Source organism: Ahaetulla prasina, chromosome 5 (genome assembly GCF_028640845.1).
Source record: "Ahaetulla prasina isolate Xishuangbanna chromosome 5, ASM2864084v1, whole genome shotgun sequence".
Classification (NCBI taxonomy): domain Eukaryota; kingdom Metazoa; phylum Chordata; class Lepidosauria; order Squamata; family Colubridae; genus Ahaetulla; species Ahaetulla prasina.
Window position 1 is genome coordinate 99,914,564 of NC_080543.1, and position 288,358 is coordinate 100,202,921.

Below are 288,358 nucleotides of genomic sequence, written 5' to 3' on the forward strand. Positions count from 1 at the left end.
ACACTTTATTGGGGATAATATACTTTAGTGATGAAGATCGGTCATCTGTATCCGAACACTATTAGTAATTCACTGATGATTCATCTTGAATGCATACACAGAAGCCACCAGAGTTCAGAACAAAGGCTTTTGGTCTGCATTTACCATTACATTTGATCAGACTTCTCTAGGGTTTTAACTTATTTAGCTCAAAGAGACACTATTACAATGTTTTTGTAATGTTACAAGTGTGTCTTGCATGTTATAAAAATCTGTACATAGATAAGATAGTTATGGGATATTATGATTCATAATCTGCCTGAATATGAAAATCGTTGGAGGGAACAAACTTATGCCAATAGCAATCATAAAGAATTGTGGCTGTTTTTTAGTTCTCAGAAACTGATTGGATGAAGCATCTTCTGTGAATACAAGCAGTTGAATCTCACATTTTTGACAGAATTAACAGTGCACTGAGACATTATGATACAACATCATAACAGGGTGGGGTGGGGGGATGGGGGGTGGGGTGAAGGAGAAGAAAATTTGTGTTGCAATTGTTGCAAATGCACTTTTTGACTCTCTTGCCTATCACGGATGGTCACTTTCAAACAGGGTTGTAGAACTACATTCACAGCTTTATGCCCATAAATATGGTGAATGGTGCTCTCCTATCTGGAAGCCAAAAAGTTGGAATAGTTGGAGTAGGATAATACTAAATATTATGACTTATAACTACTTTTAAATGGTAAATTTTAAATAAAGCCTTCACATTTGATATAGGACATTCTCAGAAATTAACTTTGGTATGCACATACTATGAATGATAATTCCTATTTACATAAACTTCCCATTATGCTGCATTTACTCTACTCTACCATTCATCACAATGGTAGATTGCCAAAAAAAATCTCATAAAACACTCTTTTTCATTCTGCCATGTATCTTGTGGCAGGATCTCATCCTGCCATGTATCTTGAGTATCTCTGTCTCTCTGTCTCTTTCTCTCTCCATTTTAACATTTTTATAATGTTCACAGTAATGTTAGGGTATTTGCTTCTGACAGTCTAAAAGACTTCATGCTTGCATTTTTATTCTATTCTGCTTTGCTGAACAAAATGATTGTGGGCTTTTCAGGATTTATGTTGTATCAAATACAGTAAGGGGGAAAAAGCATATGGATTTTACTTGCCCATCTTACTGTCAGTGAACAACTGGATATTTAATAAATACTTTTATAAGCAAATGCTCTTAGAATCCTTTCCTGCTTGGTTAAGCAACAGGTTATTCAACATACAGAACATCCATCAACACTTAAAAAGAATTGGACACATGATCAAATCCTTGTAGTATATTTCATAATGTACACCAGTGTTCTCCAATTTGATGGCTCCCAATTATGCTGGATTTTAACTCCTTTAGCCACTAGCCCAGAGGTGGTATTCAGATGGTTTGGACCGGTTTGGCCAAACTGAAAGTGGAAATTGTGGGTGGGCCTGCTCACTCCCCCCCACGGCTCTATGCCATCCTATTTAGGCACGTTTTTGAGGCCGTGCGCATGTGTGGAAGGCGCATGTGCAACCAAAGCACATGTGTGGAAGGACAGTGCATGCACAGAAGGCAGGTGCATGTACAAACCGGGTGGACATGCGCATGAAACGAGCGCGCGCACATGCGGCAAACCAGTAGTAACATAATCTGAAACCCACTGCTGCCTTATCCCCTAGCTAGCTATTTGGAGTTACACTAACATCCCAGAGAGCAATAATTTGCACAATACTGAGGTGTTTGGCTAATAATTTGAAAATAGCTGAAATTTCCTCCTTTTCTTAAAAAAAAAATACAGATACTAAAAGTACTTCCTGTGGGCAAGATGAAGGTATTGTGGCATTATCTGTGAAATTAACAGGAATTAGGAATGTTAACCCTTTTAGACTCTTTCTTAATTGAAATGAAAAATTTCCATCTTGTTATTCATTGTTAGCTGGAATGGAAAGTCCCATGGTGGTGGTGTATGTTTGACCTGAACAGAGAAGATGATTAGACTTTGCTTCCCTGTGTACTGCAATTCTGACAAAAAAAAAATCTATCACTCACTGATCTTCTCAGCTAATTAGTGTAGTGTAAATGATACGTTCTGTGTGTCACTTCCTAGTTAACCCTTAATCTGTGGCAGTTAAAACAATTATCACATTTTTCTTTTAAGCCGTCGGATTCTTTTTTATCTAAGTAGTCTCAGACCACGGAAATAATTTTGTTGTGACCGTGGTATATAAAATTTGGGATGAACTGCATGACAAAAGCAGAGTGTCATGGTGACGCCCTGTTCTTTACAATGTTCTTTAAGGCAGGGGTCTCCAGCCTTGATCCCTTTAAGACTTGTGGACTTCAATCCCAGAGTTCCTCAGCCAGTTTTGCTGGCTGAGGGACTCTGGGAGTTGAAGTCCACAAGTCTTAAAGGGACCAAGGCTGGAGACCCCTGCTTTAAGGTATCATGGATCTGATCCTAAACTACTTTTTAAGCAATAGCAGAGTTCAAGTATTCAAAGAGCAGAAATGGCCAAAAATCTAAGAAAAACTTTTATCGTGCTTTCTACATTTAGGATTACACAAAATAGAGACTGAGATGTCCAAATAGTTGCAACCAGTTCATACAGGAAATGTCTATTTTAAAGAAAAAAAAAATGGCGCCATGCCTTAAATGGTATTTACCCAGGGGTGGGCTGCTGGGGGTTCGCAGGGTTTCAGGAGAACCTCTAGTTAAGATTCTGTGCATTTTGGAGAACCCCAAATCCCATCCTGGCTGGCCCGCCCCACCACCCCACCCTTCCCAGGAATCCCCACACAGCCCGTTTTGGATCCAGGTAAGTGCAGGGTGTGTGCGGAAGCTCGGGGAGGGCGAAAAACGGGTCTACCAGAAGTTTGGTAAACGGCCCATTTCTGGCTTCCAGAAGGCCTCCGGAGCATGTGGAGGCCATTTTCACCCTTTCAGAGGCTCAAGGAAAGCTCCAGGGCCTGGAGAGGGCAAAAACCCACCATGGTGCAGGAGGCCAACTAGGCCATGCCCACCATGGCCATGCTCTCAGAGCAACAAGGCAGAAACCCCTTGCTAAAATTTTTGAAGCCCACCCCTGTATTTACCACACTTCTTTTTACAAGTGTGGGGAGGTGAATGGGAAGGGAAAAAAAAAGGTTGCTACATTCCCAGAAGAAAAATCAGAGACACAGTTGAAACAAAGAAATGAGTAGCCAGTGCACATGACTGGAGATATCTCTGATAAAAAAAAGCATGCAGGCAATTGAGAGTTGGGGACTTTCATGGATGTCCATATTGAGGGCAAGGATCCTCAATGCCAAATATGCATTGCAGCAAAATTATGCAAACATGCTGCTTATATTTCTGTGTATTATATCAGACGCAAGTATGAAAGAGTTTGCATTATGATGTCACAATGAGATGTTGTGGTTTGTACCAGAAGCCTAGAAGGCAACGTGCCTAATTAATTTAACTGTTGTTCTAAAACCTAAAAGGATTCTCTCGCCTTCTTCCCTGGTTCAATTCTTTTGCATTATCCTCTATTCACCCTTCCCTTCCCGGTGCAGCAATCCCTTATCCTAATGCCAGGAAATTGAAAATGGCAAAAAAAAATCTGTAAAATGCAGCCTACAGGATGCTGCAACCACTTGTCAATGCGAGCTAGTTGCCAAGTGCCCAAAATGTGGCCACAGGGGTGTGCATCAGTCATAACTTTGAGAACAGGACAAAAATTACAGGACTAATTTTTTTTTCAAATCTGTTATATCTTTGAGTGGTCATTAAGCAAGTGATTTTAAGTTGAGAACTACCTGTGTGCAGAATAGAGTTGGTTAAAAAAATGATAGCAGTATAAACATGTTAGAAACATATACTGTACTTACCTGCATAATATTTGCATTAGATAGGTATGTAGAGATTTGTAACTGTCTCGTGTTATAATGACATAAAAGTACTCCTTGATTTACAACCGTTCATTTAATGACTGTTTAAAGTTACAACGGCACTAAGAAAAAGTGCCTTAGGATGGGTCCTCACACTTATGACCACTGCAGCATCCCACCAAGACATGATTTAAAGTCAGGTCCTAGGCAACTGGGATGTTTTTTCCGCAGGGAAGTGAAGTAAACATGCCTCCACATCAGCGGTGAAATCTTCCTCAGTTTGCCACCGGTTCACTGCCTGCGAATGTGCGGTGCATGCCAAACACATGCTGCATGCATGCACATGTGCAGTGTGTGAAAAACGCATGCTGCACGTGCATGCACAGTACGCACCAAACATGTACTGAGCATCAAAAAAGGAAGCTTCGGAAGGTAAATAGAACAGTGAGGGGAGGGAACAGCTGTGCCGCGCGATTTAGATTCACTACAAAGCAGAATTTCCGGCTTTCTAGTGATTTTAAATCACGCGGCACAGCTGATCGTCAGAAATACCAGTTCGGACCAACTGATAGTTTTTATCACTATCAGTTTACCCGAACCGGTGCGAACCGGTAGGATTTCACCACTGCTCCACATCCACGCAGAGACAGTCAGGATCTGGTTTTAAAGCAGCCCCTTGAGCCCAGCAAAGGACTGGCTGCTTTAATTATTCAAAACAAGGAGCTACTACTGGGTTCTATCATATCGCAAGATCTCAAATGGACAGCTAACATCAAAAACATCATTAAAAAAGGACAACAAAGAATGTTCTTTCTGCGCCAACTCAGTAAGCTCAAACTGCCCAAGGAGCTGCTGATCCAGTTCTACAGAGGAATTATTGAGTCTGTCATTTGCACCTCTATAACTGTCTGGTTCGGTTCTGCAACCCAACAAGAAAAACACAGACTTCAGAGGATAATTAGAACTGCAGAAAAAATAATTGCTACCAACTTGCCTTCCATTGAGGACCTGTATACTGCACGAATCAAGAAGAGAGCCGTGAAAATATTTGCAGATCCCTCGCATCCTGGACATAAACTGTTTCAACTCCTACCCTCAAAACGACGCTATAGAGCACTGCACACCAGAACAACTAGACACAAGAACAGTTTTTTCCCGAAGGCCATCACTCTGCTAAACAAATAATTCCCTCAACACTGTCAGACTATTTACTGAATCTGCACTACTATTAATCGTTTCATAGTTCCCATCACCAATCTCTTTCCACTTATGACTGTATGACTATAACTTGTTGCTGGCAATCCTTATGATTTATATTGATATATTGATCATCAATTGTGTTGTAAATGTTGTACCTTGATGAACGTATCTTTTCTTTTATGTACACTGAGAGCATATGCACCAAGACAAATTCCTTGTGTGTCCAATCACACTTGGCCAATAAAATTCTATTCTATTCTATTCTATTCTACTTGATATTCGACTCAGTTTTCCTATATTTCCTGATCCTTTAATTCTTAGATGGAAATGTAAGCATAAATGGCAACTTTCTTGCCTCCAAAACCAACCAGAAAAGAAAAAGAGAGAAAAGCAATTGCTTGCTGCAGAATAATTAACAAATAAGTTGTTGTCTCCAGCCTGAATAGAAATAAGTGAGCTGTAATGGTGCTCTATGAACTGGAAATCTATAGCAAAGCCAACCCAAGGGTTTGATAATCTAAAGTTTCAGTACATGTACATGCAGTAATGATCTTTCCAGAAGCCCAAAGGAAAGCTTTAACATTTAAAAAGTCCCTCTCCCCCCACTCCTGCCTCCGGTTCTGTTACTTTGTAAAGCAGTCAAGAGAGTATCAACAATGAATTGCATTTTAATGTGCAACCATTTTCAGCTTCATATATTTCTGTCTGGAAGGAAGAAAAGAATATTAAATGTTCAATAAGCTTCAGAATTGTCATTTTCCGTTAGAATAGTCTAACTTTGAAGTTGCATAAATATGTACACTTAGAACCTTCTTCTTACACCCAGGACTTGGATTTAACCCAGTGGTGGGATTCAGCCAGTTCGCACCACTTCGGGAGAACCGGTTGTTAACTTTCTGAGCAGTTTGGCAAACTGGTTGTTGGAAGAAATCATTAGGGCAGAGAACCGGTTGTTAAATTATTGACACACAAGGAATTTGTCTTTGGTGCATATGCTCTCAATGTACATGAAAAGAAAAGATACATTTTGTCAAGAATCATAAAGTACAACACTTAATAATATCATAGGGTACAAATAAGCAATCAAATCATACTAGGAAACAATAAATAGTTTCAGTTTGGCCAATGTAGTGCAGATTATTAGTTCCATGCTTTAAAGTTGGTAGCCGGTTTTATCAAGTGATTAAAACTCCAAGAGATGGTGAGTTCCTGTCCTGCCTTAGGCATGGAAGTTGGCTGAGTGGCTTTGTGCCATTATCCTCACTTAGCCCAACTCACCCTCAAGGGTTGCTGACGTGTGAAAAATAAGAGGAGGAACATAGATATGTTCGCTGCCTTGAGTTATTTATGAAAACCATAAAGGGGAATAAAAGAATAAAGTTTAGAAAAAGAAGTGTCATTTTGCTCCTTTGGATCTTCCGTCTCCCAACTGTTGTGCAGATGGCCTTTGGAGGGAATAGAGCAGCTACAGAAGAAAGAGTTAATCCTATCTATCACCCACAAAAATAATGAACAGTTACTAGGAAGTTTTTAAAAAGTCTAAATAATGTGAAAGGGAACATATGTCTAAGACTCTGCAAACCGTGTGGGCATCTTTTCTACGATGAGAGGAAGGAAACCAACAAGAGAAAAAAGGAAAAAGATAGAAGGGGAAAAATAGAAGCTAATTTTTCATGGCAATCTTTGCAAGGCTTCCGGTAAATGATACCATTATTTTGTAATATCTACATCATGTATATAATTGTGAAGCCCCAAGTAAGGCAATCAATATTAATAGCGGTAGTCCTCAACTTACAACCACAATTGAGCCCAAAATTTCTGTTGCTAAGCAAGAGAGTTGTACACTGAATTTTGCCCAGTGTTATGCTGTTTCTTGTCACAGCTGTTAAGTGATTGACTTGCTTGTCAGAAGGTTACACAAGGCGATCACATGATCCTGAGACACTGCACACTGTCTTAAATAAATGCCAATTGCCAAGCATCCAAAATTTGATCACGTGACCATGGGGATGCTACAATGGTCATAAATGTGAAAAACAGTCATAAGTCACTTTTTTCAGTGCCATTGTAACTTCAAATGACCACGAATAAATGAATGGTTGTAAGTTGTGGATGGCCTGTACAATAAAATCTCACACTTCTGATTATAATTTTGGAATACTTTAAATTCAGCATTCAAATTCTTCTTGTTTCAAAGAGGTTCAATTACAATCATGAGTTTTACTGAAGGAAACAGAATAGGCAACATTGATTTATTCCTACCCTTTGTGTTATTTATGTATACCCTGCCTCCCAACTGACTCCTTTATGTGCTACAGCAACACTTTAAGAATTGTGCGTTTTGAATGGTACTTGATGACTCATGCAGAGGCTGCTTAATATTAATAGTGATGATAATTGCATTGCTGAGCTGACTTATTGCAATACCAACCCCTGGTTATGTGCCAAGTAAATGGCATAAAGTGAGTCACCCTCTTTTGCAAGAGAACAGTTCTAAAGAAAAACACAGTAGTGGCATGTGGTCATTTTGTAAACAGTGTGTAGGAGAATCAGCCTATCTGGAAGATGTAATTGCACCTGTTATAGGGAAGGACCATCCTGAGGTTCCCCAAGGACACCAATTCTACGTTTGTCTGCTCTCAAATGTTTTTCTAGCCTGAAATTTGTTTGCCTTGTTCCTTGGATGGCCGTTAAAGGTGATTGATCTACCCTACTCATAAAATCCAACTATACAAGGTGGCTTTGTTGCAGAAGATGATATTGAAGTTTTGATCATAGAACGATTATGTACATATTTCTGGGCTACTCTGAAATCAATAAGATTAATTAATAAGAACTCCCATGGATGTTATACATGCTTGAGTCAGGCAAAAAGCTGTGCAAGTTGAATAGCGATAAAGGATTACATATAAAAGCCAGTTGGAATATAAGCAATCAGTGGAGAGAAGAACTGGATAGCAGATATCCTGCAGGCAGCAAAGTCACATTCTTAGACTCATCTTTGATAGCTTGCATTTATTCCCACTACAGCTGTCCATATAATATGTAGAAATCTGAATATAAAATTCAGATTTGCTTTTGTGTTGAGCTACAACCATATATGATACCTGGGGTCAAATGTGTCTGGATTGAATGGAGACATAATGCAGGTAGTCCCTGACCTACAATAATTATTTTAGTGACCATTTGAAGTTATAACAGTGCTGAAAAAAAGTGACTTTTCAAAGTTAGAACTGTTGCAGCATTCCCATGGTCACATGATCAAAATTCAGGCGCGTGGCAACCGGCATGTATTTATGACAGTTGCAGTGTCCCGGGGTCATGTCATCACCTTTTGCGAACTTCTGACAAGCATAGTCAACGGGGAAGCCAGATTCACTTAACAACCATATTACTGATTTAACAAGTGCAGGGATTCACTTAACAGCTGTGGTAAGAAAGGTCATAAATCAGGGCAAAACTCACTTAACAACTGTCTTTCTTAGCAACAGAAATTTGGGGCTCAATTGTGATTGTAAGTCAAGGGCTACCTGTTACATATACAGTTTATTTATTTATTTATTTTTTATTTATTAAATTTTTATACCGCCCTTCTCCCGAAGGACTCAGGGCGGTGTACAGCCAGAGTAAAAACAAAGATGTATACAATTTAAAACAACATTTAAAAAGAGCAAATTTTAAAGGCTGATTATTAAAATTTAAGTTAAAAAGTTAAAAATATTAAGAAACCCAATTAAAATACATCACTAATTATGCCAGTCCCGCTTTAACGAATAAATATGTTTTGAGCTCACGACGGAAGGTCCGAAGATCAGGCACTTGACGCAGGCCGGGGGGAAGTTCGTTCCAGAGCGTCACTGCCCCCACAGAGAAGGCCCTACTCCTGGGGGCCGCCAGCTGACACTGTTTGGCGGACGGCACCCTGAGGAGACCCTCTCTGTGCGAGCGTACGGGTCTGTGGGAGGCAAAGGGTAACAGCAGGCGGTCTCGTAAGTACCCGGGTCCTAAGCCATGGAGCGCTTTAAAGATAGTTACCAAAATCTTGAAGCGCACCCTTCAAGAGGGTTGTTTAATAGCAGAAAGTCCCAGTCAGATCTTTGCACATAATCTTTCATCAGAAGTCAAACACCAGAACTGTGATATCAATTATATCAGCACAAACTGACTTCTACAGCTACGTCCGAAGGTCTAAGATATGTATAATTCAAGTAAAGATTTAATTATTTTAATGGCAACCCAGTCAAATCCAAGTCATGAAGTTTGCATGTGTGCAAATCTGAGTCTTAGACATATATGATGCAAATTGAGGCATTATTTTACTTTGCATGCGTGTTTTGACAGCAGAAGGAGACTGTAAATTCTAGTCTTACCTTAGGTATAAAGCCAATTGGGTGACTCTGGGCCTGTCATCATATCTCAGGTCAACTGACTTTACAAGATTGTTGTTGTGGGAAAAACAGGAAGAGGAGGAAGTATTATATACTGTATGTCTGCTACCTTGACTTACTTATAAAGTAATAAAAGACAGGGTAAAAGTCTATGAAATTAATATTTCCCATTTTCCTAAACTGACATAGAAAATCTCATTAAAAGTAATCCAGTTTGCCTTAACTCATAGCATTAAGCCCTAATTTTTGAAGCAGGATCAATATTGGCATGGTTGTGCATAGTTAACAAAGGATATAGAAAGACTATAGTTAACAATACCAATTGCTGTTGCAGCAGGCTACCGATTCACCTGTTCTATTTTATAGCAATAGCATTTAGACTAATATAATATATTAGTCTAAATGCTAAATGCTAATATATACCACTACATACTCTGAGCAATTTGCAATGTCAGCATATTGCCCCCAACAATCTGGGTCCTCATTTTACTGACCTCAGAAGAATGGAAATCTGAATCAACCTCAAGCCGCATCAGGATTGAACACCAGACTGTGGGCAAAGTTAGCCTGCAAAATTCCATTCTAATCACTGTGCCATGAGGAGTCATATACTTTATCGCCTTAAATCCATGATAATTTCCTTTTTAAAAGTTTCTTAAAGCTTCTCATATGATTTTTCCTTTTTCTACGATTATCTTTCTACTTAGTCATATGAGATACGTTGACATATGAATATAATTGAACAGAAAGATAATCATGGGAAAAATAAAAATTACTTTAAACTTATATACATGTCATCCCTGACGTATATCTACCGAAATATTTTCAGCATAATTTATTTGACATGCTTGATGAAAGAATGTGGGGTAAGTGATGTAAGTGATATTTTAAAAAAACTCAACTATAGATACATTTCTACATTAAAAGCAATCTGGATTTTTGCTTGGGAGAAAAAAAGATATATTTTGTTATGAAATAAATATTTTATTTTCAAAGAAGGCAGAAACATTTGTATAAATCAAAGAGAAATAAACAGAACAATAATTTTTTTATATTATAAATATACCTATATGTATGTATTGTGCGTGTTTTGAAGCTTCCCCATTCCTATTTTTTTTTTTTTATTTTTTTTTTTTTACATTTATACCCCGCCCTTCTCCGAAGACTCAGGGCGGCTTACAGTGTATAAGGCAATATAATAAATATATGAATATTTATTTAAATGTTCACAATCTAATGTATCTTTTGATTGCTTGTTTAGGGCAGAGATACAACACAATAGAAACAGAAGAAAGGTTTTGAAGGGAGAAATGTGAAGGCCTTTAGCCTGCTCTTTTAATCAGCAATAGGCAATAAATAGTTTTTTTTAAAAAAATTATATACAGTATTTGCTATAATGCAAATTGCAAAATATAACACATTGGTGTGAACTATCTTTCTGCTTATGAGTTTGTTTGTTTTTAATTGACAATTGCCTTACTGTAGCTATGGGCGTAAGATAATATGCTGAGAACATTGTCAGCTATCAATGCTTGGGAAATGTATTTCATCCCTCAGCCATCCTGCCAAGTGGATGTACTAAATTTATAATTCAATTATAATCCATCTTATACTAGCAACTCTTAGTGCATGTGTGCAGCTAATACCAATAAAATGGAGAACCATTATTCCAGATTTCCTGCTGTAAGAAAAGAATTCAATCAACACTCAAACTTAAAAGATAATTGGCTTCAGCAAACAATAATATCCTGCTTGTTCATCTGTTGAAATGTAATAGGAATAAATGTTTTTAGTGATAAAATATATTTTAGAGTTCCAGGTGTTGTGAAAGTTAGTCGACAATTAGAATTATTAATTCAGTAATCAATTAATTTTACTAAATCATTTATAAATACTTCCAGAAGTGAAACTTTATATTTTGCTCTTCCTACAGCTTTGACAAGACATATTCTAACTTTAGTAGGACTGAATTCTGATTATTAATTTTATACCGAAAGCATTTTCTATTTTAACTTTTAAAACAGCAAATCAAGCACTGGACAGAACCACAGAAAATTATAAGATTAAGTTCCAATACACCTGGCATCATCACATTTTCAACAAGTGAGGCATACTGTTTCACCTCTCGTCTTTCTTCAGAGGAAAGCATGAGACAAGACCCCAAATGTCTCAGCAAAATTTAAAGTGACAGTTGGGGAATAATAGCATTTAGAGCTAGAGAAATATTCAGAAAAAAACTCTTTACATATTCCTCCATTCTTTGGAAAAGGAACAGCAAGCGCACCAGTTCAATTGAAAGTTATTATGAAAAGATCCACACTAATGAACTGAAAAATCAATCAAGTTTTAATGTAAAATAAATCTAGTTGTTCAAATGTATATTTTTCTCTTGTACTCTTTCAATAAATCTTGTTAAAGAAGACTCTATGGAACACTTATTTGAAGATAAGATAGCTACCAAGAGCCTACTCTTCCTTTTCCCACTTGGAAACTCGGGAGAACTGCCTCAAAATTCCAGGTTGTTTAGCCCTCATGCTCTCTGACAGGAAAGGCATGGATTTTAAGGTTCTCAGTGCCCTCCACTTTAGAAGGGACTGGGCAGAAGCACTAGAGTTCTTCAGTGATGGGACAGAATAAATGAAAGTACCAGGACAAGCTTTATAAAAGAATAGGGATTTCTTTAGAAGCATTCACCACCTAAATGTGCAAACTGGCTAACTAAATCTGGTCTACTGACTCCATCACTGTTCCAAAATCAAATTATATTTTGTCCTAATTGCTGGGCATCAATGAATTTAAGTTTTAAACATGTTTATTTTTTTTCTGATTTGTGCAATCTTGGGGTGGTTTCACCTTAGATTCCCAAGTTATAAAATATTTACCTACAAGCTTGTGTTAGTAATCACTGATTTCTGAGGAGGCTTATCCCACATAAAATTAGCAATACCCACCATCCTCTTACACTCAGTAATGACAAATATAACCATAAAATCTATAACAAGCCAACAGAAACTTTACAGTGTATAAATATGAGTTGCTGATTGTTTTAATTTACTAGCTCCTCTCCTGGGATGAGATGTGTCATTTACTTAAAATTTTTTGCCTTCATTTGAATCCCTTCAAAATTTCAAGTCGTAGTATTCTACAATACTGAATTTTGCTAAATTCAATAAAAGGACAAGTGAGATCACAGAGAAAACTCCTTGAGTTCATTGACAGAGACACGTTTCATCTCTTCATATAAAGATGAGCTTTTAAAAAATGTACTGACCACTCAATGTGTAAAAAGACCACCAGCACGGGTATATTCATTTCCTGCTACTGAGTGTTACTTCCCATTAATTGTATTGAGTCTATTGCAGATATTTAGCCCTTGAATTTAAATTCAGAAAAACTAATAGAGCCTCTATAGCTTGCCAAAACCACTAGACATAGAGACAATTTTTTCTTTATGCCATCACTCCACTAATTCTCGCAGCACTGTCTTATGCCTAATGATATTTACCCACGTAGTATGGCTCTATTACTATTATCCTTCTCATTGTTTCTACTACCTTTTCTTATTGGTATCTTATGATTATATTACTTTGTTGTTTCTATGTACACTGAGAGCTTATGCACCGGAGACAAATTCCTTGTGTGCCCAAACACACTTGGCCAATATAAGTATTCTATTCTATTCTATTCTATTCTATTCTATTCTATTCTATTCTATTCTATTCTATTCTATTCTATTCTATTCTATTCTATTCTATTCTATTCTAGTGAAACACAGCAGTTGAACACCTGGTGTTCATATGTAAAGTTTCAAGATCTGTCTCTAAGAGTAGCAAAAATTGAGTTTGGGTTCAAACCATGGATACTTCCTGCCTAGATGATACTGTGATAAGATAGATCAATGGTTTGACCCAGCATAAAGCAGGTTCCTATTTCCTGAGGGATATTCTGAGACTCATGGACAATAGAATAGAATAGAATAGAATAGAATAGAATAGAATAGAATAGAATAGAATAGAATAGAATTTTTATTGGCCAAGTGTGATTGGACACACAAGGAATTTGTCTTGGTGCATATGCTCTAAGTGTACATAAAAGAAAATATATGTTTCTTTTATTGGTCCTCTTCCTCATTGGTCCATTGTTCTTTGACTGGTCCCCTTCCTCATTGGTCCTTTGTTCTTTGACTGCCCCTCATATCATCATCATTGTTGTCATCATCATCTATGGTACTAAAATTCTTTGCAGCTTAGATGGCATAGAAAGAGACCTGAGATATCTGGGCTTTTTCAGCAGGAGTGAATTTTATCCATCTTAACTCTAATTTTAATACCAGATCCAATAACTGAATGTGAGAATTCCCTAAACTCATGCTATAGTTTCCATTGAGCTTTTTAGCACTAGCTTTTACACTTTCCTAAGAAAAAATAAATCGATTGAATATGTTCATATTTTAAAGGAAGACAATTAAGCCTCTACTAAATACAACAGTGTAGATTATTGCCATGCAAATAGCTCCAGGTTTAATTTAAATTTAAAAATCAACAGAGTAATAAAAACACAGTTTTAAACCCAGTATATAATTAACAAGATAGACATTTTATCTTTCACTTAATTGATTTTTCCATATTTGCACTGAATGCTTTGTTTAACACAGATTCCCTCTTGAATATTGATCTGCTTCTTGGAAACACTAATAAATATATTAATGATACCCTCTTTTACATGAGTTTAATAGTACATGTAATAGGTTTCCCAATGATTTGAGAACTGCAAAATATGGCATAGGCTGCTATTATTTCCTATTATAGACAAAACCCTACTTACCAAATTGATCTGCTGTTCAAGGTATGCTTTCTCTCCTATGCATTATTACCCTACCTATAGATAGGTCACCCTCATTAAATGTTAGTTATCCTTTTCTATATCCAATGGTAAAATATAAATCTAAAATAACACTAAAGCTTGTTGGGTCATCATAGAACATGCAGGTTTATATAGACTGTCCAAATTCTCCCTTGGATATGGAGTTACAGTTTATAGATTCAGAAATCTAGGTTACTATACTGTAAAAATGGGAAGAGATTGATGCAAAATACTGTAGCTTCAGTGGGCCTGAATCTGGCTGAGATGCTTGTATCAGTTGATCTGCAGTAAAGTAGATTGTCCTTACTATACATCACACTGCTAAAAAAATTTAGATCATTTGCACTGATATTCCATTGAGGCAATATCCATGCTATAAAACTATCCTAAAATAAATGCCTAATTGTAGATTAGTGAATTGCATAATAATACAGCAGAGTACTTATGTGGATAAGATATCCTATCTTATTCGATATGAAGTATTAGATGAAACAGTTCCTTTATCTGTCTGTTTGTTTATTTGCCTACTTATTATATCCAGTCTTTCCTTTAAAACCTCAAGGTAGCAGGTTCCTATTCTCATACAACAAAACCTATAAGGTAGATTGCACCTAAAGAAAGGAATGAACCAAAATGTCACCTGCTTCCAAGACTGTGCTTCCAGGACTAAGGGTGGATTCGAACTAGAGCCTTCCTGATCTGAATCCAACACTTTAACCACCATATCACACTGCAGGGGTTAGTTGATTTATTGATGGCATCTCTATCCCATATGCAGTGCTTCCTGCTCTTATTATTCTCACAGTTATGACCCTGTGATATTGGTTGATTGGTTGATGGAGAGAGGGGAGGGGCAGAGTTATCTTATGAGTTTCTCTGGCTAAGGAACTTGGACCTGGACCTGAGTCATCTTACTCTTAGTCCAAAACTTAAATTACTAGCCCTCATATCTAATTTTGACTTCCTATTAACCTTTTATGAACACAGCATGCTGCAGACAATAGAAAGAAGTCAGAGGTAAAATAGCTGTGAAAAACTGACAAATAGCCTATTGGACTACCAGAGTCCATAGGTCTCAGAACGATAGCAGGCCCTGAAAAAGCTACATGAACTAAAGTTTTAGATAGAAAGATTTCAAAGTGTATCAGAACTATTTGTAATCCTGCTCAACTGTTGCTATGAAATGTGATTTTGCAAAGTACGTAGTTTTGAGATATATTTGGAATCAGAACATTGAAACTGAGAAATAGGGAACTGAAAGTAGCTGATGGATGGAGGTTTGAGATGCACACAGGTGTTTGCAGAGAGTGACGGTCAGTGAATGTAAGAAAGAACAAGGAAGTGAAACTATGGAATGCGTATGTCAGTAAAAAAAAGAAGGTATAAGAAATGTGGCTTGAGTTGAGAATGGAGTCCTTTGCCCAATAGCAGCCCTTGTAGGACTTGCTATGGGTCATTGGACCCCATTGCAATGGTTTAATAATGTAAGTTTTGTTGTGAAATTTCATTGCTATGTTGGCTATTCATGTTCCAAATTGTTCATGATATAAATCTCTCAATCTTAAAGTAAGATTCATTGCTTGTTGTTTCCTCTTTGGTTTTTTTGTTTGATAGCATAGCCAATGAAATTTCAGAACAAAGCAGAGCACATATCCTGTGATATATCAACACACACAAAACCAAAAACCAAAAACAGAATGCACATAGAATCCTGAGACTAATTTGTGCGTTTGTTGCTTTATAAAGCACATGATGAGATTTCCCTCCTCTTTTCAAAAATAGTCATATATGAATTCCATAGGCAGAAAGATACAGGAATCTTCTTGACATTGGCTTGAGTAGAAAATGGTCCAGAAATTTATTATGTTATAGATATAGATCTGTGGTATCAGTGACAGTTAGGGAGCTTTCAGAAACTACATTCTTTCTGTGGCTACATATAGAGCTTATTACATTTGTCTCTAGAATTAGCATGTCTCTAGAAAATATTTACGAAGACACGGTCCATTGTAGGCAATTTATCCTTTTTGAATCTTTGTAAATTTGTTAATATGGTTTTTGAAAGAATAATAATATTCAAAGGTTATAGATTAATATTTTGGAACCCATTAGTCCAAAATAATAATGAAAGCAAAAAATTAATTAAAATAATTATTTTACTTTTGATGGATTGATTATATATATTTGCTTTCTGGCTGTATATTTGAATTGGTTGTATATTTGAATTGGTGATGGAATGCTGAACAATAAGGCTCTGTATGATCAAGGTTTGATGCTATATAACTGAGTTATTTTCCCTGTATATTGCTACTACATATGGTGGTCTTGATTTTTTTTCCTCTTTTTTTTTTCTGATGTGCTTTTATCCCATTTTAACTTGGTACACCTAGATGCTGCTGCTGATGTGATTCCAATGAGGCAGTGAAAAAATCCTTCAAGTCCTTTGATATTATGGTTGCTGACCAGACCAAATACTTGCTTTGGACTTCTATTCCATGATATCTCTGGCTGGCACATAGCGTTACAAAATTTATCACATAAAAATAGCTCAGATAAGATGCTTGTGTGCCTGGTAAGCAAGCCTGCCAAACCATAACATCATTTTAGCATGGGGAATGCATGAAAAGTTATAGATTATATATCCCAATTTTCTGGTATGCTATGGAAATTCCTTCTGGTGGGCTATGCATGAACAATGACAAAAGTAAGCTGAAATTGGCACTAAAATTCATTGGGTTTCTATTTCTGGAAATCTGGTTGCTCAAGAAAGTGGATGTGTGTGACACTAATGTAACTGGGCAGAACTTAAAATGCAGCATTAAAAAGTTGAAAATATAATTTATTAATGTTGTACTATATGAAGGAGACTGTTATAATACTGTGAAAATGAAATTTCTCTATTATCATCCCAAATGATTAGAAAACGTTTTTAAAAGGATAGTCACACAAGCAGTAATCGAAAATACCCTGACTGAATCAGAAATTTATATTTTGTCCCTACTGTTAAGTGGCTTTGTATGCTTAAGGGAAAAAAAACTGTATTAGGCACAATCTTTTACAAAAGCCATTAAAGTAGATTTCCAATTATAGCTTATGCATTTCAAGAAGGCAGATAAATGTTCTTTGCTTATGGATATATATACAGACAAGTACATAGGTTTAAATGTACCTCCTTGATACTACAAGCACAATGGATATTATGAATTAATTAATTTATTGCATATGAGGGAAAATTAGTTATAAAGAAAATATATACAACCCTGCTTTGATGATGCATATCTTAAAATATGAAATATCTCTCTTAAATAGATATATTTGTAAATGTGCTTGAAATTAAATCTAGAGTATTTTATTTAGTGCAGCACTGTGAAATCAACATGCAAGCCATTTTTTTTAGGGTAATGATGTTCAGAAATGGAGTAACTAATAGTAGCAGTAGGCAATTAAAGGTATGAGAATAAGAAAAATATAGCTCATATAAATATGAAATATAGGTAAATCTACTTCAAACTGGGGACAAGATGGCTCACTGATTAAAGATGCTAAGCTTGTCAGCTCGACACCTGACAGCCTGGGTTCGAGACCCAAGCTCCATGCAATGGAGTGAGCTCCCATTACTTGCCCCAGCTCCTGTCCACCTAAGAGTTTGAAAGCATGCAAATGCAAGATTAATAGGTATCAATTCAGTGGGAAGCTAACTGTGTTCTGTGTGCCTTTGTTATATAGCCATGCTGGCCACATGACCATGGAAATTATCTTCTCTGGCTCTCTTGGCCAAGAAATAGAGATGAATACAATGTCCTAGAGTCAGACATAGCAGATAGGGAAACCTTTGCCTTTTTATTTCATATCATTACCTTTTACTATAGTTTTCCATATTTTCCTAATCTCGGGATTCTTCCTTCCTTCCATTATATCCATTATTCCTCTTCATGTGTTGCCGTTTTTGTGGCCCAAAGAAGAATCAAATATGAATGCTGGAGTCCCTGCCAGGCAGGATGTGTACGCAAACCTTGGAGTACTCATCTCTGATGATCTAAGTGCCAGAGCCCACTGTAACAACATTGCCAAAAAGGCATTAAGAGTTGTTAACCTAATCTTGCATAGTTTCTTCTCTGGTAATATTATACTACTAACCAGAGCATACAAAACATTTGCTAGACCAATTCTTGAATACAGCTCATCTATCTGGAACCTGGATTGCATATAGGACATTAAACAATTGAGCGAGTCCAGAGATATTTCACGAGAAAAGTCCTCCACTCCTCTGCTCGCAACAGAATACCTTATGCCACCATACTTGAAATTTTGGGCTTAGACAATTTAGAACTACACCACCTTTGGTCTGAAATAAGTGTAGTACATAAAATTATCTGCTACAATATCCTACCTGTCAATGACTACTTCAGCTTCGACCACAACAATACATGAGCACACAATAGATACAAACTTAAGGTAAACTGCTCCAAACTCGATTGCAGAAAACATGACTTCAGTAACAGAGTGGTCAATGCTGGAATGCACTACTGGCTCTGTGGTTTCTTCTCTAAACCCCCAAAACTTTAACCTTAAACTGTCTATTGTCGACCTCACCCCATTCCTAAAATGTCTTTAAGGAGCATGCATAAGCACACCAACATGCCTACTGTCCCTGTCCTAACGTCCCCTTTTATTTGTATCCATTTCATGTATTCATAATCATGTTTATACTTATATCTGTTATCTTATACATGCTTAAAAATAGATAGATAGATAGATAGATAGATAGATAGATAAATAAATAAATAAATAAATAAATAAATAAATAAATAAATAAATAAATAAATAAATAAATAAATAAATAAATAAATAAATAAATGTTAAATGGTCTGACGTTGAGGGTATAGGATAATCTTGGAATGCCAATGGGTGAGCCAAAGTCTGACTCAGGAAGAAGCTCAGGTCAAGACACTAACAGGAATCAGAGATACAGAACACAGTGCATGGATATGACTACTTCCAGCAATAAATTGGTGGTTGCCACATTGTCTGAATCCTCTCCTGGTTGAGCATGTACAGCTGCTGTCCCTTTGGCATTACTGGCATGATGAAGAGGCAGTCAATTTGCCATGTCCAGGTGGTTTTTGCTTTTATTTGTAGAACACAGGAACTTTGTACCATTGTTGGTGTGGTCTGTCACATTTTCTAAAACCCTTGTTGGTTGGGGAGGCCTCTATGATGACAGAGGAATGGTCTGATAGTACCACATTTGGGAAACTAGAGTTTTAAATCTCTCCAGCATCCTCCACACCCCAATCTGCTGGTGTCCCTGAGCCCACTTCTTGGGCATGATACCTTTCCCCCCCATCTTTGATTGATTTTCTCCTCATACACTGGAGATGATTTTTATTTACTCCTCTTAAATTCCATATTGCATTATTCCATGTAATGGAAATAGTTAACTCCTACCATGTTTTCCTGAAAATAATACCCAACCTAAAAATAAATCCTAGCATGATTTTTCAGGATGCTCATAATATAAGCCCTACTGCCAAAATAAACCCCAGTTAAGATTGTCAACCAGATGGATGCATTTAGTACCATATTTCTCCCTAAATAAGACCTAACCAGAAAATAAGCCCTAATGCATCTTTTGGAGCAAAAATTAATATAACACCCGGTCTTATTTTCAGGGAAACATGGTATAGCTGTAATTATATGGATACCACAGTTCCTGGAAATATTCAGCAAGTTTCTGATCTAGAGACTGACTGAAGACATTCAGAAATCAACAATTAAAACTGTGGAATTTTGCCTGAAGTCAGAAATAGACACAATGAGAATCTTTGAGTTGTACTGTCTTGGTCTGGGATGCATTCAATTTTGGTGTTGCCTTTAGAGACTGAAATTTTTATCATGGTACAAAGTACCTTTTATCAGCTATGGTTACTATACTAACTGTAGCTCCTTCTTCTAAATAAATATATCTGGGCAGCAATTAATCCTTATTTGATACAAGATATAATTTGATGCAATACATTTATAAACATTGGCTTTTGAAAGCTTCTCAGAAACCTCCTGGAGCTATCCATATGGAATATGTCACCAACCTTAAAATATATTACAGTGATTTTTAATTTGTCTCTGAATATCGTTCAAAACATTAATTTATATAGTAAAAGACTTGAATGACTAGTAACAAAGTTACCTGAAGATCAACTTCCTCTGATTAGCAATTACAAAGATATTTAGGAGTTTGTTATAAAATGACTAGGGATAGCAATTCTTTGGTAGTAACATCACAATATTAATATCGTTCTTCAACAGTTGGCCTAGTTCATGTATAATGTCTCTTCTGGAGTATTAGAACATTTTTATTTTCCGAAGCCTTTTAACGAATACATTTTTATTAAAGCTGCTGTGATACAAATAGAAACCTTTATAAGAATTTGATTGTAACTAATATATTTTATCTTGTGTAAGCTACTTTGATGGATGAGAAAGTAATATTATAGTAATTAATTACTGTAATAATAATCAATAAAAATCCACTTAAAGTTGCTTTCTTGGGACCTGTTTCTTATTATAAAATTATTAATGCCTATAAGAATCTCATTAATTCCAAGAAATATAGACTAGGGTCAATAGGCTGATTGCAAATGTCTAACATTTATTCAGCTTTTGAACTGTTTCTTTTTGCAGTTTGTCTATAATTTATTGTTGAAAAATGAAAGAAAAAAGAAAAAAGGTTTTCCCTCTTCAGGGTTGGCAAAGTCAAACTAAATATAGTCAAACTAAATATATCCCCTCAAGGCCTCAAAGTCAAGGTATATTTTTTTTAAAAAGATCAATCAATCAAATTGTATGGTATATGAACATAAATGACAGACAAAATTTAGATGTGTGTATGTTGGAGCAGCAAAATAACGTTTATTAAGTATGGTAACTGTTGATTTCTACTAACATTTTACCAATGATGATAAATTTGAACAGGGTGATCCTGTTGAGGTAAATGCAAAAACAACAGAGGCATAAAGTTTGTCATCTCATCCTATTTTCTTCTCTCTGTGTTGGTATCTGACTTGCTTTTCACAAATGCAGTTTGTTCAGAATATTAAAAAGATTAGATTGCCAACAGGCTAAGTCTGATTAAAATGTACTTCCTAATACGATACCGTTCTCTATTCCCTCCCCCCCTCCCCAAAAAAATCCCTCTGATTTCAAAAAGATCCTTTAACTAAATCAGGATCTGGAAGTATGGAAGATGATACTTTTTATAGAAAGTATCCCCGCATTTTATTTATTTATTTATTTATTTATTTATTTATTTATTTATTTATTTATTTATTTATTTATTTATTTATTTATTTTTTCACAACAGTATATATAAGCATAAGCATGAAAGTAACTATATAATATATAAGCATATATATATAAGCATAAGCATGCAATAACTATATTAATTGGATATAATGAAAGAAACAATAGGACAGGAACGGTAGGCATGTTTGTGCTCTTATGCACGCCTTGTGCATAAGATGTGTTATTATATAATATATATATTATATATATTATATATATATATATTATATTATATAATGTTATTATATAAGATGTCCTAAAATGTGTTCATTAGTACTCTTTCAAACTGATCTAACCAGTTTTCAGTCTATGTAAGGACTACTAAATATGCTAAGGAGCCTTTCGTAATTAGTAATTTTCTCTGCGTCAATCAAATTACCTTTATTACTTAATTTTTGATACATATATTGATTCTTCTACAAAAATAGTCATTCTTATTAATGTGAGTGTTGCTTTATCCAGCAGAATATGGACACAAAAATAAAGCTAAATAAAGTAAAATAAAATAATATCATAAAATAGAAATAAGTGAGGTGTATATACACAGAAAGCATTCTGCAAACCGGTGCTTATCATGGCAAAGAAGACGAATTGTTATAATGAAGTTACTATTATACAGAAAAGTAAAATACCTGAATTAAATATGAAAAAAAAAAAGGCCATGGATCTGCTAAACCAGGGTCTACAATCTTGGCAACTTGAAGACTTACGGACTTCAACTCCCAGAGTTCCTCAGTCAGCTTTGCCGTAAGTCTTCAAATTGCCAAGGTTGCAGACCCCTGTGCTAAACCATATGAAGCCAGTAGGATGTTGAGTCTATAATCAGAGAAGAGGAAGACATGATTGTGGGATCAAAATCAGGGACTGGAAGTTATAATAGCCCAAGATTACCAATGTAATCAATTAGAAGCATGCCAGATAGAATTAAAGAAGTCAGGATGTTTTCCTATTACTGAATTATAGCAACTTAATAATTTCACCCAACCATACTTGAAGTAATATAGAGTCTATCCTTTTTATAATTATTTTGGCACAAGGATGATTAGATTATTCTAAAAGGCACTATAAGACACTTAGGGTGAAATTGTAGAAGATACTGGCTGAGTCAGGGGGAGGAGTCAAACATGAACTTAGTCTAGAATCCCTACATAAGATAGCAATGTCTGACCCTCCTTTTTTTTTTTTGTTTACATTTATATCCCGCCCTTCTCCGAAGACTCAGGGCGGCTTACAGTGTATAAGGCAATACACTCCTTGACTGCTATTGAACCTTATCTAGTCTCATGCAGGTGCAAATTGTTAGTCTGAGAAGATTAGAATATATATAAAGATTTCTATATATTGAATTGAGCTAATTGAATTAAATTGAGCTGAATGAATTCTTTATGTATAGACCTGGTTGTTCACACCTGACAGAAATGATCCAAGTAAGCACTCCTTGTTAAGTTAACTTTAACTATACCTACTGCTTTTAATAGCTAAAAGAATAAGAAAGTACAATACAGCAATGCTGGTGGGTAGCAGTGGATCTTCCAATATGCCAGTCACTTGATCTGTAATACAACCTCCCAATCCTTTAAAAAAATATGTACTGTATTAGCCATTTCCAATCCTTTGATTCAGAGATTATTTAATAGTAAGCTGATACATTTAGGTAGAAGCTGAACTTCTTATCTGAGTTTTAATAACTTTTCAATTGATATAAAATGGTGTGAATGGAATGTATGAATGACCTTGGGGACAGAGGGGAAGTGATGCTGCCTAGGAAACAATCAGATAAGAGAGCAGGAGCCACAATTGCTTAAAAGTCAGAGGAACAAACTGAGGAAGGATGGACCCTAATGGATCGAGCAGTTGAAAGTGGTGGTTAGAAATGTGTGCCTTCAGATTTGCAAGATTCTGTTCATGAGGGCTTACAATAAAGTTAGCTTATCTTGCCATGTTTCCTGTTTGGTTTACTTGGGTGGGCTGACATCAATCTTTCAGGGGCAGGGTTCTAGGATTCTCACAGGACTGTTGTAGTGTTTTTCCTTTGAAATTTCTAATTGGTTTGTCATAATTGTCAGGTTCCCAACAGAAGAAAAAAGAAAGGACACAAACCTGGTCTGTTGCTGCCTTCTTTATTTACTTCCTGGCACTTACTGACAATCAATGAAGAACTTCTTTTTAGGGCTACTGGCCCGTGCTCCCCGCCACCTTTTATATCTTAAACACCACCCACCTAATCACAATCACAGCCTCACCCATGTGACCTAGAAATAAAGACAAATCACCTAAGCTAGCATCTGCCCATCAATCAAGCCAAGCCTTCACCCCGGTCTATCCTTTTCCCTGTCAGGCACTGGCTTGCAAGGAAGGCTCAATTTCCCTTCCATTATCCCAAGTGAGCAGAGGGGTCAGGAAAGGGTTAGAGGGGCCAGGGAGAGCAGCGCCTGCCACTTCTGCATCTTTGCTGCTTTGGCTGATGATGTCATCACCATGCAGCCACCTCTCAGATGTTCGGTGGCCATGTGATGTCCTGGCAGCATGGCAGCACTCCTCAAGCAGGCCAGAGTGGCTCTGGTGACAGAACAGGTGAGGGACGGCTTGTCAATGAGGCTGGAGTCTCCTGGAGTCTTGGTGGGCCCGGCAAGGTGGTGGCTGTGTGGGCAACTATCCGGTGCATCCTCCTCCCTGAATGGCAGCTCCAGGCCGGCTGGCATGCCAGGGCTGATATGCAGACCCCTCTACCACAGAGACGGCATCTGTAACAGAAAAAACACAGTAAGTCGTGGGTTATGGTGCTGATGTCCCCCCTGGTTTCCCTGGGTACTTCTTGTGAAACCTAGTGACAAGTCAGGGAACTTGTACATCCCTTTCAGGTACCCACAAAGTCTCAGACATTGGATATCCCTTCCACAGGAGAAGGTATTAGAGCTTGGCCCTATGCCATCAGGTATCTAGCACTTTTTCTACCACATAGTGCTGTTCGCCATCCATCACCAGCGGTGGAGGTGGTGGTGGGATAGCTTCTCTGAAGGTGGACAAGCAGGCCGGGCAAAGTAGACCGAAGTAGACCGGATGTGTCTTCCCGAGCAGTTGGGGCAGCTGGAGCTCCATGGAAATGTGGTTGATCACCCGCAACACCGGGAAATGGCCAATGTACTTGGGGCCTAGTTTCTTACTCGGGAGGCGCAGGTTCAGGTATTTTGTGGAGAAAAATACTTGTTGGCCCACATAAAAGGGTGCCTGGGGTCATTGTGTTCTATCAGCCTGTTGCTTATATTTTTCTACTGTGTGCTATAAAGCTTTTGTAACAGACTTCCAGACCTGTTGTGCTCAGCCCATCCATTCTTGGACATCTGTGTCCTCTGTGGGAGTTGAAGGGCATTCAGGATGTGCATGAACTCCCTGCTGGTGGCTACTCTGAAAAGGGTGAAGCAGGTACTGTCGTGTACTGCATTGTTGTACACTACCTCCGCAAAAGGTTTGTTGATCGTTCACATAACAATGCAGATACCTTTTCACCATTGCATTGGCTCTTTCAACTGCCCTGTTTGTAGTGGGATGGAAGGCTGAGCTCAGGCCCTGTTTGCTCCCCATCCTTTCCAGGAACTTATACCAGAATTTGGGGGTGAACTGTATCCCCCTGTCTGATATTATTCTCTGGGGAATGTCATGGAGCCGATACACATGGAGTATAAATAACTTTGCCAGTTTCCTAGCTGAAGGCAGGCCTGAGCAGGAAATGAATTGTTTCTGCTTTGAGAATAGGTTAATGACTGTCCATATGATGGTGTTTCCCTGACTTTCTGGCAACTCAACTATGAAGTCCATGGCTATCTGTTGCCATGGCTGGGTTGGATTGGCCACCAGTTGTAATAGCCCTGGCAGTTTCCCAAGCCCGACCTTCATTGTACTGTATTCATTGTAACATAACTATGCACATACTCATCGATGTCCTTCCGCATGTATGGCCACCAGAACTGCCAGTTTGCTAAATGTAATGTCTTTAGGAACCCAAACTGTCCGGCTGGCCAAACATCATGGCAACACTATAATATGGTCATCCGCACAGTTCTGGGGACGTATATCTTGGACCCCTTCCAAGCAAACCCCTCCCTATGCATCAGCCATGCTTGGTTTTCCTGAAACTACGGGTCAGTGGTGAGGGCTTCCTGAATGGCTTGGGGTATATCACCAAAGCTGCTAGGTGGAGCTGCTATGGTGGATGGAATTATGGTTGGCTGGACTGATCGTACAGGAAGTATTGCCTGGACTACTGCCTCCTTGTTACTGTCATATTGCAGTTTTCTGGACAATGCATCCACTAAAAAATTCTTCCCTCTGGGAATGTATTTCAAGGTGAAGTTGAACCTACAGAAATATAGGGCCCATCAAAACTGTTTTGGGGATAGTCTACATGGGGACTGAAGAGCCTCTAAATTCTTATGGTCCGTCCAGACCTCAAAGACCTCAAAGGAGACATGAACCCTCCAACAGGTGCTGCCACTTCAACAGAGCCCACTGAACTGCAAAAGCTTCTTTCTCTCAAATGGGCCAATTGCATTCAGTGTCGTTCAACTTCCGTGACATATATGGACACGGTTGGAGGGCTCCCTCCTCGTTGGCCTGGAGGAGCACTGCACCTACTGCCACCTCACTGGCATCCGCCTGCACTACAAATGACTTTGATGGGTCCAGGTACTTTAATATTGGCTCCCTCGCAAACAAGGATTTCAAGTGTTCAAATGCCTCTTGGCAAGTGGTTGTCCACGTAATTGGACATCCTGGATGTGGAGCTTTAGTTAGGTGTTTAGTACATAATAGATTGGTGAGTGGAAGAGCCACTTCCGCAAACGATGGTATAAATTGGCAGTAGAAATTAGCAAACTCCAGAAAACTCTGCAGCGGTTTCTGGGTTTTAAGGGCTTGTCAATCCAAGACCACCTTGACCTTATTGGGGTCCATCTCCATCCCTTTTGGTGATATCCTGAATCCAAGATAGTCCAGGGCCATCTTGTGGAACTCACACTTGGAGAGTTTGACATACAAGTGAACATTCAACAGTTTGCGGAGCACTTGTCGAACTGGACATGTTCTTTCATCGACCGGGTGTATATGAGGATGTCGTTCAAGTAGATAAACACCCCCTTATATAAGTGTTCATGCAGCACCTCGTTGATAAGCTATATGAACACTGCCGGTGCGCCTTGGAGACCAAATGGCATTACCCGGAACTGGTAACTCCCCAGGGGACAATTGAAAGTTGTTTTCCATTCATTCCCAGCCCTAATCCTGACCCTGTAGTAGGCTTCACGGAGATCTAACTTTGTGAAGTAGCAGCCCTCTGACAACCGAGCCATCATATCCTTTTAGGAAAGGAAGGGGATACAGATGCTCCACACAAATTGCATTGATCCCCCTGAAATCAGCACACAGATGTAGCCCACCATCATTTTTCTCCCAAAACAAGACGGGGGCTGCCACCCAGGACTTCCTGCATCTTTGCTGCTTCGGCTGATGATGTCATCACCATGCAGCCATCTCTCAGCTGTTTGACAGCTGTGTGGCATCCCGGCAGCATGGCAGCACTCCTCAGGCAGGCTGGAGCGGCTCCAGCAGCAGAACAGGTGAGGGATGGCTTGGCAATGAGGCTGGAGTCTCCCGGAGTCATAGCGGGCCTGACAGGTGGCTGTGCGGTGACTGTCCGGTGCGTCCTCCTCCCGAAATGGCAGCTCCGGGCCGGCTGGCACACCAGGGCTGACAATAATATTCTGTACGGTGTGCATTCCCATAGCACCATCAAGTATATTTCCCCTGTCCTTCCTAGAGTAATGTGAAAAGATTACTGTATTTCAGGGGTCCTTTCTGTTTCATTCTGTTTATGGCTACTCCTCATCCTTTAAACGCAAACACTAATATTCCGATTTTGGTTTAGGATTTTTATTTGCTGGTTCAGCTTAGCTAGAAAAAAATCAGCTTTTTTTCTCAGAAGTCTAGCTTCTGTATTTGATCATGATTTATTTCTACTACTTCCACCCTGACAGACAATCATCATCATCCCCTGGAGATGGTTCTCCTGGACAAATAAGATGCTTTACAGTTCTTTTCTCTTCAACATTTTTTGCCAAACTTTTTTCTTCTTTTTTATGATAATAAAAAAGATTATGGTTAGAGAAGCCCAAACTATGTGACAGCTCTTTGAATGGAGGTTTATTTGAAACAGAAACCAGTATCCAAGATACATATTTTTGAGATACAGATTTCAATGTGAGTGTTAAGAACATTCTTAAAAATCTTCTTTTGAAATAAATATGATTTTGAAGTGCTTGCCCTTGGTTCTTTCTTTTTCCCTTTCGGTAAATAAAGTTGCAATAACTTGCCCATGATGTACTTTAAGAAGATAAGCAAGGTCAGGCCTCATTAGCACCTGGTTGACAGACCACCAGAGAATACCAGGGCGGAAGGTTAGGTTGGGAAGTTAAAAAAAATCCATAAGAGGGAAATGATAATTGCTTTCTGTACTGTTTATAATAAAAATTGCATATATGTGTCTATGAAATCCTCAGATGTTGAGTGTGAGTTGAAGGAGACTACTGAAATGTCCCTGAATGTCCATAAAAACAAGGTCTTCACATATAAAATTGGTCTTTCATCTATCAGCCCAGTAGCTTCAGTAGCTAGACCAGACAATTAAACCCACAGGAAAACTACTCTGTCAGAATTGGCTATAGTAATAGAAACTTGAAAGTCTGATTGTGCTTAATTTCCTCTTGTTGTTATACCCCAGTGAATTAGGGAGGCTAACATTTCTGAAATTTATCTTGCTTCCTAGAACTTAAAAATGTTTCAGTCTTCTTTGCTGAGGCCAGTGATGTGAACCTGTGACACATATGCCAAAGATGACATGCCATGACATTTGGGCTGACATAGCAGTGTTCGCTAACACCCAACAAAAACTATTCTTGAAAGTATGCTCCATTCTCACACAATTTTCAGGGGCTGCAGTGGCTGCACAAGAATGGGGTATGCTCTTGCATGGCCTCTGGAGTCTCCAAAAATTGCACAAGAACGGGGCATGCTTCCACATGGTTGTTAGAGATTGCAGAAGTGTATTCTCCGTACTGGCTTCAAGAGCAAAGACGTCATACAACCTGAAGCCACCTTAGGTAGGCTTGGGGTTCTCGCCAGAGAGAGAATACTGCCTGAAAATAAGTGTGTGACAGACTCTGGTGGGTGCTGGGCTCTTAGGATAATCATGCCATTCCCCAACTCTTGCACACATTGGGGAACGGTGCAAGATGGCCTTTTTGAGTGAGAGTGGTTGCAGGAGGGCTGAAGTTGAGACTTAGGCCATTGCTACCCAGTGCTGTTATTCAAGGTGGCCTAGATGCCTAGATATAGGGGAGATAGATAATTGTTTCTCTTTCGTTCAGGGATGGGAAGTGTTAAAGTTAAATTAGACATTTTCCAAACTTTTGACTTTTCAAGCCAAAAGTTCTTGCATATTTCTGTCAAGGTCATCTCCCTTACAACTCCAAACTCTTCTTTGATCTTTAATAAAGGACTAGGAGTGTAAACTAGGAAGCATCAGCATACTATGGTAATTAAATAAAACCATATAGCTGTTCTCTCTTTTCACTCACAGTAAGCTAGCATGATTTTGAGGCTGGTAGATCAACTGCCAAATAAAGCCCTACCTCAGCTCATGTGGGAATGCTCTGTTATTCTGCTATTTAGCTGGCTACCTCTTTCAGCCAGTTATTAGACCATGAAGAATTTGAAATGACAGGCTAATGATCACAGTTGTTTAAAGGATGATGAACAACCAGCCCTCTAGCTAAACCTGTGATGAATCTGCACCATAGTGAGTTTTCTTCCTACTGATATCCATTTAGTCTCGAATGATAAAACTGACACAATCTTTGCTTTATTATCCAAATACGAAGCCCTGCTCACCCTAAATTACAATTTAAAGTATTTAGGATTATCTATATTCTGTTTTTCCAAAAAGGCAACATTGCTAAAAAAAATGTAGGACTGTCATTTAGATTCCTTGGGAATTATAGATTACTTTTGCACTTGATTGATAATTTGATAATTAGAAAATCTTCACAATCTCTTCTCCTGTATTCATATTCAATGAAAGAAAGTATAAAACTGAAAGGTTCTTGATCCTCTTTGAACTTTGGTGTTTTCTTAAAGATATTTCATTACCAAACTAGGTAACATCATCAGTGCTGGAAGAGAATGAGGTTTTCTTTCATTTTATAGTCCTGTAACCTGTCATTGATGTGTGGGAATGGTTTGGTGGGCTGCTCCTTGGTTAGGCTGTTTACTGTTGGTTTGATTGGGGTATTGTTTGCTTCTTGATTTGTGGTATAATGTTAATCTTGGTGTTAATTTCTGCTCATCTGGGTGTTGATTGCTGGTGAGGTGTTTTGGGTTTTGTTCCTTTTTTGGCTTATCGATTGTCTCTTTTGAATGGTCTGTAGATCTTCCTAATATCTATGTGCCCGTTGATGGCTGATTTGTCAAAATGTTAGGCTTCCAGGAAGTTTTTAGTATTTTTGGCTTGGTCTAGTATGGTCACATTTTCCCAATTGAAACTATGGTTAAGTCTGTTATTGTGTTGTGAAATTAAGGACTTTTCATCATGTCTTCTCATGCCTAGTTGCAGTTAATGGATATGTTCTTCTAGTCTTCTGCCTGTTTCTCCTATATAGTGGCTGTTGCAATCTTTACACTGTATGTTGTAAAATACTCCTGTGTTTCTTCTAGGGCTGCTGGGTCTTTTGGTTTACTTAGGATGTTTTGGAGGGCTTTAGTTGGTTTGTGTACTACAACTAATGTATAAAACTGAACTGCTTTCAGCAGGGAGAAATAAACATTAAATCATCATTACTGACATTAACAGAAGTTATGCATGAACTGTCTTGCATTCATTTTAGGGTACAAACTAAGTCGGTAGTGTATAGCAAATAAATTAGAATGAATGGAATGGAAAATGGAATGAAATATTTGAACCATACATTGATCTGTTAGGAATATGCCCTTCTGTCCAGCTCAGGATTTTGAGATAACAAAAACAAATGAGATCAAAATATGACATAACCCTAAAACTCTAAAAAAGTTAGATTAATTCTAGTCCCACTTTAGGCATGAAAGCTGGCTAGTTGACTTTGAGCCTCACAGGGTTTTTGTGGTGGTGGAAAAAAGGAGGATGGAGAGTTAAGCATTCATATTACCCTGTTTCAGTGGTGGATTTCAATTTTTTTACTTCTGTGGGTGTGGCTTGGTGGACGTGGCACAGCTTGGTGGGCATGGCTTGGTGGGCATGGCAGTGGAAGGACATTGTAAAATCTCCATTCCCACCCCACTCCAGAGGAAGGATACTGCAAAATTTCCATTTCTTCCCGATAAGCTGGGACTTGGGAGGTAGAGAATAGGTGGCGGTGGGGCCAGTCAGAATTTTTACTACCGGTTCTCCAACTACTCAAAATTTCCACTACAGGTTCTCCAGAACTGGTCAGAACCTGCTGAAACCAACCTCTGCCCTGTTTTCCTCAAAATAAGACATCCCCTGATAATAAGCCCAATCGGGCTTTTGAGTACATGGCAATAAGGCCAAGTGCTTATTTCAGGGTTCAAAAAAATATAAGACAGGGTCTTATTTTCGGGAAAACATGGTACTTTGAATTATTTATAACAAGGCAGGATAAAAAATAATAAATCAGTGAATTCATTTGAAACCTTGAATTTTTACATTACTTTTTTCCCCTGTTTCTTACTTGCAGACTATTTTATAACAGAAGACTCATTTATTTCAAGCATTTTATATCTATGCCATAGTTTTATGGCATGAAAACTAATACAAACCGCTTGTTCAGTCTTATACAGAAATATATTTTCCCACCATGTGGTTTGAGGGCAGAAAAACCAACTCCTTAGAGTATTTTGTACATGGAAAAATTAATCTGTACAGCAGGCAAGAATCAGGAATCAGCCAGATTTAGTTTCCTTGACCAAATGAATAACTGTTTCAGCAAATGTCTGTCATTCCTTTCTTTGCTTATTTTACTAAGTAATTTTGCTTCACACGATGATTCTCAACTTTCCTCCTTTATCTATCAAGGCCCCTTTTCTGAATATTTCATGGTGTGACAGGCATCATGAAATATTGACAGGTTTAACCAAAGCAGCCATGATTTAAGAAAAAAACATTCTCCTATGAGCTTAAGAGCCAATATATTCACACAAACTATGGAGGTTTCTTTGTTATACAACTTGTGTCCCACTATTTGGAATTAATCATGGGAAGAGAACCAGATAGTAGTTTTCTTTAGCAGAGATTCCCCTGGCAGTATGCAAGGAGACTCTGACTTTCCAATTATTTTAAGATGAACAGAGTCATACAATTGCAAGGCAAAGAAAAATTAACAGTGTAATATTATTTAAATTACTATCCTTTTTTTCTAGTTAAAAGCAGTTGGCGGATAACAACTCAATTTCCTTGTCTTTTTTCCCAGTCAAGTTCACCACAGAATACCAATGAGGCTCACTGAAATGGAAACTTTTCACTCTGAATAATTAGCATAAATAGAACGTGCACCCATTTTCAATGTGATTCCTTTAATTTTGTTTTTTTTTTTAAAAATGTTTTTAGTAGAAAAAGTATGAAGCAATCATCAGTCTGATGAAGAAGGAAACAGCAATTCATAAGGACTTAAAGTCAACTGATTGAAGTGTTATAAAAGTTGCATTAAATAAATAAATAAATAAATGCATGCATACGTAAAACATTAAGACAATAGTCAAGAAAGGAAATTCTGAAGATATAGCTGCAGGAAAAAAAAACACTAATTAGGAAAAGGCAGATGTGATATATCCGTGATGGCAAACCTACGGCATGCGTGCCCGAAGTGTCAAACGGAACCATGTCGCCTGGCATGTGCGGCGTTGCCCATTCCTCTTTCAGGTTTCTGGCGCGCATGTACATGCGACGATCAGCTGGCCTTTGTGCATGCGGCAGTGCCGGAAACCAGAAGAGCTAGTCTTCCATTTTTAGGCGTGAGCATGCATGCCGACTAGCTGATTGGCACGTGTGCATGCATGGCAGTAACTGGAAGACTTGCTTGCCAGTGCGCATGCGTTAGCCAGAAACCCGAACTACCTTATCCAGCGCAGCTATGACCCCTGGGCAGCTCCTCTTCCTAGTTGTGGCCCTGACGAGCTGCCTTCTGTGGCTCGCCATCACTATGATATATTGATGGTCTGCAAACATGCTGATGTTGATTTCTTTGGAATAAATACTGAATGTATGAGGAGATCCTTAGATCACACCAGATAGACTTTTCTTTAAACATTAAAAGTTCTTCAGCTCCTACTCAATATGAGTAATTTCTCAAAACCTTTTTCTTTTTTTCTATATGAATGGATACCTTTCGTGCTGGAATTTCTAGCATGTATACACTACTGAAACAGCAAGGTCTATGCTGGCTTGGGCATGTCATGAGAATGGCTGATGGTTGGATTCTGAAAGATCCTGTCAGGCCTGGAAACCATACTAGACTTTAGGGTTCCAGACGCTGCCACATTTTTCCCCTGAGGGGAAAAAGGGGGGTTGAGGGGTATGGTAACATTCTTCAAGCGGTCAAGGTCGGATGGTGTTCACATCTGCAGGAAGAGTGGCAAGAAGATATTCGAATGAACTGGGAGAATGTGGGACCATGTGACCAGCAAAAGGGTCAGGGGGGTGGGACTCTTGGGGTTTGTATAACTGGGAAAAGAATCCGGAAGTTCAGTTTTGGAATTTCACTCATCATGTGCCAGTTTCCTCATGCTAGTAAAGAACTCTGAAAGACAATGGCTTCTGAGTTTCTTTTATGCAGAAGAGGTTTTTCTGGAACCTTGACCTGACAGATCTCTTGTATGGAGAATTAGTGCAGAGAAAGCACCTCAGAGGGAGACCACAGCTGCGATATAAGGATATCTGCAAGAGGGACCTAAAGACCCTCGGAATGGACATTAACAGCTGGGAAAACGTGACCTCTGATCATTCAGCTTGGACGCTAAAGACGCAGCTTCTCCAATTCGAAGGGACACTTGTTCAGCAGGCTGAGGCAAAGAGGCAGTCCCAGAACCAGCGAAATCTGGGGGCTGGGCTGGGGACAGAATGTATCTGCCCTCAGTGTGGAAGTGATTGCCACTCTCAGATTGGCCTTTTTAGCCACACTAGATGCTGTTTCCAGAGCACGATACCATAGTCTTTTGAGACTGAAGGATGCCAATAGAAAATAGGATACCTTTCTCAAACAGAACTTGTTACAATGAATTTTTTTCACATTAGTGGATGTCATATTCCAAACTCAGTAATGTGGCATGTTTAATAGATAGTTATTGCAATAGTTATTCATTTAATTACAGCTCTTGCCATCAGTTGTGAATGTAAACCATGAAATTTTATGAAGGTCTTTAAAAGCTGAGATCAAGAGTGAAGATGATGGAAAAGACGAAACGTGGTTTTGTTTCTCCAGTTGGCAAGTGTGGTATAGTGACTATGGATACAGTGCTTAGACTACATGAGCGATAGCTGAGCAATCAAAAACCTCTCAAAGTCAATTGCAGGTTCTTCACTCACAGAAATGACAAGTATTGGCAAGCTAAATGACATGGGATTAGTTCCTTAAAAAATTAATTCATTCTCAGAAGGTATTTAGGATGACTGAGCATCTGAAAAAAATCCCTTGAATCTATTTTGGATCCAGTTGCTAGCCTAACAGAAAAAGAAAAGAAAAAAGCATAGTGTTTGCATTCTGGTGCTTCTAACCTCTACAAATAAATAGAAAAATTTGCTAAGTGATTTGACCACAGTATGGTTTATGGACCACATGGGACATGCAAAACTTCTGCTGTAATTCAAAAAAGAAGGAGCTTAAGCACAAATAAAGGAAGAAGTCCCTGTGGTGGTGAGGACAAAGGAAGAACTTGTTCTTCTGGTGTGGGGTCTTGGCTTTTGTTTAAAACAAAAGTAGAAGGCATTTAAAATGAGCGGCCTAGCCATTCAATATATTGGCATGTCATTAAAAGAATTAAGGTAAGAATAGAGCAGTACCAATCCTGAGAATTAAGCAAGGTTGGTGGCTTTTGAATAGGGGCCCTTCACAGAACATGGTCCTTTGTTTTGCCAGATTTCAGAAAATCTAAGTTTGTTTGGATGTCTATGGGCATTCCCAGCATCTAAGAGCAGCAGAATCTATGAATATGCTAGAAGTCATAGACAAAGGCAAAGTATAGAGTTAGAAGACTGTTCCACCAAAATAAATAGCAATCTTGCTCATGCCATTTAAAATTAAAAGTTCACTTCTACTGGGGAACTTCATTTCCACCTCCCCAGAGAACCGATTGGCCCCAACCTTGCTGGCTTTTTGCAAGGCCCTAAAGACAAGGTTTCGCCAAGGAGCATGGGGACATGGAAGCGGGGTAGGGCTGTTGGAAGGGATGTACTGATTCCTTGAATGAACAGATTACCTTGGGTGTGACTTTTATGTATTTTATGAAGGCTTTTTTAAAAATATGTTTTATATTGGACTTTTATTGTGTTTTTACATTGTTGTATTGTTCTTTTTTACAGTATGCTTTTATATTTGCTTTAATTGTTTGTAAGCCAACCAGAGTCACATATATGATTTGGGCAGCTAGATAAATTTGAAAAATAAAGGAAGAATGAAAAAACGCACATTCTAGCCTTTTTTTCTCTCAGTCTTCTGCTACCTAATGCAACAATCACTTGATTTTAGTTCCTTTTCCCAGTCATTGCTATATGATAATACAATCTTCATGTGTTTATTTTTCTTGAATTGAATTTGTAAGCTGCTTTGAGATCTTTGTTTATAAAAACAACCATATAAAATAGATTTGCTTGACAAACAGCAGCTGGCCTTCAATGAGCCTAAATGCTTGTGGAGAAGAGTTTTTAAAAAGCCAAGATTTAGTATAGTATTCTGTAATACACTTAGTGTACACTCTTTGCTCATCTTCCCAGGAACCTTGCTCCATCATAGGGAGTGACCCCAGGAAACAAGACAATGCTAAGTCCTAAACAGTGGCTAAAGCGTCTAACCTATGAGACTCCTTACACATAAAGAAGAAGCAGGATCGATTTAATGAGGAAGGGCAAAAAGGAAAAAAATGTTCATATTAAACACTTCACATACAATTTTTAAGTTGCATTAGGTAGCATTATAAAGGAATGACCCTCAGGTTCGTAAGTATGCATCCCTTATCTAGAAGACTCTTGAAGCAAGATATGAAGATAAGTTGTGTGAGATGTCTAATCTAGAAACTGTTGAAAAATGGGATTCTGCTATGGTGTAATCTATTCAAGCAAAGTTGAGGAATCTTTTATGAATTAATCAGCTCTGTGACTCTTTAAATTTACTTTACCCACGTAGAAGGCATTGTAGATGCTTATGCTTTCAAAAACAGAAGTAGCTATTAAACACAAGCATGCAGCATACTTCTCCACATATACACAATGTATCTGTGACATTTTCTGTGCATTGAACATTAATAAAAAAGTGCAAGAAACAAGATGGAGGCCAGTACAAGGGCAGTTGAGAAGCCTTGCCAAGTTAGACCTAACAAGGTCTTACATTGGATACCTTGTTACCATACCATCTAAACTTCCAAAATTCTTGGAAGAAAAATGTTGAAGGCATCCAGAAACCTTGGTTCCTGTAGCAAGAATCATCAATTCGATTTGAAGGGCTACACAAAATGAAAACATGGAAATAGAAAAGAAAAATGATCCATTTATTTCAATTTATATAATGCTAGTTAAGCAAATAGCACCATGAGATAGAAAATTGCATTTATCTGCACAACAGAAATATATTTAATTTACTGGAGAAGAAAAATGATTATACATCCTGATGAATTTATTCATCTTGCATGATTATACCATTAGACAAGAAGTTCAAGGTAATGCATGAACCAAATAAATTAAAAACAATGGGGAGTATAGATGTAAGAAATAAGAAATATAATTCTCCATGCCTTTCTGTTTTATGCTTTCATCCTTTTCTCAGTCATAGATTGTTTTAGCTGAATTGAGGTATGAACATTGCATAGAAGAAACATTTCACTTGCATTTCATGTTCATTTAAAGAATAACTCTCATTACTCAGGATCATGCAAAATCTGTTTAATTTCAGGTAAACGAAGATGATTTTTCTTTAAAAAATACTTATTTACTAGGTATTTCTTCCTAGATAATATTGGGTGTCATTTTAGTGTAGTTACTGCTAAAATGTATTCATATTTTCCTTGAAAAAATTTCAAGAAAATTAAACAATCAAAATAAATGAAGGCATTTTAATTACTTGATTGATGGGTGATTTAAAACTCATAGCAGTTTTAAAATAATCTAGATAACTGCAGGCATCAAAGCAGAGAAAACTTCTTGGTTAGACACATAAAACATTCTGCACATAAGATAATAGCCAAATTCAAAATAGACAATTTTATGTTCTTTTCAAACAATTCTATCCTTTTTCTAGACGGAAGTGGTAGGAGGTAGGGTGGCAGAGGGCAACATGCAATTCACCTCAGCTTTGTGCTGTTTTTGAGGCATGGCACAATATGGTAATTTCAGTTTGCTTTTTAGAAAGGCACCTTCAAGGGATGCTTTGCTTGATATGAAGCAAGCTTTCAAAATTTTGCAGTACCAGTAGAAACACCAAATTGCATTCTACTGAAGATGTATCTATAGAATCATAAAAAATCACAATAGTTTTCAGTCTTTACCTGAATGACTTCTTTCCAAAACTTTGCCATATTTTGTATAAAATTTTGACTCTTTGCTTTATTTGAGAGTGGGATAGGGGTCTTTTGGGGGCTGGAAATTAAAGATAGTGCCTATCTTTAATTTATGCACAATAAATAAATTTGTTAAGTTATTTGCATAATTGAGAATTTTGTTTAAGCAATTTATTTACCTCAGATGAATGGTATATATTTCAGGAAGGACTAGAACTGGTTTATAGGTAGCACTGAATTCAAAGTGAAATGGTATAATGGCCCGTTCAGATTTGAGATTCTGTCTGAAATGGAAAGAAGAGTTTAAAAAACTGACTTTTTCAGAATTATGGGAGTGGAAGTCAACTTATCTTAAAATTGTCAAGGTTGAGAAACCCTATAGTCACATAGCAGCCAGACAGTGAACATGAAAAAAATAGATTGGAATATCAACCAAGACAAGAATTTGGTATACTTTCATTAATATTTTATCCATCACCTGTTAACTGCATAGTGAAGAATGAGAATTTTAGATGGGAAAATATTGGAGAAAAAAGTTAGTTCTGTCTTTGAGAAAACAAAGTGTAGTTTCATAATTATAACCTGTGGCATCTTTTGGTGGTAGATCTTGGTGATGTTAGGAGTAATTATTGGATGGTTTCTTCTCTCTGAATTTAAATAAACATATTGGTTGTGATGATTGGTAGTAAAGATTAGTACTAAGGATTGAAAACACAGAAATTGTGAATTTTTTTTGACAGTTTTGCAGAGAATTAAAGCAATCAAGGTGATAATGAAAGAAGCATATCTAGTTTCCTGATTATCCAAGTGAGCATATACAATGGTTTCAATTGCTGAATTTTGGAAAATAACATTGAATCTGAAAGCAAATATTTATTATCTTCTCTTTTGTTTTTGGAATTGATTTCATTACATTGACATTGTTTTAATTGCATCTGATTTCATTACGTATCAGCCTGGAATGCTAGAGCTGAGAAGGAGGAGCATCAGGCTCCTGGACTTGAAATGAAGTTCCCCAAAGGATTTTGGGTAGCTAGTAAAGCCCATCTATGCAATCCTGTATAGCCATCTTTGCCCATTAGTGGGTTTGTTAATATCCCACCTTTCTTTCAGGAGATGAAAGCAGAAAATATATCACCTCTTCCTCTCATCACCACAACAATGCTGCTAGTTTGGGCTGAGAGAAAGGTGCTAGTCCAAGTCAGCCACTGGCCTTCCATCGCTGACGAAGGAGCTGACTTGACCTTTTCCCACTGCCAGGATGATATCATAACCACTACATAACACTATTGTACAATGCAAAATAATGCAACAAATAAAACAGAGCACCTTCTGTCTGTTAGGTTTTTAAAAGCAATGCCACTGGGGTTTCATTTCTCATTGTGTGCTTCAGTGGTGGGTTTCAAATTTTTTTACTACCGGTTCTGTGGGTGTGGCTTGGTGGCCGTGGCATGGCTTGGTGGCTGTGGCTTGGTGAGCATGGCAGGGGAAGGTTACTGCAAAATCCCCATTTCCTCCCAATCAGCTGGGACTTGGGGGGCAGAGAATAGATGGGGGTGGGGCAGTGGTGGGATTCAGCCAGTTCGCACCACTTTGGGAGAACCGGTTGTTAACTTTCTGAGCAGTTTGGCAAACTGGTTGTTGGAGGAAATCATTAGGGCAGAAGACCAGTTGTTAAATTGCTTGAATCCCACCACTGGGCTGGGGCCAGTCAGAATTTTTACTACCAGTTATTATTATTATTATTATTATTTATTATATTTGTATACCGCCCATCTCCCGAAGGACTCAGGGCGGTTCACAGACAAAAAACAACAGAAAACATATAATAGATAAAAAACAGCTAAAGAATAGGTAGTTAAATTCAATTGATGCTCTAACTTTTAAATACAAATTTAAAACCTCATTTAAACCCCTTTTTTAAAAATCCCAATTTAAAACTACATTCAGGCTAGTCCTGCTCTTCGAAACAGCAGCGTCTTCAGCTCGCGGCGGAAGGACTTGAGATCGGGGAGTTGGCGGAGCCCCAGAGGGAGCTCGGTCCAGAGGTAGGGGCCCCCACAGAGAAGGCCCTCCCCCTAGAGGTCGCCAGCCGACATTGTTTAGCTGACGGTATCCGGAGGAGGCCCTCTCTGTGAGAGCGCACTGGTCGGTGAGAGGCTAATGGTGGCAGTAGGCGGCCCCGTAAATATCCCGGCCCTAGGCCATGGAGCGTTTTAAAGGTGATGACAAGTAACTTAAAGTGAACCCGGAAGACCACTGGGAGCCAGTGCAGATTACGCAGGAGGGGTGTTACATGGGAGCCAAAAGGTGCTCCCTCTATCACCCGCGCAGCCGCATTCTGGACCAGTTGGAGTCTCCGGGCACACTTCAAGGGGAGCCCCATGTAGAGAGCATTACAGTAGTCCAGGCGGGATGTAACAAGGGCATGAGCGACCGTGCATAAGGAAGCCCGATCCAGAAAGGGGCGTAACTGGCGTATCAGGCGAACCTGATGAAAGGCTCCCCTGGTGACGGCTATCATATGATCTTCTAAAGACAGCCAGGAGGACGCATCCAGGAGGACGCCCAGATTACGAGCCCTTTCCGTGGGGGCCAATAGTTCGCCCCCAATGGTCAGTGATGGAATTAGCTGACTGTAGTTCTCAGAACTACTCAAAATTTCCACTACTGGTTCTCCAGAACTGGTCAGAACCTGCTGAAACCCACCTCTGGTGTGCTTGTATGTGTGATGTGTGAATGAGGTTAAGCATTGCAGCTTGCTGACATGAGTAACTATAATCTTCCCCTTTGCAATGGCAAATCATAGTTATATGGAGTTTGATCAATACTCTTTGTCGTTGAGCAGATCTGCTGCTAAATGACTTTAATGCTGCAAATGTGGTCTGTAATTCAGAAAAGGAAGAAAGCCTTTGGACAGGAAAACCACACACCTTCAGACAGCAGCACATCATAACAATTTCCCTGAAGATCTATCAAAGGGTTGCAGACAACTAGAGAGGCTATCAGAGCTACTTTATAGTCTATAATCTAAAGAAAGATTGAAGGGCAAGAAAAAATAGTGTTTGATGTAGGTAACATACAGTATGAAGTTAACTGTTTCCCCTGTGTATGAAATAAAATAAAAAATTGAAAGCAAAACAATAGATTTAGGGAAATAATCATGCTTCCAAAAGGCTTGTGCTAGGGCCAGAGTAGATGGATTTGAATTTTTTCCCAAGCACTCTGATTAAATCCACTTATCCTCTCTTGTATTTGTTGCGGTTTTATGTATTCTTCTATAGTGATAAAATAACCCACACACATATGCCACAATAGATCCAGAGAAACATTTACTGGGAGTCTTTTCAGCAACTTTATTTGGACAGTGAAAGTATCAACTTTCTTTAATAACTTTCCCTTTAATAGCTTCTCACTAGGTGGCCAAATCCTTCTGTTCAATATGGCTTAGAGGACATTAATGGCATTTCTGCTGCTGCATTTTAGGAGCCAATTTAATTTGTCTAACAATGCAAACCTGTGTGTTTGTATGTGTGTGTTTGTTTGTGTGAGGGGCATATATGTGAGTCTCACAGAGGTCAATGAGGTATACCTCCTCCTCCCTCACAAGTAAGTGTACACTTGGATTTCAACCTGAATTGTGCGCATTTTCTGTTCTTTTTGTTCTCCTGATTTCATTAAGCTGGTTATTTTATTAGCTTTTAAAGCTTTTGTTTCTGTTTGAAGAAACACCCTAAAATTTAGTTAAGGAAAGTCAAGGTAGATTTAAAACAAACAAACATAAAATAATATTCCAATGCTGAACTAGAGGCAACAGTGGCATTCCAGCACGAGTGGCATTGCAACCTCTGTTCCTTCATTTGTCACAGAGCAGGTCTAATATGATAGTGTGTTTTGTGTATCACTTTTATTTATTTATGACATGAATGTCTAATCCTTTCTGTAAACTGCCTGGAGTAGCATTTAATGATTTCAGTAACCTGTCTCTGAAACCTGATGCCCATTGAGATATATGAAATCAAGATTACCTCTTCCAAGATAACCATGAATTACTCATGGTATTTTATGACAGTGACTGCCTCCAAATCCCTAATGCAGCCTGGGATTAGGCTGTTTCCCAGAAATATGATTGTCACATCATCTTCTCCCACCTCTATTCCTGCTAAAAATTCTCATATATTTTAGTGATGGCTTTTCTTTAATAAAACAGCTAGAGTTATAAAACATTTACATTTGATATTAAGTCAAGTAGAAATGAACAACTGGCAATCTAAGAGCTGAATCTGACCTGGAAGAATTTTAATTTAGTCCACTGCTGCTCTACCAAATTTGAATTATATTTCTGCCATCACAAATCATACCTACCTACATACAGAACAGCTGTTAGTCAAAGAGAAGAATATCAGGATTTCCCAGATCACATATTGTTTGAAACGTGACTGCAACTTAAAACCTGAGTAATACAATTCAAAAATATTATGCTATAGCTCTAACACTGCAAATTCCTATAATTTTTTTTAAAGAAAAGATGATTGGTTTTCTATACTGCCAAATCTTACATCTCTGAATCATTTATAACTGTAGAATAAAGCAATAACTCTACACAATAATAAAATAAATAAAGCTATGTTCATCCATAAAACAAAATAATTCAGTACATACCGAACTATGCTAAAATTATGATAATAATCATCATGGTGCCAATAGCCTTGTGTCCCAAAGAGCCTGGGGAATAATTCAATCCTCATTGCTTTGCAGAATAACGTTAGCATGCGTACCTTTCTAGCAGAGTTGGTATTCAGCAGGTTCTGACCAGTTCTGGAGAACCTGTAGCAGAAATTTTGAGTAGTTTGGAGAACTGGTAGTAAAAATGCTGACTGGCCCCACCCCCATCTATTCTCTGCCTCCCAAGTCCCAGCTGATCTGGAGGAAATGGGGATTTTGCAGTAACCTTCTCCTGGATTGGGGAGGGAATGGAGATTTTACAGTATCCGTCCCCTTCCATGCCCACCAAGCCATGCCATGCCATGCCACGCCCACCAAGCCATGCCCACAGAACTGGTAGTAAAAAAATTTGAAATCCACCACTGCCTTCTAGGCTGGAGGGAGGAAAAGTTGTGTGATAAAGGGGAAGGGGAGTAGTTGAGAACCACAGTTCTTGGACCCTCCCTAATCTAATTTGTCTATATTGGGGATAGTTGCTCTACTCTGCATGGAATAGATGAAATGGAAAAGGTAAACCTTAGAGAAACCAAGTCATATACAATTTTTAAAAAAAAACAAAAAGTATTAAAGTTTACAAATACAAAAATAAAAGCTAAGAAAAATACAGACATGGAAAGAGATTAAAAAAATAAAATTAAAAAATAAGAAAGTGTGTCTGTGCATCTGTGTGTATGTGTCTATGATGACTTCTCCCCTCTCTCCAGATAAATATAAACAATGTCAGTAATTTAATGCTTTCTCTGATATTGCAATAAAATATTGAAATATTAGAGAAATATTGTTATATTTTGCTCCTTACCAATAAACAAATTCTAAAAACAAATTATATCTGTCTGAATCAGCAAAAATATATGAATACGTAACGGAAATAGTAACATATACAGGTAATCCTTACAATCCCATTTTGAAGTTATGGCCACTGCAGTAACTCCACAGTCATTTGTATTTGTATTTATTAGTTTGTCAAACATGTACAGCATAGCAGGTATAAATATAAACATGGATATGAACGAAAGAAATGAGTACAAATAAATGGGGACAGTTGGACAGGGATGGTAGGTACACTGGCATGCTTATGCAATGCCCCCTTTATGGACCGCTTAGGAATGGGGTGAGGTCCCTGGTAGACAGTTTAAGGTTGAAGCTGTGAGGGTTTAAAGATGTAACAACGGAGTCGGGGAGAACATTCCAGGCATTGACCACTCTGTTGCTGAAGTCATATTTTCTGCAATTGAGTTTGGAGCGGTTTACCTTGAGTTTGTACCGATTGTTTGCCCGTGTATTATTGAGGTTGAAGTTTTATTGTTATATTTATAATATATTATTATATTTATATATTATATATATTATATTTATATATTTATAATATATTATTGAGGTTTGCCCTTTGCCATTTTAACATGACCAATAATAATAATTATTATTATTATTATGGGGATGCTCAAAATGGTGAAAGGCTTATGAGGTGTAAAGGGGAAAGGCCTATGGGGACCTAGTGGGAGGGGGGAAAGGCCTGCAGAGATCTAAAGGACAAAAAGCAGAGCATGGGATGTCTCATGGGTGGGTGGAGTCTTTGGGAAGCCCAGGGCAGAAAGGCCTCAGCCTGTGCTGTGCTTCCAATGGCTGTCCCACCCCTGAGGCATCCCATGCTCCACTTAACAACTCACACATTCATCTAATGATCATATCAGGCAGAGCAGAGGGTGGGTGTCATTAAACAAGGTGGTATCAGTTAACAGCCATCATGATATGCAGATATAATGGGCAGGCTCTATTACGGTCATATCTCAAGGACTATCTATATATTTTCAACTCAGCAACTAAATCCATTTTGCATTTCAACATATCACTTTCTTTAAGACTTAAAGCAAAAAGAAGCCTTGTCATTCAGTCCTAGTCAAAAAGAAAGGCTGTTAATTGCTATCAGTAATCACAACACACGTATTTTAACTTTGGTTAAATAAATTCACTTTCTTCCATTTTTTTTAAAGATTTATCTTTAATCCCAGTATTCAAATAGGAATCTGAAACTAATCCACAATAATCTTGCAGAAGCTAATATGTGAAACTTTTAAAAATGTTTGTCAGCTTTCTCCTTTAGTTTCCAGACCCAGTTCTCCTCCTACAGCCCTTTCCTCAGCATACAGTACAATATTTTCCTCAGGCTTTTAGCAGCCTTTCCCATCATAAAGGGTCTAGATATGAGACCACAATGTTAACTGTCTAAATTTTAACCCGACAACAGCAATAGCACTTAGACTTATATACCGCTTCACAGTGCTTTACAGCTCTCTCTAAGTGGTTTACGGAATCAGCATATTGCCTCCAACAATCTGGCTCCTCATTTTACTGACCTTGAAAGGATGGAAGTCAACCTTGAGCCTGGTGAGATTTGAACTGCCAAATTGCAGGCAGCTGGCAGTCAACAGAAGTAGTCTGCAGTACTGCATTCTAACCACTGTGCCACCGCAACTCATGAAATCTAGGAAATGCTTGTTTAATGTGAAATAGCAGTAGCACTTAGACTTATACAGATTTACAGCACTGTCTGGTGGTTTGTAGAGTCAGCATATTGCCCCCAACAATATGGGTCCCAGTTTACCAACCTTGAAAAGATGGAAGGCTGAGTCAACCTTGATCCTGTCAGGATCGAACATCTGGCTGTGGGCAGAGTTAGCCTGCAATACTGCATTCTAATCACTGTGCCACTAGGGCTCAGGTGTAAAATGAGGACTTCATGTTTGCAACTCCAGGAAGGAAAAATTCAAGAAGAGTACTTTTTTCCCTCCCACAGACCTAGATTAGAAAAAGGGATTCTCTTTATTGGTAGAAAAGCAGCACACTAGAGTGATTTCGAGTAGACCAATGCAGAATAAGAAAGAGCAATGCATGTTTTTTGATCCTCTTGCATTTACAGGTCATTTTCAATTTACGACCACAACTGGAATTGGAACTTTTGTTGCTAAGTAAGGTGGTTGTTAAGTGAGTCATATCCAATTTTACAATCATTTTTGCTGCATTTGTAAAGCGAATCATGAAGTCCTTAAGCAAATTACACAGTTATTAAACTAATCTGGCTTCCCCCATTTACTTTGTTTGCCAGAAGAGCCCTGGGAATGTCCCAAATGGCCATCATTTTCATTAAGGCTGGAAACAATGGAATGGTGGGCATATATGTGTGTGAGAGCACACATTAAATAAATATCACGTACACATACTACACACTTGCATATATATATTGTAAATACTTCATTTCACTCTTAATGTGGAAAAGAACGATGAGAAACATCATTGATTTAGTAAGGTATAAAGTCAAATGGAAATTAACTGCAGGCAAGATGTACAGATAAATAGGTTTCCTCACATTTCTTTTGCTTCAGATTCTTTATGGGAGCTGAAAATACTTTTCATCATCGTACATTTACCACGTACTATGTAAATGCAATGCATATGAAACTGCCTGTAAAAAACAAAGTGAAAAATTGAAATGCATAATTATATAGAGGCCGTTTCAAAGACAAGAATAAATGGAAATGCTGTGTAAATGCAGGGAGAAAAGATAGCCTCTTCTTCTAGTTTGTTTTCTTCTAAATCATCCTGTTTGCCAGATATATAGCTCATGCGGTAAATGTTATAGGCAATGGTACAATTTTAGAAGTAGTTTAGGGTGCTATTTATTTCAGAGCCTGAAGCACGTGGCATAGAAGTGCTCCTGTTTATAAACTGTATGTTGACAGATTATGAAAGCTTACATATCACTTTCTACCATCATTCTGTCAGCCTTGTGGCCTTCCGAATGATTTGCCTTCAATAATATGCAGTGTGAGAGGAAAGATCACAGATTGTGTTCTTAACATCAGATGTAAAAGTTGCTTTTATAATAAAAGTGAAAGTGGGTGATGGCTGAAAAATACATTTGTTAGCTTATTAGCCTCAGTAGGTGAATGTAAATTTTCCCATTTGGAGCTGTGAAGAACTACTACAGAGATAAATTAATATAAAGATCTATCATGTGTGTTCCATGAACTAAGCAAATGGCATCAGGGGCAGGAATCTTGTATTACTCAGGTCCGTTTTCTAATGTTAGATTAATTATTCCTGACACTGATATATACATATTATTTATTCAGTTGAACTCACACTTCTCTAGCTAATATTAATACAAGCCAACAAGATAGTTCCAAAATGCAATTCAGGAATAGCCAGTAGATGGGATGCCTGGAAGTATAAGTCAAGGGGTAATGGGTCTTCACCCTTTCTTTATATCTTTTCATGATGATCTCATCTCTGTAGCAAAGAACCTTTTAGAAACAGAAAATTATGGACTCTTCTTCACTTACTTTTTAAAAAGTTTAAATTAAAATTTAATTTTGACCTGAAATACTAGAGCATATTATTCACTGAAAACTGTAGGAGCAGGCAATAAGGGATAGGAAACAGGTATTGATCCTGATTATCTGCCATGATTAACTAAACTGCATAATGCATTATGTTGTTGTTACTTCCATTTAAATATGATACAAGGCCCATTGTCAACGTTTAACAGGAGGAAGAGCCTCAAGATGGCTCATACATTGCAGTAAATCTTGGTTTAATTTAGCCCTCATTGCTAAATCAGTCAGAAATTGCACTGGCCCATTACACTAAGCCAAAACCATTAACTACAAAGTACCATGACTCAGTTCTTACAATATCGTGAGCCAAAATCTCATTGTAGCTTAATCCAGGGTAGGGGTGAAATGTAAAATTTGTTACTACCGGTTCAGTGGGTGTGGCTTGGTGGGGGGGGGGTAATGTGACTGAGTGGGCATGGCCAACCTTTTTTTTTAACTTTTAAAAGCATTTTTTCTACAACCTCTTTCGCTGAAGAGGTTTTAAAAGCCTGTTATGATCAGGCAATTCAGCTGGGATCGCCAGAGGAAAAAAAGCCTTTGAAGGGTTCTGACGGTCCCAGCTGAGTTGCCTGATCACCAGAACCTTTTAAAAGCATTTTTTACAACCTCTTCGGCCCAAGAGATTGTAGAAAAAATGCTTTTAAAGGGTTCTGATGATCCAAGCTGAGCCACGCAATCATCAGAGGCTTTTTTTTTTACTTTTAAAAGCATTTCTTTAGCCGAAGAAAAAATGCTTTTAAAAGTATATATATATAAAAAAACCTCTGATGATTGCGCAGCTCAGCTGGGGCGGAGGGGGGGCAGGGGGCAACCACCCGCTGCCATCACTACCAGATCAGGCGATCGGTCTGAACTGAGAGCATTTCACCCCTAGTCCAGGGGTGTCAAACTTGCAGTGTCACAGCAGAATCACATGACGTTTTGCAACTTTTTCCCCTTCGCTAAACTGGGCATGGGTATGGCAGGTGTATGACGCATCCAGCCGGTGGGCCAGGAGTTTGATACCCCTGCCATAGTCCATTACTAACCAATGTGCCTTGAATAGACCAGGGCCACCTGGTTTGGCTTAAATACAATGGAGTACTGAAACAATGCTTCAGGAATGATACTTTTGGTAGGGAAAGATAAAAGCAGGCCATGAGGAGGCGATAATAAGAATCATACAGTTTAAAGTCATGTACTTCCTTGCTTTTATTCAGCTAGAGATCTCTGAAAGGAAGTTAGTTGTTTTCTTCTTTCACAGAGAGAAATCTGGCTGAAATCTCTGTTCATCTACTTGGCATTTAATTACTTTCTGGCAAAGAGACAAATACTTCAGAAGTGTAACTGTCTTAATTGGAAGGTCAAAGAAATAAGTGGAATCTCTTACAGTTTCAGTCGCATAGAAAAGATCTGATGAAAATGAAGAGAGGTTCTTTCTGTGCATTCATTGATTCAGACATGAATTCCAATATTTTTTTCATGATTCCACCTTTGTATCTATAAAGCTGAAGCTCACTCGAATAAGATGGAAAGCAGAACCTCCTAAAAATAGATCCTAATATGGGGTGATACAAAGTTTCTCAATTTTTCAATGTTGCTGAACAGAGCTGAATTAGAAAAAAATAAGTTCCCTTCCTTCCCACAAAACCAGCCTTTCAAATCCACAAACCAACCTTATGTGAATGTTCACTCCCATATAGAGTAGGATGCTCTTGATATTCCAAGTAGAAAGGTCTTGTTGAATATACGATAACCTAACATCCCTTGTTAAATCTGGTAACCCAGTTTACTCTTCAGAGTTGCCCAGAAAATGGGCCTTCCTTTAAAATTTTCTCACAGCTAATATTTGTTAGATGTATTTATATCTATTTGTCTGACCCATGCCAAGCAACCTATAAAGTTCATAATGTTGCAGTTTCTTAAAAAGGATGGTTTTGCAATCTTGCAAAGCCAACAAACTATTGCTTTTATCACACCAAATTGGAGATGGCGCTGACATACATTCATAACAAAGAATATTAATCCAGTATATATACAATTACTAAAATTAGCCCCTAGAGAAACAGAGAGATGGATATTCCTATTAAATATGGGAGAAAAAGAATGCTCACTAGGAGATCAGTCACCATTTCAACACCTAGTTATGACCTGAAGGTTTTTGGTGCTAATTGAAGATTGCTTGTAGTAGTCCAAGATGAATCTGCTAATGCATATTAACTTCATTTTTGCAGCAGATATTAGACTCATTATAACTGGAGCTTAATCCAGCCTCTTTAAATTAATGGCTTGCACAGCCTCTGATTTCATTAAATTAGCAACAAAGCAGAAAATAGGAAAGTGCTAGAAAAACTGATAAAAGCTAATGGCTCTTGATGGATCTCAATCCTTAAGTTTTCTTTAGTTGTATTGATTGAACTACTAACATTTTAAGGGACTATTGTTATTTTCATAATTCCAATCTCAGGCTTAAATTATCCTATTTGGGTACATCATACGAAGACCTAATTCTCTGAAGAAAGTGCTAATGCTGGGAAAAATGGAAGGAACAAGAAGAAAAGAACAACCAGCAGGAAGGTGGATGGACTCAGTTACAGTGGCAATGGGTACACCATTGGGAGATCTGAAAGACTAGGCCAAGGATAGTCCATCATGGAGAAAATCTATATGGTTGTCAGCAATCAAAAACAACTTGATGGCCCATAATCAATCAAAAATCAATTTCAAACTGCTAAAAGGGAAAGAAAGCAGATCATGCTAATATTAATGAATTAGCCTGATAAGTGTAATTAGTAAATTTTATATCAGGCATATATATTAGAACCTCCTCAACTGATTAAAGTAAAAGAACATATAAACATATGAATAAACATATTTTAGTAAGACAGGCAATGATGATTTAGTGTCTAATGGAAAAAAATATACTTCTGGGACTTATGTGAAACCTTTGCTGACTTTAAATCGAGGTGCACCCGGAGGCTACAGTTAGTCCAGAATGCGGCTGCGCGAGTAGTAACGGGAGCCACTCGTGGCTCCCACGTAACATCACTGCTCCGTAGTCTGCACTGGCTTCCTGTGGTCTTCCGGGTGCGCTTCAAGATTTTGGTTACCACCTTTAAAGCGCTCCATGGCTTAGGACCTGGGTACTTATAAGACTGTCTGCTGTTACCCTTTGCCTCCCACCGACCCATATGCTCTCACAGAGAGGGTCTCCTCAGGGTGCCGTCTGCCAAACAGTGTCGGCTGGTGGCCCCCAGGAGTAGGGCTTTCTCTGTGGGGGCAGTGACGCTCTGGAACGAACTTCCCCCTGGCCTACGTCAAGTGCCTGATCTTCGGACCTTCCGTCGTGAGCTCAAAACATACTTATTCATTCAAGCGGGACTGGCATAATAGTGTTGAATTTTAATTTGGGGTTTTGTTAATATATTAAAATTTTAAATCTAAATTTTTAATTATCAGCCTTTTATAATCTGCTATGTTTTAATTGTTTAGTTGTTTTTAATTGTATATATCTTGTGTTTTATTTTTGGCTGTACACCACCCTGAGTCCTTCAGGAGAAGGGCGGTATAAAAATTTAATAAATAAATAAATAAATAAATAAAAATCAGTTTTTGAAATGATTACTTAGGACAAGCTATGGAAAAAATTGACATATTTTTCATAGGTAGATTATTATTGTTGTTTATTCATCAAAATATTTCAATAAAGGTTAGGTTAGAAGTGCAGATAGTCCTCAACTTATGACTGCAATTGAGCCCAAAATTTCTGTTGTGAAGTGAAACATTTTTTAAGTGAATTTTGCCCCATTTTCTTGGCACAGTGGTTAAGTGAATCACTACACTTGTTAAGTTAGTAACACGGTTGTTAAGTGAATCTGGCTTCCCCATTCACTTTCCTTGTCAGAAGGTCGCAAAAGGCGATCACATCACCTCAGGACATTGCAAATGTCATAAATATGAGTCATTTGCCAAGTTTCTGAATTTTGATTTTGTGATGATGGGGATACTGCAATGATCATAAGTGGGGGGGAAAAAGGTCATAAGTAACTTTGAGCAGTCACTAAATGAACTGTTATAAATTGAGGACTATCTGTAAATCTCATAAAGAAAGGAGTGAAACAAAGGTGTATTTTTAGCTGCATTATATTTAATTTTTATATTCCCTATCAAGTTTTACCAGCTCAGATTTTTATCTGCAAAATTTGGTTAAATTTGGTTAAATTTATTACTATACAATTTTGAATAGTATGTAGGTGATGTGTACTTTTATAATATCTACTATATTAAGGAAAACTCTATGGGTGCTCAATATTATTATTGGAAAGACTATCGGTCAGAAGCTAACACAACTGAAAGTTTTTTGTGAAGATTCTCAAACATCTGGATCATAGTTCACCCAAAGTTATTTTTCCAAAAGGCAACTGGACTTCTCTTGTTTATTCTTCGAAAAAAAAAATCACTTTTCAGAACTGAAAAAGCTTCTTGGATGAGAAGCAAAACGTTTTCAAAGAAAACAACCAAGAAATTTCAGCTGCCTTTTGAAAACAGAACCCTTGGGACAACTGAAAGTTATATTTTTTCCCTAAATGTAAATGAAATAGAAGGATCAAAAAAGTATGATATAAATATAATTATAATTATATAAGGATTCCACATGTTGAAATCCATAAATGTTTAATGGTTGTTTTTCAAACTATGACCTCATGGAAAGTATATATTTAATATTGTATTGCCCCCGACATTTTGCTGGTTCTTAAATATTATTTCAATATAATATGAATATTATTATCTTCAATATAAGAGGCCATTAGAATCCATTAAAAAAAAGATGTTGTAATAAAGATAATAGGTCCCATATACAGCCTACTGGTTTTGGCTTCAATATATAAAAGTAGATGGTATCTCTTTTGGTTGAATCAATGTCTGCTCTTGTTGGTTAATCCAGTTAATTTTGCTAGATAATGAATCTGGATGGGAAGAGGACTGGTGGAAAAGTTTATGCCTTGGATTTCCCTTTTCCTTAATTTGTAACTATTCTGGATTTTAACCATGTTAAAAGGATTGTTTAATTTAGGACTCTGACTTTCAAAAGGATATAAATTCAGTGATCAGTGAAGATCACTTCCTGTGGGGAATAGGAGTAGAATTTCTACTCTGTTTGTTTAAATATCACAATACTAATATTGCATAGTGCTTTTGTTCTGGCTTGGTTTAAGAGTTTGCCTGGATGCAGTTGGTGATCAGGTATCAACAATTTCTTTTATTCATCTTTGTGACACCAGAGAGATATAGACAGTGGGTCATTTTATATTTTATCCCTGTTTAAAAGGGTATTTGCCACATGCTTCTTGCCTATATTTTAATGAAGATGACAGAAAAGTAGTGGGATTTTATGTCTGCCACCTTGTATTTTTAGTAAAATGTTCTGCACCAGCATATATTCTGCAAGTGAGCATCTAGTTAAAGCTAAGCCTGCTTTGCTAGATCTTGAGATAAAGTAATATTAGAAAAATGATGAGGATAAAGCTGGGTTGCCAAATTCTTTGTGTACAAAATATATATTGTAAGAAATACGGATGCAGGAAGATACTTGCTTTATTTTATGTCTCACGCCTGCACTTTCTGTGCTGGTTTAATTGACCGAAACAAATCAAAAAGTGTATTAAATCTACAAGGAGATGGAAAAGGACAAAACTTCTTTTCATTCCTAAAATATCACAGCTCCTGCTTATTCTATCAGGTTTTTTTTTGTACGTCTATTATTATATGCCCTTGTCATTTTGCAAAACTCTGACAGTTTATAAAAAAAAATCAAAGTAAGTAAAAATATCTAACAAACTGTCAATATGATAAAAATCACGATCAGAACATGGCAACATTAAAAGAACCACAAAGAAGTCCTCCTCAAAAACATGGAATTGTATCCGTTTTAAAATCTCCAAATAAATCATCTCCTGCATAAAAGTATTCTTTAGAAAGTGGGACTAGCCAGCCTCTCTCGTGCCAGGGGAAGAAACCTGCCTCAGATCTCGTCTGATAAGGAATTCCAGCAGGCGGGTTCAAGGAGAAGAGCTTCTTCTGCTCTGGAACCATCACTGTGGAACACTCTTAACACTGGAGGTGAGAACTGCTCCCACCTTTTTGGTCTTCGGAAGGATATCAAAACTGGCTTTTCCAGTTGGCCTGGGGCACCGAGGGAGGTGCTCACCAGTTGAGATGGCCAACAGGTAGGAAGACCTCATCCCCATCTCATCCATCCCCGGCCGCATCTATCTCTTGGTCCTGGTTTCAGTATAATTGTATAATCATAATCTCTGCAGTTTTAATGTTTTAATATTCAATTATTTTTTATTTATTTTGTTTATTTGTAAGCCACACAGTCACCTTATGGGGGAGATGGGTGACATAAAAATTTAATATAAATCCCCAAACAAATAAATAAATAAACAAATAAACAAACCCACACATACATACATACATACAGTGGGCTTGCTAGATGTTCCTATTTTGTGTTCTTCTATTTTTCCTGTCCTTTTTTATATTGTAAACAATCTCGTTACGAAATTATCTGAGAAAGCTTATCGCTCCAAGCCCTCAATGACCAAAAGCAGACTTTTTTTTTCAAAATATGTCTTATAGCACTATATTAAAAAAAAATAAGCAAATTTGTGCTGACAGAACTGTATTATGACATATTAAAGGATAAGTTTTCTGGCTGGTAAGCAAATTCTGAACACTCCTAAACATTGACTTTTGAAGCTTCAGTATGTGGATGCAGTTACCATTTTGAATTCTCTAAATGTCAGGTTTAAAGACTTTATCTCTGGAATCAATCAATAATATTCTCAATGTTATTATTCATATGCCCATGTGCTTGTGAGTGCCCATATGCAAACATGCACTTTGGCATTTTAGAAATGCTGTACCAGCAATATTTTCTTTTTTAAAATGGAGAAGGAGAAAGGTATGCATTAAATCACTGCTATTTAATACTAAGTAAGCACTTAATGTAGTAAATGTATTAAGCTGAGTGCCAGATGAAATCTGCATGACCAAAGTTTCCAATAATAATGAATTAAATGTTGTAACCTATACTTTGTGATTTATACCAGCAACCGGTAAGATTAGGAATATATTTCATTATATATATCTTTTGCCTTTCAGCCCCGATCCAGGAGCCCTCCAGGCAGTTGCTTTCATGACAAACTATAGGAAAAAAACCCCACTTGATATATATATTAACTTGAGAACCAACTAGGGAACAGCTACCAAGAAAGATGTTTCTTATATCATCATCAAATGGGTCTTTGACAGTGATGGGATTGAGAAATGGGGTATTGTTTTATGGTATAACATTTTATTGCTCGGTCAGTTTCATAAGAGAACAAATCATCAGAAACCTAAAAGTCAAATTTTCCTCCCGATGAGCTCAACTTCTCCAGGGGGAGGGCCTTCTCTGTGGAACGAACTTCCCCCTGGACTTCGGCAACTGCCGGACCTTCGGACTTTCCGCCGAGAGCTGAAGACCTATTTGTTTGTTCGCGCAGGACTGGCATAGGATTTTAATAGGATTTTAATTTGTTTTAATGTTTTAACATTTTAAAATTTGGGGTTTTATTCTAAATGTTTTAATTCGGCCATTTGTATAATAAGTTTTTTAAATTATGGTTTTATGTGTATATTGTTGTTGTTTCTTATTATGGCTGTAAACCGCTCTGAGTCCTTCGGGAGAAGGGCGGTATAAAAGTTTAATAAATAATAAATAATAATAATAACTTTCTGGAGACTACTTTTTGGAAGGGCAAGATATTATAAATAGCTTTCATTACCAAGATGAAATATATTCAAATAAAAAAGTAAAGAACCCTCAAGTCAAGCTTGTGTCTTACATCTTATTTTCACATTTTTTTGTGAAACTGGTTTATCACTGCCTTCTTCTGAGAACCATTTTAGATTTCCGAGATGTGGACTGTATTGATGATCTCCCTGCCAAGTATTACCTAGGTCCAAATACACTAAGATTTTCTGAAGAAGCTGACCATTTTGGAAACCAAAGGTCAGTTGACTTGTGCCATTTACAGAGACATGCAAAATATACTTACTGTGACATTCACAGGGACTGCATTTTATTATAAAACCCACAAGCCCTGATAAATTATTTTCCATAATTCTTTTTTTAAAAAAGTTTTGTAGGATTTTTTTTTCAGCAGAGGGTTCTAAAACCTTTCCTTTGGGGATCAGCACCTGCACAATTTTTCATCCACACTCTTTGAATAACTGTAACTGTAAACTGTATGGCTGTGGTTGATGAGGAAATGAAATTATGATCAACAGCCAAACCCTCTATCTAGGATTAGAGAATGAGTTGTACTAAAATATCTTCAGCCTCAGAAAAGTAAGAAACTACCAAACCAACACATTGTGAGTTTTGCTATGCTATATGCATTTTAGATACTTTAGCACCTTGTGCATAGGGATAATATTTTTGAATAGAATAGAATAGAATAGAATAGAATAGAATAGAATTTTATTGGCCAAGTGTGATTGGACACACAAGGAATTTGTCTTGGTGCATATGCTCTCAGTGTACATAAAAGAAAAGATAGGTTCATCAAGGTATAACATTTACAACACAATTGATGATCAATATATCAATATAAATCATAAGGATTGCCAGCAACAAGTTATAGTCATACAGTCATAAGTGGAAAGAGATTGGTGATGGGAACTATGAAACAATTAATAGTAGTGCAGATTCAGTAAATAGTCTGACAGTGTTGAGGGAATTATTTGTTTAGCAGAGTGATGGCCTTCGGGAAAAAACTGTTCTTGTGTCTAGTTGTTCTGGTGTGCAGTGCTCTATAGCGTCGTTTTGAGGGTAGGAGTTGAAACAGTTTATGTCCAGGATGCGAGGGATCTGCAAATATTTTCACGGCCCTCTTCTTGATTCGTGCAGTATACAGGTCCTCAATGGAAGGCAAGTTGGTAGCAATTATTTTTTCTGCAGTTCTAATTATCCTCTGAAGTCTGTGTTTTTCTTGTTGGGTTGCAGAACCAAACCAGACAGTTATAGAGGTGCAAATGGTAGCCACTTTAGCAATTGAGAGTCAGCCAGTAGAGTATGGAGCTATCCAAAATTCTGCTTTCTTCAGGCTGTATTAAGGAGTTTTGCCTCAGTTTTGCTTACACTGACTTTCAGTTCACCTAGTGACCTTGCTGACTTTGATTGGATTTAGCTTCCTTGGTCTACACAGTTTAGATGCCACTGACCTACCTGAGAATCATAAATATCTACAGAATTCCTGGAAGCTATATATTTTGCATACAAATGGTGTAGTTGTATATTGTTCAATCTACCTTGTGTTTGAAAGTGGTCTGAATTTATATGCTGATGTGGTATATGGTTGCTTAATGTATTGGCCAAACTGGTTCCAGCAAAATATGGATTTATTCTATGGTCAAAGCCACCTATCTCTCTGTGGACGATGAGATCAATGTCAATTCAAAAACATTGCTGTATATCCTTTCCATGTGATTGTGCATAAAATAAAACTGTTCATAGCAGAAGATTGTTATTTTTTCTTTAATATTTTTCACTCATAAAATGTGAAGAGAAATGAAAGAAAAGGCACTGAAAAAGAAAATGTTACAGGTTTATGTATCAACAATTCAACATACAAATTTTTTTCCTTGAGGCTGTAAAAAACTATTATTGCTTTGATCACAAGTACTATTTATAGTCTGTGAAGTAAGAGACTCAAGTAAACAGAACTTCTTTTTGCAATTCAAAACTTAATGATTGCTTACAGGCGTCCAACAAAATAGTGTATGACATTTTACTGCAGTTAACAACATAATGAATGTAACAAAGAAATTAATTAAAATATAAAAATAGGTTAGTGGAATGGCAAAGGTAAGCAAAGTGAAGTTCATAAGTAGGAAAGCCATCTTTCTTGCTGGTGTACCAACTTTCTGGTTCAGCTGATATATCATTTTAAAATAATTAAGTGGAAGTTGATATAACACACTTTCCAGCATTATCTTCCAGGAATGTGTCTAGATCTCAGCTAAATTGAACAGAGATTCAAAGAAAAAAGTTGTGGTAGGAAACTACCCACTTGTTTAATTATTTTGTTTTTATTTTTAAAAATATTTTTTTTTAAATTTCTCCACTTCTCTATGAAAAAGGAAAAATTCCAAAGAATATCCTGGGAAGGTCTACAAAATGCCACAGGGCATATAATTTCATCAATTTTACTTCTGCTAAGTAATTTGTTATGGTAAGATCCAGGGATTCCGCTGCAAAATCATCTACAATTGAGCCTACGATGGTCACATTCACTTTCCTTTGCCCCACTTTTGTTCTTGGCATCTCTTCTGCTTCAAATTCCGTGGAAAACCAAACAGCAATTTTGAATCGGCAGACATGGAAAGACTTGAGGGCATTCTTCCCCAACTCTGAACTCTAGTAATCAAAACAGATTCATGATGAAACTGTTTGTCAGATTAATGGATAATTCCCTAAATGCCTCCTGGAAACCAAGCAGATCGATAAAATAACTGGACAGACCATACTAATTGGTCAAATCACTCTGCAGATGTCAGAGATGCAGAAAAGCTTCAGTGTGATCAAAAATTGATCTAAGATAAAGTTCTGATCACACTGAAGCTTTTCTGCATCTCTGATCAAACATACAGCAATCTGATTAGGTCTATTATGATGTGGGGCAAGTCCAAATTTCCTACGGTGGCCCTGAACTCCTGCTTTATTTCTGTACCCTTTTCTCTATGGAGATCTAAACTCCCTGAACTAATCAATTTCACTAGCTTGGTGAAATTAAACTCAAGCTCCAGCCAATTGTCCCGATTCTACCCTGAATTAAAGGATTATAGGTCATAAAAAAGGGAGGTGAAATTAAACTCAAACTTGAGAAGGGGTCAGCACACTGTGGTATCCATATCTAGTTCTTAAGTCAGCTTCAAAAAAGAGAGACCAGGCAACTGGTCCTTGCCAAGGTCTCCTGGAAGATCATCCACCCGCATCTCACTTTTGCAACATGGAATACTCAAAACCTAGGGGGATAAAATTTTTGACAGGGCAACCCTCATCCACTATCATCTTGCATCAGATTTGGATTGGAAGTGTAAAATGACACCTGTCAATTCTTCTTCCTCCAATGGCACCAGATAACATTTTTTTGCCCAACCCAACATCGGTCTCATGCCAGTCCCCAGAATTCCTGATGCCTCCTAAAACAAGTTTTCAAGAAAATTATCTCTAATTCCAATCTCTCCTCCTCCACACAGCTGAATCATCTGTTTGACCTGAAGCCATGCAGTGAAATTTGTTAGATCCTATCTAGGATTTACCTGTCTTATGAATCCAGCCAATCATTTAAGAAAGCAGACTGAAATGAATCCAACACAGACTCAGATAAAAGGGATGTGTAGCTTAAAAAAACCCTGGCTTTATATCATATGGTGTTTGATTAATATTAAATATACTGGATTACAATGATGTAAAAAAAAATTAAAGCTTTTTGAAAAATATCAGATGCTTGATCAGTCATTTGCTTTTCTTGATTCACTCCACTACAATAATGTGCAGTAGTAAAGTACAGAACTTTTACCATTATCATGTCTTTCAGAGCGCTATTCTTTTACACTAAGTATTTGAGACATCTATTTTAGTAAAGTAGTCTTATGTATCACACATATTTATATATCTTGGCAAAATCCTTCCCCATCCAGTGAATTCTGAGGCTGCCACAGGTGCATACAGGAGTCCAACCTAGGCAGGCACAAAGAATCCATCAGCAAACAAAATTCATTGACAGCTTTCAGTTTCACACTTCAAAGCATGCCCTTGATGCAATCCCCATTCACACTAACAGAGCTTTGCCAAAGAACATTTTCTTTTAAAAGCTGGAAATGTTTTAAATGACTAGCTGGTCTAATAATAGACATCGTTTCAAGCATTTCACCTTGGAAAGTCAGAGGAAAAAACTCTCTAATTGGAAAGAAAATTTGGTAGAAGACTTTTCCTTATTATCTCCTAGAAATCACTGTTGTTCTCAGTTTCATAAAAAGCTTTTTTATCCACATTTTGCTGTTTTTACTGCCATCTTATTTATGATGTTGTTTATCCCTTAGCTTAAGACAGGGGTGGGCAAACCATAGTCCATGTGCCCCTATTTTGTGGCTTAGTACACCCCAGCATTTGATAATAACATGTTGATGCAGTTTGTTTGCTTGCTTGCTTGTTGAATAGAATAGAATAGAATAGAATAGAATAGAATAGAATAGAATAGAATAGAATAGAATAGAATAGAATAGAATAGAATAGAATAGAATTTTTATTGGCCAAGTGTGATTGGACACACAAGGAATTTGTCTTGGTGCATATGCTCTCAGTGTACATAAAAGAAAAGATACGTTCATCAAGGTACAACATTTACAACACAATTGATGATCAATATATCAATATAAATCATAAGGATTGCCAGCAACAAGCTATAGTCATACAGTCATAAGTGGAAAGAGATTGGTGATGGGAACTATGAAACGATTAATAGTAGTGCAGATTCAGTAAATAGTCTGACAGTGTTGAGGGAATTATTTGTTTAGCAGAGTGATGGCCTTCGGGAAAAAACTGTTCTTGTGTCTAGTTGTTCTGGTGTGCAGTGCTCTATAGCGTCGTTTTGAGGGTAGGAGTTGAAACAGTTTATGTCCAGGATGCGAGGGATCTGCAAATATTTTCATGGCCCTCTTCTTGATTCGTGCAGTATACAGGTCCTCAATGGAAGGCAGGTTGGTAGCAATTATTACCAGCTTGTTTGCTGTCTTAATAAAGAGGAGAATAGAAATAAATATGTCAAATCTTTTGAATGCAGAATTATACCTATTTCTACTTTCACTTCCAGTAAGCATACATACATGTATATACTGTACATACATAAATATGCACACAACATTTTAGTCTTATTATACACTGCCCAAATCACTTGTTTGTGACCTTAGTGACGATATAAATTTGATGAATAAATAGATAAATAAATTTGAACACTAGGTAACATTCATTATAAGACATTTCATTTTAAAAATGCTGTTCTTGGAAAGCGATTCATAAGAATTTTTGGCTCAGTTTGACTAGAAAGAGTATGATTCTAATTGAGTAAACAATGGACTGTGAAATATTTTTGAATGCAGTTTTCTGCTAACAACTTTCATTCTCTCTGTGTGCCTTGATGCATATTATAGTTTCCCGGATTGAGAAATTTTTGATTTCCTGCTATTATAACATAAACTTCCTTCTACTGGCACAGCTGTGGCCTCAATGTTATTTTTTGATCCAATTTCATTATTTTTGCCAATGGAGAGGCTGATATCCTTCTTTCCTCCACTGAAGGAGTTGCATCAATAATTCCTACATCATTTATTAGCATAAGCAGGACAATAATGGAAAATGTTTTTCATGGACCATGAAAAACCCATAACTCACCCTGAGCCCATAACTCAGAATAACTGAGAGATGAACATCAATCAATGTCTCCAAAGCTCCATTCCCATTTTTAATGTCAAGCACAAAATCAGTGAGGAGGCAAAGAATTAACCAGGGGTGGGGCAATAATAACTTTATTCCAACCAAATGACTTTCAGAATATATGGGAATAAACCCTTATGTGTTCTGATTTAATTAGAACCATGTCTCAAACGAGAGGTTAAGCAGAAGCCGGGCAATAGGAGGCCCAATCAAAGAATTTTACCCTGGAAATACAGAGCTCCTCATCTATTTATGTGTACCACAAAATGTGACAATGTCAGCAATATCACTGATCAGTGTAAAAATGTATTGGAGGAGACGTGGAGAGATCCACTGGTGGCAAATACTGAAGGCAATAATATTAACGTATCCATGGTTTTATTTATTGCCATGCTCCTGGTCAGCCGTTTATTTTCCCTCTGCTGCAGCAATAGATTGTGCTTAACCTTTTGCTTCACACAGAGAACAACTTTTTTCGTACTTCTGCAAAGGACTCAAGAGGAGTTCTGCAGGAACATTATGTCCCTGGTATAAGAGACGGGTCATACTTTACCGGTACACGATGATAGCATATGCAGTTGAATAGAGAAAAGAAGACATTCTAATTTCAGTATAGGAAATTTTTTTTTTTTTAAAGTGCACACAGGTTGTGAATGTTATGAAAGAGAAGTTTGTTCTCTCTGAAGAACAGATTACTAATGAAACTACATTAATATGCTAGAACACGATTCTCTAAACCTTTTGCTGGTCCACCCTGGTCATTACAGGAACTGCATGTTTATTTTTACCCATGTTCACATCTTTTATCAACAGTTCTCTCTGTATTATTTCAAATTTTTCTTTGTTTCTTTATGTTTTCCTCTTCTCCCTGGTTGCTTAATCTGTAATATTTTTAGTCATCATGAGCAGTATTATTACTTAATTGGCAGGAGAAATAACTTGATCATGATTTAGTTAGATGCTAGCTAAATGTCCATGCTTTTAGCTGCCCAAGAACTTGAAGAGTAGATTAGCTGCTTCATGTGAATCTGAGTAGCAGGCGGGCGGAGCGGGCAGGCAAGCAGATAGGTGGGCAGAAGGAGGGAGGGAGGGAGGGAGGGAGGAAGGAAGGATCTGAAAAAAGCTTGATACTAAGTTTGTTAGATCCACCACCAAAGAAGAGTAATACTGCCTGGACAATCTCCTACCTGTTGTGTAATTCGAAAGCAATTTGAAATAGTCCACACCCACTCCAAAATTGAAGGCTTATCCAAGTTCTACTGACTACAGAGGAAACCTTAGAAATCACATTCCTAGAGGACAAATGTTAGAGGAGCACTTATTTTTTATTTTTTAAAAAATCAGCTGTGCTGCTCAATAAGGTGACTTTGGATATGCCACCTTCTAGTTCTTCCCTGAGAGCTATTGAAACAGCAAATTGAAACATTTCAAATATTTTGATTATTGAAATGCTTAGAAATATTATGTGCTACATAGAACTGTGGACCAGCCAAAATTCATTCCTTCCTTCCTTCCTTCCTTCCTTCCTTCCTTCCTTCCTTCCTTCCTTCCTTCCTTCCTTCCTTCCTTCCTTTCATCCCTCCATCCCTCCCTCTTCAAAATTTGCCACATAAAGCCCATGTTCAATTCTACTCAAAATGTTTCTCACTGTATATTGCAGAAATGCCATTTAAGCAAGAGATGGAAAAACTGAATTAAGGAATGCTTCAGCTTTGTTGTAAGTGAACCTAAAGAATTATTCAGATATTCTCATCTGTGTAATACGCTACCATGTTAGATATCTGAAGAAGATATAAGGGGAGATGTTGAACTGCATCTGCTTGAACCTTGATGTACTCAATGAACGTTATCTCCTTGCAGCCATAGATGCCAGGTTAGTGGTCTGTGCACGTAGGACTCTTACTTCAATTGGATTTCCTTCGAGTTGTATGGGGGCATCCCAACTGCAAAGTACACATATGTAATAACCCGTTCAGAATAACATGAATTTAATGTAGCCAAATTATAAAAGGGACAATATCAGTAGATGCAGTGCTGCCTTTCTTTCATGCATTGACACCACACACATCTTAATCTGAAACTACAACATAAATAGCTATACTGATATTTTTAAAAATCTGCACCCTTGAAACAGAAAAGAAGGATACTTGATAATAAAAAGTGTGAAAACCATTATTCTGGATGTGGATGGATGTCATTTTTCTATTGAAAATCATGGTAGGGTAATGGAAGGATGCTGGATTTGACTTGGAGAGACGTGATTTCAAATCTGTTCCTGTATCAGTCAAGATCTTATCTGCTGGACTATATCAATGCAGAAACATTTTAATCAATAGGGTGGAGAAGATGGAAATGAATTGAAATAGATGTCAAGTTAGGCATGTTCTAGTTAAACAAGGGATCCTTAGCAGTGGAATTCAGAAAAGATCAAATGCACATTTTTTTAAAGGATCTAGAGTGGGAAAATTGATGTTCAGATGGTAACACTTATGAATTTGAGATTTACATACAAATTACAATCTGTTGTTAGCTGTCTGCAACACTGTATTAGCAGTATGGAATAATTATCCCGTGCTTTGGGCTATTCATTCTGATCTGCTTGAGCTGCTCCAAAAATGTTTGAAGATACCTTAAAGGATGTGAAGCAACCCAGCAATTGCTCTTAGAGTTTCAAAGACCCTCTCAAAATGCTAGACAACATGCTGATCTAATGGGACCTAATTAAGAGCATGTATTTCATTTGTATTCCTGTTCTAACTTGAATAGCAATGGAAAGTGAAATCTGCTGTGAACCCAAGATTTGTATAATAACATCTTTGGTGTCAAAATTAAACATGCATGTATGCAAAAATTAAACAGATATATATTACGTGTGTGCATGGCACAATTATAGCATTTTCCTTTTATCTGCTAAAAAGCCAACAAGTGCTAAGGACATACTGTACTTAACAATGGCGTCTATTTTAATTAAAGTTGTACAAGGACCATCCAATCATTTCATACCTGGTTCCTAATATCTATAAGAAGACCAAGCTATGTTCATTTCTTTAAAAAACAGATAGAGTCATTAAACCACTACGGTAATTTGGCAACCCCCTTGATACTTTTTATTATTTCTGGGAAGAAGAACAGACAGCTAAACGAAGGTTTCTTTCTCAGGTTCTTTGGTTCTTATGCTTGGCCAAAGATCATGGTATAATCATAGAAGGACTTTTAGTTGGGATGAACCTGTAAATCTCTTAAATACTATTCTCTTTTTTCCCCATCCCAGCAAGAAATTTTATAACAGCACACACTGTTATAAAATTATAAAAATAATAAGTTTGTTATTTTATTTTATTTTATTTTTGACAGAATTTTCTGAAAAGCAGAAAGAGGTAACAGAGCAGAATAAAACTTCTCCTTCCCTTCCCCCCTCCTTCTCCTCTAAGAATCCCCATCTGATCCACAGATTTAGAAAGTGTTTTTTATTCACTATTACTATTATTGTACTTTTAGACAACCCATGTTCTTATTAGTTTAATTCTTTCAATTAGGCACTTTTATTTCACATTTTCTCTTGTTTGCCAATTTCAGTTTCCTTTTTTATTGAGAGGCAGAATAGAATACATGTATAACTCTAACCCTAACCCTAACCCTAACCCTAACTCTAACCCTAACCCTAACAATTTCAGGACCCCTTCACAATTGGATAACAGCTTTCCTATCAAACAGACAACAAGTGGTCAAAATTGGCAATGCTCTATCAAATCCTGTTCCTGTCAAAAGTGGCGTTCCCCAAGGCAGCGTTTTTGGACCAACACTCTTCATATTATACATTAATGATTTCTGTGGCCATATTACAAGTAATTGTATTCTCTTTGCTGACAATGTCAAACTATTTGACACCACCAACAATACAACTATCCTTCAAAAAGACCTTGACTTTGTATCTGAATGGTCTAAAACTTGGCAACTCCAAATCTCAACCAGCAAATGCTCAGTCTTACATATTGGAAAAAAGAACCTAAACACTAAGTACAAGCTTGATGGACATTACCTTACAGATGATCCCCACCCTGTTAAAGACTTTGAGTTTTCATATCAAATGATCTAAGTGCCAAAGCCCACTGCAACTACATCACAAAAAAGGCTCTAAGAGTTGTAAACCTAATCTTGCGTAGCTTCTTCTCCAAAAACACTACACTACTAACCAGAGCATATAAAACATTTGCTCGACCAATTCTAGAATACAGCTCGACTGTCTGGAACCCATACCACATTTCTGACATCAATACAATTGAACGTGTTCAGAAATATTTTACAAGAAGAGTTCTCCACTCCTCTGAATACAACAAAATACCTTATGGCACCAGACTTGAAATCCTGGGTTTAGAAAACTTAGAACTACACCATCTTTGACATGACCTGAGTTTAACTCATAGAATCATCTATTACAATGTCCTTCCTGTCAAAGACTACTTCAGCTTCAATTGCAACAATACACGAGCACACAACAGATTTCAGCTTAATGTTAACTGTTCCAATCTTGACTGCGGAAAATATGACTTCAGTAACAGAGTTGTTAATGCCTGGAATAAACTATCTGATTCTGTGGTCTCTTCCCAAAATCCCCAAAGCTTTAACCAAAAACTGTCTACTATTGACCTCACCCCATTTCTAAGAGGTCTGTAAGGGGCGTGCATAAGAGCACAAGCGTGCCTACCATTCCTGTCCTATTGTTTCCTTTCATTATATTCAATTAATATAGTTATTACATACTCATACTTATATACCGTATATACTCGAATATAAGCCGATCCGAGTATAAGCCGAGGTCCCCAATTTTACCCCAAAAACTGGGGTAAACTGGGGACTCGAGTATAAGCCGAGGGTGGGAAATGAGGCACCTACCGGTTGGGGAAACCCTCCCTCCCTCAGCTGAGAAGGCTGGCGGCTCCCCCGCCCCGCCCTCTCACTGCACCGGCAGGGCTTCCGTCCGGTAAAATGTGAAAAAAAGAAAAAAAAAAACTCGAGTATAAGCCGTATATACTCGAGTATAAGCCGAGGGGCTTAAAAAAAAAACAAAACTCGAGTATAAGCCGTATAGACCCGAGGATAAGCCGAGGGGGCGGTTTTCAGCACAAAAAAAGGGCTGGAAAACTCCGCTTATACTTATATATACTGTATAATTATTTCATGCTTATACTTATATATACTGTATAATTATTTCATGCTTATACTTATATATACTGTGTGACGAAATAAAAAAATAATAAAATAATAAAATAAAAAATAAGATTACAGTTATAAAAGACATTCCCAAATTAATCCACTCAGGCTTGAAAACCTTATGGGGAAGGGAAAACCTCTTTTTTATCACAATCTGTCCTAAATCACTCCTCATCACTGGAACAACCTGGTGCTCAGCTATAGCCCTGGATGTACACAAAAGCCTCCTACCTCTATATGTTTTCCTTCTAAATTCAGTTTATTCTGTTGTTCACACATTTCTGTTCTCTGAATTTCCTGCAAGCATTTGCCCTTTTAGATGATAAGTCTAATTTGAGTTCATCATATATGTTGCTAATAGCCTTGTTTCTTTTTGTTTTATTTTCAGTACCTATTGAAATAAGCAGTGAAGAAACACTATCAAGCTTCAAGGTGAGGATCAAGCTGAAGTATAATGGTTTTATTTCACCGGGGCAGACATAAGGAACTTCTCCAAGCCTGGGAGAGAGAGAGAGAAATTGGCAAAATAGTACAAGTTCAGAACACCTCCACATATTCTGAAAATGGGTAGCTGACTCTCCACTGCTTCAATTGGCAGCCAACAAGAGCTTATAATGGTTTCCTATGCCATAGCAACGGATGGCTTGCTAATAACCAGCAATCATTAAATGCACTTAAATCTGCTATGCTTTCATTTTAATAGCTAGCTGGTTCTTTGAAAAAAAATACTAACGTCTAATCAATAACATAATTCCCAGGAAGAAAAACTTTTTCTAAAATGTCTCAAGCCCTTTACCTTATTACGTGTATACTGAATACACATGATGAGCTGATCTGGAACCAGGGTAAAATTACTGCCATTAAGAAAATAGCCAAGTTGACTGATCCAATAATTGATTGCAAAGAACTGGAATTTTGCCCCCGAAGGCCAAAAATATCAATACCTAGAATGGATAAAGATCAGAGAGGCGTATCATAAAAAGTCTAAAATTATGAATATAATCTTCCAGGCTATTAATGGATACAAGATTTTTTTTTAATGAAAGTGTATTTTCTTATATGAATTGTATGTCATTGTTTAATCACTGAACAAAGGAGAAGGAGAAAGAGGACAAACATTTTCTTTCTTTCTCCCCAAAAGGAAAAAAATGCTTATCATTTCAGTATCTTGTCTACCTGTCTGCTGAGAAAAAACTATTCCTGTACATCATGGGAACCCTAATGGTTCTTCTTTCTGATGCACATGTCATTTCAAAAAATGGTGTCATAAATGGTGGTTCCTTCTTGAAAGGTCAGCTGCAAGCAACAGATGAATTCTGAACTTAATCATAAAGGAAATACTAAGAGCTCTTTCACAGTATTTCAGTTGTTTTGTTTCCCAGCCTGGGTGTTGTGCCATTGAGGCATTTGCATGTGACCTGGGCCCAGTGCAACCAAACTTTTCTTCCATCTTACTCAGCAGTCAGACAATTCATATCAGCATAACGGGCTAATTAGTTAATGGACTCACTTCATGGGAATCAGCCAAGTAACTTCTGTAAAGGTGAGATTGAACACACGCATGTGTGAATGCACACAGTTTACCCACATACAAAAGGGAGAGGAAAAAAGAGCCAAGCTGACAATTAAAGCCTCTTTCATCTAGAGTAATTAATCTTTTCATTTTGAGAGTTCATGTCACAGATTTGATCCATCACATTTCTCACTTGAAGCAGCCTGTCCAATGCCTAATCGAGCACATCTGTTTGCTTCTTACACTGATGTTGATGTTGAATATGCAATTAGAGTTTTCTAAAAAAAATAACGACATTTTTCAGCTGGTTTTTGTGCTGTGCCTTGAGCAAAAGGTTTATTCACACATGCACATTTTGATGACTGGAATGGCATCTAGTGATGTATACGGCCTGAATGTTTTTCAGCCCTGATAGCTTTTGTTATGTATGGACTTCCAGTCCTGGAATTCTTCAGCCAAAATGGCTGGCTGAGGAATGTTCAGTGAGGAATTATGAGACTTGAAGTCCACACATCTTAAAGTTTCCAAGTTTGAAAAATACTGCTCTAACTGAATGTAAAGAAAGCAATGGCACACTTAGGTGCTCATGTAGGAAGTTCTGCAACCGTACAATTAAAGACCCTCCCTTTTTGATGTGCAATAGATGCTAAAAGAGGCAGGGCTTTAATTGCATGTTCCCAGCAATGATCTTGACTTTTTTTTACTCCTCTCCCCCATCCTCCTGTGAATATCCTGACAGAATAGAGTATGGTGAACAAAGGGGCATCATGCAGTAAGTGTGGGTCTTTCCCCATCTGTACTAATGTGCCTACAAAGAGGCAAAGCTTGTATTGTGACTGCCCATTGCTGTTTTTGCCATATGCTCCTCTTCTTTAATGGCCCCTGGCAGTGGTATCTATACAGTATAGCCAAAAATAATCAAGATGGCTGTGATGGAAACTCTACTATTTTTTAGGTGGGGGGGCTTTGATGGCTCTGCTGAAGCCGCCATTTTGATATTTTGACATTTGCATCCATCCCAACTAGCCGTGTTTCTGTTTGTTGGCAGTGCACTGATTTCAGCTTCCTGCAGTCAGCTAGACTGTCAGCCAGGCTGGAGCTGTGAGACTGATTGAGATGCCTTTTCTTTTGATGGCTACCTTCCCAGTTATTAGTAGGGAAAGAAATATACTCAACTGTTACCAGCAATTTCAAGTAACAAATTGTTACTGAGCACAGCAAATCAGTGATGAGAACACCAATAAAAAGTGCATTTTTAGTTCTTCCCATTCTACCACTTACAACCCAGATGACACTGTTGCCAAGTTGGATCTTTCTGTTTTCCTCTCCTCCACCCTCCGACCTGAACTGTAACCATTGGAAAGACTGAGTAGTGGGAAAGCCATTTTATTGTTTCAGTAGGATGCATAGTGGATTTTAAGGTATCTGGTCAACTTAATTAATAGCTTCAGGTTTTCCCTTTCTTCAAGTGAAACTAGCTTGGTTCCTGTTCAACAGAGATGTAATGGAGGTTCCCCTTGTACAATGCAAGCCTTAAAAATATTATGTGCTACATAGAACTGTGGACCAGCCAAAATTCCTTCCTTCCTTCTTTCCTTCTTTCCTTCCTCCTTCCTTTCTTCCTTCCTTCCTCCCTCCCTCCCTCCCTTCCTTCCCGAATTTATATTGGACAACAAACCACATTTCTCTTATTCTCTGCCTCCTGTCTCTTGCCAGATTTTGTCATATATTCTGGTGTTCCCCAATGGTATTCAATACTATTTATGACTCCCCAACTCCAGCTTGGCCATCTCAGATTTAAACTCCTGATAAATACTATTATGTCATGTCTTACAGAATGTCAGTGAGAAAAGAGGCAATATCATTAACTCAGCATGTTTGCTCCAAGGAATTTTATATTTGAGTATTTCTAAAATGTTAATCATCGCTATCAGGGTGTTACAGATAGTTGTAGTTGTCTATGATGAACAAAGAAACAAAGAATGCTTCCTTTTGGTATTATAAGATTACAAAGACATATTTTGGTTTTTGATTAAAAATGTACAGCATGAATATAATTAAAATACAAAATGCTCTTTGGAAAAAAATGAATAATTTATAACCTTCTTGCCTGAAAGTCTTCCGTATAATATTGTTTCACTCTAAAACCTGTAATTCCTCATTTGTTCAGGTTTGTTTCCATCTACTATACAGCACAAGTAACTTTCTCTTATTCCTCCTTGCACCTCTGCAATATTTATACATCCAGTTCTTGTTTTTCTAGTAGGACTAGCATATTAAAATATGAAACACTTCTTGGTTCAGATTTTGCTTAGAGGTCTCTTCAACTTCTGCGTCATCTGTCTCCCCACAAATGCACTTAGTCCTTTTCTCACAAGTGTGGGAGAACCAAAAAGCACCTGACCCTGTTGAGAAATTTTAATGTTAATTTAATGTAAAAATAAATAAATAAATGTAATCCAGCACCTGCAGTTGAACTGTGTTGAATTGTGTTTGATGCTGTGGGAACACATAATCCCATTCAGTTGATCAGTTTTGCTTACTCCAACATCCTGGAGGAAGAGCAAAAGAGAAAGAACGGTTGGAAAAGGAAGCCAGTTCATGACTCAACTTTGTGCCAGAGGCAGGCAGGTCAGAGCAAATCTTACAAGTCTTAACTGACTACTGGGACCAAGCCATATCTGCAACTCCTGCTGACCAGCAGAGGAGTCTTCATGTCATGAAGCCTTGCCAGTTGCCTTTGGAAGGTAAAGCTATGGGATACTAAGCACAACTTGGATAGAATGGATCGGTATTTTATCTAGTGATGGTGAATTATGACCAGGTCCATGCAATTGTGTGCCTCCAGGACCACCAAAAGGATATTGGCACCTATCAGTTAAAGTCACTTGGATTCGCTCTGCATAGAAGACCAGCCTTGATGCAGGACCAGTGGAGGCTATGGGGGCTGAATTTTGTATCTGGGAGGAGTTTGAGCCCATTAAACTTGAGGAGGTGGACAGGGTTTTTGTAGCTGTTAGTTTGACCACTTTTCTGTTAGATCTATGCCCTTCCTAGCTGGTCAAGGCCCTCTGTAAGAAGACACATCACTGAGTCTTTCTGTGTATGGAAGGAAATTCCTGCACAGGCTAAAAAAATGAAGCTGGGATCCCAAAGATCTGAGCTCTGTTTCTCCAGCCCAGGGCAGGAGTTCTCTTCTGTGCACAGATGGTAAAGGAACTCCTGCAGCAGGTGGTGACACTAAGCTTGGATCAGGGACGAGTTCCAAAACCCATCGCTACTGGTTTGCTTGTGGGCTTGCGCATGCACACATGATGTTTCTGCGCATATGCAGAAGTGTCCAGGCAGATGGGTGGAGCCTCCTGCTGCCGCCGCTACTGCTTTACCCAATCCGGGATGAACTAGTAGCAACCCACCACTGGCTTGGATCCAGAAGATCCAACGTCTTTTTCTGCACCCAGGTGTAGGTGTTCCTTCCATGCATGGAGATAAAGTGCCTGTCCTCCTTTGGTAGGAAATTCTTTCATTCCATTCACTTAAGAACCCATGCAGTTGCTTAAGGATCACAACTATCAGGTCTGCCATCTTCGGCTTGGTGCCTTGCTACCATCAAAGGCTAAGGTGGAGGGGGCATGGAGGTGACAACAAATGTGCAATAAACACATATGGGGATGTGATGGGAAATATGGATGGAGGATTGACAGCTCGACAAAGAACAGAGAAGCTCAGAACCAGTTTGTGCCAGCACTCAAGGCCATGCATCCTGAGAAGGAATGTGGATTATCCCAAACATCTCAGCGTTCTCAAAACACCTAGGTGAATCTTCATTGGCTGAACATGAACTGGTCATATTGGGAGGGCTGGGATGAGGAGAAACATTTTGTATTCTTTTAACATTGGAAATCTAGTTCTAGACTGACTTTACTGCAGTCAACAACTTTTAGTAAAAGAACCTATTGCTTCATCCAAAAGGAGTCAGAGGTCTTTCTTTCCTAAGGGATTGGACAGAGACTGAGACCCAGGATTGTGGTCATTGAGTAAAACAAGAAATCTTGCTTAATGCCATTTCATTCAATAATTGAAATTCAGATATCAATTGTGGTTGTAAGTTGAGAACTACCTGTGTCATTCAATAGAATAGAATAGAATAGAATAGAATAGAATAGAATAGAATAGAATAGAATAGAATAGAATAGAATAGAATAGAATAGTTCTTTATTGGCTAAATATGATTTGACACACAAAGAATTTGTTTCTGGTGCGTAAGCTCTCAGTGTAGAGTGTACAGGGTACAGTGTACATTGGTGTACAGTGCACACCCAAGACCACTAAATGTTCCTCATTGTTTTTCTTTTTTGGTATCTTATAATTTGTTCTGCCCCTTAAGATGTATTCTAGCTTGTCAATGTCCTATCTAGAATGAGGTATTCAGAACAGGGCAAGCCATAATATTTATAGGAAAGCAGACCAGCTTCAGGGTTCAGGTTTTCTTATTATGAGATCTAGAGAAGAACTTTACATATCACACAGCTTTTCAGCATGATGGGACTATGTTTTTTGCATTGAGGCATTATCCCATTTTGAAGTTCCCACCAGAAGACAGAAAAGACATTTCTGTATCAATAGTTCCCTTTCTCCCTGGTTGTGATACCATCATAATTTATCCTTTCTCTAGTATTATTAATACTAATGGAAGTGAGGGAGGAACTTTCTACAATCTTAGAATGCTTCCATATATAGATTTTATTGTGTCTTAAACCCCATATCATTATTCAGAGTGGGAACCATATGGGATATTTTTGTCCATTTGTCAACTATATTTTGCCATCCCCTTTCTCCTTTCTTGCCCTACATTCCATTATTTCTTTCAGACTTTCTTAATGACCACATTTTCATGTCCTGAATCACAATTAAAGCTTCCTAACAAACAGGAAGCAGCAGGTGAAGCTAAGCAAGATCACATCAAATACCTGTACAATTAGCACAGGGGCCCCCCAAGGCTGTGTGCTCTCCCCACTTCTCTTCTCTCTGTATACCAATGACTGCATCTCCAATGATCCATCTGTTAAACTACTGAAGTTCGCAGATGACACAACAGTGATTGGTCTCATTCGAGACAATGACGAATCCGCATATAGACGAGAGGTCAAACGACTAGCCTTGTGGTGCAACCAAAACAATCTGGAACTGAACACACTTAAAACCGTAGAAATGGTGGTAGACTTTAGGAGAAACCCTTCCATACTTCCACCTCTCACAATACTAGACAACACAGTAACAACAGTAGAAACCTTCAAATTTCTAGGTTCTATCATATCGCAAGATCTAAAATGGACAGCTAATATCAAAAACATCATTAAAAAAGGACAACAAAGAATGTTCTTTCTGCGCCAACTCAGTAAGCTCAAACTGCCCAAGGAGCTGCTGATCCAATTCTACAGAGGAATTATTGAGTCTGTCATTTGCACCTCTATAACTGTCTGGTTCGGTTCTGCAACCCAACAAGAAAAACACAGACTTCAGAGGATAATTAGAACTGCAGAAAAAATAATTGCTACCAACCTGCCTTCCATTGAGGACCTGTATACTGCACGAATCAAGAAGAGGGCCGTGAAAATATTTGCAGATCCCTCGCATCCTGGACATAAACTGTTTCAACTCCTACTCTCAAAACGACGCTATAGAGCACTGCACACCAGAACAACTAGACACAAGAACAGTTTTTTCCCGAAGGCCATCACTCTGCTAAACAAATAATTCCCTCAACACTGTCAGACTATTTACTGAATCTGCACTACTATTAATCTTCTCATAGTTCCCATCACCAATCTCTTTCCATTTATGACTGTATGACTATAACTTGTTGCTGGCAATCCTTATGATTTATATTGATATATTGACCATCAATTGTGTTGTAAATGTTGCACATTGATGAATGTATCTTTTCTTTTATGTACACTGAGAGCATATGCACCAAGACAAATTCCTTATGTCCAATCACACTTGGCCAATAAAAATTCTATTCTATTCTATTCTATTCTATTCTATTCTATTCTATTCTATTCTATTCTATTCTATTCTATTCTATTCTATTCTATTCTATTCTGCCATAGTTTGGGAATTGGAGGATCTCCTCCATATACATAGCATCAATCAGCCACAGGAACAGAACTGGCTAGATGGGCAAATTTGATATGAGCTATAGAAGCTTTGATATGCCAGGATTGGGTTAAGTTCTTGACAAATTGCAAGATTTTTTAAGAAGCTGGACTACTTGTAGAAGCCTGCTTTACATAATTTTGTTGGAGAAAGCATGGGCATAAGGTGATAGTGGAAATGGGGGAAGAGTGCACATTCAAATGCAGAACCATACAAGCTGTTTAAAATTATTGTTTCTGTCAATTAGCTTCTGAACTATGACTTGTTAATTGTCTCATTTTCATCATTATCTCTTTCTCCGTCAACTGTACTGTGTTATCCCTAAGAGCATGGAATTAATAGGTATCGCTGCCCTTTCCGTCCTGACCAATGGCAACTAACAGCCCATATAACATATAAAGTTCCTGTATCATCCTTTCTATCACTAACTAGGTAATTAAATTTTATAATTGGGTACAAATTGCTACTAACGGGCTGTTTTGATTTCAGCAGCAATGGCTCCTAAATAGGGACATGTCAGCTGCTCTATTTGTATTAGATTTTTGTGTAAATGCTGCAATTTTTCAAGTAGTACGAAACACATACTGCTTAATTACAATGTGGCTCATCAGAGAAGTAATTTAATTGGGACATCACTCACGATCCATTTTAAGTCCAGTGATAATTGATAGCAATGAGTACACAGTAATTGGCGGTGTAATTCTTCTAGGAATATTCTCTAAAGATTCAGTACTGATAATGTCTTTTCTGCATCCATTATCATTTGTTTTAGCTATTTGCATCACAAAGAACAGGCTTGATATTTGGGAAAAAAGAAATAATTATTTGAAAGAAATAATTGACATATCTTCCTCTTTCCTCATTCACTCCCTTTTTTCCTTCTGTAATTATGAAAAGCTTTTGGAGAATTTAGGTGACAGCAAGATACATGTAAAAATATTGTATATGTTTGTTTATATTTGGATACAGCAGTTTTTCATATACTATTATAAACCACATATATTTGCTTGACTTGGCGTTATGGAAATAATTGTAAATAATGTATAAATCAAAGTAACATTAAGCAAGGGATTTGCAAGGAATTCCAAACTGGTGAATCTCATCTTTGTCATTGTAAGTATCATTAGTACTAGCAGTTCCATGGCACAAGTTTAATTAAAAGGTCTGGGACCCTTTTAACTATTATGTGCATTATTTAAAAGTCACATAAATTTAAAATTGCTTCAAAGTGCTTTCCTTGTTTCTAAATTTTATTTATTGACAGCTCTGATCTTCCTGTTCTTGTTTTTGCTGCTACATCTAACTTATGGTAAATGTGCTTTAGATATTTGTGGTTACTGTTCTGCTTTTAACAGTTTGTAATTTTCAGGATTTCCCCCTCGGAGGTTGAAAGGACAGCTCCATCACACCTCTGACATTGAACCATCTTTCTCTGAAAAATCTCAAAGCCTCCTTGTTCCCTTCATTCCTTCAATGTTACAAAGGGCCAGAAATAAAGAAGAGGGGCTGGGAGCAAAGGTCAAGGAACATGCTGTCCCACACCAATCCTAACTGTGGCATAGTTTCCTCTCATTTATTTCCAGTTGAGTGAATTTATATTCTCAGTATTACAGATATTGCATATGTATTAAGTTTTGTGCAGGACAAGTTTTCTGTAGCTAATTCTTTGGCATAAAGTGCAGATTCCGTGATGTAGCTTTCCACAGCCTTCATTTGTATCAGATTATAATTTCATCTTCCATCCATCCATCCATCCTTTTCTTCAGGAGCTCAAGACAATATTCATAAGTCTCCAGTGATCAATACTTGTGGAAATAATGGAACTTTACTTCACACTGGTGGGAATCATGTTGGGGAGTCCACATTATATCTGATAGGTTTTGCATCAATTATCAAATAAGTTTTCTCTTTATTCTACCAGTGTTTAGATATGAATTGTATGCATGTATTAATTTTATGTATTAGATTTATTATTTATTAATTTTATTTTTTACATACAACCATGTTGGTTAGCTTTCGAATATCTTTATGATGTAAGTAACTGGAAAGATATACACTGCTCAGAGTCACGCTGTTTTGAGATGGGTGGCCATATAAATATGATGATAGACAGACAGATAGCTACATAGATAGATAGGCAGAGACAGTTAAATAGGTAAAAAGATAAAAAGAGAGAGGATGGATGGATGGATGGATGGATAGATGGGGAGAGAGGGAGAGAGAGGGAGGGAAAAAGGGAGGGAGAGAGAGAGAGAGAGAAAGAGAGAGAGAGAGTGAGAGAGAGAGAGAGAGAGAAAGAGAGAAAGAGATCTGGCCAAAACTATGCAATGAACTTCATAGGTAAACGGCTGTTGAACATAATGTATATTTTTCATACGTCTAATCTTCTATGGCACCTTTCTACAAACTGGTGGTACTTATACAACCAGACAGTTCCACAATTCCCAGCCAAGATAGGCCTTTTAGGCAGGGAATTATCAGTATAGATTTTCTGATATATCTGAAAGAATTCAGGTTTTAAAAGGGTTCCCTTTTCTTGCCACTTCTGTATTATGCCTTATGAAAAAACAAATATATAGGGCCTTTTCCCCCCTGTATTCAAGCTTCCTATAAAATGACATCCATTTAATAGTTGTTTCCAAATAAAGTGGCATTATCTGTGGGAGGATATTTTAATATCTATATTTCTTAGGGATGGGAGTTGTTCTGAAATATCCCTTCACTGGAAATTAAAACGGTATAGAAACAGCATCAGAAAAAGCTTAATTTAATAAAGTCTCATTTTTTTAATTTTTAAATGATAACATATGAGAAGCAAAACTTTGTTTTGGAAATGTGCATATATCTATACACCTAGAAGTCCCCCCTGTATTTAAAATGACTTATCAAATAAGATGAATGCTTAGCATTACAACATTATTACGAATGTTCTTTAATGCAACTATTTATTCATTAGTTATAGCTTAGTTTCCTTCATGAAAATACATTTGGAGTTTTGAGAGTTAGTTGGAATTTTTATGGACCCTATCATAAAATGGTTGCTATTATTAGTGTGGCCAATCATCATACACCCACATATCAAAAGGCAACCAGCTGCCATTTTATTATCGACAAATGTCCCTAAATTCTATGCGGGACTTGTGAGAAATATATATGATGCTTGAAAAAATATTTAGCTTTCAACATATAAATATCCCATTCTTTTCTTGCTTAAATAAATATAATCATATAACATTATATTGGGAATAAAGTTTCAAGGAATCAAATAAATATATATATGGATACCTTATTATTGTAAACATTATTGTGAAGATCCAGATTCTAGCTATTAAACTACAGACTTGAACTGATGTAAAACCAGGAAAGTGTTAACGTATTAATATTCTTATATTAATAACACCAAGATTATTCAGCACTGTACGTCAATGTATCAAGGTCCCCCTTTCTGAGCAAATTAATATTTCAAAAAGGCTTATTTTTAAACTCTTCATTTCACAGCAGAAAATGTAGATGAATGGTAGAATTGAATCCCTGTCGGGTAGGAAAAGAAGGAAATTGATAAACCTCTGGGTTTTAATTCATAGATTACCAGATCTTAAAAACACAAAGAACATTTTGTGACAGATTTTGTGCGTGTATGTGTGTGTCTAAAAGCCACAAAAGCACTTTCAAATGCCATCTTTGAAGAATTAATCAGAGAAGAAAAGAAACCTGAAATCACATTTCATTAGGTTTTTAGAAAATCTGTACAGCAGAATGTCCAAATGTATGTTTTTACACCTCCATTTTTATTACTTTATTTGAACAGATAACACGAGACAACTTCTGTGTACAACACAGTAGTTTTGCCATGTTGTATGATTTATGGGCAAAGTAAAGAAAGGGGATATTTTCTTAAAGTGCTCTTGCTCAACGTATATACCTCTTGCTCAAGTGTATTGTATTACAACTGTCACCATAGGCCTGAAGGGCTTAGATGCCTAAACACCATAATTATCTTTAGTGGTGTCTTTGAACCATTGCACCTCTCTCTACTTCCAATTTATCCAAGTATCCACTTTCTTTCTAACTCCAGGGCTCTGGTTCTCTGATTTTTTTTTCTTCAGTAGGTCAGAGGGTTAGGCTCTTTCTAACTTCACTTTGCCTCCAGGCAAATGAGAAAATATTGTTTCTGTTTTCAAATGCAAAAACTAGGTGATTTTCTTGACAGTTACAATGTGGTAACCCCTCCTTCTAGCTTTAATGGTTTAGAGGGTTTTTTTCCCCCTAATGGTTCCAAAGCTTTACAAAACTAACAATAATGATGAGGTGTGTTTAGACCTGAACATTGAAAATCAATTGGTATAGATAAAACATGAAACTATTTGTAGACATCTGATGTAGAACTTTTTATAGCAGTTTGTTTTGGAGAAGCAAGTGCGCCAAAATGCTGTTTCATTTGTGGAAAGTTGGCCAAATATCATCACATTTTGTCTTTTCATGGTATAGCATTTCTGTAGAGTTCTTGGATCTTGATTGTTTTCTTGCATACATTTCATTACCCAAACTAGGTAGTGCTAACTGATGATGTTAGCTAGTTTATTAATAAAACATCTGCAGAAAAACAACCAACCTCAGAGACTTTCAAGGACCCTACAGCTCAACTCTGAGCTACAAATATTCTCTCCCCTTTAGCATTTCATCCCCACTGATATGTATGCAATGAGATGATGCATTGCATAGTTTAATTATGTGTGCTTTGAAGAAGTACTGAATTTTCTCTGTTCTGAATTTATCATCCGTCAGCTACAATGAATTACTTCATGGTTTCATCTTGTTAGAGAAGTTCATTTTTGTGAGAAACGGAGAGAAAAAATCTCAAGAGATTTCATCCACACTGCATATATTTTTATACTTCCCTTTTATGTTCTCTGACTCTTTTCTTTAAAAATATTATTAAAAAGGATATCATAGCCATTCTTTGTGGAGCGAGTACTGTAGTCCCCTAATAATTTGGAAATCCTCTTTTAATATTCTGATATCTTCAGGTTCAGGAAATAAACTACACACAGTATTCCATTTGCATAAGGTTTTATTTTATATTATGTTCCTAAAGGTCTAACATAGAAGTCACGATTTCTGTTGCTGCATTTCTCGGAGTCAGCATACCAAAGTTTCTTTCTTACTATGTCAATTTTATTTTCCAGGATGTTCTCCTGGGATGTGTGCGTGTGGGTGTGCAGACCTCTTGAAAGAGGCCACTGAAACCTGCTGCTTCAAAATTTGCCTCAGCAATCTCCACATAGGTGCACTTACATAGCCAATTCACCTTACTGAAGCAGCAGCGGAAAAGTTGTCTCTGCAGGCATACATGCTCACACACAAACGTACTTGTACATCCACAACTGGAGATCCCTTTTGAAGTGTCTGTGTGAATCTTGCAAAGAATGCAACTGCTTTACAACTAACGTATTATTTTGAAGCCCTCTTTCAAACGTTTTACACAGTCTTCGCATCATGACTTGAATTTAGCAGTTTAGTACATATGCACTCAGTTGAAGAGACCCTCCTGGTGTCTTTTATAGCCCTATTTGTTTTATTAACCAAATATGTAGGTGTCAAAGCCACCTACTTGTTTATTAATTTTTCAAATTTATAATGTCACCCAACTCTACTGACCAGTGGTGGGTTTAATTTTTTTTTTACTACCGGTTCTGCGGGGGTGGCTTGGTGAGCATGGCATGGCTTGGTGGGCATGGCTTGGTGGGCACGGCAGGAGAAGGATACTGTAAAATCTCCATTCCCATCCCACTCCTGGGAAAGGATACTGTAAAACCTCCATTCCCTCCCCAATCCAAGGGAAGGTTAGTGCAAAATCCCCATTTCTTCCCAATCAGCTGGGACTTGGGAGGCAGAGAATAGATGGGGGCAGGGCCAGTCAGAATTTTTACTACCGGTTCTCCAAACTACTCAAAATTTCTGCTACTGGTTCTCCAGAACTGGTCAGAACCTGCGGAAACCCACCTCTGCTACTGACTCTGGGTGTTTTACAGTAATAAAATAATAATAATACAAAACCCTGAATGTCTAAATTCTTAACCCCAAATCATGAATTATTATCAGAGATACTTCTTCCATATAGATCCTTTGTGAGCGTTGTATGTTAATACTTTGATTATTTATATTGGATGCATAATTCCTATCCACTGATTGTTTCTTTCATTATACAGAATAAGAGAGAAACACCTGGTGTCTTACTAGGTGATTCTTTAATCTGTTCTTGCTATGTACATAAAAGTGTGAAACTGGAAATAATCAAGGGACAATCCCTGCTAGTTACCACAGGATTGTTTCAATTGGCTCTGGAATGTTGATCTCTGTTGGCATAAATAGATATAATTACATAGATAGTATAAATTGTTGCCTGACTTTTACTCCATTTTTCCTATTTAATTTTTTTAATGTTTACAGATGTTTAATAAATAGAGCTATATTGCTAGACGTACTGTGTGATGTGAAGTCATGCTCTGATCTGGATCTTATAAGGATTGATGAGGAATGTATTGGGGGCCAATTAAATTGGAAATTGCCTGGAGTAATTTTCCAATACCTTAAATGGGCCATTTTACCATATGAAATGTTTGTTCAAATATGGGATTTTGTCAAAAGATTTTTGGAAATCAAAATACCCAAATTCTGCTAGATTATCCAGCTGCTGCCCTGTGAGAACTTCAAATTTTTATCTGCTTGGCCACATTATGTTTCAGAATATTTTCCATACATGTATGCATCACCTCAAGAAAAAATGACACATTGCTAGATTGCAGTGCTCAAGAACGTTAGAGACAAATTGCATATATTAAGCATACTTAATTTAGGATGTCACATTTTAGATGATCATATATTCTTGAGTTCTCCAGTGATGGAGGCCTATGATTCCTTCAGTCCATTGCTAAATGACTTTCTCATTTGGGTCAATCAAGAATAATGGCCTAATTTAGATGACATCTAAACTAGCAATTATGAACTGGAAGCTACTCACTAAAATAGATTTCCAAGTATAGGTAGGAGACCAAATGCCTAGAATGCATTAATATTGTTTTAAAGTCTTTCTTCCAGTTCTCCAAATATTTGCTTCCTCCATAAAATTTCTTTCATTCTTCATTCATAATGTGCTTTAACATTGTTTTAGTATTTTTGAGTTTACTTTATTAAACCAAGCACTGTTTCTCTTTTTTCTCTCCTCTCCTCTCCTCTCCTCTTTTTTCTTTTTCGACATCATTTTGCAGATTCCCTGACTGACCTGGTTTCTGATCTGACATCCTGCAACCTTCCACGGGAATTTTACGAGGGCAATACAAGTTACAAAATCTGCCAATCACTGGAATGATTATATGGGATGAAAAATATCTGAAAGTTCTGAGATTGAGAAAAACTCGATCACACTAAGCATGCACACATTTATTTTTCATTTTAGAGTATTCATTCATTTAAGCTATGAAAGACCAAATACGTATTTATTTTTTCAAGTGAACTTTTTTCAGTTGTACTTCCCATAACCCTCTGTTTTTCAATGTATTTTAGACTTTTCTGAGAATGTTGATTATGATTTGTAATGCCAAAAAAGAGGGAAGTCTTTTATCAAGGAAGAACTTTCAAAGGAAGGAAGGAAGGAAGGAAGGAAGGAAGGAAGGAAGGAAGGAAGGAAGGAAGGAAGGAAGGAAGGAAGGAAGGAAGGACGGACTTTTTAAAAAATAGCATTTGAGAGAGGACAATGAATTGCTTAAATCCTTTGAAAAATTGTCCAGATAATTAAAAGTGACAGAAAATCATAGAAATAAAGTTAGGTAAAAGGTTCAACAGATTAACAGTTGGAAGGTACCTTAGAGGTCATCTAGTCCAACCCCCTGCTCACGCAGGAGACCTGTATTCGAACCGCCAAACTGATCGACCTTTCTGATCGACAAGCTCAGTGTCTTAGTCACTGACCCACCTACTCAGGTAGGAGAAAATGATTGTATCAAGAAAATTCAGTAAATAATAACAGATAAAATGTAGGTGACATTCTAAGCTGTATGAATAACCTGTTAAGTAAAACCTGTACTGGCACCAAATATTAGGTTGATCTTTGGGAAGAAGAAGCTATGCTTATGAACAGCCAGATGGCTAGTGCAACAGCATGCTTTTAAATGCATTTTAAATTCCACTTCAGCAGGTCTGCTGAAATATGTCTTTGGCCCAAGCTGGGCTGCTAAGTTTTGTTTTGTTTTTTTGTAGTGAACAGTATGTAACACTAGCATGCATCAGAATAAGAGATGGTCACAGCATCTTCTACACAAAGTGTACACTGGTAAATGCTCTAAGTTATCATGATATACTTACACCGCATCTTCAAAATCACATCTGTATAGCTCTGTACAAAATTCTATAAAATGCTACCAGACTTTGTCTTGCACTGATTAAGGCTTTCCATTCTACTTGATGCTGGGAGAAACAAAGAATTGGGGTGATGGGAAACCATATAAGCCATGGTTACAGAACTACAAAAAATGCCTGCCTACTCAATTAAATATGTGTTTTCTTTCCATAATCATTTTTAGATATTCAATTTGCTTTTGTTTTGATTTATTTCTGCTGTATTTGTTTGGGTCTTTATGTTTTTTTAAATGTAATACTGCATTTACTGCAGTTTTAAAAGTAATACTGCAGTTTTCTTAAATCAACACAACATTGTAGGCTATTAAAAAACTTTAAATCAGTAGTGAAAAGTGCACAGTAAATATTTAGTAAATGAAGGGACAGCAGACAAAAATAAATGGGTTTTAAAATTCCATTGATGTTTATAATGATGCAAAAAACCTTAGGTGAATAAAAAATAATAAAAGAATTGGCAAAAAGAAAACAAAAACATTTCAGAGTTGGACAACCATCACTAAGCTGTTTCCATCTAGGAATGTAGAGTAAACAGCACAGAAGATGATCTTGATGGAAACTTGCAAGAAATGTTATCTAGGAAAAGGAATCTCAAACATCCCTTAAGTCCTAGAAAGCAAGATAATATTTAGAAGCAGTTCTACCAAAAGCCTCCCTGATTCACTGGGGTATAAGATCTAGGAGAAGCTATACTGCAATCATACTTGCAAGATTCTGTTATTACAGCCTATCTCAATAAGGTAAAGGTCTAGTCTCCACGGTGCAACTGGTTTCCTAGTTTGATCTAAGTATTGGGGTTGGTTGGGGAGCAGAATAGTTCTTACGAACTATTTGTGAATTTTGGAAAATTCTTCCATCCAACATAAAAAGATGAATAAAAAAATCTATTTATTTATTTATTTATTTATTTAATAAATAAATATTTATTATAAATAATATTTATTTAATAAATAAATATTTATTATAATAAATATTTAGCTAATAACCTGATGTTGCCCAGGTATTTATTTATTCCAATCCTGTACTAGGATTTTCCCCCTTACCAGAGAAACCCCCTTGTGGAGTACTGTAAAGCTATTACCATGGCAACTCCACTGTGCTGCACAGTAGAAGCCATTTTAAGGCACAACAGACTGTATCTTAACAGACAAACATCCCGAAAGGTGTTAGGGGTGCCTTACCTCCCACAGTATTTCTTTCCAAAGAGTAAGTCATCTGTGTACCAATTTGGTTGAAATTGCTCGAGGCAATCCAGAACATACACGCACACACACGCACACACGCACACACAGAGAGAGAGAGAGAGAGAGAGAGAGAGAGCCATTTGTATATATATAGATTTATTTAGTAAATTTATATTGCCTCCCACTCGTACATGGAGACTCAAGTTTGCATACTGTCGGAATGAAAAGGTCCAGGTTTTCTCATGAATCTTGTTGTATTTCCTGCTATGAGATGAAAATAAAGGGCTTGTCTGATGAAAGAGGTGGCAATCCTAATTCAATGCATAAACCTAGTTAAATGCATAGTACTTTCCAGTCCTGGATGCCCCTGACTGCCATTACTTTTCAGCCTTATTCATTCCTTAAAAGAACTAACACACACACACACACAATTTTTAAAATCCTGTTTATAAAGAAATTTCTCATTTAGAATTAATGAAATAAAATTCTTACTCATCTCTGAGGCTACAAATAGCTTACAATTATCAGGGTTTTTCTTTGAATAGTGATTAATCTTGATTTCTTGATGGTCTCAATTAACAGCTTTTTCTCCACAATGCCCTGAATTCTGTGTTATTCTTAGCATTTTAAGGGAAACAAAGGTTGTTCCACCCAATGTCAGAAATGGCTCATCTTTTATTGCATGGATTTTCTTAAAATTGGAATATGTTAATTATGCTGAAGTTAATACTATCTTCAAACAAGGAACAATGCATTCTTCCTTTGCAGGAGACATATAGATTTAAAGATAAATTTAATCCATTTTCAAATGATAACTTTGGGAAGGTGCAATGCTTTAGATTCAAAAGCAAAAAGGTTCTTTGGAACAAACAATAATGCAAATCCATCATCTTTCTCTACTCAGTCTGGGATGTAACACTGAGATTTTTTTAATGACATGGTAGACTCAGAATGGAAGGAGTACAACAGAGATGGGTTTCAGCAGGTTCTGACCAGTTCTGGAGAAATGATAGTGGAAATTTTCAGTAATTCGGAGAACTGGTAGTAAAAATTCTGACAGGTCCCACCCCCGTCTACTCTCTGCCTCCCAAGTCCCAGTTATTTGGGAGGAAATGGGGATTTTGCAGTATCCTTCCCTGGCATGCCCACCAAGCCATGCCACGCCCACCAAGTCATGCCACATCCACCAATCCACAACCACAGAACTGGTAGTAAAAATTTTTGAAGCCCATCATTGTACTACAACCCACATGACCCTCCTTGATTTCTCATCAGTGTTTGATATAATTGACTTTATTATTCTGAAGCAGTTGAAAGTAGGAAGTATATTACCTCATATGTGATGGAATGCAGTCTGGGTTTGAAGGAGAAAGATGGATTTCCAAGAAGCAAGAGACAACTCAGTTCAGATAGTTTTTGTGAGAGAAAGAGGATGAAGAAGGCTCCTCCCTAATAGTTCCCAGAGTATATGCTTTCTGGAGGTGTTAGCATATTTTAGTTTGACAAAATTCTGTCTATAGGCGAGAGACAATAAAAAAATTTGCTTGGAAGAAAAACTGGTATGTATTTCTTACTTTTTGGAGCCTTTTCCAAGGTTGCTAAAAAATCAATGTTAGTACTGGAGAAAGCGGTCCAGCCTTAGAACTTTTCTTTACATGTATTCATGGTTCCACTCATTTTAATGCTTTATATGGAAAAAAAGAAAATAAAACTCAGAGAATCTTTTTAATTATTTATTATTAAATTTATATGCCACCCATCTTGCTGTCTCCAAATTATATTTATAGTATATTCAGTAATTAGCAAAATGAACAATAGATGTGCATTTGTGTAATGATATATATGCGTATGCTTAATGAAATGAATGCAATTGTTCCAATGTATGTTATTAAATATTAGGAAGCATTTATATGGCTATACACTTGTCCAGAAAGGCTATTTTACCTAAAAGTAACTTCTATGGTAAAAAGTAAGTTACGTTAGATTAAGCGGGATGTCGTACTTGGTTAGGTGTAGGTTTATGAATAAGTATTTATAAATATATTAGGGATCACAAAGAGCCTGAATTAATTATTACAATAATTGCTGAGCAAGTTTCAGAATAAAAACCAAAGACTGCTGAAAGAGTTTTAGTGAAGTCAAAACAATGTGAGTTATATTCCTAAATTATACTCCTAGATATCATTGGTTTTTATTTTAATTTCTTGCTTTATTTTAATTGATGTAGTCTGCCTGGATAAGTGAATTGTGTTTGTTGTATCCTAGATGTCCAATAATTAAATAAATAAGAAGTTAATCTAATGTGCAGAAGTCACAACAACTTGAGTTTCATGTTTTTTCAATGGACCATAAATACACAATTTATCACACTACAAACAAGATTTTAAGCATCTGCTATTTTCCCTCAACCTTTGCTTCAGGTTTCTTCTGAGCCAATTTGAAATTGCCCCAAGATCATGGCTACCATGTCTCTTAACTGTGCTCCTGATTCAGAATTATGAGCTTGACATCACTTCTTCAAATGTCTGCAAGAAATTGCTCCAATGCAGGTAGTGCGAATTGCGCTGATCTCCATTAGCTTCTATTGGAAGAATGTTATAACTGCAGTGAAAGCTATTGATGAGTTTAGATGTAGCTTACTAGAGACCGAGGGGATGCTGAAAGTGTAGTCACCTGCAGTGCCAGAACAAAACAAAGTTGTCAGCTTTAACTGCATCTGCCTTTGCATCTGCCATCACAGCTGTAGTAATATTGGCAGAAAGACTGGAAAAAGGCAAACATATGAACTCTACTAATCCATCTGAGCCAGGCATGTGCTTTGCTGTAGCTAGAGCTGATTATAAGTCCACAACCATCTATGTTAAGCATAGTTGTAAAGACAGCCAATTCAATATCACTGGAAGCAAGGTTTCTTGTTTTATTCATGTGCACATTCATTTTTCTTAGCAAAATTTATTTTGAATAAAATGGCCTTTCTGGACAAGTGTCTAACCATATCAATACTTCCTGGTATTTAGTAGCACACATGCAAAACGCAAAATAATAATGATGATGAAGATGATGATGATGATGATGGAACAATTACATTCATTTCATTAAACACTTATTTAACTATATATCATTACATAACTATGGATCAGTTTGTTCATTTTGCTAATTGCTAATTCATTTTGCTAATCTTATATTCACAGAATACACACTTCACAATCCCTTCTTAAACATCCCAAAGAAATGCATTGATTCAATATTTATTTGTGAAGACTGTCCTCCAGGTGTTTGGAATGTAGTTTCCACTTTCCTGTGCAAATTGAAAACCTGATCATATGGAGGACATCAGAAATCATGGTGATGGTACTAAAGCAAGGACAACACATCCATAACATCAACAACGGCATTTGCAGCAAGCCATGATTTTAGTAAAATGGTGAAAAATCCTTTGTAATGTCATAGCACACATTTCACTCCCTGTGTAATTGTATGCATGTTGTAAGGTTCTTGCATTTCAGCATCCCAATGCTTTGCCATTCATCTCCACTTGACCCTACTCTGTGGATATCCCAACTGAAGGTTCCAAACAAAGCATCTTCTTCTGTGAATCAACAGACAAGAGCAGCTAATAGCACTGATACCTTTAGGGAGACAATGTGAAATGTCTTGGAAAAAACATTGGAGTTAGTTAAAAGTTAAAACTATATATTAATACATGAAAACATATCCAAATCCTCAGAGTAATTCCTCTGGCAATCAAATAAAAGCCTCCATTCCTAAACCAAGATCTTTCCCCACATATCCCTTCATTTTCCATCTCTCTCCTTCCCATGCAGCATATCAGATTTTAGTTCTGACATGGTATTTTATCATAGTCATCATGGTGCTTTTTATATTTGATGCTAAAATAATCAAAGTGAACGGTAAGTTTCAGGCATCAGAAAATAAACCCTAAGGTGTATTAGTTTAATCATAAGATCAACTTTTAAACTTTGGCAAGCTTATCATTGTACTGTTCAGGGTCACCTCATTAAATATTTCTGTATGTTTTTCAAGCAAAGCATTAGTGCAAGTTCAAGCGCAAGACTTTCAAAGTAGAATTCTTCCAAAAATCAGTGACTTACTTGCCTTTTAAATTTGGCATGAGATCATGATAGATTAGAAAGATAGATAGATAGATAGATAGATAGATAGATAGATAGATAGATAGATAGATAGATAGATAGATAGATAGAGATAATAGATGGATTTAAAGAGAGGGAGCAATGACAGCAATAGTTATTGTACAATAGTAAGTCAAAGCCATTATTAATTTAGCTCTGTGTTAAACACATTCATCATAATAGAGATCTAAACTAGACCTTGATGTCCAATTACATCAGAATAGATTCACTCAGCTACAACCACTTTTTATCCCACATGATGCCTGAACTATGTACTGTAACTAGACATAGACTTCCTATCAATTTTAGTAAGTGACAATCATGGCAGCTTCTACAGTGGCAGAAGGGAAAGTTAGACTATACATCTATTGGTAATTATATGTGAACTTCAAATGGTTCAAAGATGTTCCATACATTTTATGTTCTCTGTGTCTCTAATAGAGTACTCAGAGGCTGTTCAAGGAAATCACTTCTGGCCATCTCTCTTCCCTACAAGGTATAAAGAAGGTTTTCTGAAGGGAAAATCATATTTCCAAGGAGATTGTCATCATTCAAACAGAATTCAGCTAGAACAAGCAAATCATTCACAACAAAGCAAAGCGATTGATTCAGCAATTGTTTCATTTTAATTACTTGAAAATTAGACAATCATTTATGGCCATTAAACATTTGTTGTGCTTTCCCCTGTGACAAAAATAAGGGGCTGGGTGTTTCAAACTCAGATTGCGTATGTTACAGAAATGGGTAGAATTAATGAATATTGAGAAAATCAATTTTACCTGATAAACTGATAAAAATGGATACTTTTTAAAATTTGATGTGTTCACTTTTCTTATGAACCATGAAAACATGTGATAAGCTTGTGTTAAATTGACTAATATTGATCTGGTGGCATTGGCTTCCATTAATAAGAGAACTGCCACATTTTCCTATAAATATGTTTGGATGGAAGATTCTTCATATGATATTCCCCATTATTATCAGTTGCTTATTACTATTAGCTTAAGCATTTATTATAATAAGTAGTAATAGTAATAGTTGCAGTACATTTATTTCAAAAGACTGAGATGTATAGTCAGCCTAATAAAGCTAAAATGTAATTAAATTGTTCTTGTTTGTTTATCATATGATGCAGTCAAATATTTATTTATTTATTTTATTTTTTATTTATTCGTATTTTTATACTGCCCTTCTCTGAAGACTCAGGGCGGTGTACAGCCAATAAAACAACAAAAATCCCAACAAATTTAAAATACACTATCAAATTTAAAAAACTGATTCAATCGCTGTAACTTAAAATATTAGCTAAAATTTATCAAAACTAAAACCTTGGTAAAAACCCTATTAAAACCCACTAAAACCCCCATACTAAAATCAATCAGGCCAGCCCCGCTTGGTGAAAAAAGAAAGTCTTGAGCTCGCGCTTAAAGGTCCGGAGATCAGGGAGGAGACGGAGTCCTACCGGCAGCTCATTCCATAAAGCCGGGGCCCCCACAGAGAACGCCCTTCCTCTGGGGGCCGCCAGCGGACATTGACTAGCCGACGGCACCCTAAGAAGACCTTCCCTGTGGGCACGCACTGGACATATCGGACAATGGGAGGTAACTGTTGGCAGCAGGCGGTCCCGTAAAATAAAGGGCTGGTTCTTATTTTGCCTTTCCTGTAACATTGATTGAGTGATTGGTTTTAAATGTAGATGTTAAATAAGAAGGGGAAAATTTCAAACACTGATGCACCCCACAAAGTAGGCACTGTAACCTGGACCTTTCCTCCCATCAATACCAACCACTGGACACAGAATAAGAACTAAGGATACACTACCCTTCCTTCTGCCATTTAGATATGAGCCAGCAGTGTGCAGCAGCTGCCAAAAAAGCCAACACAGTTCTGGGCTGCATAAACAGAGGGATAGAATCAAGAACACGTGAACTGTTAATACCATTTTATAATGCCTTGGTAAGGCCACTCTTGGAATACTGCATTCAGTTTTGGTCGCCACGATGTAAAAAAGATATTGAGACCCTAGAAAGAGTGCAGAGAAGAGCAACAAAGATGATTAGGGGACTGGAGGCTAAAACATATGAAGAATGGTTGCAGGAACTGGGTATGTCTAGTTTAATGAAAAGAAGGACTAGGGGAGACATGATAGCAGTGTTCCAATATCTCAGAGGCTCCCACAAAGAAGAGGGAGTCAAGCTGTTCGCCAAAGCCCCTGAAGGCAGGACAAGAAGCAATGGTGGAAACTAATCAAGGATAGAAGCAACCTAGAACTAAGGAGAAATTTCCTGACAGTTAGAACAATCAATAAGTGGAACAACTTGCCTGCAGAAGTTGTGAATGCTCCAACACTGGAAATTTTTAAGAAAATGTTGGATAGCCATTTGTCTGAAATGGTGTAGGGTTTCCTGCCTGGGCAGGGGGTTGGACTAGAAGACCTCCAAGGTCCCTTCCAACTCTGTTATTATGTTATGTTATGCTGCCAGAGTTCATCCACCAGAGGGGTCAATGCCATTTCAGTCCCATGCCTGAAACCTAAGAAAAAGGGTTCCAGATAATCTGATTTTTCTAGAGTTCTCTGCAGCTGCAGCAAGACCACCTTCTCAACCTAAAAAAAAAAAGAAATAAAGAAAGGTTGAAGATAAGAGGAAAAGTGTTCAAAACAGTGCGATCTTGAAATGGGGGGCCAGGATAGCTCAGGCAATAGAGAAGCCTGTTATTAGAACACAAAGCCTGCAATTACTGCAGGATCGAGCCCGGCCCAAGGTTGACTCAGCCTTCCACCCTTTATAAGGTAGGTAAAATGAGGACCCAGATTGTTGGGGGGGCAATAAGTTGACTTTGTAAAAAATATACAAATATATAAATAGAATGAGACTATTGCCTTATACATTGTAAGCCGCCCTGAGTCTTCGGAGAAGGGCGGGGTATAAATGTAAACAAAAAAAAACAAAAAAAAATGGCATTATAATACAATTCAGTTCATCTATGCAATGATGAACTGAATTAAGTCCATTCAGGGAATACCTCAGGGTTTCTTCTAAATGTTTTCAGCCATTTTTTAAAAAAATTTGCTTTTCTATTTGACAAAGCATGTCTAGATGAGGGAGGATGAGACTGTGGAAGCAGTGAACTTATAAAATCAGTTTTAGATTATTGGCAAGCATATACTGAATTTAATAGCAATAGCACTTAGACTTATATGCCACTTCACAGTGCTTTACAGACCTCTCTAAATGGTTTACAGTGTCAGCATATTGCCCCCAACAATCTGGATCCTCATTTTACCAACCTCAGAAGAATGGAAGGCTGAGTCAATCTTGGGCTGGTGAGACTTGAACTGCTGAACTCCTGGCAGCCAGCAGTCAGCAGAAGTAGCTTGCAGTACTGCATTCTACCCACTGCACCACCACAGTATAGATATATACTCAATATATACTGAATTTAAACTTGGAAAGAGGAGACATGTCTTTGCCTTGACTTGGTCTAGTTCCCAGCTGACTTTATTTCCTGATATAAATGTCATTTGTGAGCCTCATCTGTCTTGGAGACACTATTCAAGGATACAGCCTGTAATGAAGATGATCTTTCATTATCAGAGCTGTTTAAGTTCATTAAGGTTCTGAGAAGAATGTCAGTTCTCAGTCTGAACGGATGTTTCTTACAGCAAAAAAACACATTTTACAATTCAACCTGCACTCATAAAACGTTTCTTCAAATCCATCTGATAAATGTTACTTTTGGCACATGTAAGGTATTACTCATAAGCCTTCATTACCATACCAAATATATTCACATAAAAAGGTCAAGATTTCTTTGCATCAACTTTAATTTCTGGGGACTTTATGGACATATTTGCCTAGGTCGCTTAGCTGTAATTGCAGAAGGGATTCGCCACTGTTTTCTTCCAAAATGTTTTTCATCTTCCCAGCTGATTTAGTTCTTTATTTGTCATTAGAACCTCTGCCTCAAGAGACAACAAGTCTTCATTGAGAGTGATGTTCAAATGTGTATTCTCAGATGCCCAATCTGCTGTCAGCTCTTTCAGGTAAACCAGACAGGAAATATGACTAAATGAACTAATTTTATTTTATTGTTAAGCAACATTAACACATCTTGCAAGTTTGTCGGTACAAATCTCCTACCACCACATTTCACTATCCAATTAGGGTGGATCCTTCCTAAGTTTCTTTCTCTGAAGAAGCCACTGGGGCTCAATTGGGTGTTCCTCCGGCTGTTGTCTGATTGCTGCTAGGCATACTCTCCTCCCCTCATTCCTCAAGGTCATTTCTATATATCATTGCACCATTTCTTGGATTACCATTCTGCACCAGAGACTTTCTCAGAGAAAAATACTAATGATCAAATGCCAATCCAGCTGGATCTACTGGGAAGAGAAAGAAGCTCAGTTGCCCTTTGTCTCAGAGCTAGTCTCAAGTGCAATTCTCACAATCCAGCTACAGGGATCCGTGTTGTAAATGCAGCTAGTTTCTTTATAGATCCTGAGTTTGTGAACCTTGAATTTTCAACTTATTTTTTTTCTTATCTTTTATCTTTTATGTCATATAGTATTCCTTATTTTAATGATGATGACACGAATAAACAAACATCTCAAATATGGCTAATTTTATTCCTGTCTTGTCTTCTGCTTGTCACTGTCCATCTGTAGTAACTAGCTTCATTTTATTAGATTGAGGTGCTCTGCTAGTTTCTCACATCATGTTGAAAATCTTTGGCATGAGCCATAAAATGGTCTAAATATTTTTGAAAGCAAATGCCCCAAAGAACGGTTTACCACAATGAAGTTAATAATGTTTCCCTGTGCCTGCTGAACCTTTGGCTGTCTCTATATGGCTGTCTTCAAAGTAATATTCATCAAATGTGATTTCCTTGTGCTTCAAGGACCACCATGCTGGAAAGGGCACAAAGTAAATCAGGGTTGTGCCTGGCAAATGAGTTCTGACACCCAGTATTTATCTCACTTATTTCCAATATGCATGAGAAGTCCTTAGAAAAGAAGCGGAGAGTGTATATAAGGAAGAAAAGAAGGACAGAAATAGCCACTGTTAGCTTGCTTTTACTGATTCTGGGATGCCCCACTGCTCCAGTTGAGAGACCCAGTTTGATGTAGTGGTTAAGGTACTCAATTAGAAGCCAGGAGACCGTGAATGCTAGTCTCACTTTAGTCACAAAGCGAGCTAGGTGACTTTGAGCCATTACATCTTTCTCAGCCATAAGAAGAGGTAAAGGGAAACCACTTCCAAAATTTTGCCAAGAAAACTGCAGGGACTAGTTCAGGCAATTGCCAATAAATAATATTGACTCAAATACAAACACACAGACACAGAGAGAGGTGGGGCGAGGGGGAGAGATATTACTCCAATTTCTCAGTTCCTGAGAAGATTCTTTTCTTATGAAGAGAATATTAGAAAAGTCTGATAAGAGAGAACATAAACTATGCAATCCTGAAATATCATCAGGGTTGCAGAACAGCAGTTTGAACCTTGCACATATAATGCTAGGCCAATACTTGCTGGTCATCATCAAGATCTCTTAACATTTCCTTTCAGATTCTTTTACATATCATATCATGTCATATCATATCATTATGATATATTGCTATATATATTAAAATAATCTGAAAAGAAATATTACAGATCTTGATAGTAATCAGCAATACACACACACAAATACACACACATATACACATTCATATATACACATATAAACATATATACAAAGACACAAAAATACAAAGGAGAAGAATATTAATCAAGAACACACCTCATTTACAATTTCCAAAACTTAATTTAATTGTATAATGTGACCTAACTACATGTAAATACTTTTTGACATATTTACATATAGTTATGTCACATTATACAATTAAAACATTTATAAATGTTTTATAAACTGGGGGAAATTAACATATTAGACTACACTATCCAAATGTTGAAATAATCTCCAGGGAAGTTCTTCCTAGAAGGAAAGATTTGCTCAGATACAGAGAAAGAGGTATGCTATTTATATCTCTGTCTTATTAATGGAAAATAGCTTTGTCATATACAGTTCTTCCTCAATCATAAAAACATGTGCTCTTCATATCTGTAGCCCTCAAATTTCTAATCACTGGAATGTAATTCAAAAGAACTTGAACGTTTATTTAAAAAAGCAAAGAGGTTTTCCAGGACCACATTAATATTTGCAACAATTTTATTTCAGAACAGTCATACTAGCCCACAACCACATTGTGATTATGTATAAACTCAGACTGTCTTTTGAGAAACATTTCCAATCATTGATTGAAATATAGGTAACAGAATGAAAATATATTTTTTCAGTTACCAGTAGCCCACAGATATCCTAAGCCAAGATATGGTCTGTGTTTAAGTTTGCATTTTATCTTATTTTTTTTAATGTTCTAGATTCATTCTGATCAACCTACTATTCTCCAGTGTTTTTGAATACCTCCCCTTTAATTCTTCCTTGATGACTGATGTGGATAGGACAATGAAGCTAAAGTCTCAATATGGAAAGTTACTCTTTTTTATTTTTATTTTATTTATTTATTTGTCAATCATATGTAAGATAACAGGTACAAGTATAAACATAATTTGGATATGTGAAAAGAGTAAGTAAAAAAGGAATATTAGGACAGGGACGGTAGGCACGTGGGTACACTTAAGCACGCCCTTTACAGACCTCTTAGGAATAGGGTGAGGTCAACAGTAGACAGTTTAAGCTTAAAGTTTTGGGGGTTTGGGAAAGAAACTACAGAGTCAGGTAGCACATTCCAGGCATTGATCACTCCGTTACTGAAGTCATATTTTCTGCAATCAAGTTTGGAGTGGTTTACTTTGAGTTTGTATCTATTATTTGCTCGTGTATTGTTATGGTTGAAGCAGAAGTAGTCATTGACAGGTAGGACATTGTGGTAGATAATTTTATGTACTATGCTTAGGTCAGATTGAAGTCTGTGTAGTTCTAAGTTGTCTAAGCCCAAAATTTGGAGTCTGGTGGCATCAGGTATTTTTTTGCAAGCAGAGGAGTGGAGGACTCTTCTTGTGAAATATCTCTGGACTCTCTCGATTGTGTTTATGTCTGATATGCAGTGCGGGTTCCAGACAGATGAGCTGTATTCAAGGATTGGTCTAGCAAATGTTTTGTATGCTCTAGTTAGTAGTACAATATTACCAGAGAAGAAGCTGCTTAATGCTGCTCCCTGGAAGATACCTGTCTTCATTTATTGAATGAGTTATCCAAATAGCCCTTCTGCTGTTCTGAAATTTAAAAAAATAATTTTAAGCAGCAGTTGAATAGAATCAAAAATACTATACTAGAGTTGATTTTTTCACTAAAATTCTGGTATATTACTTACACTTCAATAGGCAAAATGCTGGAAGGTATTGTTGTTCTTTTTCCTCTTCCTCTTCTCAGTAGCCTGTGAAATACAGACAGTATTCTCAGTATCATACTCAATACTAGAGTTTGAAATAGTTTATAGAAATGAAATGGAGCCTCTTCCAGTGAGACTGAATAACACAGTTTCAAAACAATACACTACTGTAAGTTAAATATGCCATACTAGAGTTGCAAGAGGGTATTATAATCCAAGTTTTTCTGTTATGTGTTTTTTTTTAAACTAATGTTACCCACTCCAATTCTCCATCTCTTTGCATTTCAATTTTCCAAGCTTTTAACATAATTTCCATTCTTTATGAAGTATTAATATTTGAACTAGATGCTACTGAATGAATTGAGAGGCACATTTTTTAGTTTGGAGAAAATGTGCATATTTGATCTAATCTTAATGTTGATACAGAAGACAATACATGCATTTCAGCCCTTGAAATTAAAACACTTGCTGCTACAAACAACTATTTCATGCTAGCTGATGGGGTATAGAATACAGCTGTGCAATTTAATGGATCCTGAATAATAACAACACTAATCTCCATTTCAAAGCTGAAGAGCCAGCGCTGTCTGAAGATGTCTCCATGGTCATGTGGCCAGCATGACTCAACATCAAAGGCGCACAGAATGCTGTTACTTCCCACCAAAGGTGGTGCCTATTTTTCTACTTGCATTTTTTACTTGCTTTCAAACTGCTAGGTTGGCAGAAGCTTGGAGAAGTAACAGGAGCTCACCCTGTTACGTGGGTGAGCTCTAGGGATTTGAAGCGCTGAAGTGCTGACCTTTCGACTGACAAGCTCAGCGTCTCTTACCCACTAAGCCACCCTGTTCCTTTAGAGATAGAGTAGAAAGGGATAAATAAGAAAGAGGTGAACTGTCTCCTAATTCTGAATGATTAGTCCAAGGACAGGACAATAAAGTCTGGGGAGGAATGGTGAGCTGGTCAGCTAACGAACAGCACCACATCTTGTATATTAATCTCCCATAGTGTCTCTTCCTGGAAGAGAAGGTTCAGAACCAGGATGCCATGCTATTCTCTCTAAGATCTGGCTGTCTAACCTGCCTGCTTCCTCTTCACCTGCTACTCATTTTCAGCAAATGACTAATTTTTTTACCCTGGGTAAGATGGGGAGAATGGATTTGGGGAGATAGAAATGAATTGTATTCATTCTTCCCTACCACAGTTTTTTCAGTGATCCTGTATATGTGGCATCTACCAATAGTAACAATATTCTAACTCTGTTTCATAAAGAAAGCCCACGTACAAGTGCAGTCCAGTGTGCTTGCAAAATGCCATCCTGCTTTTCTTTTTCTCCATCAAGCAAATGGTATCCTTTTGAAGAACTGCCCTCTAGCTATGTGTTGACTTCTATTCTTAGATATTCTTCTTGACCTTGTGGGATCCAGTGGCATTCTTATGAAGTCAAGTTGGTGCATAGCACCTTGGTTTTAATTTCTTATTCCTGATGCATGGGCCTCTCTGAATCTCTTTATATTTCAAGGAAATGCTAAGAAATAATTAAATCTGCTATTGAGCACCTTTAAATTGCTGTCATAAATCCAAAAAAATTATCACTGATTAATTTAGTTAATTGGCACCAATTTAGAGAATCGGAAGAAATGTAAGTGTTGCTAAGGGTCCAAGAATGTATCAGCAATTTATAACAGGGTGTACTTATCTGTTCTAAACATTAAGAGCACAAACGATCATCTAATTAAAGCTGACATGGATATCACTGTCATGGTTTTGGGTAGGAAACTGGCCAGGGACAGACTAATTTAATGAACAAATGCTAGGCATTTGACTGTAGGTGCAGTTTTTACTCCATTTATTTCTCCCTCCTAATTATATGCCTTGTGTGAGATACAACTAACGGGTACCTGTTTCAAATCTGCTTGACATTTGTAGAAGAAAAATACTACGTACAAAGTTGTCTGTGGGAGTGAGAAATTATAATGAATCAGGGTAATCAACGTACATAATTTACAAATTCTGTGACAACAATTTAGAGACTCTAATTATCAACTGCAAACCTTACTATTCGCCTCGTGAATTTTCCTCATTTCTTCTAATTGCTGTTTATGTCCCACCACAAGCCTGTGTAAACGAGGCATTACGAACTCTAGCTGACCAAATCATGGAGGCTGAAGCAAAACACCCTGATTCACTGGCCATTGTTTTGGGAGATCTAAACAAGGCAAACTTAAGGAAAGAACTACCAAAATACTTTCAGCATGTCAATTGTCCCACCAGAGGCAAGAATACTCTAGACCACTGCTACACAACACTAAAAGATGCCTATCGGTCTTTACCACGTGCAGCTGTAGGACACTCTGATCATTGCATGATTCACCTTGTACCTGCTTACAGGCAAAGACTTAAAGCCATAAAACCAATAATTAAATCAGTGAAAACCTGGACGGAGGAATCAGAATTAAAGCTACAGGCATGTTTTGACTGCACTGATTGGAATATTTTTAAAGATACCTCTGCAGACCTGGATGAACTCACAGATACTGTAACATCATATGTCAGCTTCTGTGAAGACCTATGTGTACCTACAAGGAACTTGCGAATACACAGTAATAATAAACCTTGGTTTACACCTAAACTTAAGCAGCTACGACATTCCAAAGAGGAAGCCTACAGAAAAGGTGATAAAATGCTGTACAATCAGGCCAGAAATGCACTAACAAGGGAGATCAGAGCAGCAAAAAGAAGCTACTCTGAAAAGCTAAAGAATCAATTTTCAGCAAATGAACCAGCAAACATGTGGAAAACTCTTAAAAATATCACCGGCTATGGCAAACCTCCTTCCCAGGCTGAAGGTAATCAACAACTGGCAGATGACCTGAATGAGTTTTACTGCAGGTTTGAAAGGAAACTACAGCCACCTATCTCCACAACCCCCATCTCAGACACACCAACAACAGCCAAGCCTCCTACAACTTTTTAGTATGAAAATTTTTAATCTCAGGCTAATTTAAATAAGTTTTTTAAATGGTATTTTAATCTGTATATTGTATTGTTTTATTTTTGCCTGTACACCGCCCTGAGTCCTTTGGGAGAAGGGCGGTATAAAAATTAAATAAATAATAAATAAATAATAATAACTGACCCCATTTCATTGGGTTCACAACCCCTAGTGATCACAGAAAAGGAAGTGCAGGACCTATTTCACAGACAAAAGCCAGGAAAAGCTCCAGGCCCAGACAAGATAACTCCTTCTTGCTTAAAAGTCTGTGCTGACCAATTGGCCCCCATCTTCACCCATATTTTCAATAAATCACTAGAGATGTGCTATGTTCCTTCTTGCTTCAAACGCTCTACCATCATCCCAGTGCCGAAGAAGCCCACCATCAAGGAACTGAATGACTACAGACCAGTTGCTCTAACATCTGTAGTCATGAAAACCTTTGAAAGGCTAGTGCTTTCCTACCTGAAAACCATCACGAATCTGCTCTTAGACCCTTTGCAATTTGCATACCGAGCAAATAGATCAACAGATGATGCTGTTAATATGGCTCTGCACTACATCCTACAACATCTTGAGTCTCCAAAGACCTATGCAAGGGTCCTTTTTGTAGACTTTAGTTCAGCATTCAATACCATCATTCCAGACATTCTTCTAACTAAGCTAAACCAGCTACAGGTACCGGAACAGACTTGTAAGTGGATCACAAGCTTCCTAACAAACAGGAAGCAGCAGGTGAAGCTAAGCAAGATCACATCAAATACCTGTACAATTAGCACAGGGGCCCCCCAAGGCTGTGTGCTCTCCCCACTTCTCTTCTTTCTGTATACCAATGACTGCATCTCCAATGATCCATCTGTTAAACTACTGAAGTTCGCAGATGACACAACAGTGATTGGTCTCATTCGAGACAATGACGAATCCGCATATAGGCGAGAGGTCGAACGACTAGCCTTGTGGTGCAACCAAAACAATCTGGAACTGAACACACTCAAAACCGTAGAAATGGTGGTAGACTTTAGGAAAAACCCTTCCATACTTCCACCTCTCACAATACTTGACAACACAGTATCAACAGTAGAAACCTTCAAATTTCTGGGTTCTATCATATCGCAAGATCTCAAATGGACAGCTAACATCAAAACATCATTAAAAAAGGACAACAAAGAATGTTCTTTCTGCGCCAACTCAGTAAGCTCAAACTGCCCAAGGAGCTGCTGATCCAATTCTACAGAGGAATTATTGAGTCTGTCATTTGCACCTCTATAACTGTCTGGTTCGGTTCTGCAACCCAACAAGAAAAACACAGACTTCAGAGGATAATTAGAACTGCAGAAAAAATAATTGCTACCAACCTGCCTTCCATTGAGGACCTGTATACTGCACGAATCAAGAAGAGGGCCGTGAAAATATTTGCAGATCCCTCGCATCCTGGACATAAACTGTTTCAACTCCTACCCTCAAAACGACGCTATAGAGCACTGCACACCAGAACAACTAGACACAAGAACAGTTTTTTCCCGAAGGCCATCACTCTGCTAAACAAATAATTCCCTCAACACTGTCAGACTATTTACTGAATCTGCACTACTATTAATCGTTTCATAGTTCCCATCACCAATCTCTTTCCACTTATGACTGTATGACTGTAACTTGTTGCTGGCAATCCTTATGATTTATATTGATATATTGATCATCAATTGTGTTGTAAATGTTGTACCTTGATGAACGTATCTTTTCTTTTATGTACACTGAGAGCATATGCACCAAGACAAATTCCTTGTGTGTCCAATCACACTTGGCCAATAAAATTCTATTCTATTCTATTCTATTCTACATTACTTGAAGAAAGTATAAATAGAACCAGATAAGAGTTCATAAATCCAAATAATCATTTAATGACAGTATTTTCTAAATGTATCTATTTCAGTTTGCTGTTACTTAATGGTTGGTGTAGTGGTTAAGGCAGCAGGCTAAAAACTAGGAAACCATTATTCTAGTCCCATTCAAAGCCAGCTGGGTGACCTTGGGCTAGTCACTTTTTCTCAGCCCTAGGAAGGAGGCAATGAGCCACTTCTGAAAAACTTTGTGAAGAAAATCACAGGGATTTGTCCAAACAGTCTCTGAGAATCAAACATTTAAACACAGAGAAAAAAGATGGTAGTGTAGATTTGTGTGATCCAGATTTGGAAACCTGAAAATGTATTTTTGTGACTATTTTACTTTGTGTTTCATCCATTCATTCACTGCCCTTTCTCCCTGCCCTTTCTTTTTCTCTGCTTTTCTACAAAGTGTTAACCCAGAAGGGCTAAAGACAATCTAAATATCTTTGTAGATTTCAGTCATTGGGGCAGATTGATAAGGATTTCCAAATAAATAAAATAGCAATAGCAATAGCACTTAGACTTATATACCGCTTCACAGTGCTTCACAGCCCTCTCTAAATAAATAAAGTCAGCATATTGCCCCCAATAATTTGGGTCCTCATTTTACTGACCTCAGAAGGATGGAAGGGTGAGTCAACCTTGAGTCTGGTGAGATTTGAACTGCCAAATTGCAGGCAGCCGGCAGGCAGCAGAAGGAGCCTGCAGTACTGCACTCTAACCACTGTGCCACCATGGTTCAAAATACTTCAAATTAATTAATGTAATAAAGAAAACTCTTCTTTTCACCTTACCTTGTACTTCAGAAAAAAGTTTGGAGCATAGAGCAGATATCTGGGCAGAATTCCATCTGGTGCTGATTTCCTTAAGAAATTTGGGGAGTTCGGAATTCTTTAGGTCTAATCTCCAATTGGTCAATCCTGTAGCCACTTGAAAAAATGGGTGTTTCAGAATGAACGGTGGGGGGTGGGATTCAATCAGTAGTAAAATTCTCAATGTATTCCCATACTTTGAAAATTAACTTAATTCTCTTTTTTAAAAAAACCAAATACAGAATGCATAAATGCATACATTTATTAAATTTCAAGTTTCCTGCAACTGTCACCATTCTTGTGAAATAATATGTTGATAATGAATAGGCCAAGTCTCTTCCTTCTTGACCTTCCCAATGGTATCTCTCCAATAAATTCCAAATGGAGTTCATTTTTGTTTTAAAATTTTAATAGATCTCTGTCCCTATAAGGTTTTGTTTCCTGATTGCTTATTTGTACCCTATGACTATCTTTAAGTGTTGTACCTTAGGATTCTTGATGAATGTATCTTTTCTTTTATGTACTCAGAGAGAATATGCACCAAAACAAATTCCTTGTGTGTCCAATCACACTTGGCCAATAAAAAATTCTGTTCTGTTCTATTCTATTGAAGAAAACTTTTGATTAGTTTTGCCTCTCCAGTAATAAAAGTTTCTGAGTGTATTTGAGGGTTCTGCTTTTACCATATATACTTCTGGATCCAGTCCGAGATCCAGAGGAAGCAAGTACATAACGCTCTGCATTTTGATCCCTTGTACAACTGGTTGGATTGGGACCATAGCTTGAGTAAGAGAGATTTTCTCTTTTTCCTGACCCTTAAAAATGCAAAAAGGCACCCATGTATATTCATCCACAACTTATTCTATGTCCTCTTGGGGAAAACATTTAAGACATATGTCACTGAACCTTGGAAAAGTCTTGTCCAGAATAAATGGCAGAGAATATTCAGGGGCATGCATGAGAGTGGAGACAGTGATCTTTGGTGGGAGAAAATAGTATACAAAGGTTTCTGCGTTCCTGGGAAATAGTAAGCTTCATATTTCACTTCTGTATTCTATACTATGTTTGCCAATTCTAGATCTTTGTACAGTCAAAATTGTGCCATCTACCCCTATAGGGGTAGGACAGAGAACAACAGAGCTTATGGATTGCACATTTTACAGACAGTTGATGTTGGCATGCTATACATTTTTCCAAAATGCACCTAAAATGAACTAGAAATTTCAAAGAAGCCAAATAAAGATAGGGCATGCTCAGAGGATAAAGAATGCAGGTAACTACAATGCAATATGATGGAAAAGGTATTTGGGCATCTATATGAGGTGTTAACAAACAAAGATTGCAGATCAAAGCCACTCCCCTTTTTTACATTCTTTACCTTGGATACAAGGAGATCTCAAATATGAAAGTGCTAATTCTCAATGCAGCATTGCATTTCCCACAGTTCCTTGTGGCAACCACTGAACCATTCGGGCTCTTTATGGTGCTGGTGAAATGAGGGTATGGTTATGTCAACTTTTTCTGAAGATGACCCATTCTATGTATTTTTTTTTATTATTTTATAGTAAATCAGGTTTTTCCAAGGAAAACTCCATCAGTAAAAATTCTAACAGAATAACAATAAAAAAAGTTAAAAACAGACAACTTTAATGAAGCCTTATATGAAACAATAAATCAATAAAAGCAGTTTCATGAATAAAATATTGCTAAAGAACAATTATGTTGAAAATCAAGATTCAACACATTAATTTTAAAAAAATTGGAAGAAAAATTAATAATAAGTATTTATTCTTATTAGATATGCTACTACACTGACCATCAGTCATGATGTCATTTGTTTGGCTTTGGCTCCTGCTTTCTAGGACGTCAGTCCTAGAAAGAAAAAAGAGAAGTTAGGGTTTGTCAGGATATTTTTTATAGAATTGTGCTATCTTTTCCGATGCACGAACATCTTCTTTGTTCACCCATTCAGCTTCGGATAATGGGAAGTGTTTCCAGGAAATAAGATATTGAACCTTATTCCTATGTTTTCTTGAATCTTAAATACAATTGTAGTGTATTTAATTAACTATGGCTAAGCAAACTATGGCTTAGCATTAAATATGAGCCTGGTCAACATGTGTCTAGCCTGCAGCTGTTGACTTTAACAAAGATAAGGCAGGAAAGGAAGGAAGGGAAATATGTATTTAAGGAAAGGAAGAGCAGATAAGCTGATGGAGAAGAAAAAATGAGCAGGAGGAGATTGAATAGTTGAGAATGAATTGAGAGTTCTGAAGTCAAAGACCGGGGCGTGATGGGAAGAACACTGAAACCATGGGGGAGGGGGGGTGATAGAGATTGAGGATAAATAAGAAGGATAACAACAATCTATTCACACAGCAGAAGTAGGCAACCAGATATTTCCCAATAACTCCCATCAGCCCCAATCCTGGGCCAGAATTTGTGGAAAGCATACAACATCTGGATGATATCAGGTTGCCTCCTTTAACAAAAGGTTACATCAAGTCAGAAGAAAAATCCATCTCATTCAATGTTGGCTATACTGACTCTCAACATCTGCCCTGGCTTTAGAATGGGTTCTTTCTCAGCCTTAGGCAACAGCAGGAGTGTATGTTATGAAATACCGGTACATTAAAAAACAGACAAAGCTTTGATCACATATTCATGACTACCACCCTGAGTTTTGATCACATATTCATGGCTACCATCCTGAGTATTTTAACCCCACCACTCCCATTTATTTATTTACTTATTAAATTTATAGAATAGAATAGAATTTTTTATTGGCCAAGTGTGATTGGACACACAAAGAATTTTTCTTGGTGCATATGCTCTCAGTGTACATAAAAGAAAAGATACCTTCATCAAGGTACAACACTTACAACACTTAATGATAGTCATAGGGTACAAATTTAACACTTAATGATACAACACTTAATGATAGTCATAGGCTACAAATAAGCAATCAGGAAACAATCAATATCAGTATAAATCGTAAGGATACAAGCAACAAAGTTACAGTCATAAGTGGAAGGAGATAGGTGATGGGAACGATGAGAAGATTAATAGTAGTGCAGATTTAGTAAATTTAGGCTGCTCATCTCACACTTTGAGCATCCCCCATGAATGACCTTGCTTAGCCTTGCCTTTCCCAAAGTGATCAGGGACATAACTGAGCTGCAGCTCATTTTGAACAATGCAACTTGCGATGATACACTGAAAGAGAAAGAGAATGGGAAAAGCCTAGGTCCACGAGACAGAAATGTATAGAGTGAATTTTTTCAACTTATTGCAAAACTAGGGTCCATAAGTCATATCACTTTGGGATATTTTCCATTTTTATTAACTCAAGGGGCTGAATCACTGCCACAGCAGCATTTTTCTTCCAGCTGCCTATGACTTGTCACTGCATATTTGCTAAAGACTTTTTTTTCTTTGCAGCTTTATCAGGTTCGTTTATTTTTAGTTCACCAGGCAGCAACCTTTTAAAATTAGCATACAGTTAAACAAAATTGCACATGAATATGAGAAATGGCCCTTTTTGGAGAGGAGAGTCCTCTTTCTCAGCCATTTCTCTTCCAAATATAAATTTCAGATTGAACGCATTGCAGGAAATTCAGGACACACTTTATTCTACCTGTGCAAATGAAAATTCCATTTTAACGTTTAATTTGAACTGTGATTCTTTTGTTAATGTAGATGCATCCTATAATATGCTGCCTGGGTAAATAAAACTTCTTGCCCCTTGGTTAATGGCCTCAAGCTGTCCAAAGATCTTTCCTGGATGAAAAAGAGTGCAGCCTTCCATTATTCTTAATGCTCAGCTCAGTGACAAAAGCCAAAATGTATTTCCTTTCCATTCTGCAGTCATTGCACAAATAAACTTCAAAAAACACAAGACTTGGATTTTTTACTCAATCATCAAGGGCAAGCTGCACACTTTTATTACATAGAATAGAATAGAATTTTTATTTTTATTTTATTGGCCAAGTGTAATTGGACACACAAGGAATTTGTCTTGGTGCATATGCTCTCAGTGTACATAAAAGAAAAGATACGTTCATCAAGGTACATATAACTATAGTGACCAGATTTTAACATTGGTAAAGTGGGACACCATTGACCGGGGTGGGGTGGGGGTGGGGGTATTTCTAAATTTTTTAGTACCGGTTCTGTGGGCGTGGCTTATTTTGGGGTGTGGCTTGGTGGTCATGTGACTGGGTGGGCTTGGCTAGCTGCTCATGTGACTGGGTGGGCGAGCCTAGCTGCTCATGTGACCGGGTGGCCCTGGCTATGGACATAGAAATTACTCAGAGGGCTAAAAAAAGTAATTTCTGACCGATCCTCGCACTTATGACCATCCTCACATTTATGCCCATTGCAGCATTTTTAACAACCATGTTACACATTTCACAACTACTTCTCTTCACCATGGTTACAAGATAGGGTGCAAAATGTAAAATGTGAGGACAGTTGTAGGTGTGAGGACCAGTCAAAAGTGTGAGGACAGGTCAAAAATAACTTTTTCAGCCCTCTGTGTAGTCCCTATGCACAAAATGCTGCAACAGGGATAAATGATGACCGGTCATAAGTGTGAGGACTGGTCAAAAGTGTGAGAACCTGTCAGAAATCACTTTTTTCAACCGTCTGGGTAGTCCCTATGCACATAGGGACTACCCAGAGGACTGAAAAAAAGTGGTTTCTGACAGGTTCTCGCACTTTTGATCAGTCCTCACACTTATGACCGGTCATCATTTATCCCTGTTGCAGCATTTTTAATAACCATGTCACTCATGTCACAACTGCGGTGCTTCATGTGACCGGGTGGGCATGTCCAGGTGGTCATGTGACATAGCTTCTTTGCCCTAATGACTGTTTGCTGCAATGTTCTTAAGTGTAAAAAAACAGTCATAAGTCACTTTTTCAGTGCCATTCTTGTTAAACCAATTACCAGAACAAATCCATTCTCCCTCCCTCTTTCTCTCCATCTCTATCTCCCCCTTTCTCTCTTTCTCTCCTTAATCTCTTTCTCCCTCCTTCTCTTTCTCTCCATCTTTCTCCCCCCTTTCTCTTCTTCATCTTTCTCCCCCTTCTATCCTTCATCTCTCTTTTTAGAATTGTATTTATTGTATTTTTTGTTTTTTAAATGCCTGTAAACCGCCCTGAGTCCTTTGGGAGATAGGGCGGTATATAAATATAAACAATAAATAAATAATAAATAAATAAATAAATTTCTCTCCTTCATCATTTTCTGCCCCCCTCTTTTTCTCCATCACTCTTTCTCCCGATGGGGGAAGGTAGGCTGGCGCTGCGTGGGTGGGAGGCGGCCGCAGGACAGTCCTGCTGGGTGGGCAGCAGGCTGAGGCGATTGACACACGCTTCATGGGCCAGTCCAGGCGCGGAGACCATCCTCCTCCTGCAGGAACCGAGCGACACCCCCAGGCCTTCCCGTGTGCCCACCTTGCTACGGGGGCTCGGCTGCTCCCTGCCGTCGGGACGGGCTTGAGTGGGCTGATCAGTATTCTAAGTCAGAATGGGCAACTCGCTGCAGCCTTCTCACCATAGGACAAGAACTGCTCTAATATTGAAGAAATAGTGGAATAGAATCATTAAAGATGCCAAAGGAGGGACAAAATGAAACGTGAATGTCAAAAATTAAACAATGTTTTAATTATTTCAAATAAGTTGAATTGCTGAATTGTCCTGTGGTGAGTTGTTCTGCGGTGAGTTGTCCTGTGGCGAGTTAAGTATGGCAAATTGGCTGCAGCAAGCTGTCCCATTCCGCACTTGAAATACTGGTCAACCCAATACAAAAAAAAAATATGTTGAGACTTTGGAAATAGTTCAAAAAGGAGCAACAACAAAAAAATGATTAGGGGCCTAGAATATATGAAGAAGGATTGCAGGAACTGGGTATACTTAGTCTAGTGAAAAGAAAGACCAGGGGGTGACAGGATAGCAGTCTCCCAATACTTAAAAGCTTCCACAAGGAAGAGGGCCCAACTTATTTACCAAAGCACCTAAAGGCAGGACAAAAAAAAAATATGTTGAGACTTTGGAAATAGTTCAAAAAGGAGCAACAACAAAAAAATGATTAGGGGCCTAGAATATATGAAGAAGGATTGCAGGAACTGGGTATACTTAGTCTAGTGAAAAGAAAGACCAGGGGGTGACAGGATAGCAGTCTCCCAATACTTAAAAGCTTCCACAAGGAAGAGGGCCCAACTTATTTACCAAAGCACCTAAAGGCAGGACAAAAAAAAAAATAATGGATGGAAACTAACCAAGGAGAGAACCAACCTTAAACTAAGGAGAAAATTCCTGGGAATAATTAACAGTGGAAGAAATTGCCTTGGGAAGTTGTGAGTGCCCCATCATTGGACTCTTTAAAAAGAGACATTTATCAGAAATAGTATAGGTCTCCTGCAAGAGCAGGGGGTTGGATTAGATGACCTCCAAGTCCCTTCCAACTCTGTTCTGTTACTTACCAGCACCATGAGCATACATCAGATGGTAGTCTGGTTTCTGCTTACCAAATATGTCAGTTTAATAAGAAAGAGGAACATGATTTCCTGAAACTATTGCCCCCTCTCCAAAGGTTCTCTTCTCTTTCGTTTCTCCTTCCCAACCGCTTACCTCCTCGGCTGCCTTCCACATTATCACTTTCTCGTTCTTCTTGGTTCCGGCCCCTCCCATATCCTCCAGCTCACCCTCCAGCAGGCGCTTGAGCTGGGCCAAAGCAGACTGCGCCCGCGAAGGGCTGCGTTGCCCCAGGACAAATGGGGACCATAAGAACTGGTTGCACCACATGGCTCCGAAGGAAAGCGCCACACAAAGTGAGAAGACAAGAGCTGACTGGCGAGCACTTCATGTCAAAAGAGGCGTGGACTGAGCAGCCAATCAGAGAACAGAAAAGGCTTCTTTCCCTCCAGCCGCACCAATCAGCAGCAGAATTTATTTAAAGAGACAAGGGAAACGTTCAGGGGGAAAAATGATATTTTGACACTCTAAAGCGGAGCAGAAATTGAACTGAAATTGGTAAGGAGCTAAATGAAAAGTAGCCAGATGGGTTATTTGAACAAGTAAGGCAGGCTTAACAGGAAAGAATATAAAGAAACCTGAGAGCTTGCTTAAGTTAAGTTAAAATCGGGACTTTTTTAGAACAACGCGGGACGCGGGACAAATTTTTAAAAAGCGGGACTGTCCTGCCAAAAGCGGGACATCTGGTCACTATACACATAACTGCAAATAATATTATAAAATACGTACTCCGTTTTGTGCAAGCAATTTGTTCTGGGCAGTCCCTGATGATGCTAAAATTTCCACGTGATCTATTGTGGGTGTTTATGTTGGTTCAGGTTGGTTTTTTTTAAGCTATTGAAATTAAATGGAAGGTTTAACCCAGGGGTGAAATCTAAAAATTTTCCCTACCAGTTCTGTGGGCGTGGCTTAATTGGTGGGTGTGGCTTGGTGGTCAGATGGCTTGGTGGGCGTGGCCAATAACAATAAATAATAAAAATAATAAACAAAGTATAAAAAACAATAAGAGATACCAAAAACCAACTTTCACACTTTACACACACACAACACAACGCAACACAACTGACTCACACAATGTAAAAGCAGCTGCACTTCACACTTCACACAGCCACAAAAAGCTCAAAAACCAACTTTCACACTTTACACACACACAACACAACTGACACACAAACACACACGAAATACCACATACAGCTTTCTGAGATTCTGTGTGTTTGTGTAGTTAGAGTGAAACACTACAGAAACACACCAAATCTCAGAAAGCTGCACAAATATTTTATTTTATTATTTTATTTTATTTTATTACATTGTGGACGTCAATTCCCAGAGTTCCTCAGCCAGGAAAGCCAGACAGCATTAATCACTCAGTGATGAAATAGATTAGCTAAATTTAGATTAGTTCTGCCTGGTGCTAAAAGCGAAACTGGGGCTTTCCGACTGGGAAAAAAGCCATGAGGTCATCAGTAATCAGGTAAGTGCCTTAGAATCTCTTAAAAGGAGGTTTTCTACAGAAAACATGTTTTTTAAGGTTCTGCTGATGAGGAACTCAGGTGAGATCCCCAGAGTAGCCTTTATTTATTTATTTATTTATTTAAGTTTAAAGGCTCTGCCGATCTCAGCTGAGGGGCGGGATCCTCAAAGGCTTTTTTTTTACTTTTAAAGGCATGTTTCGGCTGAAGCAAAACCTTCTTTTAAAAGTAAAAAAAACCCTCTCCTGATGGTTGGGCTCAGCAGAGACAGGGGGGCGGGGCCAGGGATTTTTGCTACCGGTCCTCTGAACCAACAGCTGCCATCGCTACCGGATTGTGCGAGCCGGTCCAAACTGGGAGCATTTTACCCCTGGTTTAACCTCATCGCTGTCTATAAAGAAGTCAACAATGCATACAGGCAGTAACTGCATCTTTGTCTCTCCATTTCCATCTGCAATTAATGGTTTATAACAACCAATATTTATCAGCAAGTTCTCATAGGGTAGTGTAGAACTGCTTAATCAAATGAAGCATAGAAAATGTGGAGACACAGAAAATATAATAAATCTTGATTTAAATGTGACAATGTTAACATTTCATTCATCCAAAAACAGGGCTTCTCATACATATGGTCTTTATGAGTATACCAGACACAAATGTCACCTGACTAATTACAAGTCTGAGTAACACAACTGTTCTACTGTGGTTCCACATCGTTTTTTTCACTTCTCTCTAGAGCTACCTCTCTTTTCTCTTTAGAGCTACCTGACTCTGTAGTTTCTTCCCCAAACCCCAAAACTTTAACCTAAGGCTGTCTACTGTTGACCTCACCCCATTCCTAAAAGGTCTGTAAGGGGCGTGCCTACCGTCCCTGTCCTAATATTCCCTTTTTACTTACTCTTTTCATGTATTCAAATTATGTTTATACTTTTACCTGTTATTTTATATATGATTGACAAATAAATAAATAAAATAAATAGTCAAAGCAGGTAGCATTGTATCTAGGTTGCACAATTCCCTCTTTGCTGCAAAATCTAAGTCTTCTTAGTATAAAATTTTATGTCCTGTTTTAGGGATGCAAATTTTATCTTTAGGTAATAGCTTATTATTCCTGAGAAGTTGAATATATAACTCCTTGGCAATGTATAACTACTTTTTACAAGCATCATTAAATGGTTGTTGTTGTTAGTTGCAAAGTCATGTCCGACCCATCGCGACCCCATGGACAACGTTCCTCCAGGCCTTCCTGTCCTCTACCATCCTCTGGAGTCCATTTAAACTCATGCCTACTGCTTCAGTGACTCCATCCAGCCACCTTGTTCTCTGTCATCCCCTTCTTCTTTTGCCCTCAATCTTTCCCAGGATTAGGCTCTTCTCCAGTGAGTCCTTCCTTCTCATTAGGTGGCCAAAGTATTTCAGTTTCATCTTCAGGATCTGGCCTTCTAAAGAGCACAATACAAAAAAGAAGAATAGAAGGGGAAAGAGAAGGAACCCACTGGACATTTTAGGCTTAAGAAACATATTTTGTCTAACCAAAGCAGTCTCTGATCAGTTGCTACTAGTTTTTATGTTTATAGTTTAGAAGTTTTCCGTATTTAAGCAATTGTAGAGGTATTTTAATTAATTTTCCTCAGATGTGTCTAAATAGCCTTCACACACAGTAGATAAATAAGATAAGTAGCAAAACTGCAATTTAATTATAAACCCAGCAACAACTATGAATCAATTTGTCTTCTTTATTCTGCTGGCAAACTATAATCTCTATTCTATTGGTTTAATCATGTGAAGCAAATTTTGGGAGACAGGAATACTTTTATCCAGGCATCATTATGCGAAAAGTCCATTGCTTCATGTTGTTTAGGGGAAAGAATGGTAAATAATCAATAAGCACATTTTAAGAGTCTGTGCTTGTCCATGGCTATTTTTATAAATAAGATCACTGAGTTACAAGAATAAATCAGTTTCTGCAAAGAATGATACTGACTTGATTTATGGAAAAAAACCAAATAATTAAGTGTTTAAGATTAATTCTCTTGGCTTGCTATTTATCTTGGGCAGAAATATTTTGGCATCTAAGATCTAAATCTCATAAGTATGCATTGTAGTCTGAATTAATTAATTAATTAATGTGATTATGCATGCCTGTAAGTTAAATAAATCATATATTAACAAATGTAAATTTTGAAAAATTCCAACTACTCTTTCACTGGTTTGCTTGAAGATTGCATAGTTGTACCAAAATCAACCCTCAAATCAAACAGTTGCTTTTCATTACTATTGATTCTCTTTGGGGAGACATCTTGTGGTAGTTGCAGACATCATTTGTTGAATCCTGTTCATTGATAGCTAGAAGACTCACCTGGAGTCTTCCTGTCTCCAAGGTTTTGTGCTGTATATAATATCAGGGATGGGGGAGGTGGGAGGAAAGTTGATGTGGGTGATATCTGGTTGGAAGGATTCCACACCTCCATTCCTTTAATAATACTCAAAGAGAGCTAACAATCTCCTAAATGATTCAGATATATCTTAAAAGTAACACATTTTTTTTTACATGTTCAAGTGAAGTAAAGCTCCATTTTATCCAAATGATGCTCCAAATCTTATGTCCTGATTAATTCTAGGCCCCTAAGATATTAGAAGTGATTTTCTTTTCCAATCCACCTTTAGGTAGTATGGAGCTGTCCATCATGACCATGAAATCTCAACAGGGTGCTTTACAGATTCGAACTATCCCTTTTTCTTGTTGAATATTTTTTCCCCTCAAGATTGTTTATTTGCATGACTACAAACGATTCTGTATCTGGAAAATATTAATATTTTCTTTCTTTTTGGGTTTTTTTTTAAGAAAAAGAAGATCTGTACAAGAGATAATAATGGAAATATCTTTTGTAGTTCTGGAAATCTTAGGTGACAATTGAGAGATTGTTTGAATAAAAAAATCTATGGATCTTAAAATGAATTATCTCAATTCAATAATTTTTTAAACAAATTTCAGTAAATATACTTACCTACCATCCCTGTCCTAATGTTTTCTTTTATTTGTATCCTTTACATGTATTTATAATTATGTTTACACTTATATCTGTCATAAAATACATGCTTGATGAAATTAAATAAATAAATTAAATTAAATTAAATATAATATTCACAAATATATTCTTACTTGTTCTGTGCTCTGAGCTCCAAAATATTTTTAATTATATATTTAATTATATTTAATATAATAGAGTGGACATTTCCACTGAAGGCCATCAGCTCCCCACCTCTTCTGCAGATTGAAATCTCCTTTTGCACCAGTTTTAACTCTCCCCTCCTGTCTTAGTTTTAAAATGTGTCCATTAGTTAAAGAATGGAAAAGTACCCATTTTTACTATATTTTCATGTTTTAAAAATATTCACAATTCAATATCAAAATAAGGGAATGGTTTATGGATGGACACATCTTGACATAAAAAGAATCATTAAGCATTTTTCTATTCCCAGTGAAACTTCTTTTTTTTTTTGTTTACATTTATATCCCGCCCTTCTCCAAAGACTCAGGGCGGCTTACAGTGCATAAGGCATATCACCGTAAATATTTAATAGTTACATTTTAAAATAATAATATAGTATTATAACAGTAACATATAGTCCACAGCTCCCAAAACATGATATTGTAAAAAGATAAGTCATTCATTCAATCATTTTTTTAAACTTGTATAACTTCCTAACTCACAGTGCATATGCTTGGAGTTAAGAACAAATTAAAAACAATAAAAAAAATAATATGCATCAAAGCAAGAGAACAAACCAACAACTGGAGACACTAACCTATGGGTTTACACAATACTTTGGCTCAATTGCCAAAGGAAGGGTCATGTCTTAAGGGCCTTACAAATAGGGTTGAGACCATCCCAATCTTGGGGGAGGGGGCAATCTGTTTTACAGGATGAGTGCCATGGTATGCTTTCTGGGTTCCATCCCCTGACCTTAGACACAAAGCCAGCTGGGCAACCCTTGGGCCATTCTTTATCTGCCCAAGATAGCAGGCAGTGGCAAACCACTTGCCAAGAAAACTGTAGGGGCTAGCCCAGGGATCAAAACTGACTTGAAGGCACAGATATCTCTTTCTCTCTTGTTTCATCTTATTAATTAGCTATATTAGCAAATCTTCCTATTAACTTTAGCTATAATGCCTAATTTGAACTTCAATGTACCAAAGACTACACCTCTTAAAATCAAGAATGTAAATAGTGGATCAGAATGGAGGAAAAGACGACAAATTAAGATGTTAAGTTCTTACATGAAGTTTTAGATTTACTGAAATTACTCTGCTGATTGAGCCAGCAATTACTTTTGGAACTCATGGACCTTGCATCTTAAGATGATATGATTATATGGATTCATGTTTAAGGATTTTCATCTGCATTGTGAAAAGACTGTGCTTTCTATGGGTATGTTATTCTAAAATATTGTTCCAATATCCTAGTCAGGTTATACAGATTATGCACTACCAGTGACATCCAGTACACCCCCAGTTCACAGATGTGAATATACTGTACATGTTTAGATCTGATGGAATATCACATTTTTACAGGAGATAGATGTTACTTAGACAAAAAGTTATTAAGAAAGGAATCAACTTCAGGCATGAACAAGGTATAGCAGGAGCTATTTTGTTGTTTTGGGGTGTCAGCTCTTGTATATGGCCACCATCTGTTGAGGATGAGGGTCATCGCTATGCTTTATGTGGTCAGGCTAATTTCACCAAAGTCTTATTTATAATACTCTACAGCAGGGGTGAAATCCACAGGTTCTGGAGAACCGGTAGTGGAAATTTTGAGCAGTTTGGAGAACCAGTAGTGGAAATTTTGAGTAGTTCGGAGAATCGACAAATACCACCTCTGGCTGACCCCAGAGTGGGGTGGGAATGGGAATATTGCAATATCCTTCCCCTGGAATAGGTTGGGAATGGAGATTTTGCAGTATCCTTCCCCTGCCACGCCCACCAAGCCACACCACACACACCAAGCCATGCCCACAGAATCGGTAGTAAAAAAATGGATTTCACCACTGCTCTGCAATATCTATCACAAGGATAAAATAGCCTCTTGGAACACATTTAGTAAAGCCAAAATCAAATGTGAACGCTATTTGAGATATGTTACAGTAGCAGCCCTTTGAGAGACTCTTACTATGGTTCCAGCAAATGGCATCATCAACTAGAGGGGGCCAATTTCTCAATATTACATATAATAAGTCCTTCTGCCCGTGCTCTAAGGAAATTATAGATAATTTTACCATTCATTTATTGTACTGCCTTATTTCTGCTTTAGCACTTAAAAAAATTCTGGAGCCCCTCTGATAAGAAAAATCATTTTGGCCTGATTCATGTAAAATGGAATATCTAACGACTTTAGACAAGGAGACAATGCTATGGAAATTAGTAAGCTTTGCCCGAGCTGCTGCTAAACAGAGAGAATATTTTATGAAAAGTTCCTAATGTTTTCTAATATTTTATTTGTTGTTATAGCACTATTTAAATATTTTTACTGATTTTTGTCTATTTTAATGTATTTAATTAATGTTTGGTCATTTTATGTGACCAGTGGTCAAAACATAAATAAATTGATTGATTGATAGATTCCTCTCCGTTATCTGTTGTGTACTGAGTATCAGGCAGGACTCCACCTCGTTGGGAAATGGCAAAGCAATAAGAAACATTTTTACCTCGCAGCTTGAAAGTTCAAACACAAGGCAATTCAACATTTAAACATAGACCAAAAGCACAGTGAGTATGTCACTGTGTCAGCAGCCCTGCAACAATCATTTATATTTTACTCAGTTGCTTTAGCAGCAAGAAATAAAGCCTTACTGCCACAATTATGCACATAATTCATATTGAAAGGATAATGAAAGTTTGTGATAAAATGTAGAACCTGTGTAGGGGAGATTTGGAATTTATCTATAGAGCAAATGAAATCAGTTTAATACTCTATGCATATATAATTTTTTCCCTCAGTCTGCAGGGATTATAGAACCAACAAGAGATGTGAGGCTTCATTAAATCTAAAGTTTTATTTTATTTATTTATTTATTTATTTGTTACAACAGTATATATAAGCATAAGCATGAAATAACTATATGATATACAAGCATATATATAAGCATAAGTATGTAATAACTATATTAATTGGATGTAACGAAAGGAAACAATAGAACAGAAACGGTAGGCACGCTAGTGCTTTTATGCACACCCCTTACAGACATCTTAGGAATGGGGTAAGGTCAATAGTAGAGAGTTTTTGGTTAAAGCTTTGGGGATTTTGGGAAGAGACCACAGAGTCAGGTAGTGTGTTCCAAGTGTTAATAACTCTGTTACTGAAGTCATATTTTCTGCAATCAAGATTGGAGCGGTTCACATTAAGCTTAAACCTATTGTGTGCTCGTGTATTGTGGCAATTGAAGCTGAAGTAGTCTTTGACAGGAAGGACATTGTAGCAGATGATTTTATGAGTTATACTCAGATCATGTCAAAAGTGGCAGAGTTCTAAGATTTCTAAACCCAGGATTTCAAGTCTGGTGGCATAAGGTATTTTGTTGAAATCAGAGGAGTGGAGAAGTACCCAAGATCTGATCGAGTCATTTTAAAATGCCAATCATTCTATAACTCATGGATAAGTGATTTAGGCCCTCCAGTTATTTTGAACTATAGTTCCCATAATGCTTTGTCATTGGCCATGCTGGCTGTTGAGCAAAGGAATGATGGGGATTTGGGATGAGTCCATCCCACCTGCTTCAAATGCCACCAACCCAAAGACTAGCCACAGTCATTCCAATCTTTAAAAAAGGAGACCCCAGCTTAGTTAAAAATTACAAACCAATCTCTCTATGCTGCGTCACCTGCACAGTAATGGAATAAATCATCAACCAATCCATTACCTTCCACTTAGAAATAAACAACCTACTCTCAAATAAACAATTTGGTTTCAGAAAAAAATTATCATGTAACTTACAACTTCTCCACTATAAAAACATATGGACTACAAATCTTGATCAAGGCAAAGCAATAGATGTAATCTACATAGACTTCTGCAAGGCTTTTGACTCAGTAGTACATGATAAACTTCTCCTAAAACTAAAATCCTATGGCATTTCAGGACCCCTTTGCAATTGGATATCTGCTTTTCTGTCTAACAGACAAGTGGTTAAAATTGGCAATGCTTTATCAAATCCTGTTCCTGTCAAGAGTGGCGTTCCTCAAGGTAGCGTTCTTGGACCAACACTCTTCATACTATACATAAATGATCTTTGTGACCATATCTCAAGTAATTGTGTTCTCTTTGCTGACGATGTCAAACTATTTAACATCACCGACAATACATCTACCATTCAAAAAGACCTTGATCATCTAACCGCTTGGTCTAAAACTTGGCAATTCCAAATCTCAACTAGCAAATGCTCCGTCTTACATATTGGAAAAAAGAACCCAAACACTAAGTACATACTTGATGGACATTACCTTACAGATGACCCCCATCCCATTAAAGACCTTGGAGTTTTCATGTCAAATGATCTAAGTACCAAAGCTCACTGCAACTACATCGCAAAAAAGGCTCTAAGAGTTGTTAACCTAATCTTGCGTAGTTTATTTTCCAAAAACACTACACTACTAACCAGAGCATATAAAATATTTGCTAGGCCAATTCTTGAATACAGCTCACCTGTCTGGAACCCACACCACATTTCTGACATCAATACAATTGAACGTGTCCAGAAATATTTTACAAGAAGAGTTCTCCACTCCTCTGAAAACAACAAAATACCTTATCCCACCACACTTGAAATCCTAGGCTTAGAAAACTTGGAACTCCGTCACCTTCGACAAGACCTAAGTTTAACTCATAGAATCATCTATTGTAATGTCCTTCCTGTTAAAGACTACTTCAGCTTTAATTGTAATAATACAAGAGCAACCAATAGATTCAAACTTAATGTTAACTGTTTTAATCTAGATTGCAGAAAATATGACTTCTGTAACAGAATCATCAGTGCTTGGAACACTTTACCTGATTCTGTGGTCTCTTCCCATAATCCCAAAAGCTTTAACCAAAAACTTTCTACTATTGACCTCACCCCATTCCTAAAAGGACTATAAGGGGCGTGCATAAGAGCACAAATGTGCCTACCATTTCTGTCCTATTGTTTGCTTGTTTCTTTCTTTTCTTTTTTTCTTCTTTTTTTTATATATATATATATATATATATATATATATATATATATATATATATATATATATATATATATATACTTCCTTATATTACTTCATATATATGTTTATATACTATATAATCTTTTTATGTGATGCTTATATATATTGTTGTGACAAATAAATAAATAAATAAATAAACAAACAAACAAACATTGCTATCCTTCAAAATGTTCTTTTCTCTTAAGAAGTCATAGCAGATGAAGCAATGGGAAATCTGGGAAGAATTATGAAAGGATATTATACACTGAAAACTTGATATGGAAGTATCCTTTATTAGTTTCTTGCTATGATTTCAGAAGAAAAGGACAGTTTAAATAAAAGGAATTGCTTGTCCTGAGGAAATAGACTAACCATGTCAAAAATATAGACCTGTAGCTCATTACAGGTATTCCTTGACTTATGACCAGTTGTTTAATTTGAAGTTATGATGGCCATTAAAGTATTTCTGGCTATGGTAAAACATTGTGTCCCTCCCTGGGTTGTATCGCCATATTTTGGGTCCTTGACAACTGGCTTGCATTTATGACCAGTTGCATTTATGATAGGACAGTTGCATTGTTCAGTGTTGATGTGATAGTGATTTGCCACATTTTTTTTGTCAGTTTCCAGCAAAAAAATGCCCATTTGGTAGAAAGGATTCACATAATGACTGTGTGATTCACCTAACAATTGCTGCAAAAAGGGTAATAGAAATCCAGTAATGTGGATGCCTCAACTTAAAACCACAATGACTTATGGCCAAATTTCTGGTCCCAATCATAGTCATAAGTCAAGGACTACCTATAGTGTTCTCAGTGGCCAATGTAGTATATTGCAATATTTCTCAACCTTGACAACCCAGATGGGTGGACTTCAGCTCCCAGAATTCAGGGAATTGAACTCTACCCATCCTAAAGTTGCCAAGGTTCAGGAATACCAGTATAGTGGCTAAACTTGCTAAGGAAAAATGGGACAGCTGAGGTTCTAATCTACCAAGCTCATATGGTTATTCTGGACCAATCACTCTGTCTCAGGCCAACTCATAGGTTGGTTATTCTGAAGATGAATGGTAAAAGCAAGCTCTATAAACCCATTCACTACCTGAACAAAAGGTAAGCAGGCTAGAATAACATCAGGACATCATCTATACAGGCAATCAATGTAGTGTAATTATTAATAGCAAAGAACAAGTGAAGGAAAGATCACAACCAAAGTAAGACATGGATTTTAGATTTTTTTTTTAAAGAAGAAAATGTTAAAATCAATTGCAAGGCTAAAAGATATATTCAAAACTATGCAAACACTTCAGCAATTTAAATGTAAAAGTTTTTTAAAATGCAGAAATAAAAAAAAAGAAACCAGATTTTAAGAGAGAAAGAGATAATTGTATTGATTTTTTTTTTACAATAATGCAGAAATGGTCTATCATTGTCTTTTCCTGGCAATCTCTAACCACCACCCCTACTATTTCATAGCTATCTATCCTCCCAAAACTTAGCTGGTCCCATGGGGTGGACCAGGCCTACATCTTCTCTGCTGTGTCTTAAAATATCAGGCATAAATGCACATAGCAAGGGAAAAATCAGAAGCTAGCAAAAAGATTGCTGCATATTTGCTAAGAGAAGGTGGAACCCACAGAAGGTTGAATTGTTAGTTGCAGCTGTTCTCATCATAGAACTTGTCAGAAAATAGCTATGCCAATTTTAAAACTGCAATTGGAATCAGAACAGTCAACTCTGACACAGCCTAATTAAAAAGTGACAAACAGCAAGGATGGAGTTCCCTAGAAGCTCTTTAAATTGCTTCAATATGACATAAAGAGAAACAAAATGTGAATAACAACAACTGAAAAAATACAACAAATCATTTATATTTAAAAAGTAATATTCATTCTTTGAATAACAAATTAAGCCTTGACCATAGAATCATAAAACTGAGTTTTTCCATTATATCAAGACAGAAATGCTCAAGTGCTTAAATGTAGCATATCTGAAAACTAAAAAATATATGCAGTATTTATTAAAACCAACCATTAAAAATAAACACTAATAATGGAAAATATAAAATTGCTATGTAACAAAAACCATCTGGAAAAGACATTACCCGAGCTCGGGTGTCAGCTCCAGCTCCAGCTCTTTTATCCACCTGCTGTGGCTCCCTGTTAGCTGAACCCACCACTGGCTGGCTCTGCCTTCCACCCTCACCTCCCAGTCACTCCTCACCTGGCCTGAGAAGGTAAGGTTGATGGCGGGGGATAAAGACTCGCTCCACATTCCAGAGCAGGAGCAAAGCACCCTGTACTTGCTGACTATATATAGTCAGATCCACTGACTCTTTTTTATGGTTTTCATACACACACACACACACACACACACACACACACACACACACACACAGAGCAAGAGACAGAGACAGAGAGACAGAGAGAGACAGAGGGAGAAAGGGAGAAAGAGAAAGATGTGTGTGTGAGTGAGAGATGAGAGAGAGAGACAGACAGACAGAGAGAGAGACAGAGAGAGAGACAGGGGGAGAAAGTGAGAAAGAGAGAAAGATGAGAGAGAGATATGAGAGAGAGAGAGAGAGAGAGAAAGAAAGAGAGAAGACAGAGAGACAGAGATAGATATCTGTTTCCCACAGAAAAGAAAACACTGGGAGCCGCAAAATCTGGGAAAGCATGGCTGGCGGAAAGTCATGTGACTGGGTGGGAGTGAGTGATGTCGAGTTGGCCATGCCGACCCAGGTTTTGTGATTCCCGGTGTTTTCTTTCCTGTGGGAAACAGGTTCAAATGGCTCTTTGAGTATTTAAGGTTGCAGACCGTTGCCCTAGGTCTTGTTCCAGTTGGCCTAAATGAAACTTTGTTTAGGGTTAATCTCATTATACATGTAAAGTATGTGTGTGTATGGAGACTGAAACCTTACCATCAATAAACATACATTACAATTTGTTTACAGAAAGCTCCCCTTGAGGAGCACCCGGAGACTCCAGGTAGTTCAGAATGCGGCTGCGCGGGTGATAGAGGGAGCCCCTCGTGGCTCCCATGTAACACCTCTCCTGCACAGACTGCACTGGCTGCCTGTGGTTTTCTGGGTGCGCTTCAAGGTTTTGGTAATGATCTTCAAAGCGCTCCATGGCATAGGGCCAGGTTACTTACGGGACCGTCTGCTGCCACCGAATGCCTCCCACCGGCCCGTGCGCTCTCACAGGGAGGGACTCCTCAGGGTGCTGTCGGCCAGGCAGTGCCGACTGGCGACGCCCAGGGGAAGGGCCTTTTCTGTGGGGGCTCCCACCCTCTGGAACGAGCTTCCCCCAGGACTTCGTCAACTTCCGGACCTTCGGACCTTCCGCCGCGAGCTTAAGACACATCTATTTATCTGCGCAGGACTGGACTAGATTTTTTAAATTTTAAATGTCTAAATTTTAGATTTGGTTTTAAATTGGGTTTTATTATTTATATTTCTATTTTAAATATTTGGCCTATATAATAAGTTTTTTAGATTAATGTTTTACTTTGTATATTTATGTGTTTTTATATGGCTGTACACCGCCCTGAGTCCCTAGGGAGATAGGGCGGTATAAAAGTATGAATAATAAATAAATAAATAAATAAATTAGCAAACCTGGAAAAGTATAAAAGGACAGAGTAAGAATCCACTATAACATGCTGGCTTCAGAGATCAAAAAATACTCCCTTGGTGCTCACCAGATTCTGTGCCTCATCAAAAATGAAAAGATTTACTTAAAAATAGTTGAAAGACAAATCATTGGTAGGAGACACTGGCTATTGACATAATTTACAAATTCAAAATGCCTCAAAGATTCATACATAAATTTAGAAAATAATGGCAGGTGGATGGAACTGAATATTTTGCACATCTCTGATGTCTGCTCTTGATGATGGCTACTATGGCAGCCATGTTCATTCCAGAAGAAGGATGGGGTCTATGTGCGGCTCAGCCCCTTCGCATTTAACCATACATATTAGACTGAAAGATAATAACGAGATAAATAAACTCTGAAAAAAGGAAAACAGTTCTGGAAAGCTAGGTTCTACCTGTCAGCTCCTAATTCATAAATTCAAGAATAAATACCACAGAAAGTTCCATTCTAATTTGCCCTATGACAGTCTTTCCTTCTACATAGTTATCAATGCTATTTAATTACAATATTCTCTTATATATAAAATGAAATGGGTCTGTTTTTTTTCTCTCAGACTACAAACCCTGGTATGAAACAAGGATGGGATTTTACAAGCAATGTTTCAATTTTGGCTGAATGTTAGGCAAGATTACTCATTGTGAATACATCTATTATACTGCATATGTTGGTGCTAGTTCTCTCCTTCACAAATGAGCTACTGTCAAAGTGATGTGTCTGAAGCGGAGATGTTTCTTGCACCTTTTAATAAAACTGTCCTCTGTATGGAGAGGCATTTACACCCAACTGATGTAGGTGCAAATACACTTTTTCCAGCAAGCTGGTAAAACATTATTTTAAGGTTTGTTTTTATATTGATGTTAATGGTACTAATGCTGCTATGTTATTTACGTTATAAACATCCTGATTGTCAAATAGAGAGAAAGACCATACATTCAAAAAAATAAAAATAAAGGATAAACTTTTTTTAAAAAAACCTACAAGACTGGTTTTGGACCCAATTTTACAGAATGGAAATGCAACTTAGATTAATGGAAAGCGCTATTGATTACATCAGGGAACTGAATGGAATGTGAACTTTCAAACTATGACTAGCAGAAGAAAACCATGAATGACTTTAATTAAAAAATAAAAAAGATACTATTTAAAGTTGTCAATAGAACAGAACTAAAACAGAGTAAACCCTGTTGTTATGTATTAACAGTTGTACCTTTAAATATTTGAGCGGGAAATCAGCACGTTGCTGATTGGACGAAGCCTCCTGCAGAACTGTATAAAAGGAGAGGTTTTTCCCCCAGCCAGTTGCTGGGTTCACCCTATATTAAAGAGCTGTTGTCACTACCCTGGTCTCCAGCCTCGTTACTTCCCGAACCTAACATTGGCGACGAAGGTGGGATCTCGAGGTTAAGGAGAACCAGAACCGAGCTGAAGCACGCTAGTTCTGAACCCAGCGAATTCAGGGCAGAAACGCGGAAATGGCAAACACGCCACCCGCACCGTACAACCCGGTCAAGGAGAAATGGGGAACGTATATGACCCGTTTCGAAAGCTTTCTAGAAGCCAACGAACTACAGGGGATCCCGGATAACCGCAAACGGCCTTACTTCTTAAGCCTTTGTGGGCGGGAGGTCACCGAGATTGCGGAAGCCCTGGCAGAGCCAACGCCGATACAATCGGTATCGTGGCCGACTCTGCAGACTTTGCTGAAGAACCATTTCGCACCGCGCCGTCCAAATACGCCCAGCGGTTTGAATTTGGAGAACGAGACAGATGGAGGCGAGTCCATCGGCGACTACATGGCCGCTTTAAGAAGAGCGTCCAAGGACTGCGGATACCGAGACCTAGACGAGGTGCTACTCGAGCAACTCGTCCGAGGGGTCAAGGACATCCGTCTACGGCGAAGGCTGCTAGCCAAGAGCAACCTGACACTAGCCAATGCTCTGGACGAAGCCAGAGCACACGAAATGTCTACTAAAGCAGCAGAGACCCTGCAAAAGCCTCTTCAATCCAAGGCGAGCTCAAAGCCAACGCCAGTACACCAGGAGGAGATTCAGTCCGAATCCCGCGGTGAGGCGAGGAGGAAGGGGTCTGCCGGACCGAGAAACGCGACATTGAGGACCGTGACGAGTGCGGAAGCTGCGGAGGGCAGCATCAGCGCCAACGCTGCAGGTTTAAAGACGCAACATGCCGGCGGTGTGGGAAGAAAGGGCACTTGGCTCAGGTCTGCAGAGCGGCCCAACCTTCCCGCCGAAAATTCAAATCGGCCAATCAAAACGCGGAACCGGAAAGGCGGCCCGCGATTGGTTCAAACAAGAAAGGCGCGAAGTCTAACCAAACGACTGTCATTATAGGCCGCGCCTCGACCAAAGTAGAAAAGAAGATTTTCACAAAGCCCAAGATCGAGGGAGTACGGTGCAGGCTTGAAGTAGACACGGGATCAGCGATCACCATCATGTCCTGGGACACTCTGGCGAAGTCGCTGCCGTCCGTCGCGAAGCGCCACCTGCAAGCACAACGCCTACGAGTGCACGACTACCAGGGGAATCGCATCCCTGTTCGAGGGACCACCTCCGTCCGAGTCGAGTATGGTCCACATAAAAAGACCCTGCCCATCACGATCGTCGAAGGAACTCTGCCCAGTCTGTTGGGACTAGACTGGTTTCGTGCCCTGGGCATGGGAGTGACTGGCATCTACCGAAGTGACTGTAACCTGAAAGACATTCTCTTTAACGAGTTCGAAGATGTCTTCAAGGACTGCCTGGGCAAGTACAAAGGGACCCCTATTTCCTTCAACTTAGACCCTCAGGTAGCCCCATTAGGCTTAAGGCGAGGAGAGTCCCTTTTGCCCTAAAACCAAAAATTGATAAGGAGCTGGATAAGCTCATTAATCAAGGGATCTTGGTGCCAGTCGATCACGCAAGGTGGGAGACGCCAATCGTCACCCCCATAAAACCGGACGGGTCAATTAGAATTTGCGCTGACTACAAGGCAACGCTTAACAAAGCCTTACAGAAAAGCGCTTACCCGGTTCCGGTAGTGCAACACTTATTGCACTCTTTGGGGCAAGGGCAAGTCTTTGCAAAGTTAGACTTGGCCCAAGCCTACCAACAACTGCCAGTAGACGCCCGCACAGCCGAAGCCCAAACGATTGTGACGCACAGGGGTGCCTTCAAGTGCACCCGATTGCAATTTGGGGTCAGTGTGGCACCAGGACTGTTCCAAAACCTGATGGAACGACTACTGCAGGGGCTCCCAGGGGTAGTTCCTTACTTCGATGATGTCCTAATTTCAGGGGAAAACATGGAGGAACTGGGGGAGCGGTTAAGAAAGGTCTTGAGCATTTTCCGGACAGCCGGGTTAAAAGTCAAGACAAACAAATGCCAGATCGGGGTCGAATCCGTCGATTTCTTGGGCTACCGGATAGACAAGAAAGGAATTCACCCTACTGAGAGCAAGGTTAAGGCAATTAGAAAGGCTCCAGCGCCCAAAAACAAAGCAGAGCTGCAGGCATTCCTAGGATTGGTTAATTTTTACGCGGTCTTTTTAAAGAACAAAGCAACCGTCGCGGAACCGCTGCATAGGCTATTAGGAAAAATACTGTTTGGTCTTGGGAAAGTCGGAAAATAGGGCTTTTGAAGCAGTAAAGAACCTGCTCTCAAGTGATAGCCTGCTCATCCAATATCACGACTCATTACCCCTAGTGTTGGTTTGCGATGCTTCCCCTTATGGGGTGGGGGCTGTACTCAGCCATAGACTTCCAAACGGTACAGAAGCCCCTATAGCGTTCTATTCGAGAACGATGTCCTCCCCAGAGAGGAACTACAGCCAGTTAGACAAAGAAGCACTAGCCATTGTGTCAGGGGTCAAGAAATTCCACGAGTATGTATTTGGGAGGAATTTCGAAATCGTAACTGACCACAGACCGCTACTAGGAATACTGGCTGGCGACCGCCCAACGCCTGTGGCACTTTCACCAAGACTGACCCGATGGACTATATTCTTAGCCGCTTATTCGTACAAGCTGCAACATCGACCAGGAAAAGAAGTGGGGCATGCTGACGCATTAAGCCGATGCCCATTACCTGGGGCGACCGAAGACCCCACTCCAGGGACACCCATCCTACTTATTGACTCTTTGGACTCTGGCCCAGTCACGTCTAAGGAAGTGGCTCGGGCATCATACCGGGACATTGTGTTAAGGACTGTACTCGGTTGGGTACAGAGAGGGTGGCCCGCTGCGCCGGGCGAAAGGTTCAAAGAATTTGTCAAAAAACGAGATGAGCTCTCAGCTCAAGGGGGGTGTCTGTTATGGGGTGATCGTGTGGTAATTCCTGAAAAGTTAAGGGGAAAGGTATTGGACCTCCTCCACGAGGGTCACCCAGGGATCGTAAGGATGAAGGGGTTAGCCAGAAGCTATGTATGGTGGCCACTCATGGACGCAGAGATTGCTGAAAGGGTGGGGAAATGTCAGGCTTGCCAAGAATCCAGACCTCTACCCCCAACGGCCCCAGTCAGAGAATGGGAAAAGCCCCAAGGGCCCTGGTCAAGAATCCACATTGATTTTGCTGGCCCTTTTCACGGCCAAACATTCCTAATAGTTGTGGATGCATTTTCTAAATGGTTGGAGGTCATACTTATGAAATCCACTACGGCCGAAGCAGTAATCGCAACCCTGCGCCACCTATTCGCAACTCACGGATTGCCGGACACTCTGGTGTCCGACAATGGGCCTCAATTCACGGCAGCCCAGTTTGAAGAATACCTGGCAGAGGAAGGCATCCGACATGCCCTCTCTGCGCCTTTCCACCCTGCGTCGAATGGCCTTGCAGAGCGTTCCGTCCGGAGCGCTAAGGAGGCATTGTCCAGGCTAAAGCCAGGTGACTGGCAAACAAAAATAGACTTTTTCCTAGCAATCCAGCACAGAACCCCAAGCACGGCCACCGGGAAAAGCCCAGCCGAATTGCTAATGGGACGGAAACTCAGGTGCCCACTGGACCGTTTGAATCCCCATTACACACCAGAGGGGTACAAAGGAAAACTAGAAAAGACCAGGGAAATGAGCATAGGCGACCCGGTGTGGGCTCGAAACTATGGGGACGGCCCTAGTTGGTTCACAGGACAAATAATTAAAGTAACTGGCCCCAAATCATACGTGGTAGAGCTACCCGACAACAGAGTGTGGAGGCGCCACATAGATCAGTTAAGGAAACGAATAACCGATCAAACTGAACCAAAGGAAACATATCATGATCAATACCAATTTGATTCCACAGCCAACAATGACCCGGGGGAGGCGCAAGACTTAGCTGAGGTTCCTGAGTTCCAGCGACGCCATCAGGTTCCCGAGGGAAGCGGCAGGGAATTTGAAAAAAGTAATCCAAGGCCCGATGGCCAAGAAAAAGAGTCAGCCAATAATCCGGAGCCCGTTGGCCCAGAGGAAGTGCTGGGAGGAGAAAACAGCCCCTCCGACCAGCTCAAAACACCACCCAGAACTGAACCGCGCAGGTCAGAAAGAACTAGGAGACGCCCAGGTTATTTGCGTGACTACGTCGAAAAATAACATGTAAATAAATATGTAAATAGAGACAAAGTGTTTTCTGGGAGGGGAGGAGTGTTATGTATTAACAGTTGTACCTTTAAATATTTGAGCGGGAAATCAGCACGTTGCTGATTGGACGAAGCCTCCTGCAGAACTGTATAAAAGGAGAGGTTTTTCCCCCAGCCAGTTGCTGGGTTCACCCTATATTAAAGAGCTGTTGTCACTACCCTGGTCTCCAGCCTCGTTACTTCCCGAACCTAACACCTGTCATATTCCAAGTAAACAGATGTGGCATATGCTCTTGTGAATGTTTACACTTTAAATAAATAAAGTACCTAGACCTTTTTACTTTTTATCTTTCTTTTGTTTTAGTTGTTCATATATGCATATACAGGTATCTGATTAGTAACATTGACAGCCTTAATTCTCTTGTTTCCAAGTTAGAAAGCCTATAAAATATCAAAAGGTTTGGTATCAATCAGGTTTGGTATTTGGACAACTTTGAGTGATTAAATAAACAAGAAAAACTTAAATGCCCAACAGCCTGCTATTTGATGAGCGATATTGATGTAATAGCAAGCACAATGCAGTCTATATTTTGTTATTTAATTGTTATTTTTAACAATCTGTCCCAAAATGCTGATTATTGGACAGTTTATGTAGCATAATAAATAAGTAAATAAATGAGTAGATTTGGATAAAAAAAATATGTACAATTGTAAAATTACAGAAATAAACTGTCTGCTTGTGCAACAGAAGGTTGAGTCAAAAAATTTAACACGGGTGCTCTTTTTTTATATGCATCACAGTCCCTATCTTGACCTATTTTTACATCCAATGCACTTTGCAGTTCTAGTTCTTCACTCTAATTTCTAAAACTACTATTATTGTATTAGAAAAACAGTAACATGTCTTTAATACGGAGCAGAAAATAAAGAAAATAATAAAGAAAATAAAGAACTGTGGTGACACAGTGGTTAGAATGCAGTATTGCAGGCTAACTCGCTGCTCACTCCAGAGTTTGATCCTGACCGGCTCAAGATTGACTCAGACTTCCAATCTTCCAAGGGCAGTAAAATGAGGACCCAGATTGTTGGGGGCAGTATACTGACTCTGTAAACTACTTAGAGAGGGCTATAAAGCTCTATGATGTGGTATATATAGACGAGAGGTCGAACGACTAGCCTTGTGGTGCAACCAAAACAATCTGGAACTGAACACACTCAAAACCGTAGAAATGGTGGTAGATTTTAGGAAAAACCCTTCCATACTTCCACCTCTCACAATACTTGACAACACAGTATCAACAGTAGAAACCTTCAAATTTTTGGGTTCTATCATATCGCAAGATCTCAAATGGACAGCTAACATCAAAAACATCATTAAAAAAGGACAACAAAGAATGTTCTTTCTGCGCCAACTCAGTAAGCTCAAACTGCCCAAGGAGCTGCTGATCCAGTTCTACAGAGGAATTATTGAGTCTGTCATTTGCACCTCTATAACTGTCTGGTTCGGTTCTGCAACCCAACAAGAAAAACACAGACTTCAGAGGATAATTAGAACTGCAGAAAAAATAATTGCTACCAACTTGCCTTCCATTGAGGACCTGTATACTGCACGAATCAAGAAGAGGGCCGTGAAAATATTTACAGACCCCTCGCATCCTGGACATAAACTGTTTCAACTCCTACCCTCAAAACGACGCTATAGAGCACTGCACACCAGAACAACTAGACACAAGAACAGTTTTTTCCCCGAAGGCCATCACTCTGCTAAACAAATAATTCCCTCAACACTGTCAGACTATTTACTGAATCTGCACTACTATTAATCGTTTCATAGTTCCCATCACCAATCTCTTTCCACTTATGACTGTATGACTATAACTTGTTGCTGGCAATCCTTATGATTTATATTGATATATTGATCATCAATTGTGTTGTAAATGTTGTACCTTGATGAACGTATCTTTTCTTTTATGTACACTGAGAGCATATGCACCAAGACAAATTCCTTGTGTATCCAATCACACTTGGCCAATAAAATTCTATTCTATTCTATTCTATTCTATTCTATTCTATTCTATTCTATTCTATTCTATTCTATTCTATTCTATTCTATTCTATTCTATTCTATTCTATTCTATTCTATTCTATTCTATTCTATTCTATTCTATTCTATTCTATTCTATTCTATTCTATTCTATTCTATTCTATTCTATTCTATTCTATTCTATTCTATTCTATTCTATTCTATTCTATTCTATTCTATTCTATTCTATTCTATTCTATTCTATTCTATTCTATTCTATTCTATTCTATTCTATTCTATTCTATTCTATTCTATTCTATTCTATTCTATTCTATTCTATTCTATTCTATTCTATTCTATTCTATTCTATTCTATTCTATTCTATTCTATTCTATTCTATTCTATTCTATTCTATTCTATTCTATTCTATTCTATTCTATTCTATTCTATTCTATTCTATTCTATTCTATTCTATTCTATTCTATTCTATTCTATTCTATTCTATTCTATTCTATTCTATTCTATTCTATTCTATTCTATTCTATTCTATTCTATTCTATTCTATTCTATTCTATTCTATTCTATTCTATTCTATTCTATTCTATTCTATTCTATTCTATTCTATTCTATTCTATTCTATTCTATTCTATTCTATTCTATTCTATTCTATTCTATTCTATTCTATTCTATTCTATTCTATTCTATTCTATTCTATTCTATTCTATTCTATTCTATTCTATTCTATTCTATTCTATTCTATTCTATTCTATTCTATTCTATTCTATTCTATTCTATTCTATTCTATTCTATTCTATTCTATTCTATTCTATTCTATTCTATTCTATTCTATTCTATTCTATTCTATTCTATTCTATTCTATTCTATTCTATTCTATTCTATTCTATTCTATTCTATTCTATTCTATTCTATTCTATTCTATTCTATTCTATTCTATTCTATTCTATTCTATTCTATTCTATTCTATTCTATTCTATTCTATTCTATTCTATTCTATTCTATTCTATTCTATTCTATTCTATTCTATTCTATTCTATTCTATTCTATTCTATTCTATTCTATTCTATTCTATTCTATTCTATTCTATTCTATTCTATTCTATTCTATTCTATTCTATTCTATTCTATTCTATTCTATTCTATTCTATTCTATTCTATTCTATTCTATTCTATTCTATTCTATTCTATTCTATTCTATTCTATTCTATTCTATTCTATTCTATTCTATTCTATTCTATTCTATTCTATTCTATTCTATTCTATTCTATTCTATTCTATTCTATTCTATTCTATTCTATTCTATTCTATTCTATTCTATTCTATTCTATTCTATTCTATTCTATTCTATTCTATTCTATTCTATTCTATTCTATTCTATTCTATTCTATTCTATTCTATTCTATTCTATTCTATTCTATTCTATTCTATTCTATTCTATTCTATTCTATTCTATTCTATTCTATTCTATTCTATTCTATTCTATTCTATTCTATTCTATTCTATTCTATTCTATTCTATTCTATTCTATTCTATTCTATTCTATTCTATTCTATTCTATTCTATTCTATTCTATTCTATTCTATTCTATTCTATTCTATTCTATTCTATTCTATTCTATTCTATTCTATTTAGATCAAAGGCCTCCAACCTTGGCAACTTTAAGCCTTGGCGGACTTCAACTCCCAGAATCCCCCAGCTAGCCTGGAATGCACTACCTGACTCTGTGGTCTCTTCCCAAAATCCCCAAAGCTTTAACCAAAGACTATCTACTATTGACCTCGCTCCATTCCTAAGAGGTCTGTAAGGGGCATGCATAAGAGCACCATCGTGCCTACCATTCCTGTCCTAATGTTCTCTTTAATTGTATCCAATTTGTATGGTTATTTCATGCTTATACTTATATATATTGTTGTGTTTGACAAATAAATAAAATAAAATAAAATAAATTCTGGGAGTTGAAGTCCACCAGGCTTAAAGTTGATGAGGTTGGAGACCCCTGATTTAGATATATCATTTGTACCAATCATATCGGTCCTGATTTTGCTCTTATTTTACTCATAGCGCTTGTATTCCAATGCTCCCTGACTATCACATGGGAACTTCTATTTAATATTCAAGGATACAAACAGGAAAGCTTGTTGTACATTTTTATGTTTAACAAGTTAAATTCAGAAATTTATGTAAAATATCCCTCATTTTTTATTGAACTTAGCTTTGTTCACCCGGTGCTAAGCGATCAGGGAGAGAGGTTCAAAGCAGGTGGCATGGTCAAAGCCCCATCTCCTTTGTACATGCATAGGGAAAGAGGATGGCTTGGACTTTGCTGCTACTGCTGTCATCTTACCTGTTTTTATCCGTCCAAGGATACTGCTATGTTAACTATGTTCACAGCGAATTGTTGGCTTGTACACTCTTCAAAATCATGTTTGAATTTGTCTTCAGAAATATTCTACCTTCAAATATATCCCTCACTGGAGCTAATGTATGTTAGATTAAAATTAAAGACTGTTAGTTCAGTGGCATTATTGAATTACTCTTCATATTTTGATCTTTTATTCAAATCAAAGCATTCTAACATAGAACCGCACTCAGTATCCACTTTGGAGTAATTAGATACAGATTTTGATTAGAAGAAAATATTCTAGTTTGGTAGTTGCTTTTTCAGTATTAGCCTGTCATTTGTAAAGTCATTTACTGTTGTTACTGCAGAAAAAAAAATTGAATGAATTTGAAGTAGCACAATGGCACAGCTATAAGCTTTCTCCCATTCATTTAAATCAAGAGTATGCAAGATAATATTCTGGATAATTTTGCCCTTTGTCTTAGAATATGCTCTGTTTTGCTGGTGTTGAGTACAAAACAATAAAAGCAGAGATACAAAACCTCCCTTACTATGTGACAAGGATAGGTATCTTCTATCCTTTCAATTAGCCTTACTTGCTGCTCTTTAGTTCACTGAAACTTATTCTTCAGATTTGTTGTTGTTAGTTGCGAAGTCGTGTCCGACCCATCGCAACCCCATGGACAATGTTCCTCCAGGCCTTCCTACCATCCTCTGGAGTCCATTTAAGCTCACGCCTACTGCTTCAGTGACTCCATCCAGCCACCTCATTCTCTGTCCCCCCCCATTCTTCTTTTGCCCTCAATCTTTCCCAGCATTAGGCTCTTCTCCAGTGAGTCCTTCCTTCTCATTCGATGGCCAAGTTTCATCTTTAGGATCTGGCCTTCTAAATAGCACTCAGAGTTGATCTCCTCTAGGACTGGCTTGTTTGTTCACCTTGCAGTCCAAGGGACTTGCAGGAGTCTTCTCCAGCACCAGAGTTCAAAGGCCTCAATTCTTTGGTGCTCAGGCTTTCTTATGGTCCAGCTTTCACAGCTATACCTTGCAACTGGGAAAACCATAGCCTTGAATATACACACTTTTGTTGGCAAAGTGATTTCTCTGCTTTTTAGTATGCTGTCTAGATTTTCCATAGCTTTCCTCCCCAGCAAGCGTCTTTTAATTTTTTGGCTGCATCCCCTTCTGTGATGATCTTGGAGCCCAGGAAAATAAAATCTGTCACTACCTCCATTTCTTCCCCATCTATTTGCCAGGAATTGAGAGGGCCAGATGCCATTATCTTAGTTTTCTTAATGTTGAGTTTCAAGCCAACTTTTGCACTCTCCTCCTTCACCCGCATCAAGAGGCTCTTTAGTTCCTCTTCACTTTCTGCCATTAGAGTGGTATCATCTGCATATCTGAGGTTGTTTATATTTCTCCCGGCAATGTTAATTCCAATTTTTGATTCATCTAGCCCTGCCTTTCTCATGATGTGCTCTGCATATAAGTTAAATAGACAGGGTGATACTATACAGCCTTTCCGGACTCCTTTCCCAATTTTGTACCAATCAGTGGTTCCGTGTCCAGTTCTCACTGTTACCTCTTGACCCGCATACAGGCTTCTCAAGAGACAAATAAGATGGTCTGGTACTCCCATCTCTTTAAGAACTTAACACAATTTGTTATGATCCATACAATCAAAGGCTTTAGCATAGTCAATGAAGCAGAAGAAGATGTTTTCTGGAACTCCCTAGCTTTCTCCATGATCCAGCGTGTGTTGGCAATTTGATCTCTAGTTTCTCTGCCTCTTCGAAATCCTGCCTGTACTTCTGGTAGTTCTCGATCCACATACTGCTGGAGCCTAGCTTGTAGGATTTTAAGCATAACCTTACTAGCATGTGAAATGAGTGCAATGGTGCGATAGTTTGAACATTCTTTGGCATTGCCTTTCTTTGGAATTGGAATGTAAACTGACCTTTTCCAATCCTGTGGCCACTGTTGAGTTTTTCAAATTTGCTGACAAATTGAGTGTAGCACTTTTACTGCATCATCTTTTAAGATTTGAATAGGTCAGCTGGAATACTGTCTCCTCCACTAGCTTTGTTGTTGCTCAGATTTCCTAAGGCCCATTTGACTTCACATTCTAGGATGTCTGGCTCAAGGTCAGTGACCACCCCATCATGGTTATCAGGGATGTTAAGCTCATTCCTGTATAGTTCTTCTGTGTAATTTTGCCACCTCTTCTTAATCTTCTTCTGCCTCTATTAGGTCCCTGCCACTTTGGTCCTTTAACATGCCCATCTTTGCATGAAACGTTCCCTTCATATCTCCAATTTTCTTGAAGAGATCTCTGGTCTTCACTATTCTATTGTTTTCTTTTATTTCTTTGCACTTTTTATTTAAGAATGTATTCTTATCTCTTCTAGCTATTCTCTGGAATTCTGCATTCAACTGGGTGTATCTTTCTCTTTCTCCCTTGTCTTTTGCGTCCCTTCTTTCCTCAACTATTTGCAAAGCTTCCTCAGACAGCCATTTTGCTTTCTTGCCTTTCTTTTTCTTTGGGATGGTTTTAGTTGCTACCTCTTGTACAATGTTGCGAACCTCCGTCCATAGTTCTTCAGGTATTCTGTCTATCAGATCTAATTCCTTAAATCTATTTGTCACCTCTACTGTATATTCATCAGGGATATGATTTAGTTCATACCTGAGTGGCCTGGGGCTTTTCCCTACTTTCTTCCATTTAAGCCTAAATTTTGCAAGGAGAAGCTCATGATCTGAGCCACAGTCAACTCCTGGTCTTGTTTTTACTGACTGTATAGAGCTTCTCCATCTTTGGCTGCAGAGCACATAATCAATCTGATTTCTGTGTTGACCGTCTGGTGATGTCCATGTGTAGAGTTGTCTCTTGGGTTGTTGGAAAAGAGTGTTTGCTATCACCATCGTATTATCTTGACAGAATTCTATCAGCCTGTGCCCTGCTTCATTTTGTAATCCAAGGCCAAACTTTCCTGTTATTCGAGTTATCTTTTGGCTTCCTAATTTAGCATTCCAATCCCCCATGATGAGAAGGACATCATTTTTTGGTGTTAATTCTATAAGGTGCTGTAGGGCTTCATAGAACCGGTCAATTTCATCCTCTTTAGCACTAGTGGGACATAGACTATTGTGATATTGAATGGTTTGCCTTGGATTCGAACTGAGATCATTCTGTCATTTTGGGGATTGTATCCCAGTATTGCTTTTCCTACTCTTGATTATGAAGGCTACTCCATTTCTTTTGAGGGATTCTTGCCCACAGGAGTATAGCTGAGGGTCATCTGAATTAAGTTCACCCATTCCTGTCCATTTTAGTTTGCTGATTCCTAAGATGTCGATATTCAGTCTTGTCATCTCTTGTTTGACCACATCCAGCTTATCTTGATTCATGGATCTTACACTCCAGATTCCTATGGAGAAAAAATCTTTACAGCATCGGACTTTCCTTTCACCACCAGATACATATACAGCTGAGCGTCCTTTCGGCTTTGGCCCAGTCACTTCATTCTTTCTGGCGCTACTAGTACTAGCCTTCCGCTCTTCCCCAGTAGCATATTTGACACCTTCCGACCTGAGGGGCTCATCTTCCGGCTTCATATCTTTTTTCCTTTTTGTACTGTCAATGGGGTTTTCATGGCAAAGATACTGGAGTGGGTTGCCATTTCCTTCTCCAGTGGATCACGTTTTGTCAGAACTCTCTGCTATGACCTGTCCGTCTTGGGTGTCCCTGCACGGCATAGCTCATAGCTTCATTGAGCTATGCAAGCACCTTCACCACGACGAGGCAGTAATCCATGAAGAGATTCTTCAGAGTATAAAGTGTTATTCATCTACACCTTTTATTTCTAAAGTACAAGATTTTTTAAAATATATTCTCTTACACAAGTATACAAAGAGCTTTATATGGAATTTCTGTTAATAGATCATCTTCTGTTCTTTTCTTTTCAGACACCTGTGAGTTGCATAAATGGTAAAATACTGGATTTTAGTCCCACAATTCTTTCAAGGGAGCAAAGAAAGAAAGCAATTTTAAAATGGAATTGGAATGAATTTCCTTTCTTTTATTTATTTATTTTTATTTTTAAAACTTTGCTATGGAGAAATGATGGCAATGCTTCAGTGGTATCCTCAGAGTGACAGACCATTGTTACCTTGCAAACAACTTTAGAATATTGAAAAATCAAAGGGAAGATAAATTCTGCTGTAAACTTAGCCATGTGATTGCTTTACAACATCAAATATGGATTAAGAGTCAGGTGCTGAACGAGAGGTGATTGAATGGAACGAAAGGTTGGTAGTGAGATGAAACATCTTTCAAACTATTCAGTGACAAAAGAGAAATTCTGGGAGCAGATTTTGACAGCCCAAGTGTGCTTCATCATAAAACTTTGAACAGAAGCAATGTCATGCAGGCTTTTTTCTTGATATACAATTTCTAAAGTATGAAGAAGTAGGGCATAGTTAAAAGTCTCTAGGGAAGGATCATTAGTTTTAATGCTTAATAAGCAATGGGTGTCCTATTTTATGAGAGAGGTCAGAAACTGGTTTATGACAAATATTCTCCCCTATCTGTTACAGAACATGAAGTCAAATTATTGGGAATCTGGAAGATATGTAGTTTATTAAGAGGCTTTTCAGGTGTTTTTATGGATCATGCGTTCATGAAATACTTTCTTAAATGTAAAGTAGGAATATTAGAAGAAGAAAATAATAGAGTGAAATGGTGTGGTAAACCAGTGATTGAATCATGATACAGATGGAACCAATACCTTACTATGGCCAAAGACCAGGAACTTAAAAGAGCCAAAAAGCATTAAAATGTCCAGACAATAAAGAATGCATAATAAAATATATCAAATCATCATAAAACTAAATAATAAAACAGTTTTGCTACAGTTATTGAGAAAAATGGGTTACTATGGCCCCTAAATATCTGTTATACACTCTACAAGAGGCAAAATTCAATTAGGTAGCTAAGAAAACTTGCAAAAAAGGTAATAATAAATTTATTCTGTAGATTCCTATAATGTAAGGAGTAAAACTGGACATGCCTGACTATTTCTATCATCTATGAAGAACAAGGATAAGCATTTTTCTTATAAAGGGGTGAGACCTAAGAATAGGCTCTGACATGCTTAAGAAATTCCAAAGATTAAAAATTCCAGTTAGAATATATTCATATATACTCTTAAATGAATATATTTTGAGAATGGGCTTATGCTAATTAAGAAGCTATTAGTCATTCTGTAAACAATGTCCAGATGCAAATTGGCCCAGTTTTCAGAAGATGCAGATTTTCTCACCCCCCTCTGAAAGCTAGCTGCTAGCTGCTCTGAATTGTCTATATATTGTTTATATATAAGGTTATATAAGGCAATAGCAATAGCATTTAGACTTATATACCACTTCACAGTGCTTTACAGCCCTCTCTAAGTGTTTTACAGAGTCAACATATTGCCCCCAACAATCTGGGTCCTCATTTTATCGACCTAAGAAGGATGGAAAGCTGAGTCAAGTTTTGGGCCTGGTGTGATTCGAACTCCGAAAGTCCGCAGTCAGCAGAAGTAGCCTGCAGTACTGCGTTTGAACCACTGTGCCACCACAGCTCTTAACATCTGGAAGCAACATTGCTGACATTCTTGTTCTATTTCCTAATAAATTTTACTAATTGAATTATAGGCTGCAACTTGCAGTATTCATGTAAAAGAACTCACAACTGTGCTCAGTTGCCAAACAAAGTAAAAAACAAACAAACAAACAGCCATGTTCTTCTACTGGTCTATATGGCCTCCAGTACAAAAATATAAGAAACTGTATTATGCTGAATCAGACCATGGGTCCATCTGTTTTAAAATTCCCCACATTTGATTGACATCCCAGTATCAGACTGGGTCCTTCTAGCTCTGGGTTTTCCTGGAGACCCAAGACTGAAAGTGATCCTCTGATTAAAAGTCAACGTACACTTAACAGAGCTGTACCTTTTTCCAAGTGATCAGTCTTTCTTTGTCAGGCTTAAAAATAAATTCACTAAATATATCAGTCTTCTTAACTGAACTTGCGAATATACAGTAACAGCAAACCTTGTTTACAGCTAAACTTAAGCAGCTATGTCGTTCCAAAGAAGAAGCTTATAGAAAAGGTGATAAAATGCTGTACAATCAAGCCAGAAATGTATTAACAAGGAAGATCAGAGCAGCAAAAAGAAGCTACTCTGAAAAGCTAAAGAATCAGTTGTCAACAAATGAACCAGCAATCATGTGGAAAACCCTTAAAAATATCATCAGCTAAGGCAAACCTCCTTCCCAGGCTGAAGGAAATCAATAACTGGCAGATGACCTGAATGAGTTTTACTGCAGGTTTGAAAGGAAACTATAGCCACCTATCTCCACAACGCCCATCTCAGACACATCAACAACAGCCAAGCCTCTTACAACTGATCCCATCCCATTGGGTTCACAACGCCTAGTGATCACAGAAAAGGAAGTGCAAGACTATTTCACAGACAAAAGCCAGGAAAAGCTCCAGACTTAAAAGTCTGTGCTGACCAATTGGCCCCCATCTTCACCTGAATCTTCAATAATTCGCTAGATATGTGCTATGTTCTTTCTTGTTGCAGAAGCTCTACTATCATCCCAGTGCCAAAGAAACCCACCATCAAGGAACTGAATGACTACAGACCAGTTGCTCTAACATCTGTAATCATGAATATCTTTGAAAGGCTAGTGTTGTCCCACTTGAAAACCATCACGGATCCGCTGTTAGACCCCTTGCAATTTGCATACCGAACAAATAGATCATCAGATGATACTGTTAATATGGCTCTGCACTACATCCTACAACATCTTGAATCTCCAAAGACCAATGTAAGGGTCCTCTATGTAGACTTTAGTTCAGCATTCAATACCATCATTCCAGACACTCTTCTAACTAAGCTAAACCAGCTACAGGTACCTGAACAGACTTGTAAGTGGATCACAAGCTTCCTAACAAACAGGAAGCAGCAGGTGAAGCTAAGCAGAATCACATCAGATACCTGTATAATTAGCACAGGGGCCCCCCAAGGCTGTATGCTCTCCCCACTTCTCTTCTCTCTGTATACCAATGATTACATCTCTAATGATCCATCTGTTAAACTACTGAAGTTCGCAGATGACACAACAGGGATTGGTCTCATTCGAGACAATGATGAATCCGCATACAGATGGGAGGTTGAACGACTAGTCTTGTGGTGTGACCAGAACAACCTGGAACTGAACCCACTCAAAACCGTAGAAATGGTAGTAGATTTTAGGAGAAACCCTTCCATAGTTCCACCTCTTACAATGCTGGACAACACAGTATCAACAATAGAGACCTTCAAATTTCTAGGTTCAACCATATCGCAAGATTTAAAATGGACCGCTAACATTGAAAACATCATCAAAAAAGAACAACAAAGAATGTTCTTTCTGTATCAACTCAGAAAGCTCAAACTGCCAAAGAAGCTGCTGATCGCAGTTCTACAGAGGAATTATTGAAACTGTCATCTGCACCTCTATAACTGTCTGGTTTGGTTCTGCAACCCAACAAGACAGACACAGATTTCAGAGGATAATTAGAACTGCAGAAAAAACAATTGCTTCCAACCTACTTTCCATTAAGGACCTGTTTACTGCATGAGTCAAAAAGAGGGCTGTGAAAATATTTACAGACCCCTCGCATCCTGGACATAAACTGTTTCAACTCCTACCCTCAAAACGATTCTATAGAGCACTGCACACCAGAACAACTAGACCCAAGAACAGTTTTTTCCTGAATGCCATCACTCTGCTAAACAAATAATTCCCTCAACACTGTCAAACTAGTTACTAAGTCTGCACCACTATTAATCTTCTCATCGTTTCCATCACCCATCTCCTTCCACTTATGACTGTATGATTGTAACTTTGTTGCTTGTATCCTTACAATTTATATTGATATTGATTGTTTCCTGATTGCTTATTTGTACCCTATGACTATCATTAAGTGTTGTACCTTATGATTCTTGATAATTATTTTATGTACACTGAGAGCATATGCACCAAGACAAATTCCTTCTGTATCCAATCACACCTGGCCAATAAAAATTCTATTCTATTCTATTCATTAACTGTCCACTACAGATGTGTCTGTCATTCAGAAGACAATAAAGAATTTTTAGCACCTTGAAGATTAACCCATGTATTATGAGATAAGTTCTTTTGGACTTTAGTTCGCTTTATCAAATGCACAGAAAAAAATCTTTTCTTTTTTTTATTCGCAAAAGCAAAGCTGTTTTAAGGAATTTGGAGGCTCAAAGGAATGCCAGGGTTGGACACCTGCCTCCACAGGTGGATTCCTGCATAATATTATGCATTGAAAATAGAATACCCACATAACTGATATAAAAAGTGAAAAAACATCTAGAAGAAACATGTTGGATATAAAAATTAGCCATGCAACAAATTCTGCTTAGAAGAATGACCCTGTTAACATGATCTATTTATTGGATAACACAGAGATGCATTCAGTAATGCAGGGGTGTCAATCTTGATTTCATTGAGGGCCACATCAGGGTTGTGTCTGACCTCAGGGGGCCAGAGTGGGTGTGGCCAGAGTGGGCATGGCCAGCTTGACATCACTCATGACGGGGGTGCCTGTGGTGACCCGAGTGCTCTGCGAGTGAAAATGTTCTCCCAATCAGGGGTGAAATCTACTTTCCTTCCCTACCGGTTTGGAAGTGCACGCACCATGCGCACCCTGACCCTCTGCGCATGCGCAAACCCTTCTGTGCATGAGCAGAGGGTAAAAAACAGTTTACTTCCTGGTTAAAACCAGGAAGTAATGACAACTGGGTGGGTGGGCGGAGCCTTGAGCCACCATCACTACCGGTTCTCCGAACCACCAGCCGTCATTGCTACCAGCTTGGCCAAACCGGTCCAAACGAGGAGCATTTCAGCCCTGCTCCTGGTCTCTGTTTCAGCTGCGATGGCCTCCTACAACCCTTTGCCAGTGAAAATGGAGCTTGAGAGGGCCGAGCTTCATTTTCTCTGGCAGAGGCACCATGGGCCACTCCTTTGAAGGGGGAGAGCCTTCTCTGTGGGAGCACCCACTGTTATGTATTCTTGTATGTACCTTTAAATATTTGGGCGGGAAATCAGCACGTTGCTGATTGGACGAAGCCACCAGTAGAACTGTATAAAAGGAGAGGTTTTTCTCCCAGCCTGTTGCTGGGTTCACCCTATATTAAAGAGCTGTTGTCACTACCCTGGTCTCCAGCCTCGTTACTTCCAGAACTTAACACTGGCGACGAGGATGGGATCTCGAGGCTGAGGAGAACCAGAACCGAGCTGAAGCACGATAAACCCGAACCCAGCAAACACAGGGCAGAAAAGCGGAGATGGCCAGTTACACTCCGCCCGCACCGTTTGACCCGGCTAAAGAGAAATGGGGAACGTATATGACCCGTTTCGAAAGCTTTCTAGAAGCCAACGAACTGCAAGGAGTTCCAGATAACCGCAAAAGGGCTTATTTCTTAAGCCACTGTGGTCCGGAGGTCATTGATATCGCGGAAGCCCTGGCAGAGCCAACGCCGTTACAGTCGGTGTCGTGGCCAACTCTACAGACTTTACTAAAAAACCACTTCGCGCCAACGCCGTCCAAATACGTGCGGTTTGAATTCGGAGAGCGAAGGCAGATGGGCGAATCCATCGGTGACTACATGGCCGCCCTAAGGAAAGCGTCCAAGGACTGCGGATACGCGACCTGGGCGAGGTGCTCCTCGAGCAACTCATCCGAGGTCAGAGACATCCGTTTGCGGCGACTGCTAGCAAAGAGCAACCTAACGCTGGCCAACGCTCTGGACGAAGCCAGAGCACATGAAATGTCCACCCAAGCGGCGGAGACACTGCAAAAGCCTGTCCCACCAAAGGCGAGCGCGAAGCCAACCCCAGTGCACCAGGAGGAGGTTCAGACCGAATCCGACGGTGAAGATGAGGAAGGGGTCTGCCGAACCGAGAAACGCGACAAAGGGGACAGCGACGAATGCGGAAGCTGCGGTGGTCAACACCAGCGCCAACGCTGCAAGTTTAAAGACGCGACATGTCGGCGGTGCGGGAAGAAAGGGCACCTAGCTCAAGTTTGTCGAGCGGCCCAACCTTCCCGCCGAAAATTCAAATCGGCCAATCAGAATGCGGAATCGGCAAGGCGACCCGCGATTGGCTCAAACAAAAAAGGCGGGGATTCAAACCAAACGACTGTGGTCATAGGCCGCGCCTCAACCCGAGTGGAGAAGAAGATCTTCACCAAGCCAAAAATAGAGGGAGTACGGTGCCGGCTCGAAGTAGACACGGGATCAGCGATCACCATCATGTCCTGGGACACTTTGGCGAAGTCACTGCCGTCAGTCGCGAAGCGCCACCTGCAAGCACAACGGCTATGAGTCCACGACTACCAAGGGAATCGCATCCCTGTTCGAGGGACCACCTCCGTCCGAGTCGAGTACGGACCACACAAGAAGACCCTGCCCATCACGATCGTCGAAGGGACCCTGCCCAGTCTGTTGGGACTAGACTGGTTTCGTGCCCTGGGCATGGGAGTGACTGGCATCTACAGAAGTGACTGTAACCTGAAAGACATTCTCTTTAACGAGTTCGAAGATGTCTTCAAGGACTGCCTGGGCAAGTACAAGGGGACCCCTATTTCCTTCAACTTAGACCCCAGGTAGCTCCCATTAGGCTTAAGGCAGGAGAGTCCCTTTTGCCCTAAAACCAAAAATTGACAAGGAGCTAGATAAGCTCATAAATCAGGGGATTTTGGTGCCAGTCGATCACGCAAAGTGGGAGACGCCAATCGTCACCCCAATAAAACCAGACGGGTCAATTAGAATTTGCGCTGACTACAAGGCGACGCTTAACAAAGCCTTACAGAAAAGCGCTTACCCGGTTCCCGTGGTGCAACACTTGCTGCACTCTTTGGGGCGAGGGCAAGTCTTTGCAAAGTTAGACTTGGCCCAAGCCTACCAACAACTGCCCGTAGACGCCCGCACAGCGGAAGCCCAAACGATTGTAACGCACAGGGGGGCCTTCAAGTGCACCCGATTGCAATTTGGGGTGAGTGTGGCACCAGGGCTGTTCCAAAACCTAATGGAACGACTTCTGCAAGGGCTCCCAGGGGTAGTTCCCTACTTTGATGATGTCCTGATTTCAGGGGAAAACGTAGAGGAACTGGGGGAGCGTTTGAGAAAGGTTCTGGGCATTTTCCGGACAGCCGGATTAAAAGTCAGGGTAAACAAATGCCAGATAGGGGTCGAATCAGTCGAATTCTTGGGCTACCGGATAGACAAGAAAGGAATTCACCCCACTGAGAGCAAGGTCAAGGCAATTAGAAAGGCTCCAGCGCCCAAAAACAAAGCAGAGCTACAGGCATTCCTGGGGCTAGTGAATTTTTACGCGGTCTTTTTAAAAAACAAAGCGACCGTTGCTGAACCGCTGCATAGGCTTTTAGGAAAAAATACTGTTTGGTCTTGGGGAAAGTCAGAAAATAGAGCTTTCGAAGCAGTAAAAAACCTGCTCTCGAGTGACAGCCTGCTCATCCAATATCATAACTCATTGCCCCTAGTGCTGGTTTGCGATGCCTCCCCTTACGGGGTGGGGGCTGTACTCAGCCATAGACTTCCAAACGGCACAGAAGCCCCTATAGCTTTTTACTCTAGAACGATGTCCTCCCCAGAGAGGAACTACAGCCAATTAGATAAAGAAGCACTAGCCATTGTGTCAGGGGTGAAAAAATTTCACGAGTATGTTTTTGGGCGGGATTTTGAAATCGTGACTGACCACAGACCACTACTAGGGATACTGGCTGGCGACCGCCCAACGCCTGTGGCACTTTCGCCACGCTTGACCCGATGGACTATTTTCTTAGCCGCTTATTCGTACAAGCTGCAGCATCGACCAGGAAAAGAAGTGGGGCATGCAGACGCATTAAGCAGATGCCCACTACCAGGGGCCATCGAAGACCCTACGCCGGGGACGCCCATCCTGCTTATTGACTCTTTGGACTCTGGCCCAGTCACATCTAAGGAAGTGGCTCGGGCATCATACCGGGACATTATGTTAAGGACTGTACTCGGTTGGGTACAAAGAGGGTGGCCCGCCGCGCGTAACGCTTTAAGGAGTTTGTTAAAAAACGGGATGAGCTCTCGGCTCAAGGGGGGTGCCTGTTATGGGGTGATCGTGTGGTAATCCCCGATAAATTAAGGGGAAAGGTACTGGACCTCCTCCACGAGGGCCACCCAGGGATCGTCAGGATGAAGGGGCTAGCGAGAAGCTATGTGTGGTGGCCACTCATGGACTCAGAGATTGCTGAGAGGGTGGGGAAATGCCAGGCTTGCCAAGAGTCCAGACCCCTACCCCCAACGGCCCCAGTCAGGGAATGGGAGAAACCCCAAGGGCCCTGGTCAAGAATCCACATTGATTTTGCTGGCCCTTTCCATGGCCAAACTTTCCTAGTGGTTGTCGACGCATTCTCTAAATGGTTGGAGATCATACTCATGAAATCCACTACGGCCGAGGCAGTAATCGCAGCCCTGCGCCACTTATTCGCAACCCACGGGTTGCCAGACACTCTGGTGTCTGACAACGGGCCGCAATTCACGGCAGCCCAGTTCGAAGAATACTTGGCAGAGGAGGGCATCCGACATGCCCTCTCTGCGCCTTTCCACCCCGCGTCAAATGGCCTTGCAGAGCGTTCCATCCGGAGCGCTAAGGAGGCATTGTCCAGGCTCAAGCCAGGTGACTGGCAAACAAAGATAGACTTCTTTCTGGCCGTTCAACACAGAACCCCAAGCACTGCTACAGGCAGAAGCCCAGCCGAATTATTGATGGGACGGAAACTCCGGTGCCCACTTGACCGTTTGAGTCCCCATTACACACCAGAGGGTTACAAGGGGGAAATAGACAAAACAAGGGAATTGGGCATAGGCGACCGAGTGTGGGCCCGCAATTACGGGGACGGCCCAAGTTGGCTCGCAGGGCAAATAATAAAAACAACCGGCCCAAAGTCATACTTGGTCGAATTACAAGACAACCGAGTATGGAGGCGCCACATAGATCAGATAAGGAGGCGAATAACTGAACAACCCAAACCACAGGAAATAAATTATGACCCCTCCTTATTTGAACCCACAGCTGACCATGACCCGGGGGAGGCGCAAGACTTAGCTGAGGTCCCGGAGGTCCAGCGACGCCATCAGGTTCCCGAGGGAAACGACTGGCAAAATTACAAAAGTAATCCAGGGCCGGATGGCCAAGAAAAAGAATCTGCCAATAATCCAGGGCCCGATGGCCTAGAGAAAGAGCTGGGAGGAGAAAACAGACCCTCCGAACAGCTCAAAACACCACCCAGAACTGAACCGCGCAGGTCTGAAAGAACTAGGAGACGCCCAGGTTATTTGCGTGACTACGTCGAAAAATAACATGTAAATAAGATGTAAATAGAGGCAAAGTGTTTTCTGGGAGGGGAGGAGTGTTATGTATTCTTGTATGTACCTTTAAATATTTGGGCGGGAAATCAGCACGTTGCTGATTGGACGAAGCCACCAGTAGAACTGTATAAAAGGAGAGGTTTTTCTCCCAGCCTGTTGCTGGGTTCACCCTATATTAAAGAGCTGTTGTCACTACCCTGGTCTCCAGCCTCGTTACTTCCAGAACTTAACACCCACCCTCTGGAATGAGCTTCCTCTGGGGCTACAATTACTCCCCGACCTCTGGACCTTTCGCCGTGAACTCAAGACCTTTCTGTTTCACCTCGCAGGGCTGGCCTAATACACTTCGGTTTTTAATTGGTTTTTTTTATCATTTTTCTATTATAATTTTTAAATGGGGTTAGCCAAATTGAATAAGATTTTTAAAATGTTTTTAAATCTATTTATCAAATTGTTCTTATGTTGAGTGTCAACTGTACGCTGATTACACCCAGCTGTACTTTTCCACCCCGGGCCACCCCAGCGAAGCTGTCGAAGTACTGTCCCGGTGTTTGGAAGCCGTACGGGTCTGGATGGGGAGGAACAGGCTCAAACTTAATCCCTCCAAGACGGAGTGGCTGTGGATGCCGGCACCTCGGTACAGTCAGCTGCAGATGCGGCTGTCTATCGGGGGTGAGTTGTTGGCCCCGATGGAGAAGGTACGCAACTTGGGCGTGCTCCTGGATGGTCGGTTGTCCTTTGAAGATCATTTGGCGACCGTCTCCAGGAGAGCTTTTTATCAGGTTTGCCTGATCCTCCAGTTGCGTCCCTTCCTGGACCGGGATGCTCTATGCACGGTCACTCATGCTCTCGTTACCTCTCATCTGGACTACTGCAATGCTCTCTACATGGGGCTCCCCTTGAAGAGCACCCGGAGACTTCAGCTAGTCCAGAATGCGGCTGCACGGGTTATTGAGGGAGCGGTTCGGAGCTCCCACGTAACACCTATCCTGAGCAGACTGCACTGGCTACCTGTTGTTTTCCGGGTGCGCTTCAAGGTATTGGTTACCACCTTTAAAGCGCTCCATGGCTTAGGACCGGGTTACTTACGGGACCGCCTACTGCCGGCCTCTATCTCCCAGCGTCCAGTGCGTTCCCACAGAGAGGGACTCCTCAGGGTGCCGTCAGCCAAACAATGTCGACTGGCGGCCCCCAGGGGGAGGCCCTTCTCTGTGGGGGCTCCTACCCTGTGGAACAAGCTTCCCCTTGGGCTTCGACAACTACCTGACCTTAGGACCTTTCGCCACGAACTTAAAACCTATTTATTTCATATGGCTGGACTGGCCTGATTCTTAAATTTTTAAATTTTAATTGTGGGTTTTAAATTGTTGTAATTTGTATGGGGTGTAATGTTATTTTAAATTTCTGGCATATTTGAATCAGTTTTTTAAGGGTTGTTTTAATTATGATGTATATTTCTGTTTTGTATTTTACTTGCCTGTTCACCGCCCTGAGTCCTTCGGGAGAAGGGCGGTATACAAATTAAAACATTATTATTATTATTATTATTATTATTATTATTATTATTATTATTATTATTATTATTATTATTATTATTATTATTATTATTATTATTATTATTATGTTGGCTGTAAACCGCCCTGAGTCCTTCAGGAGAAGGGCGGTATAAAAAAATCAAATAAATAAATAAATAAATAAATAAATTTGCTGTTTTTTCAGGCCAGCCCCATGGGACAGATCTAAGCACCTTGTGGGCCGGATCCAGCCTTGACACCCCTGCACTAATGGATAGGCCAGCCTACTTTAAATTTCACCTGCTAGATCGGCTATGAATGGATCTCATCCCCTGAAAATATCCCCAGTGCAATCTATCTGTTAGCTACATAAAACCATGTTGGACCGGCCCACCTGAGAACCTTATCAAGCCAAGGTGAGTATGAAGTGATAGAAGAGCAGCAGGCAGGCTCACCCACAGTATGCTTCTCTTGCTCACCTTGCCTAAATTTTTGATTCCCTTAAAATAGCCCTGTGCAAAATAGTTAAGCTGAAGAAGTTCTGTAGACTTCTTTGTGATTTTTGTTACAATAAACTAATAAAGCAAGTTTTCTGAACTCTATTACTCATCCTTTCATAGCATTGACCATCCTACTGCCCATGGTGGCCATAGTGACCATCTGCCATCAGACACCAAAATAATAACATTCGTGGATTTATTTATTTAAAACAATATTCAGTCTGCTCACTGTCCAGAGGACTGTGGTACGTCACAATCAATTGGACTAAGATAATAAAATATTAAATATTATAAATATTTATAAATAAAAATAAAATATTAAAACTTAATAAAAGTACTAAATGTATTTAAAAGTAAAGGTTCCCCTCGCACATACCTGCTAGTCGTTCCTGACTGTAGAAGGTGGTGCTCATCTCTGTTTCAAAGCCGAAGAGCCAGCGCTGTCCGAAGAGGTCTCCGTGGTCATGTGGCCGGCATGACTCAATGCCAAAGATGCACGGAATACTGTTACCTTCCCATCAAAGGTGGTCCCTATTTTTTCTACTTGCATTTTTTATGTGCTTTCGAACTGCTAGGTTGGCAGAAGCTGTGACATGTAACAGGAGCTCACCCCGTTACATGGCAGCACTAGGGATTCGAACCGCTGAACTGCCGACCTTTCGATCTACAAGCTCAGTGTCCTAGCCCCTGAGCCACCGCGTCCCTCTTAATAAATGTATTAGTGGTGTTAAAATGCATAATAATAAACAAATACCACCAATAGAGAGGAATTTGGAAGCCTACAATCGTGATAACATGAAATACAATGTAAGGTTTTCACCCAACACTAAAAGGCAGATGTCTGAGCCAGCTTGGCTTCTAGGAGCAACAATCTAAACATTTGCTTTTTACTTATGTAAAAACTCTTAATAAAAATTATATAGATGTCTATACATATGCATATACATTTTCAAATATAATATAAATAAATGAAAATATAGAGAAAAATTATAAAGGAAAAAGAAGAAGAAAGTGCAACAAGCAAAACAGAATTAGAGAGAAAGAGAATTAGTGAAAGAGTCAAGAAAAAAAATAAGCAGCTTTCAATATCGGAAACATTTCTTCTTTCCATCAAGCCACTCTAACAATCTCAAATAATATCTAACTCAAACTGAACACTGCTATAATGTACTCATATACGGCACTGTATAATGTACTCTATATATACTCTATATATACTCTCTCTCTCTCTCTCTCTCTCTCTCTCTCTCTCTCTCTCTCTATATATATATATATATATATATATATATATATATATATATATATATATATATATATATATATATATATGTGTGTGTGTGTGTGTGTTTTCTGAGGTTTTCACAGGTGTTTGTATGTAGGTCTTTGGTTGTTCGGGTTTTCTCCCGTGTAAAATTGGAAATGTCTTGGCAACGTTTCGACGAAGTCTCATTCGTCATCTTCAGGCTTCAACGTGCTTCTGGGAGTAATTGCTCCCAGAAGCACGAAGCTGAAGCCTGAAGATGACGAATGAGACTTCAAACGTACAAGACATTTCCATATATATATATATATATATATATATATATATATATATATATATATATATATATGTATATATACTCTATATATACGGCACTGTATAATGTACTCATATACGGCATATATGTATATAATGTACTCATATACGGCACTGGGGGGAAAATCAACTTAAAAAATGAATGTTTCAAATATAGTCACTGAAATAATCCTAAAAGATTATAGTTAGCAAATCCATCACAGGAGGGCAAACATGAGTGTCAGCCTCTGAAGAGTGCGTATAGAGTTGCAATCTAAATATATCGATGCAGAGCTTCTCAAAGTTCTTTATCACATAGCTGGGATTGTATCTTAAGCACTAATGAATAACAGACGGGATCTCAAAGCCCCTCCTGGTATCATTTATTTATTTATTTTTGTAAGAAAACTGCAGCACGCTAACCTTCCCAAATGTGCCGCAGGTGGATCAGCAGTCACAATCCCTAACTGGCAGGGCCAAAGTCAGTTTGACCGGGAATAATAGCAAAACAATTGTACAGCAGAATTGTACAGTAGTACATGATAAACTTCTCCTAAAATTAAAATCCTATGGCATTTCAGGACCCTTACACAATTGGATATCTGCTTTTCTGTCGAACAGACAACAAGTGGTTAAGGTTGGTAGTGCTCTATCAAATCCTGTTCCTGTCAAGAGTGGTGTTCCTCAAGGTAGTGTTCTTGGACCAACTCTCTTTATAGTATACATAAATGATCTTTGTGATCATATCTCAAGTGACTGTGTTCTCTTTGCTGATGATGTCAAACTTTTTAACACCACTGACAATACATCTACAATTCAAAAAGACCTTGATCATCTAACTGCTTGGTCTAAAATTTGGCAACTACGAATCTCAACCAGCAAATGCTCAGTCCTACATATTGGAAGAAAGAACCCAATCACTAAGTACATGCTTGATGGACATTACCTCACAGATGACCCCCACCCTGTCAAAGACCTTGGAGTTTTTATATCTAATGATCTAAGTGCCAAAGCCCACTGCAACAATATAGCAAAAAAGGCTCTAAAAGTTGTTAACTTAATTCTATGTAGCTTCTTTTCCAAAAACACCACGCTACTGATCAGAGCATATAAAACATTTGCTAGGCCAATTCTGGATTACTGCTCACGTGTCTGGAACCCATACCATATATCTGATATCAATACAGTTGAGCGTGTCCAAAGGTATTTTACGAGAAGAGTTCTCCACTCCTCCGTAACCAATAAAATACCTTATTCCACCAGACTTTATATCTTGGGTCTAGAAAACTTGGAATTTCGTCGCCTTCGACAGGACCTGGGTTTAGCTCATAGAATCATCCATTGTAATGTCCTTCCTGCCAACGACTACTTCAGTTTCAACTACAATAACACAAGAGCTACCAACAGATTTAAACTTAATGTCAACTGCACCAGTTTAGATTGCAGAAAACATGATTTCTGTAACAGAATTATCTATGCTTGGAATGCATTACCTGACTTTGTGGTCTCTTCTCATAACCCCAAAAGCTTTATTCAAAATCAATCCACTGTTGACCTCACCACATTTCTAAGAGGACTCTAAGGGGCGTGCATAAGAGCACAAACGTGCCTACCGTTCCTGTCCTATTGTTTCTTCCCCTATATATATATATATGCTTATACTACCTTGTTTCTCCTCATATATATGTTTATATATTATATAATCTTTTGTGTTATGTTTGTGTATATTGTTATGACAAAATTAAATAAATAAAATAAATAAAATAAATAAATAGAATGATGGCAAAGGTGCTGTATGGATTGTTTCAGCCATATGGCATCAGATTAAAAACACATCCTGGCTGTTTGGAAAGGCATTCACTGTCTGTAGAGTTCTTGGTGCTTTACTTCAGAATATATTGCCTAGTGGAACAGGGAGCATCAAGGACTCCACATCTATGAAGATTCTAAGTCATCCAGGTCATGGTTGTCCCAAAAGTGCTTTTTCAAGAGGCAACTGGACTTTCTGTTTTTTCTTTGAAGATGTTTTGCTTCTCAGACTCAAGGTTGATCCAAACTTCCATCCTTCCAAGGTCGGTAAAATGAGGACCCAGATTGTTGGGGGCAATATGCTGACTCTGTAAACCGTAAATCAGACTTAACATGACTGATTTTTCTTCCCTTTTTTCTTCTTCCACTGACTGCATCAAGGAAGAATGGAAAGCATGAAGTCTACAGAGGACCAGAAAGTTAGAGGTGCATATTTGGCAATGCAAATAGTTCATGCTGCAATCACTTTATTACAGGTAGTCCTCAACTTACAACAGTTCATCTAGTGACTACTGTTCACAAGTTACAACAGCACTGAAAAGGTGAGTTATGGTCATGTGACCATAATTCGGACGCTTAGCAACTGGCTCATATTTATGATGGTTGCAGTGTCCTGGGGTCATAAGATCATCTTTTTTATCTTCTTACAAGCAAAGTCAACAGGGAAGACAGATTCAATTAAGAACTGCAGTGATTCACTTAATAACTGTGCCAGGAAAGGTCGTAAAATGGGACAAAATTAACTCAATAAATGTCTCACTTAGCAACAAAAATGTTGGGCTCTATTGTGGTCGTAAGTCGAGGACTACCTGTACATCAAATCTCACTGTATAAAGATAGTCCTCGAATTACAACTGGTCATTTAGCAATTGTATAAAGTTACAATGGATCCCAAAAAGGTGGTTTATGACTTGGACCCAAAGTTCTGACAGTTGTCCCCCTATGGTCACGTGACTGTATTTTGTGGACTCAGCAACATGGCCACATTTATTAATCATACCATAGGAAACAGTGGGTTTGTTTACTGACTGTGATGCTTGCTTAATGACCGTGACATTTGCTTAACAACTGCTGTAAAAAAAGGTGTTGGTTCATATGACCAACTTGTTCTACGACTTTATGACTTACAACTGTAATGGGCAGGATCCATTATTGTCAGAATTTGAAGATCATCTGTAGTGTATTTGTAGGATGTGTAGTTTTTCAAAGGGAATATCGTTAGAGAAGACACTAAGAACAATATTATAATGATAAAGAAGTGTTTCTCAACCTTGGCAGCTTTAAGATGTGTGGACTTCCAGAATTCCCCAGCCAGCCAGTTGGCTGGGGAATTCTGGGAGTTGAAGTCCATGCATCTTAAAGCTGCCAAGGTTGAGAAACATTGTGATAAAACAACACACTCAGTTATTGGGCCTTTTCCAATAAGATTAATTAAACCAAGATATGTGATTTGAGAGAAAAGGAGATCTGTTCTTTCATATGAGACATCTGTGCTCAAGTAAGCATTAGGTATTTTGTGCACAGAAATAAGATATCTGCAGTTGAGGAAGAAACCATCTTAAACATTACCAGAGGCTCTGATCCCAGGAGCATTCAGAACCAGGAATGTTGGAAGATTTCAAGGCCAATCTCTGTTTCTCATTCACACATACACTATTTTGCCATGTTTGGTTATAAATAGAAATCAGGCTGCTTAAAATCCAAACAGAATAAATAAGGTGAACTTAAAAAAAAAAAACAACCTCCAGAGGACATCAATCAATCCTCCAGTTTTTCAAAGCAGGTAACTCTTCGCAGGAGTTGCTCATCACTCGAACTGTGTGGGAAGATCAGAAATGAGAGATGTGTCACAATGCATAGCACTCAAAATGTAATTTAGCACTAATTCAGACCAGACTGATTTTGATTTCAGAATTAATATATAAACATCTCACTTTACTTGAACAGATTTATAGAACTCATGCTTGTTTGCAGTAAATAAGATGATGGCTCAGTGGCTAAGACACTGAGCTTATCGCTCAGAAAGGCCGGCAGCTCTGTGGTTCGAATCCCTAGTACAGGTCTCCTGCGTTAGCAGGGGGTTGGACTAGATGACCTCCAAGGTCCCTTCCAACTCTGTTACTGTTAAATAAATACATCAATTTGAAAAAGTCTTGTTCAAAAGTCTTTCCAATGAGGATATCTATTAGCTTTATACAGTAATATAATACTTCACTTATAAGAAATTGATAATATACAGATTCCCCATATTTTAATGCTAACTCTAGCTTTTGCTATCAAATCATGTGTCCACAGTGTCTTATTGCTTCTTTTTATTACCAGTCTTCTTCTCTTTCTCTTTCCCACTCCCCCTCTCTCCAGAAATACAAAGAACAACGGCAATGGTACTAGCACTAATAACACTTGTACTATTTAATACTAATAATACTAATAATATTAATAACAACTACAACAATTTTAACTAAAGGTGCCAAAAAATGCATGCATGAGTTCTATGAATTTGTGTGTACAGATGTAATATTTTCCAAAATTAATAATACACTCATCTGATCTATATCTGGATTTAATGCTTAATATAATTGCATGTACATTTAGCATACATATCCATTTATGAACTTTTTCTAGCGTGTACACTTTTCTCACGTTTCAGTTCATTTAGAAAATACATGTTTGCACAAAAACGTGGATTGAATGAAATTCTCCTCCATCTTTAGAGGCAAGCTAAGGAAACGAGTAAACTGGAAAAAGGTCAGATAATGTGATAATAACTCATTTCCCTTTCTGTACTACTTCTTACTGTCATGTTTAAATAAATATCTAGGATAAATAAACCTGGTTTCTTAAGAAAATAGAATGCTCTTCTTTCTTTCTTTCTTTCTTTCTTTCTTTCTTTCTTTCTTTCTTTCTCTTTTGTTCTTTCGTTCTTTCTTTCATTTTTTCTTTTTGTCAAAGATTTTATAAGTGGTTTGACACTACATCAGTGGTGAAATCTGAAACGGTTTACTACTGGTTCACTGGCCGCGCATGCGTGCTGCGTGCCAAACGCGCATTGTGCACGCGTGCATGTGCACTATGTGTCAAAAGGAGGCTTGGAAAGATAGGTAGAACAGCAAGGGGGGGATCAGCTGGGCCGTGCAATTAGCTTTGCTAAATTGCGAAGTTAAATTGTTAGAAAGCAGGATTTCCTGCTTAGCAAAGCTAAACCGCGCGGCACAGCCAATCATCGGAAATACCGGTTCGGAGGAACTGGTAGCTTTTTTTTATGACTAGTTTGGCTGAACTGGTAGTATTTATCACTACTGTTTCACTGAACTGGAGTGGGCCAGTAGCATTTCACCCCTGCACTGTATCCTTCCAGGACTGAGAGAGAAGAAGTGATCAAAGGTCACCTAGCTGGTTTTGTGCCTAAGGTAGGACTGGAACTCAGGGCCTCCTGATTCATAGCCTGATTTTTACATTACATCATAGTGGCTCTCCGATATAGGCTTAGCAGTTTAAAATTTGAAGCCCAAACTCAACTATAGATTAAATCTTGTGTGACCAAGAAATGAAACAGAAAGTATGAAGGACACTCCACCATGGGATAATATCCCAAGATGATACGGCTAGGGGAGACTACTGGGGTCTCTCTGCTCCCTGAAAAAATGCAACCCATGGGAAATTAGGGATACCTAATGAGTTTCATTTTGCATGCTTCTGTTTCATTTAATTCAGTAGGTCTAAAGTGTGCCTAAATTTCCCTGGAAGATACTCACTGTTTTTATTTAGTTCCGTTGTAAACAATAAAAACCACTTATATAATAGCACTTGAGGCCTTTTTGGATAGTAAATGAAAAGCACATTTGTATAATAGCAATTTCCCTATTCTTATGCTGATTAAATATTCATAGCAAAAGCAATTACTGTGAAAATCACTGTATGCTACAAAACCTTTCTTTCTGCAATGTGGTCATTAAAAATAAGGATAAAGTTGATAGGGATTCTGGCTGATTCTTATACTCTCAGCTAAGGGGCATTATTGATCTGCTGCAAACTTAGCAGATCTTTGCACTAGTCTAAATTAGTCAAGCCGTTTGCTGTTATTAAAAGTTTTCTTTGTGCCTCGGTTGCTCATAAACTCATAAATTCTATGTCTTTGTTGAGCATCATCCTCACACTGATAAATGTTTCACCCATGGGTTGTATTCATTTCTAGTCTGTTGCTGCTTGGATCCAAAACATTCTCTAAAATACAACATTCAATACTCATAAAACATAAACAATTTCCTTTGGAAAAAATCCAACATTTTATAATATTAATATATTTCTACACTTCTCAAAAAGAAAAAGGATTAACATTTGGTAATTAATTTGATATCCAGCTGATTTCTTCCTCAGCAAGTTCTTTTATAATTTAGCCTTGTGGTATTCTGCCCTTTAAGTTCTGGACCAAATTCAAGAAAACAAATAGAAAGACATTAGGTTCATGCAGCAAAAAAGCAGCCAACCTTGATCAAGAAAAACTTGGCTCAGACCATCTTAGTTGGCTAGTGAGGTCATCTGAATTTTGTATCACTTCAGTGACCTGGGATTGAAATCAATATTGTAGACAATTGATAAGATGAGATATTATCAGTGTGTAAGTATACAATTCAAAATATTCAAATACACATAATAATAAAAAGCCAACACTAGTTCGTTTCCCTATTTTCAATATCTGGAGCAACTGCGGAGTTGAGTTTTCCCTTTAATTTCTTTCCAAATAATTATCTGGAATGAGTTCCTTAATGTACTTTAATGGGTGAAAATGTGCCAATGCAGTCCAAACGACTGTTCCTTAAGGACATTTAGATTCTCCTTTTCTGCTTGTCCATAAAAATTCTTAATAGGATTCAGTTCCATCACCGTTGCATGAGAAGTTCATTCTCTGTGTTCCACTTAGAATGAAAGCAGGGGCTTCAAAAAGAAAAGTCAAAAAGTTAAGATGGTGCTTGCGACCATGATCAAATTACTGTGACATGTTTGTTATCCTTGCTGAGAACATACCTGGATGAAAACATGGTTGTTTGTGAGAACAGACAGGGTTTTTTTCACTGGCAGGGGTCCAAGGAGAGAACACTTCACCATAATCAGGTGTATTTTACAGCTGATGGGGGAAAAGATGAATATATCAGCCTGCATGCATTCTGTTGCATTTTTGAACATAAATGTTCAACCAAACATTTTATTCAGTCAAAATCCTATCTCATTATATAAGAAAATTTCTTTATTTCATATAATATAAAGCTTTGCTTAATTTATACATACTTTCCATACTTCTTCAATTCTTCTTGCTGTTGCTATAATAGATGCTTTATGAGTAGAAAGCTAAAGAATAAATCACAAAATATGGACAATATTAAATTTTATGCATTTATAGACTAGCATACTTTCATGGTTTACCAATGTATTTTAATACTGATGCTATTTGAATTTTATATTTGCATTTATTTTTATTGAACCTTTGCCTTATCATCTTCTTATTGATTATTCAATGAAGTATGTATGTATGTATGTATGCATTTATTTATTTATTTTAGCTAACATGTCACTCCAAAAGAACTTGGTAGTTTACATACTCTTAGAATAAGGTGGTTATAAATCTAAGAAACATTTACATTACAATTATACAAACCTCAGTACTGGTAGTCCTCGACTTATGACCACTGTTTTGTTTGAGTTCATGCGACAGGCAATACGGAGGCAAGATTCCTTGTTAACAGGTAACTTATTCTTTATTAACCATTCTAAGATTCAACAACGGTCACAACTAAGAACTCTGTGCCACGCCTGTTTGACAGCTCTTTTAAACTAGCTGTCAAATGGCTTAGCCAATCAGCAACAAGGAAATACTTTTCTCGTTCTCCACTAGGGGAACAGACCTGGACAGAACTTAGAATAAGACACCCCTTCCCACTACACTTGCGTGTGCGTAGTCTTGAAGGTATGTTGGACGATTGTCTGGGCCCTGGAGCCTGCAACAACTCTTTCAGTGGTGGTTTTTCACCCTGTGCTGGATTATCGCTGGGCCCTTCATCTACCGGATGGTCAGAACTTTTGGGACACTCTTCGCCTGTGGCAGGTAAGTGCTCGGTTTCTCGTACCTCTGACTCTCAGGATTCAGCTGGGTTTGGTGTGCTTGCGGCCTCAACGTTTGGGGTTTTTTGCATTCCCTCCCACTCGTTGTCATTCCCTGGTTGTTGTGTTGCAACAAGCCACCTAGTCCTAAGTTGATCCCTATGGTCCTCTATACCCGGCCCTGGCCTATATCTACCCTATATGAACAGGACCCGGTTACGTCTACTATTTTTCCCGGTATCCAGAGTGGTTGCCCCCCATAATTCCTGGTGTAAACTTTGTTGTTTAATTGGAATTGCTTGTGTGTGCTGTTTGAATCTAATGGTTTGCTAGGGGCATACTGGGGGTGCAACTGGTCTAATGTGGTTCTCAGTTTCCACCCCATCAGAATCTCAGCTGGACTCTTGTTAGTGGTCTGGCACGGCATGGTGTGCTGCACTAACAAATACTCATCTATTCTCTCCTGTCAGTTCCTTGGGCCCAGTTTTTTTAATGTTTCTTTGGCGGATCTCATGGCTCATTCCACCAATCCGTTACTAGATGGATGAAACAGGGAAATCAAACAATGTCTGATTCCCAGCCTATCCAGAAATGCTTCAAACATGGTGGATGTAAATTGGGGCCCATTGTCTGATACAAGCATGCCAGGTAACCCATGCATGGCAAATATTCTCCTGGGGGTCTTAATTATGGCTTCTACTGTGGTGGTGTGTATAAGAACTACTTCCACCCACTTCGAATAAGCATGTTGTGGCTCAGGCCAAAGTGGGTAGTAATAAACTTAGTCCATGGAAAAATAAACAAACTTTATTCAAACAGCTGGGAATTACTTCATTCCCAGCATTGTTCAACTCAAAGTAAAACAAATGCCTCCCAACACAAATTCCTCAGTTATCTCGCAAACCTTGGTCCAATTAGGCAAACTGCCAAAGGCCCTTCCTGGCAAATGTCCAGAGGCCACAAAAACAAAGACATAGATAAAGCAAAGATGAAGCAGAAGACTCAGCTTCAATGTTGTTTTCTGGCAAAGTTCAAATGCCAGTGCTGGTCTGTTTTAAGCCTTATGGGAGGGGCCAATCATCTCTTGACCCTACTCCTGAGTTGTCCTCTCTGCTTGATCTGCTCTTGTCTTCTGGCAGTTCTTCTCATGTGTACATTAGGAACAGGCTCCTCCTGTTCCTCTGCCTCACTACTATCAGTCTCTGGAGGCTCTGGAGACCACACCTCACCTCCTGGCCTCACCTCAGCCTCATCACTGTCCACCTCCGTTGCCACCTCTGTAGGCTGCTGACAGACCACAACAAAGCATCAGCCAGTACTAGGAATATCTGCTCTTGCATAGGTCCTGCAAAATCGATATGAATGTTGGGTCCTGGGTTCCTCCCACTCTCAAGATTGGTTTTTGGGTGGCGTAGATCTAGATTCTTGACACTTCTGACAGGTTGAAACCCACTGGGTGATATCCTTGTCTAGGTGTGGCCACCACATATAACAGCGGCCCAGGGCCTTCATCCTCACGATTCCCGGGTGGCCCTGATGTAGTGTGGTCAGCACCAATTGTCTCAGGGAGGAGGGACCACCACCCGATGACCCCATAATAGGCATCCCCATTGAGCTGATAGCTCTAGCTGCCTTGTTGCAAAGGGTGCAGCTCCTGCCTGAAAGGATCCTGTGGCCACCCTCTATTGACCCAGTCCAGGACTTGGGAAATTACTTTGTCTCGAGCTGAAAAATGGGCAATGTCCGCGGCTAATACCGGGGACGGCTAGTCGTCTATTAATAATACTCTGGAGGCTGGCTCAGGGTCGGTCAGCAAGGTTGGCAGTGGGCAACAGCTCAACATGTCTGCATGGGTGAGATGTCTTCCCAGTTGATGGATTAGGTTGTATGAATATGCAGCCAGGAATACAGACCAACGGGTCATCCGCAGTTACAGGATCTGTGGGGTTTGGCGGTCACCAGCCAGGATCCGCAGAAGAGGCTTGTGGTTGGTAATTAACTCAAAAGACCGGCCGTATATAGTCATGGAATTTCTTGATCCCGGCCACCAGAGCCAAAGCCTCCTTATCCAATTGAGAGTAGTTCTTTTCCGCAGGAGCCAAAGTATGGGAGAAAAATGCCACGGGGACTTCCATACCATTAGGAAGTTGATGATTCAGGATGGCACTGACCCCGTATGGGGAGGCATCACATGCCAGAAATAAGGGCAATCAATCACAATATTGGGCTAAGTGAATCACTGTAGTTGTTAAATTAGTAACATAGTTGTTGAGTGAATATGGCTTTCCCATTGACTTTGCTTTCAGAAAGTCACAAAAGGTGACTTTCACATGACCCCAGAACACTGCAACCGTTGTAAATATGAGTCAGTTGCTGATCATCTGAATTTTGATCATATGACTATTGGGAGTGCTACAACACTTGTAAGTCTGAAAAATAGTCATAAATCACATTTTTCAATCCTGTTGTAAATTCAAAAGGTCACTAAATGAAGTGACCTTCATTTACAATCCTGTTGTAAGTCAAGGACCATTTGTATTCAAGGAACAGTCAACTCATCATAACAAATGAAACTAGAAGACCTCCCTATTCATAACACTTTGTTATCCAAGGCTATGTGGAAAAGCCAAACTTCAGAGGCCTTTATAAAAACTAAAACCATGGATGGCAGAAACAGGGAATCAAAATTTGATCCTTTTCTTTAGAATTCCAGGACTAATCAAAACCCTCAGGAGCTCTACTGAAAATATTTTGTCCAGCCATCCTGCTTTTACAAAAAAATAATTTATATAAAGGTTGTCGCAGCTAGACATTTTGCTTCTGTATTTTTATCACTTCTTGTACAAAATACAAGGTTTTCTACTGTATGTTTTCATATTCATTGGAGAACAAGAGTTCTTCATTGAAGTTGACAAATTATAATCAACCATGCTGGTCCAGTGTGGTTTGTGATTTAAACAATTTTTGACTTCCCAGTTTAGGGCTGAAACAGAATGATTTCCCCAACATAGCTAAGGAACAATTGGAACCTGGATCTCCTCACAAGTCCTGCATTTTAATGCCTACTTTACATTGAATATCATACATTTCATCCTAATTAAACAAACAAACCAGCCGAACTGCTGATGGATAAAGCTGATGTCAGTTGCACAAGTTCAGAGAGGCCTCAAATGCAAGTTCTAACTCATAAATGAAAAGCCTTCTATCTTGCCAAGCATTATTCTCAATGAATTGCAATGACCCAGCATGTCCTAATACAGGTAGTCCTGGACTTACAACAGTTCATTTAGTGAGTGTTCAAAGTTACAATGGAACTGAAAAAAGTGACTTTTGACCATTTTTCACACTTATGATCATTGCAGTATCTCTGGTCACATTATCAAAATTCAGACACTTGGCAACTGACTCGTATTTATGACGGTTGCAGTGTCCCAGGGTCACGTTATCATTTTTTGAAGCAACCTTCTCAAAGCAAAGTCAATAGGGAAACCAGATTCATTAAGTTACCATGTTATTTATTTAATAACTGCAGCAATTTGCTTAACAACTGTGTCAAGAAAGGTCGTAAAATGGGGTAAAACTCACTTAACAAATGTCTCACTTAGCAATATAAATTTGGGGCTCATTTGTGGTTGTAAGTCAAAGAATACCTATATACCATCTCCGGGAAAATAATCGGTCAGCAATGATGTGCACAACTGTGTGCACATTTCTGTTTTGGAAATTGCAAAGAGTGTTGATATGTCCTTCCCAGACAAAATATTTTGAAACCTTCCATTTTTATGTCGGAAATCTATACTAATTATCCAGCCAATTGGAATGATTTGACAGGACCTTCAGTCTCCTATTCCCTGGGACTCTGCACATACTGTCCTCTGATCCCTCTGTTGCATCACAAACTATCAAGTCATTTCTTCCTGACATTCATTGGATCATCTGCCACATGGGGAGATTGATGGACTCAGATAACAGACAGCAAATAATTGCTATCTTGCCCATCAGCCTTGATGAAAATGACATTGGAAGGGCCTTCCTTTATCCTATCTAAACAGAGAGATGAAAGTGGAAGAGAGGGACAATAGAGAAAAATCAAATAGGAACTATATCAGCTTTATTTTCCATGCTTATCCCAGCACATTTAAAGACAGCTTGAAATAAATAGAAAGTCACAATAATAAAACATGCTTCCTGACAGGCTGAGTCATTGAGCAAAAAGCAATTATCAGCCAATTTTAAGTAGACGCCTGCTGTTTTCCTAAATGACCAGCTTGATAAATGAATGGAATGTGACAAGGATCAAAACATCAGAGGATGGTCTAGAATCCTGTTTACTTTTTATTGGTCTTGGAAAAACATTGAAAACAAATTGGTGAAGCCCATAAACCCAGCCATGAAGGTGATGCTGAAGGAATAGGTGTCATTTGGTATTGCAGTAATCTTCAGCTGCTGACACTTGCTATAATTTTAGTTGTAACTGCTCACAGTTGCCTTGTTATATTGTTTTTTTTCTTTTAATCTACTGAAAGAAGGGACAGTAAGCTACTCAAAGTTGTATTGCATTCAAACAGCATATTAGGTCTTAGCAAATAAATAAACAAACAGAGTAAGTCTGCAGTTAGTTTTGTTATAAATCCAGCATAAAAGTCCACCATGCTTATTGTAGAAATAGGCTGAAATAATTCAGCAACAGTGACTCATTATCAGAAATTTTTAAAAACCATTACATCTAAAATCTATTACAGTAGCAATGGAGAATAGCATATAGATCTATAATATCCAAAGATATTATCCAGAAATAATATCTACATGTAAGGGATGATAGCTACAGGCTTAGTAATACAATATAAAACATCCTTATTCAGAATTGAGGCCTATAAAATATTCAGGTTTTTCTCAAAGTGTATACAACTTCAGCAAGAGTACATGAAAAGGATGGGATATGGAGGGAATCAATATTACAAAATTACAATCAATACCACTTAAACATCTTTATAAAACTGTGTAATAAGATGCCATATGTGAAAAAACTACATTAAAATTCTCCTGAATATGCTACTGGGGAAGAGCAGAGGGCTAGTACTAGTAGTGCCAGAAAGAGTGAAGCGACTGGGCCAAAGCCAAAAGGACGCTCAGCTTTGGATGCATCTGGTGGTGAAAGGAAAGTTCGATGCTGTAAAGATTTTTTCTCCATAGGAACCTGGAATGTAAGATCCATGAATTAAGGCAAGCTGGATGTGGTCAAACAAGAGATGACAAGATTGAACATCAACATCTTAGGAATCAGCAAACTAAAATGAACAGGAATGGGTGAATTTAATTCAGATGACCATCAGGCATATTACTGCGGGCAAGAATCCCTCAGAAGAAATGGAGTAGCCTTAATAAACAATAAAAGAGTAGGAAAAGCAATACTGGGATATAAGGCATTATAAAGAACCAAAATCGCAGGGACCTAATAGAGGCAGAAGAGATTAAGAAGAGGTGGCAAAATTACACAGAAGAACTATAAAAGAATGAATTTAACATCCCTTATAACCATGATGGGGTGGTCACTGACCTTGAACCAGAAATCCTAGAATGTGAAGTCAGATGGGCCTTAGGAAATCTGAGCAACAACAAAGCTAGTGGAGGAGACAGTATTCCAGCTGACCTATTCAAATCTTAAAAGATGATGCAGTAAAAGTGCTACACTCAGTTTGCCAGCAAATTTGAAAAACTCAACAGTGGCCACAGGATTGGAAAAGATCAGTTTACATTCCAATTCCAAAGAAAGGCAATGCCAAAGAATGTTCAAACTATCGCACCATTGCACTCATTTCACATGCTAGTAAGGTTATGCTTAAAATCCTACAAGCTAGGCTCCAGCAGTATGTGGATCGAGAACTACCAGAAGTACAGGCAGGATTTTGAAGAGGCAGAGAAACTAGAGATCAAATTGCCAACATACGCTGGATCATGGAGAAAGCTAGGGAGTTCCAGAAAAACATCTACTTCTGCTTCATTGACTATGCTAAAGCCTTTGATTGTGTGGATCACAACAAATTGTGGGAAATTCTTAAAGAGAAGGGAGTACCAGACCATCTTATATGTCTCTTGAGAAACCTATATGCGGGTCAAGAAGCAACAGTGAGAACTGAACATGGGACCACTTATTGGTTCAAAATTGGGAAAAGAGTCCAGCAAGACTGTCACCCTGCCAATTTAACTTATATGCAGAGCACACCATGAGAAAGGCGGGGCAAGATGAATCAAAAATTGGAATTAAAATTGCCAGTAAAACTATCAACAACCTCAGATATGCAAATGATACCACTCTAATGGCAGAAAGCAAAGAATAACTAAAGAGCCTCTTGATGCGGGTAAAGAAGGCGAGTGCAAAAGTTAGCTTGAAACTCAACATTAAGAAAACTAAGATAATGGCATCTGGCCGTCTCAATTCCTGGCAAATAGATGGGGAAGAAATGGAGGTAGTGACAGATTTTATTTTCCTGGGCTGCAAGATCATCACAGAAGGGGACTGCAGCCAAGAAATTAAAAGACGCTTGCTCCTGGAGAGGAAAGCTATGGCAAACCTAGACAGCAAATTAAAAAGCAGAGACATCACCCTGCAATCAAAAGTGTGTATAATCAAGGCTTTGGTTTTCCCAGTTGCAATGTATGGCTGTGAAAGTTGGATCATAAGAAAGACTGAGCACCAAAGAATTGAGGCCTTTGAACTCTGGTGCTGGAGAAGACTCCTGCGAGACCCTTGGACGGCAAGGCGAACAAACAAGTTAGTCCTAGAGGAGTTCAACCCTGACTGCTCTTTAAAAGGCCAGATCCCGAAGATGAAACTCAAATACTTTGGCCACTTAATGAGAAGGAAGGACTCACTGGAGAAGAGCCTAATGCTGGGAAAGATTGAGGGCAAAAGAAGAATGGAATGACAGAGAATGAAGTGGCTGGATGGAGTCACTGAAGCAGTAAGCGTGAGTTTAAATGGACTCCAGAGGATGGTAGAGGACAGGAAGGCCTGGAGGAACGTTGTTCATGGGTTCATGATGGGTTGGACACGACTTCGCAGCTAACAACAACAACAGTGTGTGTGTGTAGTTTGCTTACTGCAACTGCATACACACACACACACACGTATAGTTAGTTATAGTTTAGTTATAGTTATGGTTTTATATATACAGTTATATATACTGTATATATATATATATATATATATATATATATATATATATACATATATACATATATATATATATACATATACTGTATGTATATATATATGTGTATATATGTATATATATATATATATATATATATATATATATATATATATATATATATATATATATATATATAGGTCTTTGGTTGTTCGGGTTTTCTCCGTGTAAGATTGGAAGTGTCTTGGCGGCGTTTTGAAGTCTCATTTGTCATCTTCAGGCTTCAACCGTGCTTCTGGGAGCAATGTGTGATCGCAGCTGTTTCTTCCTTTTAACTGCTAGTGGGGTTTGAACTGATTGGGTGGGAGCTTGGCTGTGCTCTGATTGGATGGGGTTTTCTGTGCTCTGATTGGCTGGGGGTGTGTCCTGTGTTGGTGGGGGCTTGGTTGTGCTCAGTCTAGTCTGTGCTGCAGGGGGATTTGAGCCATTGGGTTTTCTGTAGACTAAGACCAACTTCCCTTCCTGGATGTCTTAGTCTACAGAAAACCCAATGGCTCCCTAGGACATACCATCTACCAGAAGAAAACACACACAAACCGCTATCTGCACGCACTCTCACACCACCACCCAGCACAGATCAACTCCGTAGCCAAGACACTCATCTCCAGAACAAAATGCTTAGCTGATGAACAACACCTAAAACCCGAACTAGACACTCTCACTAACGTACTAACATCCAATGGATTCCAAACAAATAAGATTACCAAGCTAATCCAAAAAGAACCCCCCACTAAAATCCAAGACAGAGAACAAGAAAGCGGCACAGCCCTCCTCCCATATATAAAAGGCACCACAGACAGAATCAGCAAGATCCTCCACAAACACAACATCAAGACAGCATTCTGCACAAACAGAAAAATATCCACCATCCTAAGAAACCCCAAAGACAAAATTGAGTTAGAAAATCAAGGAGTATATGAAATCCCATGCACCGCCTGCCCCACCACATACATTGGACAAACCAACAGAAGAATAAGTGCGCATTGAAGAACACAAGAACTCATTCAAAAGAGGAACCAACTTCTTCCTGGTCCAACATTTTAAAGTCACAGGACATGATATTGAATTTAAAAGACCAGAACTATCGCCAAAACTGAACACTTTAACAACAGAATAATCAGAGAAGCCATTGAGATAGAAAACGCCCACACAGCATGAACAAGCGAGATGACACCTCCGCCTACCAGCCATTTGGAAACCCGCCCTTATTGACAAACGAGTCCCTAACACGAGGAATGACACCAGACCCACACTCACAAGGTCCACACAGGATGTCACCACCGCACATCCACCCAGAAAGCAGACCCAAACCCACACTGATCATGAAGCACGACCAAGGACCAGAAGCCAGACCGCAGCTGCAACATTAGCCATTTCAAACCCCTCCAATCCATTCATGCAGCAGACTGACACCCACTATGAAGATGTAGCACGACCACAAAGCCAAACAACAGCTATGCAGCTCACCAGCTCAAATCCCCCTGCAGCACAGACTAGACTGAGCACAACCAAGCCCCCACCAACACAGGACACACCCCCAGCCAATCAGAGCACAGAAAAACCCTCATCCAATCAGAGCACAGCCAAGCTCCCACCCAATCAGTTCAAACCCCCACTAGCAGTTAAAAGGAAGAAACAGCTGCGATCACACATTGCTCCCAGAAGCACGAAGCTGAAGCCTGAAGATGACGAATGAGACTTCGTCGAAACGTCGCCAAGACACTTCCAATCTTACACGGGAGAAAACCCGAACAACCAAAGACCTATATACAAACACCCGTGAAAACCTCAGAAAACAAATATATATATATATATACATACATACATACATACATACATACATATATACATATATACACACAGTATATATAACTGTATATATAAAACCATAACATATATATTTGCTTATAGCAAAGCACTTAGATTTATATACCACTTCATAATGCTTAGAGCCCTCTCTAAGCAGTTGACAGCATCAGCATATTGCCCCCAATAATCTGGGTCCTCATTTTACCAACCTCAGAAGCAGGGGTGAAATCCAGCAGGTTCTGACAGGTTCTGGAGAACCGGTAGCGGAAATTTTGAGCAGGTCAGAGAACCAGCAAATACCACCTCTGGCTGGCCTCTGGCTGGAATGGGGATTTTGCAGTATCCTTCCCCTGCCACGCCCACCAAGCCAAACCACGCCCACCAAGCCACGCCCACAGGACTGGTAGTAAAAAAATGTGGATTTCACCACTGCTCAGAAGGATGGAAGGCTGAATCAACTGAGCTGGTGAGAACTGAACTTTTGGTGGTGAACAGAATTAGCCCGCAATAGTGCATTTTAACTACTGCACCACCAAGGGTTATGGAATGTTGGTGAGACCTGTTTAATATGCCTGGTAATGATCATGGTTTTTGAACTCTTGCTTATTGAATAAAGGAGAAGCAGGTGGGGGGGGTCTTCATTTAACAGCAAAGTTTTTCAAAGCTCTGAAAGTCCCAGATTTTTGATGCCCATCCTGGAATCATGAGCCAAGATTGGGTCTTGCAACCTCCTGACCATAGCAGGACAATGAAGTCATGGAGCCAGTTTCTGATAAAAACCGTGGGGCTTTGTTTATTGGAGCTTCTGCAGAGAATCTGGTGCTTGGATACTGTGGAAATTGGCCAGTCCTCTCTGCTGTCATTATTAAGGAATTCTTGGGATTTTGTAAGAGATTTGGATATTATTTTATGCTCTTTTATATTATGCTTTCCAATCCATTTGCTTGAGTTAATAACAAAGGTTAAAATCCCTTTATTCACTGGGTGTGCTTATTGTCTCTGGAGCTAAAGGAACCAATTGCCTGGGCACCTGTTCACTGCTCTGACACTTGGCAAAACAGTGACATAGTAAATATTATTTACAGACAATGAACAGATTTATCAGGAAATATGGACCTGAAGAATCATTTTTCCATATAAATAGAAATCATTTATGAAGAATCATTTTTTCCATATAAATAGAAATTCTATTACATATCTGATTTGCTAAGGGACACCAGCAAATAATTTATTTGAGGTGCATTATCACATAAGCTTCATAGTTTCTGACAGTAAAGTCCTACAGCTGAAATCGGGAAGACTCCCTATTCTGATTGTATCATACTGGATTGTTACAAACATTGGACTTCTAATCTCTTATTTATTTATTTATTTATTTATTTATTTTGTCACAACATCATACAAAAAGATTATATAGTATATACACATATAAACATATATAGGAAGAAGAAAAGAAAAACAATAGGACAGGAACGGTAGGCACGTTTGTGCGCTTATGCACGCCCCTTATGGTCCTCTTAGGAATGGGGTGAGGTCAATAGTAGAAAGTTTTTGGTTAAAGCTGTTAGGATTATGGGAAGAGACCACAGAGTCAGGTAAAGTATTCCAAGCACTGATGATTCTGTTGCAGAAGTCGTATTTTCTGCAATCTAGATTAAAGCGGTTTACATTAAGTTTAAATCTATTGGTTGCCCTTGTATTATTGCAATTAAAGCTGAAGTAGTCTTTGACAGGAAGGACATTACAATAGATGATTCTGTGAGCTAAACTTAGGTCTTGTCGAAGGCGACGGAGTTCTAAGTTTTCTAAGCCTAGGATTTCAAGTCTGGTGGGATAAGGTATTTTGTTGTTTTCAGAGGAATGGAGAACTCTTCTTGTAAAATATTTCTGGACACGTTCAATTGTATTGATGTCAGAGATGTGGTGAGGGTTCCAAACAGGTGAGCTGTATTCTAGAATTGGTCTAGCAAATGTTTTATATGCTCTGGTTAGTAGTGTGGTGTTTTTGGAAAAGAAGCTACGCAAAATTAGGTTTACAACTCTTAGAGCTTTTTTTGCTATGTAGTTGCAGTGGGCTTTGGCACTTAGATCATTTGACATGAAAACTCCAAGGTCTTTAACGGGATGGGGGTCGTCTGTAAGGTAATGTCCATCTAGTATGTACTTAGTTTTAGAGTTCTTTTTCCTATATGTAAGACTGAGCATTTGCTGGTTGAAATTTGGAGCTGCCAATTTTAGACCAAGCGGTTAGATGGTCAAGGTCGTTTTGAATGATAGAAGTGTTGTCTGTGGTGTTAAATAGTTTGACATCGTCAGCAAAGAGAACACAATTACTTGAGATATGGTCACAAAGATCATTAATGTATAGAATAAAGAGTGTTGGTCCAAGGACGCTGCCTTGAGGAACGCCACTCTTGACAGGAACAGGATTTGATAAAGCATTGCCAATTTTGACCACTTGTTGTCTGTTAGACAGAAAAGCAGATATCCATTTGTGGAGGGGTCCTGAGATGCCATAGGATGTTAGTTTAAGGAGAAGTTTATCGTGTACTACTGAGTCAAAAGCTTTGCAGAAGTCTATGTAGATTGCATCTATTGATTTGCCTTGATCTAGATTTGAAGTCCATATGTTTTTGCAGTGGAGAAGTTGTAAGTTACATGATAACTTTTTCCTGAAACCAAATTGTTTGTTGGAGAGTAGGTTGTTAGTTTCTAAGTGTGAGGTAATGGATTGATTGATGATAGATTCCATGACTTTGCAGGTGACGCAGCAAAGGGAGATCGGTCTGTAGTTTTCGACTAAGCTGGGGTCTCCTTTTTTGAAGATGGGGATGACTGTGGCTAGTGACCAAAGTTTGGGAAGAGAACTGGTAGTGAAAGCTTTATCAAAGATAATACTTAGGGGTTCAGCTATATTAATGGAAAGTTTTTAAGAAATATGCACATAGACCATCAGGTCCAATAGAAAGCGATGGTTTTAAGTTGTGAAGAGCTTTACCAACGTTGTCTTCTGTGAAATCTATATGAGTTAAATCATCATAGTCATTGCTGGTTCGTTTGTGGAATGTTGGATATGTGTTATCGGAGTTAACAAAACTGAGCCAAAGAAAATGTTGAAGAGGTTTGCTTTGACTGTTTCGTCATTGCATTCTTTGTTGTTAGAATCTTTTAGTGGTGGGATGGATCTTGAATCTTTAAGTTTACTGTTGACAAAATTATAAAAGGCACGATTGGAATTTGTGCGTAGAAGGTTTTCTTCTTGCTTGGTGTGGTAATTTGTGCATTCAGTTTTAATTTGGTTGCATATGTTTCTGTAACGGTTTCTGAAGTTTGTAACATAGCCTTTTTGTTTCTTTTCAGAGGATTTTTTTTGATTGAAGCTTTTTATTGATATGGGTAGTTTGTTTTCTTGGACATGGTAGTCATTCGTGGTACATATAATTTAATGACTCTATTGATTTCAAGTAGGAAGATTCTATAGAGGTCATCAGCGGTTATGCAGGTTGCAAACAGATTTTGCCAGTTCAGAAGTGAAAGATCGTTGTTTATAAGGTCGTAATTGGCTTTCTTGAAGTTGTAGTTGGGAGTTCTGGTGTTATGACGAATTAAGTATGGACGTATATTGAGGCGAAAATCAATCATGCAGTGGTCACTGTTTGAAAAGGTTCTTTAATTTGTATACCGTAAATTGAGTTTGGATTGTTGCAGAAGATGAGGTCAAGGCAGTTGTTGAGTCTTGTATTGTTAGTTACAAGTTGTTCAAGACCTAGGTTTGTAACAGCGTTGTATAGTGTAGTATGGATTGGGTCAGTTGAACATTCATTGGTTGTCCAGTTAATGAGAGGTAGATTTAAGTCACCAAGGAAGATAAGAGGGTATGGGCAAGAGGTAGTCCATGTTAGCATTGAGGTTAGCATATTTGCGTGGGTAATGTCATAGTCGGGGGCTCTGTAGCATAGTAAGAATCGAAGAGTAGTGTCAAGGGATAGGTCGCATACTATGGTTTCAGGAAGAGAGTTTATGTGCTACTTGGATATTTTTAGATTCAGTGTCTTTTGTAAAGATAGCCACTCCACCACCTCTTGGTTTTCCCGATCTGATCGATAGACTTGATATTCTTTGTTTGAGATAATGGAGTCAGGAAGGGATGAATTCAGCCATGTTTCGCAAACAAAAATGATATCAAATGTGCCACTGTTTAATAAGAGGATAAATTCAGGTAATTTGTTGACTATGCTTCTTGCATTTATCAATTTGCATTTGAGATCTGATATGATTGGTGTTGAAGAGGTAAGGCGTGCATACCTAGTTTTGGGTGTTAGTAGGTTGGGGGTTGTGGACAATAGATGGTTGTATAGATGGTTGGATGGTAGTTTGGGTGTTTGGATGGATGGTTGTTTGGATGGCTGGTTGGGTGGATTGTTGGGTGGCTGTTTGGATGGCTGGTTGGATGGCTGTTTGGATGGCTGCTTGGATGGCTGCTTGGATGGCTGTTTGGATGGTTGGTTGGATGGTTGGTTGGATGGCTGGTTGGATTGTTGATTGGATGGCTGTTGGTTGGATAGTTGGTAAGATGGTTGGTTGAATGGGAGGTAGGGGGATGGGTACTTGGTTGAATACTGGGATGGCTGGTTGATTGTTATGGGTGATGGGGGTTTGAGGTGATTTTTGATTGCAGGTTTTATTTTTATGCAATCAGCATGGTAGTCGATGTATAGGTTGGATTCACCATTGTCTTGTCTTCTTTTAAGTTCTGTGCGAAGTTCACGAGCGTATCCTTTGTAGAAAGGATAGGTCAGGACGTGATCTAAGTTTACTGTAGGTAGGGTTGGATTTAGCAATTGAGTTTATAGTCTTTATGAATTTGCGTTTGCTGTCCTCATTAGTGCATATAACTCTACAAAATCTTGGTGCTGTTGTCCCATCGCTGTTTTTATATTCTGGTCCATCTCTGGAGACAGCAATTATTTCATTTGGGGAGATGGTTGATGAATTATAATTTCCAATGATGTTGTGAATCTTATTGATATCTGGTTCATTTGTGTTTTCAAGTCCAAATAATATTGCATTATTTATTTTTTGTCCTCTCTCCATTGCATCTCTGATTAGTTGATTAGTAGTTGTTTGTTGATTGGGTTGTGTTGTATTAATTTGATGTCTAGGTTGAGTTGTAAGTTGTATATTTTGTGGTGATAGATGAGTTTGGAAGAGATTTAGATCATTAGAGTTTTCATTTTTTAGTGTTGAAATTTGTTTTATCAAATCTGTGAAACTTTGTTCAATAACTGATAGAATTTTTTTTTCTAAGTTTTGTTCAATATTTTGAATTCTTTTTTCTAGGTTTTGTTCAATATTTTGAATTCTTTTTTCTAGGTTTTGTTCAATAGCTTGTAATCTTTTATCTATGGTAACATTTTTCCTTGCTGACAATGAGACAGCTATCATCATTGTGCCTAAACAGCAAGGATTCGACTATGTTTTCTAATTATAGATAGATTTCTTTGATAAAAGCGGGTGCTAAAATTTTAACAACCACTTTAGCCCTCAGACCACAGCAGTCCTTTGAACTATTAAGGACCCAGCTGAGGCTGGTTTTATGCAGGGCTGTCAAGCTTCTGACAATATCAGCCTTTTAATCAATGATGCTCTACAGATCCAGCTTTAATTCAAAATAGATTAAACCCAGCAGCTATAATTTCTTAGGATGCTGAGAAATCCTTTGATACAGCTTCTTTGAAGTTCTGAGATAGGTTTTAACTTATTTTGGATTTTCCCTAAGTTTTTATATTGATATGATTTAGTCTACTTCTAAATCACAGATTATTAATGCTCTACCCTCTCCATCAAGGTATATTCCACAGAAGATCTCTTTCTTCTTTTCCTTTGAATTTGGCTTAAAGTCTCTTAACTGTATAATGAGAAATTCTGAAAACGTTACAGGAATTATAGTAAAAGATGAGAGCATAAAATGTTACGCTATATCCTCAAGCTTTAAGGGTAGATCACAGATTTCTGTTCTTAATTGTTTAATATATGAGTTTGGTATCCTATCTATTTATTCTATAAATTGTTAAAAGTTAAACTTGATACCACTGTCTCATAGTAATAATTCAGGTAAGGATTGGGACTTCAGATGAAGTTCTAATTTCTTTATTTTATTATAAACCTTGGGAACCTAGTAATTTTAAATGGATAAATTTGAACTTTGCTCCTTATCTAGCCTCAGGTAATTTTCATCTCATACCTTGCCACAGGAGAGGAAACTTCAAAAATGAAAAAAGAAGAAGATCGAAGCATGCAAATCTCCCCTTCTCGCTGCAGGGCTACAGGATGCAGAAAAATGCAAGCTTTCCGACTTCAGTTACTGAATTTCCAGAAAAGAGCAGGATTCTTCCACAAACATTAAAGTCTAAGTTCAACTCATAACAAACAAGTTCAACAAGTTTTATGCACCTATCCTTAATACAAAATAGCAATAGTATTTTAAATCTTTCTACCACTTCTACCAATATTTTTGATATTGCTTGGGTTTTTTTTCAACATAAGGAATAAAAACACAACAATTTGCATCTATGTCTATGCATCATTATTTTCTTTAAAGAAGTTCATTTCACATTGGAATATTGAAAAAAAGTGTGTTAAAACAGCACGGATATCATTTTTTTCCAGCATGGTTAATAGCTAGAGATTTGCATATGCACCCACACATACAAGCGTGCGCGCGAGTGCGGGTGCACACACACACACAATACATCCTTATACACTTCGTACAGGAATTCTTTATACACTTTATACAGGAGAATTCACTTTATACAGGAGATCTTTGAAATCCATCCATTCATTAATTTTATAGAAAGCAGAGTAATGGAATAACAGAATAATAGAGTTGGAAGGGACAGTGCTTTTCAACTTTTTTTTTTACAGATTGTACCATTTTCAGGATATGGCACTATCCGAGTATCAGTTGCCGAGCAAGGTGTCAAAAACTTGACGACAAAAAAGAAAGAAAGAAAGAAAGAAAGAAAAAAGGGATAAAGTATAGGTAGTCCGCAATTTACAGCAATTCCCTTAGTGACAGTTTGAAGTTATAAGGGCAGTGAAAAAAATGACTTATGACCATTTTTCAGACTTATGATCATTGCAGCATCTCCAGTCATGTATGTGATTTACATTCGGATGCTTGGCAACTGATTCATATTTATGACAGTCAAAGTGTTTCAAGCTCAGGGGATCCTGTTTTGCAACCTTCGGACAAGCAAAGTCAATGGGCAAACCAGAATCACTTAACAACTGCAGTGATTCACAAATTAACAAATGTGGCAAGAAAAGTTGTAAAATGGGACAGAGCTCATTTAACAAATTTCTGATTTAGCAACATAAATTTTGGGCTCAATTGTGGTCATAGGTTGAGGACTATCTGTACACCCACTTTCCACACTTTTAATGGGAAACTTGTGACTGTTTCTCTGAGATTAATCTTTGCACGGTTCTATCCCCGTGTCTCTCTCTCTGCTTGCCTCAAAGAAGTCTCTCCTCTTCTCTGTCTCTCTTCCTCTGTCCCCTTTTCTTTACCCATCGTCTTTTTTTTTCTCTCCCTTTCCTGTCAAAACCTCCTCCTTTTCTCTTTTCTCTTCTCTCTCCCCTCCTCTTCCTTTTCTGGTCTGGTGTAGCTCCAGCTGACTCCTCTTCCCAAGGCTGTGCACTGCTCCCAGAAGCGCCGATCAGCTGGAGCCCCGTGCACTGATCCTAGGCACTCAGCAGAGCTCTGGCAACACCACAGCTCCAGCTGACTCTCCCATAGGCCTGTGCAGCACTGCCACCACTTCAGCTCATTCCCCCCATTACACTTTTACCCTTTTAAACACTTTTTTTACAGTGTTTTTCAACCTGTGGTATGCGTACCACCTGCCAAGTACCAAAGTACCACCAGTGGTATGTGTACCACGAGTAAAAAAGCACTGTTTTAGTACAGCATTCTTCATATCTCTAGGCATAGGAATGGTATAAAAGGCCAAAACAGAATAAGCATAAATAAAGACAGAATGCATCAAATAACAATAATTAATAAGTGCAACCTTTAAATATTGTAATTTATTACCTCTGAAATAATTCACAACAGTAACAGCCTCCAATGCTGTTCAGCTCACAAACTTTCTTACTTTAAACTCCTTGACAGGTGTGTCTTATCTTGCAAATTATTTCCAACTGCTTTATCTCTAAAATTAATAGTTAATGCTGTATTGCTGTGTATTTTGAAAGCTGGGTCCTTTTTCGTCTATGGGCCTTTTATCTTCAAAGTCCTTATGGTGCCTATAAGAAAGGAGATAAATTACAATTGTAGAATCTTTATTGTTATGGTTGTGAGGCTGTTAAGTGGATGGAACATAAATATCAGCTTCTAGTACTTATCTTTACTAGCAATTCATTCATGCATCCTTAAATTGCTGTTCAGGATTCTCTACACAATTTTAAAAATCTCTTGAGAATCATAATAAGGACAAGGTCTGGGCTAAAACACCATAGTGAAGGAAATGAACCTAGAAAAATATACATAATTCTGAACCAAAAATACTGGTAGCTTGGAGAAGGAAAATTATCTTCATAGGAGACCCATTGTGGTATAGCGGTTAAGATATTGAACTAGAATGTGGAGATGCAGATTCCCTACTGGGAAACTCCCTGGATAACATTTCAACATTGTCATCCCACTAGTAATCATTCTGTTTGCCTGATAGCATTGCATTCAATGTTGCTATCTGTATAGAAGTTGGCATATAAAGCTGGAACCTCAGTCTTTATTTTGTTTCAAAGGCACACATATTTCTATTTCTATTATCCCAAAGGTGCTTTTTCAAGAGGCAACTGGACTTTCTTATTTTTCTTTGAAGATGCTTTGCTTCTCATCCAAGAAGCTTCTTCAGTTTTGACTGGATGGTGGGGAATGGAAGTATTTATATTCCTTCCAGACAGTTGGCCATTTGCATTCTTTTACAGAGTGGTTGAGGCCACTTGTTTCATTAGGGTCACCTGAATAGTGCAAATGGCTGTGGAGCCTTATTGGAACTGCTTTCAGTTCCACACCTACTTGCACTACTGAGATGACCCTGAGGACACAGATAAACCCCCAGTTTAGTGTAGTGGTTAAAGCATCAAGCTAGAAACCAGGAGACCACAAGTTCCAATTTGCCTTAGGCCACATAGAAACCATTCAACCGAAGGCCTTAGTCCCATGTCTATTCCAGGCAGTAAGTTATTAAGGCCTCAAACAAATTGCCCATCAGATCCTCAGGGAAAACCCTAAACTCCCGCTGGATCCCATTAGGGTCTGTTAATTGCCTGATCCTACCTCTGCGGGAGGGAGGAGGAGTTGGTGGCAGTACCACTAATCCTCCTGCCCCCCCCCCAAAAAAATGAGAAAAATGATCAGTCCACAGCAAAGGGCTGATGAAAATGTCATCCTATACCAGATCGCATTGCAACTGACTCAGGACAAAAACAAGATGTAATATGTGATTGCCAGTATACATAGGCTATCAATTTGGGCCAGCATTATTCCGTGGTCTGACTGATGCATGACATTTTCTTTTAGACATTTCTTTTAAACAGCTTTATTGCATACTCAACAACTCTGAAATGTATCCTGTTCACCTTTAAATGTTTGCATCTAAATGTTAATATATGCTTTTGTATTTCTTTCCTTTTTTTAAAGTTAAGTGATTTCTTTTTTTATTCTCTGGTGTATCTTCCAAGGAAAAAAGTGAAGAACTAATTAATTTAGTCACTGTTGTGACCAAGCCCAAGTAGTGATTACCAAACACAATTCAGTCCTGAACAAACTTATTTTATTAAAAGAAATTCCAAAAGAAATTCTTTATAAACAGTCCTTCGGCCTTATCACCAATCTTTGTTGTCTTTGGTAACCTGCCAAAGGCTTTTCTTGGCAAAACCCCCACAAAGTTCAAGAGACACTGACAAGAATCACTGGAATCAATGTTGCTTTTCTACAAAGAACCCAATGGCTCGTTGCTGCTCTTTTAAGCCTTATGGGAGTGGCCAATCATCTTCTGGCCTTACTCCTGAGTCGTCCTTTTTGCTTCAGCTGCTCTTGCCTTCTGGCAGCTCTTCTGACACATGCACTAGGAACATTGGGAGCCTGTTCTCTACCTCGTTACTGTCCACCTCTGGAGGCTCCGGAGTCCACGCATCGCTCCCAGATGGCCCTGGCCCCATCTCTGCCTCCAACACAGAGCCCTTGTCCAGGCCTTCCCCTGACTCCAGGACTGGCCCATTGTCCTCCCCAGCCTCCCCAGCCTTCTCACTGTCCAACTCCACTGCCAGATCTGCAGGCTGCAGGCAGACCACAACAGTCAATTGCCTCTATACCATTAGGTCAAGAAGATACAGAATGGGATTGTTTCATTTCTTTGCCTTTTTAGCTTTCAGCAGAAAGGCAGCACAGGTTGTGAGATTCTTACGTTTCTAGCATATTAGCATAGAGGAAGGATGTCATACGAGACGCTCTTGGAAGATAGAGGCTGGCAGTGGGAACCACCAAGCTACAAACTTAAAGTAAAAGATGGATTCAGGGCAAGGACAAGCTTGCTGCAAGAATGGATCTTGAAAAAGATCAATTCTATTTTTCAAGTGTCTTTACAAGTTTCCACATCAGAGCATTTCATTTGTTCTACTTAGATAGTGAATAATAAATAATTGTTTGTGCATGATAACCTGGGACAAGGCATGAAGGCAACACAGCCAGCTGATTGTTAAACTCCCCTTTATTGCTTCAACTTTCCCCCAAACACTCTCACATTCATGGCAAATCCCAGAGCAAAGTGCTCACACACACACACATCTGCCTCTGGCTGTGAGTAGTCCAGCAAAATGCTGTTAGCACAATGGCTTCACAGCAAGAAGTCCAGTAAGGCAAAAGAACAAAGCAATGAGTCCACGAAGCAAGGAATAATGCAAGAAGTCCTGCAAACTCCAGATGTTAGCAATGGCACACAAAACTTCACAAATTCAGCATTTCCTGACAAACGCCCTCCCCACAGCATCTCCTTAAGTCTCGGTCTCCAAATGTACCTTGTGAAGAGGGACAGGATACATTCCTCCCAAGTTGTCAGGTCACCCTGTGCTGTTCCTGTCTCCTCTCCACTCTCCATGCTGGTGGATGAGGTGGGGGCAGTCCTTGTTCATCACCTGAGTTCCATCACTCTTCATCTCCACTGCCTGCCCTCTCTTGGTCATCATTTCTCCATTCCTCCCTGATGGCAAGCCATTCCAAGCCCGAGGGGCCCAGGGCTACTTCGTCCTGCTCCTCCACATGTTCCTCCAAAGCCAACGAGGCTGCCTACACAACCCCTGTCAGCTACAACTCTGGCTTGTCTTCCTCCATGGATTCAGGCTCCGACAGGGGCATGACATTGTATATTTATTTATTTATTTATTTATTTATTATTTAAATTTGTATACCGCCCTTCTCCCGAAGGACTCAGGGCGGTTCACAGCCAAGTAAAAAATGCACAATACATTATAAATACAATTAAAATACTAGTAAAAAACTTATTTAAATTGGCCACAATTAAAATTTGGAGATAAAACCCATTAAAAACCCATAACTTAAAAAACTAACCCAGTCCAGCGCAGATAAATAAGTAAGTTTTGAGCTCGTGGCGAAAGGTTCGGAGGTCCGGAAGTTGACGAAGTCCTGGGGGGAGTTCGTTCCAGAGGCGGAGCCCCACAGAGAAGGCCCTTCCCTGGGTGTCGCCAGGCGACACTGTCGCGCCGACGGCACCCTGAGGAGTCCCTCTCTGTGAGGCGCCGCGGGTCGGTGAGAGGTATTCAGTAGCAGCAGGCGGTCCCGTAAGTAACCCGGCCCTATGCCATGGGCGCTTTAAAGGCGTTCACCAACACCTTGAAGCGCACCGGAAGGCCACAGGTAGCCAGTGCAGTCTGCGCAGGATAGGTGTCACCGGGAGCCACGAGGGCTCCTCTATCACCAGCGCAGCTGCATTCTGGACCAACTGCAGCCTCCGGATGCCCTTCAAGGGAGCCCCATGTAGAGAGCATTGCAGTAGTCAGGCGAGGCGTAACAAGGCGTGAGTGACTGTGCACAAGGCATCTCGGTCTAGAAAGGCGCAACTGGCGCACCAGGCGAACCTGGTGGAAAGCTCTCCTGGAGCGGCCGTCAAATGATCTTCAAAAGACAGCCGTGCATCCAGGAGAACGCCCAAATTGCGCACCCTCTCCATCGGGCCAATGACTCGCTCCCGACAGTCAGCCGCGGACTCAGCTGACTGTACCGGGATGCCAGCATCCACAGCCACTCCGTCTTGGAGGATTGAGCTTCAGCCTGTTTCTCCCCATCCAGACCCGTGACGGCTTCCAAACACCGGGACAGCACTTGATAGCTTCATTGGGGTGGCCGGTGTGGAAAAGTACAGCTGGGTGTCATCAGCGTACAGCTGGTACCTCACACGAAGCCACTGATGATCTCACCCAGCGGCTTCATATAGATGTTGAACAGAAGGCGAGAGAATCGGCCCTGCGGCACCCACAAGTGAGGCGCGCGGGTGACCTCTGCCCGTCAACACCGTCTGCGACCGGTCGGAGAGATAGGAGAGAACCACCGATAAGCGGTGCCTCCCACTCCCAATCCCTCCAACCGGCGCAGCAGGATACCATGGTCGATGGTATCAAAAGCCGCTGAGAGGCTAATAGGACCAGGGCAGAGGAATAACCCCTATCCCTGGCCTCCAGAGATCATCCACCAGCGACCAAAGCCGTCTCAGTGCTGTAACGGGTCGGAAGCGGACTGGAGCAGGTCCAGATAGACAGTTTCCTCCAGGTGCAGGAAACTGATATGCCACCATACTCTCTACAACCTTCGCATGAGCGGGTTGGAGACCGACGATAATTACCTAAAACAGCCGGGTCCAGGAAGGCTTCTTGAGGAGGGCCTCACCACCGCCTCTTTCAAGGCGGCGGAAGACTCCTCCAACAAGGAAGCACTCGTAATCCCTGGAGCCAGCCTCGTGTCACCTCCTGAGTGGCCAGCACCAGCCAGGAGGGCACGGGTCCAATAAACACGTGGTGGCATTCAATCTACCCAGCAACCTGTCCATGTCCTCGGAGTCACAGGGTCAAACTCATCCCAAACAACATCACCAAGACCGCCCTCAGATACCCCGTCTGAATCGCCACAATTTTGGTCCAGACCGTCCCTAAGCTGAGCGATTTTATCGTATAGATAACCGTTAAACTCCTCAGCACGTCCCTGCAACGGGTCATCCCGCTCCCCCTGGTGGGGGGAGCGGGTCACCAAACAGGGCAGCTGGGCGGGTATCTGCCGGCGCAATGAGGGAGGCGTGGACGCCTCGCTTCCCTCAGTGCCACTAGGTAGGTCTAGTATAGGATCTAACTAGTGTCCGATCAACCTCTGAGCGGCTGGACCTCCAGGAACTCTCTAGGCGTCTTCTCCGGCGTTTCATCCCCTCAGCTCCTCGGAGAACCAAGGAGCCGGTTGGGATCTGCGCCGGGTCAGAGGCCGCAAAGGCACGACACGGTCTAAAGCCCCAGCCACAGCCCGTTCCCAGGCTGCAGCTAGTTCCTCTGCCGTGCCGTGAGCCAGACCCTCAGGAAGTGGCCCAAGCTCCGTCCGAAACCTCTCTGGGTCCATCAGGCGCCTGGGGCGGTACCACCATAATGGTTCCGTCTCCCTGCGGTGTTGGGTAGCGGTCAGAAAGTCCAGGCGAAGGAAACTGATATGCCACCATACTCTCTACAACCTTCGCATGAGCGGGTTGGAGACCGACGATAATTACCTAAAACAGCGGGTCAGGAAGGCTTCTTGAGGAGGGCCTCACCACCGCCTCTTTCAAGGCGGCGGAAGACTCCTCCAACAAGGAAGCACTCGTAATCCCTGGAGCCAGCCTCGTGTCACCTCCTGGTGGCCAGCACCAGCCAGGAGGGCACGGGTCCAATAAACACGTGGTGGCATTCAATCTACCCAGCAACCTGTCCATGTCCTCGGGGTCACAGGGTCAAACTCATCCCAAACAACATCACCAAGACCGCCCTCAGATACCCCGTCTGAATCGCCACAATTTTGGTCCAGACCGTCCCTAAGCTGAGCGATTTTATCGTATAGATAACCGTTAAACTCCTCAGCACGTCCCTGCAGCGGGTCATCCGCTCCCCTGGTGAAGGAGGAGCGGGTCACCAAACAGGGCAGCTGGGCGGTTATCTGCCGGCGCAATGAGGAGGAGGCGAGGAACGCCTCGCTTCCCTCAGTGCCACTAGGTAGGTCCTAGTATAGGATCTAACTAGTGTCCGATCAGCCTCTGAACGGCTGGACCTCCAGGAACTCTCTAGGCGTCTTCTCCGGCGTTTCATCCCCCTCAGCTCCTCGGAGAACCAAGGAGGCGGTTGGGATCTGCGCCGGGTCAGAGGCCGCAAAGGCACGACACGGTCTAAAGCCCCAGCCGCAGCCCGTTCCCAGGCTGCAGCTAGTTCCTCTGCCGTGCCGTGAGCCAGACCCTCAGGAAGTGGCCCAAGCTCCGTCCGAAACCTCTCTGGGTCCATCAGGCGCCTGGGGCGGTACCACCGTAATGGTTCCGTCTCCCTGCGGTGTTGGGTAGCGGTCAGAAAGTCCAGGCGAAGGAGAGAGTGATCTGACCATGACAAAGGTTCAATGACTATTTCCTTTAAGTCCAGATCTCTCAACCACTGACCAGAGACAAAAATCAGGTCCAGTGTGCCTCCCCCGATGTGAGTGGGGCCATCCACTACTTGAGTCAGGTCCAAGGCCGTCATGGGGGCCAGGAACTCCCGGGCTACCGGCCGTGGCGGGCCGGCAGGTGGCAAGGTAAAGTCCCCATGACTAAAAGTCTGGGGGTCTCCACTGCCACCCTGGCAAGCACCTCCAGGAGCTCGGGCAGGGCAGCTGTCACGCAGCAAGGAGCCAGGTACGCGACCAGCAAGCCCATCTGACATCTATGACCCCACCTCACAAAGAGGGATTCACACCCGGCAATCTGAGGTACAGTGGTCTCCCTCGGCTCTAGACTCTCTTTAATAGCAACCGCCACCCCTCCACCCCTACCCTGGGCCCTCGGCTGATGGAATGCACGGAAACCCGGTGGGCACATCTCGACCAGGGGCACACCCCCTTCAGTGCCCAACCAGGTCTCCGTAATGCCTATAATATCCGCGGCACCCCCCTGAATCAGATCATGTATTAGGGGGGCCTTATTGGCCACGGACCGTGCGTTGCATAACATCAGACGAAGGCCCAGGCTCTGAGGGTCTTGACCATCCGGGGAACGGGAGAAGTCAGGGGGATCGGGGCACGCGATCGCCTGCAGACATCGAACGCGTGACCCCCTATGTCGATACGATCCCCCCCTTCCGCCATATCTGCCCCTCCCACTTACCGTGCAAATATATGGTTCCCTATCCTATGAAGTCGAGTAACCATTGCAGTCAATTGCCACAGTTCTTTACTGACAAAATGGTTTGGCCTTCACAAACTGATGCTGACCAAAAATGATGCAACAAAAGAAATGACCTTAAAAAAATGCTAGAAAATTAAAGCCAGTATCCTAAAAGGTTTTTTTAAAGAAATTATTGCTTATGACATAAGTGTCACACGCGGAACAGGACAACTCGCCATGGCGAACTCACTATGACCAACTTACTGCGGTCAATTTACCGCAGGATAACTCACCACAATCAACTTGCCACATTACAACTCACTGTGAGATAATTCAGCAATTCAATTTAATTATTTAAAATAATTTTAAAATTATTTGAAATTTTGATATTTACATTTAATTTTGTCCCTCTTTTTGTATCCTTTTTTATGATTCTATTCCACCCTTTCTTTGATAGTGTAACTCATGTCCCACAGCAAGTTGGCCATGGTGAATTGGCTGTGGTGAGTTGGCTGTGGCGAGTCGCCCTAGACCAGGAGTGTCAAACTCAATTTTATTGAAGGCTGCATCAGGGTTGTGTTTGACCTTGGGTGGGGTTGGAGTGGCCATGGCCAGGGTGGGCATGGCCAACTCAACGTTAAAGGGGCACCTGTGGTGGCCCAAGTGCTCTGCCAGAGAAATCAGGCTCCCGAGCTCCTTTTTCAACTGTGACTGTCTCCAATAACCCTCTGCCAGCAAAAACAGAGCTTGGGAGGGTGGATCTCCTTAGATCCGTTTTCACTGGCAGAGACACTGCAGACCAGTCCTTCGCTGTTTCCAGGGTGGCCCCATGGGGCAGATCTAAGCACTCCGCAAGCCAGATCTGGGCCCCAGGCCTTGAGTTTGACTGTCCTGCCCTCGATCCTTCAAATATGTCATAAAGGTTAAAAAGACTTTGTGATGTTTTACTAATTTAGCTGCATGTTGGCATTTATAGTTTTAGGAAATAATTAATTGATTGATAGATTGAGGATAGGTGAAAAAACAAGTTGGAAGATCAGTACTGTTGATGAGACTCTGATGTCTCCATGTGAGGGCAGCAAAATAATTTGTGATAGCAGCAATACAATTTTAAGAGCTGTTCTGACCTAGGCTTCCTGAGAAAGCATAAATCACAATCGTAGTCCCAAAAAAACCTCTTTTATTGAGCCGGCTGTGAATTATGGTCATTCATAGCCTCTAATGATTCACAAACAGTCTGTGAAGATTCTGACAGATGTCTGCTTGAGTTGATACAGTCTTTCAGGGTAATGTTGATAAGCACCCACCTTTATCTCCCTTGAAACACTGCCAAAGATCTAATTATCAATTAGTTTTGCAAGGACAAATGGAGCACAGACTCAGACGGGCTCCTCAGAGCTTGAATTGGCTATATGAACTAATTGCTTCCTGCAAAGTTTCAAGTCCGCTTGCTCCTCTTTTATGTCTTATGGGAGGGGCCAATCATCTGCAAGCCTTAGTCTGGAGTCGCCCTTTTTTTCTTAATTGTTCTTGCCTTCTGGCAGCTCTGTGCATGCACACTCTGGGAACAGGCTCACACTGTTCTTCTGCCTCGTTGATGTCAGATTCTGGAGGCTCCGGAGACAGCACATAACTACCAGATGGCCCTGACCCTCTCTCTGCCTCTGACCCAGAGCCCTCATCCAAGCCTTCCCTAGACTCTAGGACTGGCCCACATTCCTTTCCAACCTCCTCACTGTCTGAATCTGCTGCAGTTCTGCTGGCCGCTGACGGGCCACAACAAGAGCCCACACAACTGTATTTTCTAATGGAAGGGAGTTCAAGAAATGGATACAAAGATTTCTCCCACCTTTAATAATGCCCACATTCTACCTAATCATTGGAATGTCTCTGACTCATTACACAAAAGTTGGATGGGAAGGTATCTGCTGTTCTTATTGTTATACAGAATGTCACAGTGTTCTCTTATTTCCTGTAAGAACACAAACAGCTTCTTAGATTCTACTATTTATCTAGTATTCTATTATCAAAATTCCATTGAAAATGTCATGGTGGCTACAGCCTCTAATTACAAATCACCACTTTAACAGTAACAAATCTACAAGGGCATCTTTGTTCCCAGCTACTTTTTCCTTTTGGCAGGCAGATGTCCCTTTCTACTGATCTCTAGTCATTATTTACCACAGGTCTGTTGTATGTACTTAAGCACATTCCCCATGTACAGTTGCTGCAATTTCTGAATGAGTTGGACAATATTATCCATGGCAGGCTCCAAGCCCAGAACTTCTGGCAGTGCAGCACTAGCCAACATTTTAGAAAGTTTAAGCAAGTAACCTACATCACCTGCAATAATATAGAGGCAAAATCAGGGGAAGACATTTAAAAGTCTGCACTGAATTAGCTAAACTGTACCCTTGAGAAAGGAAAAGACCTAATAAATAAGTGATTATCTCACCTCTTTTGATTGGAAGCTTTTCATGCTTTGTTTCATTTCCCCCCCCTAACAATAAAGCAAGCCTGCTCATTAAGCACTCCCTAGAGGGTGGTGAAATTCTAGCCACCAATTAATCTCACAACAAATCCTACTGAGATGTATTTTCAAGGCAAGCAAAGACCTACTACTGTCTTGAGATCAGTCTCAAAAGCAAAGGAAAGAAAAAGAAGGAAGGAAGGAAGGAAGGAAGGAAGGAAGGAAGGAAGAAAGAAAGAAAGAAAGAAAGAAAGAAAGAAAGAAAGAAAGAAAGAAAGAAAGAAAGAAAGAAAGAAAGAGGATACCCTTTACTAGTATTTGGTTGCAATTTTCAGACAACTATACCATTCAGAGTTTTCACTAACAAGAAAAAAACCTCATTCATCCTATTTCATATTCCTACTTTATAAAAAATGCTACACATAAAAAATAAGCTCTGCTGTTACAGTTTTTGAATTACAAAAGAGATTAAAAACACAGAAAATGTGACTTGTATATGAAAGTTTATTAGGTTACTGATGTCAAATTTTCTACATATCTAACACTTGGTACATAAAACCAAAGCTTTTGTCCAAGCAAACTAACATTTGTAATGCTTTTTATGTGCACTATCTCACCACATCATCTAACAGTATTTTTCTTCAAAAACAAAACCTTTTTTGCAGGAAAGTGCACTTTATAATATCTGATCTTTTGTTTTAAGAAAAAAACATTTTCAATTATAGCAAAATTAACATGGAGAACAAAATGAAGCCTAGTTATACCAAGTATTTATAACTAATCCCAAAATGCTATAATTAAAATATCATTGAATCGAGGACAAGAAAAGAAAATTAATGGAATGTGTATGTTGAAGCATTTACTGAAAAGGCTGACAAAATGTGAGCAGAATAAAGGTAACCAGATCATCTTCCCACAAGTGATATGAGAAATATCTGCTTCTACACAGCTTGCATAAAAATAAAGCTGAAGTTTCCTAATATATACAGTTATTAGGTATAAATAACATATTTGACAAATTCTAAAACTTTGCCACACTAAAACTTTTCTTATATTGATATCCACACCCAGAATAATGGAACACCATTCCCACTGCCTGAATGTTTGAATCCAAAGTTATTTTCCACACCTAGCTCCCATGGATCTGTTCCTTCTTCACGCTGTTGATGACTACAAGTCCCTTTCTATGTCTTACCTACATGTTCTTGCTGCAGAGGCCAGTTTGATCATCCATTTACTGGAGAACTACTAATTCCCTAATAGGGTTGCTCATTGGTAAGGTGGGAGAAGTAAACATCTTGTGTATCTTTCTAGGTGATGGTCCTAAACAAAACAAAACTTCTTTTTGGTCTCTGTGAAATACGCTGTGCCTAAAGGATGGGAAATTGAATATGGATTTGGCTGGAAAAGGTGCTGCGAGAGAAACAGCCCACTGTCAGCTTTAATTCAAACTACAATGTGTCCATATTGACTCCTTGGACTCCAGCCCTTCTGGGACCAGATGCAAAAGTGGCCATGATTGCCTTCCTGTGTGCCAGGAAGAAGGAACAATATACATTTGGGGTTTGCAGTGTTCCCCTTCCCTGTTCCAAAGGGAGCATCAAAATCCATGTTTCCTGTGGTTGGAAAATTCCTCCTTTTTGTAAGCAAGAGGTCATGCCACTATCCCCCCGATTCAATAGCTAAGGGTTATTTTTTTAAAACTTTTTTTTCTCTCTTTGCTACATAAAGGAAAAATTGCAAACGAAGCACTAGGCAGCAGAGATAGCAGGTCCAAGGGTAGGGCCAGTAGAGGCTGGCTGCTAGCCCTTTTCCCTGCCTTTCTTTTCCTTTCTTTGCTTAAATGGAGGGACCAGACCCTAGTAATATGGGAAGACAGAGTGCTGGCAATAGGTATATTCTGCCAGCAGTGAAGTTCTGCAGAAAATGTTAGGAAGACAATGCTTGACCTTATGAAGCACCCTCAAGTTTGAGACAACTTTTTATTTCTCTATGCTCCATTCATTCACAACTAAAGGTGACCGTGTTTAAAAACAAGGTCATTTCAGCAATGCTCCTTTTTATTATATACCATCATGAAACAGGCACATCGGTTTTGTCCTCTTGGATCTTTTATTTCTTGGTTCAATAAACTGCTTAATTTTGAAAGAGTTATTGAATCACTGTGTCTTTGTGCTACATAAGACTAATACAGTGTAAAATAGTTGACTGAAGTTCAAATGAAAGACAGAGAAGCATTCCGTGCAATGATTCAATTCAACTGTGAAAGTGGTGTTCAGTCTTTTATCCTGCTCTCTGCATGTGGTTCTGCCACTTCAAAACATGGATTGGCTTATTTCCACAGAGTTCTCCTTCTATCCCATTGTCTAAATCATTGATGAAGATATTGAAGAATACTGGTCTAAGACAAAGCCTTGGGGTACCCCACTGCATACTTCCCTCCATATAAACGCAGTTTCATTGAGGACTACATATTGAGTGTGGTTGGTCAGCCAGTTGCAAATCCATCAGGTAGTGATGCTGTCTAACCCACATTTTTCTATCTTATCAAGTAGTAGATTTTGGTCAACTTAAATGCCTTACTGAAGTCCAAGTAAATTATATCCACAGCATTTTGCTGATTCACTAACTTTGTAATAATAACATTTTGTAATAATAATAATACCTTGAAACGTATGAAATGTGGATACCAAGATTCATTGTTTTCACCAAATGTTATTACAGCTGACCCTATGTTTCTCAGCCATTCAAAATTTATTCTTTGGATAGGATTATAGACTACTTGATAGATCCACCTTCATCCTGCCTCTGAAAAAGGCCCTTATGTTATTTTAACAAAGAATCTTATGTCTATCTGTTATGTCTATTATTATCCATAATAAATATTATATGGCTTACACAATTGGAAAAATCTATGGGTTTGGGACTCTGTTTTCTCAGTTACATCTAGCTTTCCCACTTGCTCTTCTAACTAGCTTGTACGTGAAGAATGGGGCCTTTTATTGCATCAAGATAGCAGATTTTTATCACTACATCTATGTGAAATGTGAAGACCCGTGCTTCCTTGTACCTGATTATGAAGTATCTGATCCAGGTGATTAGGCTGGGCTGTATTCTCCAGAAAGATTAACTTTACCTGGCAGCAGTACCATATAAATTCTCACCATAGTTGAGAAGGATACATGCCTTTCCAAAACAACTAGAAAACCATAGTAGTTTCAGCACCCCAAACTACAGATGTGTTATAAGTTGTTTACAAAACATTTGTAGATGTGTGCCATATGAATACAACATTCCTTGGGTCTATTTAAAGAATGATGATTTGATCAGCCTTAATACATCTGTTTGTCCATTAAATTGTAAGTGATTCCAACTGCAAACTTTTTCTTTTTATTTCATGCAAAAGATATAAACAGATGTTTTAAACATTTTACACATCTGGCCCTTTGGAATTCAGTCACGCTTCCTGTTTCACAATCATCACTCACATAAAACCAGTGAATCAGTTCTAGTTATATTTCTGTTAAAAATAATTGGTACATGTCCCATTAATTTAAACCGAGCTATTATTGCAGGCACCAGGAATAATTTGGGAGGTTATTCTTGTATCATGAAAATTAGCTAGGGCATTCACTCATGAAGGATTGATGTTAAAGAATATGACTTTAAATGTTTATTGGTTTTCCTTCTACCATAATTCATTATTTACTTTGTTCTTTAGTTGCAGTTTCTAGCTAAGTGCTCTTATTTTAATCATTATAAGAAAACATGCAATTCAGTCTTGTATGTTAATGTTAGAAGACATGGTGTTACAAACAATAATATGTAATAATAAATAATTAATAAATAATATTTGCAATAAAGCAACCAAGAAATGTAGACATTCTTGGTTGCTTTAAAAGAAATTAGACATTTCCCAAAGGGCCCTTGAAATTTAGGACAGAAGTGGGTATCTTCCAATGGCTTGAGGGTAGCACCAGCTCTTTTTTGTTTATTTATTTATTTATTTATTTATTTGATTTTTATACTGCCCTTCTCCCGAAGGACTCAGGGCGGTGTACAGGCAAAATAAAACCAACAATACAATATACAGGTTAAAATACCATTTTAAAAACTTATTTAAAATTAGCCTGAAATTGAAATTACCATAAACTAAAAACCCCATTTAAAAATTCATAAAATTTCACATTAAAAATCCAATTTAAGCCAGCCCCGCGCAGATAAAGAGATGTGTCTTCAGTTCCCGACAGAATGTCCGAAGGTCAGGTATTTGACGTAAACCCGGGGGAAGCTCGTTCCAGAGTGTGGGAGCCCCCACAGAGAAGGCCCTTCCCCTGGGGGCCGCCAGCTGGCATTGTCTGGCGGACGGCACCCTGAGAAGTCCTTCTCTATGGGAGCGTACGGGTCGGTGGGAGGCATGTGGTAACAGAAGGCGGTCCCGTAAGTACCCAGGTCCTAAGCCATGGAGCGCTTTAAAGGTCGTAACCAACACCTTAAAGTGCACTCGGAAGGCCACAGGCAGCCAGTGCAGTCTGCGCAGGAGCGGTGTTACATGGGAGCTACGTGTAGCTCCCTCTATCACCCGCGCAGCTGCATTCTGGACTAACTGAAGCTTCCGAGTGCACTTCAAGGGGAGCCCCATGTAGAGAGCATTTTGTTATTCCAAAAGCATAGGAACCAGTTTTAGGATGTATTTCAGGGGAAGTATTTAAGCACTCATTTTCTACCTCAAATTCCCAAACCCAAGAAATGCTAAATTGTCTTGACTCGTTCCTGAATGTTCTAGTGGTCATGAGTCTGAGGTTGATAGCCCAAACTCTTTGCTTATTAAAATATTTTTTTCTTCAGGAAACAACACTAAACAATAAGTGCCAGGTAATTTCTTACGTGCATTTGGTTTCCACGGTACTTTAGCTAACAAGGACCTCTTTCTTTAACCACTGGCCGTGATTCTCAAAGAAGGGCTAGCAACAATGATTTGAAGCTATTAAATATATTTAGTAGGTTTATAGCCTCTTAAGAACTTTGACATGGCAGATAGATTCTACTTTAAAATGCAGAATACATAAGCAATTTTTAAAACAGTAAAAAATAATTAAAATACAAAATGAATTATCACAAAATAACAGCTGTGGATAAATCCCTAATTTAAAGTGCAGCATGTAAAAATTAACCAAACAGAAATTAGAAAAATTAAATCTTCACAATCGCCAGAAAGCAAGGAATCTATAAAATCTACAGATTTCATAATGTAGCTGGACAGACACAGAACTCATAAATGTCAATCACAACAACCAACGAAAAATAAAAATGCCTTTAGAATATTCTAAAGAGTCAGCAAACAGGAAGCCTGAACATTCCAAAGACAGAGAGGTGGTGCAGAAATGAGTGTTATCTTCTAATGCTGGCTAATCCCACAGCTCTATATTGATGGACTAAAAAGCAAGGCTTAAAACGCTGACATTAAAGCTCTGAAAGACTTATGTGAGGGCAGCTGGTTATTTGAATGACCTACAGCTATAAAAGGAACACACACACAAAGGCACCACACTAGGGTGTATTCTGTCCCACATATTAATAAACTGCTAATATGACTGGGGCACACAATAGGTGTGTGTAGCAGGAACCAAATCTAGCAAGCTTTATTGCTTCTGGTTTGTGGTTTCTGAACAATATATTACAGTTATCAAGCATGCACTGGTGAATTGAGATACGGGTTCTCTAGAGAAGGTTACTACTTGTGAAACAGCAAAGCTGATCAAAATATATTTCTAAGAAAGGTATTATTGGTGCCTCCTTTATAAAGCAGGGCTGAAATGCTACCCGTTCGGGCCAGTTCTCCCGAACTGGTAGTAAAAAATGCTACTGGTTCACCAAACCGGTAGTAAAAAAATGTAAAAAAAAAGTTCCAACAATCAGCTGAGTGACACACGATTGTCAGAACTTTTTTTTTTACTTTTTAAGCATTATTTTACTACCGGTTTGGGGAAATAGGTAGTAAAAAATGCTTTAAAAAAGTAAAAAAAAAAGCTCGGACAATTGCGCAGCACAGCTGTGATCGTCCGAGCTTTTTTTTTTTACTTTTTTAAAGCATTTTTTTTACTACCTATTTCCCCAAACCGGTAGTAAAATAATTCTTAAAAAGTTTTTTAAAAGGTTCCCAAGATCGTGTCCCACAGCTGATTTCCACTCCTACCTGCCAACCCCCGCTGTTCTACTTAACTTCCCAAGCCTCCTTTTGGTGTGTACTGAGCATGCACGCACAGCACACATTTGGTGCGAACTGTGCATGCGTGTCCGCAGCATGCACTTAGCGCACAGTGAGCATGCGCGGCCAGCAAACCGGTAGCAAACCAGTTCAGATTTTACCACTGTTATAAAGGCCATATCTAGGAGGACCCTCAAATTACTTACCTGTCTAGGAGGAAGCAAGAATCAGCTGTATATTTTTATCAACAACAGCTATTTTTCACACTTGCTTGGATTAAAATAATATAACTTTCTTGCTTGGATTAAAATAATATAACCCTAACTGTCATTTTTCTGTATACACAATGGCCCCATTAAAATGAAATTTCGATGCACCACTTTCGAAAGACCAAACAGTGTCACTATGCCAAGCTTTCATTTGCTTGCGATCATTCGTTCCCAAACTCTTTTTACATCACATCCTTGAGATTAGTTGATATAAGAAGCATTTGTTTACTTATTTAATACATTTACAGATTATTTATAATCAGTAATTTTTTGGTTTACATCTCCACATGACATACTAGTTTTATGTAGATATTGAAAAGATAAAGGACAGAGGACAAGATAAATCTTTTCATCTAGCACAATTCCTCATTCCTGGTAAGAATTGAGCTACTATCATTGTTCTCCCATTCTAGTTCACAAAATCTCTACTTAACAGTTGAAAAACAAAAACAAAGATGCCTTCCATGCAACCTCAAGAACTTTAAGATATGTGAACTTCAAAGGCTGGCCGGGGTTAGGGTTGAAGTCTACTACAATTACTGAGGTTGAGAAACATTTTACACAACTGTTATATGGCATAAATAATACATGAAGCCTAGACAGTCTCTGTCCCAAACACAATCAGAAAACGTATTGGAAGAGAACCAATCAATATCCTCCAAAATAGTGAAGCTATATGGGAATCCTGTGATCAGATCTATGAGTGTACCATTCAGCTTTCATTGTAGGCCAAAGATGATCAAATACCTTAAGTGGCTCTTTCATTACAGATAAATAATTTGCAGACTCCGAAACTCAGCTCTTAAATGCAGGCAGTAGCTAACATGTTTAATTTGGAACTAGTTGTAAAATAGCTATACTTTGCATCACCACTTTGTGATATTTAATTCTGAATGGCCTTAACTGCCTGATTTATCCACTGAGGCAAATGCATTCTATTTATTAATAATGGGGTGGGGAGTTAAGGTTAGATATTTGCAAGCTCTTCATTCAGGTTTACTTTTGATTGTAATTAGAATAAACAACATGCTTAAACAAAAGGCAAAGAAATAACATCATTTTCATGCTCTTCTGAAACACAACTTTCCCATTTTAAATCAGTTTATCATAGATTATACTGTACATAATTACTAAGTTGGGAGAGAGGATTTTTTTTAATCTCTAGGGATCCCACAGCTACCTTTTCAAATTGCAATCTATTAAGCCTGGGCATCTGAGGAAATGGAAATTAAATGTTTATAATATGCAGTCTCCTACTGGAATTTGAGTGCATAGTTTAATACTTCCTATTTTTAGTTAAAAGACTGCCATGAATCCATTGACAAAGTACACATCAGGGGCAGATTTAGAGAGTATTTTAATTGGAAAATATTATCTAAAAGACTCTAAATTCAACTGATGAGAAAAATTGCCCTGTTATTTACTTTCTGAGTTTGGTGTAATCTGAAATTCTTGGACCCATTCTTCTGTTTGAATGTGTCTCAAAATAGTCAACTCTACAGAGCAGCTGAACTGGATTTCACACAGAATTTAGTGGCTGCTGTAATCACAAGTGTGTATAGTAGCCAGTGCTCAGCGATTAAAAAGGATACCATATAGGTCCTGCTGGGACTGAATTTAAATATTTTATTTCCAATGTGCGGGAAATGGTGAACTGAAGTCCTGCTAGCATTAATCTTCCTTTGGAAAGCATAGGTTATGGTAGTACGTAAGTTAACTGAGAGTCTTTCATCATCTTCTATCTAATAGAGAAAATGCTATGCACACTCATTGCAGTATGAATCTCTCTGCAAATTGGCAATTTCTGCACTGACCATAGAATCTCTGTCTGTCCCTTAAGTAACTTGCTGAAATTACCAGCAAAGTTTAAATTAAAATTTCTCTATTCTTGAGGATTTCTACTTCCAAGAACTTCAGGCCTTTCAAAGTCTTTTTAAGAATCACTTAAATCATGCCAGAACATTCTACAAAGGATCATTGGTATGAAGCTTCCTCATTGTTCTTGAAATTCATATCTGTCTTTCTACCACATTCTTCCCCTCCATACAATGGTCTAAGAAAGAAACTGGTTATTGTATCATTTCTTTTTAACAGCACTGACTGAGCTTCTGGTCTTTCACTTCAGCTTCCAGTTATGTGGAAAACACACTGCCATACCTACCATTCCTGTGTCCCAGAATATCCTTCTTGACTTGTCCCTCTAACTTGGGCTGAAGAGGTAGAACTTGAAGTAGGGAATATTTTGGACTCTTGAAGCAGCCTATGGGGATATCTCATTCATTGGGAGGACCACACAGATTGCTCATTCCAGGGAGCCAACAGACAACATATCCATATCCCTCCTCCTCTAAGAATTTAATTGTCAAAATACTCATAAGAAAATCACCAGCTCCAATTCTTAGCGTAAGAGGATTTGACTAAAAACAAGATACAATAGCTGGTGAGATTCAGAGATTGCTTCACCCTCAAATGAAAGAAAAAATTATGAAATTGATGGACTTCTGACAAAGGGTAATGAGGGGTCACATCCCGTCTTTTCCTACCACTAGTCAAGAAGGGGGAGGAATGGAGAATTCTAAAATGGGAAAGAGAAAATTCAGGAATAATGGAGATGAAAAGGATGGAAACAACCCCTTCCTTCTGCCCAGAATAAAATGAAAAAATAGACAGTCTTAGTTTTAGCTTCTCTATATAAATAATCCATTTGTTGTGCTAAATCACGATGCATGAGATCTGCTCACTTCTTCCAAAATACAATTTTAGCTTTCATCACCATGAAAACACCCAATCCTTTATGGGAAAGAAGAATACATTGCCTTCCTAATATTTAAGACATCTGTTAACTCAAGAACAAATACACACATGAAAAAATAATTTCTATAATGTCTGTACACAGGACAATGAACTAATTAAGCTAAAGGACTTTAAGCACCAAAGCTATAAAAAGCAACCTGCCAGTACCTAAGGATGCTGAAAGTGATGGCAGTGGATTAAGTTAGCCGTTGCCTGGCACCATTTTACAAAATGTGTCAACTGTAAGAGAAATCAAACTAAGTTAGCTAAACACATTTATTGATCATTTCACTCTGAAAGAACAGTTCTTTTTCTTTTTTGCTAACTCTTCACCCTTTATTCTTTTTGAATAAAAAAAATCCGCCACCGAATGGTCTGGCATTTGCAGTTTCTAATACTTTCATTTCCTTTGCAAAGAACTTGAAAGGTGGTATAAAATGTAAATAATAAATAAATAAATAAATAAACTTTCAGATGCTGATTTCTAAAGATATGCAGTCTAGATTTCACTGTACCTACACAACAATCCCATGAGATAAGCTGATGAAAAAAACATAATAGCTCAGTATTACCCATGAATAAGATGTGACCTTGGATTTCTCGTTTCCCACCATTCATCCAAATACCACCAATATAAGTAATTCATAGTTTCCATAATTAGTTTTTTTTGCAAAGTCCTTAAAAAGATTCATGGTATTTCTTACTTTTCCTCTTTAATATAGCATTTTTCCATAAAAAGAATCTGTCCCTAAATGACTGAAATTATGATAGAAGAAAATAAGTTGACAGTTTTAGAATTAAGATCTCCAAATATATATTTTAATTATAATCCTTTGCTATTTTCCAGTTTCTATTCCAATGGTGTTTGTTTGTTTGTTTGTTTGATTGATTGATTGATTGATTGCTTTTTCTAGGAGGCAAAACAGAAGGACGTGTCTTTGCATAGTGTAATAAGGTACAGTAAAGAAGGCGAGAGCCAGTTTGGTGTAATGCTAGAAACTGGGAGACTGGGTGACTTTGGGACTGTCATTCTTCTCAGCCCTAGGAAGGCAGTGGTGAACCATTTCTGAAAATCTTGCCAGAAAAACTACAGAGACAAGTCCAGGAGTTAACAGTGACTCGAAGCCTCAAATAAACAAATAGTTAGAAAATTAACTGGAAAAATATCTGTCCTAAAGTATCCATGGCTTTAAAGGGGGGGGGGAAATTATCCACATTAGTGGCAAAGTATATTTTATTTCTTCATCATAGATGACTTGTGATGATGGATGATATAAACCAAATCATAATGAAATAAAAATACTATCATTGACTGACTAGCTATTCAACCCTTAGCCCATATTTCTGATTTTTCTGTTAAAAAGGATGTCTACTATACAATGTCTTCTTGGAGGTTTTAGGCAGAAAAATCCATTACTTTTCACTTTCTAATTATATATAATATAACTTATATACTGTTTTTCCCATCTGTGGTATCCCTTGGTTCATTCTGTTTTAATATCATTAATTATTGATGTGCATAGTGAATTTAATTTTATTTGGACATTTACAGTACATAACCTGTTACCCTTATGCTTATTCTCAGCAAAGCAGGATATGAGAGATTGTCAGCTTTTTCTTCCCTGGGAGATCTTCCCCTGAAAAAGAACAAGTGAAACAAAACTAGAAACTATGGGAAAAACTCAGCTAATAAACTGGTTGCAGGTCAAGTTGAGGACTGTTTCATATAGGAGGCGACCTTTGCGTCATTCTAAAGTTTTCTTTGGCTCTCAGTGCTTGGGCTTTCATAGAAGACAGAGATTCTAATGGCAACTTGTTTCTTTATAAGAACACACTGGAGTTTCTTGTTACCTAGATCTATATCTGCCTTAACTAGAAATGATATTAACAAGATCAAAGGAGTTACGTGTAAACACAAGGCCTGGAGAACGTAGCCCACTTTTCCTATACCTTCTGGTCAGATAGGTGATATTGTTTCCAAAATTTACCAGCCAATGGATATGTGGGGTTTTCTTGGAGTTGAAATCCAATGCACACTGGAGATCTGCCAACACATTTAGTTGGAGAATATGGGGAGCTGTTTTACAGTATTTTGGACTTTTCTAACACCTTTAAGTCTAAAATCCTTCATGAAAAAATAAGCAAAATATGGATAAGCATGTAGTAGCGTTTGCCATTTTCTCTCTCATAATGCCCTAAACAATTCAAGCAAGTACAAAAAATGCAAAATGGCAGAAGTTGCCATTATAGTTGTTATGGTCATCATTTGCAACAGCAATGAGATTAGGAAGTGCCATTATTAATTCTAAGTGTCACAACTACATAATCCATTTATGGATTTTTCTTTCCCGAGAGAAATTTGGTCAAAGTTCCCCCATTCACTTCTCTCCCCACCTCCTCCTACCTCCAATGCACAGGTGAAAGATTTGAAGTGGTGGTTTAGGCAGACCTTTTAATGACCATACAAAGAAATTTTACCATTTTATCAGCACAGCATGACAAAGTCAGCACATAAATCTTTCTGCTAAAATAAGACAAATTTAGCTTCCATCCAATTTACCTTTCTTTTCTTTCTTTCTACTTTCTCCCTACTGATCCACCTTCTATCAGCTCAGAGTTTAGACAGAAATCAACAAAATCTTACAGGATGCAGAACACACACTGACCTTAATGTTAATCTCTCATTAATAAACATGAAATGCAGTATTTGGTATGACGTGATGATGGTATGGAGCAAACACCTCAGGGTGTGCTGAGTTATAAACTGTGCGTTTACACCAATTCATTTTTTTGTCATTTGACTAAATTTTTCATTTAAAAAAAAGCTGTAAAAACAGTCACGTCTTCTTGTGCCAATGAGTATACATTGCTTAGAGGTTAAGAAAAAGCACTCTGAGTCTTTTTCCTCATTATACCGAATGGTACAACCTCTTAGATATTGCTAAAGCAATATCACAACTGAGCTTTATTAAATAGCATTTTGCCTTTTGCTACTAATCCCAGATTAGGAAAAAATCTTTTGGCAGGGTAAATACAATTCACTACACACATACACACACACAAAGAGGAGCAATAGCAATAGACTTATATACTGCGCCATAGTGTTTTTCAGCTCTATCTGAGTGGTTTACAATGTCAGTTGAGCACCCTAACAGTCTGGGTGCTCATTTTACCAACCTTGGAAGGATGGAAGACTGAGTCAATCTTGAGCAGGTCAGAATTAATCTCCTAGCTATGGGCAGAGTTAGCCTGCAATACTGCATTCTAACCACTATGCCACCATGGCTCTGTTAGAATATTTTCTGAACTAATTCTTCTTTCTTTAGAGATGTTTCTTGAAAATTACCCTCATGCTTTTTATTGAAACCTAAACACAGACCAAAAAAAAGTAGGACATGATAAATATGAATCTATGTTAAATAGATTGAAAGGAGTGGATATGAATTATTTCCATTTTTTAAAAAAAATATTACTGCAGCGTCTGGTAGATATCCTTTAGAACTGGCTTATATCTTGAACTAATGTTCTTTAGCTCCCCCTTTTTTTTAACTTTTGCTGGAATATTCCTTTTACTCACTGAGTAAGTCAGTTTCAGTTTTTCCTTACACACAAGAAAAATACAAGCTTAGCAAATATTCAATATCCTGTTTTTCTATCTCATGTTTTCGTTTCTCCCATTCTATTGTTTGGAGGTGCAACAAAAGTATATTCTCATTTCTTTCATAGAACTGATCTTTTCCTTAAAAATTTATAGTGTCCAATCTACAGTAGACACTCATTTGAGGGCAAATGAAACACAGAAGCAATGAACATGTTTGTTTGTTGCATTATAGCTTTCCCAAGTTTGATACAGTCACAGTCTAGATTTGCTGCCAAAAACTAGTTCATTGCTGTATCTGGCAAATGAGGATTGTACTGGGAAATTCTATAGAAATATTCTCAGAATAAAAAGAGCCTGAAAGGCAGCCACATCATGCAAATCTGTCTTGCCCAATCTGCTGCTTTACCGGGGTGAAATCTAACAGGTTCTGGAGAACTGGTAGCGGAAATTTTGAGCAGTTTGGAGAACCGGTAGCGGAAATTTTGAGTAGTTCAGAGAACCAGTAAATACCACCTCTGACTGGCCCCAGAGTGCAGTGGAAATGGAGATTTTGCAGTATTCTTCCCCTGCCATGCCCACCAAGTCACACCCACCAAGCCACATCACACCCACCAAGCTACGCCCACAGAACCAGTAGTAAAAAAAATTGGATTTCACCACTGTGCTTTACAATATGTTTTAGATACAATCATAAAATGTGGATAAAAATATCTGAAAATGATTAGAATAGCAGTCTTTTCCTTCCAGTAATTAAACCAATTAATCAGTTTTCAGGTGCCTCTCTCTCTTTTCTAGATCCTTTGTTTTTATAGTCCAAACTCTATATCTTTTTTTTAAAAAAAATGAAAGGACATTTTTATTTTGTCAGGGTGGAAAGAGTGTATTAAACAAAGGGTGTATTTAACTGTAGATAAAACCACTGTTATTTATCTAAAGACTCTATGTGCTATGTGCCGTGTTTTGCTCCTGGGTTTATCTCATAATACTAGTTACGCTGCCAAAACTCTGACACATTTTATTAATATTTATCATTCACCAGTAATTTTCAGTAAATTAAATAATTTAATTATGCATCACTTGTTGTGCTCCTTCGTGTTTTCATCTTTCACTCTGCAAATGTCTTCTGTAGTTTAAGCTGGATTTTTATAATTCTCATATGGCTGGAAGAAACAGATTAAAGCAGCTGATGTTAAAAGTTAAATGTGCCTTTCCTTTCACAGAGGAAAATGCAATCAGGATTTCCGTTGAAAAGGAGTTTAATGAAGATTCATTTCCCTTGTTTCAAATTCAAGCAACAAACAATGGCGTACTTCTGCTTTTGATCAACCTGTTTATTGTTATTGTCAAGTAGATAAAAGTAAAAATGATCCAGATTTGGCAGAACTGAATGAAAAGAGGTGTGATATTAATTATCAACTGCCTTGTGATGTGACCTTGGATACACCTTTATTTGGAAATGAGAGGCAATTCTGTTACCTTATCTGAATGAAATTCCTATTTGCAAAAACATATTTGGTGTATTCAAACATGACATTTTTTGGCATCTAAGCAAATGCAGAATAATAGAGATCTATTGCTGCAAAACAGAAGTCTTTTGCAAAGTCAAATAAATTATGGGAGCTTGTTAAAAGAGATCCCAAACTCATTTCTGGCCTCATTTTCCCATTCACTTTTCCAGAATTGATGAAAGCTGATTATGTTAAGGAACAGACTGCTGTTATTCCACCATCAGTCTGGCAGGAACTATGAAATAAAACTCTAGTAGAATAAATTTGCTCCCAATCTCATCTTGTTTTAACTGACAAATGTTGGCCAATTCCTATAAAACATTCATTAAGGTTTCCTTAAGTAACTATAAACCAAGCACTTAAAAGTACACAATGGAATGGAGCAAACGTAAACTCTTTAAGTGTATATTAGATTTCTTCATTAATCAATGAATTACATATGCTGCAATGATATGCATGTTGGTACATTAATATGAATATCAGCAGAAAATCTTCACTCAATATGCACATATTGCATGTTCCATGCATTTGAATGACCCTGTGTGAGCCCTTCTTTCTGAAAAAAATGGACTTAGCATGTTTATTGTGATTCAGTGAGGAACTGCAGATCTTCCTTGAGATGCCTCTTTTATAGCAAAGCCAAGCTTACCTCTGCAGGATACGTAAAATGAGTTCACACATTGCAAAGATTTCTTTCTCTCTTGTAGTGCTCTCATTTTTTTTACCAGTACATTGAACTTAAGAAAATGTATTTCTTTGTGCAGTTTATGTTACAGTTATTGAAGGTTGTTGGCATTAGAAGACTAATGTACTGCTCTTTGACTACTCTAAGCCAAATCTTCCCTTTGGCCACACTACTAACAGAAGCTTCAAATTCTAGTGCATCATTATGCACTTCTCTGGGTTGTATCAGCATGCCTGAGGAGAGGAGGGTGCAGCCGGTACATTGTTCTGGGGCCCATGGAGCTCAAAAGAGGCCCATGAAAGGGAAATATTTTTTAAAAAAATTACAAAACCAAATTTTTAAAAAGAAAAACAATACTGAATATATACTTCATGCTCTGTACTTTGTATGTATATCAAAACCGCCTTGCAGCCTTGTTTGACATAACATTTATTAATCTGAAACTCAGTGAACAGTTATTTATGTAATTTATTGAATTTTAATTTCATTACCTATTTAAGTTTGCAAAATTAGTTTCATTTCATTTATGAATATATTTTCTATTTCATTTCAGTTTATGAATGGTTATAAAATGTCACCTCAAAAATCTGGAGCTTTATTTTCATCATGTGGATGTCACACACTTAATTTGTTTGGAAATGATGTCACAGAATGCATTCCTGAAGCCGTAACATTTTGGAACTGTACAAACTGTTTACAACCTGTTTAGTTCTAGTCCACAGTGATGGGAAATCTTGGAGAAGTGTATCGGCTATTCTCTTCACACCATGTCTAACACACAATGGTCAGACTGTTTGCAAGTATGTTTGAATGTAATTAATAAATGTACAATTATGACATTATTAATTTATGTGTCCATGTGTAGGTGAGGGGGCCAATATTAGTCTTGTTCCAGCACTTAATAATCCTCTTGGTGGCCCTGTGTATCAGTTGAAATGGGTTCTATCTTAATGTGGCACTAAGGGGTGGGGGGGCTGAATCCCCAAACACATTCAGCCATCCAATCTTACCTCAGTGTGTTTCTTTCCCTCTTATTGTTTGAGACAAACTCAGCATCTATCATCACCAGAGTTTGCAAGCACTCCATGAAGACAATGATTATCTGCCTTTCCTTTACCATGTGCCCATGGACAAAACCTGACTCCCTTCCTGCCTCCAAACTTTGTCAAATATATCTGACTTGCTTCACAATGAAGCTTGGTGAATGCCTCTCTCTTCACTTTCTGCATTTATTTATTTATTTATTTGTCACAACAGTATATATAAGCATAAGCATGAAAAACTATACTATATAAAGCATATATATAATCATAAGAATGTAATAACTATATGAAATTGGATACTATCAAAGGAAACATTAGGACAGGAACGATAGGCACGTTGGTGCTCTTATGCATGCCCCTTACAGACCTCTTAGAAATGGGGTGAGGTCAATAGTAGATAGTTTTTGGTTAAAGCTTTGGGGATTTTGGGAAGAGACCACAGAGTCTGGTAGTGCATTCCAGGCATTAACAACTCTGTTGTTGAAGTCATATTTTCTGCAATCAAGATTGGAGCGGTTCACATTAAGCTTAAATCTATTGTGTGCTCGTGTATTGTTGTGATTGAAGCTGAAGTAGTCTTCAACTGGAAGGACGTTGTAACAGATGATTCTATGAGTTAAACTCAGGTTGTGTCGAAGGCGGCAGAGTTCTAAATTTTCTAAACCCAGGATTTCAAGTCTGGTAGTATACGGTATTTTGTTTAATCAGAGGAGTGGAGAACTCTTCTTGTAAAATATTTCTGGACACACTCAATCGTGTTAATGTCCGAAATGAGGTATGGGTTCCAGACAGGCAAGCTGTATTCAAGAATTGGTCTAGCAAATGTTTTATATGCTCTGGTTAGTAGTGTAGTGTTTCTGGAGAAGAAGCTACGCAATATTAAGTTTACAACTCTTAAAGCCTTTTTTGCGATGTAGTTGCAGTATGCTTTGTTACTTAGATTGCCGGTATGCATGCGCATTTTCCCAAGAGGGCTGCTTAACCACCAAGGTTGTATTCTGGAGGAATAAGGTCTACTGAATTGTGTGAGAATTAATAAAGAACTTTAAGCTTCTTTAATTAATAAAGAACATACATGCTGTTGTGCCTTGCCCGCCCCCCTCTCCGCAGCCTGGCCCCTCCCATCTCCTATTATCTGAGCCAGAGACTGATAGTGAAGAAGAATGGCCTGGCATGCCTCCCACCCCCAGCCCTGGATCATGCCCGGACAGACTGAGCAAATAAACCTCCCCCCCACAGCGTGTGAGCAAGAAGCCAGCCACGAGCTAGAATTGCCGGCAGCTGACAAAATGTGGACAGATCCCCACTTCCAGAGAATGGAGAGGCGACGTCAGCAAAAGGAAGGGAGGGGCAGGCCTGGATAAGTGCTGAGTCATGGAGCCACACCCCATGGCCTATATAAAGGATCTGCTTTTTGGCATTCCTTGAGTCAGGCAAAGTCTAATCTGGTTGCTGAAGTCACATCTTGGATTCCTGCCTGCCCTGAGAACTCTGACAGGAATTTGGCAAGCTGCAGAGGCTTCATGATCACGCTTGATACAGACTTCCCAGACCCGGCTGTCAGAGGAGGAGTGGGACACGACACATGCCAGAGGTGGGTTTCAGCAGGTTCTGACCAGTTCTGGAGAACCGGTAGTGGAAATTTTGAGTAGTTCGGAGAACCAGTAGTAAAAATTGTGACTGGCCCCACCCCCATCTATTCTCTGCCTCCCGAGTCCAGCTGATCAGGAGGGAATGGAGATTTTGCAGTAACCTTCCCCTGGAGTGGGATAGAAATGGAGATTTTACAGTATCCTTCCCCTGCCAACCCACCAAGCCATGCCATGCCCACCAAGCCACAGCCACAGAACCAGTAGTAAAAAATTTTGAAACCCACCACTGATACCTGCACATAGTTTTCTGCCCTCTTATAAATAAATCAGTACAAGAAGTCTTCACAATTTTCTCAAAATTTCTCTTCACCTTCACAAGGTATTTTGAAAACAAATTCTCTTTCTTCAAACTGAATGAGGAAAAAAATTATTGAAAATATTTCTGCATGGTATAGATACAAGATTTTGAAGAGCTTGTGAAAGGATTTTTTTTAATCTATTCAGTTTAGTATAATAAAAAAAACTTTAAATAATGGTAATTGCAAAAAGCATGAATGCTGTTCTGTCTCCTTCCCCACCTCGGAGTAACGAGCTGGCCTTCAGCCAGTGGATTCATGGCTCTTATCAGTCCTGGAGGAGAAATCGCAGCTGCTTGCCAAAGTTCAAACAAATGACTCGCAGAGTAAGACTTCAGCTCTCTTTGAAACGGTTCAGCTAATCTTTTGCTCCCCGTGGAGTGTGAGCAGTCCCAAAGCTTCTTATATATCCTGTGGGGTGGGGCAGGAGCTGCCTCTCTAATCTTCTGAAGCACGGGTTAATCCAAGCTTGATTATTATTATTATTATCAGCTGGGTCTGAAGGCGTAGCCTGAGAAATAATAATAATAATAATAATAATAATAATATTTTAATTTTTATACCGCCCTTCTCCCGAAGGACTCAGGGCGGTTAACAGAGGAAGGGAGGAATCAGGGGATGACGGCCTCATTACGTCCTCCGACTGGCCTGGTTCTGGCTCCTGGAGATGGGCCAAAGGCATCGGTGCTCCCGAGGTAAGCCTTACTGGCCCTTCCCCCTCAGTCTCAGAGTCACTTTCGGGCATGGGGCCAGGTTCAGGGGCTGGAGTCACAACAAATGCATAGTAATATTTTTCAGGTCTTTCCCTAAATCTGAACCATATTTATTCATGTAGCATATAGTTACAAAGCTTTGTTGATGACTCTATCAGGGGTGGGTTCTACTTACCTTTACTACAAGTTCACAATAGGAGCGCACACGTGTGCCTGCTTTGCATGCACATGCACTTCTGCACATGCACAGAAGACTCTATGTATTAAAGTAAAATCTTTTTGAACTAGCAGAAGTGTATGTATATATTTTCCCTGTTAAACTAACTGCTTACAGTAATTTTGTATTAGAAGTGTGTTATGTCAGGTACAGGGTTGATATATGATCCTGTCATAATAGGTAACAATTTGGTTTATCCTCTTTAATTCTCCTGCCACCATTTCATAATCATATCTCTCCATACCAGAGACTCCAAAATGAGCAGCGTTGACAGCCAGGATATATAATAACATGAAGCTCACACCTTGAAATCGCTAGAAACATTTCTTTAGTCCAGGGCAATCTGCAGAAAAGTGACTTGCTAATCTTGGGATACAAGTTGTATTATAGAAAAAATATCTAAATCCTACAGTGATGGAAGTTCCCCCATTTTGTTTTCTAATTAAAATATTTCCAATTCTTCTCAAATACCTTCATAGAAACATAGAGAGTATTTGAAATTTTAAAAATTAGGGAATGAAACAGAATGCAGACTTTGAATGCTTAGCTCTTAAATTTTGATTAGGACTGAGTATTCCAACATTGTTGTTTTGCCATGGTGGTTGTCCCATAGGATCTACCACTCTATACCTATCTATCTACAAAGGCCATTTTCTTACATGAAAAAATAGCTGGTGCTACATAATTTCTCTTTTTTCTCTCACCCATGCAAGGTTCAGTAATTTACATTACTGCCTTTAGTTAATACCAAGTGTGAGTCTATGGCACCTTGTTATTCCCATTCTAAAAAAATGACATTTCTGAATAGGAATACCCACTTTATTCCTCACTAGACATTAAGGCCATAGTTCCCAAATTGTGAACCCTGGCACCCTGGAACACGACAATGAATTCACAAAGGCACCATAAAAAATCCATAATAAATGGAATTGTTAGTGAGTTTGCTGTGACACCACTTTTGGAACCCCTAGAGGTGTCATGAGTAGCAGTTTGGAAACCTTTTCCATAAGGGCATATTGTCCAATTCTGTATTTAACCATCTGTATCATAAACACAGAACAATTACCTACTGATGGCCATATAATGAATGCAATAAATCCATTGAGATTCTATTCCATTTGCTCAGCAAATGCAGAGGATGGTTGGATAAATGTAGATGGGCAAACTTAAAAAGTAGAATGTCTACCTAGGAATTCATACACTACTAAAATCATAAGGTACCTGCCATAGTTTCCTTGCTGTCTACAATTATATCAATATAATGTCTCTATCTTGTTCTATGGAAGGTGTGTTGCCTAATTGTGGAGCTCAAAATTCAACAAACAGAGGGTTAATTTATTATTTGTATTACAATAGTAGAAAAGAATGTTGCCTGTAGTGAATGAATTGACAGGAAGAAAGGAAATAAGGAAGAACCAATCTATTGCTTTCCTAGCCATTGGCAAAATTTCACCAATGTCTAGCTGCTAAAAACAATTTCTTTGCAAGCAAGGACACTGCACTGAATGCAGACAACAAAGCTTTGTCAAAGTCAACAAACAAAAGGTGTTAAAAATAGAACATTCTGATTACACTCAAAGCAATGTGATGCATATACAATTTCTTGAACCAATAATATTCTACCTGGACAAAAGATACATTAGAGAAAAGAGCAATTAGAGTAGCCTTGTGCAGCCTGATGCCATTAATTGGTCTCAGTATCTCCTATCAGTGTGGCCACCAATGTGTTTGTTTGATAGGAAGATGGGCATTGTTGCTCAAAACATTTATAGGACACTGGTTTGCAGAAAACTGGTTAAACAGGTTGCTTATACCCAGCCCAAATACTGAAGAATTTTCAGAACAATCATTTTGCACTAATTCCAAAAACTGCAAAATAATATTTAGGAGCTAGCATCTCTCCTTGCCCAGTTTTAATCTGTAAAAAGGTGGGAGCATTAACTCACTTCAGGTATCTCCTATTGCAGTTAGAAATTGTAGTTCAAACTCAATGATTATCCCTGTTTCTGGCACTGAAAATTTTAACATCAATTTCTACCACAAGAGAAAGCCCCATAAATCAGGCCAGTGATTGTCATTCCCAATCTCTTTAGAAAAATAATTTCATTTTCCTTCAAATGCAAAACAAACAATCAAAAAACACCTGCTCATATGTCAATCACATTAAAAGCATTCACACCCAGATTCTTCAGTTAACCTCCTTTGAAGAAAGAATTGCCTATTAATATCACAGTGAAATTGTTGTAAATGCACTTACTTTACTCCTGAGATAGTCAAGGAACTACTTGTGTAAGAGTTCTCTGCTACTTGCAAGCTTCCTAGGCACCAACACATCAGTTGAAGTTCAAGACAACACTTCAACTTTCCCTGAAATTTTCTCAAGCGACTGAATGACGGAGAGCCATCCAATTGACCATGAAAGGTGGGAGACCCAGAAACAAAAGCATATTTCCCACTCTTGGTTTATCACAACAAAAGGAAATGCAAACAAAGCTGGAAATGAGGCAGAAAAAAAGTTGTGATTCAAACGGGAGAACTAATTTCAGCACAGCTTCAGAAGCAAGCTTCATATAGAACAGCAGAATCCTTGATGCTCCCTGACCTTTGCTGTTTGCTTATGTGCCAGAAAGTTATTTTTTTACTTCTAGGACCACATAGATATATTTTACTTTCACAATGATTCTTTAATCTGGTCCTTTAGCTCTTCCATTGGTGTACCCATCATCACTGCAACTGAGAACATTCACCTTGCTGATGGTTATCCCCTTTTTCTTATCATTTCCACCTTTCCCAGCACTAGAGCATTTTCCAGAGAGCTGAGTCTTCACATAATGTGTCTGATGTAGAATTCTTGTGGTTTAAGTGAGAATGCTGGGTTGATTTGCTCAATGATCCATTGGACTGTTTCCTTGCTGTCCATGGTATTCTCAAGAGTCTTCTCCAACACCAAAGTTCAAAAGCATCAATAGACCCCTATCTTGCTTTTTCAAAATCCACATTTCATTTCCATACAGGGTCACAGGGAAAACCATGATTTGCACAATTCTGTATTTTGAGGGTATAGATGCATTGGAAGATCCAATTCCACATTGGAATTTCTTGTCTGAAATCTTCTTGGCTGCTCTAGCAAATGCTAATCTGTGGCATATTTCTTGAGTGCTTGTTCCTTTATTGATGATGGTTGATCTTAAAAGGCAGAAACTATTTACCACTTTGATATCTTCATTGCCAGTTCTAAGACATGTTGTTTTATTGCCATTGGTTTAGTCTTGTTTCTTTGAGTCCCTTTTATTTTACTGTGCTCTGACTTTTAGTAGTAGGGTTTTCAGACCCTTTGTAATTTTGGTTATCAGGGTAGTATCACCAGAACAACATGGGTTGTTTATATTTCTTCCTCCATACTCATCCTCTTTCAGGACTAATAATTAGGAAATAAATATTTGGAGAAAATTTCATTGTATATTTGAATCAAGTCAGAACTTGAGGGGTTCATTTCTAGTTTGCGCCTAAAAAGTACATATTTTTAACGGAAGGACAGCAGCAAAGAGACAGTTTTGCTGATAACACAGAGCATCTTTCTTAGTTAAAGTATAAGATAGCAAAACTGCAGCCTCAAAGGATCACCTAAATTGACTACATGTTCTGCCTGACTGCTCTGAGAAAAACAAATCTGAGAGAAGTCTGTAAATCTCCAGTGTTCTATCATCTAAAGGATTTTAAATCTAAGAGAACTGCCCCTGGAAGTTTTCACTACCCAGAGTAATAAAGGGTTTCTAGGACAACTAATAGTGTTGTGTAATGAGAATCTATTCAAACTAAACAATAGCCTATTATGGGGACTACAGTCAAATCTTAAAGTATTATCATGTAGGGGTTAGGGTTAGGAATGGCAGAACCCGGGGACAGAGTGAAAAGAGGGATCAGCCTAGAATCCCTGCATAGCTACAAATAACCTATGTCCAACTCCCCCCGCCTTTGACATTGATCCTTATCTAACTTTAACCAGGAGCTGATCATTAGTTGCAAAGATTCCTGTGCATAGGCTTTTAGCAATAAATCACTTAATTGAACCTTCATGGTCTTTTGCACCTGACACAACAGGCTATATTCCTTTTTTCATTCAGGCCTCTGTCTAATTATTATAATTAGATATTTAAGAGCATAACAGTGAGCATGTGATAATCTTTTATACATGATTACTCTAGGGGAAAATCATGTAACACTGGGATCAGAAAGATGGTTGTCTCTAATGCACTTCTAGGGAGTGCAATGTCCATAGCAGTTTCCCTTCCACCATGATGCAGAAGAGCATTATGCCTTTTCCTACAAGAGATGAAAGCATAGGCAATGTAGGAACTGGTCCTGTCAAAATTAACTATGGAAAATTTAAATGGCTGGCCCTGATGCATCCCATTCCTGTGTGAGGAAAACTACTGGAAAGGTTTGGGTCCACCAAGCACAATCTTGTCCTCATTTTAAATGCTAGTGGTCCCCCACACTTTAATTCTGGAGTAATACACAGAATTGACATCCAGAAGCTAAATTTCAAATGTGACTTCAGACATCGCTAGATCCTTCCTGTCTCTTCCAAGGGATCACTGAATCTGAATTTTAAACTAAGTCTTCTGCTTTTTCAGAAACAAAAAACCCCACTGATCCCATTTCTATAAGGAGCCAGCATGATACATGACATGAGGTTCATAAAATGCTAGTCATGCATTAGTCAACAGATGTCTCTGCAGAAGGTTGATGTCCAATGCCTCCTGCAGCCCAATCTATGGAGGGCAATTCCTGGCAACTGGAGAGGAGGGGACATGTCCAAAGCAGCTTAGGTAGCAAACAGAAGATAATTACATCGCTTTTTATGTTATGGCAGTAAGCAATTGTTAATGCATTGTGCTAGATAACATCAAAAACATCATTAAAAAAGGACAACAAAGAATGTTCTTTCTGCGCCAACTCAGTAAGCTCAAACTGCCCAAGGAGCTGCTGATCCAGTTCTACAGAGGAATTATTGAGTCTGTCATTTGCACCTCTATAACTGTCTGGTTCGGTTCTGCAACCCAACAAGAAAAACACAGACTTCAGAGGATAATTAGAACTGCAGAAAAAATAATTGCTACCAACCTGCCTTCCATTGAGGACCTGTATACTGCACGAATCAAGAAGAGAGCCGTGAAAATATTTGCAGATCCCTCGCATCCTGGACATAAACTGTTTCAACTCCTACCCTCAAAACGACGCTATAGAGCACTGCACACCAGAACAACTAGACACAAGAACAGTTTTTTCCCGAAGGCCATCACTCTGCTAAACAAATAATTCCCTCAACACTGTCAGACTATTTACTGAATCTGCACTACTATTAATCGTTTCATAGTTCCCATCACCAATCTCTTTCCACTTATGACTGTATGACTATAACTTGTTGCTGGCAATCCTTATGATTTATATTGATATATTGATCATCAATTGTGTTGTAAATGTTGTACCTTGATGAACGTATTTTTTCTTTTATGTACACTGAGAACATATGCACCAAGACAAATTCCTTGTGTGTCCAATCACACTTGGCCAATAAAATTCTATTCTATTCTATTCTATTCTAGATTATATCCTCAGTCATAACAGTATTGGGAGAGAGGGAAATTTGTAAAACCAAGAGGAGAGGAGAGGGAAAATCATGAGGATTTTATTTATAAAAATTATTAAAAAAATTATAAAAATTTATAAAAAATATGTCAATGAGAATCTCTGTGCCATCATTAGGGTGACGGAGATGATCCTTCATATACTGTATATAAAAATTGTAATTAACAGTTGGCTGATAACCAGGGAAGCCTTTTCTAATTTTCCAGCTTTCATTTTTAACAAAAGTTTTCTGAAACATTTTCTTCTAGAGATATAATACAATGTTCTTATCTAGAAAGCTACTGAACAAAAGCCACAAAGTAAAAGCATTAAATTAATAAATGTAGAGATGAATTTGGCAAGCACAATGAACAGAGATTCTAATACTGGCCTTTTGCTGACAGAATTGCTGGCCTCAGCAGAACCAGGAGCATACATTTTTTCTTGTTATTTTCCCATATACAAATACCAAAGCCAAGCAAACTCCATAGGCTCAGTCCTGGATTAAATTTCAATTGCATTACAGCCCAAGTATGTCCTACGGGATATACTTTCAGTAGCAAATATTATACATTCAAAATGTATTGCCATTCCAACATCGAGAGTGTTTTAAAATGAGGTCTGCTCAGTCTGCCTGCCACACATAGAGGTAACATTAGGGCCAGAGAATAGACTTCTTCATTTTGCTATTTGAAATTTAGCCTTTAATGGTTTAGCACCTAGAGGTATTTCGTGGGCAAAATAAAAGAAGCTTTTCACAAAGGTCTACTTCCTAGGTTGGCCATTCCTTTCCAGGGGTTACAGATTCAAAGGATTTCAAGCTATTATTATAACCTTACGTAAGTCTTTTGGTTGCTGAACACATTCAAAGCTAGCATACTAAAACTCTCAGAATAGCTATAATCTGAAAGGAACAACAGAACAGTATTTCTGTTTGGTTGTTACTCAAATCAGTTCCATTCGTAAAACCAGGAGTATACTAGCAAAAATCTGCAATAAAATGAACCACATTTGAACCAAATTCCAGAGCTACTCATTAAATAAAAGTGTTCATTTGGTTCAACAGAGGCTACCTTTAGAGGAGCCGTTTGCTCATTGGATAAAGGGGAAATATTCTTGGGAGAAATTCCCTGTTGTTATTCTGTTGTTTAGGGAAAAATGAGCACATGAAAATTACTTTGGACTGAATACTATTTTTTCAATATGGTATACTCTCTATAACCATGATGGCGAACCTATTGCCAGCTGCCCTTTCGGGAACTTGAAAAAGACAGCTGGCCAGCATGCACGCGCACAACAGAACCCGGAACAGCAGCTGGCCACCATGCGCATGCGCCCCAGCCAGCTGCTCTCTTCCGGATTCTGGTGCCCCAGCGCGCTCCAGTTTTGGCATTCAGTGCTGCAAAGGTCACTGCTCTATAACCATATTCTGCTTTGTGAGAATATTTATTTCTACATGTTTTGGACTGTACAAAAGACTGTGCTTTCCTTTCCCCCACCCCCACCCCTTTCATTCAGTGAACAATATCCCACAGGAAAACCTCAGAAACGTAACAGAGCAAGTCAAGACTTGTTCACCTAGTTATGTGATAAAAGACGTTTCTTAAGCTGCCTTCTCATAGGCTTGCTACAGGCCCAAAAGAATATCAGGGGGTTAATTATCAAATTTACATGTGTTTATAGATCTAAAACCTTTGGTAGAAACTACTGCAAAGAAAAAAAAAATGATAGAGGTGTTCCCAGTGGGAAGAACTGAATCTTTTGAATAACTGGAATGCTCCTTTAAGTTGCCGTTATTACAGTCATCATTGTCAACACTGCCAAGTATTCAGCCCAAATGCTGTGACACAGTGAACTTTGGATAACATACAATGGCTTTTTTTAGGCCTTCAGGGTGCCAGAATTCCTGCCTAGTTTTTTCATATAGGGAACAGCAAATAATTAGAAAATTTGGTGGTCTCTTTAAGGCAGATATGCAGAAGAATGAATAGATGCATTGGAGAGGAAGTGGCCTATATTTTAACTGTATTGCAAATATGTTATCCTGGCGCATACAGTTCATCTCACTCACACTGAACAATGAAAAGCATAACTAATGAAAAAATAGGATTCCATACAACACCAGAGCATGACCTAATACTTGACATTTCTCACTTTCTCTAGGGTGAATATCTGCCATCAGTTTTTCTGCTTTGTAGATGCTCCAAAACTCGCTTACTTGAATGGACTTGTCCATGCAGTTTACGAGAAACTGAGACCATCACTCATTTACTTTTGTGTTGTAATTTTTATAGGGATCTGAGAAACTCATCTATTTTACCTATCTTGCAACAACATTTCAGAAAGATAGAATTTTGATAGTTTCTACTTTCTGATTCTAATGATAACATTACTAAGATTGCCCTAGGCTTAGAGGCACAAAATGGGAAAAAGCAAAAAGGGAAAAAAATGAAAAGTAAGTAAATTATTTGACATCATTTGGTACATCACTGTTTGGTAAAATGAACAGGTGAAACAGCCAAGGGTCAAGTGGAGAGGATCTCTATTTTCTCTTTTTTTTACCCTCCCCCCCCCCCAGTTTTCTATTACTTTTTTAAAATTTGTCTTTGTATTATATATTTTGATAAACTATTAAAAATGCATTATATAAAAAGTAGAGAAGATCTGGGAGAACAGGACTGAAAGAGCAGCTACAGCTTGTTCATTTCATGCAATGTGCTGAAATGTAGATTGATGGTGCAATACGATGGTGAGATTCAGATTTGCAACACAAGAAAAAGATATAGACTGGATGAAGGATATTCAAGGAATCAAAAATATTTAAGAAGGCAGCTGTGTCCATCAAAACCCATTCTTTTTTTTTTAATGTACATCATATGCACAACTTCAGCTGAAGGTGACCAATACCTTATTGACTTTGTCTGTGACCCTCTGTCTGTGGTTCACCAGGATTGTACATAACAATAGAAAAAATAGTAACCTGATAATGAGAAAAGACCTTTTGCTCGCCATGAGATTGGCACTTTAATTTCAGGCTATTTCTTAAGAGCATACTGATATATTCTATTTACCCTGAAACTAATTCAGAAAAAAGACCGTAATTTTTTTTCTGTTAATCTAATGGCCCAACCAAACAACAGACTTTATGACACCATATTTCAGAATCTGAACATTGGTAATGGCCAAGATCTGACACAAACATAAACACAGACTATAAATTAGAGACAAAGAGAGGACTGGCATTTCAAGATTGCAGGCTCTTTCTAAATTTACTGGATGTGTGTTGAGATTTTAAGAATAACAGTATTCCAGCCAAGGAAAGGTTTAGAATGATTGAGAAGTATAGATCTGATACTTCTGATTAATGATGGGTAAATTAGTGTTAATGCATGTAATAAATGTCAAAGGTAGTAATTCATTGGACAGCCTCAGAAACACAATAGCGGTTTACAAGCTGAGTAAGCACCCGCAGCTAGTAGGAACAAGAAAACATTACATTCTGCTTGAGGTCAAATATGGTATGAACATTTCAGTATATACTGCATCCCTGAAAAATTTAGCATTTTGTAATCACCATGTCTGTCAACAGCAAGCCACAAGACAATCCAAATGTTATAAGATAATATTTATCTAAGGAGAAACGAGGAAGAGACATCACAGAGGAAGAGAAGAAAAAGCAGCTGTTCACCACAGACATGGAGATATTTGTCTGTGTATGAAATTTGCTAACTCATTATACACTAAGCTCTGTGAATGGAGCATATACTACAACAATAGCACGTAATATTTGTGAGCATAAGGATCTTAATTCTCATGAAGTCTCAAAGGGATTTGGGCAACCTAAGGATCCAGAATTCCACTAAATAACCTTTTTGCTCCTGACAAGAAACATGCATATATGCCTCATAATTTTTGGGAGAATATAAAAGGGAGGAGAAGATTTAATGCATGTCTTTATGGCTAGATCTGGTAATTAAGTCCATTTATTCAGTAATTTGTAAACCAGAAAAGAGTGAGACAACTGCAGACTAATACCTTAAACATTTGCTGCACTGATTGACAATAGGTTTCCAGGAAGAGATCAAAGTGTTGGTCATTGCTAACGCTACAGGTGTTATTTAGCATTACACCAAAAGTAATCAGTCATAGCATTGCCAGGGACTGAAACTATCCATCCCACCAAACATCCAGAAAAGTCTGGCTACAAAATCCCTCTGCTGGAAAGATACAGGGAGTATGTGCTAAGTGGCAGAACTTCCTTGTAGTGATCCCCATAATTTGGACCACAGTTCTTGGGTGGCAACATCCTTTCTTGCATGTCAGAAAGTCTTAAGAGTCTTATATTCTAGCATGTAATTGGTCTTGATTGATTGTGGACAGCCACCATAAGCCAGTATATCTTTCCATATAATTATTTCCATTATTTCCTAAGGATTAAAACCATTAAGCAGATCCCTAAAGAGAAAGCCAATCCATCATGCATATTTCTAGAAAGAAAGCCTATCTATCAAGTAGACCTAGAGAGGAAGCAGGTTCTTCTCTCTAGGAATCTGCTCGATGGTTTTAATCCACAGAAAGCCAAGGCAAAGCCAATCTGCTTGGTGCTGCCTGCCCCTTGAGCAATCTATGCAGGAATGGGAAGAAGGAGGTTGTCCTTGTATGAGTAAAAGAGAGGAAGGCTGACTTTGACATGAGTGAGAAGAGCAGGCAAAAGTGGGGGAGGAGGAAAGGAGGGGAGAAAGGTGGAAGATCAGCCAAAGGGTTAAGAGGAAAGGGGAGGAAGGAGGCTTTGTTTCTCTTTTTCTCTCTGTCTACTCTCTGTTCCACTGTGCCTTTACTGCTACCCAGGCCAAAGGAATATATGCTGTGCCTGGGTGTTTGGTGTGTGTGTGTGTGTGTGGTGGTGGGAGAAGTTGACACCATGTAGCATCAGCAACCAGATATTTGGAAAAAAAATGTGTTTTCCTTTTTGATGGAATAAAAAAAATATCAAATCATACAACAACATTTCATTGAATTCAAGATTAAGACTGTTAGAATCAAAAGGAAGGAATATAAAGTGGTTTATTGATCAAGATTAAAAAAATAAGAATTTTTTTGCAGTGTTCTGGCATCCTTTTCAAACTTTTTTTTCTCAACTAGAATTGAAAAGTTGATGTTTTATTGATTTGTTCATAGATAAGGGATGGGATATGTGATGAAGAGATGCTTGTTTAACCTTACGGAGGGTTATATAAATTTGTTTATATTTTTGTAATCAAGGTTGAAAGTTACTTCTTTACAAATATTTTTGAAAAATACTAGAATATCATGTGCATGTTAATAAAATCTATACAGGACTGAAAGCTGAAGATGGATGGACAAATGAAACCTGGAATGAGACTGTTAAGTTTGGAACTGAAGTGTACTGGCCAGTATAGGCACAGCATATCAGCCTTCATCACACACAAAATGTAGTTATTGATCATGAGAAATGTGTACTTTAATGATTAGGTTTGTGGGCTGCCAGTCACAAGGAACCAGGAGAAACAAAACTTTTATAGATCCTTGAATCTAAACCAAAATGGCCAAGAGAAATAAAAAAAATGGGCTTCAGTAAAAATGCTAAGAACTAAAGGGCATAACCTTTAACAGAACAGCTAGCAGGGAACAAAGAATTGATGACTCTAAAGGGAAAGAAGAACAGAAGCACAGAGATACATAACCTAAATGTCAGAGCATTAAGCTGGAAATAGGAGCCAGATACAAAGCAGGATGGAGCTATATCATTTTGACCCAAAATCAGGTTCTCAGGAGATTGGGGAAACATAAGTTCATAAAGACAGGCCATTGTCAAGACATAGATTATAATTCAAGTCCCCGGAGTAGGAGTAGGCATTTTAAACAATAAGATGTCTTCAAGGCTGACCTTATCTTAATAGACACCTAAAGAATACAGGTTTATTCTATATATGAAATATATAAAGAAATCTTTATATCAAAGGCAAAATGTGTTTGCTTTGGTAGTAGCAGTACTATTTCTGGTAGTATACAATAAAACAGTGTCTCTGATTGCATTAAAAGTTAGGTGGCTTATTTGGGTTTAGTTCCTTTAGCCATTGTGGTTTAATAGCATTATTTGAAAATTAGGCCACTAAGAGCTCTCAGAATGCCTTAAAACACGGCTGTCAAACTCCCGGCCTGCAGACCAGATGCATCATACACTAACTACGCCCATACCTGGTTTAGCAAATGGGGGGAAAGTCCCGATATGTCACATGATGCTGCCGTGATGACATGAGTTTGACAACCTTGCCTTAAGATGTACTTACTGTTAACAAAATTATTTATTATTTGTATATTTTCATATTGATCCTGTGCTAGGGCCCATCTTTTAAGTTTTCATATTTAACTCTTAAGAGTATCTTAACTCTTAAAACCATCAAGATTGTCATTCTGCCATTCTTCTATAGACTTCAATGAACAGCATTATTTAACATATTGTTAATGCTATAATATGCTGCCTAAATTTGTCAACACTTTATAAAACCAGTCAACTCCAATAAGGTTTTGACAACTGCAACCTCAAAGACTGCTTTGTTTCACTATAGAAAGTTTTGCTTAGCCAACCAGCAATTCTATCTCTTTTCTGCTGTTCCAAAATAGCCCCCCTGTCTCTGCTAAATTAGTTTGTATGCTTTCAACCCCTCCAAGCATTTAGTTGATGTTTTGGTCTTATTTGGTCAACAGTGCATGTCAGATTCTAATCTTAATTGCTGGTTTTGAACATGATTATGGACTTCTGGAACACTACTTCTTGGCAATTGACCTTCATTGGACCCATAAGTCCAACTTCTGGTAACTCTGACAGAAATCAGGATTTCTTAGTATTAATCTTGGCTAGACAATTTGGTTTACCCATTGTACTAAGTTATGGTTTGTCTTACACTGGTTGCAAAACAAGCAACAGAAGCTTATACATCATCCAGAATTCAATAAAACACATTATGGCTTAGTGTACTATACAAGTTCAATCACAGCAAGTCATTCAAGAAACTAAGCTTAAAAGTAAGACATGGTACAATGCATGAACTCAATATTTCTTCCCTGGGATAATCTTGGTTAAAGTCAAGTACTCTTCTTTCCAACTGCTCTACTTAAAAGATAACAAGTATCACTTGTCTGCCCATCTGTATTCACTGAGGACAATATTTTGCTTGCTGTACAGTATTTTTAGTTACATTTCAGATATGAAGATACATACAAATAATACTTAGTATCAGAGATATTAAATGTACTAGGATCTGCATTGCCATAAACAAATAGTTCATCATGCTTCAGTATATTATTACTGCCTCAAGATTATGATATGTAGGGAGATGGAAAGATTTGGACTACCCACTGTGGAACAATGATTGGTGAAATTAACAGATTTTGCAGAAATAGATAAACTATCTTCTTTAATTAGGGAAAAGACATTTCTTAAGATTTTTTGTGTAAAATGAAAAAAAAACTTGTGATTTATGGTTTTGATGATTAGACAAGATAGATTATAGAAAGAAGGCTAGTATAATGTAATTCTAGAGAGAGAGGCTAAACTATAATTGTACTTATAACTGCTGTGAAGAATATCGGAAACCACTGCTTTGAATGTTTTCTTTCTTTCTTGTACTTTTGGTTTCTCTTTTTTTCTTCCTTAATTTATATTCCTTTATATTTGTCAGAACTGCCACTTCATGCCTGCTCTCTGCAATCGCTTCGATACCAGTCTGCCATAAACCCTGGGGGAGGTTGAGACAAAAGGGAAACGCCTGCAGGGAAAGTGAAAGTTAAGAGAAAGTGGTTTCCTAAAATGGCATTTCAAGGTTGCTTTGTGATGAGAAGAATGCTGCTGCAAGTCAGCCTATGACCAGAGCAGTCATTTCCAAAACATCTTTGAAATTGATTGGACAGTGGGAGACCAGCAATTGGAAGTGCTTAAGCAGGGGGAAAAAATTCACTTGGGGTTTTGGCATGCAAATTTCAGTTCTGGCTTTACACTGCTGTATTTTACTTGGCTGCTAGTAAACTATACTTTTCTCCATCGGATGGTGTTAAGGATCATTCTTACTTAGAGGCTCAAGCTGAGGCAGGTCTGACATTATTAGTTTTTATATTCTATTTCTAAAAGGTTTAATAAAAATAAAATAAAAATATGTGTGTGTGTATAAAGAAAGATTCAGTTCAGCCTGAATCAACTTTTGTTTTAATTGAATGTAGACAGAAATAAATATCACTGACACAGTTAGGTTATGTGAAATTTGCAAAGTTGGCTTACAAAGATGTAAGTATGAGAACTGAACAAAAAGTACCATGTTTCCCAGAAAATAAGACCCTACCTTATACTTTTTTGAACCCCGAAATAAGCGCTTGGCCTTATTTTTGGGGAGGTCTTATTATTTTGGGGCATGTGGAGTGAGACTGGTATCCTCTTGCTGTCTAACCTGATTTCCAGCTCTGTCTCCCTAACCCTAACAGAGGAAATGGCGGGGACTGGCTGCACATGCGTTTAAATATTTTCAGGGAGGGCTTATTTTTGGGGAACGGCTTATTTTCAGGGAAACACGGTAATACCTTCAATGCTGTAACTCACCAATTGATGGCAGTACTGAAAATCTAGAGACTTCGATATGTTCTTTGGCATCCATTCTTACTTCATTTGGTGGGGAGTTACAGTAAGGAAAGGTGTTGTTGTTCATGTTTATCAAATCCAAGTTTTTATATTGATGACTATGTGTTACTGAGCCAAAAAATATAAAGATGGTGATCCACAAAAAAAACTGATTTCTGTAATCAAGAACTAGGTAGATAACTTGTGACAGCAGCCAATGGGTTTCATAGAATTATTGGATTTCACATGAAAAAGGTTGATGAACTTATCAAGGATCATCCAAAGAGTAATTGTTGTTAACCTGGCATTTCGCAGGAATGTGTGGTCACATAACTGATTTTTTTTCAGTAGTTTACAGTTTGCCATAATGAGTTACTTGCATGCTAGCAGTTTCAAAATGAAAGTTTGCAAGTTGAAATTTGCCAGCATTTATCATGCTATAAAAATGAAGTGAAGAATTTCTTCACAGTATCATGACAGGTGATAAAACATGAGCTCCTCATTATAAACCAGAAACAAAGCATCAGTCCCTGGAATATCATCACAAAGCTTCACCTGCAAACAAAAAATTAAAACAAATCCAGGCTTCAGCAGAAAAACTCATTACTGTACTGTGTTTTTTGGACGTTGTGTTTTTTGGACGTTGTTGGGTTGCTGTTTTTTGAAGTTTTTTTAAGACACATATAGTATAATCCACATGGATTTCACTAAACCTGGCACCACTATATCAACTTAAGAGTGCTACACTGTAATACTCAAAACTTTGAAGCAACAATTAAGCAGAGTCCAGTACCACAAGTAGAATTTTTGTCTGCAGTGTAACAGTGCTAAGCTACCACTTTATAAACCATCAAAGTGGCAATTGCAGAGTTGGATCTCACTGTCTTACTCCATCTGCTGTTCAGTCTACACTTTGTGCCATATAACAACCTTTTCGCAAAACAGAAAGAATACTTTTGTGGACATCTGTTTGAGTCAAATGAAGGACTTTCAGGATCTAGTTGAACAGACAAACTATATTCCATAAATACTCTAAGAAACTTATCCATGATTGAAAGTGTACAATGAATGGCAGTGATTATGGAAAAGAAGTAAAACCATAAAAATAGTTCATTTCAAGAATTATTTCTGTGTTTCATGTATTAAAATATTCCTATTTAAAAAGATGGAGGCATTACTTTCCATTAAACCCCATTTCATTATGATATTCTATTATTTAAAGTAGTCACTTCGTTATTAAAAGCAGTCACTAAACAGAATCTTCGGTTCTGTTTAAAATGAATTCTTTATGGCAGACCTCCCCAGCTCATAAGCAGATAAGAGAGACAAGACAAGTTGGACAATTTCCAGCTAGCATATTGCTCATCAATATTACAACCAACATCTCTGTTCTTGTCTTGCATAGTTATCAGAAATTGTGAAAATGCTGTAACTTCAGGTCTTAGTTTTTGTAATGTATATTTCCAAATTTCTCAGCAAGAAGAGAAGTAATAAACAAGAGAGGCATTTTCTATTAGCAGTTTTTTTTTATTTTACTCACAACATTAAAATACAAACTCCAAAAGAAGAAACAGATTTGAAGGAGAAAAAGTTTGGTTTGAAAACTGCAGGCTTATTGGAGAAGACTGAAAAGATGAAGCATGGATTCTAAAGACTTGGAGTTGACAGAACTAAGTGATGAACTGGACTTTCTTAAGATTGATGGAGACTGATAAATGGACTTATTATATGCAACTGGAAAAGGTTTTTTGAACAACAAATGCTGTGATGATTTTCCGGGAATGAAATCCAAATGTTGGGAAAGTGCCAGACAAAATTAAAATTTTAAGGAAAAGTTTTATCATTAGTAATCAATCAAGGATATGTGATTCTGGACAGATCCAAGATAATAATTGTGGTGGTCTATAGTAGATTAGAAGCTGTTGTAGACTTTCTTCAAATGATACACTATAATGGGTTGTTAACAGAGGACTTTGAAGTTTAACCTAGTGGTTCGCTTTACTGTTAATTATTTTTTTATAGAGAGAGATAAATAAAATATATGTCAGGTCAAATTGGTTGGGTAAATAGACTTGAGGAAGTCCTGTTGCCCTGTTTAACAAGGAGGGGGAATATTATTCTTGAAATATATTTATCAGTATTCAACTTGGAGGAGGACTTTTGGCTCCAAATAAAACAGTGGCTAAAAGAGATGTTAAATCAGACAATAGATATGACGCCAGAACTCTTCCTTTTGGGTATAGTAAGGGATAATTACAAAAAAGAAGAAATATATCTTATGGTACACATATTAACAGCAGTGAGGTTGATATTCACCCAAAATTGGAAATGCAGAGAGAACCCACAGGAGGCAGAAATAATCAATAAAATATTGACCTGTGCAAAAATGGACAGGTTAACAATGGAGTTCAAACATAAAGATGAATCGGAATTCTATGTAACCTGGAATATATTTTATAAATGGCTAGAGAAAAGGAGGACTGTAGGGATAGAGAATCAGAAATAAAGTAAAGAAAAGGGGAGAAAAAAATAATATAAGAAATATTAGATAGGAGTAAACAGGATTTGAATAGATATTACGAAAATATGTATGTAACTGGAGTGTGACTGAATGTACAAAAAGTATATATGGAATATGTATGACGTTATATTGTAATCTACACAAAAGAAAAAGTGTTAGAAAAGTATGTACCAGACAAGTTGCACCATGTCTAATGTTTTTAAATTGTATATTTAATAAAATGTAAAAAAAAGTATTCAACTTGGAGGGACAATTTATGTATATATGGGGTTTGTTTGTTTGCTTGTTTGTTTGCTTGCTTGTTTGCTTTGTTTCATTTTTCCTATGCACATTTGTTTAATGTGTTGTTTAGTTTAGTTTTGTTCAAAGTGAGGCATTTTCTTAAGAGCATTCCAAGCTACATGTTAGTTGTGACTCAGCCCATTCCTCTTCTCAGAAGTTTAAAATAATTCATTGATAGTATCTGATCAGAAGTAAGCAGCTGATGACTTTTGTACAGATCTGATTACCATAGCTAGGATTAGAACATGTTTTGCCTCTCCAAAGCAAGATTTATCCTTCATGTATTGTAGAGGTTACATGGGATAATCTGAATTTATAAGTTGATTAGCAACAGCAGCGTCAGAAATCAGAATAAGTGAACTTGCCCCGCTATGGATTTTTATTTTATTTTTTCTGGACAAAAACTAATTCTTAATACCTAGGATTTCATGTTTGTTTGTTTTTTAAAGAAGTACAGTGCAAATAGAGGATGAGGGAGAAAGGGATAAAATAATGTAAAGCAGCAATGTAATAATAGCTATATTATTATTGAAAAAACAATATTGTCCCTTTATTCTTCACTGCTGTATTTAATGTGGTGGTTTGGATGAAATGCAAAAGTGATGATGATGAATACGTTCAAAATATATAGAGGAACTTTAATTAGATGTTTACATGTCTAGAGTCATGGAAATTTTGGATGAGCCACTACAAGAGAAGGAGGACCAATAATTTCCAGCACTTCAGCACCATTATATTTGCACGTTAATTATTATTAATAATATTGTAAACCTGTAAGTCCTTCTGAAGTAATCTGTCTATACATTAGATTTAAATATTGAAACACACCTGGGTGATCAATAACCTGTAGAATGTTATTGCAATTATTAAATGAGATAATAGCTTTTCATAAATAGTCTGAGTTCCAATAAATTTCTTTACTTACTGTGGCTACCAATAACCAGTTTCACTGAAAATAAATCTTGAAGGCTCATGGATGCATCTTGCAATGGCCAGATGGTGGACCTTGAGAGTTTTATATGTTATTCATAGTGCTCTGAAACATAATAGATTACCTTATATCTTTTCAGTTTGATAGAGCACAGATCTTAGCCTTTATTTACTATTTGTATCTAATTATACATTTTCTATCCTGATTTTCACTGATTATTTGGAAAGGCTGCTGAATCCAGGGTCCACATATGATGGGAATGAACGGGCAGTGGCAGATGGTTTTATGTATAATGAATGACTGAGAAACTGATTCTCCTAGTTTCTCATCTGCTGTGCTGAGAGTATAAGCCCCCTCGTGCAGCCCTCCATGTTAATGTATGACGAATGCTTAGGCATGCACAGCAAAAGTTCACATGTAGCACTGTGACAGTCAAGGACACACAACACTACACAACCTTGAAAGAAGCTTTATGATAGCACCTTCTATGATTAGTTAACTATTATCCCAGAAACTTTATTCTTCCTCCTTGCTGTTTTTTTTGAAATGATGAATGTAGCTATAGTAGCAGCAGGGTAACATCATAAAAAGTACTGTCCTCCGTTATTTTTGACTCATCTTAAATACATTGACTGCAGCTGCCGCATCATTGTATTGCCTTATGCTCTCATTTCCGCAATGAATGTCATATTCAGCTTTTGCTTTTGTACAAAATTAAGGATTGGAGGGATTGGTGAAACTAGTTCCTCTATATGATCCTCAGAGACAATACTTCCATTATTCTGAAAACAAAAATATCTATTTTAATTCTTTCAGATACAGCCAGCTATCTGTTTAAAACATACATTTGGGAGGAAATGTGCTAACAAATGAAGGGCAGTTCTATTCTATAGCAGGAAAATTACTCAATAGATATGGGATGATTGCATAAATAAATAAATCAAGAAAACCATTTTTCTTTGAGTGTATTATAATTTTGAATTGTTCTGTATTGTCAGTTTTCTCTCCTTTTCTTTGATATATAATTTCTGATTAATTGGACTTGTTGTAGAACCCTAATTGGGAAACTGTGGAAAAGTATCTCACAAAACTGATTATTACATATTTGTAGTAATTTAAAGGGTTTTAAATAAATTATTTTCGAGTTGGCATAACTTGGTTGAAACATCAAGGTGATCACTACATAGCAGGAAACAGAGACAAATTTTGCCATTTTCAACTGGATTTTTAATTTTGTAGCCCAGCTGCAGTAGCTATTCGTGGGCAGCATGGCTAACTATTTATGAAGGTCTAAAAAGCATCTTTCAAAAAAAAAACACTGACCCCATCTCTACCCAGACTAAAATATGAAGTTAATTCAATCACTTTCACAAATTCATAAAAAGCAAAATATTCTCAGTTAAATGAATCTCTGTATTTAAGGGAACATTCAGTTTTTTGTCTATCCTTCCCTCTCCTGAACATCTATGTGGAAGCAATACTTTTCTATCGTCATGGGTTTCTTCATAAATCTACATTTTACTTGAAATTTAATGAATGTCTATTACAATTACATGAAAGCTTTTGTGGGAAATAGAACCTATTGTTTTTACAGAAACTACAGAAGACATGGTAACCTGTGAGGAAAATACTTGTATATTTCTAATTTCATGCGCTAGGCTGAAGCTTGAGAACTCTATGTAGGAACTAGGATCAGAGGCCCCTGCTATGCTTAAAACCAGTCTTAACCAAAATTTGCTGATATGATAGTTACTCTAGAGACAACCCCTAGTACTATAAAAGGTAATTTGTAAGTAAGGGCAGGGGGCTATAGAATTTAAGTAATGGGAGATGTAATTAGAGGCAGGGAATAATGTATTCACTTTGGGAATTTCGGATAGGTTGTGATGGCCTGAGTACTAAGCCAATGAGAAAAGGTGGGAGGTAAATTTGGAATCACAATAGGGAATATAAAGAAAACATAGATGATTTAAGGTGTATCCACTGTACCTGCGTGTGCGCGTTGCACCTTCTTTGCAAAGTAGTAAATAAAATTACCATTGGTTTCTCTTGGGAGTTTTGGCTGGTGATTATTTCAGAACTAGACAACAAATCCCACACTTTGCTAAGTCCACACTCTACATGCAAAAACATTGGATTAAAAGCATTTTACAATTAAGAGGGATTTCCCACTATTTAATTCCTCAGTTGCCATTTAGCACTCTGCTTATGTTCAAGAGCATAACCTTTAACAAGAGTTCTTGCTGAATTTAAAATATACCAAGGGGGATATGAGAGATTGAATGCAGGCAGTCCTTGACTTACGACCACGGTTGCACTCGGAATTACAATTGTTGTGTCAGTTGTTAAGTGGATTACTACATGCCCAATGTCATGATCTTTTTTGCAATGGTTGTTAAGCTCATTGTCTGCAGTGGACTTTTTGTGTGTGCTAGAAACCAGAACTGAATGCCAGTTTATGGCAAAAAAAACCACAACAACCACAAAGCAAACCATATATTTTGTCACCATGGCTGTAGCAAACAGCTATAAACACAAGTCAGTTGCTGAGTGCCCAAAATGCAATCATGTGACTGTGAGTGTAGCCATGGAACTTCAAATCTGGGTTGCACGTAGCCCTGGAGAGGTGCATCATAACTTCAAGCAGTCACCAAGTGACTGGTTGTAATTTGAGGACTTCCTATATTAGGAATGCAGTAATCTTGCTTGGATTACTGCAATGCTCTCTACATGGGGCTCCCCTTGAAGAGCACCCGGAGGCTCCAGTTAGTCCAGAATGCAGCTGCGCGGGTGATAGAGGGAGCGGTTCGGAGTTCCCATGTAGCACCTATCCTGCGCAGACTGCAGTGGCTGCCTGTTGTCTTCCGGGTGCACTTCAAGGTATTAGTTACCACCTTTAAAGTGCTCCATGGCTTAGGACCGGGATATTTACGGGACCGTCTACTGCCGTCTGGTATCTCCCACCGACCTGTGCGTTCTCACAGAGAGGGACTCCTTAGGGTACCGTCAGCCAAACAATGTCGGCTGGCGGCCCCCAGGGGAAGGTCCTTCTCTGTGGGAGCTCCTACCCTGTGGAACGAACTTCCCCCTGGACTTCAACAACTACCTGACCTTCGGATCTTTCGCCGCAAACTTAAGACTTATCTATTCCGTCTTGCTGGACTGGCTTGAATTTTAATTTTTTAGTTGATTTTATGGGTTTTAATTTTATTAATTTTTATTGTATTTTAGTTGATTGTATTTTAAAAAATTGGGCCAAATTTAATAAGTTTTTTAATGTATGTTTTTAGTATTGTATGTGTCTTTACTGTTTTTTATCTTGGCTGTAAACCGCCCTGAGTCCTTCGGGAGAAGGGCGGTATACAAATTAAATTATTATTATTATTATTATTATTATTATTATTATTATTATTATTATTATTATTATTATTATTATTATTATTATTATTATTATTATTATTGACTAAGCTACTAAAGGAAGGTTTCTAAACCTTTTTCCAACTGCAGAGTGGTGCAGCCTTCTAACCCAATACAACTCATAAGCATTTTTCCTATGTTTTCTAACTTGAAAGCATGAGAATGGAAGTCATATGTGTGAGTAAGAGATAGAATATGATGTGGGATGGAAGGATAGGATATTTAAAAGAGAAGAAAAAGAAGATACCTTGCAAGGATGTGCAAGATGAGATTGTTCCCCTTTACTAAATTACATCTCAGAACTGAAACTCCATCTTCACAAGAAACAGGATTGACAGGGCAAATTATTTTTTATTCTCTGTAGAATGTATTTATGATATATAACAAGGAAAATATTTTGCTATGAATTGTAAGGTCAAAAAAGTCACCAAAATGGATGTTTGGTAACTGCTGCTGCAAACCTCTTTCCAGAAGCAGGTCTGCCAATGGCACAGAGAGGTCTAATTTGCATCTTTAGATGTTTGGGAATAAGCACATCAGGTATCGGAAAAAGTGAAAAATCTTCAGAAGCAACGTATACCATAATAGAAAGTGAGAAAACAGTGAGTTAAAGAGCAGGGGAATGCAAACAACAGGAGAGGCCCTATCAAAGGAGCCAGAATGAAGCGTATTTTCTGCAATGAATCAATAAACAATTGTGTATGGCAATGTATTTGGAAAGGCACAAACAAATTTGCAGAAGTTGTATTTACTGAATTTAAACTGGAAATCCTGAGCTTTCAGTGAAGGTGGGCATATATTCTACCAGCTTGTTTGGCTAAGTATGTCTTTTCACATCAGGTCCCGGATCTGGAGAAATTCCAATCACTGCAGAAGCTTATAACCAGTGACTCCGACAGTCCCCAAGCTTTTGAGGTAAGAAGGAGAGAATGTCCATTTTCATTTATCCATTCAGTCCTAGTCAGGGGTGAAATCCAGCAGGTTCTAACAGGTTCTGGCTAGGCCCAGAATGGAGTGGGAATGGGGATTTTGCAGTATCCTTCCCCTGGAGTGGGGTAGGAATGGAGATTTTGCAGTGTCCTTCTCCTGCCACACCCACCAAGCCACACTACACCCAGTGTGGGCCACGCCCACAGAACCGGTAGTAAAAAAAAATGGATTTCACCATTGGTCCTAGTGCATTAGTGTTCATGCAGAAACTTGATAAGGTAGCACATATGTTTTTCACATCATTCCTTGATGAAAATAAGATCTTATTTTGTGCTTTCAAACTGATGTACTTACAGTCTTCCTTAGGGTACCTGCAAGGAGATGGCCTTGCCAGGCTTGATGTAGGAGAAATGATATTGGTAAAAGCAAAGACACTCTTGTTGAAAGATTAGTAGCTCCTTGGTTGGATCAAGATTTTTAGAGATGAAGCACATAATGGCAAATGAAACAATGATGTAAATGGACTTCAACCAGCAAGAAAACACAAGAAGCATTACCAGTATGAAACCCAACAGGTGCTCTCTGAAATAATAAAGTCAACTGTCTTTGTTCAGTCCTTGAATCAGTGCTCTGAAGATGATACTGACCTGTGGCTGATTACGAAGACTCTGTTATTTTACAGCCTTCAACTAAACCTGGAACCAGTTCAAAAAGTGCTTGGAATAGACATCTATCTGGCAGAACTGTCACTAGAATATGAGGGATCACTTCAACTTAACAATAACAATGACATTTGGAAAGTCATATTATCCCATTTAATCCACTTTCATGCATTATCCAACAGATACAGAAATGTGATAAAACTCATGGCAAATCTAGAACCTAAGTCTCATAGTCCTGCCAATGAGTATTTCATTTCATTCAAATGCCATGTTGAAATCCACAATGAGAAATCAAATCTCAATGGAATTGAAAAATTAACACTGGTATATTAATAATAACAACAACAACAACAACAACAACAACAACAACAACAACAACAACAACAGAGTTGGAAGGGATCTTGGAGGTCCTCTAGTCCCAGGCAGGAAACCCTACACCATTTCAGACAAATGATTATCCAACATCTTCTTAAAAACTTCCAGGGTTGGACCATTCACAACTTCTGCAGGCAAGTTGTTTCATTGATTAATTGTTCTAACTGTCAGAAAATTTCTCCTTAGTTCTAAGTTGCTTCTCTCCTTGATTAGTTTCCACCCATTGCTTCTTGTTCTACCCTCAGGTGCTTTGGAGAATAGTTTGACTCCCCCTTCTTTGTGGCAACCCCTGAGATATTGGAACACTGCTTTATTTATTTATCATAATATATCTTCACTCTCTGTAATCCTGAAGCATAAGTACAATTAGACTTGATTGTGGATCAATCAAGTCTAACAGAACAATAGCACAAAGAAAGCAAATAAAAAGATGAGATTTAAAGGGATTTTCTCAGAGATTTGCAGCCATCAGTGCTTCTCCCACCAAAATCCAAATAGTGATTATCCAAGCAACTTGAAATAAAGGAAATGTTGATATGTTCAATATAGTGTGAATCAAGAGTAACATACAGTGTTATTACCTCAGATTTCTTTTCTTTTCTAGGATATGTTATAACAGTAATGCATATATTCAGGCAGTTAATAAATACTTTGACTAGTCAGATAGTAGATTCCAATAATATATTAGTAATATGAAATTATTATAGGAGAGTTTCCTTCTGCTCTTAATTTATTATTTTTTCTCCTATATATATGCAATTGTACTTTTCATTAAGTTCCATATTCCCAACTGCACAAAAGTCTACAATAAATTGCCATTGCACCTTTTTTCCCCATCCAGCATAAAATGTATCCAGCTGCACATTAGAATAAACCTTCATGCTCAGAACAAAGAAAGAATGAAATGGAAGGAGAGCCAACCCACATCATCTAAGCTGCAGGTCCTAAATAACTATTTTAGCTAGGCTGGCTGAATTGACTTTATTTGGAATTCTGGGTGATTGATTAATGTTTTGATATTTGTGATTGACTGATGTTTTGTCTATAGTTCTCTTTTCTAAATAAACTATTGGACATCAGGCTTCACTTGTTTTAGAAAGGAACCTCTCGTTAAGACCTTTCCCACATGCAAGTTTGCACAATTTCATAGCTGGCCTTTTGTTTCAGGATTGACCAAAGATTTGTTAGTGTCTTTCTGTGTTTTTTATGAGAATGGGTGAAGTCCCTTCCTTTTTGTTTTTCCAGACAGGAGCTGTAGGGAGAAGCTAAGCAGAAAAGGTCAGAGCTCCTCAGCTGGACAAACTATGGTCTGTCAAGACCCTCGGCATAGCTACTGGCATTTTATTGCAATTAGTTTTTATTGCAGAACCACTGAAGAAATGGAAGTTTTGAACAATTCATTCTCCTGATTTGTAACACAGATGTAAAGTATACAGGGAGGCAAGAGATATAATACTGTGGTATCAGATTCAAAATATTAATAATAACTCCGCTCCGAATAAAGGTTGACTTCAAATGTGCAAACTGTCCATATTCATTTTATTGGAATTATACTGGAATGCAGAGACAGCTGAATATCCATGCTTTTCATTAACTAGGATTTAGATGTGCTTAATATTTATTAGCAGTTGAAAAGAGATGGACTAGTCATGAACAATTAATTGGCTCTGGTGACAAAATAGTAAGAGGCACAGAATGGCAGGAGATAAGCTCTGAACATAACAACATGGAATATAATGCAAAAGCATTATGGCAACAATCCAGCACAGATTTAGGTGTTTGTAGGCTGATTTGGTTTCAAAGGAGCTGAAACACATCTAGTTCTAAGAGAGATTTTTGCCCATGTATTGTTGAGAGGAAGCCTTCAAAATATTACCAAAAAACTGGATTATGATATTCTGTCTCTGTATTTGTGTGTTTGAAAAGGGAGCTATTTTTTTACGTTTAAAGCTAACTAGTAAATTTATCCTATTTATTTATTTTTATCCATCCATCCATCCAGTAAACACCTTAGTACTGTATAAATGATATATTTTAAATTATGTCCTGATCTAATATCCCTCTTCTAGTATTGAGCAGTCAGATCCCTGGGTCAGCCCTTGAGACAGCCCAGACAAGTACAAACCATGAATGCTAACACTACTTTTACTGTAAATTTACAACTCTGAACATTGCAAGTCTGAATGTAATTCCGCCTTCCCTTTTATTTTCTTTTTTTCTAAGTAATTTTATTAATTACAATGTAAAATTAAAATGTAATAAATTAATACAAACCATATTAAGAAAGAAAAGCAGGAAAAAGAGTAAAAGGAAAAACTAGGAAAGACATAAAGCATTAAACAAAATAAGAAGAAATATATGAAAAAGTAATTCCCAACCTTCATCACAACAAGCGTAAAGAAGCTTAGTAACTTTTCACCTCATTTTAAATTATTTCTTCTTCCCAAATCCCATCGCTTATCTATAAACAAATCCACAAATCATCATTTCATTCTTTCAGGAAAAGTCCATTAAAAATTACCAGAAATAACAATATACCTGTTTTAACCTTGATCAAATAAACCAACTTTATATTCCTTCCTTTTATGTCTAACCATCTTAAGACCATTAAAATAATGTAGATTTCTTTTCATTTCTTTGTTGTCCCTTCTCATAAGATTCTTTGGAACTTTAACAAATATCTTTTGTAAGACTAATACAGAAAAAATATCCAGATCACTCTGTTTGTTTATTGTTCATCTGTCCCTTTTTTTAAAAAAATCAGCTGATTTCTTTTGAATGTCCATTGTAACATCATTTTCTATGTCATTCTTGTAATTTACCATATTTTTCGCACTATGTGGGTGGAAATGTCTGTAGGTCTTATAGAGTGAATATTGCGGCCGGGGGGTTGGTGTTGGGGTGGCATTCTCTACCAGGGAACATTGGAGCCTTTGCTGCTGAGCAGCTGATTAGCAGTTGGATCAGTCTCCCAGAATACTGCTGATCAGCTGTTCTAGGTGGTGGGAATTGCCACCAATGCTTATTTGCCGCTGCTCACCGCCACCATTCACCACTGCCGCTGCTCACCACCACCCATTTGCCACCACCCAATCGCCATGGTCCATTCACTGATGCCCATTCATCACCATCTATTGCCGGTGATTGGTGGCAGCAAACAGGTGGCAGCAAATGGATGGCGATAGGTGGAGGAAGCGATGATCCCCACCACCTAGAACAGCTGATTGGCGGTATTCCAGGAGGCCGATCCAACCACCAATCAGCTGCTCAGCAGCGAAGGCTTCAGCATTCCCCGGTGGAGGCAGCAGACATGGAGGAGGCAAGCTGTTTGATGTTTGCTGCAAGGATGCTAGCCAGATGAATGGCTAGCTGGGATGCTGCAAGGATGCTTGGAGACAGAGGCAGATTTTTTTTCTTGTTTTCCTCCACTAAAGCTAATGTGTGCCTTATAGTCTGCAGCATCTTATAGTGCAAAAAATATGATACTTTCAACTCAGTCTCTGTCATATCTAGTAAAACCAGTTCCTTTTCTTTTAAACACAGTCTATTCACAGAGGCAGATTTTGCTGTGGACATTGTTAATATTAAATTCTGACTTCATTTTTTGAAAGCATCCTTTTGAAATTTCCAAATTTAGAATATTTTGCTCCATTATGTCAAGTGGATGTGTAAAGTGAAATCTTTAGTCTCCTTTAGTGTCCAATTTTTAAAATCTCATCTTATTGTTTTTTTTAAAAAACAAACAAAACAAAACCATTTTCCCAGGGGGAAGGATTCTTCATAATTAATTCCAAAATATGATTTCAAATTTATCTGGACTCTGTCCATTTGTAGAATCCTAAAATAATAATTTTAATAAAATTTTTGCCATTTATTAAAAAATAATAATTTCTTAAACTTTCAATTAAGGTTTTCTTTGATTAAGAACTGAAGGCAGACTCACCCTATGTTTTTAGATTTGTTACCCCAAAAGTTTCTAATAACTGAAAAGTAGTTAATAAGCAATTTCTCAGTTAACCTAATTTTGCGAAGTTTCTTCTCCAGTAGTATTGTATTACTAACCAAGGCATACAAAACCTTTGCCAGATCAATTCTTGAATACAGCTTGTCCGCATTTCACAAGAAGAGTACTTCACTTCTCTACTCACAATAGAATTCCCTATGCCACCAGGCTTAAAATTTTGGACTTGGACAATCTGCAATTGCACCGCCTGCAGTCCAGTTTAAGCATAGTACACAAAATTGTCTGCTACAACATCTTGCCTGTCAACGACTTCTTCAATTTAACCACAATAGTATATGGGCAAACAATCGAACAAACTCAAGGTAAACCATTTCAAACTCAATTGCAGGAAATACGATTTCAGCAACAGAGTGGTCAACACCTGAATGCTCTACCCAACTCCCTTGTTACAGCCTCAAACCCTCACAGTTTCAACTTCAAACTGTTTACAGTGGACCTCACTCCCTTCTTAAGAGGTCTGTAAAGGGAACGTGCATAAGCGCACCAGCGTGCCTACCGTCCCTATCTTACTGTCCCCATTTATTTGTATTTACTTCCTTTGTTTATGTTTATGTTCATATCTATACTTATCTTGTACATGTTTGACAAACAAATAAATAAATGTGATTAGAAAAGAAATTAGCAATAGCGCTAACACTTAGACTAATATACTGCTCCACAGTAATTCACAGCACTCTCTGAGTGGTTTACAATGTCAGCATACATGGCATCAAAAGGCATTCTTGTCTGCAGGTGGTGATAGAAATTGGTACTTTCCTTGGCAGAATGCTTTATTCCATAAAATATTATTAAAAGAATATTTTTTAAAAAAACAATGTCTGATGGGATAAAGAATCTAATGTGATTTTGTGAATATACCTATGCACTCATTAGGGCCCTTGGGGCCTTGTTATCTACCCCTGCTAGATTGTAATATTTATTTTTAAAATAGTAAATAAATACAAATGGAAAATCAACTTATGTCATAGGAGAATCACCATTTTGAAAAGAGAGGAACTCTCTTTTCACAGAGCTAGACTGAATCGCATGCATGAAAAAGTAACTTTTTCAGACCAAACAATATTTCCATCATGACCTCTTAGTCAAGATACTAATGTGTTATTATACATACTATGGTGAAAATATTAAACAGCATTAAAAAATTATAGACTGACAATTTCTTGACTTATTAACACTTTACAGGAGAAACAAAATATAATGATTCTGGTATTTCAAGGCCTTACAAGTGTAGCTCAAATTTGTTATAAGAGCAATATAGTGCTCGGGGGCCCAGTACGGCTCCAAGGAATTGCAGCTGTTCAAATGATTCAGTCACTTGACAAAGCAGTCATTGTTCACCTCTGTCATCCAGCATTAGCACTGCTCTAAGCAGCTACTGCTAAGATAGCTCATTCGGAAAATGACTTGACATCATTCAAATTATGGCCAGTGGGGAGGAAATGACAAGGCTACCTCTGAGTAGTGAACTGAAAACTCACTATTTTTATTAAATTGCGTCTGTGGCCATGAAGCCTCCAACAAGTTATGGTCGGTCAAATGCAACCCCTGGAATGAGAACCTCGAATGCTTAGGAATAATGGTTGCTTTTTTTGGTCCACCTCCTAGGAAAGGCAAGAAGTTATCAGCTTGGATATAAAACTCAAAAAGTTGAGGAACGAACAGCCCAGTTCAAAGAGTTTTAGGTCCATAAGAGGCAAAGCAGATATTTGTGCCACAAACGAAAGCTACAAACTAATTAGAAGTCTCTGGCCCTGCAACTCCTATTGAAAGGCATATAATCCTAATTCTCGGGCTAAAACATGAATGTTACTCATTCTAACCATTATCTATTCACTGCAGGATGAAGGCCTCTTCCACATGTTTCCAACCAATATGATCTTGAGCTTTCTTTTGCCATCATCACTTGCTGATGTCGCTGCCCCATTTTGTTTTAGGTCTTTTTTGTGAACACTTTTTATCAAGTGGAATCCTTTCTATGACTGCCTTTATAGTCCACCTGCCATCATTTCTCCTTGCTATGTGACCAGCCCATACTTTCGTTTGTTCTCTAATCCATGTGCAGCTCTTTCTATCTTGTGATGCTAAGCATGTATCTTTCCATGGCTCTTTAACAGTTCTATTGAATCTGTCATTTGCACCTCTATAACTGTCTGGTTTGGTTCTGCAACCCAACAAGACAGACACAGACTTCAGAGGATAATTCGAACTGCAGAAAACACAATTGCTACCAACCTGCCTTCCATTGAGGACCTGTATACTGCACGAATCAAGAAGAGGGCCGTGAAAATATTTACAGATCCCTCACGTCCTGGACATAAACTGTTTCAACTCCTACCATCAAAACGACACTATAGAGCATCAGAACTACTAGACACAAGAACAGTTTTTCCCGAAGGCCATCACTCTGCTAAACAAATAATTCCCTCAACACTGTCAAACTATTTACTAAATCTACGCTACTATTAATCTTCTCATCGTTTTCATCACCAATCTCTTTCCACTTATGACTGTATGACTGTAACTTTTTGTTGCTATCATTAAGGGTTAAATTGCAACCTATGACCATCATTTGTGTTGTAAATGTTGTATCTTTGATGAAGGTATTTTTTTTTCCTTTATGTACACTGAGAGTATATGCACCAAAACAAATTCCTTGTGTGTCCAATCACACTTGGCCAATAAATTCTATTCTAATAATGTTATTATTCATAGTAAATAAGAGTCCAGGTCTTCAACAGTGCTGGTAGCTTGAATTTAGAGTTTTCATTACAGATGCTTCTTAAAGCAAATGTAAGGCAGTTTTAAAATTGTTTTTTTATATATAAATTGTATTAAAAGTTTTTTTAAAAAAGTAAGTAACAAAAACTAAGATAAAGTATAGAAAAGGAAGAAAGGAAAAGCAAAAGACAAATGTGCAGAAAGAAAAAAGAAAAATATATAAAATAACTTCTGATTTTATGTGCAGCAATACAAATAGGATTACAAAATTATTTCTTATTCTGTGATTACAAAAAGAAAACCTATTTTTATCTATTATCTACTTTCTTCTTAATCATAAAACCCACAATTAATTAGTTCAGTTTTTTGTTACATCTATAAATGTAGATGTGGCTTTTCTCTCTAATCAAGGAAGTAACACAGTCCTAAAATTGTGATAAACACAAATGTTAAACAAAAAGTGAAATTAGAAGTTAAATGTATACAACTGTGATCAAAAATAATAATATCATTCGCCTAGTTTGATTTTTTGGAAATGGAAACTAATTTGAATTAAAGATTAGTTCAGCCATCCTTTATTAGGCAAGTTGACACAAACCAATTATTTGTAACTATTAACAACAAAGCTTTGTTATTTATTAAAAACATTTTATTACAATGATTAAATACAAAAAAATAGGATGTAACACAAAGTAACAATTACCAAGCATGAACAAAAAGCATCATGGGAAAAGCATCTAACGTCACATTTTCCCTGCTATTTGTGTCTCCAACTGCTAACCGCAGTTAGGTATTTATGCTTTAAATTGAGCCTTAAGGATTTTTGCTAATTTTTGTTGAAATTCTTTCATCTGCTATTTTTAATTGGTCTCAACTTTTTTTAAAAAAGAAACCATCTTTCAAGCATTTTAATTTATGAATGACTTGTTTCTGAATTATTAATTTATTTATGTGAAATATATATGTAACTTTCCCTCAAAATTATTCATAAGACAAGCTACATTGCTTTAAAAATAAGAATATGATAAGCCTAGTTTGAAAATATTCAGATAAAAGGTACTTTAGTTTCACTGATTTTCTTGTTACACAATTGCCAACTTAAAAAAGAAAATTAGATTCAGATTCATTTAAAATTCTTAGTATGGAAAACAATACAGTATAATATTTAAAATGATCAATAAAATATTATTCATAAGCAATTTAAAACATTTCTAGCTTTGGTCATAAGACATTTTCCAGGTTCTTCCGTATACATTATATATTTTATAATCTTATTAATAAGATGATGAAAAAGATGCTTTATTCTCATTTCACCGGCTTGCCAAACATATAGAAGTTACTTTCATATTGTTCTAACATGAGGAGAATTTTATGAATATTGTATGGAGAAAGATATGAAATATAAATACTGATTTAATAAGCTTTCTGAAACTTTAATATATAGATATACCATCAGCACCAACACCTAAAATGCATAGTAGAGAGCTGTATTTTGGGAAAAGAATTATTTCTTGGGTTTCAAATTCTCTGCAGCTTTTCCTGCCTAAGTCAGAGAAAATTTCTAAGTCTCCTTTCTGTGCTGAGATAGAGGAAACTAAAAGACAGAGCTGAATAATCAATAATAGTAGGTTACTCGTCATCTAAAGGAAGGTCTTACCCATAGTAAAAAGAAAAATGTAGGTATAAATCAAATACTCCCTGGAGACCTTGATTATGAGAGACTGAAAAGTGCCAGACAGGCAAGAATTTCATCAGCTATATACCAGCAGGAAACTCAGAAGTAGGCCTGTCAACTGATTAAGGCCACCTACCAAAGTACTGGCCAAGATAAGTACTGAACTAGCATAAAAATGTGTCCAGGCTCAGAATGGAATGGAATGGAATGGAATGGAATGGAACAGAATGGAACAGAACAGAACAGAACGGAACAGAACAGAACAGAATAGAATTCTTTATTGGCCAAGTGTAATTGGACACACAAGGAATTTGTCTCCAGTGCATAAGCTGTCAGTGTACATACAAACTGTATGTACCTCACTGTACCTCAGATTGCCGGATGTGAATCCCTCTTTGTGAGATGGGGTCATAGGTGTCAGATGGGCTTGCTGGTCACGTACCTGGCTCCTTGCTGCGTGACAGCTGCCCTGCCCGAGCTCCTGGAGGTGCTTGCCGGGGTGGCAGTGGAGACCCCCAGACTTTTAGTCATGGGGGACTTTAACTTGCCATCTGCCGGCTCGTCATCGACAGTGGCTCGGGAGTTCATGGCTTCCATGACGGCCTTGGATCTGACTCAAGTAGTGGATGGCCCCACTCACATCGGGGGTGGCACACTGGACCTTATTTTTATCTCTGGTCAGTGGTTGAAGGATCTGGATTTGAGAGATGTAGTCACAGAACCTTTGTCATGGTCAGATCACTCTCTCCTTCGCCTGGACTTTCTGACCGCCACTCAACACCGCAGGGAGACGGAACCACTACGCTGGTTCCGTCCTAGGCGCCTGATGGACCCGGAGAGGTTCCAGACGGAGCTTGGGCCACTTCCTGAGGGTCTGGCTCACGGCACGGCAGAGGAACTAGCCGCAGCCTGGCAACGGGCTGCGGCTGGGGCTTTAGACCGTGTCGTGCCTCTGCGGCCTCTGACCCGGCGCAGATCCCAACCGGCTCCTTGGTTCTCCGAGGAGCTGAGGGGGATGAAACGCCGGAGAAGACGCCTAGAGAGCTCCTGGAGGTCTAGCCGTTTAGAGGCTGATCGGACACTAGTTAGGTCCTACACTAGGACCTACCTAGTGGCACTGAGGGAAGCGAGGCGTTGCTACGCCTCCTCCCTCATTGCGTCGGCAGATAACCGCCCGGCCGCCCAGTTTCGGGTGACCCGTTCCCTCCTTCACCAGGGGGAGCGGGATGACCCATTGCAGGGACGTGCTGAGGAGTTTAACAGTTATCTATACGATAAAATCGTTCAGCTTTCAGACGGTCTGGACCAAAATTGCGGCGATTCAGATGAGGCGTCTGAGGGTGGTCTTGGTGAGATTGTCTGGGATGAGTTTGACCCTGTGGCTCCCGAGGACATGGACAGGTTGTTGGGTAGACTGAATGCCACCACGTGTTTACTGGACCCGTGCCCCTCCTGGTTGGTGCTGGCCACTCAGGAGGTGACACGAGGCTGGCTCCAGGCGATTACGAGTGCTTCCTTGTTGGAGGGAGTCTTTCCAGCCGCCTTGAAAGAGGCGGTGGTGAGGCCCCTCCTCAAGAAGCCCTCCCTGGACCCGGCTGTTTTAGGTAATTATCGTCCGGTCTCCAACCTTCGCTTTGCGGCGAAGGTTGTAGAGAGTATGGTGGCATATCAGTTTCCCCTGCACCTGGATGAAACTGTCTATCTAGACCCGTTCCAGTCCGGTTTCCGGCCCGGCTACAGCACGGAGACGGCTTTGGTCGCGTTGGTGGATGATCTCTGGAGGGCCAGGGATAGGGGTTGTTCCTCTGCCCTGGTCCTATTAGACCTCTCAGCGGCTTTTGATACCATCGACCATGGTATCCTGCTGCGCCGGTTGGAGGGATTGGGAGTGGGAGGCACCGTCTATCGGTGGTTCTCCTCCTATCTCTCCGACCGGTCGCAGACGGTGTTGACAGGGGGGCAGAGGTCGGCCCCGAGGCACCTCACTTGTGGGGTACCGCAGGGGTCGATTCTCTCGCCCCTTCTGTTCAACATCTATATGAAGCCGCTGGGTGAGATCATCAGTGGCTTCGGTGTGAGGTACCAGCTGTACGCTGATGACACCCAGCTGTACTTTTCCACACCGGGCCACCCCAATGAAGCTATCGAAGTGCTGTCCCGGTGTTTGGAAGCCGTACGGGTCTGGATGGGGAGAAACAGGCTCAAGCTCAATCCCTCCAAGACAGAGTGGCTGTGGATGCCGGCATCCCGGTACAGTCAGCTGAGTCCTCGGCTGACTGTTGGGGGCGAGTCATTGTCCCCGATGGAGAGGGTGCGCAACCTGGGCGTCCTCCTGGATGAACGGCTGTCTTTTGAAGACCATTTGACGGCCGTCTCCAGGAGAGCTTTCCACCAGGTTCGCCTAGTGCGCCAGCTGCGCCCCTCTCTAGATCGGGATGCCTTATGCACGGTCACTCACGCCCTCATGAGGTCTCGTCTGGATTACTGCAATGCTCTCTACATGGGGCTCCCCTTGAGGGGCATCCGGAGGCTTCAGTTAGTCCAGAATGCGGCTGCGCGGGTGATAGAGGGAGCCCCTCGTGGCTCCCGCGTGACACCTATCCTGCGCAGACTGCACTGGCTACCTGTGGCCTTCCGGGTGCGCTTCAAGGTGTTGGTGACAATCTTTAAAGCGCTCCATGGCATAGGGCCGGGCTATTTACGGGACCGCCTACTGCTACCAAATACCTCTCACCGACCCGTGTGCTCTCACAGAGAGGGACTCCTCAGGGTGCCGTCAGCTAGGCAGTGTCGTCTGGCGACACCCAGGGGAAGGGCCTTCTCTGTGGGGGCTCCCACCCTCTGAAACGAACTCCCTCCAGGACTTCGTCAACTTCCGGACCTCCGAACCTTTCGTCGCGAGCTTAAAACACACTTATTCATCTGCGCGGGACTGGATTAGATTTTAAATTTACTGGTTTTAAATGGGTTTTTATTATTTATACTGTTTTTTAATAATTCGGCTATAGAATAAGTTTTTTAATTGTCATTTTAGTTTGTATTTATATGTATTTTTAATTGCCTGTGAACCGCTCTGAGTCCCTAGGGAGATAGGGCGGTATATAAATATGAAAAATAAATAAATAAATAAATAAAATAAATAAACAGCAACATGATAAATCATAGTTGATCATTAATCATAAGATACCCTGGTTCTTTCTAGAAAACCTGAATCTACAGCACACTGAGGTTACATCAAGATGACAAAATGTATGTGGTGACATCATGAGGCATACTCGAATCCTTTCACACTTACATGTGAACAGTTTTCAAATCTTGATCCAAAGCAGCTTGTACTTATCTTTTAATGAAGATAGGACAGCAGCATCCAAACCCACATGCTGATTTAGAATGAGCATTGCTGAACTTTTATTTTACATTGATTTGCCTTTTTAAAAAAAGGTAATCAGTGAAATGGGATGTTACAAACCTTCTCCTGCCCTGTTCTTTGTTCTCTGTAGTAGCTGTATTTCTTATTCATGGGCTCTATGCGCGAATGCATGTGTGTGTGTGTGTGTGTTTGCGATACAAACACTGCTATTGCTTCCCATTGCCAGGATCTAATGGGCATCAGGGAACAACAAAAGCAACAAAGCCATCTCTTTTCCACTTCTGGGTTCTTGTTCCAAAAAAATAGGGACTATTTTTCTCTCCCGTTTTTTGCCTTTCCAAATTCTTTTATTGTGCTTTGCTTTATGATGCTTCACAGATATTGCTTTTCGTTTTTAACAAGACGCTCTATCAGCAAAAAGATTATGACTCCCTGAAGGCACAGATGACGATTACATTTTTTAGCAATAAAGTATTTTTAATTAAAATATGCACATTTTTAGACATAATACTACTACACACCTAATAGACTACAGTGTAAGGTAAAAGTAACTTTTATCTGCGTTGGGAAACTAAAAAATTCATGTGACTCACTTTATTGCAATATTCGCTTAATTGTGGTAGTCTGGACCCAAGCCTGCAATGTCTCTGAGATATGCCTGTATTGTGGTGGGCAGGAAGAGGCAGAGACCAAGAAGGAAAGTGGGATCACTGCTGACAAGCCAGATTAGTGGGTTTTATTTGCTAATACTTGATTATTATTATTTTTAAAAGTGATGTATAACTATTTTTCTTCTTCCAGTTTCTTTTTCCCCGCAACCTGGCTATTTTTATAAAGTTTGATGTACATAATCAGGTGTCCCCAGTATGAATATAAGCAATTGTAACCATTTTCTAATGTTACATTCTATTTGTCCTAATCTGTCAGGATGACAATCTTTAGTCCTTTTTTCCTTCCTCCTAGGCCAAAAGCAGTGGCTTCCTACTTAGGCCAACTCAAGCAGTGCTACTGGATTTGCCTGTTTTGCTTCCTTTGTGGTCACACCCAGGGGTGCTATTCAGCAGGTTCTGACAGTTTCTGGAGAACTGGTAGCGGAAATTTTGAGTAGTTCCGAGAACTGGCAAATACCACCTCTGTCTGGTCCCAAAATAGGGTGGGAATGGAGATTTTGCAATATCCTTACCCCAGGAGTGGGGAGGGAATGAGGATTTTGCAGTATCCTTCTCCTGCCATGCCTACCAAGCCACACCACTCCCACCAAGCCATGCCCACAGAACTGGTGGTAAAAAAAAAATTGAATTCCACTACTGGTCACACTGATGAGAAATATTCAAGTGCAAAATGATTCAAAAAAGAGTGTCAGACAAAGGGTCCAGCCATGTCCACCCACAGAAAAGAAATCAACTTGTTTGCATGGCATAGATGAGAGGATTAAGAAATAATCACTAGATGGAGTCACTGTGATCTGGCAGAACACCACCTATTATGCATTGACCAAGAGATAGGGAGTGGTTAAGCTTAGCAAGGGACTGCTGATCTGTGTTATGAGCCAGGCCCAAGTAGGTAGTAATAAACTTAGTCCGTGGAAAAACAAACTTTATTCGAACAGCTGGGAATTACTTCATTCCCAGCGTCGTTCAACTCAAAGTAAAACAAATGCCAACACAAATTCCTCAGTTATCTAACAAACCTTAGTCCAATTAGGCAAATTGCCAAAGTCTCTTCCTGGCAAACCTCCAGAAGCCACAAAAACAAAGACGTACACAAAGCAGAAGACGGAGCAGAAGGCGCAACTACAACATTGTTTTCCGGCAAAGCTGAAACGCTGATGCTGGTCTGTTTTAAGCCTTATGGGAAGGGCCAATCATCTCTTGGCCCTACTCCCGAGTTGTCCTCTCTGCTTGAACTGCTCTTGCCTTCTGGCAGTCTTCTCATGTGTGCATTAGGAACAGGCTCCTCCTGTTCCTCTGCCTCACTACTATCAGTCTCTGGAGGATCTGGAGTCTGCACTTCACTTGCCAATGGCCCTGGCCTCACCTCCGCCTTATTGCTGTCAGACTCCATTGCCAGCTCTAGGCTGCTGACAGACCACAACAATCTGGTTTGTTTCTAACTGTTTTACAGATAGCAGCAATTTGACGCTCCACTAAGTTATGGATATCAACATTAACAAAGAAACAAAGAAACATCTGTAGCTGCAACAATTTTAAAATGTACATGTTTTTGTGAGAATAAGCATATGTTTAATGTTCCAAAGGTGCTTTTTCAAAAGATAACTGCACTTTCTAGTTTTTTCTTTGAGGATGTTTCAGTTCTCATGCAAGAAACTTCTTCAGGACTAGATTCAGCAGATCATCTGCATTTAAAAAGCAAAGGCCACTCTTTTGAAGACAGCAAAGTCCATATTTTGGACAGAGATGGCCACTGGTTTGAAAGAAGAGTCAAAGAGGCCATCTATGTCAAAATTAAACAGCCCTCTCTCACCAGAGAGGGAGGGATACAACATCATCTATCTCCAGTCTACAACAAAGTCCTTTCAACAGTTCCAAAAAGGCTCCACACCCATCTGCACCACTCGGGGTATCCTGTAGACACCAATAAACCTCCAGGTGGCCTTAACGACTTGCTAAAAGAATGCAAATGGCCAACAGTCTGCAAGGATATAAATCAAAGGTGAAATCCTCCCGGTTTGGACCGGATCTCCCGATCCAGTAGTGATGTCAGTGGGTAGTTCAGAGAACCTGTAGCAAAAATCCTTGCTCCCCACTCCATGCCCAGCTGAGCCGCGTGATCATCAGAGATTGTTTTTTTTTACTTTTAAAAGCATTTTTTCTTCGGCAGAAAAAATGCTTTTAAAAGTAAAAAAAAAAAGCCTGTGATGATCGTGTGGCTCAGCTGGGTGCTAGCCAAAAAATGGGGTGGGGAGTCCGTTTTTCCTCCCAGCAGGCTTCCCTGGGAGGAAAAACGGACTCCCCCCCCCATTTTTTGGTTTGGCTGGCAAGGAAGCCTGCTGGGAGGAAAAATGAACCCCCCTGTTTTTCAGTTTGGCTAGCAGGCTTTAGAGAACCCTGCTGGGAGGAAGAATGGGGTTTGTGGGGGGGGTTCATTTTTGAGAGAGAGCGAGAGAAAGAAAAGAGGAAGGGAGGCAGGGAAGGAAGGGAGGGAAGGAGGGAGGGAGGGAGGGAGGAGTCCTGTGCCAAATCTGGCACTAGACGTAGCTTTAGAGGGTAATCCAGGGTTGGAAGGAACCTGGAGGTCATCTAATCCAATCCTGCTCCAGCAGGACATTGTTAGTGAGTTTCTGTCTTTTAATCCCCCAGTCCCTTGTTTACATAGCCACGCCCATGCAGTCACATGACCCTCACCAAGCCACGCCCACCAAGCCACGCCCACAGAACCGATAGCAAAACAATTTAGATTTCACCCTTGGTATAAATCCTTCCATTTCCCACCATCCAGCCAGAGCTGAAGAAGCTTCTTGGATGAGAAGTGAAACGTTCTCAAAGAAAAAGTAGAAAGTTGCTTCTTGAAAAAGCACCTTTGAAACAACCATGATCTGGATAACTGAGAATCTCCACAGACATGTTTAATCCTATAATTTCATAAGCAGGCTGCAGTAGAATAGACAAAACTACCAGAGTCAAAAAGTCTTCTGCAAATGATGCCAACATCTATCATGGCCATCATCATCATCCCCCCCATCTCCCTCAACACTAAGTGAGACAGTTAAGAGTTGTGGCCTTTTCCTTTATTCTAAGTACTTTTGAGTCCTACTCTGAAGTTGGGAGACCAAAAGAAGCACTTCCACTGTCTTCAGCCAGTGCTTTGATGGCTACATTGATGGAACTACTGGAGTTACATATTGCTGCACCCTTACTACTAATACCCAGGCTTACTACAGCTTTTCTTTCTGCTACTGCCTTGTCCCTTAATAATGTTTCCACTAGGCTGACCCTGGGAAAGAAGACACGATCCTTGGCCTTGGCAATATATTAGGACTGTACAAAGTGGTCCTGTCCATTTCAAGGAATAAACTTGAGATTTATAAAACCACTTGCCCTTCTCTGACTTAGTTCAGGGATAGTCTGTTTTGATGCCTTTCTTAACTAAAGATTGCAATTCAGATACAAAGAGAATTCTTCACATAACAGTATATAGAAAAAAACCTCTCTCTCTCTCTCAGGATATGTTTCTCTATTCTCTTCTTTAACTGTGAAGTAAAATGAGACAACTGCCCTATCGAGCAGTAAAAATGCGGTGAAGCCATACATTATTTTTTTAGATTCTTTTATCAGTTTAGAATATTTTATGGAACAAATCTTTCTGTAGAGGCTGAATTGCATGTATGCATGCATTTCCCACATGATAAGGGCTATCATGTTTGGGCTGCAAAATTCCATATGATAAATGGCAGCAAAGAAATACAAAAATGCTGTTTCTCTCTGGTGCCCTCTAGTGGCCGTTTGGAATTCTTCAGCTCAAGAATAAAGCCATGGAAGCCCAGCAGCCTAGTTTTGTAAGAAAAGCAGGGTTCTTTTGTGTGTAAGTGGGAAGAAAAAGTATACTGACGTTCCTCTCTCAAAATATCACCTTGACAGTATCCTGGCATCAGTGATTCCAATGTCTTGCTAGTCAGACCATTGTCCTTTTTCAGAGCTACTATTCAGAGGTTCTGTAGTTTAGGATTTAATCTCCAGTTCTAAAAACATAATGTGTTCATATATCTTCCACCATGTTCCCAAAATTTCCTGTAATCCACTGAGTGCCTGCAATTTAACTAAAGTGCTCCAGCCTTCTTTTTTTATGTCTCTAGTTACCCTGAACTCTGCATCACACCCAAGAATTGCTTCTGTTTGCTCCCATCATCCCATCACTTATCCAAGCCGTGTGATTGGAGTGATTGACAGTGATGTGATTTCAAGAATTACTGCAAGCTGAAGATAAACTTCACTGAGTCCAGTCTCCTCCCTCCCTCCCTCGCACACAATGCAAAGGGCAAAGCTTTCTCCCCCCATTTGCTGCAATTGCCATGATGCCTTCATTCACAGAACATCAGTGAACCAGAGATACAAATCAGTGATGAAGCTTCACAGAAAAAGAAGGAAGCAGTTAGGTCTATCTGGATTGTCTCGTGTAAATGGCAGTCATTCAAAATTATCCCGATCCATGTCAAAATTCAGACTTTGTGAAAAACCCAATCATAAGCCATGTAGTATGTATGAGGGTGGCTCAGTGGCTAAGACACTAAGTTTGTCGATCGAAAGGTCGGCAGTTCAGCTGCTCGAATCCCTAGTGCTGCGTAATGGGGTGAGCTCCTGTTATTTGCCCCAGCTTCTGCCAACCTAGCAGTTTGAAAGCATGTAAAAAATGCAAGTAGAAAAATAGGGACACCTTTGGTGGGAAGGTAACAGCGTTCCATGTGCCTTTGGTGTTTAGTCATGCCGGCCACATGACCATGGAGACGTCTTCAGACAGCGCTGGCTCTTCGGCTTTGAAACAGAATGAGCACCACCCCCTAGAGTTGGGAATGACTAGCACGTATGTACGAGGGGAACCTTTACCTTTACCTTATGTATGAGAAAGAAAGAGCAATACCTGAGGCATTTGATTAGGAGACTTTGCCTAAGCCACAAAAGTTCTCTAGGAGACTTTGAGCCAGGTGCCCTTTCTCAGCCCAACCCATCTTACAGGGTAGTCATTGTAGCAAAAAATAAGAACGTGTTGTCCCCCATCCTGAACTTCTGTATAAAAAGGAGCTACAAACTTTATAAATACATGTGTTAAATTTTTATTTTACCACAAAAAACACCAAAATAGTTTGTCGCAAAAGCGACTGCCTGCAAAGGCTCCTGGTTTGAGGCTAAGAGCAGGGGTGAAATCCAGCAGGTTCTGACAGGTTCTGGAGAACTAGTAGCGAAAATGTAGTAGTTTGGAGAACCAGCAAATACCACCTCTGGCTGGCCCCAAAGTGGGGTAGAAATGGAGATTTGCAATATATTTCCCCAGGAGTAGGGAGGGAATGTTTTGCAGTATTCTTCCCTTGCCATGCCCACCAAGCCATGCCCACCAAGCCACACCACGCCCGCCAAGCCATGCCCACAGAACCAGTAGTTTAAAAAATTGGATTTCACCACTGGCTGAAAGGCGAAATCGGAAGCAGTATGCTCCGTCTATATTTGGGTAGACCAGGTTGCCCTGATAAAAAACACTTTATAAATAAATGTAACAAATGTAGGCTAGAATTATGACTCCCGCCACAATTTTAAGTTTTGTATGAAAAAAGATTCATGTTTGCTCTTCATGTTACACCAATAATTTATCCTTGCTTTTTTGGGAGGTTGTCAATTTAACCAATCAAAATAAATCCAATCTCTTGTAAAAACATTCTTTCTGGTTTTTCTCTGTTCCATGGTTTTGTGAACATAATTTATTCAGGCTTTGGCAGGGTGTTATGAATGGCTATGTTTTCAATCGTGATTAATATTCATTAGGAGGAATTTGTTTCATATTTCTGATTATAGTTCTGTTGGCAATAAGCTTCCTGAAGTGCTTCAAAATCATGGCTAACCAGTTTCATTAGAATTGTGAAGAGATAGCACACTACTGGAAATATACAGACCAGTATATACTATGACAAGAGAATCTGGCTACAGTAACTTATGACTTCATCACTAAGTATCATTTGGACTTCTGCAGGGGTACCTGAGGCTGCCTTTGAAGACCATCCAGAAAGGTCTTTATCACTATGATCATATTGCACCTTTTACATAGCCCTTAAATGTGTAACTAATAGACTTCTGGGTGCAATTCAAAGGCTAGATTTGACTCCCTACAGAGGCATTAATCCTAACATGTAGATTTTTTTTTTATTTTGTCACAACAGTATACACAAACGTCAACAAAAATCAGCAAAATATCATATAAGCATATATATGAGCAAAAGTATGTAATAATTGTATTAATTTGATATAATGAAAGGAAACATTAGGACAGGAACAGTAGGCACTTTTGTGCTCTTATGATTATAGATTATATATGATTATGATTATAGATTCCTAGAGCAGCTGATGATGACTTCCATGACAAGGAAGGAGTTGAGCCCAAACATCAAAGTTTTTTTTATCTCTAGTGTGGTGGAATTATCGATCTTTGGAAGCCTCCTTTCTGCTTGTCCATTTTTTTTCCAGAGAGCCTTCCAGGACTGATTGCCACCTATCAATTTTGATGGTTTGGTTATTGTATTATTGTGAACTCGTGTGGGAAGTAATGTTATTCATAATTTATTATTGTTGCCTCTATTTTTTATTTTTACAATAGACCTTTTATTGTACTGGTAGTCTTTTTACAATAGATCTTTTATTGTACTGGTAGTCTTCAAATTACAACCACTTGTATAGTGACCGTTCAAAGTTACAGCAGCACTGAAAAAAATGACTGATAACAGTTTTTCACACTTTCAACTGTTGTAACATTCCCACAATCACATGATCAAAATTTGGACACTTGGCAACTGGCATATATTTATGACCATTGCTGTGTCCTGGGGTCTTGTGATCACCTTTTTTGACCTTCTGACAAATGAAGTCAATGGGGAAGCCAGATTCACTTAACAACTGTTGTTACTAACTTAACAAATGCAGCAATTCACTTAACAGCTGTGGTAACTAATGGGAAAAACTCACTTAATAACTGTCTTGCTTAGCACTGGAAATTTTGGCCTTAACTGTGGTCATAAGTCAAGGACTATCTGTATGTTTTTTCCCTTGGTTAGCTGCTATGAGTCTATAAAGAATAAACAACTTAATTCCTCCAGAAATTACTGAATGATTTTGAGAATAGGAAAGCACGTGAAACAATAACTCAAGGTGCTGTTTTCACAATCGTATTGGCTAAAAGATATTAAGAGAAAAGGCTGTCTGGAGGATTCATTCCTTACCTTAATCACAAGGAAGAAAAATTGTCATGTGGCATGAAGTTCATTACTAATTCATTGATTTTGAGAGAGGGAGGGAGGGAGAGAGAGAGAGAGAGAGTTCTTCATATAGAACTGTGTTGAATGTTATCAACCGGCTGGTTTTGGCCTTCTAACAGCATTGCATTCTACAAGAAACGTCTGTGCCACATTGACAGACTTTCCATTTATGTGTATGCCTCAAAAGTAGCCCCCTGCATAGTCTAACCATTTACTTGCCAAGCAAGACACTTTTTCAGCTTCATTTATTCATAAGCAAAAGAAGTCGTTAAATATTATTCTAGTAAATTTCAAGTTGCAATTCATACAGGCCTTTTGATATACGGGATTGCCAACAATTAAAATAAAGTGAGATTTTAAAACTCTCAGATATTTTGTTTGGAAAGTCCACAAAGGGGACATGATCAGAGAAGACGTGCAGAGAAAAAAACTTAATGTTTTACAACTCAAAATCTTTGATATATGCTATACTCTGAAATGTGGTTCAGTGTAAATAAGCGTGAATGATTTAAAGTGAAGAAATTACAAGCTTCTCAGCAAATGCTGCTCCTTTTTAAAATTCTGCCATTAAGTTACTATAATTATCTGATATTAAGCCAGATGGCAAGTAATTTCTGAAATCACACCAGGTGTTTCAAGATGCAAAGCTAATCACAAAGCTGATGACTGTGTTGAAACTAATTAAAGACGTGTAGCAATACCAGCATGAGAGTATGCAGAAGAGACTGACCAAATAATAAAAAAGACGGCTGGAAAATCTGACAGTCATTGTCTGTGCCAGAATAAAAATAGAAAACAAAAACAAGTAGAAGTGAGTTAATTTAACTCATCAAAACATGAAAGCATCTTGTTAAATTTCTCCCATATTGTAATCGAGTACAGATTTATTTTTAATCAGACCAAGTCAGAGCAATTTGTCCATCAATAATCAAATGGCTTGGAAAGAACAAGCTTTTAATTCAGAATAAGTTTTGAACTGGAGGAGTTGCTTTGCTGACCGCCTAGAGTAGTTCTACTCCTCAAATTTCGTCTGGGTGGAACTCTTTGGAATAATGTAGGAGTAGAGATGGAGAAGAAAATTGATATGGATACTTTATCCACATTCCATTTAGAAAAAATCTAAGTCTTTTCTGGGTTCAGGTCTTCTTTCCATCCAGTTCTATGTTGAGGCTAACAGTTATCAACTCTGACAGCAAAGAATCAATAGAAGTCCTTGTAGTCAAGAGAAAACTTTATTTTCTGTTTATTCACACATTTGTGTGAACCAGATGTTGTTTGTTTTGTGCTCCCTACATAAATGATCAGCCAACATTTATTCCATAGATGATTGTCCTTATTTTTGCAATTAACCAATAAATAGAAACTGACACTGCTTCTAAATCAAAACTCCAAATGGAAATGTAGCAATCAATGATAGACACTTAAATATAAAAATGTAGTGAATGTTTTAATGAATTTGTTGAAATCATTTTGGAAATAGTACAAGTGATGAATTGAAGTAAAACTAAGACTTTTTAAACTTAATTAAGGATAGCATCAATTAAAACAATTCAGCTGAAGAAAGAATAGCATTAATTCACTAGAACAACAGAAAGCATTTTCTATTCTATAATGCTGTCATTTGTGTATATATGGATTTACACATTATAAAATTCCTATGTCAATTCCTGCAGCAGAAGCTCGAGAAAAAAATTGCAACATTTAATCCAATATTTTTGCTTTATTGTCGTCATCTTATTTTTGCTATTTCATATATGACTCATCACAATTGTTCTGATAAGTGAAAGTCTATTATTTTATTAGTCTGTCCCCTACCCAGCAGTGTTGGATCAGAAGTTCTTTTGAATCGGGAAGCAATGACCAAACAGTATGAATATCTAAGGCTTTATTCCAAGGTAATGTTAGAAATTACCATAATAGCCTAATTATTGACAGGAGTAAACAGGATTACAAGAAAAATACTGAATACTATAACATATCCAGGACAACAGTCAATGAAGATTCAAGAATACTATAAGACAAAGAAAGAAAGTTTTTATATTTCTTTTGCTAGTCAGGGAACCATAAAGAAATGATGCTGGATGGACCTCTTTAAACCTGGCAAACATGCAGTGCCCTCCCAATTAGGCCTTCATCAATGTTTCATCCCATGGAGATCTTGATTGGTGTATAAGGGCTCTGAACCATAATTAAGTAAAGCTGCTTTTATCTATCTATCTATCTATCTATCTATCTATCTATCTATCTATCTATCTACACACATACACACACACACACAAACACACGTACATACACATACATAAATATATATAAAAATTAGAATTTTAACTACTGAATAAATTTTAACTACTGAATAAAAGCTAATTAGAACCAATATTTAAAATGAAAAAAGAAGGAGAAAGGAAGGGAGGGAGGGAGGGAGGGAAGATCTGGCTTTTTACACAGGTGGTAAAATAGTACACAGTATGAAGATAACTAGAGCTGGTTATCGGGCATCACAAGGGGTGTAAGGTTTTTGGGTTTTTTATTTTTTATTTTATGGCTTTTGATTTGATAGTTGTTGGTTTTATTGTTGGGAGCTGCCAAGACTTGTGTGTCAGGGTTCTGACGGATGCTAATTAAATTAAACTAATTAGATCGTGTCTCTAGCCAAGCTTCAAAGAAATCCAGTTATTTATTAGGAGCAACATGTCAGCATGTACCCAAGTAAAGCCAGCTCTGCCCACGTAATTTACGGCCCAATTATGACCCTGTTTCCCCCCTCCTCCCAGGGTGTGTCATAAATCACATTCTCCAATGGAGCATTTTCCCAGGCTGTAGAGATCACGCCCCTCCGGCTGTTCCAAATAACCTGGGATACAGCCTTGAGAAAGGTATGCGTGGAATGTGCTTCTGGTTGTGGCTGCCTGCTGTTCCTTCAGTTTTCTCCCCTCCTGCCTATGGCAACTCGAGAGCAGGCCAGAGATGCTTTGCGAGTTGACATTATGTTTAACATAGGCAGCTGTATGAATATTTTAAATAAATAAAATAAGGTGTAACAAAATTTGAACAAATGAAACTGAAAAAATGGAGAATTTGATTTAACAAAGTCACTTTGGAAGGGTGGATAAATATGGATGAATGAGCAGTAGTACTGCACTTGGAATGCAGTCTCTTTCTGTGCTTCTGCTCGTCCTTGTTGACCCTTCTAGTGACAACCAAATCACTCAAAGTTAGAGATGGAGACCAAATATAATAGTGTCTCTCTTTATACAACAGTTCCTCCTAGCACTTAAACACACTTAAAACTGTAGAGATGATAGTAGATTTTAAGAGGAGCCCTCTACTCCACCACCGCTTATAATGTCTGGCAACACAGTATCAATAGTAGAAACCTTCAAGTTTCTGTCTCCCAAAATCTCCCAGGACCTGAAATGGCCACCTAACATTAGAACCATCATTAAAAAGGCACAGCAAAGAATCTTCTTCCTGTGCCGACTCAGAAACCTCAGACATCTCAAGGAGCTGCTGATACAGTTCTTGAGTCTATCATTTGTACTTCTATAACTGTCTGACACAGACAGAAAAAAACAATTGCAACCAGCCTGCCTTCCATTGAGGACCTGTATACTGCATGAGCCAGAAAGAGGGCTGAGAAAATATCTACAGACCCCTCACATTCTGGACATAAACTGTTTCAACTTCTCCCCTTAGGATGCCACTATAGGGCACTGCATGCCAAAACAACTAGACACAAAGACAGTCCCGCCCCCACCCCCCCATATGATCACTATGCTAAACACACAATGTCTGGAACCCACACCTCATTTTTAAGCGAACTTAAAACCTATTTATTTCATATGGCTGGACTGGCCTGATTTTTAAATTTTAATTGAATTTAATGGGTTTTAAATTTATGTAATTTTATAGGGTGTAATGTTATTTTAAATTTCCTGGCTAATTTAATAAGTTTCTTAAGGGTTGTTTTAATATTGTGTATGTTTCTGTTTGTTTTTACTTGCCTGTTCACCGCCCTGAGTCCTTCGGGAGAAATATTAAAATTAAAATATTATTATTATTATTATTATTATTATTATTATTATTATTATTATTATTATTATTATTATTATTATTATTATTATTATTATTATTATTATTTCGGACATTAATACAATTGAGCGTGTCCAGAAATATTTTACAAGAAGAGTTCTCCACTCCTCTGATCACAACAAAATACCTTATGCCACCAGACTTGAAATCCTGGGTTTAGAAAATTTAGAACTCCGCCGCCTTCGACATGACCTGAGTATAACTCATAAAATCATCTGCTACAATGTCCTTCCTGTCGAAGACTACTTCAGCTTCATTCGTAACAATACACGAGCACACAATAGATTTAAACTTAATGTGAACCACTCCAATCTTGATTGTAGAAAATATGACTTCAGTAACAGAGTTGTTAATGCCTGGAATGCACTATCTGACTCTGTGGTCTCTTCCCAAAATCCCCAAAGCTTTAACCAAAGCTACTACTATTGACCTCACCCCATTCCTAAGAGGTCTGTAAGGGGCGTGCATAAGAACACCAGCGTGCCCCCCGTTCCTGTCCTAATGTTTCCTTTGATTGTATCCAATTCGTATGGTTATTTCATGCTTATACTTATATATACTGTTGTGTTTGACAAAATAAAAAATAATAATTCTCACAATGCTGTCTTATGCCTAAGGATATCTAACTATGTAGTAGGACTGCATTACTATTCTTCTTCTTATCTTTCCTATTACCTAATCTTATTGGTATCTTATGACTATCATTTTGTTGGTTGTATCTTATGTTTTATGATTTATCACTTTGTTGCTTGTATGTATACTAAGAGCTTATGCACCACTGACAACTTCCTTGGGTGTCCAATCACGCTTGGCCAATAAAGAATATTCTGTTCTGTTCTAGAAATAAATGGTAATTGTTGACAACAGTCTGTGAACTCAGAGAAATCATAATGTGATTTCTGCTTCCCTGCTTCAGAGTACTCCTTTGAATTGATATGACTTTTCATATGCAGAATCCAGTTCTAACCAGGTCCCTCTTAGGATCTTTTGGGATATCTATTCTTTCAGTTTGAATGTCTTTTCTGGTATATTTTAATCTTTCCAAACTGCAGCCTACAAATAGTACAGATCTTTGCCTTAATCTCCAATGAACTTTCCGCTTTAGCTGCGCAGTCTGGTGCTATTTCCCATCCCATTTTCTGTGAATCTGTGATTGCATTAAGGAATTGGTTTGGGAGGATTAAACCTTTTTGTGCTGCACTTAGCACTGCCATATTTAAGCTGTAAAAACCTAGGTGAACATTAGATGGTTGCAAAGAGATACCAAAGTATCTGTATTTTTTCAACACAGAATTTCCTCTCTCCCTAGTCTATCATTAGTGGGGAGGGGGGGAAATACTGCTTGGAGATTTGGTTATGAATCTTCCATATGGTTCATACCTTACAGTTCGAGGCATATATATTTTGATTGCCAACCACATTTTTGCCACTTAATAATATTTCCAAACTAATCCTGTTTTAGGTGATCATAGAGATAATTTTTTATGCAAATACACTTTGGCTGCCAAGAGTGTCAACAATTGTTGGTGTGACTGTATTAGAAACATTTTTTCACAGAATATTCTGTAATTTATTTGGTGATTCCAGGAATTCAAAACTGACTCTAATATTCAGACTCAATACTCAATACTCAATACTAATACAGACCAAAAATTAGTGCTAAAAGTTAGCCTGGAACACTTACTAGAGAATCTCCTACTAGCAGATGCAATTGTGTCCAGGAAAAATTAACAGTTTTCTGGCATGGAGGAGAGTGTAAAAGTGTCAGAGTATGGAGCTCCTTTGCGCTTTAATAATGAATTGGCCATCCATGCTTTCATGGTTGTCTGGCTTGGTTATGATTGTTGTTGACTGTTTAAACCATTTTTATTGTAAAAGCAACATACACAAAGTTTTGATATTTTTACTTATTCACAAACATGCTTCAAAACCCATGAACTATGAATCTCAAATGAAATAATTACGACCTAGATTCTCCTTCACTAAATAACTGATGAAAGGAAAATCATCTTCTCTTGTTCCCCTTTCTCCTGTCTCCATTTGTGGCTTGGGCAACTGGGAAATTAAGGACTTGTAAAATGCACATACAGATGTAATTTTGCTCTTTACACCTATGCCTTGATGTTTCCTCTTCTACGGCTTTCTTGGGAATGTAAGATATTGCAATTAGTGCTGACCTTTATTTCAGTCTTACTCAGTGCATGGAAGTAGCAAAGCCATTGGGTAAATTTCACAGGGTAGTTTCTATAAAGAGAACTTAGTATCTTTGTGAATTGAAGTTCTATTTGATGCCAGGCAGCTAGTTGTCAATGCTATTTTTCTATCAGAAGCAAGTAAAAGAGAAAATGCAAAGCTCTATCCGAGGAAGCGGTGGAACAATACATACAGTATCTGGTCACAACTACCAGACATTTTCTTTTACTAGAAAAGACTTAGGTATTAGAAGTATTTAAAGAAGTGTTGTTATTAACAAGTACACTGTGTTTTTAAATAAAAAAATAAAATTCTGATATGGATACATCCTGAATATCATATATCCTACATTATTATATCCTATAACTGCACCGTTCAAAGTTCTTTGTCAATATGTTGAGTAGTATGCTAGCCTTTTACAGAAATGTGGTGAAACTGGGAGTTGGAGAATGACAAGGTACCTTCCTTAATTCAGTAGGTCAGGAGTGTGAAACTTGCAACCCATGGGCTGGTTATTTCAGGTGCCCCACCTGGTCTAGCGAAGGGGGGAAAGTCCTGATACATCACATTATGCTGCCATGACTACGCAAGTTTGACACCCCTGCAGTAGGTACTAGTTTACAGCCATAATAGTCTGATCTTAGCCTTCTATTAAAACCGGGAACAAAACACCTTATTATTTGGCATTCCTATTGATCACCTAGAAGTTTTTGTAGATGAATACTCCTTGAAAAACAAGAGTACACAGGATATCTACCAGCATCAGGACTGAAAAAAATGCGTAAGGACAGACTCAATTTAAGACATGATCTTAAGTATATTTATTTTGAATAGAATATAGAATAGAATTTTTTTGGCCAAGTGTGATTGGACACACAAGGAATTTGTCTTGGTGCATAGGCTCTCAGTGTACATAAAAGAAAAGATACCATCATCGAGGTACAACATTTTGTTTTATCATAAAACAATATTTATTTTGTTTTATCATAAAAGGTAAAATGCAAAACAGAAAAACAAAACAGAAAAAAAAAAAACAAGAAAAAGCAAAACAGAAAAAGGTAAAATGCAAAACAGAAAAACAAACAAAACAAAACAAAAATGTATGTTCAGCATTAATAACAAAAAAGAAAAAAATGGTGACTGCTGTTTCTTCTTTCATATATATATTTGTAAAAGAGGAGGAGAATATACTGTAGGGTTTTTTTCCTAGCATCCAGATGAGGTAGATTATATATGTTACATGTTAAATTTATTTGGTATTTGGATCATCTTTTTCTCTCGTTTTGTACACCAGTTTAAGACATAATCTTATGGGACATCAGACTCATTTATTTTAGGGGGACCAAATCCTTGGCTGAAAATATCTAAATGAACATTAGATGGCAGCAGAGAGGAAATAAAATGTTAATATTTGTAGCTCTATTTCTTTTATCAAACATAATCTGACAAAAAATACCACTCTCATCAATGTTTTAATTACACACAACTTAATTCTTAGAACCCCAAAGCTGGAGGTAGTTTAGGGTGCCAAAGGTAGTTACACCCTTCTTTTGCTTAACAAAGTTATTTGATTATGGGGTTCCTCTTTATGAGGCAAACATGCTGATCAAGGAGACCTGGTCATATTATCCTCCTCCTTATTGCAAACAGCTCATTTTATACCTAGTAATGTACTGTGCATAACTGCTGATATATTCCTGAATGCCTGAATAGTAGAAAACATGATAATGAGAACCCAATCTAACTTGTGTAGTAGAACTACAATAGATTATGAAGAAGCTATCAGTGGGGCTTCTTATTTTATGTAGCTCTGGCTGTTTCACAGTGACATAGTACTGAAAGAAAAGTAATTAATCAACAAATAGCCTATACAACTATGCTGTTGAAAGGCAATTTAGTCTCTCATTACAAATAAGCTTTGAAATATTACTAAGGAACAAACAGGCAAAATAAAAGATGTGAAACCAAAGCAATATTACATTTTGGCATGAGAGAAAAATAGAAGGTATATATGTTTTATTTTGTTTATGAATTAAGCAAGTACCTAACATCTTAGTTAGTAAGAGATAAGATAAAATAGCTTTGATGTAGCAGAATTGTTGACATATTGAAAAGAGAGTCTTCAATAGTATTCCATTGCCATTGCTAAGTGTGATACTGAACAGGACATCTGGAAGGTGGATACTATCAAGTGAAGGTAATGACTTCAACTAAGCAATTAAAGCCCTGTCTCTTTTTTACATGTATTACATGCACAACATAGGTAAAAAAAAGGGGGGCGTACAGGGCCTCAACTGCACACTCATGGTTACCATCTTGACTTTTAAGAACTCTTTGTGGACACATCTGAAAACATCTGTGCAAATGGTTAAACATAGCACTTTCCTCCTATTTGAATAGTGTTTAGCCCCATGTTATTATTGTGCCATTTACCTTCACCCCTACGTTGGAGCAATAAAAGTATAATAAATCACCTCCCCTATTAGGAAGCTTTAAAAAATGATAATCAACTATAAGTAATTAAATTTTGATTTGATCTGCTGAAATCGTTTCAAGCGTCAAGAGTTCCCTTGATATTTATTGATGTTTATTGAGATTTATGTTTATCAAGCACGAACTATAAGCAAGCATGTTTACAATCTTGCTTTTATGTTTCTTTTCTCCAGCTAAAGAACTTCCTTTTTACTATTACTTGAAGCAATTAGGAATTTGGAAGACATTTAAAAAAAAGTGGAGATTTGCCATTAAACATTTAAAAAAATGGATGAGACTTTAAAAATTAAAAAGGAACTAAAAATTGACAATCCTAGAAAGCAATTGGAATTCCAATTTCTTTTTGCTAGACTTACAAAAGAGCCTGTTTAAAGTATTGAAGCAATTCAAAACAAAGATCTACAACCATTTGAATGGATTAAAGAGCATGATTATTTTAAGTAAAGAGAAGGAAATAAAGTCGGTTTATTTTATCAGGCTTAAAATGGGACATTTTGCTACTTTAAGTGATTCTTTTTGGATTTGCTGACATCTGGACTGGAAAAATATTGTGTATTGGATTTGCTAACAGTTAACATGGTGTTTAAGCCTTTTTCCTATAGTTATTTATCTGTCATAATTAACTATTTTATCCTATTCTCACAGCATTTAAATTGGCTTTAATTGTCCTTTTATTTAAAGTATTAAAATTTTGTGAGGATGTTTGTTTTAAAGGAGAAATTATTTCTGCCTCCAAATAAATTGTATATAACCACTATAATCACAAACAGTAAGATTATGCAGCCTTCCTGTCTTTTTCTTCTTATTTCTTTTATTATTGTTTTTTTATAGAAAGTAACAAATAAAAGCAATATTGAGAACATTCACAAGACATTACCTTCCATGAATGACAGTTTTAAGATAATAGCTTCCTTTGTCCTTGATGAAGGTCATACTCTAGAGAATGTGGTGTTCTCAAAATTTTTGAGATTGAACTCCATTATATATAGTATTAAGCTACAGCAGTCAGGAAGTGTTATATCATATCATACCACTAACGCTCAGTCCATTTCAGAATGCAGTACATTCACAGACGTTTGATGCACTTTGCGATATTTTTTTTTGTATTTAAGCATAGTACTATTCCTATTTTTTATTATTTTTATTTCTTGTTTCTTTTCTTCTTTTTCTGTTGTTATTTTGGAAACAATGAAAATTATTTTAAAAATCCAAATTATAAATAACATTAAGTTCGATGTAACACTATGGAGGAACAATACCCTTAATCTTCAAATGGTTTTTGAACTTGACTTTTCATTCATCAAAAAGGGGCATTGTTCTTTCAAGTCTTTCATATTTTAGTAAAAAAATAGCAAAGATGACACCAAGTCTTCAAAAAGTCTTGCTGAGAAGAACTTGACAGAAAATGACTGTAGATTACTCTAGAGAATTTTCAGTAATATAATAATATTCTGTGTCAAGAATAGCTTTAAACCAATCATTCACATCTCATAATTTTAGAAGGAATTTTGGTGGTCATATTCAGGGCTTCAAAGTGAGAATGAGTTTAAATATGCTTCCATTTTATTATACAGCATTAAATTCTCTAAGTTAATATATTCTTATTTAGTAAACTCTATATTGCTAGAGACATGAAGCCAGAGTTGTTCAGCCTACCTTCTCTCTATCAGTCAGCTTATTCATACTGAAATTAGAGATAAAAGGAAATATATGAGGTGAATGGAAAGAAAAGCAAGATCTACTAACCTATATTTGATATCTTATTAACATGCTATAAATGACATCAACTATGATTCAGCTTTAAATCTGAGGCAAACTGCTTAGTGGAAAGTAACTGGGAACTAGAATGAAAATGACTTTCCAATAGATAATAAGTTGGATGATAATATAACCAAGAGTTTGATAAATTTCATGAATGGTCATCCTTAGGTTCCTTTTGTTCCCAAGGTATATTTACTGAATCATCCTACTTAGGTCAGTGGGCCTTACATCCAGTAATGATAATCTGATGTTCAATAAGTTGACTTTGTATATAAATATACAAATAGAATAAGACTATTGCCTTACACAATGTAAGCTGCCCTGAGTCTTCGGAGAAGGGCGGGATATAAATGTAAATTAAAAAAAATATATTAACTTCTAGTTCTTGAGCAACTCTGCCATTCCAGATGAGATTTAGCAATAAAGTCAACTATAGCTTTAATGTTGTATTACAAAAATAAAAACATGCCTTCTGTACTTACAATATTTACATTAAAGTAGAACACTTAATAAAACCTGCATGCTTTCTAAGAGACGATTTCCATTAAATTCTATGGAACGTACTTATCCTGCAATGATTTACTCTTATTCAGTCTAGATGAGTGGCTATAGGATTTCCACTGCAGCTTTCTTTTGGTCCTTCATAACAGTTAAGAATAGATATGTTTGACAATTGATGAACAGATTTGAAAATAATAGTTTAATTTAATTTAATTTATAATTTCTTTAATATTCTAATGTCAGAATCTGATGAACATAAATAGAAAAATATGTGCATCAGTAGATGTAGCATGGATAAAAATTGTGGTGGTAATTTTGCATAAAAGTAACATTCAAAGCAATATAGACTGCATATCGGAACCATTGTAGAATTAGAGTAAAATTTTAAAAACTTCAAAATATGCTTAAGTGAGGATGGGGGAAAATCATTAAATACACACAATCCAATTATGATTGCCAGTATTCTAACATGTGGATCCTATCAAGTTCTCATTAATTAACCAGAGACAAAGTTATCTTATGATGCTACATGTATTAACTAGCTCATCAAAAAAAGACCATCTGTATCACATCTAATTACCAAAGGCCTGTGCCTATCTGCTGAAGCGAAGACTGATCCATGAAACTTCATGTGGCAATATTCTTTTACTCCTAAGGTACCATATGGTTCTTTATTCTTTCTACTTAATAAACATCTTTCTACTAAATAAAGATACAGGGTACAGATACAGCTGTACCCTAATGCAGGGGTCTCCAACCTTCGCAACTTTAAGACTTGTGGATTACAACTCCCAGAATTCCTCAGCCAGCTTTGCTGGCTGAGGAATTCTGGGAGTTGAAGTCCACAAGTCTTAAAGTTACCAAGGTTGGAGACCCCTGCCCTAATGCATTCTATTGTATGCATTGTATTTTAAAAAATCCCAATTTACTTTGCAGTAACATCCATTATGCTTAATTTCATTCATCTTTTAAAAATAAGCAAAACCAGCTGCGTGACTTTAGTCCACTCACTCTTTCTCAGGCCAACTCACCTCAAAGAGTTGTTGTTATGTGGAAAATAGGAGGAGAAAGGAGATTTATTATTTATTTATTTATTTTTAGTTTCACATTTAAAATTATGTGTGTTTGCCAGCTTGAGTATTAAAAGCAGGATAAAAATCTAATCTATAAATAAACTTGGTTACAGGAATGATGCCAGTGTTTCTCAAATTTAGCAACTTTAAGTTGTAAGAACTTCAGTTCTGGGAGTGTGAAGAATTTTCCACATCATAAAGTTGCAAAGCCTGAGAAATGTTGCTTTACATAATTTCTTCAACATAAAACTTGCAATGCACCCATGAAATCATGCTCAAGTGCCCACTAGTATTCTCTTTGTCTCCTATTCCACAAACTCAGTATTTTCCCTTTGTGACAGGCTCTGTTGATTCTTTTTAAACATTCCACATGTTTAACATTCTACAGGTCAAAAAAGATCAAATAATCTGTATGTGTCCGGTTCCAAGTATTAGGTGCAAACTATTAAAGTGCTCCTTCATAAATGCTCATATTATTGAGATTTTTCTCCTCATAACTGTATTATTAATAATTTTTATCTTTACCTTAATGTAGGTGGAAAATCGGAGGAAGAAGGTACATCTGATATGTTTGCCACTTTGAATTAGTTGTAAAAATAATAAAGATGGGATATAAATAGATAAATTGAGATTAGTAATCAATATGCCGAAAACTTTTTTAAAACTAGATGGATGATGGAAAAGTATAACCTTGTTGATCCGTATGACTATCTCAACAGCTTTTGACCAAGACATTCCTCTTGAAAGGTGGTTCCAGGTATCTGTTGCTAAAATAGCTTTAAAATTACTGTATTCATCATTTAGGTCAGGAGTATTAAACTGGTGGCCCATGGGCCAGACGCGTCATGCACAGGCCTTGCCCACCCCAGCTCCATGAAGGGAAAAAAGTTGCAAAACATCATGTGATGACAACATGGCAATGAGAGTTTGACACCTGTGATTTAGATCAGGGGTCTCCAACCTTGGCAACTTTAAGCCTGGAGGACTTCAACTCCCAGAATTCCCCAGCCAGCAAATTCTGGGACTTGAAGTCCTCCAGGCTTAAAGTTAACAAGGTTGGAGACCCCTGATTTAGATGGTCATTTTAAGAACATGGTGCCGTAGGATTTCCCCTTAACTCCGTGACACTCCGTGATCTGTAAGGTTCTGTTTTATTCCCCATGCTCTTGAAATTACTAAGTGAGATCATTCAGAAATATTGTGTAGGCTGGTGACATTTCTCTCTCTCTCTCTCTCTCTCTCTCTCTCTCACACACACACACACACACACACACACACACACACACACACACATGCTTTATCAGATCCAGATGTGGAACTATAATTGCTAAATCAGTATCTGGTCATGATAAATGATTGGATGAGGACCATCAAACTCAATCCACACAAGGCAGATGTGCCTTTCATGTATGGCTTATATGCCCCAAAGAGTGAGGACCCAGATTGTTGGGGGCAATAAGTTGACTTTGTATATAAATATACAAATAGGATGAAGACTATTGCTAACATAGTGTAAGCCGCCCTGAGTCTTTGGAGAAGGGCGAGATATAAATGCAATTTTTTTTAAAAAAGGTATAATGGATGGGGTTATACTTTCCCTGAATGAACAGGTAGTCTGAATGCTGAAGTATGTAACAGTGGGTGCTCCTGAATCCATGCTGACATTACAATCACATATGGTCTCTGTGAGCTGCATTCTTCACCGTCTTATGCTGGTATGCTAGCTATATTCTTATTTGGATAGATATAAAAACACATCAATAATCTATGTCAGTTGGTGTAGATTGGTGAACCTTTTTGGCACTGAGTACCGAAATGGGAGTGCGTGCATGTGCAGGAGCACTGGAAACTGGAAGAGCAGTTCCTTACAGGCTTCCGGTTTCTAGCATGAGCTTCTGGTTTCCGGCGTGCACATGTGTGCTGGTCACCTGGTCTTTCAGTTTCTGGCACACATATGCGTGAAGGCCAACTGGCCGGCACGCATACATGCACCAGATACCAGAAGCTCAGCTTCCCGGCATGCGCATACACCCCAGGGAGATGCTCTTCTGATTTCCAAAACCTGGAAGAGCAACGGGTGACGTGCCACGTCCGGCACGTGTTTCATAGGTTCACCATCATGGATCTATGCAATGTGATATGTGTTGGGATGCCCTTGAAGACAGTTCAAAACATTCAGTTATTTCAAAACACTGCTGCAAAAATACTGACTGGAATCAGATAATATGAACACACCAGTTCTTTATTATTGACAGTAGTGTTCAATTATTGGAGAGGCTGCCACAAAGAAGGGGTCGACCTATTTTCCAAAGCACCAAGACAAGAAACAATGGATGGAAACTAATCAAGGAAAGAAGCAACCAGAACTAGGGAGATATTTCCTAACAGTGACAACACTGGGAACGATTTGCTTTCAGAAGATATGGAGGTTCCATCACTGGAAGCTTTTAAGAAAAGCCTGAACAGTCACTTGTCTGGAATGGTATAAGGTTTCCTTCTTGAACAGGAGGTTGGACTAGAAGACCTCCAAAGTCCCTTCCAACTTTGTTATTCTAATCTGTTCTATTTTCCCTGGTTCAGATTTTACTTCTGATATCAGTTCATAGTGTTGGTTTTGACCAAAAAAATGTCATTTGAGACTACCATATTTATATTTATTATAAATATAAAAGCAAAGCTAGGTAAAATTGAAATAAGGTAATTGGAAGCAAAGAGATAAGTGAAAGAGAAAAAATACTTGAATTTTTCCCTGGCTCATACTAACATCCAGGATAAAGAACAATGCATGTGTTACGTATGAGACAGCTATCATGGTGCACTAATTTTATAAGCAGGGTTGGGTGGGTGGACCATTAGTGGTCTCAGGAGTATTTGTGGCTTCTGACAACCATTTTTGCAGCTCATATCATTACCAAATTACACCATTCCTTTCTCACCCTTTTAAGGCGTAGACAGCAGAGAGAATGTCCTTGAGCTACAGGAGAAAAAGCTTCTGCTAAAACAATGATAAAAGTGGTCTGTGTTTGAGCAAGAATGTAACGTGACTAAACATCTCAGATAAGCCTCTGCAGGTTTACATGAAGATAAAGTTAGAGGCATAGCATATGTAGATTTCCAAGACTGTGTTATTATAGCTTTATAGTAAAAATAGACTGACCCACATGGCATTGATTACTTAGTCTGATCGACTTTGAAAGGCTGACATCAGTTGAGAAATACATGAAAAATGTAATATACACTTAAATGACAAAGCCTCAACCCACCAAAATATCTCCCCCAAAAAGCAGAATCACCTGAAAATAATCACCTTTATATATATTATCACCTCTTACTTTGAATCTCTATAGGCCTTGAACTACCCTTGCTATTAAAAGGACCTTATTCTTATTCCAAGTCAAGAAAATCATGAAATATCTCTAATTAGTAGTTACTTTAAATTAAAGCAAGAACACAGATGGTTTAACCTATGTGGTCTTTCCTTCTACCATATGATGTATTCTGAACATGTGCTTATGGAACCATCTGCTTTATTCAAATGATTAAAAATGCAAAACATAGTTTTAAATGCTAGGGCTTCTACCCTTTTCCAGAACTACAAAATTTCAACAAATCATCAATATCCAAAACTTTGCCAACTTTCACAATATATATAAACTACTCATACTGATTTCTCACATAGGTATTCCCTATCATAGATCTGAATCTATTATTTTCCTTTGAGCTGAAAAACACTCCCTCTCTCCTTCTCTCCCTTACACATACACAAATACACATACACATTCTCTTTTTAAAAGTTTGAAATAGCAGAAAAACACTTCAAAATGTCTCAGTTTTGTATTTCAGATCACACAACATCACACAACACCACAAATAATTTAGCTTGAATTGTTAAGCTTGCACTTCAGCATATACTAGAAGAACCTGCTATTGCTCTATATTACATGGAAAGTTACATTTTTAATGAAATGAAAAAGATTCAACTTTGCAACAGAATGAAACAAAAGTAAGCTGTGCAATTTTTAAAATAACATTTCTGCAGTTTTTGACATTAACACTACAGTTAATGTCACTACGATTGTGTTACTTATGTTTTTATTTTTATTTATTTATGTATTTATTTATTTTGTCACACAGTATGTATAAGCATGAAATATATAAGCATATATATAAATATGAGTATGTAATAACTATATTAATTGGATATAACGAAAGGAAACAATAGGACAGGAATGGTAGGCACGCTTGTGCTCTTATGCATGCCCCTTACAGATTTCTTAGGAATGGGGTGAGGTCAATAGTAGACAGTTTTTGGTTGAAGCTTGGGGGATTTGGGGAAGAGACCACAGAGTCAGGTAGTGTATTCCAAGCATTAACAACTCTGTTACTGAAGTCATATTTTCTGCAATCAAGATTAGAGCGGTTAACATTAAGCTTAAATCTATTGTGTGCTCGTGTATTGTTGCAATTGAAGCTGAAGTAGTCTTCAACAGGAAGGACATTGTAATAGATGATTCTATGAGTTAAACTCAGGTCATGTAGAAGGCGGCATAGTTCTAAATTTTCTAAACCCAGGATTTCAAGTCTGGTGGCATAAGGTATTTTGTTGTGATCAGAGGAGTGGAGAACTCTTCTTGTAAAATATTTCTGGACACATTCAATTGTATTGATGTCAGAAATGTGGTATGGGTTCCAGATAGTCGAGCTGTATTCAAGAATTGGTCTAGCAAATGTTTTATATGCTCTGGTTAGTAGTGTAGTGTTTTTGGAGAAGAAGCTACGTAAGATTAGGTTTATGACTCTTAAAGCCTTTTTTGCTATATAGTTGCAGTGGCCTTTGGCCCTTAGATCATTTGATATGAAAACTCCAAGGTCTTTAACAGGGTGGGGGTCATCTGTAAGGTAATGTCCATCAAGCTTGTACTTAGTGTTTAGGTTCTTTTTTCCAATAAGTAAGACTGACATTTGCTGGTAGAGATTTGGAGTTGCCAAGTTTTTGACCATTCAGATACAAAGTCAAGGTCTTTTTGAAGGGTAGCTGTATTGTTGGTGGTGTTAAATAGTTTGACATCGTCAGCAAAGAGAACACAATTACTTGTAATTTGGTCACAGAGATCATTAATGTATAATATGAAGAGTGTTTTTAGAGCTTGAAGACTTTGCTTTCCATAGTGAAGAGACAACCCTACATCTTCCTCAATATTTTAGCTAAAACAGGCTACATCTCATTTATTGTGGGTCTGTCGTAACGGCTTTCTTTGTTTTGATGCATCCAAAGATGTCAACAACTTCCCACCTCAAGCCTTCTTGTAACTCAAGAAGCACAGCAATCTCTCTCAACCCAAATGAATTTCCAGTTGCAAAAAATAGACATGACACAATGCTCTATTCACAACCAGGCATAAATAGGCATAAAGGACTAGATACATGTACATTAGCCTCACTCACTCCTCCCATTTCTGATTTTGTTGTATTGACAATAAAGAGAGATGCAAAGACATTAGATGAAAGCAAATAAAATTTCCTAGACAAATCTTTATCCAAATAGAGATGGTTTCCAATCTCTCATTTATATTAAAGGTTGGCTTCACATACATCTTTTTCTATCGTCGTCCATTTTATGCTGATTCTATATTTAAAAATGTATATGATGAATATATTTAAATATACATTAAAAAGGTTTTATCTCCCAAAGTATATATACTCTTCATGTACTTTTAATCTTAAAATTCAAAGTTTAGTTGTAAACTGCTACTAATTTCTAAAAAAGTATAGTGGTACATTGGTTCTCATCATTAATTGGCACTGGGAGGCAGGTGGAGTACCAAAAATGATGAGTACCAAACAAATTGTTCCCATAAGGCAGACTGGCTGAGGAATTCTGGGAGTTGAAGTCCACAAGTCTTAAAGTTGCCAAGTTTGGAAACCTCTACCATAAGGAATAATGTAGTGATTCACGAGGCAGCAGACACTAATTAATAAGTTCTAGCTTGTGCGTTGAGTACCAAACAATCAATGAGTACTGGGACAAAATGTTCATATCAAAATGCATTTACCAAATTTGATGAGTTTAAAAGCAGTTGAGTACCAAGATATCACAGAATTTGAAGAAAATTAAATTTTAAGCATTCACAGTTGGTATCAAAAAAGTGCCTAAACCTCCTAGATGGTAGAAAAGGGCAATGATAATATTGAAAGGCAGTTCTGGCAAAGTCAGAAGCAAATAGCCTGAAACTGAAACCAAATAAGTTTATTACAGCATATATAACAAATCCTAGGGAGCAAGCCTTCCTCCAACCCGAGACAGATCTTTGAGAAAGAAGCACTAGAATTAGCTCATTCATTTGTTATATAGGGCTTACATTTCAAGGCTATAGTTGGTGTTGGTGTTCTTTAGCAACTTTCCAGATCCTTGTAACAAGGTAACATATCAGAGATCCATGTCCTTGAATCTTTGCTTGCATGAGTTCCAATTTTAAGGCATTTCCATATTTAGAGTTCAAGCTCTCCTGTCCTGTTCCCAAGCAACTATAATCAGAACTGGCTTAAGGGGAAAAAATGTCCAGTATGAGATACTTTGGTAACAACTTGCAAGACTTTCAGTCCAGTCAATAGGTTACCACATTCCCCAACAGACAATTTCTCAGCTGCTGTTTCCTCATACTTTCAGTTCCAGAAAAGCAAGTGTCATGTCCCAAGTGGCAAAAATAAGGTGAAGGATATGTTGGTTAAGTGAGATTTGGAAGAAGCTAAGATGCTCTTTACTTCCCTGGATTCCGGGTGGTATGCCAGAACCATCTTCCATCAATATGGATGCTACATCAGCAGAGATGGATGGTAGGCAATGCAAGAGACCATCCTGGGCTTGACAGAAAGACACTGCACTACACAGAAGCAGGTAAGGCACAACGTGGCTAAGTCCTTCCAGGGCCGTCAAGGTTAATAATTTTGTTTCTTGCAGTGGGGGATACAGCATGCTAGGGGAGCTGGGAGAGCTCCCCAGCCTACTGATAAGGAATTCTGAGAGTTAAAGTGCTTACATTTTTTAAAGCTTCAAAGTTTCAAAAACACTGAACTAGAGCATTCAGCTCAATCTTTATTATAGACAATACCTCTCTTTGTTCTTCCTGACTTTGGGCTACTTAATCATCGCCTTCTGTCTTGGCTTCAGAAGAACTTGGCATGCAAATTCACACATCCCACTCTCTTCTCCTTTGCTCTCCATGCTAGCAGTTCTCTATGCAAACACACATGCAAAGCTCAACTGATTTATTTCCCTGTTTACTCGGGAAAACTCATCCCACTAGAAATCAACCTTGCATCTTCATTGCTGGACATAGTTGAACCATGGTAGCTGTGCTCAAGTCACTTTCCTCTCTCTGGGGAGATCCCACTGGACATGTATATTTTTGTGTGTCCATGCAGATAAATAGATTTATATACATAGAGTTAAATTGAACCTATATATGGCAGGATTTTTTAAAGCTGCTTTCGTGCTTGCATATATTTGCATGAATTAACAAATGTTAATGTAATGTTATAAATGTACTAATGGTCTGCTATACTTTTTAAATTCTGTGACTTGGTTTTGGACTTTAAATAAATAAAAATACACATTTTTTTAAAAAAATTGCTGCATATATGTGCTAATATATGGTATTAAATGATGAAGATGATGATAATAAATAGATAGCTAGATAGTCATAAAAGTATGACTCAATGAATTGAATATTATCTAGAATGACTTGCCTCAGTCAAGTTGTGGGTGCTCCAGCACTTGGAGATTTTTAAGAAGAGATTAGACAACGATTTGTCTGAAATGGTATAGGGTTTCCTGCCTAAGCAGAGGGTTGGATTAGAAAACCTCAAAGGTCCCTTCCAAATCTGTTATTCTGTAGACAGCTGGGGATGCATATGAATAGGATTTCAAGTAGCTTGCAGTTGCATGTTATGTTTCAATGAATGCTAATAATGGAAGAACTAGGGATGAGTTTGAGGGGAAATTATGCAGTATTTTGAATGAATGCAATTAAGGGGGAAATTATTTGGTTAAGTGACATTAGTGGGGGAGTGAAAAGAGAGCATACAGAAAAAGTGATAGAACCACTGGGAGAACCAGAATATATGAATGCTGTGAGTTTCAGCTTACAAAAAGATTTCATTGTTTCAATACATGGCTTTAACAGAGGCCTATTCAAACATACACAAAGTATAGGAATTAATATTAATCTTAAAATTATGATTGATAGGATTCTGTCTGTTAAAAGGCGGAAAGAATTACCGAATTTTTCAGAGTATAAGACGCACCGGAGTATAAGACGCACCTTAGTTTTGGGGGAGGAAAATAAGAAAAAAGCTGATTGGCAGGTGGATTGGCTTCCCAGAATCAGCTGTTCCCTGAGGTTAATTTTAGCAACAGGTTCCTTGGTTGTGAGCTGTGTGTCTTGCTTTTTTTTTTGCTTTTTTTTTCTGCCTCTGAAACTGTTTCAGAAAAAACTTTTTCCTGCCTCTGAAAGCCTCCAAAACAGAACTTTTTAAAAAATGCCTCTTAAGCTCTGGTGGGAGCTTCTTTTCTGAAACTCTGTTTGGGGGCTTCTTTTCTGAAGCTTCTTTCAGCCTCTGAAACGTCCATTTGAGAGCGTGGGGCTACATTCAAAGTATAAGACCCACCCAGATTTTCACCCTCTTTTTGGGGGGGAGAAAGGTGCATCTTATACCCCCAAAAATATGGGTAATAAAGGATATAAGTAAAGTTAGAGCCTGTGAATGTGGGACACACCATTCTTGGCAATATGAAGAGCAGATCTTGGGGGAAATGGGCACAGAAGGAAATGGAAGAAGTGAAATAAACTATAATACGCTAAGATAGTTGAACACCTGCAGGAAGAGAAAGTATGATTCATGTATGAAAAAAATTAGAAGACAGAACCAGAAGAATGGAAAGTGAATGTAAGGAAAAAGGATGTAAAAGCTACTTGGAACAGAATAAAAAGAATTATGCTGCAGAATGCCACAAAAGTCTATAGTTACTCTAATGAGATGGATAAAAAATGATGTTTGGTGATTTATGAATTATGAAATGAAAAAAGGCTGTGGATGATTAAAAATGCCTATAACAGAAAAAGTATTACCAAAAAAGAAGAAGAAGAGAGGAAGCTACTGTATAATATGTAGGAAAGAAACATGATCATTACAAAGAATGTATAGTAGTAAAGAAAGCAAAAGTTTCACAAGGACTAAAGTTATGTTTGACAAGGAAAATGGAATGAAAAATTACAAGTTATTCACAAATGGTGAAAAATCTGAGTAAATGTGCATTGCTTAGCAGAATGCTTACTTTAAAAAGGCAAATATGAACGGGGAAACATTAACCTCTGGTAGATTAATATTTGGTAGAATATGTTAGAAATGAAATAGCATGCAGTTATTAAGAGTAATGAATGTGTGGTGAAAGAAGAGAAAAGCTTTTTTTAATATCATGTTTTGTCATATTTGTTTTGTGTAGAGCGGATTCTGTACTATGTCAGGAGAAATAAAAATGTAAGATTAAGAACTGAAATGGGTAAAATGCTTATAATAAAACAAGAAGAGATAAATTCAAAAATGAATGTAACTGAACAATGAGTGACTAGCAGAAAAGAACTCAATTTCTTAATATAATAGAAATACATTTCTTGATATAATGCAATATAATATAATACATTATGCCTTCCTCTCTCCCTTTCCATAATAATATGATGAATAGGCATGTATGCAAAATTTAAATGATAGCATTCAAATCTTCACATATGTTATAAAGTGTAGATTAGATCAGATGGGTTTGAATTTACAAAGACCAAATTCTCCAGCTGTAACATCTGGCTTTGGTTAAAAACAGACTGGGGGTTTGGATACACTTTTGCTTCAATTCATTTGAAAACCAGTTTCACCCAACTAATCATGCACATTGTTTGTGCAAGGGTTAATTATATCTGAATGCAGGCAAACGCATGTGTGATACTCTTCCTGGATTACAACCACTGCTGCTTTTATCCAGTTTCTACAGACATATTATTCAGAAAAAAAGGATCCCTTTAGTATGTGTGGTTTTATCTATGTTTTTAACAGTTAATTCAAAAGAAGATATTACTGATGGTAGGATTTCAACAAATGAGATTTGTAAAGATAATTACACTGGTATTATCGTGAACATACATTTGGTAATAAGTATAGTGTAGGTTTTGTCCATCTTTTCTTACAATGCTTTCTGCATTTGGGAGAAGATGGAAATAGAAATGGAATATGAGGAGAAATATCATTGGCGTAGCCCCTCAGAGAAGAGAGAGCGGAATGGGGGGGGCTTGCCTTTCATAAGAGTTGCACAAATATGCAGTTAGACATCTTCTAAAAGGAATAAGGGAGGAATTATCCAAAAAGGTTGGCAGACCGCCAGGTTGCTTGAAGGATTAATATACTGTATGTGAAGATGCTGTATTCATATTTTGGTTCCCAAAAAGTCTTTTAAAAAATCAGCAGGAGTGAAAGCCAAGGCTCATTAAAAGGAAAGAGCCAGACATTTTGCTGTTTAAAGAAAGACAAATTGTAGAAGTCATCCAAAGAAGAAAGACAAATTGCTGAACCCAAACCAGATGTCAGCTGTGAGAGCCCTGTACAAGGAGAAGATTGTCTGAGGAGACTGAGGAGACTTTTTAATTGGGTAAACCCAGGGAAGATCAAACCCTCTCAATCTTTTATTTCTTACAACAGAGCAGTTCTCTGAATTACCAGGGGGAAAAAAATCTGTCTCAAGGCAGATGCACTGGCAACAAATAGCTTGATTTGCTTCACCAATGGTTTCATTTCATTCTGCGATAAACACAGCTCAAACTTAATCCAGATACAAATATAGGTAAATTTGACCTCCTTCTGCTAGAAATTTCTCAGAATTGCTTTCCTATACTGCCCTCTCCTGGAGAAAAAATAACACAGACAAACAACAAGTGTTCATTTCTTTGGCAATAAAATCTATATACTATTAAATGTCTGTCTGATATTTTGTAACCTTCAATTGGATGAAATGCTGCATGATAGAGCAAGCTTTTGTCAACAAAATCAGGCGGGTGGCCAGGAAGTAATCTGGTGTTTTACCCTCTGCGCATGTGCGAAGGGTTTGCGCATGCGCAGAGGGTCAATGTGCGCACCGTTGTGTGTGCATTTCCAAACTGGTAGGGAAGGTAAGTAGATTTCACCCCTGATCTCAAGACTTTGCTTGTGGGAAGCCTGCAAGGAGAAAGTCAATGGACAACCCAGAAGGGAAGGGAAATACATCCTTCACCAATCCCTCTAAGTTTGCACTGTGCCAGCCACTTGTACAATCCCTCGCTCCTTCCCACAATCGGCAGCAGCCACTTATCTGCCTGTTGGCTTTGCACTTGCAACTTCCTGCCTGGGAAGCTTGCATGGGGAAAGTCAGTGGGGAAGCTGGCAAATAGGTAAATTTCCCCCATGCACTTTTCACCAATCCTGTTGTGCCAGCCACTCACACACCACAAGCCCCACTTACCTGCCGGGAAGGGAAAGGGAGGGGAGGGAATACATTCATTCATTCATTCATTCATTCATTCATTCATTCATTCATTCATTTATTCTTTTATTTCTTCATTAAATGTACATGCTGTCCATCTCACTATCCAGTGACACATTTCTGATGCTTCCTGTCAGCTTTCCAGAAGCAAAGTCAATGGGGAAGCCAGCAGGGAGTTGGATGTCACTCTTGCTCCCAATGTTTTTCTGCCTCTCTGTGGTCATTCTATTTCTCTGTTTAGATAAATAAATATTTCTGAAATGATGACCCAAAGGGACATGGGTTGTAGTGTATACAATTAAAAGACAAAATTTGAAACTAGGGTCCCACTGTACCGTTCAAGATTCAAATTAGATCCCTTTAGCTAATATTCAATTTATTTCCAGCAGACTAGGCTACTACACAAAGATACACGTTCCCTCCAGTTTTAAACTAGATTGAGAAAATTGGCTTGACTATTATTTATCCTCCAGCTTTTCACATATGAAAGTCAGCACCTTCTTACTGTGCATTGGAAACATCTCCAATCAGCAGAGTTAACAAAAGATTTTCCACTGTCATGAAAAGGCAATTAATTATCATGAATGTATTATAAATAAAAGAGGGAGAGGAGATGTTTAAAGAAATCCTAAAACACTCTACTCTCCAATTCAATAGACATTCCTGAATAACAGACATGCCCTCTTCCCAATTATTCTGTTAAAAGCCCAAGAAAATGAAATAGATGTTTCAAGGGAAGATGAGTTTTGCTGTATTTCTGATTAAGTAATTTAGCAACATAGGAACTACTAATTTAATTTGGGTGTATAATTTAAGCTACCGTAAATTCTCCGGTGCACCAAGCTTGACTCCTGGAGTCTACATGGATACAGTTATGTTGCTTTGTTGGCATCAAAGCAACATGACTGTAATGGAAGTGTCTATCTTCTTTGGGGATTTTTTTCTAACTTCCCAATCTCACATACGGTCCTGGGGTTTCTTAGCTGTTTCCCATCTATTTGCCTGTTAAGTTCTATAATTCTAAGGAAATTATAGAAAGTTATTTGCCAGGCATGTTCTTCAAAAGATAAATTGAAGGCAAAATAAATAAACAGGGCAAACAGTTAATATGAGCTGTATAAGAAAACTGTATAAGAAGGTACTAGGGCTACTCCTGGTAAAACACAACAACTGTTGTGGTCTGCCAGAAGCCTGTGGACCTGGCAGCGGAGTCGGACAGTGAGGAGGCTGGGGAGGACGATGGGCCAGTCCTGGAGCCAGGGGAAGGTCCGGACAAGGGCTCTGCTTCAGAGGCAGAGATGGGGCCAGGGCTATCTGGGAGCAATGCACGGATTCTGGTGCCTCCAGAGGCGGACAGCAGAGTGTTGTGACCCAGGTTCCTGGACTCGGACTCCTGGACTCGGATGATTCAGAAAGTGAAGAAGAAGACCTGGCAAGGCCTGCTTCTCCTGGGCCCTCTCCCTCCCTAGCACCCACCCAAGGGGAGGAGGAGGGGCCAGCAAGGCCTGATTCCCCCGGGCCTTCTTCTGATTTACAACGCCCCAAGAACAATTTTGGCTTGATGCAAGACTGCGCAGACGTGACCGGCGCGCGCAGCAGAGGAGGCATTGGGACAAAGTCAAGGAATGATGAGTCATGGAGTGACACACACAGAGGCTATAAAAGCAGGAGGCGGAACTTCCTGGCTTTTTGTCTTGGACAAAGCAGTGAAATTGCGCGGGCAAACTGTATCATGGAGAGAAGAATCTGTTTGCGAGTGAATCGTGCTTTATCTATAATTTTCTGGTTATCTCTAGGGATTTTGGCAGGCGTGTGGGGAGACATCTCTGTGCCAGAAGGAATTTAGCCAAATGTAAATAAATTAGGAAGAGGCCTTTGACTGATTCTTTGTTGGAAGTATTGGGGGAGGGAAACAGAACAGCAGAGAGACAGAGGAACAGGAGGAGCCTGTTCCTAGTGCACGCATCAGAAGAGCTGCCAGAAGACAAGAGCAGCTGAAGCAAAAAGGACAACTCAGGAGTAAGGCGCAGAAGATGATTGGTCACTTCCATAAGGCTTAAAAAAGCAGCAATGAGCCATTGGGTTCTTTGTGGAAAAGCAACGTTGATTTCACTGCTTGTTGTCAGCATCTCTTTAACTTTTTGAGATTTTTGCCAAGAAAAGCCTTTGGCAGGTTGCCAAAGACAACAAAGGTTGGTGATAAGGCCGAAGAACTGTTTATGAAGAATTTGTTTTGGACTAAGCTGAGAATGGATGAATTCTCAGCTGTTTTAATAAAATAAGTTTGTTCAGGCCTGAATTGTGTTTGGTAATCACTACCTGGGCCTCGGTCACAACAACAAAAGTATCACATGTAGAACTGAACTATAGGAACTGTAGCTTTGTTCTGGTAAGAGAATGGAATAGAAATACATCTTTCCTTACCCAAACTTTTGATTGATTGATTGATTGATTGATTGATTGATTGATTGATTGATTGATTATGTGCCACCAATTCACTGTCATTTTTTAGCACCCACATAGATAGATTTTCTCCCTGATCATTTGTCCTTAACTTGATCTTTCAGGTATTCCAATGGTGCACTATAACTGAGTCCATGTACCTTTCTTCTAGTCATCCTTTTCTTCTCTTTCTCTCAACCTTTCCAGCAGTAGAGCCTTTTCCAGAGAGCTGGGTCTTTGCATAATGTGTCCAAAGTAGAGCAATTTATGCCTCTCGTGAGAACTCTGGATTGATTTGTTCAGTGATTTGTTTTCTTGACTATCCAGAAAATTCTCAAGAGTCTTCTCCAACAGTAAAGTTCAGAAGTATCAACAATCTTCCTATCCTGCTTTTTCAAAGTCCACCTTACCAGGATATTCTCCAGCTATATCTATTGTGTGGGAAGAAATATCCATCTGGGTTCAGTTCCAAGTGGAGAGAAAGACACTGGAAACATGGAGGCTGCTTGTAAAGCTGGTTTAATGCAGCAGAACCATTAAGCACATGGTCCTGGTGCAGCTGAACACACGGAGTGGAGAGTGAGTGTTATTTATATCCTCTCTTGGGCTTTGAACTTGAACTTCCTGTTCCTGTGGCAAGGGTGGGTATCCTCTTGGTTGCTGTAGGGGTCCTGTGCAAATCCTAGGAGTTTGAGATAAACTTGGTTGAACTGTGCTGGGTGATGTAATGAAGAGGCTAGTGTTCTGAAAGGGTGTTGGGCAAGTCCTATTATGGCTTTATGGCTTTGTCCTGGTTTGGATCTTGAGTGAGAGCTAATCCTATCACCCGGAGTTGAAGGCCTTCTGTTTTGTAGATAGGATGGCCCAGTCTTTCTGGGGCTATTAACAAAGGTGGGGGCTGCTTTCCAAGAGCTGTTTCTCCTTTTCTCATCCAGGGAGGTATAATATTCTGCCTTTTTAATATTTCCTATAATATTTCATTCTTCTAGGAGAGGGGTGGGTGCTTTCTACAACTGCAACTCAGAATCCAATATGACCATAGCCATCCAAAATACTTCTAGCTGGATGGGCCATAAAATGCCATAAATGAACAAATCTCTGGTCCTAATGCATTTTGTGGGCACCGGGTTGAAGAAGGGTGACATGAAGAGTGCACAGAAAGACAGGGTCACATGTGATTCAAAACATAAGAAAGAATAATAAAAAGAAGAGTGAAAAGGGAGTCTCACAGTTTGAAAATAAATAACCCTACCCGCTTTTTTCTCTTGTAGCCACTCATCTTTTTATCATATCCTATGATGGTTTAATGGCAGTCACTACAGAAAATAAACTTGCCTGAAATGCCTGATGAGGGTAAAGCTCACAAAACGGGGGACATGTGGTGTTGCTGGGTGTGACAGGAGTTGCAGGCATAACCATGTAACTCCAATTAAATTTTTGGTTTTATTGGTTTTTTTAAAGTACCCAATTAACTATGGGTAGATTCCTACTGTACATAATGGCAATATTCTATATGTGAATTACATGAATGAGGAACTATTCTTTAGCAATAATAAAAAAACCTCAAAATCTAATGGAATTGTTTATCTTTTAAGGAAATATACAATTCAATAAAATAATTGTAATGATAATGAGGAACAGTGTCACATGAACTGTTCATTTCCTCAATCACAAAATATCCCAAATCTTGAATGTCTGACATATCTTTTGTCTTTGGTGTAGTTGATACAGAATTCATTTTCATATCCTTACTTTACCTCATTAACTTCCTATAATAATAAATATACAATCTCATCAAAAGCCTTAAAGCAAAGTATTCTCCTCAGTTGAATGAGCTTCAGGCCCCTCTGCATTCACAAATAAAGATATATTTTTTTCTAAGAACAGACAAACACAATAATACAGCTAACATTAAATTTAAAAATATTGGAAAACTAATTAACCGTAAGGTCCCAACACAAACAACAAATAAGAACTTTACATGTCTGAAATAGTTGAAGTAACGCTTACCAAAAAACTTTAATTCTGTTTTCCACAGTCTTTTTTTTTTTTTTTTGCTCTAGGCCTCTATGTATTCACAGGAAAAAAATGTTTATAATAAATTGAAATAAAACAATAGCTGAAAGCAGAAAAACATAATATTTTTCAACTATTCCTTGACTTCCTTTTGGGGGTAGGGTAATCCATGCCATATTTCATGGTCCTGGTGGACACATACAATAATTTATTGTGTTCTAAACATAAAAGGACAAAAAATACAAACAAACACAGACATAGCCCTGGATACATGCAGTCATGCGTGTCTGCAGAATAGTATTAAAAAATCAAGATGAGAGGCATAACCATGCAATTGAAACAGTGGTGAAATCTGAACCAGTTTACTACCGGTTTGCTGGCTGCGCATGCGTGCTGTGCGCCAAACACATGCTATGTGTCGTGTCCCACTCCTCCTCTGACGGCCGGGTCTGGGAAGTCTGTATCAAGCGTGGCCACGAAGCCTCTGCAGCTTTGCCAAATTCCTGTCAGAGTTCTCAGGGCAGGCAGGAATCCAAGGTGTGATTTCAGCAACCAAATGAGACTTTGCCTGACTCAAGGAACGCCAAAAAGCAGATCCTTTATATAGGCCACGGTGTGTGGCTCCATGACTCGGCACTTATCCAGGCCTGCCCCTCCCTTCCTTTTGCTGACATCGCCTCTCCATTCTCTGGAAAAGGGGATTTGTCCACGTTTTGTCCTCCTGCTCAGCTGCCGGTAATTCTAGCTTGTGGCTGGCTTCTTGCTCAGTCTGTCAGGGCATGGTGCCAGGGCTGGGGGTTGGAGGCATGCCAGGCCATTCTTCTTCACTATCAGTCTCTAACTCAGACAACAGGAGATGGGAGGGGCCCGGCTGCGGAGAGGGGGGTGGGTGAGGCACAACACTATGCGTGCTCTTGCGCAGTGCACACCACACACCAAATGTGAGGTGTGCGCGTGTGTGCAGTGCAAGCCAAAAGGAGGCTTGGGGTAAGTAGAACAGTGCAGGTGTGTGTGTGTGATCAGCTGTGGTGTACGATCTTCAAAGCCTTTTTTTTAAATTATAAAACCATTTTTTACAACCTATTCACCTGAATAGGTTGTAAAAAAAATGCTTTTAAAAGTAAAAAAAAAGGCTCTGACGATTGTGTGGCACAGCTGTGATTGTCGGATCCCTTCCCCCCCCCTTTTTTTTTAAAGCATTTTTACCAGTTCCAGAGAACTGGTAGTAAAAAAATGCCTAGAAAGTAAAAAAAAAAATAGTTCCGACGATCAGGTGAGCGATGCGCGATCTTCAGACCTTTTTTTTTTACTTTTTAAAGCATTTTTAACTACCGGTTCAAGAGAACCTTTTTTTTTTTTTTAAAGCATTTTTAACTACCAGTTCAGGAGAACCGGTAGTAAAAAAATGCTTTAAAAGTTTTTTAAAAAGTTCTGACGATCGCGCATCACTCACCTGATCATCAGAACTTTTTTTTTTTACATTTTTTACTACCAGTTTGACGAACCAGTAGCCTCTTTTATTACCGGTTCAGTGAACCAGTAGCCTCTTTTACTACCAGTTCAGGTGAACCGGACCAAACCGGGAGCATTTCATTCCTGAATTGAAACACCACTCCTTTTTCTAATTGTATCATGACATGGGTAAAAAGGCCCAGGCTTCAATCACATGGTTGTGGTTGCCACTTGTCTTTTTTGACCCTATGCCTGTCCACACTTCTGCAGATGCCAAGCTTTACCTCACTGTAAAGATTCTTTTTTGATATGGCGGGGGTAAAGTACCCTCAGCCATTCTAGGGTTCCATCCTTTTGTAGTCATTGTTACCGACACTCCCAATTTTTCCACACCTGCCTCCCTGCAAGGCAATACATACCACATCTGGCAGTCATCTCTGAAAAGATAGCCAAGAGTTTGAAACATTCTCTTTGCTACCAACTAGTGGTCATCTGAAGGTTTGCAGCCCAGGTATGATATGCCAAACCCTTGAATCCTCAAAATTCTCTGGATTCAGCCTGTATAGAGAGCCACAGAGACCAAACCAGAACAATGATTTATTGAAATAGGCTATAACAACCAAACTTTGTAATTGCAGTAAATTGACAGGAATCAAGCGTATTTATCAATGGTAGATGACCCTCAGAAAGCCCTTTTTGGCTCCTTTGATCCATTCAAAGGCCTTCCAGGTACCAAGTAAATAGCCCTATCTCAAGGCCCTTGGGAAATGTAGACCTCTTAAGTCCTGTTGCAGGATGATACCCATAATGTGGAGAGAGAGAGAGTGAAAAGAGAGGGAGAGAGAGAGAGAGATGGAGAGAGAAATACAGTATATCACAGAAGTGAGTACACCCCCTCCCATTCTTTAAATATTTAAGTATATCTTTTCATGTGACAACACTGAAGAAATGACACTTGGTTACAATATACAATAGTGAGTATACAGCTTGTATAACAGTGTAAATGTGCTGTCCCCTCAAAATAACACAACACACACAGGGGTGTACTCACTTTTGTTGCCACTAGTTTAGATATTAATGGCTGTATGTTGCGTTATTTTGAGGGGACAGCACATTTACACTGTTATACAAGCTGTATACTCACTACTTTACATTGTAGCCAAGTGTCATTTCTTCAGTGTTGTCACATGAAAAAATATACTTAAATATTTACAAAATGTGAGGGGGTGTACTCACTTCTGTAATATAACGTATAGGAAAATACATTAGCTCAGAGGTAATTGGAAATGATATCTAAATGGTGTGTTATTATTCTATTTGAAAAGGTTAATGGAATAGGTTTGGTTTTGGCTTCAACATTGGCTGCATCTCAATTAATTTAAGGTCCAGGAAGAAACAATATAGACCAGCAGCCAAGTTAGCTCATTACAGTGGCTGACAAAGATCTCCTGTGCAAAGGCATGCAGGGAAACAGAAATTTACAGTAAGTGAGTCATGAGGCTTTTCCTGTAAAATGTACATTTAAACTGCAGAACCTTTAAAAACCCATCACAGGCTTACTGATCTAAGGCCAAGAACACATATTGTATGATGTCATTTAAATGTTGTTAGTACTGACATGAAAAATACCTCAACCCTCAGATAATAAAACACACATGTTAGTTAATGTCTCTGAGAATTACACTATGCAGTATTATTTAAGACATGCAACACACTATTTCCTGGGAACTGAACCATATCACCAAACAATTTCCAGTTTAGAATAGAATAGATTTCTTTATTGGCCAAGTGTGATTGGACACACAAGGAATTTGTCTTTGGTGCATATGCTCTCAGTGTACATAAAGAAAAATAAAATACATTCATCAAGAATCATAAGATACAGCACTTAGTGATAGTCCTAGGTTACTAATAAGCAATGAAATCATACTAGGAAACAAATAAAACAATATAAATTGTAAAGATACAAGCAACATGGTTATAGTCGTAAGTGGGAAGCGATAGGTACTAGGAAGGATGTGAAGAATAATAGTAATACAGTTTTAGTAAATAGTTTGACAGTGTTGTGGGAATTAGTTGTTTAGCAGAGTGTTGGTATTTGGGAAAAACCTGTCCTTGTGTCTAGTTATTCTGGTGTGCACTGCCTTATAGCACTATTTTGAGAGAAGTTGAAACAATTTATGTCCAGGATGTGAAGGGTCTGTAGATATTTTCACAGGCCTCTTTTTTTTTATTGAAAAAGTTTTACAACAACAATTAAATTTCTTCCCTCCCATCCCCCCTCCTTCCCCTTCACAGGCCTCTTTTTGACTTGTGCAGTATACAGGTCCTCAATGAAAGGCCGGTTAGTAGCAATTGTTTTTTTCTGCCATTCCAATTATCCATGGAAGCCTGTGTCTGTTTTGTTTGGTTGCAGAGCCAAACCAGACAGTTATAGAGGTGCAGATTACAGACCAGGGGTGAAATGCTCCCGGTTAGGACCGGATTGCGCGATCTGGTAGCGATAGAGGCGGGTAGTGGGGTGGATCCGCATGGATCGTGGCAGGGTCAGTCGGTAGGCTACCGGGTTGATGACTGCCTCGACAGGGAACGGGCTGATGAATCGGTGGTCCAACTTCTTTACCGGGCGGTCGGACGGAGGTGTTTGGTGGAGAGCCACACCCTGCCCCCCACCCCACTGTCCACACCTCACTGTTCCTCTTCTCTGTCCCTGAAGCTCTCAATGTTGATATAGCTGCAAACGGCCTTAAATAACTGCCGCGGCGCTTCAAGAGGCCGCACTAAAGCTGATCAGCGCTGTAGGTAGCTAGTAGACCGGTGCCTCTATTTTTAAAGAAGGTAGACCAGTGCGCCCTCAAGTTTTGTATACCTTATTATTTTTATTGTTTATTATTATTGGCCATGCCCATTCAGTCACCTGACCACCAACCCATGCCCACCAATTAAGCCACGCCCACAGAACCGGTAGGGAAAATTTTTAGATTTCACCCCTGTTACAGACTCAATAATTCCTCTGTAGAACTAAATCAGCAGCTCTTTGGGCAGTTTGAGTTTTCTGAGTTGGCGCAGAAAGAACATTTTTTGTTGTTATTTATTTTATTTTTATTTTATTTTATTAGATTTTTATACCGCCCTTCTCCCGAAGGACTCAGGGCGGTGTACAGCCGAAATAAAATACAGAGTATATACAATTAAAAGAAATTAAAAGAAACTATTAATAAATGGCCGATAATTTAAAAAATTTACAAATGTTTAAAATCTCTAAAACCCCAATTTAAAATCAACTATTTATGCCAGTCCTGCTTGAGTAAATAAGTATGTTTTTAGCTCACGACGGAAGGTCCGAAGATCAGGAACTTGACGTAAGCCAGGGGGGAGTTCGTTCCAGAGCGTCGGTGCTCCCACAGAGAAGGCCCTACCCCTGGGAGCCGCCAGCCGACATTGTTTGGCGGACGGCACCTGAGAAGGCCTCTCTGTGAGAGCGTCTGGTCGATGGGAGGCATACGGTAACAGCAGGCGGTCTCGTAAGTACCCGGGTCCTAAGCCATGGAGCGCTTTAAAGGTGGTAACCAGGATCTTGAAGCGCACCCGAAAGACCACAGGAAGCCAGTGCAAACTACGGAGCAGTGGTGTTACGTGGGAGCCTCGAGCGGCTCCCATTACCACTCGCGCAGCTGCATTCTGGACTAACTGCAGCCTCCGGGTGCACCTCAAGGCAGCCCCATGTAGAGAGCATTGCAATAATCCAGCCGAGACGTAACCAGAGCGTGAGTGACCGTGCATAAGGCATCCCGGTCAAGGAAGGGACGCAACTGGCGAACCAAGCGAACTTGGTAAAAAGCCCTCCTGGTGACGGCCGCCAGATGTTCCTCAAAGGACAGCCGGCCATCCAGGAGGACGCCCAAGTTGCGAACCACCTCCTTTGGGGCCACTAACTGCTTCAATAGTCAGCTGCGGATGCAGCTGACTGTACCGGGGTGCCGGAATCCACAGCCACTCCGTCTTGGAGGGATTGAGCTTGAGTCTGTTTCTCCCCATCCAGACCCGTACGGCTTCCAGGCACCGGGACAGCACTTCGACCGCTTCGTTGGGGTGGTCCGGGGTGGAAAAGTACAGCTGAGTGTCATCAGCGTACAGATGATAACTCACCCCGAACCCACTGATGACCTCGCCCAGCGGCTTCATGTAGATGTTGAACAGGGTAGGCGAGAGAATCGACCCCTGGGGTACCCCACAAGTGAGGCCCCTCGAGGACGACCTCTGCCCCCCTGTCAACACCGACTGCGACCGGTCAGAGAGATAGGAGGAGAACCACCGATAAACGGTGCCTCCCACTCCCTATCCTCCCAACCGGCGCAGCAAGATACCATGGTCGATGGTATCAAAAGCCGCTGAAAGATCTAATAGGACCAAGGCAGAGGAACAGCCCTGTCCCTGGCCCTCCAGAGGTCATCCACCAACGCGACCAAAGCCGTCTCCGTGCTATAACCGGGCCGGAAGCCGGACTGAACGGGTCTAGATAGACAGCTTCCTCCAGGTGCCGGGAAGCTGCCATGCAACCATCTCTACAACCTTCGCTAAGCGAAGGTTGGAGACTGGACGATAATTTCCCAAAATAGCTGGGTCCAGGAAGGCTTCTTCAGGAGAGGTCTCACCACCGCCTCCTTCAAGGCGGCGGGAAAACCCTTCAGCTAAAGAAGCATTTATAATCCCTGAACCAGCCTCGTGTCACTTCCTGAGCAGCCAGTACTAACCAGGAAGGACACGGGTCCAGTAAACACGTGGTCGCATGCAACCTCCCAGCAACCTGTCCACGCCCTCGGAGCCACAGAATCAAACTCATCCCAAATAACCTCAACAAGACGAGTCTCTGTCACCTCAGCTGAATCATCGCAATCATGGTCCAAACCATCACGGCTGAACGATTTTATCGTATAGATAACCGTTAAACTCCTCGGCTCGACCCTGCAGGGGTCATCCCGCCTCTTGTTGAAGGAGGAACGGGTCACCAAACAGGGCGGCCGGGCGGTTATCTGCCGACGCAATGAGGGTGGAAAGCGTGGGGCGTTTCGCCTCCCTCATTGCCACTAGGTAAGTCCTGGTAAAGGACCTCACTAGTGTCCGATCAGCCTCGGACCTGCTGGACCTCAAACACTCTCTAGGCGTCTTCTCCGGCGTTTCATCTCTCTCAGCTCCCCGGAGAACCAGGGAGCCAATTGAGATCTACGCCGGGTCAGAGGCCGCAAAGGCACGACACGGTCCAGAGCCCCAGCCGCGGCCCGATCCCAAGCCGCAACTAGTTCTTCAGTCGTGCCGTGGGTAGGAAACGGCCCAAGCTCCGTCAGAAACCTCTCCGGGTCCATCAGGCGCCTGGGACGGAACCAACGCATCGGCTCCGTCTCCCTGCAGTGGTGAGCAGCGGTTCGAAAGTCTAGGCGAAGGAGAAAATGATCCGACCATGACAATGGTTCTTTCACTATATCTCCTAATTCCAGATCATTAACCCACTGACCAGAGATAAAAATCAAGTCTAGCGTGCCTCCCCCGATGTGTGTAGGGCCATCAGTTACTTGAATCAGGTCCAAGGCCGTCATGGAGGCCTGGAACTCCTGAACCACTGTTGATGACAAGCCGGCCGATGGCAAGTTGAAATCTCCCAAGACCAAAAGTCTGGGGATCTCAACCGCCACGCCAGCAAGCACCTCCAGTAGCTCAGGTAGGGCTGTAGTCACGCAGCAAGGAGCCAGGTACGTGATCAACAACCCCATCTGATTACGATGGCCCCACTTCACAAGGAGGGATTCACAGCCAGCTATCTGAGGAACAGTGGACTCCCTTGGCTCCAGACTCTCTAATCACAACCGCCACCCCGCCACCCCTACCCTGGGCCTCGGCTGATGGAATGCACAGAAACCCGGCGGCACAGTTCTACCAGGGTACACCCCTTCTGTGCCCAACCAGGTCTCTGTAATGCCCATAAAGTCCGCGGACTCCCCCTGAATCAGATCGCAAATCAGGGAGCCTTATTAACCACGGACCGGGCATTGCAGAGCATCAGCCGAGGCCCGAGCTCTGAGGATCTTGACCATCCGGGAACGAGTAGGGACTGGGGGCGGAGCACGTGATCGCTTTAAACATCGACCACGTGCTCCCAAAGAACGACACGGCCCCTGCCTCCGCCATATCTGCCCCTCCCACTTACCGTACAGATGGAATGATATTCTCTGCTCTGTTCAAAACCCCTCCCTCCTGTCTTCGGACCAGCTAAAATAATGTCGTGAGCGCTAGGACTGGACATACCTCCCGACGGGTTTCCCCATCACCCGCCTTGCCCTCCCCTTTAAAATTCCCTATTTAAAAATCCCCAAAGGCTCTTCCTCGACGCATGCCACCTCTGTGGGTCCCAAAACCCGTCATTGAGGCCGGCCCTTGGTAGTGCAGAGGGCCATTCCTGAGAGGTGGGGGCACCTCGCAGGCAGAGGAGTTCATGTGCGGAGTATCGCATGTTGAAAAGTAGAGACAGCGAGAGAAAGTCATTTCCTCAGAATGGACAAGGCAAGAATAGATGGTCCAACCAATGGGAGGCCCCTTTGTCCGATGGAAAGTCAAAGTCAAAAATAGGCCAACACCCATATGGCAAGAAGGTGAGGCGCCATCGTCCCCAACCATCGCTGGCACTGTCAATTCCCGGAAAGGAAACCCCGACAGCTCTTACAAAACCGGTGGAATCCTCCCCACCTCTTCAGACAAGGCGGGGGGAGTTCAAAACCCGTCGAAGCAACAATGACCCAGCAAGGAGCATAGTATATGCTCGAGAGGGACGCCGTTCTCAAAGCTCACCCCCCCCCTGGCGGCCTTATGTCCATGCCGCGGTCTCGTCCAAACTTCCGACACCGATGATGAGGGTGGGCGTAGATGTAAACTCAGCAGACCAGGCGCCGATAGACAAACGCGGGCGGGGGCCGTGTCCTTCCACCCGTCGCCCCCAACCGCCCGCGCCATGGCCGCCACCATCTGCAGACTCCCAACAGGCCCGGTCTTCGTGTCCACCACCTCCGCGCGGACACAAACCTCAGCAGCCCAAACATACTCCCGGGCTGCTGGGAAGATGGAACCGTCCAGTGCCAAGGACGCCAGTATGTCCAAGACGTCCGAATCAGGAAGCAGCAGGTCGCCAGCAGGCCACAGGCCGGAAGACAGCCGCCCGCTGTTTTCACGGGCCGCTGTTTTCACGGGCCGAAAAACAGGCCGAAAAACAGCCGTCCGACCACAGACCGCCTGCAGCAGGCCGTTCGCAGCAGGCCGCGCGCCAAACGGAAGGGCCGCTCGCTCGCCGCTCGCCGCATCGCCCCCCCCTGCCCGTTCTCAGCAGCCGCTAACCCGAGAGGGTCCAGAGACCCCTCCTACGGCTGCTGGGGTGACAATCCAGTGGGTCAGGGGGTATAGGCAGCTCGGCGAGTCTCAGGAAGCCTCCATTCTCAGGTAAAACGTCCCTCGCTGTCTCCCGACTCAGCCGCGAGCCTCCATTCCCCACGCATGCGCAGAGCCCTTGTGCTTTTTTGATGATGTTTTTGATGTTAGGTGTCCATTTTAAATCTTGAGATTTAAACCTAGAAACTTGAAGGTCTCTACTGTTGATACTGTGTTGTATTGTAAGAGGTGGTAGTATAGGAGGGTTTCTCCTAAAATCTACCACCATTAGATTCCCTGAATTAATGGCTTTTATGGATTAAGTCCTTGATCTTTTGCAAATGTAATATTCAGATCTATTACTAAATGATAGATCAGTATGTTGATTCAGAACAACAGATTCTGAAGCTAGGTAATCCAGCCAACCTTTCTCTTTTTCCTTCTCCTATTTAGATAATTCATACCAATAGGGAGTACTAAAATTTTCTCTCTTGGCCAACTTGATTTGGTTTAGATTCAGGGAAAGTTGTTTAATCGAGGTACAGATCCAAATCTTTCAGACTGCAGCATTTTTACACCCCAACAAGTGTATTTTCTGATTAAGGAACTAGATGAAGTTTCTAAGTTTGTCTCTCATGAAGAGTAGAAGCCCAACAAATTCCAAAAATATGGTTGTGTTTTTAATGCTTGATAAATAAAAGCTTTTATTTTATTTTAAAATATATATAATTATTAAGCTTGCCCATTTTCATATAATTATATTCCCATGTTTTGTGAAGCAGCTTAATTCAAATCAACTCAGTCCTTGTCATAACTAGCTTAATACATAGATTGAGGAAATTCAGGGGGCGAAATATCCTTGTGTTAGGGCTACTATATCTGATTACAAAAATCCATATAGTTTGGACTTTCTAATAACAGCAATGAGAAAAGTGGGAGAAAAAGCCTGCTTAGCAAAATTATATACTCCTATTTTCAGGTATTTTACTCATATGAAAAGTTATGTGGAAATGGATTTGTAGATATACTCTGTCCAGAATTCTCAAGAATTACTAGTAAGTAGAAGATTTTATTCCAAAAAGATTTTATTCTGTCCATTCTTAAGAGGAAAGCTTCATAGGAATTTCCTGAATTTACCAAATTAGTAATAAATTTGGTGGTCTTTCAAATCTGATGCACACAACTATTTGAAAGCACTTAGCTACAGACAAAAAGAAGATCAATGGTAATTGATTGATGTATGGTAAGCTCAAAGAACCCAGTGGAAATTAATTCTGAATCACTATGTGTGCACAGTATTCTGTAATATATATTCTGTGTTAGATATACATTTTGTTTTCCTTCGTAGGAAACATCCTTCCTCTCTTAATTAAAAACAGCAACAGCAAAGTCCAAAGCAAAATTGTATGTGTAGCTATAGGCAAACTACATTATGATTCGTAGTCAGTCAAAGGATGACTTGATCAGAGAGGCAGTTCTGCTCCAAATATTCTAGAGCAGGGGTAGTCAACCTTTTTATACCTACCGCCCACTTTTGCATCTCTGTTAGTAGTACAATTTTCTAACCACCCACCGGTTCCACAGTAATGCGCCGTGTATCGTCATCTGCGCATGCCTCTCGCGCATTGTGGATTGGGTTTTGGGGGGGGCGCCGGCTACCAGCTCTGCTTGTCTGTTACAGCTGGGTTGTGTGGGGGGAGATGTGCGAGCTATTTTAGGATGAGGCTGTTTTGTTTGCGGTCACACTATAGCACCATTTAGTTTCACTTAAGTAACGTGAAAAAAACTTATGGGCGGGCAATACAAATAGTATATTTTCAGAAATTTAAATTGTCTTGGGGAATTTTATGAAAACCTAATGAAAATGTTTTTAAATAATGCTTTATTAAAAAGTCAATTAAATTTTAAAAAAGGAAAGTGATTCAGTATCAGACAAAACCCCTATCGCCCAGCATGAAAGCTGGAACGCCCACTAGTGGGCGGTAGAATAGAATAGAATAGAATAGAATAGAATAGAATAGAATAGAATAGAATAGAATAGAATAGAATAGAATAGAATAGAATAGAATAGAATTTTTATTGGCCAGTGTGATTGGACACACAAGGAATTTGTCTTGGTGCATATGCTCTCAGTGTACATAAAAGAAAAGATATGTTCATCAAGGTACAACATTTACAACACAATTGATGGTCAATATATCAATATAAATCATAAGGATTGTCAGCAACAAGTTATAGTCATACAGTCATAAGTGGAAAGAGATTGGTGATGGGAACTATGAGAAGATTAATAGTAGTGCAGATTCAGTAAATAGTTTGACAGTGTTGATGGAATTATTTGTTTAGCAGAGTGATGGCCTTCGGGAAAAAATGTTCTTGTGTCTAGTTGTTCTGTTGTGCAGTGCTCTATAGCGTCGTTTTGAGGGTAGGAGTTGAAACAGTTTATGTCCTGGATGTGAGGGATCTGTAAATATTTTCACGGCCCTCTTCTTGATTCGTGCAGTATACAGGTCCTCAATGGAAGGCAGGTTGGTAGCAATTATTTTTTCTGCAGTTCTAATTATCCTCTGAAGTCTGTGTCTTTCTTGTTGGGTTGCAGAACCAAACCAGACAGTTATAGAGGTGCAAATGACAGACTCAATAATTCCTCTGTAGAACTGAATCAGCAGCTCCTTGGGCAGTTTGAGCTTACTGAGTTGGCGCAGAAAGAACATTCTTTGTTGTCCTTTTTTAATGATGTTTTTGATGTTAGCTGTCCATTTGAGATCTTGCGATATGATAGAACCTAGAAATTTGAAGGTTTCTACTGTTGATACTGTGTTGTCTAGTATTGTGAGAGGTGGAAGTATGGAAGGGTTTCTCCTAAAGTCTACCACCATTTCTACGGTTTTGAGTGTGTTCAGTTCCAGACTGTTTTGGTTGCACCACAAGGCTAGTCGTTCGACCTCTCGTCTATATGCGGATTCATCATTGTCTCGAATGAGACCGATCACTGTTGTGTCATCTGCGAACTTCAGTAGCTTAACAGATGGATCGTTGGAGATGCAGTCATTGGTATACAGAGAGAAGAGAAGTGGGGAGACCACACAGCCTTGGGGGGGCCCTGTGCTAATTATACAGGTATTTGATGTGATCTTGCTTAGCTTCACCTGCTGCTTCCTGTTTGTTAGGAAGCTTGTGGTCCACTTACAAGTCTGTTCCAGTACCTGTAGCTGGTTTAGCTTAGTTAGAAGAATGTCTGGAATGATGGTATTGAATGCTGAACTAAAGTCTAGAGACCAGGTTGACTACCACTGTTCTAGAGGAAGATAGTGAGACAACCTTCAGAAAAACATAATAGAGCTACTGCTTACAAGCAGTTGGAAAGTATATATAGAAACTAAGTATATATTCTAACTTTTGCTAAATATCATCTCAATTCACAAACTTCCCCTTCTTTTTCTCTGTTTTCTCATATCCTTTTGGATTTTGAACTCTATTAAATTCTTTTTTTTTTATGCTTTCAAGAAGCGTAAGATTAGATTTAGACCCTTGGTTCTGCTATTTTAAAATAAAGACTTATTAAATTAGGAAGTATAATAGGAGAGAAAATAAAACAAACAAAGCACATAAGCAAGTATGAACACTTGGAATGTATGTAGAGCTTAATATGCATTGTCCCATCAGGGAATCTATGAAGTACTGTACTGTAAAGTGATTTCACAAAAGCTATTATTCTTCTGCTCTTTTAGGTAGAACTATTCAAAACTATATTTTTATTCTCACTCTTTTAACCTATTTCATATGTTGATCTATATTTCTAAGTAATAACATATACTATATAAACTGCATATATATAGTAATATAGTAATTACTATATGGCAATAACTTATACTATATATATTGTATTTATTTTATATCTTCTGTTTGGATGCAGCATTTGTTTCTTATCTATGTGACCAGCAGAGGATGCTATGCTACCTGTTTCACTAATATAGTACAAATAACAATCACAATATTTGTGGAAGGAACAGTTTTTCAGTCTCATATTTTGTATTTTGTCTTATGGTAGAATTTTATGACATTCATAATCACTTGGCAGATTTTTCTCATTCTCTAATTTGCCCTGACCTCAGAAATAAAAACCCATACTGAAGTAACATAAGCAGAGAAATTAATTTTAAAAGATATAAAACCTGTTGGGATTATTGTCCTACAGTATATGGTTACACTATACAAGTTATAAAAGTTCATTCTTTAAGTCATATAATTTATCACCGGCACAACATGCATAAATATTATGCTATATAATAAATTGCAACTTTAGAGGGCTTCTAAACTGGATTACAGTTACATTATAGGCAAGTAGCTTTTAATATCTCGAATTTATGGAGAGATAGAGAGAGGGGTAGAGATGGCAGAATCACTTTGGGTAGTGACATGGGCAATACATACATACACACATACATACATACTAGAACTAGATAGAGAGATACAAGACAATAAGACAAAGGCTGGCTCAATAAAAAACGCTCCAGTACCGACATTAATATAAAAGCCATAATCTCCACAATGATGTGCTTGTCACATACCACAAACACAGCACTATTTAGATGAGGTATCTAATCTGGACTCAGTACCTGGAGAGGATTAGGATGAAGAACAATCATTTCCCTCAGAAATATACTCCAGCTGACAGATATACTTTTCTTTTTACTAGTTTATCCACCAAGAACTGCCAAATATCTAGTAAAAAATGGAGCTGCTAACAGATTAATTATGCTAAATTCAGATCCCACCCACAAGGTCAGTGTTAAGAAAAGTCCTGTGAAGTCCTTATATCATCGGAAAAACTATGAGTATCCTAGAGTAAGCTAAATCTAAAACCACTAGAGAATTCCAGAATGAAGCTTGGAATTCAGACAAATCAGCCATTAACAGACTCATAGAAATAAACCATACAAGTAGTCCTCAACTTACAATGGAGCCCAAATTTTATGTTGCTAAGTGAGACATTCGTTAAGTGAGTTTTGCCCCATTTTACGACCTTTCTTACCACAGTTGTTAAGTAAATCAGTGCAATTGTTTAAGTTAGTAACATGGTTGTTAAGTGAATCTGGTTTGCCCATTGATTTTGCTTGTCAGAAGGTTGGAAAAGTTGATCACATAAGTCCAAGACACCGTCATAAATATGAATCAATTGCCAAACATCTGAATTTTGATCATGTGAACATGGGGATGCTACAACAGTCATAAGTGTGAAAAATGGTCATGAGTCACTTTTTTCAGAGCCATTGTAACATTGAACAAATTGTTGTAAATTGAGGACTACCTGTATTTACTCACAACTCACTACTCAAGAAACAACAACAAAAGCTAAGACAAAAACAAAAAGAACAGAACAGAACAGAACAGAAGACATCCTCTCTAGCAGGCAACTCCCAGATAAGCAGGGATTAACATCAGAAAAACAATCTAGCAGAAAACAATATCCTAATCAAGGAACTACTAAAGAGTAAATAACACTCCCACCAAAACTGGCAAGACAAGCTACTGTTTTTCAACAGGAAGCAAACCCCACATCATTTACACTTATGCTTTTCCTAGTTGGGTAATGAAATGTCAGCAAGCAAATAATCAAACTCAGAGAGCACTAAGGATTCCACAATTCAACCCTGAGCTACATATTTACATATCTACAGTTAAAACACTAGAAAGAGTGCGGAGAAGAGCAACAAAGATTATTAGAGAACTGGAGGCTAAAACATATAAAGAATGGTTGCTGGAACTGGGTATGTCTAGTTTAATAAAAAGAAGGACTAGGGGTGATATGATAGAAGTGTTCCAATATCTCAGGAGTTGCCACAAAGAAGAGAAAGTCAACCTATTCTCCAAAGGACCTGAAGGCAGGACAAGAAGCAATGGATGGAAACGAATCAAGGAGAGAAGCAAGGAGAAATTTCCTGAAGAACAATTAATCAGTGGAACAACTTGCTTCCAGAAGTTGTTGTTGTTCTGAATTTTTAAGAAGAGACTGGACAACCATTTGTCTGAAATGGTATAGGGTTTCCTGCCTGAGCAGGGGGTTGGACTAGAAGACCTCCAAGGTCCCTTCCAACTCTGTTATTCTGTTATAAATTATTTCCATTAAGCAAAATCCAAAATACTTTTCATTCATCAAATCATGGGGGGTGTCTCCAAGAAATATTTTCCTAATTTCTTCCTATTTTTGAGCCACTCATAAATGATTGGAGTTGTAGGAGGATATACATATCAGAAATATGATACATATATCAGCTGGCAATAGCCACTTTAGCCCTCTAATGCTGTACCTAAATATTCTGAGCATGGACAAGTTAAAAATATGATTAGTATACAGTACATCTAAAGGGTGAGAGATTGCTAAAAACAAAATTAAACTGTGGAAACGTCATCAAGGCTATCAGTATCTGGACCATACCTGTGATATGATATACTGCCAGAATTGTTACCTGGACAGAAACTGAAGTGGACAGTTTTGACTGAAAAACAAGAACATTGATGATTATTCACTATGTATTACATCCCCACAGACATCTTGATAGATTATTCCTGCCCTGCAAAAATAGAGGCAGAGGTTTAAGTCTAAGAAATTGTTAAAGAACAAAAACAGGCATTGGCTGATTATATAAAAGACACCCTAGAACAGACATTGATGCAAATTCAAAACTGTAACTTACATAAAGCAAAACATGAATATTGAAATACTGCAATAAAAACATGAACAGAATGCTGGCAAGGAGAAGCATTACATGGTCAATGGCTCACAACTGGAGACTTGATTTTAGATGCTCAAAAGCAAGCTATTCAAATTACCGTATATACTCGAATATAAGCCGATCCGAGTATAAGCCGAGGTCCCCAATTTTACCCCAAAAACTGGGGTAAACTGGGGACTCGAGTATAAGCCGAGGGTGGGAAATGAGGCACCTACCGGTTGGGGAAACCCTCCCTCCCTCAGCTGAGAAGGCTGGCGGCTCCCCCGCCCCGCCCTCTCACTGCACCGGCAGGGCTTCCGTCCGGTAAAATGTGAAAAAAAGAAAAAAAAAAACTCGAGTATAAGCCGTATATACTCGAGTATAAGCCGAGGGGCTTAAAAAAAAAAAAACTCGAGTATAAACCGTATAGACCCGAGTATAAGCCGAGGGGACGTTTTTCAGCACAAAAAACGTGCTGAAAAACTCGGCTTATACTCGAGTATATACGGTAATGCAATTGAGGCCAGAACTGAAAAATCATAATATGATTCAAAGTATAGATTGTGCAAAGAAGCAGATGAAATAGTAAATCATATACTCTGCTTGAACAAGAAGATTACACAAATGATAATAAACTAAGATATAACACAGTTGCCAAAATAATTCACTGGAACATCTGTAAAAATTATCATGTGATGTAATTTCATTATTGGTAATGAAACATTGGTAAGAACATGTAGTTGAAAAAGTAATTGAAAATAAGCAGGTTAAAATATTGAGAGGTTTCTAAACCAATAAAGTCTTTACTAGATTTAACTGTGATTGAAAAGAAAGGATAGTTAATTGATGTAGCAATATCAGGGGATAGTAGAATAGAAGATAAAGAATTGGAGAAGATCACAAAGTATCAAGATCTGAAAATCAAACTTGAAAGATTATGGCATAAACCATCCGTGGTAGTTCCCAAAATA